The 288,358-nt window shown below is 47.8% G+C and overlaps 1 protein-coding gene across 1 annotated transcript; it reads right to left on the reverse strand.

Annotated features, from left to right (window-relative positions):
- Nucleotides 1-52,348: 52,348 nt before the first annotated feature.
- On the reverse strand, nt 52,349-223,640 carry KCNJ6 (potassium inwardly rectifying channel subfamily J member 6). The gene is made up of 3 exons (XM_040980905.1): nt 223,614-223,640; nt 109,721-110,641; nt 52,349-53,358 (listed from the first exon to the last, which is right to left on the reverse strand). Exons 1-3 carry the CDS (start codon nt 223,636-223,638, stop codon nt 53,033-53,035), a joined length of 1,272 nt encoding a protein of 423 aa, XP_040836839.1. The 5' UTR covers nt 223,639-223,640; the 3' UTR covers nt 52,349-53,032.
- Between the last annotated feature and the right edge of the window lie 64,718 nt (nt 223,641-288,358).

Here is a 288,358-nt window from a genome sequence, read left to right on the forward strand (position 1 = left end):
AGATAAGTGAAGGTGGCTTTGAGAAGGTAAGCAACATTTTAAGAAATGTAGTTTTAGGCAGCTACATTAAGTTGAACTTGCAACAAATAAGAAAGGAGAACTTTTGTTTGGGGAGGGTGGTACAAGAATTTTACCTAGAAAAGCACATTTTGTGACACTACTAAATGTTTAAGAAGGGATTGATTTTTGTTTAATGAATATTGAAGCCCCATGTAATAAGTTGTTAATTTAGGTAAGACCCCACAAAGTGACAGTTGTTTGTGGTGGTTCCCAGCTTTTGTGTTGTGATAAGCGACATAACTAAAACACATACAAAGGTGAGAATGTGGCCGCCAGGCTGGGTGCGGTGTGGCCGCCAGGCTGGGTGCGGTGTGGCCGCCAGGCTGGGTGCGGTGTGCCCAGCTCCCTTATGGCTTCCCTTTAATTACGAACACCCAGTTCTCAGGCTCAGCACGCACTGTATACTTGTTGCTTGGCTCATGAGCATGGTCTGCTGCAGGTGCCGCCTTTGGCCATAGTCTGCTTGCTGGGCCGACGGCCCATCTCCACGGGACAGGTGCTGGGTGAACACTAGAAGGCCTGCCTGTGGGCAAGAGTAGATCAGCTGTTCTTTATGTTCTTAATCATGTCTCCTGAACCTGGACGTGTGTCTAGGGTGGAAATAACTACCCAGTGGTTTTTAATGCAGAGTACAAAAGAAGAAACTCCAAGAAAATATAGCCTCTGACTTGTCATCATCCCTCTCACTGCCTAAAAAATGCTTTCCAAATGCACCCACCAAATTCCATCCTGGGTGCCAACAAGGCCCAGCCAGGGGCCTGTGTGGGAGGCCCTAGGTCCCTGTTGAGGGGCAGACTTGATGCGTGTGGTAAGTACTTCATCAGGTGTGTGTTGCTCTCATGTAGCCAGGGTTGCAGGATGCACCTGCTGTCAGAAGGTGAGGAAACAAGGTGTTCTTGAACTCTTACTTTTTTTTTATTGGAAAGGCGGATATACAGAGAGGAGAGACAGAGAGGAAGATCTTCCGTCCGATGATTCGCTCCCCAAGTGAGTGCAACGGCCGATGCTATGCTGATCCAAAGCCAGGAGCCTCCTCCGGGTCTCCCACGCAGGTGCAGGGTCCCAAAGCTTTAGCCGTCCTCAACTGCTTTCCCAGGCCACAAGCAGGGAGCTGGATGGGAAGCGGGGCCACCGGGATTAGAACTGGCGCCCATATGGGATCCAGGGGCGTGCAAGGCGAGGACCTTAACCACTGCACCACCGCGCCGGACCCTTGAACTGTTACTTTTTAAAAAACCACTCACCCTTCTACTGGAGTGTGGGAGGCATATATGGTCGCTCTTGATGTTCTTCTAATTTGTGAGATCCTCAGAGACGGGTGTTTTCCCAGTGCGAGTCCACACCTTAAAACAGACTGGCACGTGCCCCAGGGACCTGGACTTCCATAGATGACACCCTGCAGTTTGTCTTCCTGAAAAGATTTTGTTAGAGTGGCCCCTGCAGCCTAGTTTGGATCAGCAGCTCCATTTTGGTTTCTTCCTGGAGGGTGAAGAGACCACACCACCTGGTCACCTTCCCAGGCGCAGGGAGCTGGATGCGAGCAGATCAACCTGGTGTCAGGTCAGTAAGTGGCAGCTTAACCCGCCAGTGCCACCATGCTGCCCCTGCAAGTAATTTTGTTGGCATTTTCTTCCATGGGAGTGTATGAGGGAGTGGGTGGGTGTTAAGGTGCTTAAGTTCCAGTTGCAGCTTTGCATTCCTTGGAGCAGTGAGATGGCTCACACCAGCCTCATGCTGGCTTCTTCGTGCTCCTGTGGAGAGCTGTCTCCAGTCTTGGCTTCTGGAGGAGCAGGGTTCTGGCCTCGGGGTCCTGGCTAAGAGTGTGGAGCTTTGGGGTTTGCCCAAGCACAAATGGAGCCGAAGTTGAAGGATCCAGGAGGTGGCCAGTGTGTGGAGTACAGTTTGCTTGCTGCCGGCACAATGAACCGGGCTTGGCACTGGTACCCTGGGCAGTCCTCATGGTGAGGGAGGGATTCAAGTTCTTTAGATTAGTTGCCTCTTGGAAAGACCATAGTTTGTTTAGTTATCTTTCCAATTATATGTTTGAAATTGTTACCTTTAGTACTTTGGGGTGGTGGTGTTATTTTCTTGTAAATCCCAGTAGCTCCTGTAATTGATCTGCAGCTCCTGAATGATTTAAATGGAAACTCTAGGCATGAGGAGGCATGTAGCGGGGGTGTGGGTTGGGGATGAGCAGGGCAAGGCAGGAGGCCAGGGCAACCCAACACCAGGCACCAACATCTGAAGTGTGGAAGTGCTTGACACAGCCTGGGGAGACGTGTTGAGGAATGGTCTTACACAGCGGTGGGGTGAGGCTAGGGCAGGGCACCTTGCCCTGATGGTGGAGCGCACTGCTCGTGGAAGCTAAGGGCAGCACAGAGAACTGGCTCCAGCACAGACCTTGCTGATGCCACTCAGCCCAGCTTCAGTCGGCTGGAGGGGATGTACAGGGTGCCAAGGGCTTGGACAGCTTTTCTCGGGTACCTCACACTGGACAAAGGGCAGTGTGTGGACTGCCCAGTGCCCATTCACAGAGGAGTTCCCAGCTTTCTTGTACTCAGAATTTCACAAAAGCACAGATGCTGAGTCCAGTTGGGCTAGGGACCTGGGCGGGTGACTTCAAACCTGCACTTAGGCATGACTCGGGGCCAGGAGAGGCGGGCGGATGGTGTGACACGTCTGAATTGAGAAGCATCTGCAAGTGGAGCCTTGTTGGCGCCTCTACACCTGCAGCAAGGAAGGGCTCATAGCTCCTGTGGAGGTACAAGCCACAGGAAGCTCGGCCCGTCTTCTGTGGGGGAAGCAAGTGGGTCCTTGGTGACAGCAGATCTCAGATGTCCTAGAAGAATGTCCAGTTTTATTTCCCAACAGCAAGATAGGGATTTGTGCCTTTGGATTCCAGCTTCCCAGGGTCATTTGTGCATAAAGGTGGAGTGGGGCTGCCCGTTAGTGCCATTGCCCTGGCGCATTGCCTCGGTTCTGGAAGCCTCACTTTTCTCTGTAGTCCCCCACCCTGCCCACCGCCTCACAGTGGGAGCATGGGAGGGCTCACATGTACAAATCACACGGCAAGGGCCTAGGCATCCGGTGCGGAGCTGGCTAACGTGGACATGCGTACTCGGAGCTGGCTAACGTGGGCATGCGTACTCGGAGCTGGCTAACGTGGGCATGCGTACTCGGAGCTGGCTAACGTGGGCATGCGTACTCCGTGGGGGCAGAGTCTGCCCCTGTGTGCAGATCACAGACATGATGCAGGAACATGGGCAAGATGGCTTTCGGGTTACTTGGCATGTCTGGTGTCTGACAGGTCATGAATGTTCCTGGACCAGCTGGTTTTGGTCCTGAATAGCCCCGAGACAGGGTCTTTGAATCGTTTGTGGGAAATGCTTATGCACTTCTAAATCTGTTTTACCACAGAAATTGTGGTGTGCCCCGCCTCATCTAATTTGCCATCTTGACATGAATATCTTTTTTTGGTCGCAGTTTCCTTTGCCTTCATAGAACTGTGATTTCTAAATGTTAGAGAGACATTTTGGATGACTTTTTAAGAAGGTGTTTATTTGAAAGGCGTAGAGAGGAACAGAGGTCAATGGAAATGCCATCGTTTCGCCACACCAGCCAGGGCTGAGTCAGGCTGCTGGCACGCCCTGCCAGCCTGATCTGCCATGGGAGTGTCGGTACAACTGTATTAGAAGGAGGCTGGTTCCAGAGCTGAGCAGCCAGGACTGCAACTGGCACGCCCGTTGGGAGGCTGCCCATCGGTAACATTGACTTGGGCCACACAACCCACATGTCTCACCTTGGCTTCCGCTGCAAGACAGAAACCTTTTACTTAGGTGAGAGAGGAAAGAGAGTGGCAAAAATCTGCTTACAGATGAAAGGGTAATATTTGGGGGAAAATTTGGGGAATTTATGTTATTATTTATTTATGACAGCATAGCAAGATTGATTTCAGTGAGACGCCTCCTACAGCAGGTGGCATGGGCTCTTCCTGGGAGGAATTCCTGGAGAGATTAGCCAGGGCGAGGTCGCCAAATGCACACGTTTGGGTATGTGCAGATCAGCAGCTGTGGGAGGGTTGTAATAGCTTTTATTATTTAAAGATTTATCTCTTTAAAAGACAGGCTTCAATTCATCTGCCCGTTAACTCACCTAAAGGCCACAAGGGCTATAGCTGGGCTGGTGGGAGCCGGAAGCTTCTTCTGGGTCTCCCGCTTGGGTGGGTGCAGGGCGCCAATGAGTTGCACCATCCCCGGCTGCTTTCCCAAGCTCGTTACCAGGGAGCTGGTCCGGAGTGAAGCAGCCAGAGCCAGGCGGTGGGTTGGCATGCTGAACTACGTTTCTGGGTCTTGCTGCTTCATTCTTACCTGATGCCTGCCACAGCTGCCTCCCCCGACAGGAGTTTGGGTTCAGATGAGACAGCATTCCCTCACCAGAGAGAAGGCGCTAATGCAAAGTCGTCTCCCGCTGATAACTGGCGGTGCTGACGTCAGCAGTCTGGGAGAATCCACCTTGGGGGCAGCCAGGCGCTGGGGTGGGGATGGGTTCCCGTGTCCTGGCGGCGCCCCGGGGGCAGCAGGGGCGCTGGCAGTGACTGCCTGGGAAGTGCATCAGCAGCTTTCCCTTAGCGAACTCCCCCGACTCGCCAGTACAAGAAATCCAGCAGCACTGGCTTAGCCCTGGAAGCAGCATTGTTGAATAAATAAGTTCTCTCGGGAAGAAAAGCCGTGACTTAAAGCCACAAGCTGGGTTCCCAGACGTGAGCACCACGGAAGAAATCGCCAACAAATACCTGCTGAGCAGCAGCTATGGCCAAGGGGGTGGGAATCCAACGCCTCCCTCTGTGTGTTCTCTGGAAAAGTAAGTGTGCTTAAGCCACGGGTTGTGCCCTGGTGGGGGCTGCTCTGCCGTGCCAGCCCCGAGGCACCACAGCGGGGAAGGGGCGTGGTGGGCGGAGAGCATCCCTTGCTCCGAAGTGGGAAGTGAGCGAACCCCAGGAAAGCTCTTGGTTGTCAGTGGAAATTCTCAACTGGCCCCAGGCTGACGCAGATTTTCAGGTGTAAGTCAGCTCGACCCTGGAGGACCCCTGCTTGCGTGGAAGTCCCGCTCCGGCGTCCGGAGCCATGCCTACCGGAGGAGTGGCTCTCTCAGGCAAATGTTTCCATCTGCTTGAAATCCTGCCTTGTCGCCGCCATGATCCCTGGGGCACATGTTTGAGGAGGATGAAATTTAAGAGAGCAGCCTCTTTAAGTGCCCGAATTTTGACGCCCAGGTAGAATATGCATGTTGCACAACCTCATGAACTCTGCCCTAGTGATTTAAGGTGTGAGTGCGTTCAGGATCTGACACCCTCCTCCACCCCTGCATAGCCCTGGTCTCAGGAACCTCCAGGGACTTCTTCCCACCTTGTTCCATGCCAGCCTCTCCTGGCACCTGTGTGTGCCCCTCCATCCACCTGAGCCACACTGGGCTGTCCTCGGGTAGCTGGTGCAGGCCGGGAGTTGCTTGGGAAGGAAGTGCCTGGTACTTGCTGGCTGGCTGGCTGAAAGGGAGACAAACCCAGGAACCCATTGAGGTCCCCCCACACGCTTTTTGAAGTGACTTTTTCCCACAAGGGCTCAGGCTCAAGCACTTTGGGCCATCCCCTGCTGCTTTCCCAGGCACATCACAAACAGGGCAGCCTGGTCTTGAATTGGCATCCATATGTGATGTTGGCATTGCAGGGAACAGCTTAACCCATCACGTCACAGTTCAGGCTCTCAAATCTAGCTGATTAACAAGGTATCACTCCACACCACAATGGTTTTTGTGGTGAGAGCACGTGCCATCACTGTTTTTTTTTTTTATTGTTTGAGAATGTAACACCAACATCAGTCATTTTATTGCCCAGGAGACATTCAGTGATTTTTTAAAAAGATTTATTTATCTGTTGAAAAAAAAAAGATTTATTTATTTTTATTGGAAAGTCAGATATACAGAGAGGAGGAAAGACAGAGATCTGCTGTGCATTGATTCACTCCCCAAGTGACCGCAACGGCCGAAGCTGCACCGGTCTAAAGCCAGGAGCCTGGAGCCTTCCCTGTGTCCTCCACAAGGGTGCAGGGTCCCAAGGCTCTGGGCAGTCCTCAACTGCTTTCCCAGGCCACAGGCAGGGAGCTGGATGGGAAGTGGGGTCACTGGGATTAGAATCAGCATCCATATGGGATCCTAGCACATGCAGGGTAAAGACTTTAGCTGTCAGGCTACCGTGCTGGGCCCTATTTATTTATCTTTTATTTGATAGATTTATAGAGAAAGAGAGACAGAAGGATCTTCCATCTGCTGGTTTGCTCCCCAAATGGCTGCAGCAGCTGGAGCTGAGCTGATCTGAAGCCAGGAGCCAGGTCTCCGACATGGATGCAGGGCTCAAGCAGTTGGGCCATCCTGTGTTGCTTTTCAAGGCTGTAAGTAGAAAGCTGGGTGAGAAGTGGAGTAGCCAGGACTCAAACTAGCACCATATGGGATGTCAGCCCTTGTAGGTGGAACCTGCACCCGCGTGGGAGACCCGGAACAGGCTCCTGGATCAGCTGAGCCATTGTGCTGGTCCTGTATGTCCTCTCTCTTTGTTTTGTTTTATGACACCGTTTAATAGGCACTGGGGTCTCCCTTCCCGCTCCCCATGTTCCCTCCCCTTCTCACTCTTTTCCCCTCCAGTGTTACAGTAGGTGTCTTTTGTGAATTTTCACAAGTCCACCATGCTGCCACTGAGGTGTCTCCCACCGACGTAGGGAATTGTCAGCAGTATCGTTGTGAGCCTGTCCTTGTACTACACGCAGGAGGACACACTTCTCTCTGCTTCCACCGTAAACATATTAGTTTCTGCTACACTTCCATTATTCCCCTTAAGTACAGTCCACTATGGGGAGAAAAAACAGAACATAAAAGAAAAAAAAAGTGACCCTTCACCCACATGAGGTTGACACACTCATAACAAAGGTATCAATGCGACCCTAGGGTCCAGCATCTTCACATAGGAATGCATGCCAGCGTGTCCCGTGTGGCACCGATGAGCGCGTGATGAGGACTACGGGCAGCAGCAATAACAGTGATGAAAGGGACATTGACAATCCCAGGTGATTACCAGTAATCAATCTTATGGATGATTGGTTAATGGATTACATTACAAGGTCTAATTACAAAAGGTACAAATAATCAGGAAGTGCAACAAGGTAGAATTCACAGGAAAAATCCTTAGATTTGACATCATGTTATCTTAGGGCAAATATGATATCTGATCTTTTGGGATCGGCTCATTTCCCTTAGCATAAACGTCTCCAGTTGAGCACATTTGGCTATAGTTGTATCTATTTTTTTTTTCATTTTTTAAATAGCTGAGTAGTGTTCCATAGAGTAGATGAACCACAGTTTCTTTATCCAGTCCTCTGTTAATGGGCATTTAGGTTGCTTCCATGTCTTTGTGATCACTGATTGTGCTGCAGTGAACATAGGGGTGCACATTGCTTTCTCATGGAACAAGTCTTTTGGATATATTCCTATAAGTGCTATTGCTGTTTGTATGGTAGGTAGATTTTCAGTTGCCTAAGTATTCTCCATATTGACTTTTTTTTTATTTATTGTTGCTTACATTGTATTATGTAGTACAGTTTTATAGGCGCTGGGGATCCCCCCCACCCCTCCCATACCCCTCCCCCCATGGTGGATTCCTCCACCTTGTTGCATAACCATAGTTCAAGTTCAGTTGAGATTCATTGCTTGCAAACACATGCCTAGCATAAAGTTCAGCGTCTTATTGTCCAGATAAGTTCAGTGGCCTCTTGGGGAGACCTTCTATGGTCTGAAGATAGGTCTAACAGAGTAAAGATCCGGTCAGTTAAAAGCCCCAACAAGGCCTCAGTATCATTATACAACATTATGGAATTAATTGACATAGTATTGGGTAAACAATATGTTAAAAATAATGCAAGTTCCATTCTTCGAAACATCTGGGTTGAGACAGTATCAATGACAGGTTCAAAAAATAACAAACAACCAAACAAAATATTACAGGTTAAATCAAGGCAAACATGTGGTATCTAATCTTTTGGGATTCGCTCATTTCCCTTAGCATTATAGTTTCCAGTTGTGCCCATTTAGCCACAAAGAACTGCATTTTGTTTTTTTTAATAGCTGAGTAGTATTCCATGGAGTAGATGAACCAAAGCTTTCTTTTTTTTTTTTTTTTTTAGATTTTTTTTTTTTTTTTATTATTCTTTCATTAGAAAGGCGGATATACAGAGAGAGGAGAGACAGAGAGGAAGATCTTCCGTCCGATGATTCACTCCCCAAGTGAGCGCAACGGGCCGATACTATGCCGATCCGAAGCCAGGAGCCTGTTCCGGGTCTCCCACGCGGGTGCAGGTTCCCAAAGCTTTTGGGTCGTCCTCGACTGCTTTCCCAGGCCACAGGCAGGGAGCTGGAAGGGAAGCGGGGCTGCCGGGATTAGAACCGGCGCCCATATGGGATCCAGGGGCGTGCAAGGCGAGGACCTTTAACCACTTGCGCCACCGCGCCGGGCCCGAACCAAAGCTTTCTTATCCAATCTTCTGCTGATGGGCATTTTGGTTGCTTCCATGTTTTTGCAATTACTGATTGTGCTGCAATGAACATAGGGATGCATGTTGGTTTGTCGTAAAACAGGTGTTTTGGATATATTCCTAGGAGTGCTATTGCTGGGTCATATGGTATGCAGATTTTGAGTTGTTTGAGTGTTCTCCAGACTGATTTCCATAAAGGCTGTACCAATTTGCAGCTCCACCAGCAGTGGTTAAAATTGCAGGTGGCTTTTCATGTAAAATTGGATAAGATGATTCTAAAAATTTAAAATCATTGTGCTACAGTGGATTAACTGGCTGCCTGCAGCACTGGCATCCCATACAGGTATTGGTTCGAACCCTACCTGCTCCACTTGGAATCCAGCTCACTGCTTTTGTGCCTGGGAAAGCATAAGAGGCTGATCTAAGTGTCTGTGCTCTAGCACCCGCACGGGACACTCAGCTGGAGAGGCTCCTGGCCTGGGCTTGCCCCGGCCCTGACTACTGTTATCATCTGGGGAGTTAACCAGCAGGTGGGTGAAAGAGGAATCTCTCTCTCCCCTTCTCCCTCTCCCCTCTTTCTGTCTCCCTAACTCTGCCTTTCCAACAAATAAATCTTTAAAAATTATAAATATACAATTTTTATAAAAGTGTTATAGAATGTCCAAAACAATTTTGAAAAAGAACCAAGTTGGAGAAATCATGATAATTTATTCCAAGATTTACTGCGAATCCACAGCGATTGGACTGAGCATATTCACAGAGAGACAAATAGTCCATTGATGTGGAAGAGACTGTAGAAATACAGCTACATTTATGTGGCCGATTGATTTTCAACAAAGGCGCCAATGAAATTCAATTCAGTAAATGGTGCTAAAGCAATGACGATGTTCATAAGAAGAAAGGCACCTCAACCCTCCTCTCGCACCATGTACATGCTTCCAGAAAAGAATCGGGCTTTAAAGTTGTACCCCTAGAATAGTGAACCCCTCTCCAGCCTAGTGGCCCATTGAAGTGTGGTTAATACACTGACCAACTTTATAGAGGCAGGCAGGGCTCATGGGCCAGCACCCTTTGGGGCCAGCGTTGGCATCGCAGCTCATGCACACTCCTTGTTCACCTGCCCTGAGACCTTGGAAGTATTCCGTAATCTGAGCAAAGTCGTGGTAGCCATTCACCTGCACGGGGGCACCTGGGAGGAACAATCCAGGAAGCATTTTTATGTTTTATGCCTTCTAGCTGCCGGCATGGGCTAGGACTCCCTTAGCAGGGAGCTGGACCAGGGAGCCAGGCCATGGCCAGGGAAGTTGGCGACTTCCTCGGACTTTCGGGTGACACATGTTGTCTTTTGTGCATTTGAGAGAAAAAAGAGGAGAATGATGGGAGTTTGGTGCCTAGCAAATTCCAGGCCTAGCATCTTTTTCAGATTCCAAAGGTAGGAGTGGACCTTCTCCCACGGAACCAGAGTGAAAACCAAAGAAGAGACAGTATGGACAGTACGGAGTACAGAATACAGTGTTGGTGTTATCTGTTTATTAGCATTCTTTAGCTCATACATGAACTTATTAACCTTCAGAATGACCCAGGGAGGCAAGAAGGAATAGCCCCAATGAAGAAACGGGGAGCACAGAGGGGACAAGTGGCTTGTCCCAGGACCCTCAGGCCCACGTTGAGAAGCTGAGACTCACATCACAGTGCGGGCACCGCATGTTGGAGGCTGGACCTTGTCCAGCCAGCAGGGTGCCTGTGCTGGAGCTGCGCCACTCTGCTCTCTTTGGAGCTGTTGACAGGACAAGGCCATTGATCCTGCGAGAGCTTCCCAAATTACTCCAGCGTGAAAATCTTCCAGAAGGATTCTCCACGGGGCAATGAGGCAAGAAATTTACAGCTTAGCCTGATTAATGGGCCAGGCAGTTAAGAGTGCTTTGCCAGGCTCTGAGCATAATTTAAAGTCAGGGAGGCAGAAGGCAAAGCCGTAATTCACATCCTTAAAGGGCTCTTAGAACAAGACATCTCCACTCTTGATGCCAAAAAAGATCAGCGCGTTTCTGGGTATTTCAGTCGAAGAACAGGGAATCTAGATTCATACACAGGGCAGGAAAAAAAAAAATAAAAAAGCAAGGCAAACGCCTGCCAGGTTGTAAATTTTGGAGCAATATTTCCTCTGTTGTTTTCCGATGGGCTTGGTATTTATTTAACCATGCTCCCGTTCTGTGTGTCCCTCCCTCCGCCTTGCAAATGCCATTCTTTTAGTGGAGTCGTCTTTCATCGCGTAGAATTGAAACGTTGCCCAGAAAGCACCCATGGCGTGGTAGAAACCGCGCTGTGGCCATCAGTGGGCGAGTCCCAGGAAGAACGGCCACAGGAGACAGGAGCGGGGTCCGAGGCCCTGGGCGGAGGGTCCCTGTGATTTCAGGAGCTCTGTCATGTTCCTTTCCGTCAAAGAGTTTGAGTAAGGTGTCCTGTCTGGGCTGACAGTTTTGTGATGGTCTCACGAGAGCAACAAGCACGCTGTCATCCTCTTCATCACTCAGCATCTGGAAGCAGCGCTGCCATAGTGGATCCCCATTGCGTTTCACTCTGTGCACTGAGAAATGACATTTCTCACCTCGCATGGCCTAGCACGTGGATGACTGCCGTTTCTTGCTTTTCTTTAGCTGGATTGATGAGTGACTCGGAGAGGGGGCGGGAATCCTTGCCACCCTTGTGCTCCCACATCACCCAGCACAGAATCTGATACAGGTTCTTACCCACCAAAACTTGTGAATGGAAGGGGGTGGAGTGTACGTAGATGCTCCACCCATTTCTTGCTTGAAAATTTGTCACACACAGACAGGCTTTCTCTTTGATGGAACCCAAGTGTTTAAAAGTGTTTAAGTACAGTCGGATTTCACGTTTGCAACCCTTAGAAGACTCTCTCTCTCTTTTTAAAAGATTATTCATTTTATTGGAAACTCAGATTTATAGAGAGAAGGAGAGAGAGAGGAAGATCTTTCATTCGCTAATTCACTCCCCAAGTGGCCACAAAGGCCCGAACTGAGCCAGTCTGAAGCCAAGAGCCAGGAGCTTCTTCGGGCTCTCTCATGCAGGTGCGGAGTCCCAAGGCTTTGGGTCATTCTCAACTGCTTTTCCAGGCCACAGGTCGGGAGCTTGAAGGGAAGTGGAGCAGCTGGGACATAAACTGGTGTCCATATGGGAGCCTGGCAGTTGCAAGGTGTGGACTCTAGCCTCTAGGCTACCGCTCAGGGACCCTTTTAGCAGACTTATTCAGACAGGGTCTCTTTTCCACTCCAGACTTGAATTCAAACCGTGTTGCCTTTCCAAGTCTTCTGCACAATGCAGTCCCAGCAGTTTTGTCCAGCGGCTCCCTTGTGTGCTTTGTGTCTGTCCCAGGTTGAGTGTATGGATGATGATCAAGCAGTGAGTATCCTGCTTACAGTAGACATAAGGTTGTCATCAGTGTGGGGCCTGACCAGGCCACCAGTGTTTCCTACTTGCAGTTCTGTTCTCTCCTTCTCCAGTAATTACTTCTGGAAAAATAAGCTTATCTTTGAACTCCATGTTCCATGAAATTCTTTTTAGAAATTACGTATTTGAAAGGCAGAGTCAGATCTTCCACCTGCTGGTTAATGCCTCAAATGACTACAGCTACTGCGGTCGGGGTAGGCTGAAGCCAGCCCAGAGTTCAGTCTGGGCTTCCCCAGTGGGGAGCAGGGAACTGAACACTGGTCTGTCACTGCTGCTTCCGGGAACTGGACTCAAACCACGCACAGCAACATAGAGTGCAGATGTCCGAGCAGAGTCGTAAGCACCAGGCCACACCCACTCCCCAGGAGTGCTTCATCACGATTCGGGACAGGGATGGAAGACCGCTTGGTCTGGTCACGTGTGTGGCTACTGTTCCCAGGCGGGGGAGTCCCATGGCCGGAAGCCTGTGGTTTCAGAACTAAGGTTGGTGCAGCTGATTCATTGTGGCTATGTCTTAATTCGTTGTTTTTTACACTTTCCACTGATTTGGGATAAATGAGCACATTTGATGGAACCACAAGGAAAGGCTGCTTTCTTATGGAGCCTGTGGTTGAAATAAGCCCTTGGAGAGGATATACAAATGTGGAAATGACGGCAGATTTAAACATAAGGCTGCAGTTTAAAACATTTTACAATTTTCTGTTGGAAAGGCAGAGTTACAGAGAGAAGTGGACACAGAGAGGCCTTCTAGCCACTTGTTCACTGCCCAAGTGACACGCAGAACCTGGTGCCTGGGGGATCCCATCCCATGGCACACCACTCCCCACCCTGCCCCTCTCCCCTTCTCTCCCCTCCCCTCTCCCCTCCTCTCCCCTCCCCTCTCCCCTTCTCTCCCCTCCCCTCTCCCCTTCTCTCCCCTCCCCTCTCCCCTTCTCTCCCCTCCCCTCTCCCCTTCTCTCCCCTCCCCTCTCCCCTTCTCTCCCCTCCCCTCTCCCCTCCCCTCTCCCCTTCTCTCCCCTCCCCCCTCCCCTCTCCCCTTCTCTCCCCTCCCCTCTCCCCTTCTCTCCCCTCCCCTCTCCCCTTCTCTCCCCTCCCCTCTCCCCTTCTCTCCCCTCCCCTCTCCCCTTCTCTCCCCTCCCCTCTCCCCTCCCCTCTCCCCTCGTCTCCCTCCACCCTCCGATCTGCATCCTTGAATTACAGTTTGCCTTAGCAGTCAGCATGGCAGAGGGAGCCCCCCCAATTTACCAGAGTGGAGGAAGATGAATGTCCTTTAAAATGCTTAATTTTGTGTTCCATAAATTTCACCTCATTGAAACAAACAAACAAAAAAGTGTGGGGCTGGCACTGTGTCTAGGCTAAGCCTCTGCTTCTGGTGGTGCCATCCCGTATGAGCAGCAGTTCCTGTCCCAGCTGCTTCACTTCGATCCAGCTCCCTACTTACGGCCTGGGAAAGCACTAGAGGATGGCCAAAGGCCTTGGGGCTTGCACCCACGTGGGAGACCATGAGGAAACCCCTGGCTTCAGACTGGCTCAGCTTTGGCTGCAGCAATCGTTAGGGGAGTGAACCAGGAAAGGAAAATCTCCTTTTCCCTCTTTGGCTCGCCCTCTCTCTCGGCAGCTTTTTAAAGCAAAATAAACCTTTAAAAGTAAAGCAAAACAAAACAAAATTACAGCACCTTCACATGAAAATGAAACCTGTGTTTTGGCGATTGGACATGTGCTGGCAGCTGCGTTCCCCGTTATGATTCACTTTGGTTTTGTTACTTTCTTTCGCAGATGTTTCAGAGGATAAGAGGAGAGGGACTTGAACTTGCCGTTGGACTCTTGATAGGCGTGGTGGAAATCAAGGGTCCAACGCTGACCAGGGGATGGTGGGTCCTGGAGGTGAGCACCTGGGGACTCTGGAGGACCCGGTTCCTCTGGTCATCTACTTCCCCATCTGTCCTGCCTCACAGCTACAAGGGTGAGACCGTAGCTCCCCAACACTGGGGTAGCAAGCAGCACAACAACCTCTCTACCTGCATGCTGCTGTCTGCCAGCCCCTTTGACCCCCACAGGCCTGGGAATTGCAAAACTCCAGCTTCGGACTCAGGCTGACCACATGGGTCCACATTGTCAAGTCCTCTGCAGGGGGAGCTTGGCAGCGCCACCCCAGGACCCTTATGGCTAGAGTGCCTGGTCATGTGTGTGTCCTGGTAGGGCTGATGTGACATCAAAAGGGAATTCTAGATGGATAGGGCCCTCAGCCAAAGATGTGCACACTTGTTAAGGATAGCAACCTCGTGGCCCTGACTGTGTGTGCCTAGACATGTGTGAGGTTGGGCCAAGCCTGGAGAGAGGGGAGGCCCCAGAACGACGGGCAAGTGCAGGTGTCCAGCTGGCTCTGGGCCATACATGTTCTCTGAGCTGGCGTGGGAGGGGCTCACTGTGTGTCCCTGCCCATCTTCAGGGAGCGTCCAATACCCTCTACTTTGGTGGGGGTGGAGTGAACAGCTGACAGTTGCTGGTGGTGAGCAGGGTGGGGCCGACAGGTGGCCTGGTTTCCTGCGACAGAGAGCAGCAGTGTCACAGGTGGCCATGGTTAATGCCAGAGTGGGTTCAGGGCAGCCCTGGCTGGCAGCATGGCCCGGGGCTCCAGTGCTGTGTTCTCAGTGGATGGCTGTGTCCCAGTCGAAGCAGCAGTCTTCTCATCCTGCTCCACTTCTCTGAAAGAGCTTGTCACCTTATGGCAAAGACATCATATGTCCTGGTACCCCAGCTATATTCTTGGCACTGAGGGAGGCTCCAAGGCTGTCTGTCCCTTACAGTATGCCCAGGACCAGGAGCAGCCCTGGGATAAGCTTCTGTGACCTTGAATGTGGGCTCTCTCATGCCCTGAGCGTGGACCTGAAGCCGTGGGTGGGGTCTGGGCAATGCCTGCGTGCCTGGCCAGCTTAGCCGAGGACAACAGGTGCAGATGGGAGATTCCTGAGCCTCGACTTCTGGTGGCTGTATCCCTGTGGACGCCCAAGCCAGACTCTGTTGTCCCTGTGCAGCTCTCACTCTCCCTCTCAAGGCCTCTGCCCTGACTCTCACACGCTCAGAGTCCCCCCAAACTCCTCAAGGCCAGTTCCAGTCCTGCCTTCCAGGAAACAGTTTCTGCTGATGACAACACCCCCAACTCGACCCTGTACCCTTCCCCGTATCTGTGCTGACTGGGTTCCCAAGGGGTGCCTGCCTGTGCAGTGGAGTGGGGGTGGTGGGGCTCAGGGGAAGGGGAGGGAAAGGGTGTAACAGCTCCTTCTGCATGCCAGGCCTTGCCCCTGGGAGCTGCCAGCTCAACAGGATTGACAGGTGGGTGCCAGGTCACTTTGTAAGACCCCTTGGATCCCCCGCTATGTGGGGCAAACAGTCTGCTGTTTGTTTTGAATCAAAAACCACTCTTCTATGAAAATAGTCATGAAAACACCCAAGCACAGTGTGGCAGGCCAAGTCAACATGGATTGCAGACCTTGGATTATTCAGCCAGAGAGAAAACCCAGCAGGTGGCAGATTTTGAAAGCCCCTTGGCCTCCAGGCCCACAGCTTCTGCATCTGGGCATGGAGCCAACCACAGAGACAATACAAATGTGTGTTATGGCACATCTAGACTCTCCCTGCCCTTCTCCACACTCCCCGAGCCACACAGCTCATTACCATTCATGTCGGATTAGGTAGCGTATGTCATCTAGGGGCCAGTGGTGCGTGCAGAAGCACGTCTGGGGATCCATGCCAGCACAGTGGCATTTCATATCCGGGACTTGAGAGTCTGTGAAGTGAGCTGTCTTGTGGGTGGGGATGGCGGATCCCTGATGATGCTAAAACCATTGTGATGAGGTTGGTGAAGTGGCACAGCACCTTAAACTGCCACCCGAGGCTCCAGCATTCCAAAGGGTGCTGGTTCAATTCCCAGCTGCTCTACTTTCCATTCAGCTCCCTGCTAATGCACCTGGGAAAGCACAAAAGGATGGCTCAGCTCTGACTGTTGAGGCCAGTTGGGAGAAGCAGATGTGTCTCTTCTACTCTCTCTCTCACTGCCTTTCAAATAAATAAATAAGCTATTTCTTTTTGAAGTGTGATGACACGATGATACAGCAGCAGTTCCCACCACCAGGGCACATGCAGCATGCCGTGACTGCGCTTGGCGAACTGCTCTTAAATGTCAGTGCCAGATTCGTGCACCACGAGTGCCAGGGCTCCCTGGACTCCTGGGATCCGCCTCCACAGCACAGTCTGTGGTCTAAAGGCTCAGCCTGTGCATCTCTACGCCATTACGGGCGGGGGCAGGGGAGGTATCCACGTTCGCTTCTTGCCCTGACCCGCCAAGCCTGGGGGTGTCTGCTGTGCTCTGAACAGTCCTGAGCTCCTCCGAGCAGACATCACAGCCTGTGTCCTAGCTGACAGCAGTTGTCTACCTGGGGGAAGGAGAGTCTCCTCTGACCGGTACAGGTGTAATCTGCCTGGGAGGGGATGACACAGCACCTGCCTACAGTAAGCTGGTGTAATCCTACCCCGGGGCTCGCTGTCTTCCTATTTGGGGTGTGTGTGTGCACTCACGTGCGTGCTGTGGCTTCGGGCACAGGTGTTTCTGGTCTCATCTTCCTGGGGGCTGCCAAGTCTGAGACTGGGGGTGGGCAGGATTGGAACTCCTATGGGCTCACAGACACTGTCCCTCGTCCTGTGTCCCCACATGGCCCTGAGTCCTCACCTCTCTTACAACATCACTAGGTGTATCATGTTAGAGCCACCTTCCTCATAATTTAATGAAAACTTAGACCTCTCTAAAGACCCTGGCTGCTAACACAGCTCCATTCTGAGGCCCTGGGTGTCAGAACACCCACCATTGGCTTTTGAGGGGAGACAGTTCATCCCAGACATTGCATGTCACGGTCCTGAACTCTAGATTGACAGTTGTCTTCAAGGAAATTCTCTGTAGACTGCGGAGTTGTATGGCAAAGAGATGACCCATGCTTTGGTTACCCATGTGAATCCTGACACCCGGTAGAGGCATCAGGCAGTCAGCCCCCTAAGACATGGGGAGATGGGAGAGCGGTGTAGAGGGCCGGAAACAGGGGTACACTTCCTGTGGACAGACCTGGCTTCCCTGAGACCCCAGCCGTGGGCACTGATGCACTCAGTGGTAAGTGAGCCCTGCCCTGCACCTGCCCTTGGTGGGAGGTGAGGACGTGAGCGATGATAAACCTGGTGTAAGAGGCATTCAGACTGAGTGGAAGGGAGGCCCGCCATCCTGCAGGTGACGGCTTTATTAGGGGAAAAACACGAGAACTCACCATAGGGAACTGATGCAGGCTCTGGGTCGGGGAAGAGACATTCAATCCCACGCACGTGGGGAGTGTGGGGTTGGACATAGTACATATTTAGATACTGGACATATTTCTGGGGGTACAGTGTGATCATGTAATACATGTATTAATAGTGTATTCCAAAGATCATGAAAAAACCTTCAAAATGCTTTGCACCAACATCTTGCAAAACATTTTTCTATAAACTTTTTGAAGTATCTGCACACACTGGTAGTCAGCGTTTTAATTATGATGAGGTATCATCTGTTGGGGAACCAACTGCCATAATTCCCTCACGCGTTGTCCTGGACAGATGGGCACCCTTCCTAATCCCTTCCTGGGAGTGGGGATGCAGGGAACCCCATATCCTGTCATTTGTGTCTTCAACTCTGTCCTTGGGAAGCCAGTGCTTCTCTCCTCTGATCAGGAATGGAGAGATCTGGTGCAGTTCGTTTATTAATGAGTCTTCTCGGAATGATTTTTTTCTTTCAAGAAGATTTACTTATCTAAGAGACATCTTCCACCTGCTGGTCCACTCCCCAGGTGGTGGCAACAGGCGAGTTAAGCTAGGATCCAGGCGCTAGTTCCTGGGTTCCCATGGGGGTGCAGGGGCCGCAGCCATCCTCCGCTGCCTTCCCAGGCACAGCAGCGCAGCTGAACGGGAAGCGGAACGGCCAGGATATGGGTGGGATGCGGCCGTGGAAGGCGGTGGCTTTGGCCCCCTCAGCATGGCCCTGAATCCCAGAGCTGCCCACGGAGTGCCATGGCAGGGGTGTCCTCCGCTGAGGGGCCGGCCCCTACGCAGGCACGGAGCATCGCTTTCTAACTGCGGGGTCTGAGCCAGAGGCCATTCCCGGGACGTAGAAAAACATAACCACTGGTGGATGGGCTGCCCTCGCGGCCTCCGGGCAGAGAAAAGCGCAGAAAAGCACCTTCCCCGCCGGCAGCCGTCACGTGACAGCGTCCGCGCTCCGATTGGCTGGATTCTTCCAGGCCCCGCCCCAGGCGCCGGAGGGGGAGGTGTCCTTGCCGGTCGGGGCGGCGCCGCTTCCGGTGCTTCCGGCTGTGGGGCGGTCGCCTCTCCCGGGCGTGGTGGGTTGGGTTCCGCGAAACTTGGGCAGCCAGCCCGCTCGTCATACCGGCCCCCGGAGGTCGCTGCCGGCCGTCTCGCGCGGCGACCTGCGCCTGCAGTCTGGCCGAAGGAAGCGGGGGCGGATGCCAGGCTCATCAACCCCGCCTGTGTGCCGCAGCTGACAGGTGTGAGTCACCTGTCCCCTGAGTGTCCGCTGTCGCGACCCTGTTTCCGGATCGTCCAGCCCCTGCCCCCGCACCCCCGAGTTAGCACAGAAGGGCGGTGGGCAGCAATGCCTTTCGGCTGTGCCTGGTGCCATCAGAGGAGCCCCCTGAGGCAGTCAGGCTGAGGGGACGGAATGCCCAGGACAGGGCTTCTGGAGGACCCCGTCGCCCCCATGTGTGGTGTGGCTTTGTCTTGTCCTTCACGTGTTCACTTCCAGCCGCTGCTGGGAGTCACCTGCTTGTCCCCGGGGTATTTCACACTCCGCACTCCCCGCGGGGGGCCGGGACACTGCCCCTGCAGTCTTTGGGGTGCTCATTGGCCTGGGATGATTGTAGTCCATTCGCTGGACCCTGGAGCTTCTGGTAGGGGTTGCTAAGCTTCTAGGGTCCCTGCTCCTGCGGCAAGAGGGTTGGGCAGCAGCTGTCTTGAAAGTGCCAGGCTGCGTGGCGTGCCCCTAGTGATTTGTCAGTCTCTCCCCGTCTTCACCTACTTCTGGGCTAGAGCCTGGAGTCCAGGCGGTGTCTACAGTCTCCAATAGGAAAACAGGCAGAGTAGGATTGGATTTGTTTCAAGAAATAAAGACCGGGGGCAGTTGTGGTAACCTAATGTCTAAATCCTAGCTTTGCATGCACTGGGATCCCATGTGGGTGCCAGTTCATGTCCTGGCTGCCCCACTTCCCATCCAGCTCCCTGCCTGTGGCCTGGGAAAGCAGTCGAGGACGGCCCGTGGGACTCTGGCCCTGCGTGGGAGACCTGAAAGAGGTCCTGGCTTTGCTCCGGCCATCGTGGCCACTTGGGGAGTGAACCAGTCTATGGAGAATCTTTCTCTCTGTTCTCTCTGTATAGCTGCCTTTCCAATAAAAATATATAAATTTAAAAAAAAAAAAAACAAAGACTGGAAGGGCTGGTCTTGTTCTTCCTGGTTTGTGGATTAGGAGCATTTACTTCAGAACTTTTATTCTCCTTCCTGGCTTCATCAAATTCTAATCAAGACACAGAAATCCAACTTGGTTGTTGTTTGTGAGACAGAGACCCTCCATGTGTGTTCACTCCCCATGCCTGCAGCAGCTGGGACTGGGCCAGGTTGAAGCCAGGAGCCTGAGATGCAAACTGTGCCTCCCGTGTGGGAGCTAGGCACCCAGCTTCCGGACCCGTCACCTTCTGAGATGTGTTTGTAGCCATCTCAGACCAGCTATTTGAACAGGAAGAACTGAATAAAAGCAATTGTTAATTAGCTCCCCAATGCTTACCATGCAGGAAGAAACTTGAGGAGGCAGCTAGGGAAAGTGGCAAGGAACTGGAAGTGGCATCGTTGCTTGCAGGTGGGAGGATCGCAGGAGAAACCCTGCCTCCGGGGTGGCTCTGCTGGGCAGGGGCTGGGTGCCTCTTCCGGACTGTGTAAGGTGGCTGATTCTGTAGGCAAGGGCGGGGTGGAAAAAAAGGCCCCAGCTGGATGCAAAGGGCCAGGAAACAGCTTGCACCTTCCTCTAGCCCGCAGTCCCCTCTGTGGCCCCCTTCTCGCCCGTGTGTGGCAGGGAGCCACAGGCCAAGCAGGAAGGTGTTCATCAGAGCCCCAGCCCTGCTGTCATGAGAGCTTGGTGGCCTGAGGCCTGCAGCTCACCGCGGCTCCTGTCGGTGCTAGGCATGCTTCCTCTGCTCTGACTCAGCTCCAGGCTTGGCTCATCCTGCTGGCACCTGCCACCTCTGTGACTGTGCCAGCTTGGCTGTCGTCCAGTGCCAGGAGCCTCACTTCAGGCCTGCCCAGGCAGGGGTTAGCACTTCCTGGGTGGTCTTTGGTGGCCTGCACAGGTGTCTTGTTTCCAGACACCCACGTGCCTGGCACACCGTTGGCTGTGTACGAGATCCATCAACTACGTGTGGGTGACCGAGGTGTGTCCCCCACAAAATTTGGCCTTACTACCTATTGGGGCTCCAGTTGCTGATTGGACTAAGGCATCACCTGTCTGCATTTTAACAGGATCTCCTCCACTATTTTTTTTAATCCAACTAGCTTTCTCTTCCCTTGATTCCCTCATGCCGTGTTAAGTTTAGCCATAGGAGGTCTGGTTACAATCTAAGACCGACACAGTGCGTGCTTTATTCTGAACAACTCCAGCCCCCAAAGCCAAAGAGAAAAACAGGCCAAGTGGGAAAGGAAGTTACATTTTCCAGTGAGCTGGGGTGGCAGGAAGGGCCCCAGACCCTGGAGGCGGAGGCCAGGCATGCTTTCTGGCGGAGTGGAGGTGGAAAAAAAACAAGAAGCCAGGGAAGGAAGTGAGCGCCATGGGAGTGGGAAAGGAGTGTGGAGTGAAAGAAGCAGAGAGAAAATTCTAGAGACTTTGTAATGGAAAGGACTGCCCCATGTACACCTTCAAGCATTCCCACGCAAGCCATCTACATGATCGCGTTACTGGATTCTTTGTTATTCTTCAAGACTGTTGTGCTTGATTTCCTATTATTATTTTGCCTCAGCCCTCAGAGAAAGTCTTCAAGGAACCACAACTTTATCCTGGCTGCCCAATCTTGTCAGAATACAGCCACAACACATGTGTTTAAATGAATGGGCCTCAAAACATTTAAGTAGGGGGCTCACATCAGGCCTCGTGGTTCAGACACCAGGTGAGATGAGTCCTAAGTCCCAGAGCAGAGTGCCTGGCTTGCAGACCCTTCCCCGGCGCCTGAGTCTGGCTTCCTCTCATGTGGGCGCTGGAAGGCACTGGGTTCCCGTCCCACCCATGTGGGGAGTCCTGGGGAAGAGTTCCTAGCTCCCAGCTTTGGTTTGGCCCAGGCTCTCTCTTTCTCTACTTCTCAGTAATCAATGAATCAAATCCATTGGCATGGAGCTGATTTCCTCCCCAAGGTGAAGTACACATTAAAACACTCCAGCCCACATCACCTGGGCACTGGAAGCACCTGCTGAATTACACAGGGACAAGGTCAGAAACCTGCAGCTTTGAGGAACTCTCGGCAGGTGCAGCGGTCCCGTACACCCTTCTCTGGGTCTGTGCTTTCCTGGTGTGCTTTGGGACACAGAAGGAGGGAGCCATTCTGTGACAGTGTTCAAAGTCAGGAGCTGCTGGCTTCCAGGCGCTTGCTGGGTCTCAGCCCTGTCGGCTGCTGCAGCCTGCTCCACGTCCACAGCGTGAGGAGGGGCCTGGGTCATCTCTCAAAGCCAGGAAGGAAGCACCACACGGCCCAGGGCCATGTGCCCACCACTGCTGTCTGCTCTGTCTCTTCCCTGCCCAGCCATCCTGCCTTTCCATCTCCTGCTGTCCTGGCTCTCATGTTTTTGTCTATTGTTTGGTTGACCAGAACTCTCACTTTGGAAGCTAAGGGGGTCACACAAAGAGGATTTGGCTCCTGGAGCAAATGGGCAGAGGACACCTGGTGTCCTTCCAGAATGGTCCCTGAACTTGCATGGGGCCTGGGCACCCCGCTTCCCATCTCAGCACGCGGCCGTGGATGCATTTTCTTGAACATGTCTTGCATAGACAGCTGTTTTTATCTTCTCATTGATCATTAAAAGAAGCAGAGCAATAAAAGAAATTTATACCAATCCAATCTTGACAGCATGTCACTGTATAAGTTTAAGAGGAGTGATACCGTGTGAGGGCTTGTGCAAGCTGCATTTCCAAACTTGGCTCCCCAGCCTTTCAACTGTGGGCTTTTAAAAAGGTTTATTTATTTATTTGAAAGACAGAGTAATACATAGAGAAAGAGAGGGAAAGAGAGAGATTTTCCACCCACTGATTCACCTCACAAATGTGGGGCAGCCAGGACGTGAACTGTGTGGGCTGCCCAGATGGGACCCAGTGCTTGCAAGGTGAGGACTTTTGAGCCATTTGAGCTTGGCACGATGGCCTAAACACTTGGAAATGATCAGTTCAAGGGCTGGTGCTATGCAAAGTAGCTAAAGTCACTAAAGTGCCAACATCCCAAATGGGCACAAGATGAGTCCCGGCTGCTCCATTTCTGATTCAGTTTCCTGCTAAGGCGTCTGGGAAAAGTACCAGAGGTAGTTCAAGTGCTCCCTTGCACTCAAGTGGGAAACTCGGATGAAGCCGCAGGCTCCTTGCCTTGACCTGCCTAGCTCCAGCTGTTGTGGCCATCTGGGGAGTGAATCAGCACATGGAAGATTCTCTCTGCCTTTTAAATAAATAAAACAAATCTTTTTAAAAAAAGGCCACTTAACTTGTTCTTTATTTTTGTTTTTCTCAGCAATTCCCTGTTAATAAAACCAATTTCTCTTGCTTAGCTCCTCAGAAAATGTATGTTATTTTGTGAAATGAAGTGGTGCCCAGTTTTAGAATCATAAAGGAAACTGGGAGTTTTTAGGGGTTGGCATGGTGGTACAGTAAGCCAGTCCTCCTTTTGCAGCACCACCATGCCATTTGGGCACCAGTTTGTGTCTTGGCTGCTTCACTTCTGATTCAACTCCCTACTTATGGCCTGGGAAAGCAGCAGAGGATGGCTTAAGTCCTTGGGCCCTTACACACATGTGGAAGATCTGGAAGAAGCTCTTGGCTTCTGACCAGCTTGGCTGTGGCCATTGTGACCATTTGGGGGAGTGAACAAGTGAATGGAAGATTTTTCTCTCAGTGTCCATTCTTCTCTCTGTAAATCTGCTTTTCAAATACAAATAATTGGATCTTTAGGAAGAAGAATCTTTAAGGACTTATTTATTTATTGTCTCCCTGTGTTGGATGTAAATCTAGGAGGGAAGATATTTTTGTTCACGTCATGCATTGTGGCAGTTTTGGGATCCAGGAAGCTGGACCACCGCCAGCAGCAGTCAGCTCTCCCTGCATGGACCTGAACCAATGAGCAGGGGCTCCACTTCCTCTAACCCAGACCACCTTAACTGGGAGCAGTCAAGACTGACAGCACCACTTCTGTTGCTTGCGTTTGGAAGAGAAGCTGTGTTCAGGGAGTGTTGTTGATGCAAGCAGACCCCGTCAGCCCCCTCCTTCCTGGGAGGAAGTGCTGATCTTGTCCTCCGTCTCCAAGGTTGACTTTCTGCACCAACTCCTGCTGGTCCCAGCCGAGCTGGCTCAGAGCTGCCAGCACAACAGAGTCTGGGTGAAGGATGTACAGTAGCTCCTGAGTTGTGTCTTCAGGGGCAAAAATGTTCTAGAAGATGACATGGAATCTATAAAGGCACATCACAGTTATGACAGAAACACAGAAAACTTGCAGAAATAATTTATTTTAAAATTATTTTTAAAAAATGTGTCGTGCATTTGGACTTATTTATCTGAAAGTTAGACTTACAAAAAAAGAGATCTTCCATCCATTGATTTTCTCTGCAGATGGCAGCAGAGGCTGGAGCTGGGCCAGGTGGAAAGCAGGACCCTAAATACTTGGGCCATCTTCTGTTGCTTCTTCCAGGCTATTAGCAGGAAGCTAGATGATAGCTAGAGCAGCTGGGTCACCAACTGGAGCTCACATGTGATGCTGGCAGCAGTAGCTTTATCCACTACTCCACAATGCCTGCCCCACTATCATGTATATTTATTTTTTTTTTTACTTTTAAATTTTTTTATTGATTACATTGGATTATGTGACACAGTTTTATAGGCACTGGGATTCTCCCCACCCCTCCCCCACTCCTCCCCCACCCCTCCCCACATGGTGGATTCCTCTACCTTGTTGCATTACCACAGTTCAAATTCAGTTGAGATTCTTTCATTGCAAGCATCTACCAAGAATAAAGTCTAGCGTCTTATTGTCCAGATAAGTTCAACGGTTTCTTGGGGAGACCATCTCTGGTCTGAAGGTAGAGCCGGCAGAGTATCATCCTGATCAATTAAAAGCCCCGACATTACATCAGTAACTATTTATAACATTATGGAATTAGTTGACATGGTATCGAGTAACCAATATGTTAAAAGAGAGAGAGAGAGAAAAAAGAATCCAAGTTCTGAACCACATCCTGTGACTTCTACATTGACATTTCAATTATTAGTTTATATACAACTGGTTTCTGTACACCTTAAAATGGCTATAGATTACTATTCAGCTGTCTCATGTTTATTTTAATTTTAGTATTTAGCAGTTTATAGTGTTGAAGCATGAGTTTGCAGAACCTGGCTGTTTTTCAGGTAGTCTAACTCTATAACTCTAACAAGACATAAGTCAACAGTTTAGGTGAACAGTTTTAGGAGGGGTGTGCAGAGAAATCTTCAATACCCTAGTGAGGAGTAACTAATCTTTGTGTCCCACCCAGTGAGTTATAAGTGCATCCCTGCTGACCGTTTCCTGTCTGTTTCTAAGCTTTCCTTGTTGTTCTCTATCTATTCTAGTTTTCTTTGCTTATTTGTTTGTTTGTTTGTTAGTTTTGTGGGGTTTCTGGAGCGATCCTGATGGTCATTGCCAGTGAGGGTGGGGACCCAAAGTCGGTACCAGGCAAGGACCAGAGAAAGCTCCTGTCCCTAGTCCCGCAGGAAGTTTACTGTTCTGTTTCTGTGGACCGCTCAGTGCTCCTGGTAGTCATTCCGATGACCTTGGATCCTGGCAAAGCAGGATTTGGGCTTCTTCCATCCCATGTGGTAGATCCAAATGGGGGTGGGTGACCTCAGAGTTCTTGGCCTCTGAAGGCACTCCATAAACTTGCAGAAATAATTTAGCTACATTTCCCTGGGTTCCCTCATAAAAGTAGGCAATTTTCTCTATTAAAAAACTGATTTATTCTTTTGAAAGTCAGGGTTATAGAGAGGATAGATAGATAGATAGATAGATAGATAGATAGATAGATAGATAGATAGATAGAACGAATGAACAAAAAAGCAAAGGAGAAAGAGAGAGATCCTCCTTTCATTAGTTCACTTCCCAAGTAGCCACAATGTTTGGGGCTGGCTGGGTTGGGCCAGGCTGAAACCAGGAGTCAAGAGCTTGCTTTGATTCTCCCATGTAGGTGTAGGTGTCCAAGCACTTGGGCCATCTTCCACTGCTTTCCCAGGTGCATTAGCAGGGAGCTGGATCAAAGGTGGGGCAGCCAGGACTTGAACTGGTGCCCATATGGGATGCCAGTGTCTTTACACCACAGGGTGGACCCTGACAGGTGTCCTTGATTGGCCCCAGCTCTGTGGGATGAGCAAGGGTACATAGCTTCCTCCCATTAGAACCTGCTGTGGCTCCCACCTTACCTTGTTCTGTAGTGTCAGTTCTCTTCTACTTGCTGTACTGTGGAGTACTGCAGGGCTGAGTTCAGCTCTAGGGCTTTGTAGATGTTCAGCCCACAGACCTGCCAGCCTCACTCAGAGGATGTCCCCTCCTGGTCCAGGGCAGGAAGGCCATGGCCTCTGGGGAGAATGACATGTTTTCCAGTTCACAGCCTTTGCAGTTGTCTCTTGAAATCTGCAACATGAAGCGTCCTCACAAATGAAGAACGTTTTTCAAAAAACTGACCAAATTTTTCATCTATGAATGTATTTCTGACATCCAGCAGGTCAGTGTTTATCTTGGACTTTGGAGGAAGGGGCCCTGAACTGTGTCTGTGGTCTCTGAGCTTTCCTGCCACCGACTCCGGCTCTGGGCCTTGTGATCACACTCTGGATACCTGAGACCCTTTCCCGGCCCTTGCGTGGGCCTTGGCCTTGCGAATATCCTAATTGCTAATATCCTAACTGCCTTCAGTGCAGCCCCGCCCACCAGGTCCACTCTGGAGGCGGCACTTTCATTCTTGGGGCTTCAGGAATGAGCGTCAAGTGGCTGTTCCTTGTGGAAACTCTAAACAGGGTGATTTCCCTGTTTGTGCAACTGCAAGCCCCAAGCGGAAGGGGATCTCACGGCCTGGGCTCTCCAAGCTTTCACAGCTCAATAAACCTTTGTCCTGTGCCTTTCAATGGGGATGATAACAGCTCTGCCACCTGCACTGAGACTAAGTAAAGCTTGTGTACTCATTCATTCATTTGTTCATTCAGTGCTTCGCTCACAGTGGGGCCTGAGAGGGAGTACCTGTCCCACGGAGAGTTGCTGAGCCATTACTATGCTGTCCTCCCTCCCGGGGTGCCAGGGTGGTATCTCCCCAAAGGAGTCCAAATTAGGTTCTTTGTCTGGGATGGAGACTTGTGAACCACCTATTTCCAGAGAGCGCAGGTGATGTGTTGGGGCTGGGACCTGGTGGTATGGCTACTCCATTGGCTTCATGGCCTCCCTAGGGGGTTGGGCTTTGCATTCTGGGTCTTCCCTTGGCTGCTGGAGGACCAGGCCACTTGACTCAAAAACAACAAAAGCAACAGAAACATCCTCTTCTGTAGAGGTCCAGGATCAAGGTGTCCTATGGGAAGAATATGCTCCCAGACTCTTCTGGCTTCTGGCAGCTCTGATGTCACTCCAATCCCAGCCACTGGACTAAGGACCCATACTATGATCTCTGCTCAGTTCTTAATTATGCTCGCAAAGACTCTCTGCGAGTTTCTCCTGGGGCTCAGGATGAACATGCATTACTGCCGGCATCCTTATTCAAATCAGCATGAGGCGTGCGATGGACATCCCAGCAGCCTGCGTACACCTGCCTCTTTCTGGGTGAACCTGACTAGGAGTGGGGCACTTGTGTTCTATCTTCCTCCAGTACCCATCGGGACTCACTGCTTTCTTGCCTTCTCTTGGCTATTCTTTTGATATATGTTTTTTCCTATTGTCTCAGGACATGGAAAAAGGCACGGTCCAGGTGCTGTGGTTACTGAGAGGGTCCAAGTGTTTCAGATTTTAGGGCAGACATTGTGAAAATATGATTTTTCATCTATCAAGAGTGTAATGACTGTAATATAGGGATTCTGGGATTGAGGGACAGTCTGGCCTGTCCCTTCTGCTGCTTTCGTCTCTGCTATCACTTGCTGTACCCAGTTGTGGTTTTGGCTGGTGAGGGGGTTTCATTCTTCGTGCTCTCTGTCCCCTGAGGAGTAGACCCTGGCCAGAAGTGATGGCTGATCCCACTTGCCTTGGAGGTACAGGGGCCATTCTTCTGAGCTGCTTGCTGCTTCTTGGGAGGCTGCCATTCTGTGCCCAAGGACTGTGAATGGCAGATATATGAATTTATAGTCCATTCTGGTCTTTGGGAGACAAGACACAGCCCTGGGAGGGGATGACCCACTCTGTGCTTCAGGCAATGGAGCTGGGGTCAGGTACTGCGGCAGGGTGAGGTTGGTTTCTGCATTTTCATTTCTGTAGGATCTTTGCCTATGGTAAGGTCCCTCCAGAAGCTTTGAGTGTGGCTACAACCCTGGAGACCTTTTGTTTGGCTCCCTTGTGAGGTCAATTACCTGGGCTGCTGTTGTGTCTCTGAGGGCTGATGGAGAGTTGGGAGGCTGGGGAGAACCTTGCCTGAGGAGTGCTTGGCTGTGGCCCTCTGGCCAGTGGGCTAGATTGCTGTCAGTGTGATGAGCCTTGGTTCTGTGGGAGAAGCAAAGGGTAGACAATAGGGAAGGCAGGAGAGGAGGCTATGGTGTGGATAGACAGGGAGATGAGAGTGTGGAGACAGGGCCGGGCATGAAAGGGGTGGAAGTGTGAGCTTCCCATCATGCCCTTTCCAGGCCCACATCCACTGGTGGGGAGGGGAAGCTGCAACGGGGCTTATGTGGCAGAGAGCCAATCACTGACATTGGGGTGGTAGAAGGAGATAGTTGTTGATGGCAAAGCACAGAGCGAGGAGCCAGCAGCTACTCTTAATTCTTGGGCTTCCCAAGGAGTGAGGCTGAAAGTTCTCATAGATTGAAATTGGGGCTGTGTGATTAGCTCAGGTCCAAGTTCTTGATTGGTCATTGATACATGTGACGTTCCTGTGATTGGTCAGTGGTGCCATATTCTTTAGGGAATTTATGATGGACAGGTGGGCTCCAAATGGTCTGGGATTCAGTGCAAGAGCAGCTACATTCTCCCCAGACTTCGAATAATTTCCATACACAAGGCATTCCAAGACAATACCAGCCATTAAGCTTCTTATCTATTGAAGAAGCAAATGACTGCTTGAATCTGGTGATCAGAACCTGGTAAGACCAGCTGGATCACATCCTTGTCAGTGAATTTGATAGAGGCCAGGCCGGGAAACTTTGGGTTAAGGGAGACAGAGCAGAGACTGGGTCCTGCTCTGACATCAAGGGGTTTGGTTTTACATGTAGTAGACCTAGATGAAATTCCAGGCTCCTGGTTTAGACCTGGATTAGATCTGGCTGTTGTGGGCATCTGGGAGAAATGAACTAGCAGATGGAAATTTCTCTTTCATTCAGTTAAATCAAACAAACGAAAAAGAAATGTGAAGGAGAGGGGAAACATGCCCTGTTGTGACGGGTCAGACAGGAAACAGTCCCAGCTGTTGACATCAGAATCTAAGACATTGCCATGGCATGCCTTGTCCAGCTTCCTGACCCACAGAGTCCCAAGCAACCACAAAGATTGCTGGGCACCTCTAAGATTGTGTGGCTTCATGAGGGGGCAAAACTAGATGTTCAGAGGGCCTGAGGCTGGGCACACACTGGGCTGGGCAGAGGTAGGGTAGTGGGTGTAGGAGCTGGCAGGACATTTATCCAATAAATGGGACAGGAAGATTTCACTTGACAGCACAGTGAGCCGATTGCAATTTATCAGATTGTGTTATCTATGTAATGGCTAGCTGGAAGCAGGTGCTTGCTCCAGGATTCCCTTGCTCACACATTTCTGCAGGGTCTATTTTCTTGCTCTGAGCACCAGGTCAAGTTCTTGCAGTGACTCTTAGAGCCCACCATATCTGATCCTGCCCTCCACCTGACCTCACTGCCCAGCCTCTCCCACCATGGCTGCAGTCAAATGTGCCTCTTGCCTCTTAGCACTATGAATGTGCCCAGCTGGAGGTTCAAGCTCCAGAAGTGGATTCTCATGTGGTTCTGAAGCAGAAGTGTGAAGTCAGCCCTGCTGGGCCCAACTCTGAATGTCTACTGGGTCCTGTCCCCACTGAGGACACCAGGGGACACCATTTCCCACTTCTACCTCCAGTGGCTGCCACCATTCTGTGCCACATAGTGGCTTGTGCTGTGGTCGTCAGCATTCTGTGGCTCTCTGTGGCTTGTGGTGTGGTTGTCAGCATTCCGTGGCACTCTGTGGCTTGTGCTGTGGCTGTCAGCATTCCATGGCACTCCGATGCTTGTGCTGTGGTCGTCAGCATTCCGTGGCACTCTGAGGCTTGTGCTGTGGCTGTCAGCATTCTGTGGCACTCTGTGGCTTGTGCTGTGGCTGTCAGCATTCTGTGGCACTCTGAGGCTTGTGCTGTGGCTGTCAGCATTCCATGGCACTCTGAGGCTTGTGCTGTGGCTGTCAGCATTCTGTGGCACTCCGAGGCTTGTGCTGTGGCTGTCAGCATTCTGTGGCACTCCAAGGCTTGTGCTGTGGTCGTCAGCATTCTGTGGCACTCCAAGGCTTGTGCTGTGGCTGTCAGCATTCTGTGGCACTCTGAGGCTTGTGCTGTGGCTGTCAGCATTCCGTGGCACTCTGTGGCTTGTGCTGTGGCTGTCAGCATTCCGTGGCACTCTGAGGCTTGTGCTGTGGCTGTCAGCATTCTGTGGCACTCTGTGGCTTGTGCTGTGGCTGTCAGCATTCCGTGGCACTCTGTGGCTTGTGCTGTGGTCGTCAGCATTCTGTGGTACTCTGTGGCTTGTGCTGTGGTCGTCAGCATTCCGTGGCACTCCAAGGCTTGTGCTGTGGCTGTCAGCATTCCGTGGCACTCCAAGGCTTGTGCTGTGGCTGTCAGCATTCCGTGGCACTCTGAGGCTTGTGCTGTGGCTGTCAGCATTCCGTGGCACTTTGTGGTTTGCATGCATCCCTCAGTCTCTCTGCCTTCTTCACATTGCTCTCTCCTCTGTGGGTAATGCGATTGAGCTGTCCTACAAAGTGGCTTGGGATGGCATTCAGGGCCCATCTTCCTTTCTTCTCTTTTTGAAAGAACTACCAAGGGAAAAGGGTAGAAACAGAGAGAAAGCGATCCTCTGTCTGTTGGTTCACCCTACCCTGACAGCCACAAAGGCTGAAGCCAAAAGCTAAGAGCCCCATTTGGGTGTCCCCTGTGCATGGCACAGGCCCAAGAATTTGAGCCATCTGCTGCTGCCTTTCCCAAGCCCTTAGCAGGGAGCTGGATTAGAAGTGGAACTGCTGGGATGTGAATTGGTGCTGAGAGGATAGCATTCTCACAGACAGTGGCTTTCACCACTATGCCACAAGATAACCCTACTCTTCTTGATTTTGTTCCATAATTGTGAGAGAACTGATGAGGCTCTAGGGAACCCCTAGATAACCACAGTGGATTTTATGCATTGGGATGACTGTGAGCCTATGGGTTAGGACACAGGAATTCAAACTGGAGCATCTGGATTTGAGTTCTGCTTTCACTCCTTATTCTTGCCCTCCAGAGGCAGTGGTGATGACTCAAGTAGCTGGGTCCTGCCAGCCGTGTCAGATGCTGGCTCCTGGCTTTGGCCTGGCCCAGCCCTGGCCGTTAGCAGCTGGGTCCCTGCCAGCATTGTAGGACACTGGCTCCTGGCTTTGGCCTGGCCCAGCCCTGGCCGTTAGCAGCTGGGTCCCTGCCAGCCATGTTGGATGCTGGCTCCTGGCTTTGGCCTGGCCCAGCCCTGGCCGTTAGCAGCTGGGTCCCTGCCAGCCATGTTGGATGCTGGCTCCTGGCTTTGGCCTGGCCCAGCCCTGGCCGTTAGCAGCTGGGTCCCTCCAGCCATATTGGATGCTGGCTCCTGGCTTTGGCCTGGCCCAGCCCTGGCTGTTAGCAGCGTTTGAGGAATGAATCGGTGGATAGGAGTGCATTCCTTCTGCCTATCAAGTAAGAAAGCTGAAAACAAAAATTCTAGGTGGCTGGCCCATGGTGTAGTTGGCTAAGCTTTCGCTGTGGTTTTGGCATTCATATGAGCACCAGTTCAAATTCTGGCTGCTCCACTTCTGACCCAGCTTCCTGTTTGAGACTTGGGAAAGCAGCAGAACATGACCCAAGTGCTAGGGCCTCTGCACTCATGTGAGAGATCTGAAAGAAGCTCTTGGTTTCAGATGGGCTTGGCTCTGGCCATTGTATCCATTTGGGAGGTGAATTAGCAGGTGGAACACCTCTCTCTGTCTCTCCTCTTTCTGGGACTCTGCCTCTCAAACAAAAAGAAAATAAATCTTTAAAAACAAGTAGATTAAAATTTCCAAGTATTTCATGCACTATGTGCTGATGGGCACCATATCCAGTAGGGAAAAAATGCCACTGCGTGATCTGAGACCCAAGAGCTTCCTAAGGGAGTGAGGGCATAGGGGGTGTGGCCCGCAGCATGGCACGAGTGAGTCTGGAGGGGGTCTAGGAAGTCTGTACCCACATCCTCCAGCTGCAGCAGGAAGCCCGTGGTCTCTGGGAGCTTATCAGATGCTGAGGGCATCTCCTGTTCGCCAGTGGCTGTCTCTGCCGGGCAGTGGCTGCTGCTTCTCCCTGTCCAAACGTCATGTGAACAAGTGATCTCACGGACAGGCCTGCTGGGGACCAGACAGGGATGGAGAGTCAGGCGAGTTGGACCCCGGCTTCTCCAGGTTGATTCCTAAAATGACCCCATCACTATTTAGAGGTTTTACATGCTTGTTAACATATTTAAAAACAATGCAAAAGAATTTGTTTGCTTCTTCAAGTAGAGCGAATGTTCCCTCTGGCCAAGCTGTGTTCTTTGTGGTGTGCACACCTGTCTCTTTCCCGAGGAATCCTTTCTCCTCTCTTCCCTTACCTGCTTGTCTTCCCTCCTCTTCCCCTGATGCTGTGATAAACATCTACTGAATGGACTCAGGCCAGAACTGTGCCTCTCCCCGCCTTTTTACGGATCGTTCAGGGATTTTGGATAAAAAGCAGGAAACTCCAGGGCTGGTTGCCGAGCTCACTGCTGTGTGCATGATGGTGGCCTTCGGTTCTAAGATTCCAAGTAGCAGAGTCTAGAGTTTCCAGAGTTTTGTTTATTTGCTATTTTCCTAAGATTTATTTATTTTTATTAGAAAGGCAGATTTACAGAGAGAAGGGGAGACAGAAAGCAAATATGTTTCTGTCCATTGGTTCACTCCGCAAGTGGACGCAATGGCTGGAACTGAGCCAATCCAAAGCCAGGAGCCAGGAGCGTATTCCAGGTCTCCCACTCCCACGAGGGGGCAGGGTCCCAAGGCTTGGGCCATCCTTGACTGCTTTCCCAGGCCACAAACAGGTAGCTGGATAAGTGGAGAATCTAGGGTTAGAACTGGCATCTATATGGGATCCTAGTGCATGCAAGGCAAGGACTTTAGCCACTAGGCTACTGTGCTGGGCCCATCTTCTTTTCTTTCCTTTTCTTTTCTTTTCCTCTTCTCTTTTCTTCTTCTTCTTCCTCTTTTTCTTGTTAGTATTTATTTATTTATTTTCATTTTTTAAGCTTTAAAAAAATTATTTTAGATGATAATTCCATAGTTTTGGAGGGTGCATGCCTATGTGGACCACTGACTAAGGAGGGAAAGGGTCGAGGAATAGGGGAAAGTGGTTGAGATCATTGTTTCCAATTTGCTTTTTCTTTTCTGTATCTGGGGACATGGGGAGAAAAAGGAAGCTGCACCCAGCATCTCAACTGCCTGAGTAGCTGGGGATGGGGAACAGCCACCCAGTATTGTCCCAGGGTCCCCTGTGTGGAGCATGCTCTAAGGGTTCTGCTCAAGTGGTTTTGTTTTCATTGCTCCAGGAATGAGGAAATCCTTCCAAGGTCCATTGGCCAACATAGTCCACCTTAGAGTCTCCATTCGCCCAGATACTTGCTGTTGAAGTTTGGCTGGGAGAGTTCTCCAGTTTGTTCTGCTCTCGGTGCTCTGCTGGGATGTCTTCCCTAGGCCCGCCTGAACTGCCGTATCCACCATGTGCATCTGAATATGCCGTCCACTGCACTGTCTTCAGCAACCGAGGAGGCCCAGTTCTGACACATGCATTCCACGGTCAGAATACACATCTTGCAATTTTATATGTGGCTGGAGTTCTGAGTCCAGGGGTCCAGTTGTGGAGAGGGTTCACAAAGAAACCTCACCAGAGATGACCCCACAACTGACTCCTGCGTGTACCAGCCAGTATGAGATCTGGCTCAGTCTGGTTTAGCCCATATCAGTCTCTACACACACTGATGGTTGTAGTTGTTGGGTCAGTTCAGAGCCAGGAGTTTCTTCTATGTCTCCTGTGTGGGTACAGGGGCCCAAGGACTTGAGCCATCCTCCCCTGCTTTACCAGGCAATAGGCAGGGAGCTGTACGGGAAATGGAGCAGCCAGGACACGAACTGATGCCCATGCTGGTGCTTGTAGGTGGAGGATTAGCCTGTTGAGCCACTGCTTTTTGTTGTTGTTGATGCCTGGAGGTCTTTGATGTGCTTACCAGATGGCTTTCTTCTCGGTCTGGCCATCTCGGGTCTTGCTGCATGGTCGCTCTGTATGGTGACAGGTAACCCTGATCTTGTGAGGGGCTGCTTCCAGGGGCTAGTGTGAGGCTTCAGCAGGTCTGTTCAGGGTCTTAATGGAACAAAAATAATAGGTACATAGTGAGTCTCGTGGACTTCCCAGGCATCTGTAGTTTGGTACATTTTTCATGTTAGTATGGGAGCAGAAGAGTGAGTCATTCTTCAGAAGCAATGACATGCCTGACACTGTGACCACAGGAAAGGTGACCAGTAGGCCTGTGCATGGCAGTGCTGGTATAAGTGAGGATGATGGCCAAATCAGAGAGATGTGTGTTCCAGCAAGCACCTGTTGATGCCATGATGGCAGAAAGCAACTGGCAGGCAGGGTGGGCCGGAATTGGACTTTCGCAGGTGGCCACCGCACTGAAAAACAGGGTGCTCAGTAACGGACACCACGAACAGATGGGGTTTGAGTCTTTTTAACCTTTTATTTTAATATAATTGGAAATGTCTATAATTTCTTTTTAAAATTAAAATTATTAACTTATTCTGAAAAGTCAGATATACAGAGAAGGGGAGAGACTGAGAGGAAGATCTTTTGTCTACTGATTCACTCCCCAAGAGGCTGCAATGGCCAGAGCTGAGCTGACCTGAAGCCAGGTGCAAAGAGCCTTTTCCTCCAGGTGTCCCACACGGTCAGGGACCCAAGGTTTTGGGCCGTCCTCGACGGCTTTCCCAGGCCACAAGCAGGGAGCTGGATGGGAAGTGGGGCCTCTGGGACTAGAACCAGCTCCCATATGGGAGCCTGGAGTGCTCAAGGCGAGGACTCTAGCCGCTAGGCTGCTGCGCCAGGCCCAATTCATATAATTTCATTGCTAATGCTGATTATGTGGAACGCCAGCCTGCTGCAGTGCATTGCTGCTGGCTAGGGCACCATCACCTCCCACTCTTGCTCAGGGTGGGCATGTATACACAGCACTATGTGCAAATCCTGCGCATCAGGCTTCAGCATTTTGCCCCAGGTAGTGGAAAATGGTGTGTGAGTGCTCAAGAATGGATGCAGGTAGGAGCGTGGTAGCTGTCTTTGTGTGAGGGTCTCGGGCCCCTGCTTATAAGGCTTCCCCTGCCCTTCTGACCTACTCAGGCCCTGGCCTGCATTTGTCGCCTCTACCTGCAGATGCAGTGTTGTGGAGCTGGCCTGCTGGGTGGCCAGCGGGGAGCTGAACTTGGACCTTGCTGCAGTGACCGATTGTTGGGAGGTCCTTTTTCAGCCGGGTTTGTGTGCCAGCTGGTGGTGGCTCCTTGGTTGATGTTCTGCTGCCCTCTCCTGGCTTGGGCCTAATGAATGTCACCAAGTAGGTTGCTTTTCTGCAAAAGAACCTGTAGGTCAGATCACCTAGGGTGTTTGACATGTGGCCAGCAATACGGCTGATTTTCAGCTCAGTGATCTAGTGGTATGATTATAATGACAGTTGTAAAATAATTGGATATTTGTGTGTGTGTGTATGTGTGTGTGTGTGTGTGTGTGTGTGTGAGAGAGAGAGAGAGAGAGAGAGAGAGAGAGAGAGAGAGAGAGAGAATAGCCCATCTCGGCTCATCATCCAAATGTCTGCAGCAGCTGGGCTGGGCCATAGCCAGAAGATTCAGGAACGCAGTCTGTTCTCTGACATGAGTGGCAGGAACCCAACCAGTTGCTCCGTCACCTGCTGCTTCCCCAGGTGCGCATAATCAGAAAGCTGGAAAGGGAGCAGAGCAGAGACTCAAATTCAGCCACCTTGATATGGGACATTGGGTGTCCCAGGTGGTATCTTGCCCACCCCATGCCATGGAGCTTGTAGGAGGGATTTTAACCTCTGAGCTTCTGTTTCCTCAGCTGGAAGACAGGAGGCACAGTATTCATGTGGTGTGGTCCTATATGGGCCCCTATGTGGTAAGCCCTGCACCTGTGGAGGAAGGCAGTGCTGTGTGGTGGCTGCACTATGACCCAGCCACAGCGCATACAGGAGGAGGGAGTCATTTGGCCAAAGTGGGAAAACAAATGGCTTTGGAAACAGGACTTTATTGGCTGTGGCATCTGGGAAGACCATTCTTTCCTCAGTTTACCAAAGTTAACGGGGACAAGCAAAGGTTGGTGGGATCTGTCTTTTCATTTTCTTCACCGTGAGATTTCCTGGATGTTGCAGTAAGGCAGGCAGGGTCTGGTCAGGTCTTAAGTCCTCAGATTTTTTCCAAAAACAAAAAACAAACAAACAAACAAAAAACCCAAACTTCTTTTAGGAAAACTAAGTTCAAAGCTACTGCTTGGAAGGCCTAGAATTATTTATTATTAAAGGCTTATTTATTGATTTGAAAGTGTTGTAGAGAGAGAAGGGGACGAACGTTGAGGAGAAGGAAAGAGGCAGGGAGAGAGGGAGGAAGTGAGTGAAAGATCATTCTTCTGCTGATTCACTCCTCAGATGAGATTTTCAAAGTATAATGAGACGCTGAGAGCAGTAATAGGGAGTTCTCAGCCATTCATCCACCTATCCCCCCACCCTACCCACATACCCATCCACCCACCCCTCCACCCAATCATCCATCCACACGCTACCTGCTCATCTGCCTATTCATCCATCTAACAGATACGCACTAAGCACCAACTAAATGCCATGTACGACAAAAAGGCTGGGGAGCAAGACAAATGTGGCAACTCTAGGCTACCCTGAGGCTGGCTGTCCACTAGGGAAGATGGACAAGAAAGCTGAGCACCCAGGGTGGCTTTGGTTGGCAGACCTCTGCAGACTACAATACAGAAGCCCGGTAGCGCTGGGGGTGGGGAGAGGTTAATGGGGAGGATGCCTCTGGATTCACATTCCACGGAAAAAGGCATCTGGGTGACTTCAGAGGGTGTGCCCTTTCAGGAACGTGGATGTTTGGTGGTGATCATTGGTCTGGGGAAGGCTCAGGGCTCAGAGCCTGTTGGTCCTCAGAGGCCCAGCTGGGTAGCCTGGACAGCCATCATCTATGTTCCAAAGTCAAGGGCTCTGGGCACTTGGCTCCACCAGCTCTGTAGCTGATCAACTGCACTTTGCTTCCTGCAGAGCAAAGCTTCTGTGGTTTGGTTTGAAAGCTGCCTTCACAGATGAAGGGTTGTCAGTGTGGTTTTAACCAGGGAGCTGTGTTAGACCATCTCCCTGGAGTCACATGGAGGCTTGGAGCACTGGGACTGGCTCTTTCCGGTGCATCATCATGGGCTTGTGTTGGGTGTGGCGTGTGCTGACTGGGGTGGATGTGCAGGGGCTGAGGGAACAGCTGTTACTGACTGATCCTCTGAGGTGCTGTGCTGGCACGGTGGGTGGCATTCCGATGCTAGGAAAAACAGCATGGCACAGTGGCGTTAGTGTAGGCTTGCTTTCACCAAGCATTGTCTGCTGGGAAGGATTCAGCTCGAGCATCCAAGTGGATCTCCAAGTATCCATGATAGGAAAATGAAATGGAAAGATCTGTTCATTTTTTTTTACCATGAAAAAATTAAAAATCCATGCAGTTTTTTTTGAAATGTGTATTTTCCATAAACTGTTTAAAGCGCTCCCACATGGATTTCAAATTATTGTTACACCAAAACAAACATGTGATTTAAATTCCATGTTCCAGGAACTTTTGAAATTCCCTCATGTCATATGGATTTTGTTGATGTTATAGGGTGAGGTGACCTCTTCTCTTTTTTTCTTTAATATTTATTAATTTTTATTGAAAAGGCAGATTCTACAGTGAAGAGAAGAAGAGAGAAGGATCTCCCATCTGCTGGTTCACTCCCTGAGTTGCTACAGTAGCCAGAGCCAGAGCTGACCCAAAGTCAGGAGCCAGGAGCTTCTTGTGGGTCTCCCATGCAGGTACAGGGTCCCATAGCTTTGGGCCGTCCTTTACTGTTTTCCAAGGCACAGACAGGGAGCTGTGGAGACATGAACTGGTGCCTGTATGGGACCCTGGTGAATGCAAAGCGAGGATTTAGCCACTAGGCCCTGGATCCATGAGGTGACTCCTTTTCAACGCTCAGTTTTGGGTCTGGTGTTGTGTGGTGTATCTAGTTAAAGCCGTGGCCAGTGACACCAGCATCCTGTATGGGCGCTAGTTTGAATCCTGGCGGTTCCATTTCTAATTCATACCCCTGCTAACATGCCTGAGAAAGCAACAGAAAATGGCCCACATGTTTGGGTGCCTTAACCAACATGGGAGACCTGGGTGAATTACTGGCTCCTGGCTTCAGTCTAAGCTGTTGTGGCCTCTGGGGAGACAACCAGAAGACCATTACTCTTTCCCTCTCTTTCTCTCTATCTCTGTAACTCTGTTTTTCAAATTATTTTATACTTATTTTATTTTTCATACTCACTTTAAAATCACTTATATAAAACCCAAAGCTCAGCTTGCTTACTGCCTTGCCAGAGGGGAGTGTCTGGCTGAGCTGTCACTCTAGAGTTTTGTCAGATCAAGGAGGTTAAGCTGGGGTGGTGGGGTGCTCGGGTCCGGCAATATTAACCCGTGCAAAATGGATGGGGAGACAGAATGTGGAAAACACTGCACTGCATCCTGAATCAAGAAACTCCTTGTGAAGGCTCTCCGGGTGGTGGGAGGGGCAGAATATATGGCACTGGTAAGACCCAGCCCCCTTTTGTAGTTTTTAAGTTGAAACTGTAAAGAGGCATTGAATGGGTGACCCCTGGGTAAGCAGGTGTGGGATGGAGCAGATCTGAGTCCTTGCTGGGTTCTGGCTGAAGGCAGCACGGAGGAGAAATGGGAGGGAATGGGGAGAGAGAAGGAGAGAAGAGGAGGGAAGAAGAATATTGCCACCCACAATACCACCCTTGGATTTGGGTGTGAGATTTGATGCCCTTGGTAACCTTGTGGCATGGCAGACACTCTGGCCACCACTCAGGACTCCCTGCCCATGGACAGAGCTGGCTTCTTTGGACACACACACATAAAAAAAAAGCAAGGCCATATCAAATCATGTTTTTATTGTTCCAATCAAAAAAGAGGAACACCTCAGTATGTAAACAGTTTCCCTAACACAGCATGTTCTTAAAGATATATATTTGTATAATTTTATTCTAAAAAAATTTGGCATTGTAGTGATTTCTCAATACAGAATTTGTGCTTTCGCATTTAGCATGCTTTCGTTTCATGGTCCGTGCACAGACGTACTTGGAATTGAGTAAGGGAATTACAAAAGGACCAAAGAGGGTAACCAGGAGCCAAACCAGTACTGGAGCCCTACCTGGCTTTCCTCTCTAAAAAGCAGGTGCAAAGGTGGGCGGTACCAACCTCAGGGGCAAATCCAAGTTACTTTCCCCTGAAGAAAAGTCAGGAGCTTTTGAAAGACGCATTGCCTAATGTTTCTTTCTGTTCATCTTCACGGGGTCATTGGTTTTACTCAGGGGAAACTTTATTTCACCCATTTAAAAAAAAATACCTACAAATCCCTCATGGTAAATCTTGCTTTATGTGACTTGGTGGGTTGCATGCTTTACTATCTCGTGCTGTTGAAATTCCACTCTTGAGCAGCCAGGACTGCTTTTTCATGGCGTCACTGAGTCATCTGAATGAGTTTAACAGTTTTGTCAGGGACATTTTGCTTTAGCCCAATGACAGTGATTCTTTTTACAGTTTAATTTTAAGGGTGTCAGAGCCTTTTAAGCATTACGATAGGCTTATTATCATATGTTGCAATGTTAGTCCTTTCTTAGATCATGTTCCCTAAGCGGAATTTCACATCGTCTACATCTGAGCACCAATTTTCCAAATGCAGGTTTTAGTGAAGCCAAGGACCCTCCTATCCAGGATGGTCCAGGTGCTACCCCATGCACACCTGTCCTTGACCCCTCCCATGCTGGCCTCACACTGAAATGCGGTTTAGCTTAGATCTTGTCTTCTCAACTCCACCCAGTCTTCCAGGAATGTCATGGTAAGTGCCCCTTCTGGTCCGATGACATCACTGCTCAATACTCACACAGCAGCTGTCTGCTTTCTTTAGATATGAACACAGGCGTGGTGTCTGTCCTTCTCTATTAGGTTGTCTTATTTTTAAAATCAGTTCCCTCATGTGATAAGTGGAACTCCATCTTTGCTCACAGAGCTTCTGTGTGGTTTGCTGAACCTAGCATAGCACTGGAGCTGGTGGCCAGGAGCTGAGGGCAGCAGGTGTTGCTGGTAGCCTTCACAGCGATTTGCTTGGGACATCGCTCACTAGCTACACAGGCTCACTAAATGGACATGGCCAGTACCCAGTCAGGTGATGGCATATTTGCACCCACAAAGAATGGGGCCTCAGCCAGTGTTCAGATTATTTCGAATGGAATTTTCTCCTTGTCTGGTTTCAGTTGACTGCTGCTGCCCTGTTCTCATTTTTGGTGAACTCCATGTGCTTTGAAAACAAAGGCCTTTATTTCCTGGTAGGGTGCAAGCCCTGAAGAGTTTTCTGGGGAGAGGGTGGATAACCAAGTGCATCTTTGCCTGGCCTCTTTTGGGAAGATCTGTGTTCTTCAGGAACAGTCAGCAGGGCTGGCACTGCATGAGAAGAGCCCCAGAGAAGACCTGCCTCATGCCCGTATCCGGGGGTTCTGGGCTTGGCTTTTTGGAACTACTTCTTGGCTGCTCTGTGAGTGAGAAGAATGGTAACTTTTTAGCCAAGAGAAACATCTCCCAAACCAAATTCAATCTTATCCTTAATTAGTAGATTCAAGATGAAACAGTGGATTGAATCCTTGGCACGGCTATGCACTTTTGAGCAAGTGAACTTTTCAGAATGATTTTCCATCTTGGGAAAAGGCTCACAGAACAACCTCATGTTTTGTTGGATCATAGAAAGCGTTGTAGGTATTAGGGTTAAATTATTCTATTAGGAAAGAAAAATATATTAATTAATCTTTCAACTAGTGGTGGAAAATGGCTATTATTTCCACTATTGGTTTATGATTAATGTCAATGCCTAAGGTGCTGACCTCTAATATAAGCACCAGTTCAAGTCCCGGCTGCGGCATTTCTGACCCAGCTCTCTGCTAAGATGTCTGGGAAAGCAACAGAGGCCAGCTCAAGTACTTGGGCTTCTACAGTTATGTGGGAGACACAGAAGAGGCTCCTGGCTCCCAGGTTTTAGGTTGGCTAACTCCGGCCATTGCAACTGTTTGGGGAGTGGACCAACAGTTGCAAGATTCTCTCTCTGTCTCTCCTTCTCTCTGTAACTGTCTTTCAAATAAAAAAATAAGCAATTCTTGGAAAAACGATGTGGTTAAAATAAAGCAGTTGAAGGAAAACCTTATTATGGCTTTAGTTTTTGCTTTCTTAAATGTGCTAAATTTGATTTAGTTAGGTGTTTTTGTTTTGTTTTTTTGACTAGGTCTCTAGTTACATGCTGGGTTTTGGTCAAAAGCAAGCTGGAGGACTGCTCCTGGGAGACCCAGCAAGTTCAATCATGCATTTATGTTCTACCAACAATACTAAGTTTCCTTAGGGATTGTCTAATGGAGAGGGGACCAGAGTGCTTGTACTATAATACCTAATTTGTCTTAATATGCGGGCTCTGTGATGGTAGAGAAATGAGAAGGATGTGGCACATCATATATTGCCTAAGACAAATGTTATTTGCCGGTAAATTTCACTACGGCCAGCAGTGAGCAACATAACAATTTAAATAGCTAAGGTTTAAAGCCAAATCATGTGGGGCCACTTAGCATAGGGGTGGCATGAACTTGAACTGATGGTGGTGGTGATCGGAACTGATATTAGAAACAAAGACATGGAGAGAGTGGTGTTGACATGCTTTGTAGAAAGGCGGGTGACTGTCCTAACAACAGGTTACACATCCTCCTCAGGTTTGTAGGAATCTTCAGCACAGCCTACATTCCGGGCTACAAAACACACGAAAACAAATGAAAACAACCGGGCTCTAACAAAGCTTGTTTTTAGATTACAATAAACTTACGATAGAAACCAAGAACCTTGAGATAGCTGGCAAATCCCCAAATACTTGGAAATTAGACGACACACTTCTAAATAGTGTGGGGCAAAGAAAAAAAAACCAGCAAGAGACATTGAAAATATTTTAAACTAATTGAAAATAAAACCATAGTGTCACAATTTGTGAAGTGCAGTGGAAGTATAGCACAGAATGTAGAAAAGGAAATCACGTAGGCTTTTATACAGAGTATAGAAGAACATTTTGAGTCTAAAATAAGTACATGAAATAATAATTTGAATGCAAATCACTGCAATTGAAAATAAATTATCAATGAGAGAAGATTTCGTTTTCTGAGGAGTCTAATAAAATGAAGAAAATCATAACCAAACTATGCAAGCAAAAAGAGAAAGGAAATAATTTCCTTGATCAGAAACGAAGGTAGAGACATCATTGCAGGGCCCAGGACACAAAAAAGATGGCAAAGAAAGGGTGTTGACAACCTCTAGCTCAGAAACTTAATAACCTAGATGCAATAGATTAAATCCTTGAAAGACAGGGTTTAACGAAATTTGTAGTACAAAGAGATAATTCTAATGTCCCTGGGTTGTGTGGATCAGTGATTAATTATCTACCAAAACCCAAAGCTCTACGCATTGAAAGGGCTCACCAGTGAGTTCTACCCAATACTTCAGGAAGAGGTCACATTTCTCCACCATCTCTTTCGGAAGACAGAAGCAGAAGGAATCCTCTCTAATTCCTGTGTGCTTTCAGCATCACTGTAATACCCAAACCAGACAGAGCTGTTACAAGAAAACGATGGGCCGTTGTCTGCACTGAAAGAAGATGCAAAAATCCTCAAAAATATTAGGAAATCTAATATAACAATGCATAAAGAGAATCATAAAATAGGACCAAGTGAGATTCATCCTGGACATATAGCATTATAAAACCAACATAGCCTCCACCAACAAGCTAAAACAGAAAACTCTCCTGACCATGTCAATAGATGCAGAAAAACTGCTTGATCAAATCCAGTCTTTCATGAGAAAAGCTGTTAATAAACTGAGAATAAAGAACCTTCCTCACTTTAAAAATAGTATCTTGAAAGATTTTACGGCTAATGTTCTAGATGTTGGTGACAAACCTGAAGCTAAGATTATGAACCAGGCACAGATGTATCGTCTCATCAATGCTTTTCAACCTGATGCTGGAAGTCCTGGATAACGCAATTATCCAAGGAAATAAAAGAAAATGTGCATAGATTAGGAAGGAAGAAATGAAACATCTTTGTGAATGATATGGTTGACTATGCAAAAAGTTTGAAAAAACAGATTAAAAAGAATCCAGAAAAGTGTGGAACTAACACTCAATTATAGCAAGATCACAGTGCACAGAGCCAATATACAGAAGCCAATCACTCTCAAGTGTCAGCAATGAGTTGTGGACTTGAAATTAAAAACACCTTACCACTTAAATTAGCATCCCCAAGAATGAAATAATCAGATACAAATCTAATGAAATATGTGCAAGATCTGTATCAAACAAAGTGACAGAATTCTGATGAAAGATATCAAAGAAGAATAAAGAAATGGAAGACGTTCTACATTCATGGACCAGGATACTCACTGGTGTCAAGTGTCAGTTCTTCTCAATTTGAGCTAAGGTTCAATGCAGTACCAATGAACATCCCAGCAGATGTTTCTGCAGATAGCAACGAGCTGGTCCTAAAGTTTATATGGAGGAACAAACTCCCTGGAATAGACAATTCAGTATTGTAGAAGTACAAACTCTTAGGACAGACACTGGTGGACTTGAAGATGTGTGTGTGTTATGGAGATGCTGCCCTACAGGACATTTTAAAGATTTATTTCATTTACTTTGAGACAGAGAGAGAGAGAGAGAGAGAGAGAGAGAGAGAGAGAGAGATCTTTTCTATTCACTTGATTCACTCTGCAATTGATTTAAGAGCTGGTGCTGTACCATGCCAGAGCCAGAAGTCAGGACCCCAACCCACATCTCCCACTGTATGACAGGAGCCCACATGCTTGCTCCCTCATATGCCCTCTTTTCAGGCACATTAGCAGGGAGCTTGATTGGAAGCTGAGCAGCAGGGACTCAAATCAGCACTCTGATACAGGGTGGCAGTTTCTCATTAGGTTTAATCTGCTTTGCTAAAATGCCAACTCCAGAGAATGATTTTTTAAAAAAATCAGCATGACCACCTAATTGCATGCTGTCCCAGCGAGAAGGGAGTGGAGTGAGTGCCCATTAGCCTAGGTCTGCCCTGCATGTCGTGTCTCCCCCAAGGCTGTCTGCAGATGAGGTAGCCCCAGGAACTTCAGCCCTTCAGGGTCTCTGCCAGGCCTCCTGGAACCTGTTGGAGAATGGTCCATGGTGCTAGGCTGGGGTTGCCATGGCAGCAGCCATGCACCTGCTGGGAAGCAGGCACCCTATGACTTGGCTTTGTCCACAGAGCTCAGGCTGTGCAGACGATTTGCCAGCACAGGCAGATCTTTGGGTCACAGTTTCGGAATCTGTTGCCATGACTCTGTGGCCGTTGTGTGCCTCTCCCTTTACTGCTGGGCTGAATGAAAGTAGTCACCATCCTTGCTTCAGCTGGCTGACTGACCACATGCTGCTAATAAGGGCAGGATTCCCTCCCCTGCCTGCTGGACATTACACTTCTCCAAACAGTTACCCAAGCAGAGGTGGTTGTATGTGCCAGGAACCAAACATCCTCCTGTTTGGTCTTAGGTGACCAGACTGCACATGTCATTTGCTGCATTAGAACTGCTGAAGGGGGTTCGGCGCAATGGCCTAGTGGCTAAATCCTTGCCTTGCAGCAACTGGGATCCCATATGGGCACCAGTTCATGTCCTGGCTGTTCCACTTCACTTCCAGCTCCCTGCTTCTGGCCTGGGAAAGCAGTAGAGGATAGTCCAAAGGCTTGGGACCATGCACCCACGTGGGAGACCTGGAAGAGGCTCTAGGCTCCTGATTTTGGATCAGTTCAGCTTTGGCTGTTGTAGCCACTTGTGGGAGTGAATCAGCGGATGGAAGATCTTTCTGTCTCTCCTTTTCTCTGTAAATCTGACTTTCCAATTAAAAACACAAAAGCATAAACAACAAAACAAAACCAAGAAAACTGCTGATGGACTGTTGAGTGGTAGGTGACAGGACAAAGTCCAATAAAAAGTTGCTGGATTGAGGCAATTGTCTAAGGATAGGGTTAATCTTCAAAGAAGCAAGAAGCAAAAATGATGGGTAAGGAGCAAGGACATTGTTAGAAGAGAACTTGGGCAGCATGGTTGAGGGACACAACCTTCCACCACATGCGTGCTCTGTGCACGCCTGGGGATAGCGCATCTGAGGTCTCTGAATGTTGTGATCCAGAGGAAATAAAGATGCCACTCTTGATGGTGTTTCCATTTGGTGGCCCTGTCCAAGAGGAGGGACTGGAAGAGTCTTGCCCAGGGCCAGACTCGTATGGTTGTCAAGTGGGTTCATATAGACTTACTCAGAGCAACAGGATGGGTCAGCCTACCCAGGGACATGGCTGCAATTGTCTAGTTACTGAATTCATGTTCATGACATCCGGGTACCAGAAAGTGAGAAATCCAGGAAGATCAAGAGTTAGCTATCGGAAGGAAACAACACAGTGAGATGACACTATGGGAAAAACAGAACATCCACACTTGGCTATGTTCACTCCATTCATACGTCAGCATGATTTTCTTTGGACTTTCATAGGTGAGGGACACTGGTGCTTGGTGAACTCTAAAAGTCTTAATTCAGTCCTCAATCCTGATCCTTAGAGTTCAAGTTTGCCAGCCCAAGTAAAGTTGAAAGACACAGGTTCCCAAGTAAAAACTTCTTGGGTGTGTGTGTGTAGGTGTGGGGTCATTGTCCAGATGGACCAAAATGGGACCTGGGAGGGAGAAGCTCATCCAGGGAGACCTTAGCAGGTGAGTAGGGTCAAGACTTTAGGAGCTCCCAAGGATGAGACAAGGGAGGGTACTTTTCACACCTCCTGTGTAAGCAGAGATGCTGAGAGAAGATGCCAGAACGGCCTGCATGAAGGCTGGGTCTGAGAGGAGTGCTTTTTCTTCCCTGAGACTGCTGGTCCAAGCTCCGGAGGTCTGATCATGTGCAGCCACCTGCAGCTGGCTGCTCTCCAGTCAACCCCATCCTACTCCTGGCGATTCATGACAAGAAGCCCGAGCCTACTGTACTCTGTGAGGCGTTCAGTCTGGCCTGGGGTCTTGGTCAGTAGGGGAATGTTTCATCTTGGGCTCCTGGGACAGCTTTCTTTTTTGAGTGAATATCTTGTGATTTCCAGCAGTTTTTGGAAATGATGATGAATTGCATGCTAGTTTCACTAGTGCTTGTTGCTAGCAGATGTTTACAGTGCCTGAGAAAAGCAGCCCTTCTTGCTCTTAGGGAGATTGGCTTAGTTATCACAGTCGTCATGATCAGAGTTACCACAAGTGGCATTGAGCCTCGATCTTGAAAAGGCCAATTCTGCTTTGTTGGCGAGAACATTGTATTCTAGGAAGCTGAAACTCCCTGACTTCGTGGCCATAACTCTCTGCCTGACCACATTGCCCATTAGGATTCATGTTTCGGGACACAGTGTCTAAACATAGCTTTATAAACACCATTTTTATCAGTGATAAATGCTCATCGAATTGAATCGTGTGCACCATGCCAATGAACCCTTCTTGTGTGTCTTAAATGTCATTTTTCCTTCCTTTCTTTAAGACTGTCCTATTTGATTTAGGTGGATGAGTGTAGCCCAGGTAATGTGGCCCAGTGGAAGTTTGGCTCCTTTCACACATATTTAAGTTTTATGGTGTTGTACTTTGAGATTCGCTTTTTCTTACTTGGTTGTTGGGCTCTTGGCCCGCAGGTGAAGGGCTGTGGGCTTTCTGCAGGGTGTTTTCCAGGTTCCGTAACCACGACCACAGCCATCCTATGGCAATACAACATTACAAGATATTTTACAGGTTTTTTTTTCCCTATTGAATTTCCAGAAAAAGACTCAGTGTGAACCTGATAGGGTTTTTAATAGGACTGAAACCTGGGGATGATGGCTGGTATTTGAAATGCTTGCTTTTGGAATAGCAGAGTTCTGCCGAGTGACACTAAAGAAGGGCATTTAGGACTGATGTAGTGAAATATCCCACAATCTGTTTTTTTCCCTCCTTATCCAATATTTCCCTGATTCCCAATATTGGACTTATGTAAACAACCTAACAGCCCTCTACTACCCTTCTGTTGCTCCCAGAGCTGTTTTCCAAGTGAAGCCTTTAGTTCTTCATTTGCAAGTTAAACTTCTGGCTGAGTATCTTGAGAGACTCAGCACGGGTGCAATGAAGCACAAGCGGTAGTTTCCAGGTCATCCTCACCCCATTGATCAGTTGTAAATTGCAGACTGGAGGGAACCTGTAGGAAAACTGAAACATCTCAGCAGCCTGCTTGGTTCTTGTCCAAGATGGCACGACAGAGAAGCTGAGGCAGGGAGGAGAGACTGGTGTGATGTGTGTCCAACATGCTAAGTCCAGTTTGCCCCTGTAAGTTCAGACCAAAGGCTAAACCATTCAAAGGAGGGAACTCTTTTTCCCCTACTCCTACATGCAGCACCCTTGGGTGCCAGCAGTACTTCAGTGGCTAGACTGGGAGTTCTGCTAGTCTATTACTCATCAATGAGTACTTAGACTATGTCTGCTTTTGGAATTGACTGTGGAACTCTGGCTGGTTGTTTGCAACTCTGGGTGGCAGGGTGGTGGTTATGAAAAGGAAGCTTTCTTCCTTTGAGACTTGACTACAGGACTGGACTCTCAAAGTCTTGTGATGCAGGTGTCCCTTGACCAAAAGAATGTGCTCTGCTCCTTGCAGAGACCCACGAACAACTCCAATAGATTTATACTGCGAGAGAATAGTATCCTTCCGTGTTGCCCAGGAATCTTCTAAGCATACAGCTTAATACTTGATCACATTCTTAAATATTCTTAGTATGCCTAGTGTTTAACAGTTAGTAGCATTTAGTAATACTAATTTGCTAGCATTTACTAGTATAGTATAGAGATTGGCACACTTTTCTTGTAGAGGGCCAGATAGTAACTGTTTTAGTTTTTGCCAGCCATATGGTCTCTGTTGTAATTGCTTAGCTCTGCCAGCATGGTGTGAATGCAGCCATAGGCAATACATAAACAAGTGGGCATGACTGTGATCCAATAAATCTTTATTTATGGACACAGACATTTGAATTTCATAGGATTTTCACATCACAGAATATTCTTCTTTTGTCTAATTTCCCCCTCAACCATTTAAAACTTGGGAAAGCCATTCTTAGCTGGCAAGTGATTCAGTGATGGGTGGTGGGCTGCATTCTGTTTGCAGATTTGGTTGGCTGCACTTTTTTTTTTAGTAATAAGAGCCTATGGTTTGGAGCCTCATGAACTGAATTTAATCCAGTATCTTCTCTTGTGACCTTGGGTAGATGACTCAATTTGCCCACATGGTTGGTCCCCAACTTTAAGTGTAAAAAATCTTGCCCTAGAGTGGGCAAGATTAAAATGAGATAATTTAAGTAAGAACTCAAATGTGCCAAAATAACACACAAGGGAGGGGAAAATGTTGTTCCTGTGTATGCTGTGCTTCCTCAGAATCCCTTAGCTCCTCCCGACACCATTTGGACATGAAGATAACATTCTAATGTGAAAAGACATGAAGAGCCAAAGTATTAGGAAGTGGCATGTTTTACTCAATTTTTAGGTAGAAGATAATTTTTAAAAATTGTGTGTTGGCCATAGAGTTTAGAAATGAGCTAGCATTGCTTTACCAGGCTATAATGTCATAACAGTGAACCATCTGTTGCATATATCCTCTCTGCGTTCTAGTTGTATAGCTATCTACCTTCAAAAGGGAATCACGACAGAAGACAATGTTTCCTTTTAGGAAGACACTTCATAAAGTTTGTGGAAACCAAAATCAAAAGATCAATGTGTTTTAGCACTAAATTAAACAAATCTCTTCATTATTTTTTCAATAGACACATTTTTTCATCAACTTTTTGACCCTTCAATTTATGCATGGATTTCAATGTTTTTCCCACCAAAATAAAGTTATCTTTTTAACTCCATTTTATACAAACTTTTTGAAGTACTCTTGTATTTCTCCCCTCTTCTTGATCCTTTTGAATTATCAAGGCGGAGTGAATCTCCAGTTGAGGAAAGACAGATTAAAATGTAATCAGGCGCTTGGCAACCTGTTTTGGAACTAACTTACTGGATAAATTTGTTTGTATTTACCCGGTGAGTCAGCTGATTCCACCTTCTTCTGGCGTGATAAAGTTGTCATGCTCTCGTCCTCTATTTGGTAGCTCTCACTTTTGTAAACAATGTTTGAATTTCTCAAAGAAACTGGCTAGGATCTAAATTCAAAAAAATGGAAAAAGTAAGAAATTGAGAATGCAAGCAACGAAGGAGTGAGAGCATAAGAATGATGTTATGTAAACTTCAAAACTCGGGCTTCTAAATGAAGTCATACATCAAAAAACAACAGGATGTCATGAGAAACGGGTCAGCGCTGTAGTGGAGTTGAGCCTGCAAGAGAAAATCGTGCTTAAGAAGTAGGTTGAAATTTGTAGACAGTAGTTTGATTTCTGTTAGGAAACCTAACACTAAACTACATGAAGAGACTTGGAAGTGGAGAACCAGGGAGCAGACGAGAGGCCTGGGGTCGGGTGAGTGGGTAAGAGCATCTTGCTGCGGAGACATGGAGTGCCTGTTGGTTGCAGTAACTGGGTTGAAATTCACAGTGAGAAGCAGGGATGAGCTGACGTTACAGGCATGGCAAGTGTGTTCACACAAAGTGGTTTGCCCAGGGATAACATAAAACACCAACTGTTTTATTTAGTTACAGAAAGTAGATTTAGAAACACACAGGCGCTTTTCCAGATGGAGAGTTGGGGGAGGGAAGGACAGGAACTGGAAGTAGGAATTGCAAGCGAGGTCCTGTGTCTGGTGGAAGCTACCCTTCTCTTGAGGAGCGCTTTGCCCTGCTGGGTTGGGGCCAGCTGCGGCCTCTAGCAGCCTCCACTCAGGGTTCTTGTCTGGCTCACTGACCCCTGACCCTCACTGACCACACCTGATGGAGAGGGGACTCCGAGGCAACCACCAAGTAGACAAACACATCACATTCAGAGTCATCCTCATTAGATGGATGTGGCCACATTCAAATAGGCTGACTCACTTTCATGATTTACTCAAGAGGGTGGATGAGGAATGGGCATTGTGGAATAGAATGGAGTAGATTTTTTTTTTGAACTGACTTCATGGAATAACACCACTCACTACCGGCTGCTTAGAAAATTCAGTCTTAACGAACGTCTTTCAATTCCAAATGTTTAACAATTGACACAAAATACACTGTTAAACAGTATTCTTCATAACTGTAGAAAAATAGACATGTTTGTTAGGGTCATTCTCATAAAAGGTTCAGCAGGAACTTCCTCATTTAAAGACACAGAGGCTCACGTTACAAAAACAAAATTTGGTTCAAGTTCTTTCTCCAAGTCTGTGGACACCAAAGTGAGAAACAGGGAGCCCTGTCCCAGACACAGAGCCCACATGGGCTCAGGACCAGGGTGTGGTCAAGGCTTTCTGTTCTGTTGTGCTAAAGGACAAGCAAGAAGTGATCCGGCCCAAGCTGCTCTTCCAATCAGACAGCAAGATCTGGGTTGTCCTTTATACCTTAGTAATGGATTCAAGGCCCAGGGCGTTGTGAAGCGCTATATTAACAGGTGTTTCACAGCCCTGATTCTGTCTTGTGCTACCCAGGGAATGCTGCAGGGCTGGCAGCGAAAGCCTTCATAAGGCCACAGTGAGGTCAGGCATGGGATCTGCCCCACAGCCTCACAGGAAGCGCTACAGACCCTTTCTCCTCAACTGCCACCTTCTCCGCAGAGTGTGTGGAGTGGATGCATGGTTCAACATATATTCAGCGCAAAATGTGACATGCTGGCCCATAGTTTTGTTTTCCTTCAAGTCAGAGCCAAGGAGTGGTTTGCTTGATGCAGAATCTTGGAAGTAGAAGAGAAACTCCAGCATTAAATGGAAGAGCCATTTGCCGCATCTCTTCAGGGTGACCTTCTCAGTAGACAAGGTTCCCTAGCCGTGGTGCAAACTGAGCACAGCTGTAGGAGCTGGAAACAAACTGGATCCATTCAATGAATATGTATGATGGACAACAGTGTTAATGAGCAGTTTATAAACGCAAAATTGATGTGTCAGATCTGTTACAGTGCAAAATCTCCACCTGCCCCTGAAGTTTGTTCAAGATTCTTTTCCTGTTCCCATTTTTTCCCATTTTGAAATTTAGATTTTCAGCACACAATATCACTCTCTTTCTTTTCTTTCTCCCTCTTTTCCTTCCTTCCTCCATCCCTTCCCTTTATCTCTGCGTTTCTGCATTAATCTTCACAGATTGGAATGAGTTAAGGCTGCAGTGTTTTCTTTTGTCCTCTTTAGAACGAGAGACACTTTGGATTTGATTTTTAACTCATGGCACCTCCCAGATCATTTTCTCAGCTAGTCGCCAAGACTGCTGACTTCATCTTTGAATATTGAACTCCGTTCATTTTTTATGTTTAATGATGAAGAATACAAAAGTCCCCATGTGATGATGGAAGAGCCCCCAGGTACAGGCGAGACATCCTTGCTGGAGCTCCTGAGGGAGTCTGACAGGTTCCAGGGAACAGTTTGTGTCACCCACTGTGTGCCTGCCCAGATTTGTCGCTTTGGACTCAAACCATCACCTGTTCACTTACTATGTCTCATTTTAACGGTCTACAGTTTATCGTTCACAGAATGGAACAGCTGGAGGGTCAGTGGTTTTGCAGAGAAGCCTCCGTCTCCTACACTATTAAACCACAAAGGGTGAGAGCTCTTGTGAGATGCATCAAGACATCATTGGTGACACGCAAGAGAATGTGCTCCCCAGGCTAATTGGCAAGACCCTTGCTGTCTTTTTTATTCCTTTTTAGGACCTCCATTTGGCAAATGTTCCATAGAATGTCAGCATCTTGGTGGTGGGCCTTGTCTTCTACTGGACTTCCCAATGCACCCCAGACCTATGGCTTATTAGATTCGATGAAAGAACTGATGAAGGAGCAATTAGGTACCCTTTGGGCTTGCCAGTCTGGGACTTGGAACAAGGCCATGCGATAAAGGACCAGCAGTCAATGGGTTCAAAAGAATCTGGGAAACACAGATATCAAAACAGAAATGACTACATTGGGGAATTTTTTTTTGTTATTGTTGTTGGTTTGTTTTTGCTTATTTCCTAAGCTACAGATTTTAAGCCTACGTTAATGAAACATCTATGTACATTATTCAGAAGAGCTGTTCTGTGGGACTTCTGTACATGCAGGGTGCGGTGACTAACTGCAAAAAGGAAAGGATGGCATAAGGTGTGTGTATGTACAGTGGCTTGTCTCTGCTGTCATGGGTCCTGTAACTGCAATGGCCACCTGGAGTAAGCACCTTGCCCCTTGTGGATGTCAGGTGTTGGGATCTAGAAAGTGAGGGCTCTAAGCCATGACCTGCTGCGGGAGAAGATAGGCACCAGTGACCTTACTTGTCACATCCCAGGTAGAATAGTTGACACACCCTTGTGAGCGATCTGCTACTGTGCCACACATGTAGGTCCATAGTTTAAATCTGCAGGCGTTGGATGCGATGTTTTGGGAGGAGACCAGGCTTGGGCCACAAAGGTGGGCACATTGCATTGCACCTTAACCAAATGCATGTCTACCTTGTCCGCCTAGATATCAAAGAGAGGGCAGGTAGATATTTTACACCTTGAAGATTTTTTTTTCTGGCAATATCAAAATTAAATGGAAGGAAGAACCAAGTAAGAGAGATAGTTAAGAGAATGAGAGATGAGGAAAGGTTTTGTCAAGGGCGAAGGGAGGGGGTGCCCAGCGAGGCCACTACACTTTGGATTCATTCTCCAGGTTTGCCACATCACCATTTCTTTCCGTCTGCTCTTCCTGGTTCTTTTCTTCCTCCTCGGTCTCCAGTTCTGCGTGTTGGTTGAGTTTGCTGGACACAGACCAACTTAGGGGCAGCTCTGCCCTGCTGGCCAACTCAGCCAGCTCTTTGGCACTGAGAGAAGGGGTGCTGGTCTCATAGGTCTCATGGAAGCTGTTGTAATCAACTTCGTAGAATCCGTCCTCCAGCGTCAGGACGGGTGTGAAACGGTAGCCCCAGAGGATCTCACTCGTGATGTAGGAGCTCCGGGCTTGGCATGTCATCCCTGTGGAGAGGAGAGTGGAGGCATGAGTAGGTGTGAGTGTGGGATTTTCATACAGCTGAAGCCTGTCTAAGGGCTGCAAGCCAGGAAGTGTCAGTAGCACCACAGACACACACTCATGTGCCTTGGAGATTCCAGGCCGCTTGGTCGAGTCCTCAGGAACAATGAAAACATCACTGACGTGTGCGTACCTACAGAAAAGCAAGTGTGACTATGTACATAGGACACACAGACCTATGTGGTTAGACCTCGTCCATTAAAGTCATGCCTGGGGCTGCCCGCTGCTGTTAATTGCTGCTGAGTTTGGAGGGGATGTGAATGCTTTGATCACGGACTTGGACCGGAGTTTGGTTTATGGGGTGGCATGTACCCTGCGTGTAAGCTGGAGGCCAGGGATTGGTGCTCTCCTAACTCCCCCATGACATATGGGCCAGGAGGGTGGTCCCCAGCTGAGGCTGAAAGGGATGCCTACATGGAGTTTGCATTTCCCTGGGCCTGCTGAGGATCATTGCTCATATTCTGTAATAATATTGGACTTCAATGACGTTTCCTCCTTCTACAATGTTGGAAGCCCTTTTCCCCCCTTAATTTAGACAAAATCATGTGAGCCTCAGGCAGTGCTGGAGTAGAAGCAGCGTTCTTTGGAATGTGAAATGGCAGCATGAGGGGAGCCCAGCTCGTCTCCTTAGCTAAGAAAATGAGGCAACAGATGTTGCATAAAATGTGGAAAATGCCAGTGTGTATTTCTTCTTGAAGCCAAGGAGCACCCTTGGAACAGTTCTCAGCAAACAGGAGCATCTGCTGAATCACCCCTTCAGGACTCGCTTTGCCCTTAGGAAGTGGTACAGATCCCAGCCCATGCTACTTCAACAGTCCCTAGAAATACCTCAGGTTCTTTTACAATCAGAGCAAAAAAGAACTATTAGGGAGAAGAAACTTTGGTTTTTTTTTTTTTTTTTTTTTTTTGCTTGTGGACCATTATATTTAGTCAGGTATCATATCTGTGATTACCAATTGAAAGCATGTTATTGCAAAAATTAAAAGGAAGAAAGCCAGAACAGAGAGAGCAAGAAGTAAGGAAGGGAAGTATCCTTCTATTCTTAGAACTGTATCATGGACTACATGAAATCCGTCCTCTTCATATTAACACAAATATTAAAAATTAAAAAATCAAGAATTATATAGAAATCAAAACACCAATATATAGGTTCTCACCACCAATAAAATTCAATTATAAAAATATAATCATCTTTATACCTACACAGTTGCAAAATATCAAAAATATAACAAAAATGGCAGAAGGAAGCTATAAAGGCAAAACTACCAAGGACTCATGAAATTCTTGTACGGCTCCACGTTCACTCTTTCAGTGGAGCAGCCGGGGGACCAAGCAATCAGTCAGTATGTCATCTACTAGGACAACCAATAATATGTGCAGTGCATCTGCTCTGTGCTGAATGTGGGTGGGGTTGGAAGAAGGGAGTGCATGGGGGTGTTTACACAGAAGGGCTCAGGGCAACACAATGTCCCAGCACTATCTCTCTTGCTCCTTGTGTCTAGAAGAAATTTGTGTTCCAAAAATGAAAGTGACTGGCCCAGCTGCAGCTGTCAGAGCTCGCAGGCCTCACTCCACATCTGTGCATTTCTTCCCAATCTCAAAACCAGAATCTGTCCTTCTTCAGTGGTCCCCTGACTGGCCGACAAAAACTGTTCAAGGTCTCAAGCTTTCAAAATCTGGAAAGAAAATCCTGACATGGCCTTATTGTTGTTTCTCAAATGGTATTTCTCTTCTGGATTAATCTTTCACCATGCTTGGGAGTGGTAGAGGAAGATGGCCTGACAGGGACATATTGGCAAAGGATGAGGCACAAACATGAAGTCAGAGGTGTAGTGGACAAAGCATCTCCTTGGGGAGTGAGTGAGTGTTACAGTGGAGTGAGTGAGTGTTATAGTGGAGTGAGTGAGTGTTACAGTGGAGTGAGTGAGTGTTACAGTGGTTAAGTGGTTTGTTGAGCTTCATGCATCCACTATTAGATTCACTGGGTTTGAGCTCCAGCTCCACTTCCACGGTTCTGCTAATGCACACCACGAAAGACAGCAGCTATTGGTTCAATTTTGAGGGTTACTCATATAGGAGACATGGATTGAGTTCTTGGCTTCTGGCTTCAACCTGGTCCAGTCCCAGAAGCTGTGGACATTCAGAGGTAAGTTAGCAGATGGGAAGGATCTCTGTCTCTGTTGTCATTAAAACAACTAGTTAAAAAAATCTCTTTTCATAGAAGAAGCACATATTTATTATAAAGTGGCTAGAAACAGAGACGGCATGTGTTGCTCAAACACGCATCATCCTCCAGATACTCAGGAATATGTGGGAATTTTTCCAAAGCCTCCTGTGGATGTCCTTCCTTGGACTTCTGTTTGACTTTCTGGTTATTTTGTTGTTTCCTCCAACTATGATCAGTTTCCTGGGCAGCTACGATGTTAAACAATTGCTGCTAATTGTTTAGCAGTTGAATTATGTCACATTTCTGGATGTGCCAATAACCAAACACAACTAGAAACCAAAATCATTATGAAAATTGGTATCTGAAGGAAGATTTTTACAGCCTACTGGAATTACCAGAAGAGAGACACTTTGATATAGAAGCGTGAAGAGATGTCAAAGGTACCTTGAAAGGATGTTATCTTGAAGGACAGATTGAGGCTGTCTGAAACCCCGTCCTCCCCAAAACACCAAGTGCTGTGAAAGGTGGCATCAGGAATCTCCTTGGAGCTCTGTAAATGAACTCCAGGAGTGTTTGCTCAGGAAAGATGGCTGAATCTCACCAACAAACCCGAGCAAGAACTAGGGTATCTTCTGCAGGGAACTGGATGGGAAATGGAGCAGCCAAGACTGGCACTTTGATATGTGGAGCTGGCATCACAAGTGATGACTTAACTTGCTCAGCCACAGTGCCAGCCACAGCAGCTATCTTCATAGATGCCTTTCCAAAACCAGCAGCATTGATTTTATATTGCAACTTCCTAGGGCAGTGATAACATTTGGGGGAAAATAGCAAGTTAATACAAAAAAGAGAAGTGAGACGAGGGGAAAGACATCGAGTTTTGGGAAGCTGTGGTGCAGACTGCAGAAGGCCTGATGTGCATGTGGGATATGTACATCCCCGCAAAGCTCAAGTCCCTGGTTTCTTGCCTCCGATGGACCTCGAAGCTCTGTACACCCAGGAGGTGAAGGTGAGATGCATGACTGACTGTTGAAGACGCTTCTCAACATGCACAGAGACCTTCGACAAAGACTAGGGGACCTGTTTGTTCCAGGCTTTTCAAGAAATCTTTTTTTTCTAATAGTTGGCTGGCCACTGAGTAACTGAGCAGAGACGTCAGCGGTCATACCACAGAATTAGCTCAGGAAAGTCACACCACCCAAGACCTTGGCAAAGGGGCTGATAATCAGATTTGTAGAATTGCCACATTATCTTGAAGGGGTCTTCAAAAAGTTCATGGAAATTATGTATTATGGTGGGAGAGCAATGCTATTGAGTCACCAAGCACTGTGTGAAAAAGAAACAGAATGGAGTCCTGTGTTACCAAATAGGGTGTGAGCCAGTAGGCACTGCTGGCTGCTGGTCATTTAGGTACAACGAACACCTTGTCAGGGTCAAATCTCTCCAATAAGCAATGGGGTTTCCTTTCTCACCCAAGTACTGGGAGGTCAGAGAGGTCTACATCCAGCTATGCAAAGCCACACTGAGCTACACGAAGTTTTACTGTCTTATGAAAAGATATATATTGGTGCCCTTGTGCTCCTAATTCTTCTCTAGCAAGGTTATAGGCGGCTTTATAAATCAGATATTGAGTTAAGTCATGAATGTAATCTAGTGAGTGCTTATTCTATTTAGACCAGGCACTGGATATTCTATGAGTGTTAACTTTCCTACAGCAGCAGGGGATGTGGCTATGGTCCCTGTCATCCATGAGTGCAGGATAAGGGAGAGTGAGGTGAAGGGAAGTTTCCTGGGTCACAGTGTTATGCACTGGAGAGTGCATGTTCTACTTCTATTTCTTAGGTTAAAACTGTAAAAAATAACCCTGTGACCTCAAGTCTTATGGGACTTGGAGGCTGAGCCTGGGAGAGCAGAAGTTAAATGAGCGGTCATAAGGATGGGACCCTAGGCCCATAGGTCATTGTAAGAAGAGAAAGAGAAGGAGTGTACTGGCTTTGGGACAACATGGGATGAGGCCACTGTTCCCAAGTCAGGGAGAGAGGCATTGCCAAACACCAGCCATGCTTGCAGCTCCGTTCAGATCACCAAATGATCTGTGAGAAAATAGATGTTTGTTGTTCAAGCCCTGAGGTCTTTGGTCTTAAATTGGAGCTAAAAGGCCCCATCATGGCGGGACCAAGGCTCCTATCACCACACTACTATCTCTATTTTGGAAGACAGGGACTATGTACTAATTTTGATCTTCATCACTCCTACAGCACTTCAGATCTAACAGCTGGTAACATCTATCAACAGGACAATGTTTGTGCTGGGAAATGAAGCACAGGCTACCCTTTTCCTTCTCCAGGTGGGCTCTCTCTTCTACCTGCCATTACCCTCTGCCAGCTCCCCTCCTCAATCTCCATATCTGCCTTGTCCTGTATGATGCTGCTGCTTCATCTATTTCCAAATCTGGAACACTGGCTGTCATCTTGAGAAAATCGCTTGGTAGTATCCACTGACCTTCATTTCTTTCCTAAGAAGTCACAGGAAACCTTGAAATTGATCCTCAGACTAAAGGATTCTTTGGCTTCCTCTCATTCTGTATGTGCAATTCTATATGTGGAACTCTTCTCCAACAGTAAGAACTTGCACACCCCAATGGTTTATACATCTATCATTGGTTCTAGCTTAATACACTCATCAAACAGTTTGGGAATGGCAGCACCAATTGCGTTCCCAAGAACTTCTTATCTGGAGCTCAAAGTCAAGGCTATTATAACTTTCTTTTTAAAAATCATTATCCATTGTGTCATGAGTTGGTTTCATTTGTTTTTATTTCTTTTGTCATATTTAAAAAATGATTTGAAAGTCAGAGTTATAGAGAGAAGGAGAAACAGAGAGGGAGGGGATAGGAGTCTGGAATTTCCTAGAAGAACAAACAAGTAGGCAAAGAGAAATAGTTTGGGTAGTTCACAGGTGTATTGTTAATCCTGATGACCTGTTTGTTGCTCAGTGTCTTCCCATCCAATGCTTTGTGGGGTGAACAGCGAGAATTTGGACTGAAGGGATCATCTCTCTGCCAGGGTGCACTGTAAACTGCACACATCAAAGCCATGGTTGACATAGGGGCCTGCAAATAGGGCTTTCGGTTATAATAGCAAAGAGTCATTGAGAGACAAGAGGAAGGAGGTGGGAGTTTCAGAAGAGAAGTTATTGAGAATACATGGCTCCTGCCATACTAGAAACACAGATGGAAGAGAGGCCAGCCAGCTGGGGGCATGGCTGGGGATGGCCTGGATATTGATACTTTCCTGGTTTCAAAGAACGGGCTCAGAGCCCCCTACCCTGGGTCTGACTGGAGTGTGGAAAGAGCCAAATTGGAAGAAAATCCCTGAGGCTTTGAGAGAGAATTTGAAAATGTCAAGGACTTGAGGGCCACCTGTGCAGAGTCCTGTAAGGTTTTAGACATTGTGGGACAGCCTTGAACATATGCACACATTGGTGGTCTGGGGTAGTGTCACCCGGGGGGCCTGAGGGTGAGTGTGGTGTGTACCTGTATTAGAACAGGCACACATGTGCCTGTGTGTGCATTCATGTTAGGGGTGAATGTATGTGCACACCTGTATTGCAATGTGAATGCATTAGTGTGTGTTTTCTCACAGAAGTGAGGGTTCCACCCACGTGTAGAGGTCAGGGGTTCCAGTGCCCCATCTGACAGTGGGTCCAACAGGCAGAGGGCTCTGGTGACTGTAACCCAGCATACAGTGGGCACCTGCAACAGTAGCAATGACCTGTGTGATGCTCAGGGCTTGGGGGAGTGAAAGGAGGCAAAATGTACTCAGGGAAGATCTCCCCTGATTAAATGATGTCATGCCACCACTTCCGATGGTCAGCTGCCCTCCCGGTGGCCAACTGCCCCATGCTCCTCTCTGCTCCTTAGTGTCCCCTGCACAGAGAAGCTTTGATCAGCTCTGGGCCTGGCCCAGGGCCATTGTTCCTGGAATAAAACCCCAAATTCTAGCAGCGATTATTCCAGGTTTTGCTCCCCTCATCTGGATTAGACTCACCCCCACCTGACATCCATTTTTCCTTTTCTTCTTGGGTGGATTTAGCCTTGTTCAAGGGTAAGCTGCCTCCTTAAAAGAGGGGCGGGTCTTCCCTAGTTCACTCTGGGTCAGCTCCCCCCTTCAGAGACTCCCTCCTCACTTCCATCTCACTCCACTTATTTCTGTGGCTCTTGTTGCAGTTGTACTTCTTTGCATGTATTCCGAGAGAACATAAACACAGGAGAGTAGCACCTGGGTTGTTTTTTCTGGAATTAGGTGCTGACTGGAACATGCTAGGTGCTCCATATAGATTTGGGGAAGTAAAGCAAAGTAGATCCAAATGCAGAGATACAGCCTTCACCCGGTGAAAAGTAGGTGGGTACAAAGAGGCTGCATTTGAGCAGGGCTGAGATGAGCAACTCACAGGGAAAGCTTTCCCGTTCAAAAGCAGTGGGTTGACTCTGGGTTGGGGCAGCCGGAAAGTCTCCCACAGGAGACCAGAAGGCCTTTAACTGGATTGAAGTTGGGCGGGGCTGAGAGAGGTGCGTGTTGAGGTCTCTTGAGGTTTGTAAACAAGCTCTGGACTGAGGTGACACCAATTGCAAGCCAAGGTAGAGTTGGTGCCTCATGGGAACTGCTGGTACTACCCTGGGACCTACAGGCTCCTTGTGCCCAAGTTTGGTCCTGAGTAGCTGTATGAACAGTGAGAGAAAATGAAGGATGTTCCCACAGCTACTGTAGATGAAACACCATAAACTGGAGGAGCATGAGCCATCAACCCTGAGGAAAGTGATTTAGCTCCACAGGCTGAGATTTGTCTGTGTACTGGATGCATGCCCCCAGCACTGCATTTAGAACAGATCACCTCCACCTGCCACGACTTCCTTCCAGAGCTGTGAATCTGTTTGATATCCAGAGGACTAGAGAATGAAGTGGGGCTTAGTCCTGGACCAGCCATCCCTCTTCACTTTCACTGTCTTATAACTGTTTATGTTTGCATTCATGCTGTCTGTACCTTGGGAGCCCAGTGTGGTCAAAGAGTACTAAGACTTCTCTAAGGATCTGTTTGTATTCCTGCCTTGTTAATTGTCTGTCTAGAAGAACCACTTGGTTAGTGTTTGAAATGCTTCTGAAAGTGTAAGGCAACAGCTAAACTTCCTACCTTCTCTCCTCACCACAAAAAATGTTTTCCAGAATATTGACAGGTGCCCTTCCCCAAGCAGGGAGTCGGGCTTTTGGGTGAGGGAAGGAGCAGCCCAGGGAGACCTTTGCTGGGAAAATAAGTCTTCATCTTCATCTTCTGCTTCTCCTCCTTCTTCTTTTCCTCCAAGCAAGCAAATAAGCCAAGTATAAAGAATTTGAAACCAAAACTGCTGCAGACTGGCTCAAACTCCACAAGGATTGGGTGATGGAGATGCATTCACATGTGGCAGTTTCAAAAAGTTCAGGGGAAGCATTCATTATAAAAATAAGGGTTGCCACAAAAATGAAAATAGATACGAGATAGCTGAATAGTACCCTATAATCATTTTAAGGTGCATAGCAGCCAGTTGTGTATATACTAAAATTTAAATGTCAATGAAATAATCACAGGATGTGGTTAAGAACTTGCATTTTCTAATCTTATTGGTCACTCAATATCATGTCAATTAACTCCATAAAGTTGTAAACCATTGTTGATGTTATGTTGTGGCTTTTAATGGGTTGGGATGATATTCTGCCAGCTCTGCCTTCAGACCAGAGACGGTCTCTCCAAGAAACTGCTGAATTTATCTGGACAATAAGATGCTTGACACTATGCAAAGTACATGCTTGTGATGAAAGAATTATGATGGGATTTAAACTGTAATACTGCAATAAGGTGGAGGAATCCACCATGCGGGGAGAGTACAGAGAGGGGTTGGGGGAAATCCCAGAGCCTATGAAATTATGTCATAAAATCAAATGTAATAAAAAAAATCTAAAGAAATGATTATGACATCTTGCTATCTAAACTTTGTGATAGAAGAGTTAGAGAGAAAGTATGATGAATGAATTTGAATGATTTTAATGTTCTTTTAAGAATAAAATATCAAGCCAAAAAAACCCAAAAAAGGGTTGCCCTGAGGATGGGGGTGGGTGGTCTGGCAGGGCCTGGGTCTCCTGGCCTGGATCCTTGGGCCCACCTGTGTGATGAGTGCAGGGTCCTTGAGCCCAGGGTAGGGGGGCTGGTGGGTGTACTGGCAGGGCTCAGATTGCATGGCCCGAGCCCTTGGGCCCACTTGAGAGAACTGGTCTTCTTCAGTGGAAAAGGTGGAGTAATGGATGACAAGCCCTGATGCACATGGAGGGTAGGGCAGCCCATTGAGGTCTACAGAGGGCATCCAGTACCATAGCAGAGGAAGAAGAACAGAACAAATTGGACAACTACACCAGCCAAACGATGACAGCAAAAATGTGATTGAATGGAGACTGTAAGGTTGACTGAATCAGCCAATGGACATTGGAAGTGTTTCCTTATCCTTGGTTTGATGAGACCAACAGCATTTCAGAACTATCAAAGCTATCTGGGCAGAACACTTGAAGGGTGCACCACATCAGGACCCTGGGTTGATATCGGTTGGCTGTGTACTGGGTCGGTTGGGAGGCTGGGTATGGCTCCATCTTCCCCCAGAAACAGGGGGATCGCTCCACTTCCCCCGGAAACAGGAAGGAAAAGTATAAAATTTGGAAACGATGGTCGCATCCACTTTTCCCTAACCCTCAATCTTTCCTGTGCTGAGCAGCTATGTCGACATCATCAAAAAAAATTAAAGAAAATAAAGGCTACACAGATTTCAAGAACATTTTACACTAATATGAACTTAGTTTTTTTAAAATTCTATTTATCCCCTCACTTCTTGGAGTACCTTTCTCAAAGCAAATTTGCCTGCTTCATGTCCATGTAAGGAGTACAGATTCAGGTTAAAATGCTGGGCACATGTTGGAAAAATCTCATGTGCTTTCTGAGTGGTTGGACAGCTCTGTTGACCTCGATGGCGTGAACTGGCTGAACCATGTTCAGGCCAGAGGCCTTGTCTGAGAGGTTCCAAGGAGTTCTGCCCAGGCTGCCCTAGGAATGCTTCAGGGAGCTGGGCACCCAGTGGCTTCCAGAGGCCCTGCTGTCCCCTTGCTGGAGGTGACTAGACAAGAAAACAGAGTGTATTGAGTCAGCTGACTTTTCTAGAACTCTCCCACTAAGACCTTTACAGTGTCAGAGATGTCTCGCCCTGTCCTTGCATCTGGCCATGGTGTCCATCCTTTCATGTGCTATGTGACAGTGAACAGTTCAGGAAACTAGGGTAAGCCCCACTTCTGACTAAAGGCAGCAGAAGCTGCCTCTCCTCTTGGAATCTTTCCTGATTTGTCAAAAGTATGGTTTTGCTTACAGAATGAGAGAAGCCCTCTGAATTAGTGCATCCTTGGAAATGCGTGCGTCATATCGCTAGCTGTGAGTTTCCTTCATTCTAAATCCACTTATGAAGTCTTGATTTAAAGTACATGTATCAGTTAATCTCTGCATTCTTCCTTCTAAGCCATTTATGGTGAAAAAAAAGGAATCCAGGAGTGGCTGACATTTCAAGTATGGGCTTTGGATGTTGACTGAGAAGCAAACACTTCCAGGAACAAATGAAAGCTTGGTGTGGTGGAATAACCACCCCCTGCCATGCTGCCTTCGTGGGTGTCCACAGGACCAGCAAGTGCCCCAGTTCTGCCCTGACTGCTAGATTTTTAGCAGGAGCCTCTCATCAATTTTCTATTCACACCTCCAGTTTGTTTGCGGTGGGGGATGTGATATTCCCGTGGTTTAGTCATCTATTAGACTCTGCCTTTTAAAGACATGGAGGAGGCAAGCAGCAATGCTCTGTTCCTCCTCCCTCCGCTCTCACTGTTCTTTCTGGGAGGCAGGGCCAGCGTGTTCCAGCCCCAGCAGTCAGTGTGCCTGCAGAGCCAGAACAGACTCTGAGACAGTGGGAACACCACGTTCCAGGATTCTGGGTCACAGTGTGTTACCAATGAGCTGAGTTTGAACAGTAGCACTTCCATAGCCAGGAAAAGGTTGTGTGTATGGGCTGATGGATTGTGTGCCTGAATGGATAGATTGTGTGTGTGTGATTGTGTGTGTGACTGATAGATTGTGTGTGTGACTGTGTGTGTGATTGATAGACTGTGTGTATGGGCTGAAGGATTGTGTGTGTGATTGATGGATTGTGTTTCTGATTGATAGACTGTGTGTATGGGCTGATGGATTGTGTGTGTGATTGATGGATTATGGATTGTGTGTGTATTGATGGATTGTGTGTGTATTGACGGATTGTGTGTGTGATTGATGGATTGTGTGTGTATTGACGGATTGTGTGTGTATTGATGGATTGTGTGTGTGTATTGACGGATTGTGTTTCTGATTGATAGACTGTGTGTATGGGCTGATGGATTGTGCGTGTGAATGATGGATTGTGTGTGTGATTGATGGATTGTGTGTGTATTGATGGATTGTGTGTGTATTGATGGATTGTGTGTGTATTGATGGATTGTGTGTGTGTATTGACGGATTGTGTGTGTGATTGATAGACTGTGTGTATGGGCTGATGGATTGTGCGTGTGAATGATGGATTGTGTGTGTGATTGATGGATTGTGTGTGTATTGATGGATTGTGTGTGTATTGATGGATTGTGTGTGTATTGATGGATTGTGTGTGTATTGACGGATTGTGTGTGTGATTGATAGACTGTGTGTATGGGCTGATGGATTGTGCGTGTGAATGATGGATTGTGTGTGTGATTGATGGATTGTGTGTGTATTGATGGATTGTGCGTGTGAATGATGGATTGTGCGTGTGATTGATGGATTGTGTGTGTATTGATGGATTGTGTGTGTATTGATGGATTGTGTGTGTATTGATGGATTGTGTGTGTATTGATGGATTGTGTGTGTATTGATGGATTGTGTGTGTGTATTGACGGATTGTGTGTGTGATTGATGGATTGTGTGTGTGATTGATAGACTGTGTGTATGGGCTGATGGATTGTGCGTGTGAATGATGGATTGTATGTATGCATTGATGGCTTGTGTGTATGGATTGATGCACTGTGCTTATGGACTTAGTCATGTATTAGGGCACTTCCGAACACTTGTAGGAAATGGAATTAAAAGATGAGTTCAAGGAATAGGTGCAGTAGTACAACAGGATAAGCTGCTGCTTGGTGTGCGCTCATCCTGCATGAGAATTCTTGGGATTCAATCCCACACCTACTTCTAATTCAGCTCAGTGCTCCTGCATGTGGGATGCAGCAGGTCCTGGCTGAACGCTTGGGGTCCCTGCCCTGTATGTGGGAGATCTGGAGGATCTTTCTCCGTGCTATGTCCTGGCTGGCCCAGCAAGGCTGTTTCAGGCATTTGAGAAGTGAACCAGTGAATGGAGGATATATGATTTCCTCTTCGCTATTCTGCCCTTGAAATAAAGAAGAATAAGTGTATGACTTTCACAACTTTAAAATAAACTCTTTAAAATAAAAAGGAACTAAGAACAAAAGCATCAATATGCATAAATGCACAAAATTAAAGATTGATAAAATAACATTGAGAAAAGTCTTTAAAAATGTATGTTGGAATAAAAAGTATTTGAAATCCATGCACATGAGGGATCTTCAATCAGGCATGCCGTCTGCTCTTGGGAATTGTGAATAACCAATTCTTCCGACGGCCGTTTCTTCCTATCTGTTGGCCTTTCCATACCTCAAGCTTTCTACCACGACACTGCATTCTGTTAATATGGTGCATCACATTCTTTTTTTTTTTTAAATAAAGAAATACTTATTTGAAAGGTGGAGTTGGCCGAGGGAGAGAAAAAGAAAGGGAGAGAGGGAGAGAGAGTAACACATGGACGGCAGGGGCCCGAGCCCTTGGGCCAGCTTCCGCTGCTTCCCCAGGAGCATCAGTAGGGAACTGAATGGGAAGTGGAACATCTAGGACATGAACCGACACCCATGTGGGATACTGGTGTCTCGAGTTTAACTCTCTGTGTTACTTCGCCACCCCCAATGTATTACATTCTACGTGCCCTGTGTATCCTAGGACTGCAGGTGCACTGGCTCTTCCCCAAGGTCTTATCAGGTGTGTCTGCTTTGAATAAGACGTTCTCCTCGCGTGGGACATTTGTAAATCTCTGGAGGTCTAGCCCTTGAACCATGTGCATCAGACCTGGATTTCCACTCTTACCTGCTCCTTGCAAGCTCTGCTTGTTCACAAACAGGCAAAAGAGCCCTTCTGGGGACAGTGCTTTCTACCTGAACACTTTACACATTTTTATGATTCTATTTATATTTATTGGAAAGACATTTTACAGAGAGAGACGGACAGATAGAGAGATCTTTCATCTGCTGGTTCACTTCCCAGTTGGCTGCAAAGGCCAGAGCCGAGCTGAGAGCCAGGAACCTCTTCTGGGTCTCCCACATGGATGCAGGGTCCCAAGGCTTTGGGCCGTCCTCCACTGCTTTCTCAGGCCACAGGCGGGGAACTGGAGGGGAAGTGGAGCAGCAAGGATGTAGACTGGTGCAGATATGAGGTGCCAGTGCCGTAGAACGCAGGATGAACCTGCTGTGCCAGCCCTGACCACCTTGTATTACCTTCTCTTGAGTAGATGACAAGAACCAATTCTTAGTTTTCCTTTTCAATTTAATACTTAACAATTCTAAGCTGTGAAATACATCCCTCTGTTGTGAAGGTGTAGTTCATTTTAACTGATAATCTTTCAAATGCAATTTTCAGTTTTTTGTAATTAATAGTAATTATACTTGGGAGTTCTCTGTTCCTGAGTGACTTAGTGATTTGTTTAAAGATTTATTTATTTTTATTGGAAAGGTAGATATACAGAGAGGAAGATCTTCCATCTGATGATTCATTCCCAAGTGGCAGCAATGGCTGGAGCTCAGCCAACCCGAAGCCAGGAGCCTGGATCCTCCTCTGGGTCTCCCACATGGCTGCAGGGTTCCAAAGCTTTGGGCCATCCTGGACTGCTTTCCTGGGTCAGAAATAGGGAGCTGAATGGGAAGCGGGGCTGCCAAGATTAGAACTGATGCCGTTATGGGATCCCAGGATGTTCAAGGCAAGGACTTTAACCACTAGGGTACTGGACAGGGCCCAACTTAGTGGTTTTTTTGCAAGACCTTGGGATTTTGCAATAGTGTTTTGGGTGACTGAATGTTCTGGCTTCTTGGGATGTGTGACTTTTAGCGCTAGCCCAGAATGGCCTTGGAGGAGCAGGGCTGGTGTGTCCACCTGGTTTACAGGTGAGAGAGGATCTGATTTCTCCAGGACAGAGGGCTGAATATTCACTACTGAATATTCACATGAGGTTTGCTTCTGTGAATGTGTAACGAGACACTGTGTGCATGGAATTAGCTCACAAAGCTCAGCTGCTGAGGGCAGACCACAGAAGGTCAGTGGCTCAGCTGCCCAGGGCAGACCGCAGAAGGTCAGTGGTTGGCATCGTCCAGATCATCCAGAGTTGACACTTTCTCAGGTGCTGCAACAGCAACACAACCAAGAGTAAAAAGGAGGAGTTAAAGTACTGGAAATAGTTGGGTCAAATTCCTGGGCCATGGAACTTGATCTGGATCAAGGAGGGTGTGAAGGAAGGAAATGGTGGATTTGGGGGATAAAAGCAGTAAATTGGGGACTTCTGGTAAGGTCTAAGCTGGGGCGATGAGCCAAGAGAATGCAGGCAATGATGCAAGCTAGCGTGTGAAGTGGTCACTGCCAGGAGGCACAGGGCGCAAGGGTGGGAAGGAGGGCTGGCTGGGCAGTGCCAGCAGACCAGAACCTGCAAATGCACACGCCCTTTGTGGGACAAAGGAGAGGAGGCACCAAAATACTCAAGTGGGGCACAGGCCAAGTCATCGGCAGTGCAATCCAGCTGCCAAATGTGCTAGAAAATAAAGAAGATGCGCTCAGTGCTTCAGGGAAGCTTCCGTTCTCGCTGGTCTGCAGGTCCTGGGTGGATGGGGTTAGATGACTTCTGCCAGCATTTGATTCATTTCCCTTTCTCACAGTCTCTTTCCATCCTAATGTCCACCTCATTATACCTCTAGTTTGGTAATCTGAACGAAAGTATTCATCTAATTATCTTACCTAGCAGCCCACTCACTGTGAAAGTGACACAAGGAGTGGGCGTTTGGGGTTTGTACTGCTAAGTATCCTTGGGGAGCCACTCTGTCATGGTTGGGGCCAAGTCAGTCACAGACACCTTCCCAAGGCTTCTTCATGGTTGGACACAGAAGCTGTTAATGACAGACACTCTCAGAGGCCATGGGCACTACAGGAAAGGACCTTAGTCCATCCCCATTGAACTTGAACTCAAGGGGTTGAGAGAGACTGCTAAGGCAGCACACAGGAAGTGCAGCTGACAGCAGGAACAAGAGAAGACCCACAGATCCAGATTGAGCTCGTGGGTGTCACTACACGTGTGCTCTAGTCTTTGAACACATTGTCTTCACACTCCAGCTAGTGTGTGTGTGTGTGTGAGCATGAGTGTGTGAGAAGGGGAGTGTGTGTTTGAACATGTGATAGAATGTGTGAGTGTGTGTGAATGTGTATCTGTGAGTGTGTATGTCTGAGTGTACGCAAGAGTGGAAGTATGTTTGAGTGTGTGATAGAGTGTGTCTGAGTGTATGTCAGAACGTATGATAGTGTGAGAGAGTGTGAATGTGTGTTTGAGTGTGTGTGAAATTGTGTATGAATGTGAGTTGTATGTCCAAGCATGGCTCATTGTGCAAATATGTGTGTGTGGGTATGAATGTGTATATGAATATGTGAGTGTGTATGAGTGAATGTGTGTGTGTAGCTGTGAGAGTGTGTGCATGTGTCTGTGTGTGCATGTGTCTGTGTGTGCATGTGTCTGTGTGTGTGTGGGTACCTGTGAGAGTGTGCATGTGTCTGTGTGTGAGTGTGTGCGTGTGTGTGCATCTGTTGTACCCGTGTGCATGTGTGTTTGCGTGCATGTGCGTCCGCAGCAGCGATGCACACCCTTGACTCCTGCGTCAGCACCCTCCCCAGCACGTGCTGGATTGCTTTCCTGAAGCAGGAACGCGACACGCACACCAAAGCTGTGGCTATTTATAAAGAGGTGGGCTGGATTCACTGGCGGCTCCTCACGAGAATTTCAGAGCCTTTTTCTTCCAAGAAATGTGTGATATTAGACTAGGTGATTCCTTCTACAGATGCTGCTGCGTTTCTCTGTGTTAGGAGGTGCTGGACGTGACAGGGAGATGTGGACATGGACAAGAGGGAGGAGGTGATAATTCTTTACAGAGTGAATGATCTCATTTAAATACAGAGACCTTCAGTGATGATTTGGTTGATATTCTGCCTCTGAAAAGCTGGTTGCTTGGTTTAGAGGCCTCCCCTGATTCTCAGAGGGGACCATGGAGTCCCAAGGACACCACGACTTCCATGTGTTGGGCAGCTGGAGCCCAAAATTGAGGTGGTAGAGAGGCTGGACAGGGTCAAGAATGGAGCCAAGACTAACCTTGTTTCTGGTGTTGCCAGAACACAGGGGTGGGTCTCTCTCCATCACACGCGCAGGTGTCCCCCCGCCCCCAGGAAGATAGACCTAGAGGGCAAGCCCCACCATTGCCACTCGGTATCTCCCAGGATGGCCCTGCTCCGAGGCCCACTCAGGCTCGAGTCCACATGAGGGTTTTGCAAGCTGGTCAGGTGGTGAGCAGAGATGGGCTCCGTGGGCCACTGCTGTGTCTTGTGGGGCTGATGTGGGAAAATTTAGCTGTTTTCCACCCGATGAGGCATTTTGTTGACCCCTGTAATATTCACAGCATAGAACTGCCTAGGTTGGGGCTAATGTGATGACTCAATAGGCTAATCTTCCACCTGCAAGCACTGGCATCCCATATAAGCAGTGGTTTGTGTCCCAGCTGTTCCACTTCCCATCTAGTTCCCTGCTTATGGTCTGGGAAAGCAACAGAGGATCACCCAACTCCTTGGGACCCTGCATCCATGTGGGAGACCCAGAAAAGAGTTTCTGGCTTCTGGGTTTGGATCAGTCCAGCCCTGGCTGTTGCAGCCATTTTGGGAGTGATCCAGCAGATGGAAGATCATTCTTTCTACAAATCTGCCTTTCCAATCAGAAGCAGAGCACCTCAGCTTCAGCCATGGCTGCTGTCTGAGGGAGTAAACAGGCAGATGGAAAATCTTTCCGTCTCTGTAAAATCTTTTCAAATACAAATAAATAAATCTTTAAAAAGCACTGCAGAACGGGACGGTAGGGTTAGGGATCTTTTTCTCTCCCTCTCTCTCCTGTCCTCCCCCGCCTCTGCTCCTTCTCCTCTTTTTTCTCCTCCCCATCTCTCTCCTTTTCTTCTTTTTTCTCCCTTCTCCTCTTCCCCTTCTGCTTTTTCTTCCCAGTGGCTTGTATGAAAAGCGAAAGAAGCCAAGCAGGCCACCCCTATGCCAGGGGCTGCGCCCTTGGGGATGGAAAAGGTGCTGAAGCCAGGCATGTCTGTGGCAGCACGGAGCACCCCAGCACCACCTCTCTCTGAGCTGCTGGGAGCTGTTCTCACTGCCAGGGCCCAGTGACACCAGAGAGCATGGACCAGAGGGGTGCCAGTGTGGAGTCTGTTGAACTCACACTGCACTTGCACCGTCGTCCAACCTGCCGAGTCTGTGAAGGAAACACAGCTCCCGGGACTTGAGAAACCGGAGAAAAGGAGTGTAGGCAAGAAAGTCAGAGACTGCAGGGCCAGGGCCATGCTGACCTCAGAGAGGCAGCAGCTGCTGTGTGGGCCCGGCCGTGGGGATGGCACTGCTGTGTCCAGGTGGCCATCCATGGGTGGCCCCTTTCTTCACTAGCTGAAGCCTTTCCACTTGACCAGGATTGGCCCCCTGCACCAGGATCTGTGCCCCAGAACACAAGTGTCTGCCAAACAGTGGAAACAAGAAACCCCATGCTGGCACATGCCAGTTGAATCAGGGTGCCATGGCCTGCAGGCTGGTGTCAAGGCTAACTTTGTCTTCCACATTGTACCCCAAGTAGGAGGCTGAGGATGGGGGGCAATGCAGCCCAGAGGCCATGTTGTAAATTCGCCTGTGTGGCACTGTGGGCTTGAAGTGGGAGGCCTTTTTCCCTTTAATGGCCTTGCTTTGTCTGTGCCCAGTACAGTCCCAGAATGCATGTTGCCAAGGGAATAAAGTGAATCCTTCCAACGCTGATCACACATTCAAAGTAGAGGAAAAGGTTATTAAAATTACCACAATAAGTGGACACGTTTTCCCTCCTAAAAGTGGTTCTATCTGTGACTGACTCAGTGTGTGTGTGTGTCTTCATGTATGTCATGAGAACACGCATGTCCACCACTGCATCCAACGGCTGAGACTGCATTCTTTTTAAGCACCTGCAGAGTATTTGAGACTCTGCCCACGTAGCACATTGGCAAACAAGTCTAGATAGATTCTAAAGAAATGGCAAGGCAGCTGATGCTAGAAGCAGCAGCGAAGGAGCCTAGTGAAACACCATGGTTTTGAAAGTAAAGTCATCGCTGAACAATGTATTCATTAATGATCCAAGATCATGGAAGTAAAACTACTCCTAGAATTGAAACATAATAAAATCTACAGATCAAAACTCTTGAATGAAACTCAAGTAATTCTTAGAAAATTAACCCTAAATTAACATTTAAGAAGACAGAATCTTAATGAGTGAGACATATGTTTTAAGTCATGAAGGAGAGGGGATGGGGCTGTGGCATGACAGGTTCGATCCCTGCTTGCAGTGTTGGCCTCCCATATTGCAGAGCTAGGTTGGGTCCCTGTTGCTGTGCTTCCACTTTCTGCAATGCACCTGGAGAAGCAGCAGAGAATGGCCCACGTCCTTCGATCGCTGCGCCATGCAGGAGACCCAGATGTTCTGGGCTCTTAATTTCCATCTGGACAGTCTCTCGCTAGTGGATGGAAGATTGCTCTCTTCCTCTTTCCTAACCTCTCTGTCACTCTGCATTTCAAATAAATAAAGAAGATGTAGAAAAGAAGTGAAGAGCAATTTGTTCCCAGGAGCAGGAGGTACGGAGACACCAGGCTATCAGCCGAAAGGAACGAGAGAGGAAATGATGTAATCGGAAAGGTTTGGGCGGATTCCTGGGAGAGGAACGGAATGGACCTACCCTGATGAGAGGAGCACAGGTGAGTGACCCGAGCAGGGTTAGGCAGACAGATGAAGTGGAGACTCAAGCACATAACAACAGCCTTCAGGCATTGCCTGCAGAGGACACCTGGTTCCACAACAGAGGTCGGAGGATAAATCAATCACCTACCCCAGCCACATGTTGGCAGTGAAAATCTGGGCAAACGGAGACTCTAAAGTGGACTATGTCAGCCAGTAGATTCTGGAGAGATTTCATTGTGCTTGAAATGGTGACATTGGCAGCAATTCAGAACTGCTGAACTATCAAAATCACCTGAGCAGTGCCCTTGGAGCATGCCCCACATCGGGGACCCTGAGATGGGTGGGAGGCTGGGTGAGGCTTCTCGCTTTATCTCCCACTTTATTCCAGATACACAAAAAAATGTGGAAGCAATGGTCTTACCTACTTTCCTGCAGCCCTTGACCCTTTGTGCCCTAATCAATTATGTAAAGATCATCATCATCATAAATGTAATAATGAAAAAAAAAGTAACACCATGCATTTACACCAGTAAGCTTGGTGATTTGGGTGAAATAGAACTGTCTCAGGACTACACTGCTTGCAAGAACTGCCTCATTTAGAAATAAAAAACAGTGCCTGGTGTGATGGCTCAATTGGCTAATTCTGCCCCTACAAGTGCTGGGATCTCATGTGGACACTTGTTTGTGTCCTAGTTGCTGCACATCTGGGTCTCCCATGTGGGTGCGGGGTCTCAAGGCTTTGGTCCATCCTCCAATGCTTTCCCAGGCCATAAACATAGAGCTGGATGGGAAGTGGAGCAGCTGGGACATGAAGGAGTGCCCATATGGGGTGTCAGCACTTGCAGGTGCATTAGTCCATTGAGCCCCTGTGCCAGCTCTGGATGTCTTTTCTAAGTCCCATTCCCAAGTCCAAGGCTGTGAAGATCTAACCCTGTGTTTTCTTCGAGGACTTTTACAGTTTTAGTTCTCATACTCAGACAAGCCTTCCCTGTCTCAGGCTCCTGTTTCTTTCCAAGGGAGGAACTCCTTGAAACCCACCCACCCGCCCTCTGCAGTCACAGGCCCTGCTTTCCCGGGCACAAGGTTTGTCTCCAGGCCCCAGACGCTTTCCCAGGCACCTCTCAGAGCAGCACTGAGCTTGCCTGTGGCTGCTTTTCCGCAAGGGGCCAGCTGTCTGCCCTGTGGTGTGGCTTTCAGCTCAGCCTCTGCCACATCTTGCACCCTCGTGTAACCCTTCTCTAGCTGGGCCAGGGAGCCCTCAGTGAAAGCGGGCGTTTCTGGGTGTGGGATGGGCAGGGTGTACTGCTGCTTGGGCAGAGCCCAGCTCAACACTTCCGGACTCACTGCCATCACAGGCTGCTCCACCATCACCTCCCACCTGGGCTCTTGCAGCTGACCTCCCTGACCCCACTCTCCCACTGCCCAGGCTGCCCAGGGCTTCCCCCAACTCAGCATTGCATCTGCCTTGCCCTGGACACGCCTCAGGCACATCCCACACCCTGCTCTCCTGACTGGACACTGCTTCTGCTTTCTGCAGAACTCACAGGGCCTGGAGACCCTCTCTTCCTGGTGTGGTGCCTCTGACCTCGCGCCTACCTCTCCTACTCCTCTGGCTGTTCCCGTGTATCTGCTCAGCATGTTCAGCCCTGGGTCACACGGCTCCCCTGGCACATCCCTGAAGTTGTCCTCTTGGAAGTCAGCAGGCAACAGCCCTTTGGGAGCCTGCTTCCTTTTCCCTCAAACACTCAGCTCCCCGACCCCAAGAGGTGGCTCTCTTCCAGTTTGCTCTATCTGGTGGCGGGCCAATAGCAGGTGTTCAGGTTAAACCTAAGTCAACTCAAATCTCAAGCCAAACCCACATCGCTTCTCGTCTGCAGTCTGAGCGTTGACAGCTGCGACGGAAACACCTAAATGTTCCGCGAAGGAGATGTCAGAAGGCAAGGGGTGAAGTGCAGGGATGAGGCCCAGGATGTGGCTAAAACATCTGGTCCAGGGAACCTAACCTGCGGGCTTGGGGCCAGGCCGTTTGGCTGCTTCAGCACCAGGTGGGGTACACGCCGACATGAGGCTCAGGGCAGGTGGTCCAGCCTCAGGTCCGGCTTCCCTTTGGCTAAGACCTCTGGGCACACGCACCGACGTCACTGCCAGGCTGCTTGGCTGCCTCAGCTCCACCTATGGGGCACTGATCAGGGTCTCTGACCAACACCTTATGGGGCCTAGGACGAGCCTGTTGAGCAAAGGATGACGCAGTCTCCAAACAGCAGTGGGCGTGATGGCGGCTCTATGACAGGAAGCCACAGGCATTGCAGAGGCCCAATGCTGGGAGCTCCCATTCCCTTCACTGCATCCACTGGTCCCCTTAAGAGGGCCTGCAGTTGGCTCCTGGCCAGGCTGACCCTGTATCAGTCTGTCCAGTGTCAGGAATCCATCCAGGAAGTTGGCAAAGTCTGCCACCCTGCTGGGTTTTAGCCTGTCACCTGCACCAAGTTGCAGCCTGCTGTGGCATGGAAGGGGTGGGTGAGGGTGGGTAGGCAGACACCCTGAGAGCTAGTGACTTCTCCAGGGCAATATCTAGGGCCTGGATATGCAGCTTCTGTGCCCAGCTCACACGGGGCAAGTGTAGCCTCCATGGTCTGCTGAGAGGACCAGCTGGCACAAGAGGCTCTCTTTGGTCCCTTGGGGAATGCAGTTCAAGCAGCTTCCAATGGCCCCACTTTGCTGAAGCGGGCCTCGCCTGTGGGTTCATAGATGCATGTTCTTGGCTTTCTTCTCCCTTCCATTCCCTCTGTGTCTCCCTTCCACTTTTGTTGTCACTTTTATCTAAAATTGAAACGTTTAAGTCTCTATGCTGCTTTTTGTACGAGTTTATCCTGACTAGGCTATTTCCATTACTTTTTAAAAAGTAAATTTCTCCAGAATACACAGTTCAAGTTACATTTGAACATTGAATATTGTAAGCTCTGTTGTATAATAAACCATGTCTCTTCATAAATCTAGCCAGCCAGCCACCTAAATATTCATCCACGTGCTATTCTTCCATCCATCTATGCATGCATCCATCCACTTGATCATGCATCAGTTTAAGCACCTGCTCACTCATGCACACATCCATTCGTTCATTCATTTGTCCACCCAACAATCGCCCACTGGCAAGGCTAAATGTCCACTATTTGCTTGGCCTGCAGAAGGTCTTACAGAGATATTTCAGTGCTTACAAATACAGTGCTCAGTGGTGAGTCAGGGAAGACCTCAAACAGGAGTGGGCGTCTTAGAAATCTCGGAGGAGGGGTGCAGGGTGGCAGGGCAGGAGGTGTACTTGTCTAGAGGAAGCTGCTGGTGTGTGGTTAATCGGGACTGAGCCTTGGGTCAGGGGAAGTGACACCGACAGAGGCAGGGGCTGAATCTGGTCTGGAAAACCCAGACATTAGTATTAACACCTGCTGCCCCAGACACAGGAACCACTGCCTCCATGACATCCTCATCAGTCTGGGGGAGCACCTCTCATGGGGGCGGCCCACGCTTCCACAGGGCACACTCACTCCCCTCAGCTACATCCCTGACGACTTGCCAGGCTTCTGGTCTCTGTGGGTCATTCTTAGCTTGGACAGTCTAAGAGGACAGGTACCTGGGCTGTGTGTGGTATTTTCCATGGGATCTTGCCTCAGTCGGAGCTGAATAGAAACCTATAACTGGACCAGGAGCTTCTGACAGGTATGTGCCCTGCTGCTGGCATCACTCCCATCGTGTGAGAGCTGCTTCATCTGCAATCCTGGCACTCAGTTGGAGTCTTTGTAGCCTTTCCTTTCATGCTTGAAGCTTCAAATTTTGGTGTTTGTTTTTCGGATGCTCTGAACTGGCTTATAACTCTAGCAAGACATGTGTTATCAGTTTAGGTACAGAACATTTTTTTCAGAAGGGGTGTGCAGAGAAATCCCCAAAACCCCAGTGAGGTGTAACTAATCTTTGTGTCCCACCTAGTGAGGTATGAGTGACTCCATGCTGACCATTTCCTGTCTGATTCTAAGCTTTCCTTGTTGTTGTCTGTCTATTCTAGGTTTTTTTGTTTGTTTGTATGTTTGTTTGTTTGTTTTGAGAGGTTTCTGGAGTGATCCTAATGGTCATCGCGAGAGAGGGTGGGGACCCAGAGCCAGAGCTAGGCAACGACCAGAGAAAGCTCGCCTCCCTAGTCCCGAAGGAAGTTTGTTATTCTTCTGTTTCTGCAGACCGCTCAGGGCTCCTGGTTGTCGTTCCGATGACGCTGGTTTTCTGCACGGCAGAGTTTGGACTTCTTCCATCCCCTGTGGAAGCTCCGGATGGGGGTGGATGACCTCAGAGTTCTTGGCCTCCAAAGGCACTCCTATTCTTTATGGTCTCCTTGGCAGTTGGGATGTAGTCCTTGGTGTCTGTACTGATAGTCCTTGGTGAGGATCTGGGAGTCTTCAGGGTTGGGATACGAGCCTCCTCCTGTCCACCTGCTCCACTCTGGGGACTCCCCCCTGCTCTATACGCACGGCCTCCTGTTAAGAGGCTGTCAGGATCACTCCCGATTTCCCCCAGTTCAGCAAGATCATGCTTCAACACTATAAACAGGTAAATACTAAAATGAAAATAGACACGAGACAGCTGAATAGTAATCTATAGCCATTTTGAGGTGTATAGAACCCGGTTGAATATAAACCAAAATTGAAATGTCTATGAAGAAGTCACAGGATGTAGTTAAGAACCTGCATTTTCCTATTAACATATTGGTTAATCAATACCATGTCAATTAATGCCATAATGTTGTAAATTATTGTTGATGTTATGTTGGAACTTTTAATTGATTGGGATGATACTTTGCCGGCTTTACCTTCAGACCAGAGATGGTCTCACCAAGAAATCGTTGAACTCACTAGGATAATAAGATGCTGGGCTTTATGCTTGGTAAATACTTCCAATGAAAGAACCTCAACTTAATTTGAACTGTGGCAATGCAACAAGGTGGAGAAATCCACCATAGGGAGAGGGTTCGGGGTGGGGTGGGGTGGGGGGAATCCCAGTGCCTATAACACTGTGTCACATAATGCAATGCAATTAATAACAAAAATAAAATAAGTATCACAAAAAATAAAAAAATTTTTGGTGTTTGTACACATGGTGACTTAGGCACTGCAGTTTTGTATCTTTCAGAATGCATGATTTACCCAGATGACTCAACTTGAGAGATAGAGAGGGAGGAGAGGAAGGGCTCCTTCCCAAATTTCCAGAAGGCCAGACCCCCAGCCCTGGGGCTCCTATGCAATTTGAGGTCTGGAGTGATGCTGGTCTAAAATGATTTTGCTTGGATCAAACACCTGCTGTTGGTTTCTTCATGCAGACGGACTGTCTTGGCCTGCCCGCTGACGGTCCTGTGGGTTTCTTCATTCCCTATAGTTGCTGTTTGTTTAGAGAGTCACCAAGGAGGCAGCAAAGGCCAGGAGGCATGGGGATGCCTATCAGCCTCCTGTGGCTGCAGCACAGGACAGAACCCTGGGTGGCTTCAGATGTCAGCTGTAGGGGAGGCTGAATGCCAGCAGGTCTGCCATTCTGCTTGGCACCCTCTGCAGGCCCCAGGGGAAGATGCCTCTTGCTCTCCACAATTTCTGGTAGTGCCAGGCCCATTTCACACAGCCCTCTTCCTTGTGTATCTCTTTTAAGAATGGTCATCATTGGATTTAGGGTCCACCTGCATGGCCCAGGATGCTGTCATTTTGAGTTGAAGTCTCTAGCCTAATGACACCTATAAAACACCAAATGGACGGTCTTGGGCATGGGTTCTGGGGCCCAGGAGGCGGATGTATCTTCTGGGGTAGTCACTGCTTCTCCATCTCTGGTGTCAGGTGAGGGAAGTGACCTGGAAGGTGGTGGTCCCCTTGAATCACATCACTGTTCTAAATTTGCAGAATCATCTCCTTGGCTCTGCAGTCCCAGAGCGAGGAGACTGGCTACCACATGTTGCCAGGAATCCACTCCGAGGCACAAAGCAAGCCAAAGGGGGAGCCAGCACTGCAGGTGGGGCTTGTGGGTGGGGACAGCAGCATGGTGATGAAGTGACAAGGAGATAGGTTCCCCTACCCAGAGGGAGTTTCTGGGTTATTGGGTTTTCTTTTACAAAGTAGCTTAAAAATAGCGGCTTTAAACCAGTACTCTCAGGGTTCCCTGAAGCCAGCATCTTGCTCCCCTGGTCCTCATCCTTCTCTTTCCTCTTGAAGCCCCACTGTCCTTGCTGGCTCATTGTAGATAAGATTGCTTGGCCCAGGTGCTTTGGGGTCTACTGTCTCTTCTGGGCATGTGTGCTTGGGTGCAGGGCAAGGAAGGGAATGATCAAAGCCTGGCATGGCAGGACCCAGAGGGCTGGAAGGAGGCAGATACAGTCGGGAGCCCCAAGAAGTTGAAAGGGATGGAATCCCTCCTTACTCTACAGCATCGTGGTGGTCCTTAAGTTCTTCCGTGATGGGCATGAGGAGGAGCCGCCCCCTGGCTGGCTTCCACAGCATGGGGAGCCTGCTGCTTGCTCTGCCTTGTGCGTTGGCTGCATGGGCACAGCCGGGAGTGATTTTCCTGAGATGCATCCCCTGTGGGAGGTTGACCAGACACAGGAAGACTGTCTCAGTCTTCTCTGAAGTGAGGAGCTGGGCTCCAGGGACAGACGAGAAATGCAGTCATTCATTTTTCTCCCAGTAGGATGCGTTCCAAGGCTCCCCCTCCCCCGCCAGTGATACCTGAAGCTGTGGGTAGGATTGAACCCTGCACAGACTATATGTTCTGTGAGAGGCAGGGCGGACTTCAAAAAGTTTGCAGGGAAAATGGAATTAAAATATGTTTATTTGAGTGCAAAAGATGTTTGAAATTTATGCATGTCTTTTCATGAAGTGCTTTTTCTATGAACTATTTGAAGACCCCTTATATGTACAGATTAAGTGTTTTTTTTTGGGGGGGGGTGCAGGGCCAGCAGTGTGGTATAGTAAGCTAAACCTCCACATGCAGTGCGAGCATCCCATATAGGGGCCAGTTCGTGTCCCAGCGACTCCACTTCTGGTCTAGTTCCCTGTTCCTGACCTGGAGGAAAGCAGCGGAGGATGGCCTGAGGCCTTGGGACCCTGCGTCCATGTGAGAGACCTGGAGAAAGCTCCTGGTTTTGGACCTACCTAGCTCTGGGCACTAAGGTTGTTTGCAAGTGAATGAGTGGATCATTGTCTCCCTCTGTCTCTCCTCCATTTAGCTCTACCTTTCAAATAAGAAAACTTAAAATGAATATTTAAAAATTGCACCAAAGTTTTCACAGTCCTTGAACTTTTAACGTACCCTCACCCATATCTATGACGAAATTTAATGGGTTGGTTATGCCAACAAGAGGTTAACCACAACAATTCACCAGAACTCCTAGCAAGCTCAGTATATGTTTTTGTCCTTGTAGGGTGAGAACTTTAGCCTTTCACGTGTAGGCCCTGGGCTTCAGCACGTTTCAGTCTCCAGTGTCATTGCTCTTGTACTTTGGGGCACTTATCAGACACAATAGGGTTACTGAGGCCAAGGACTGTGACACTGCAACATTTCACGTGATCTTAGAGGTGGCAGCTGAGTAAGGGGTGGGCATTGCACACAGTCCATGGGCCAACGATGACCAATATTCTTGAACTTCCTTTTTCTGCTGCAAGGGAGAATCAAGAAGTGCACAGCCAACAACCAGCCAAGCAGGCAGAGACAAACTGGATTGTCTTTGGGCAGGGTTAGGATGAGTAGCTGGATGTTCAGGGCAGGAGTCACTGGCTATCCAGCTGGGTCAGCTGGATTAAAGGCCTTTACCTAAAAAGCAAGCAAGGCAGGAGTTGTGACACAACAGTTCAGCAACTGTTTAGAGCGCTGGTGTCTAGATCCAGTGCCTGGTCTGAGTTCTGGCTACCCCCGCATCCTGTATTCCTTGGAGATAGTAGTTGATGGGTTAAGGGTTTGGGACGTGTCACCCAGATGGGGACTCAGACAACACTGCTGACTTCCGGCTTTTGTCTGGCCCTGCCCTGGCTGTCGCGTACATTTGGGAGGCAGAACATCTTTCTGTCTCTCTGTCTCTTTCCTTATTGCTCTTTCAAGCAGGTGAAAAGAAATAAATAGACATTATAAAAAAGTAAACCATTAAAAGCGCAGCAAGAAAACCAGGAACAGTTATTTTGTGTGAAGAGCAGGAATAAGAAAGATCTCTTCAAGTATAACATGAAATAGATCTCAGGCCCTGTGTGATGGCTCAAAGGCTGCATCTTTACCTTGTAAGTTCCGGAATCCCATGTGGGTGTTAGTTTGTGTCCTGGCTGCTCCACTTCCCATCCAGCTCCCTGCCTGTGGCCTGGGAAAGCAGTGGAAGACGACCCAAAGCCTTGGGACCCTGCAATTGCATGGGAGACCCAGAAGAAGCTCCTGGCTCCTGGCTTTGGATTGGCTTAGTTTCAGCTTTTGCGGCCATTTGTGGAGTGAATCAGTGGATGGAAGAGCTTTCCATCTCTCCTTATCTCCATAAATCTGATCTACATTTCCAATAAAAAAATTAATCTTTCAACAAAGAAACTGAGACCTCATAAAATAAAATGTGTAAGTTTCATTATATACAATAAAGCTATTTTGCAGGTAAAAGACAAGAAGAAACACTAATAAAGGAATCCATGAGACAAAAGACACACTAAAAGGTATTTGTAACTAGAAAGCTAACAAGGGGCTAATTTCCTTTATATAAAATAAACCCTCAAAATCCACTAGAAAAGATGAAAATTCCTTAGAAATATGGGCAAGGAAAAGAAGAAAAATAAACTACATGTGTGTATTATTAGTATATTGATTTAAAACATACATCATTAAGCATTCTAAGAAACATAAATTACTTTCATCTTCGCTTATCCTGCTGGCAAAGGTCAATGGGTTGCTCTCATCCACTGATGTGTTGTTGATGCTGCAGCCTGGCTTGCCTCGGGGGGCGGGGGGCAGAGCTGTCCAATAGCACGCAGGTAAGAAAGCTTGGCAAAATCTCTAACAGCAAAAACACACATCAGTCCCAACTGTAGAAGTCTGTCCTGTGGTGGTAGCCAGGAAGTTCACTGCATTGCTATTTGTAACAGAAAAAACAGTAATACGCTCCCTCAAATATTTTCGAGCAAAAGACGAGTTATATAAATGATCCTATATCCACAGGATGGGATATTATTGCGTCATTTCATATGAAGTGTTAAGAGTATAGCGATATTTACAACATGTGCTGCACTTCAGAAAATAATTAACCTGCGGGGAGGATTCGGTTTCCATGTGTGCAGTAAGGTGTAAGCATGCTTTGGTACCTAGATGCTTGTACCTGAGGAAGGAGGGGTTGATGTTTCTGGAAAGATGTTAGAAGGGACAGCAAGGTACTGTGTAGGCACTGGATGGGAGGTATTGTCCATGATCTACCAGTTCATGTTGCTGGGTGTGCAAATATTACTCAAAGCAAGGAAACTTTGACCTTAACACGTAAGACTGGAGGAACAAGAAGTTCACGCTGTCTGTCAACACAGAGCTTTGACTCCGTGTCTTTCACATTCTCCCCGCATTCACAGTCCAGGGCAGGGACAGGCAGCATGTCGCTGGAGGGAGAATGAAGCACATGAACTCGGGGGATGGAGGTGAGCAGTCAGGTGGTGGTCATCTGGGGAAGCTACCCTGTGATGGTAAAGCGATGTGGTGAAGCTGTGCTAACCCGAGACTGAACCCCCCATGAGCTCACCCCAGTGTAAGACACTGACCAGACATACAGGCAGATGGGAACTGGCGTGCCTGGCCGTGGCCTGGTTCGTGTGTCTCGGGCCAGCAGGCAAACATGATAGGGAAAGGGAAGAAGGACAGAAATGAAATGAAATCAGCATTGTGGAAGTTATCTATACTCCCGTGTTTGCAGCAGCTCAATTCATAAAAGCTGAGTCCAGATGTCCATCAGTGATGACTGGGTGAAGAAAATGTGATATATATTCATAAACACGAGGAGACACTACTCAGTCATAAAAGCTGTTTGTTTTTAAAACTAAATAGTACCTATTTTTAGTCTTTGAGGATTCCTTTCTGAGGATAAATGTGGATACAATGGCCCCAGGCCCTTGTGAGTCCATTGGTGAACAGCTGGGGTCACGCAGCATGACAAGGTGCCTCCTAACTTGAGTCTCCTGAGCCAGGAAAATGTGTTGATGGAAGCCTGGAAGGCTGACAGCCACCCCCAGCCAATAGATCAGCAACATGGGATTCTATGTCCCAGGCGGCTGTGGTTTGACCCATTAACCTGCAATACAGGGAAGCAAAGCCACACCCACTTTTTTCATTTTTTATTATATTTTTGACAATTCCCTCTTTTGACTCCCCTCTTACTGCAAGCCAACTGTCCTGTGCCCTATGTGAGCACTTCCCGCTTGTGTCCAGGGCTGAAACCAAGAAGGCTTTGTCCTTCAAGGCTGACCTGGCCTCAGGAGAGTACAGAAGATGGCTAGGGGTGCCAGCTGCTCCAACAAATGGTTCCAGACAGACAGCAGCAGGATGTTTGGGCTGCTTTTCCTTTGATTTATGCTTCAAGTATTTTTTATGTTTTGGTTTTATTTTCCTTGGGCTAACCTCTTGTTGCTTTCAAGATCCCTGTTTTAGCAAAAAACACCACTTCCTTTGTTTGCTGCTCCCATTCTGCTCTGGTCTGGGAACACAGTCAGCTGAACTTGTTAGTATTTCTTCAAAGACACAGGCTGTGCTCATCCTCCTGTCAGACCCGAAGTTGTGCTGAAATACGTGACATTTCCCACATGCACATGGTGGCATCCCCCATGTGTGCACTTCATCCCTCCTTTTGGAGTGTCTCACTTGAATTCCAGGATCTACATGGATCAGGTTGCTGCACAGATCAATGCCAGGTGATCCCAAAGTTTTCTGTTCTATTTACAGCATATTCAACCATTCTGGATAACTTAAGGTTTTTTTTTTTCCCATTCCTTGGGTCCTGCTACTGAAGATTGATGGACGGCATTAATCTGGCCTGGCCCATTCCAAGCATAAAACACAAGCATGAGAAGCAGAGACTTTGCCAGTCTCCAGTTCTGCTGACATTTCAAAGGGTGTGACAGACAGGTGGTTTTCCCACCCTCTCGTCTAAGGACAATTTTAGAGTTGAAGTGCTCTAACAGATTTGAATTCTATGTGCCAGGATTCCCATCTCGTCTCATTCAGATTTCACCGATGAAAGAATTGCCAACTAATCAGCAAGATAGCATTCTTCCGAATTTGACATTTTTAGATGCTTGAGCCATCTGTTCTCTTATAGGTGCATAGAGCCTGTGAGTGTTAGCAATCCTTTAAAAATGGTCTGCTACAGTTCAGACTCTAGGCTAGCCTCTTCTATATCATCTGGAGCCAAGCCAGGCAGATACATCATCAGATAAAGGAGTTGATATTCAGGACAACTGGAGGATGCATGCAAGGGCGCAGGGTGGACAGGTGTGGACAAGCCTAGGCTCCTCGTGAAGCCCACTGTTGGAACTTGTGGCCTGACCCATCGCTGGCCAGGCTTGGCTTGTGCTCATGATAAACTGGGCCAGCCCCAAGAGCCTTGACAGTGGGGAGTGCAGGTGTCAGTTAAGGTATCCGAGATTGCTTACTAATGGGACTTATCTGTAAAGGTATGTGGCTGGAACCCAGACGTGGTTGTTTAATTCCTGTTTTCTCTTAGTCCTACTGTAACCATCTAGAATACATCCTTCAAGTAGTGTGATGAACCATAGCTTACTGTTGAGCCTGTAAGAGACCTATGTATTTCAGTAAGTTAACAAAGCTCACTGGTGAATCCCAGAACATGGCTTTCAGAAAGCCAGCTGAAGTTGCAGAGCAATCTGGCTCTCCCAAGTCAGCATGACTGGAGGCCTGACTTGATTGTAACATGACTAAAGGGACACAAACAACCAGGGACATCATGAGCATGGGCTGCAGGGTGAGTGGGCATCTTTCTGCCCAATGAAACATGAAATCGCTCAACACAATGCTTTAGCTGTTTCAGATCCCAGCGAGTAAGCGTTCTGCTGCTGCTCAGTTGTACAGGACCCCTGCTGCGCCTGCCTCGTGATAAAGTGGGGCCATCTAGTGAGCTCAGGAACTGCAGTGATGTCTGTTAGTAGACCCACGACTGGCCTTGGCGCCTGCCTTCTCCTAACGTGTCATTGGCACATCTTCAGCGTGCCCACCTTCCTCTTGCACCCCTCAAAGTCCCAGACTCCCGTTGCTGAGCCAGATGCTCACCCTTGAGACCCCGTCTGTTAGCATCCTCATTCAACTGACAGATTAAACGTCCTCTTTTCCCCCATTTTAAATCTTGTCCCCATTTTGCAGACTCAGCATTCTTGACCAGGACTGGCCTTTTGATAACCTTGCTTTTTGGGAGAAGCTGTTTAATAAACACAGCAATGGGGGATCAAAGTGTTGTCTGAAGTGTCAGCTCCAACAGACAGCTCAATGGAGACCCCATGATGTCTTTTTAGATATTTCTCACCAATGGAATCCGATTGCGGTGAATTGGTAAGTCAACACGGATGCTTTGTTACTAACTGAAGTTTGTAGTTAGGCATCCATGGTGGCCGCAGAGTCCAGGCTTTTGCTGCACAGCTCTATGGGCTTTGACATGTGCACAATGCCATGATTCCACTCTTACAGCGTTGTGCAGAATGGTTTAACTGCCTCTCTCCCAACCCCATCTTTCATTTGTTCATTTCCACCCTGCATCCCCTGGCAACTACAGAACTTATAATCTTAATAGTTTTGTGTTTGTCATGTGTGAGAAGATAGTTTTGTTTTGCCACGTGGGGGACAGGTTCTAGGATGTCCCTCCTGAGGATTTCAAAATTTATCAATATTCAAATTCCTTGTATGAAATGCTGAAAGAACTTGCACACATCCTCCTGTATATTTCACATTATCCCTAGATTACTTACAATTCCCAATACAGTAAAGAGGCTATAACGTAGTTATTACAGTATATTGTTTGGAGAATAATGATAAAAAATAAATAATAATAAGAAGAAAATAAAAGTCCTGTAACTGTCCAGGATAGTTGATTTGTGGTTGGTTGACTCTATGGATACTGAATGTATGAATATAGAGGGGTGACTGTATTCCTTCTTGATTCTGATTTTAGTTGATCAAAGTCCAAGGACTCCTTATCAGAAGATTTTTAGTAAACCACGTGCAATACAATATTGGGTGCTCCGTGCTCATCTCCAGCAGAGGATTCATAATGAGGACAGATGGCACACGCGCCCTGATCAGCCATGATGGGTCCTGGGACACCTCAGGACTTTGGATTTGCCAAAGCCCTGAGAGTATATCCTGACAATTGGAATAACACCACCATTACCAAGAGCAGCTCCTGGTTCGGCTAACAGTCTACAGTCGTAGTCAAATGACAGATTGTGAATTTAAAAAATGCTCTGCCTGCAGTGGTCACAGTGACTTGGTGATGGATGACACTTCAGGACATTTTTCAATGTCAGGCTAAGAAAGTTTAAGTTCAAGGGAGGAGGATGGAAATGAAGACGTGTGTGGTGGTGGTGAAGCATGATGCCACTGCAGGGATAGCTGGCTAGATGGACCGCACAATGGTACTCCAGGTCCCTCATAGGTCAAATCTTGTGGGATTTCTATGGGGCTTCCATGCCCTGGCCTCTCCTCGTGAGTGGCCATGACAGTCTCTAATCTTAATCTTCACTGGGGTGGGCGAGGGGGAAGCTTTGGGCCACCGGGCTGGGTTTGGACAACCTGCTTTGCCTGGCCTGCTTGGGACCCCAGCAGCTCTTTGGAGGTCAACACTGACTGGATGAGAGCATCAACCAAGAATATTTCTACAGAACCCTGTTAGGCACCTGCTCACCTTGAGTCACCACTGGTTTATGGAGGGGTGGGGGACAGTCCCCAGGGACAACTTCAGTCTACAGCTCATGAACTGAAATCCAGCAATTCAGTGGAGTGTAGGCAGGGTAGGACCTGTGTAGCTCCCAGCACACCTGTGCTTACAGGAAAACACAGCTATGGGCTCCAAGAAGTTTAACAGTGGTGGTGATGTGAACAGATTCATTCGATGCATTTTTGCTTTGATCCTCCACTTTGGACCAAATAGCTTTTTTTTTTTTTTTGATGGGGGAAGATGTTTCACCGTCTAATTAAAAGAATATCCTTTTTGCTACAGTTAGCTGTCTATTTAGTTCAAGAAACATTTTTAAAATTTAATTTCATTTTATGACACAGTTTCATAGGCTCTGGGATTCCCCCAACCTCTCCCCATGCCCTCCCCCCACGTTGGATTCCTCCACATTGTCGCAGTAGCACAGTTCAAATCCAGTTATGATTCCTTCATTGCAAGCATGTACCATGCAAGTAATTTTTTATGTAGTTGAATTCCAGGACACTTTGACAGTTGCCTGGGGCTGTTGCAGTGGGATTTAAAGCACAGTTTAGAAAGCAGCAAGTAACACCCAGGCTCTCATGTAACATTTGTGTCTTAGTGGTCTCTCTCTTTACTTCTGAGATGCAAAACCCGGGCCTTCCTTTTCCTTTGAGAATAGCTCCTGAGCAGTGGCACACGCAGGGTGTTTTCTGTTAACATCTTGTTGGCTTAAGCAGGTAGAACAAACTCAATCTCTTCGGCTGCAACATCTCTAACTCCACACTCTGGTGCTGTAACAAGCATGTTCCTGTGCTTGGGCTCCACCTCAACAGCAAAACATGGGGATTAATGGGAACGGGGCATGAACAAGAGCATGCCTTGGTTGGATGCACTCCAGCTGCCAGCTAGAGGAGGAGGGGTCTTAAAAATGTTGAGAAGTATGGATGGATTTTAATCTTTTTGATATGAGAGTAAACTTATCTTTTAATGCAGTTTTCACAGGCTTTTGAAGTAGCGTCCTGGCATGTGCAGGTGGTTCTGCTAGGACTTCGGGCCCAAAGATGCTCTCAGACGGCGGAGTGTTCAACATTCAAAGTGATGCAGAAAACAAAAAGCCTGACATTTTCTCCTTCCTTCCTTCCTTCCTTCCTTCCTTCCTTCCTTCCTTCCTTCCTTCCTTCCTTCCTTCCTTCCTCCCTCCCTCCCTCCCTTCCTTTCAAATATTTATTTTTCTTTGAAAGGCAGAATTACAGAGAGGAGAGACAGCGAGAAAGATCTTCCATTTGCTGGTTCATTCCCCAAGTGGCGGCAACAGCCAGAGCTGAACTGATCTGAAGGCCAGGAGCTTCTGAGTCTCCTGCATTAAGTGGGTGTAGGGTCCCAAGGTTTCTCTAGGGAACCACAAGCAGGGAGCTGGTTGGGAGGTGGAACATTCAGGACATGAACCGGCGCCAATATGGATCCTAGTGCATGCAAGGCGAGGATTGTAACCACTAGGCTACTGTGCTGGGCCCCTGGACTCTGACATTTTCTAAGGTATCAAATGGTCTCCCTGAGATCACAAACCGCCCAATAACATCCCAAGGAATCATGTAGTTAGCCCAAATTTCTAAAGCTGCCTTCTTCAAATAAATGACTGTGAAGTTAGAACAAAATGGTTGGATTAGAAATTTTAAGCTCTGTTCTTAACATGGACACAAAGAAGCGACAGCCTTTTTGTTTTTTTATAAGTCTTCATTTGGCTTGTAAATGGACACAGAGAAGTGAATCCCGCTAGGCAGCAGCTGTGGACGATCTCCTTAATATCTGGTTATGCTCTGTTTATAACCCACTTTTTCATCTTTTTCAACACGGGTTACTGGGTGGAGAAGCACCCTGGTGATAGCTGCTTTTTCAAAGCAGGGGGTGAATATCACAGATTTCATTTGGAAATTTGTCAGGGGATCTATTAAAATGAAATCTTATTTTTCTTCTTTTTTTTTTTTTAAAAGATTTATTCATCTTTATTCGAATGGCAGATATACAGATAGAGAAGGAGAGACAGAGAGAAAGATCTTCCATTTGCTAGTTCACTCAAGTGGCTGCAATAGCAGGAGCTGAGCCAATCTGAAGCCAGGAGCTTCTTCTGGGTCTACCTCATGGGTAAAGGGTCCTAAGGCTTTGGGCCCAGATTACAAGCAGGGAGCTGGATGGGAAATGGAGCAGCTGGGATATGAACTGGTGCCCATTTGGGATATGGGCACATGCAAGGTGAGGACTTAGCCACTAGGCTTCCATGCCAGGGCCACCATAGCTTTTCTGAGATAGGTTGTATCAAGTGGTATAATCTGGGCATTTTCTTATTACCTGAAGAGAGGGTTGATAGCTTACATGGGACCCAAACCAGGGCTCACGGAATGACCATCTAGCAGTGGTGTTAATCTTGTCATCTCTCGACTCATGCCATTTGGAGGTTGGGTCTCAGTTTCCTCCCTGCCCATGGGTTCTGTGGGTAACCTGAGCTGGGGAATGATGGGCCTTGATGGCTCAGGCCATGAGGAATAACATGTGAGACAGAATCCGAAGCGAGGGCTGAGAAATCAAACCTTCAGCTCAAATGGGCAGGTGGGGCTGCCTGGCTCTGGGGATATTGGGAGAAGGGCAAGGGCAAGCAAATGCGTCCCTGAGAACCGGGGCCCTCAGACGACTGCAGGAGGAAGGGACTGTGAACAGAGAGGCTGATCCTGTGCAGTGAGTGACACAAAAATGACCCAACATGCAATGTGGGGATGGAAACAGTAGCAGCACTGGACAGGCTAGGACAAGTGTTGTTCCTGCCGGGGGGGCATGGAAGGGAAGCGTCCAGAAGCTTCCAGAAGCAGAAAGCCCATGCTGGGGGAAATCATAATGTTTCTTGGACTCCAGGTCTGGACATCCACATACCCTTTGAATTTTCCTGAAGGTACACTTTCCTGCTGCTAAGATGAGGCCAGGTTGTGTGTCTACAGTGGTGGTCACCATTCACAGGGTCACCTCTATCATCCTCACAGAGACCCTCACCCTTATGTGACCACTGAACATTGAACCGGGTTTCATACCTATGTACGTTGCTGTGTGTAATTTAGAGTGCAACTCACATGGCTCTTACAACAAAATATCAGGACTTTGCTGCCAGTGGGGTGTGAGGAATTACAATGGGGTAGACTCCTGGTGGTGATGGATGCATTGCGTCTCCTTGCGGCATGCTCCTATTTGGTCCATAATGGGTTAGGCAAGCATTACAGCATGATGTCTCCTCTATGCTGGGTTCCTGTGTGGAAGCTCTAGTTCCCACATTACTGTGTCTGGAGATGAACTGCTGAAGGAGGTTATAAAGGTTAGATGGAATTACAGGGTGGAGGGACTGCTGGTCCAGAGCACTGTCCATCTGTGAAGAGCAGAAGACCCACCGTGCGCCATCTCTGTGCCCGCACCTAGGAAAGACCAGGTGAGGACACAGCGAGGAAGAGGGCCTTCTCTAGTACCCCCATCTGGGGTAAACGTGTGTTGTGTAGGCCACCCAGACTATGACACTTCCTTCTGGCAGACTATGCAGAATAATAAGCACAACATTTTGATCGGGTGGTGTTAAAGTGATGAAGAACCCGACCGCCCAGGTTGAGATGGTGCTAAGGTGAGGAAGAACCCCACCTCCAGGTTGAGATGGTGCTAAGGTGAGGAAGAACCTCACTTTCCAGGTTGAGGAATGACGCATTGTGGAAATGCACATCATGGGCACACACCTGTGCTGCAAATTTGATCCCAGCCACGTGGAAGTCCTGGTCAGTGATAGCATCGACAGTGCCCTATTGCAGAAGTGAAATCAATTGCTAAGCCAAAGCTCACCTATTCACAGTGCTACACCAGGAAGAAATTTCTCTGATGAGTTTGCAACAAGATGACCCTGGGTAGCGGGTGGGGGTGTCAACACCTCCTTCTAGCAGAAACAGGTCAGCTTCACAGGGCTGATGTTTATGTCACACACAGATGATGCATAACTAGATGGAAGTAAAAGAGGGAGAAAAGCTCTTCCTTAAGGTTGAAAGCCAATGCATTAATGATGAAAGAATCATGGACAACAAGGTACCCATTTGGTGGTCATCCTAAGAATAACTGATTCGGGCAAGAATCAGTGGATGCTTCCATGGAAGTTTGAGTAGGAACAGATTGTTTATGTGACATTCAACCATCTGTTCTGGAAACATTTTCTCAAAGTGAAAAACCAGTATCTTCTGAAACCTGGAAGTGGACATCACTTAGACTGAGGACAAAACTGACATCATGCGTCGGATGATTCATTGCCTTGGGAAGGTCACAGCTTCATGCCTGTGGTAGTCTTGCCCCAGCCACATAACTCAAGTCCAAGCAGGAGGTCATGTTAGGAAACTCAAGGTGAGTGACACTGAATGAAACCACTGTCCCATGCTTCAAAAAGCCAGTGAAAGACAAACGTTGTGATGACATCATGAAAGATAGACAGAGGACTCTACCAGTTGATAAGACATTAAGAGACATTCCTTTATAGACAAAGAGTATGTGGCTATTTCAAATAAAACATGGATACCACGTAAAAAAAAATCTATGAGAACAGGAGAACAATGTGAGGCCTGGGGTGTCCTTGGACCACAAGAAAAACGATTGGGACAATTGGCACGATCTTGCTCAAGTCTGTAAATAAGAGAATAGCAAATTGTCAGCATTAGTTTTCTGTTCTTGATAAATGCACTGTGATTTTGTAGATTATGTTCACTTTGTCTTTAATTTAGGGTTAAGGTGGAAGCATAGCTGTATGTTGCTTCCAAAGTATTGGAAGAAAGTGGCAAGGAACACACACACACACACACACACACACACACACACACACACAGGAGTCCACACATGTATAACTGAGTCTGTATCTAGACAACGATGATGCCAGCATGCTACAACAAGGAAGGGGCTTCATTCTTTCTGCCTTTGCTCCTGATGTAGCATGGCAGGCAGCATCTAATTAATGGTCTTAAATGGCTTGTTGCATTTCTGCAGGATGACTTGCTTGTTAAATGGCCATCAATGAAAGCTGCCACGGTTTGGATGGCTAGAGGCAGCTCAAGATGTCTCCCAAACTCTCACCATGTCATGGTGAGGCTCAACCTAGACCAGGAGGAGCAAAAAGAGAAGGTTCCAGGGTTAGGACTTCACCACCCACAGGCGTTGGGCAACTACCTGGAGAGATGGTGCTCAACACGGGGAGAGAGGGAAACAGTGCAGGAACTGGCCGGTGTTACACCTGCTGGGCAGAGCCCAGCGCCAGAGGGAAGCTCAGAGCTGGGGAAGAACCTCCTGGAAGAGGCAGATCTGCCTGCTGCTCCCAGCATGTGGAGAATTCTGCTTGGTTGGGGGAAAGGAGCCTGCGGAAGAGAGAAGAGAAGCAGAGCAGGAGAGAACCTGAGAGTTCCTGGTGGATGTTTCCCAGGAAACATTTTGGGGAAAGCATGTTTATTTAGGTAAGGTCCGATGTGCCCTTGGCATTGAGCAACACGTTATAAATATCCTCATCCAACTGCATAAGATCCCTCCGGGGAAATACCAAGCTTCCCACTTGTCGTACGTGGCTGGAACCATGATCAGGAAGCATACATATCACTTTGGAGGGTCATGGTGACAATTGCTCCATGTATTAGAGATTTTCACAATGAGTTCGATAAGACCACACCACATCCCGCAGTAGTCACCCGATAGAAGGCTCGCCTGTGGCAGGAGTGTGCCTCAATGGCAGGTGAAGTCATGGGTAAGGGCCGGTTGTTATGGGTGATGGCTGGCCTCCTGCACAAACAAGCTGGGCCATAGGAGGAATTTGGGTGAAGAAAGCCTCTCGTAGATGTTCAGAATAAATGATGTTTTGGGGGAGAATTGGGAAACTTTAAGCAGGAAAGTTTTTTTCTTTCATCAAAAACAAAACAGAGGAAGTGACAAGGAAGTTGAGAGCAGGTGCGCATCCAAGGCTCATGCTCTTCCTGTTCCCTCAGTAACACCATGCTGCTGACGGACAGACGTCTGCCTCAGAGCACGCATCGCAAGGCAGCTCACCCAAAGGCCAGGAGTCCTTGCTCTGTGTCATGCTCTCCTTATGGCACTGTGTGCCACATCCCCTCCACACCTTGGGGAAGCCTGCAGCAGGGCTGGGGGATGGAGCCATTTACACTCAAGGACACATCCGTCCTCTACTCTGCTCCCCTGAGAGCCCCACTCCTTCCTCAGCAGAGGGCGGGGGGGCTTTGTGGAAGAAACAACTGACATCAGGGACTCTTTGTGTTGGTCATCAGGTGACAGGTCACCTGGGGGTCTCAGTTGGGGGCGGGCATTGTGGTGCAGTGGGTCAAGTTGCTGCTTGCCATGCCAGCATCCGATATCGAGGGACCAGTTTGAGTCCTGGATGCTCCACTTTCGACCCAGCTCCCTGTGAATGTATCTGGGAGAGCAGAAGGTGGTGCAAGTACGTAGACCCTGGGACTCACATGAAACCACCCCTGGTTTCACCCTATCCCAGCTGTGGCTGGTGTGACTGGGGAATGAACCAGCAGGTGGAAGATCTCTCTTTTTGTCTCTTCCCCTACTCTGTCACTCTGCTGCCTTTCAAACAAATACAATGAATCTCTCTCTCTCTCCTCCCCTGGCCCACAATCAAAGGAGGGGCAGAAACTTATCTACTCAGCAGATCCTCTGTGCGATCCTTCTCAGGTCTCTGGCTCTGTTGGGTGGAGTCTGTGAGATGTGCGCTGACATTTTCTGGGGTGGGGGAGATGTGGAGAGGAGGCATCCTAGAGAACGGGCAGGTGCTTTTGATCAAACACTAAGACGGACATCGCAGGGAGGTCAGACACTGCCTTCTGCTCCGGGTAGAGCCAATATAAAAGGCCTTTGCGCACAGGAAACCCTCCGGAGGGCTGAGACACAGCTAGAAAGGCCAGATTTTGTCTAAAAAAATTTTATTTTTTTCCCTTTCCCTTATTGAACACCAAACATGTGCCAGATTGTGCTACTTGCTGGGAATAGAAGAAAGAGAAATTTAAAAAAAGGCACAGTCTTTATAGCCTCCAAGATGGAGAGTCAGCTGGGGACACCCACGTGTGGCCCAGAACCCACGAGACATCGTGGGGAGTTGTAGAAAAGTGGCAGAAGTGGAGGGAGGGCTCCAGAGTGGGCCGGCAGTCGGAAGCTTTACTTGCCAGGATTTGCGGGAGGTGCGGATGGTGGAGGGAGAGGAGCTATCGACATGGGAAGTGGAGGAGGGGGTCCCAGTTAGGCTAGCATGACGACACAGATGCTAGTGGCAAGTGAAAGAAGTCTGGAGACCAGTGTGGACGCATGGGATACTCAGAGGCAATGTGTTTTGGCATGAACCAGTGCGATGGAGAGTGAACGTGCTGCCGAGGAGAGAATGTGTGAACACTAGAGACAGGCATTGTGTGGAATGAATACACTTAGCCAGGGCTACCTAATACAGCTGTGTAGGCTGTGTGCTGCACAGCACCCTGTACCCCAGAGGTAAGATTTGTGCATTTAATACACGAATTCCCCAGCAGATGGCAGTCAAGTGTCTCCAGGGTGAATGCCTTTATTCCTGAGGAACCCTTTGGGTTGGCGTCAGTCTAAGCACTGAGGAACAGCTGAGCTGCAGAGCACACGGGCAGGAAAGGAGGACAGCCAGGCTTTGGATCTGGGCCACGTGGAGACGAGTGATTGCATTCGGGTGTAGAACACAGCGGAGGGAGCATACCTGAGTGTAGAGCGAGAGCTCTCCAGGCCAAGTGGAGAAAGTAAGGAGAGAGGCACGGGACTGCACCTGTGTGCTGGTGGAGTTGCTGCTTGAGGCAGCCTGGGCAGAGGCAGTGAGGGCCCAGGACAGTAGCCACCAGGATGTAAATGGCAGGTAGAAGAAGGGGGCCTTATGCATCAATAAGAAGGCGATTGGACTGACCTCAGCCAACTGGTTTGTCTGAACAGCATCTGCCTATTGTCTTTTACTTGCAGAGCTCTTTGTTGACTATAAATTTAAATATGCTATTGCCAAAAAAAATTAAAACAAAAAGGAAGAAGAGAAAGGGAGGGAAGAAAATACCATTGTATCCCAGGAATCGTATCTGTGATATTATAAAAACTGTTGTATATCTTAATAAATAAAAAAAAGTAACATTCAGAAGGAAAATCTCTGTCCAGGCTTTCTGGTGCTGAAGGTGTCAGCCAGAGAATTCCTGTTGCTCGCTCCTCCACTCACTCATGTGGAACCTGCACAGCCATTCAATTTGTGGTCCAAGACTGTCCTGGGTACTGGGGTCACAGTAGGGACTAGATGGGCACCCAAGGACTGCACTACCATGGAGCTTACTGCGATTGTCACCAACTCAATGAGGTGATGTGGGTTGGCGCTCAGAGTGCTGTGTGGTACACGGTGGCCAGGGGCTGCAAAGAAGGTCACCCAGAGTGACAACTTTGTGGCCAGGACCCAGCCCATGGGTCCTGGAGTTTCTACGTGCAGTGGGGTATCCCTGGGAGTCTGCTGATGAGGAAGGTGGTGTGTTCTAACTTGCATTTCATTCATCTTGCTCTGGCTGTTATGCAAAGCAGTGTATTGGCCATGAGATGGACAGAAGCCTGTGGCCTGCATGTGAAGACCTGAGGTGACCGACAGGACCACACACAAAGAGAGAGGATGGTGCTGTGGCTTGGAAGTGGAACCTCTGGGTGGCTGATGGTGATGTTGCTGGGCAGGGAAGTGGTCTAGGGTGTTGGGATTTTTTTTTTTCTTTTCTGCTTTGGCTATAGCAGAAGGAAAGAAGTGCTGGGAAGATGAGGGACACTTATTTCCAGAAGTTATACATGAAGATGAGACAAGAGACTGGATGGCACTGGAAAAAGGACTCAGAATCAAGAGAAGCACCGTTTCCTCCCCCCCCCCCCCCATTGGTCTTTTAAGACAGTGGATATCAGGACATTTTTTTGGTGGAAATAAACTTAGTATGAACTCTGTGGATGAAGGAAAGAGCACATATCTGCAGGCAGCACTCCTGCAAGAGGCTCAGGAGACGCTGCAGAGTGCCCCTTCCTTGCCACCAGGGAAGCACCGAGTGGCTCAAGACCCCCAGGAGGGGCAGGGATGGCTGTGCCAAGATGCAAAAATTGCAGTCCCCTGGTTTCATTCTCCCCACCAAATGGGAGCCCAGGTTGCTGTCTAAGGGGCAGGCCGGGCTGGAGGACTGAAGAGAGAAGAAAGTGTAAGTCTTGAGCTTGGTGGGCAGGGGGATGAACGGATGAAGCATTTACATCTGAGTGCAAACTCCATTTCATCGTTGGGGCCCTGGGTTGGGGCACCTGACAGTGTCTTCTCTTCTCTCTTCTCTGGGCCACCACCTCCTGGGCTGTGGTTGCTCACTGTTCATGACATGCTTGCTTGCAGCTGTTGAATTGGTGCAATTCTGCAGTGGAAGATAGAAGTGTCCCTGCGCCATTCTACCTTTCAGTGTAGCAGGAGAGAATGTCTTGTCCAAAGTGCATCTAGTGAAGCCTTGGCAATGCCAGGGCCAGATGCTTCCAGCCACGAACAAGGAGGATTCTGTAGTAACCCAGGATTTCCTCAGTGCTGGGCCTTGCAACCCTGGAGGCCATGAGGTTGTCCTTCCCTGCTTGTGTCCTGGTCTGGGTGCCTTCCTTCTCACATGAGCTAATGATTCACCTGTTGTTGGCTTAGTGAACTGTGGGGTGGGGGTTCAAGGTGTGCAGACCAGGCTGAATGTGCAGAAGTCCCTTTGGGGGAGCATAAAGGACCTGTGCTGTGAAGAATCTGGGAAGTGTTCTTTTTGTTCAGTGTTGGGTCTCATAGGCTCTTGTACTGATGGAGCCCCATTTCTGCTCTTCTACGGTGGTGCGCTTTCCTCAACTTCATTTGGGGAGAGAGCACATTGAGAATATCAGACCTTCATTCCAACGTGGCTTCTTGAACTGCATCCAACACACTTGACAGACGGTCAACAGGATTCAGTCTTACAGATGGATGTTCCCTGTGCTGTGTTCTTTAGTGACACTGTCCATCATTCCACACCTCCATTACATACTGGTTTTTACGGATTTCTGTTGATACTTACTCTGTATAAAATGTGCTTAAGGGAATGTAAGAGGAAACATATTTACTAGCAGATGAGGGACGCAGTTTTCCCAAGGGTGGATTTAGTGAGTGGTGAAGCATCGTCTTCATCATCACCATATCTCTTCCTCCTCCAAAAAGGATCTTTTTGGATATTTTAGAGTGGAATGGTAATCTGAACAGGGTTTAAAACATCTCTCTCTCTTTTTTTATGGTGCTTTCTGGCAGAGAGCTCCGAGCCAAAACTGATTCTTCCCTTTCAATGTTAAACTCTGTTTTTGTTTTCCTTTTCTCATCCCCTGAGGGCTTGTAAGCTGGCCGCTTGGTTGCACTTTGGGCTGTACTTGGCCTGGCACCAGCAAACATTAGATGGGATCGGCCTAGAGCTTCAGCACCTTGCATGGTCAGCTTATAGCACTAAGTTCACTAGGACTGGGGGTGTGAACCAGTGGGCTGCTCCTTTGGGGAGATCCAATGCCCATGGTTATGCGAGAGTGGTCAGCCCTGCATGTTTTCTGCAGTCTGGCAACATGAACTGGGGAAGCCAACGCCTGTGATCACTGATAACAATGTATCATTGAGTCCTAACAGCCAGGATGGTCATGACCTCTGACCTAGAACCATGATTTCAGAGATTTCCAGAGGGTCTCTGTACATACACCTCCCCCCCGTGGCATCTGGAGAAGAATGGGCCGAGGAGGTGGGCAGCCCCAAGGCTGTGTCTTGTCTTTTCAACTTCATCCTCCGGACGACCTCACCCAGGTACTCTCACCCCTAATCTCCCACGCCAGAGCCAACACGAGGGAGGCTGGAAAGTGACCCATGAAATGACATCCAGTAGGCACAAGTGAGTGACAGCTTGAGTTTCACAGGACCAGAGAGGCCTTTTCTAAATTTTCTGAGGACAAACCATGCACCAGGGTAGGAGTTGGAGGATTTACTCCAATTATCACATGGAATCATTCCCAGTTCTCAGACGTTTTGGTGAAGTTGAGGAATGTTATGTGTCCACTCACAGGGAGAGTCAAGACCGGGGACAGAATTTTCAGTGTAGCCTATCTGACATCAAAACCTTAACCAGTGAGGCACAGGCTGAAAGGAGAGGGGAGGCATGCTGGGATGCAGCTAGCTACAAAACTCATTTGCTGGCTGGGCTGGTGTGCTTGGCAGTACACAGCAGCCGGCTTGTCAAAGTGTTAGCATGACATTTGATAACATGCAAGATCGTCTAGATGTTATCATGGTGACAAACTCCAGTTTCTGTAGCTTCACCCAACCTAAGGTTTTTTTTTTTCAGCTGTGCTTCATGTCCCAGGTGACTTGGCGGGGGTGTCTCACTTTTAATGCCAGTCAAGAATCCAGAATGGTGGGGGTTTTGCCATGACCTGCATTTCTATAACAACTCTTGACACAGGCAGGGAGCATCACACATTGGCTTGTGTTCCTGTACTGGGGGGTCCTGAGTGCTTGGGTTTGTTTACACTGATGGGACTGGTGAGTACCATGACCATCCACAACAGGAGCAGAAATGTGGCCCTACTGCACATGTGCAAGGTGGTCAAAGGTGGAATGACCACCACCACCGTTTCCCCTCCCATTGCTAGCAGGCACTGTAGGATGATTTATTTGGACTCACAAACGGTGAGCAGAGGTGAGCTGGCTGCTGAGTGAGGTGTTCTTCTTTTAGGCCCTTCATGGGAATGGCACATCCTACCTACGGGCTGCCTGCAGGGTGCATCCCGGAGCAAACAGGAAGTGGATCTGTCATGCCAATGAAGACTGAAACTCTGCCGTTGTCACCCCAGGGATTGCTGTGACAGCCGCATAATAGCCCAAGCAGACAGACATGACAGCTGGAGCTTTTTTTTTAAATCCCCAGAAGGTGAACGATGGAATTTCCCACCCTTAAATGCACTTTTTCTGCCCCACTTTTCTGAGTCCATCTCTACTTTCAAAAGGAAGTAATTCTAGGCCCTTATGCCAATAAGCATGATTTCTTTAATAACATAAAAGTGTGTTTCCTACATGAATGCATCAGCTGATACCTCAGAGTTCTTAAGAAACATCCAGAAGACTAGCACAGCCCAGCCAGTCCCTAGTCCTGGCCCTAATGTGAACTGGCTTGTGTTGCGGCCCAACCCAGACTGACCCACACTCCATTCTGGTGCTTGGATTCACCAGTGGGTGATATGAACTGGCCCTGCCTGGTTTGCTCCTGACTTGCACCAAATGGCTTCACCTTCCATCCTAGCAGGAACAATGGCCTTTCCTGACTGGCCCTCACCCATTCCAGTTTTTACTGTTGGATGTTACAGCCCAGCCAAACCTAGTCCACACCCAGACACAGCTCATGCATGGCTCAGCAGGGGCAGAGACATAGCCTAGCCCATCTTGTACCTACCCTGGTTCTCACAAGCTCCAGTGGGTGCTGGGGTCTGGTCTAGTCTGGTGCACCCCAGACCCAGTCCACATTTGTGTCAAGAAACACTGCAGCCATGTTCAGATTAGATAGCAGCCCCTACTCTGGCCCTCACACTCACTCATTAGTGGGAACTATAACCCAGCCAGGGCATCCCGTTAGCTCCGCAACCAGGCCTGTTCCCAGCCACAGATCTTGTGTGTGCCAATGGTTGCTTTGACTCAGCTTGGCATAGTCCCTCACCTGTCTTGGCCTTTGCCTTCAGATGCTGTAGACAGGCATGAGCTGGAATTGGGGCTGGGTCAGGTCTGGCCAGGCTACATCACCAACTGGCAAATGCTGAGGTGAGGTGGGCCATGACAGACTGGATCATGGCACCCAACCAGCACACGTGAGACCCATGGGGGAGGGAGGAGATGAAGCCGGTATGAAGGGTGCATAGGGCTTCCCTGCTGGACCACCACTCCTACTGGTTAGTGTGAGAGTTGGGATGGGGAAAGGCCAGGCCGGGCAGCAATACAACACCTGTTGGCATCATGTGGCCTTGATCAGAAGAAAGTCAGGCTGGGTTGACTGTTTCCACTTGGTGCACGCACAGCCAGAGTGGGTGTGGGTTGGTTGGGCTTTGCTACAGTGTCAGCTGGCAAGATGCTGGCAAGGGGGACAAATTCTGTCAAGTTAAACTGCAGATCCACCTGGAGAATGCAAGATCCAGAAGAGGGCTCAGTAGGGAAATAGTGGGCACCTCATTTTTGGGTTGCCAGTCCCACTGGAGAGAATAAGAAACAGGACTGGGGCAGGCATGGCTAGACAGAGTGGCACCCGTCTGTATGTTTGTGGGTTGGATAGTTGGGTTGGTTGGGTTGAACCAGGTTCCAATGCCCATTGACATGTATGAGAACTGAATGGAATGTGAGACAGACTGGACCAGTCTGCTCTACATCCTGGCAAGCACGGGAACCAGGGCAGGGGGTGGGCTGGTGGGTATTATTGTAGGTCACTCCGACTAGACTGCAGCTCCCACTGACGTATGTGAAGGCCATGTGTGTGGTAAGCAGGACCAGGCTGGACTGCAACACCCATTAGTTTGTATAAAAGACAGGGCTGAAGACAGAACTGACCCAGCAATGCAATCATCAGCATGTGCATAACCTGATTGGGGCGACAGACTGTGCCAGATTCTGTATTGGAAAATCAGGTCTTGGATCACCTCAGATAAAATTTTTTGGGAATCCTCCCCAATGACTTGCTGGACTCAGAACCCCGACCGTGAAGAGAATTGTAGGTTCCATGGTCTGACCATGGAGAGCATGCGTCAGAGCTGGGCCTCCTCAGTGGCTTAGATGGAACAGGGGACAGCATATCCAGGTGCACATGGAAGATATGGCCATCCATTGGAGTCTGCAGGGGACACCTGGTACCACTACAGAAGACAGAGGACAGAACAAATTGATCATCTACCCCAGCCAAGTACTGGCAGTGAATAGCTGGGCAAATGGTGACTCTAAGGTGAACTATGTCAACTAGTAGATTCTGGAGAAATTGCATCGTGCTTGGAGTGGTGAGACTGGCAGTAATTCAGAATTGTTGAACTGTCAAAACCACTTGAGCAGTGTCCCTGGAACATGCCCCACATCAGGGACCCTGGGGCGGTGTCGGTGGCTGTCCTCCATCCCAGGGTACAGATCCCCTTCCCCCAGATACAGGAAGGAAAAAGAGAATGTGCAAATAATGGTCTCACCCACCTTCCTGTGACCCTTGTCCCTTATCACCCTAATCAACTACATACAATTTTTCAAAAAACAAAAATAATTACAGGGAAAAAAAGAAACATCCAGAAGGAAGTTGGGAATGTGGGGAATGCCATTTTTCTTTCTTTCTTAAAAAAGAAAAGATTTATTTTTATGAAAAGGCAGATCAGAATTAGGAAAAGAGAGGCTGATTCGCTCCCCAAATGGCTGCAACAGCCAGAGCTGATCTGAAGCGAGGAGCCAGAAGCTTCTTCGGGGTCTCCCATATGGGTGTAGGTTCCCAAGGCTTTGGGCCATCCTGCACTGCTTTCCCAGGCTATAAGTAGGAAGCCAGGAAGGAAATGGAGCTGGTGGGAATACAGACCAGAGCCCATACATGATTCTGACGGATGCAAGGCGAGGATTTTAGCCACTAGGCAACTGTGCTGGGCCTTGGGATGCCAGTTTTCAATGCAATCCTCTGCTCTTGTCTGCACGTAGCAGTCATGCCAGGAGTCTGGGGAATCATCTGCACTCCCGTCCACTTTTGGCAGAAACTGTAATGATGAAATGTTACTATCTATAGGAGTACAAAAATCCTTTCTGACTCGGTCCACTGATCCTCATTAATTCAGCGCCCATTGATTTGTTATTCATGGTAGGTAGCTGGGACACAGGCCAGGCTGGCATTTACCCTTGCTCTGTGTTTGGACATTGCATGCTCTGGCATTCACCAGCCCACATTCGCCACTGGGTTGATTCAACGGGGCTGGGGGGGGGGGTCTGTTTTGCCATTCTCTACAGGCACCAGCTGCAAGTTTCCTGAGAACAATGGAATCACTCCCTGGGACCATCCCTCCAAACACATGCCTGGCTTCTCATCCCTGCCAAGCTTTCTTCCGGTTTGTCTTCCACTGGTGCCCCCAGGGGAAATCTAATGAATTTCAGGAGGCTGAAAGGTCGCCTGAGTGGTACGTATCATTACGGCTCCCATTTTAGAGTTGTAGAAGCAGAGGCAAAAGGAGGTGAAGTAAACCAGTGAATGGAGTGGCTGTGCTTTGAAGCTGGGACAACCTGATGCTGTACATGGCACTGAGATGCTGAACTCTTGCTGGAATGCTTACTTATCAAAAGGGAGCCTCCCAAGACATCGATACAACAGACAAGATTGCAAAAGTGTGATTGTTGGAGGGCAGAGGAAGAAGGGTCTGGTATACGGCACCACCCTGGCTGTTGAACAGCTTAGCAGGTGTGGGTCTGCATCTGTGTGTGCATCCACGTGTGTATGCATGCATGTGAACATTCACAGCGTTCTGTTCAGTGCCCTTCTCCCAAGCACTGGAAATTGTTGGGTTTAAGCTTCACCAACAACCTACTGTCAGCTCTCCTCCCACTGAATGTCTTAGGAAATAACAAGACTCTCTGTAAAGGTACGATAATTAAAGGCACCACAATATTTGGCACCCATCTCCTAATCTGAATGGGGCTGCTTCCCCCGACCTCCAAGATGACTTAGGATGTTATTGACTTAGGATGTGTGGATCAGGGCTGATTTGGGAGTCCAATTTTGAACTTAAACTTCAAAAAGTTCATGGAAAATGTGTGTTCTGAAAAACTATGCCTGAATTTGAAACCTGTTTTACACCCGAGTGGTCTTCAATTCCACGTCTCTGTGAGCTTTGGGTGGACGGTTACTGATTTCTGAGCATGCGTTCCAGTGGATGTTTGGGGCCCATTTTCACAAGGGACAACAATAGCATTTTTAGTTTCAGGTTTTTAAAATAAACAGTCTAATCCAGTATTTTGTTCTTTTCAATCAAAAACAATAATATATGGTGATTTGGTACCTTGCCTTCTAAGTGATGGGAAATTTTAATAGGCTTTTAATATCAGGTCTTGTTGGAAATCTTGAATAGATGAGTTGAATCTAATACTCCAAGAAGAAAGGAAAGTTGAATTTCTTGATGTTAATAGGTAGCAGATTTTGATGCAAAAAATACTTGTAAACTTTTTAATTTTTCAAAAATTATTTTCTTACTACCGACTTACTGAAAGGGTACTTCTGTGGATATTTCTATTCTTGGATTCCACATCTCATCCATTAGTTCTTTTCCTAGCTTAGGCAGTCAAGGTTATTGCTCTTAGGAGAAAAAAGTATGGTACATGGAGAGACAATGGTTTGCTAATAGAGGGTTTAGCAGTAACATATCGAAAGTAGAGAATATGATGTGAAAAGTGTAACAGTGAGGAAGCAGCAATCCCAGAAATAGCCCAAGAGCATTGTGGGTTAAACACAATCATCTTTTCTTTCGAGATTCTGAAATCTCACAGTCTCCCCTATTCTACCAGAATGGGCTTTTGAACACCACAAAGAAGCACTGTACATGGACATCAGACCACATAGAGCATCGTATTTGCCCCAAGATAGCTTTGTGGGCTCCCTTAATTCCAACCTCAGAACTGTTTTATGGCACATCTCATTCTAACGCAGTACTGCTGAATATTTGACTGGCTGCACATAGAGTTCTGAGGTGCACTGAGCATGTTTGAGAACTAACAGAAAAACCTGAAAGAAGAGGAAGAGGCAGTGGTAGGAGAAAAGCCAAGAGAGTCCACGGACATGGGTCACCTGCTGGTGAAGTGCCACTTGTCTTCTGGGGTACATTTCTTTGCAGAACTGTCAAACTAACAGCACTCTTGAAGGAGACCACCACTTTTGGTGGGATCAACTCCTGAGTTCCTCGTCTGCTTCTGGCTAAATCACTGAACTGTTGGGTCTGTATTTCCTCAGCTGATGAGTCAGAGTTGGGAGAAGATTCTGTCCAACTCGAAAGCTTCGTGATCTGGGGTGTGATAGCTGGTACTCCCCGCTCTGTGTATGGGTGATGCTGTGCCAGAGTGCAATGAGCTTTTCTGTGACAAAGGATGGGATGTAGTCTCAGTGCCTTGCATTCCAGGGGCATGACTGCTGGGCAGCAGCCTGAGTCCTTGTCTACAGTCATCCCCCCTGGATCTATGGGGTTTGGCCTCCAGGACCCTCACGGCTGCCAAACCCATAGATACTCAAGTCCCTTTAAACAATGGCAGGTAATCTACTTCTTAGTCACATCAACCCGTTCCTACCTCCTTCAACCATCTCCAGGTTGCTTAGAATTCCTGCTGTGATGTAGTCGCCGTGTAAATAATCGTTAAGCTGCAATGGTTAGAGGAGAGTGACAAGAAAAACCAGTGCCTGTGCATGTCCAAGGCAGAGGCAGTTCTGCCCTCTGGATATTTTCAAGCTGCGGTTGGTTGGGTTTGCCAGGACAGATCCCACAGCCATCGAGGTGGCTAGAAAGCATCACAGCATGTGTTACAGCAAGCTGGCTTCCTCCCATCTTCCACTTCTCCCACTCCAGATGCTCCCACTGCTGGTTCCAGGAGCTCGGGTGGTGGGAGGGGCAGCTGTGATCAAGCAGCCTAACCCTGCAAAGGTTCTTGGTTGCCGCAAGCAGCAGGTGCTGGGCCCGCAATCTCCTTGCAGCCAAGATGCCCAGGAGGAAGGTCAGTTCTGTGGAAGAGCCCTCCAGAGGAGATCGGAGGGTCCGTCAGCTAAACCTGCTACTGCAAACGTGGACACGAGTCCCAAGAAGGCAGCTGGCTAGGACAAGTTCTTGGACTAAAAAAGTACAAGTTAAAGGCAGAGCAGAACAAGGGGAAGGCCGGCCTGATGCCATTGAAGATGTGTGGAGACTCACTGCAGGAAGCACACACTGACCCTCCGAGGCAGAGAAGAAAAAATGCTGAGTCCATAACACCACACCCCAAGCCTTACCAGGAGTCCCTTCCTGTCTCCCTTCTTGTACAATCCAGAGGAATGCAGTTACCAAGTATTTTGTAAATACAAGTTTCTTAATAGCTCTAGAAACATTTTTAAGAAGGAAGGAGGCTCAGCTTATCTCATTTTCTAAGTGTAAGCGATTTAAGAGGTGAAATCATTGCTGGTTGTTTATTTTTTGGTACAACCAGAAAGTGGTGGGGTATTGGATTAGGGGAGGCTCTGCCTGTCGGTGTCCGCTTCACGTTCCGTAGGTGGGTGGCTTTTGTATCCTACGACACACTGCACACCTAACGGCAATTCCGAGTCGTAACTGTGCATCTCATCTTTCAGTTGCTTCTCCCATGTCGGTCAGTGGAGCTGCTCCCTACAGCAAACCACTCCCCGTCTCTGTCAGGACTGTGCGCACTCTGTAACACCTTTGGCTGAGGGAGTTCAGGATTCTAAATGTTTTTGTTAACATGCCATGAAAGATTGGAGACTTGTGTATGTCATGTGTGTGATATTTGTGGGAGATCGCCCCTGGATTTCTGCCTGCTTAGCCCATGTGGGCGGCCACAGGCACAGGACACACCGTGTCCCTGGGGGAACTCCCTCACAATGGTCTTGGCTAACCGAGACCTTAAGCTGGTCTGTTGATTGGTCAAGCAGGCAAGAGTGGTGGGCTGCATCTCGGTCTCTCTTTTCTGTGCTTGGACCAGCTGTGCTGGGACTTCCTTGATAAGTGACTGAGAAGTCAAATGTGACACACAGCCTACCTGCCAGCCAAACACGGTGAGTGTGACCCAAGGCACAGCTTCCTGCCTACCTGCCAGCCAAACACGGTGAGTGTGCCTCGTGCAAAATGGGACCTGTGAGTGGGCTGGAGGGTCCAGAGAGCTAACCATGCCTTCTGGCCAATTATGGAGTCATTGTTGTATGGGAGGACTGTCGGGGAATGTCCTGCCTTCTCCTTTTCTAGTCTGTTTGTGCTTGCTTTACAATAAACGGACAAGTTTGATCAGACTATCTCCAGTGGTTCTCAGTGCTTTTGGGAGCCTCCTGGCAGGAAACGCCTCTGAGAAGATTCAATCATGAGTGGGTGGGATTTAGTGACAGCAACCGCAGACACTGGTACTTGGTAGCCTCTTGCAGAAGAGCTGCCTTCAAACTTGAAGCTGAAAAGTCACTGGGATAACTTCAAAAATGACAATTCACGGCTTGTTACTCTTGGTACGTATGTTAAGCTTTGTATACAAATTGAAATGTCCGTGTACTGATTCTCGACACCAATGTGAACAAAAAAAGGATATAGCTATTTAAATATTTGAGTTTTCTTTTTTAAGAAAACTCAGTTGGCTGATCCTCCACTTGCAAGTGCTGGCATCCTATATAAGCACCAGTTCACATCCCAGCTGTTCCTCTTCCCAGTCAGCTCCCTGCTTATGGCCTGGTAAAGCAGTAGAGGATGGTTCAAAACCTTGGGACCTTGCACCCATGTGAGAGACCCAGAAGAAACTCCTGGCTCCTGGCTTCATATTGGCCCAGTTCTGGCCATTGCAGCCATTTGGGGAGTGAACTAGCTGATGGAAGATCTTTCTGTCTCTCCTTCTGTCTGTAAATCTGCCTTTCCAAGAGAAATAAAATAAATCTTGAAAAAAAAAATAGAAGCTTATCAGGAAGGAGGACAACAGGCGGAGAGGGAAGGGCAGCTGCTGGACTCGGGAGCTGAGGAGAAATGTCAGAGGGTGGTTTGTGACTGGTTCTTGATTCAAACCGGCAGATTGTAAAAAGCAAAATGATGACATGTGGCCGACAGCTGGAAGTTGAAACATTTGGTGGATAATTGATCTGTGGGCAACACTGGTGCTCAGGTCAGGCATCAGAACGGACCTTGGTTAGCAGGGACACGTGCCGGGAAGGGACTAAGCTGGGTGCAGTGACTGGGACACAGTCGCCACGAGTGTGGCCGTCCGCCGACGAGCACGCAACTCGGCGGCAGGTGCGCGGCGCTCTAGCCGGTCCAATTCTCCACGTGGCTGATAGTTTCTGTAATTGTAATAAAGCAACATACAAGAGGGGCTGCCTGTCACAGTTGTATAATTGCTGGCGGGCTAAATATGGAAGAGCGTCAATCTGAGAGGCTGTAGCCGGGAGTGCGCTGGCAGCCGGCCCGGGTCTGAGGAGCGGTTATCCATCGGCGAGGCCCGTTGGCTCCTATAAATACCCTCCGATGCGAGTGCTTTACTATTTTAACGCCACTTGCTGCAGCTGCTGATCGTGTCTGTTTACGTAGCTATGGAACCTGCTGTAAACACCCATGTGTCGGGGACCGAAACGGCCCCCTTTCAAAAACACATTGGCAGATGAGACACAGCCCCCTCTTAGATGTCTGGGCTGTTGGTGGCAGAATTTTCCAGGAGTTGATTTGTTTCCAAAAATAGAATTGCATGACTAGAAGACTTGCGGGAGGTCACCTCACATGTCCCTCTGCCTGGGGCAGGAGCAGGCCCAGCCATCTGTCCCGGATGTGGCCCTGTCCTCCGTGGCTGCTTGGTAGTTGCTTTGAATGGGAGCCCTTCAAGGCACCCAAGGTTGAGCACACTCCCCTGCTTGCCTTCCCGGAAGCGACCTGTGTCGAGAGAGGGCGTCACTGCCCCAGCAGCAAGGACAGCCTAGGCCCGTCTGAACTTCCAGCACCTGCTGGGACCCAGCACAAGCCTTTGGGGGCAAGGCATAGCTGCAGAAGCACCAGGTTGGCATCGGCGCATGCCAACATGAAGATAGCGCTGCTCTGTGGCTGCTCAGCCTGCAAAGAGGCCCGAGAGCCCAGGCTACTGGACAGTTGGTTCACAGTCAAAGAAGACAGACTGGGAGCAAGGAATCCAGGGGAGGCCTGCTTTTCTAATCCTGTCCCACCATGTGTAGTCTGATCTTTGTGAGCTGGGTTTCCAGAAGTGAACTTTGGTGCACATTTTTAAAACCTGCTTTGAAATATTGAAACTTTTTTTTTCTCCCCAAGGGTCTCTTGAATGCTCACAGATCTTTCACTCATAAAGAAAAAGTATCCCAGTGAAATTCAGATAGTCTTTTGCTGTAGGAATCCCATGAACAACAAACAAGGTCTGTGTGGCTTCCATGTACTTCTAGAATTTTCTAGAACACCTCTTCTCTGTTTAACAGATAGTAGACAAGTGATTTTTTTTAAAAGAGCAAAATTAGCAATGACTTGCTTTTCCCACCCAGCTTTCCCTAAGCGAGGCAGGCAAAGACCTCCGAATGCTCCTGGGCAAGCATCTCTGTTAATTACCAAGAAATCTCACGTCTCCATTTGGAGAGGCTCGCTCAGCGCCAGCTGTCATCAGACAGATAGCACCTGCCCCGAGGAGAATCGCAAAGCTCCGACGTCACAAAGATGATTGGCTTGCTCCCTGATTCATTCGTTTTTCTAGATTGGGTTTGAAGGAGCAGAAAGCTGACTCCTGAAATCCGAGGCTCAGGTGAGCACCAGGAGCCAGAGAGATGTTTTCAGTGGCATTTGTTCCTGAAGTCTAAACCAACAATCACCACCACAACCACAACTTGGTAGCAGGATAGTTTGGGGTGTGGGGGTGTCCGAGGATGCCGTCGGCTGCAGTGACGCCATGGTCACCACGAGGGGGAGCCAGAGTCCCTGAGCTCGCGGAGACAGGCGAATCAGCCCCAGGTAGAGCACTGTGTTTATGGGAATTCACAAAGCAGAGAAAGGGGCTCATGAGTCAGAAATAAAGAACAAGCCTAGCATGGCACAGGCCGGAGAGACACCCCTGATGAGCAAGTCGCTGCCATTCAGTTCTAGATTCCAAGCACTACATGGGAAAAAGCCTGGCCCCAGGGACTGGGACCTACCCATACCTGCAGGTGCACCTGTGCTTCCGGTCAGATGGTATAAAGCATGCATGAAACCTTTGCACGTTGTCCGGCATGCATCTCTGCATGACATGTGATACCTCACACGACGCTGTGTGAGCAGTGGCTACACTGCACTATTGAGGGCATAATAAGAGCAGAAGTCTTTGGGGGTTCAGTACAGGCACTGGTTTTCCGTGTGTGTGGATCCAAGCCACGGATGCCGAATGCAGAGATAAGGAGAGTTGGCTGTGATTCATTAGTCTTTAAAGATTTTTAGGAGCAAGCAATTGATGCCCGCGTCCTCTACCTGGTTTGAGCGCCCACTCCAGCTACGGGTTCCAGCCTCCTGCTATTGCACACCCTCAGAGTCGGCAGATAGTGGTTTGAGCAGTTAGGGCCCTGCCACGCGCATGGGTAAGACACAGATAGAGTTCCTGGCACTAACTGGGCCCAGCCTCAGGTGTTGTGGGCATTCAGGGCATGGACCAGTGGATGGAAAAATCTGTCTTCTCAACCAATAAAAGGAAAGACGACATTCACAGCTTCGATTCGTGTTCCTGTTGTTTTTCACTAAGTTCCATGCCACGCCCTTTGCATTCTCGATGTTTACAGCGATCTGCAAACCTATTACTAAAGTGATACCACCCCAGAGAACATGGCTGGAGGCTGTAGCTTTGCCAAGTGGGACAGAAACATGGCGGAGGTCTGTCCTTGGAGAGGGATGACCAGGATGAGGTGGTCGAGGTGGTCACAGGAGGAGAAAGAACCTGGCACCGCACACTTTCAGAGAACCACCAGCCTGAAGCCCCCCAGGCGGTGGACTGAAAAGCACAAATGGGGAGATTGTATTAAGGGGCGAGGACCCCAAGAACAAAGCAGCAACTCAGAAGAGCAGACAGTATGGGAAGGAGAGAGCAGGGTGCTGGTTGATGCTCTGCCCGGGAGACGTTGTTCTTGGCAGGACTCAGAGCTTGCAGCTCTGTTAACAGTGTGCTCAGCTGCTGGGACAGGTACGCCCCCACTGAACTGTGCTCACCACTGGGGGAATAGGACGTTATCGCTAAAACACACCCATCGCCAGCCATTAACAGCAGCACGGATGGTATCGAGAAGGATGGATCTGCAATTACTTTTCTCTCTGCTAGAGTTGTATCCGGGCGAGGTCCACAGTATTAGATGTTCATGGGGCTCAGCAAGTGAAGCTTGGGGAGCTGAGAGGTGCACTTGATAGAAGCATGACCGACTGTGGGTGTCACTAAGGGCTCTGGGAACAGGGGAAAGGTTTTCTCTGTCTCTGTGTTTAATTAAAGCAGTAGGTTGGACTTCATTTGGAAGGCTTGCTTTCTTCCATTTGGCTTGGTGATAAAAAAACAAACCTCAATGATTCCAATGAGCAGTGTTTTAAAACCACTTGGAGGGTCCTTTGGAGATACTAAATTTTAGTCTAAGTAAATATTTGGAAGTTTTAAAAAATATATGAATCTATTTTTAAAAGTACTCAATAACTTATTTTCTAAAGGGTTCTTAAAAGCTAAGGCGGGGTGGTGGCAATGGTGGGCACTTAGCCTCGTGGCTAAGATACTGCGTGTGATGGCCGCCTTATCAGAGCGCCTGTGTTTTGTATTCAGCTCTGAGCCCAGGCTCAACCTGCTCTGAGAAGCAGCAGGCCATGGCTACTGTGGAGTCCTTACCACTACCCGCTGGGGAGACTCAGACTGAGCTAGTTCCACACTGCTGGACTCAGTCCGGCCCAGTTCTGGCCCAGGTTGTAGGCATCTGGGTAGCCAACCCATAGACAAGAGCTCTCACTGACTGGCCAACAGAGTACAAAGACTAAATGGTTAAGCTTCTTGGTGGATATGCTTAAGGACACTCAGAACACACACTTTCATGAAGGGAGGGGCCAGTATCAACACTGAGCCAGATGTTCGTTTCTGTCTGTCGCAGTCAGAATGCCGGGTCCTGTCTAAAGGAGCCTCTGGCCCCAGACAGCCCAGGAGGGACCCCGTCTTACCTGTGGCTTCCACCATGCCCTCAAGGATGACCACGATCTCCAGCTCCTCCTTGGGGAGCTGAGCTTTGGAGATCTCCCAGAACGGACTCTGCTGGTTGATTTCGTGACTGATGATCAGCGGCGACACCAGGAACAGGCGGTCGTCCCCCGTGTAGTAGCCCACGTTGATGTCCGTCTGGTTCAGCGGGATGAACTCCCCCTCTGAGGTCTGCTTGGACTTGATCAGCTTGGCTCGGATGGAAGCCTCCACAATGTGGGAATTCCTGAGGTCCCCTACCCGGAACATCAGGCACAGCTTCCCATCCCGCATGGAGATCACCGCATGTGTGGAGAAGACCAGGGTCTCTGCCCTCTTCTTGGGTTGAGAGATTTTTACAAACATACATCCCACCATGAAGGCATTGACAATGGAGCCCAACACAGACTGGATTAAGAGGAGAATGATGCCCTCCGGGCACTTGTCCGTGATGACCCGGTAGCCATAGCCGATGGTGGTTTCTGTCTCTATGGAGAATAAAAAAGCAGAGACGAACCCATTGAGGTTGGTGACACAGGGAGTCCAGGAGGGGTCCTCGATGTGGTCCATGTCCCCTCGGATGTAGGCGATCAGCCACCAGATCATTCCAAAAAAGAGCCACGTCACTGTGTACACCATGACGAAGATGAGCAGGTTGAACCTCCACTTGAGGTCCACGAGGGTGGTGAAGATGTCGGTCAGGTAGCGGTAGGTCTCCCTCACATTGCCATGGTGCACGTTGCACTTGCCATCCTTCCTCACGTACCTCTGGATTTTCCTTTTGGTCCGGTCCCGACTGATGTGCCGGGGCAGGTCCTCCCTGGCTTGCTTAGGTAACTTTGGCTGGTGGATGGGCACAGGGCTCTCGACATCCTGGTCCATGGAGTCACCCTCCAGGACATTAGCTGGTGGTTGGGAGAGAAGAAAACAAAAGAAAAAGCCCAATGAAATGCAAGTGTTTGGGGGATCGGGGAAGCATGTGCTTCATATACAATAGAGTGTAAGCAAGTGTGTCTGCATTGTAGTGAGCAAGGAACACAGAGCCGTTTGTACCAGGTGCCATCCAGAGGGGTGTCCTGGCTGGTCCAGTGATCCAGCTCACATGAGTCCCTCCTGACCCTGGGCAGGTTGTACCATGTGCCATCCAGAGGGGTGTCTCCTGGCTGATCCAGTAATCCAGCTCACGTGAGTCCCTCCTGACCCTGGGCAGGTTGTGCCACGTGCCATCCAGGGGACCTCCTGGCTGGTCCAGTGACCCAGCTCACGTGAGTCCTTCCCCACCCTGCCTAGCAGGTTGGGCTTCTTCCCAGCACCAGGTTCTGCCAAATCAGCTCTCACATGAGCTGCCTCTTTTCTCAGACTCACTGTGGCATGGTTCAGGTGGTGAGCTCTGAATGTAGAAGACTTCACAATTGTGGGCTCTTGGATGTGCCATCTGGGACGGACTGAATCCTGTGTTTGCCCTACACCTCTGGATGACAGCCCTGACTCCCAGTGTGACTTTATTTTGGAGATTGCACCTGTGAGGAGGTAATGGGAAGCTCAACTGCAGCAGTGGTCTAACCTTGGACTTGATCAACTTGTCCATACAAGAGGAGGCGGAGACACTGGAGCGCACAAGAACTGAGGAGAAGCTATGACGGGATTCAGGGCGAAGGCAGCCGTCTGCGAGCCAGCACAAAGTCTTCACCTAGCCCAACCTGTGGGTGCCTGGGGCTTCCAGCCTCCTCCCTCCTTTAACTGGGGAGTGTTAAATGCCTGTTGTTTAAGTCCCTATCCTCACCTCCCTCCCTAGCCTGTGGAATTCTGGTCAGGAAGTCTGAAATAATTACTGCAACGCCATCTAAATTCACGGAGCCTCAATTTCCTCATTTCTGAAATACACATGCTACTCAGCCCACAGGACTGACTTGGATGGTTGTAAGGTTCAACTGGGCTACATCCTGACATGCATGCAACTCACAGCCCTGCCTCTTATCTAGTTCCCTTGTTAACTCTGCTCACACAGGGTCAAGGATGGCGAAAGGGCCTTTGTCCTTCCGGGTGTCCTCTGTTGTGAGCTGAGTGGAGGACTCTATACAAGCCGCCTTACTGCCATTCAAACCAGTGGTCAAATCTGGGAGTTTCTGGGCTTTTGTGTATTTTAAGGGTTGGATCAATGCCAAGGTTACAGAACAGTGAGAAGAATGTTCTCTCTGGCTGTATTTACACTTTTACCTTGGTTTCTGCCTCCACATCTCACATCTGTAGCTCTGGCTTGCGGCTGTGTTCCTTCCGATGGTTTTTTTTGATGAATGCTTTGGCAGAGTCATTCGTGAACACAGAGTTAGGGAGCTCACCTGCAGCCTGAGTTCCAGGGGAGATTTGGAGCTGATTGTGCCGTTAAATGCATATAAACCACGGGATATGGTTTATATTCAAGAGCCAATAACTCTTGAAGCTTTCTAAAAAATTTATAAGCATTTTCTTCCCTCTAGGCTTTCATTCCACATCTCTCGGCTGTGCTGTGCATTTTCCTGCAGTGGCTGTGTTTTTTTCCTTTTAGTTAAAGGAGAAATGGAGTCCATTGAGGAAATTGTTGCTTTGCTCAGTTAACAAAAATAGTTAGGAGGAGGGGGAGGCCAGTGTTGTGGTGCAGCGGATTAAGCCACCATTTGTGGTACTGACGTTCCAAGTGAGCACTGGTTGGAGTTTCATGTGCTCCATTTCCAATCCTGCTCCCTGCTAGTGCACCTGGCAAAGCAGTGGAGGATGGCCCAAGTTCTTGCACCCCTGCGACCCATATGACAGACCCAGGTGGAGTTCCTCACTCCTGGGGCCATTGAGGGAGTAAGCCAGGAGATAGGAAATATTCTCTTCCTCTCTCTAACTTTCAAATAAATACATAAATCTTCAAACAAAAGAAAGAGAAGAACTGGGGACAGGCCTGAGCAGTCCTGGCTGTGCTTGGGACCAGCTTTGCTGGTTGCCTGCCTTGGAAACCCATCCCGAGTGTTCCCAGAGGGACAAGGACCTGGCCTACAGAACCTGCTGTCTGGCCTGACAACATCGACTTTCAGTTGACTGCCCTCAATAGCCCCTTGTTTTTATGTGAGGGAATTTGCTGTTTCCTACTTGTTAGAACAGACAGATACAAAGACAGGCAGGGCAGGGGTGGGCTTCAGTGTTACGGGGATGGAGGTGCTAGGGTTGGCTAGGATCCCCCAGCAGCCATGTGTCAGCATGCGATCCTGTGGTACGGCATTAAGACAGTATAAATTCAGTCCAATTATGGTGTTTTGAGGTGATTAGGGCTCCAAGAAGTTCTTCAGGGTGAAGCCCCCACAGGTTTGCACGCAGGTCCTTGCCTCCTGCTATGGTGCTGCCTTGGGAATCCGTCAACAAAGAGGGCACTGTTCAGTGGTCACTCACCCTTCCCCTGGAACCCTGAGCCAAAGCGAAGCACTGACCCCAATCCCCCACCAGACTGTGGGGTCTTCTGTTTCCAGTGACAGCAGACGAGTTCAGAGGGCACAGGTAGTGTCACTGCTCACGGCCAGCACCCTGGGTACCTTGGGATGTGGTTGGCCAATTAAAGATTTATTTTTATTATTTTTTATTGGAAAGGCGGATATACAGAGAGGAGAGACAGAGAGGAAGATCTTCCGTCCGATGATTCACTCCCCAAGTGAGCCGCAACGGGCCGATACTATGCCGATCCGAAGCCAGGAGCCTCTTCCGGGTCTCCCACGCGGGCGCAGGGTCCCAAAGCTTTGGGCCGTCCTCGACTGCTTTCCCAGGCCACAGGCAGGGAGCTGGAAGGGAAGCGGGGCTGCCGGGATTAGAACCGGCGCCCATATGGGATCCCGGGCGTGCAAGGCGAGGACTTAACCACTTGCGCCACGGCGCCGGGCCCGAGTGGCACTTTCTAAACACAAACATTCTGTACGGAATGATCTCTGGGCTCAGCTTGTGCCAGAGAGGGGCCTCTCCTGGCGGCAGGCCTGGTGTGTATCCTGGTCTTGCCTGCTAGGCTGTCTGACTGTGCAAAGCTACCCCAAGGCTTTGTCCCTCCAAATGTTGAAAAGGAAAATGAGGTCTCTTCATGTTATTTGATTTTACTTAAAAAAGATTTATTAGGATGACAGATACAGATATCTTCCATGCTGGTTTCCTGTCCAATTATTCGCAGCAAGCAGGTCTGGGCCAGCCTCATTCACAACAGTGTGCCGGTTCGTCACACGGGTGGCAGGGGCACACCGTCTGCTGCCTGCCTGGCCAACAGTCTTTGGTGACATTTAATATGTTAATCATGCCATAAAAGACATCTATCCTTGTGTCTGCTCTCTGCCAATCTGAAGCCATTGTGTGTGTCTCTGTGTGTGTTTCACTGAAAACTTAAAGCTGCAAATATTCGTCGTGAAGGGAAGGAGTCTTCTGGAAAGGTAACTGGCTGAGAATTACTGAGTGCTGGGGAAGACCCTGGCAAATGGCCACCGAGTCCCCCAAGCGACTTCTGCTTGGACTCGGCCCCTTTGCCCCACCTCCCTGTCTGGAAGGGAGAGCACGTTGATAGACACCTGAGCAAGTCAACCAGGCCAAGTTCTTCAGCATTGGATGTGACTCCTCCTCATGGCTTTGTACTTGTTCTCGGGGGTAATGAGGTCTAGGGAGGGAGCAGCCTGGGTCCTGAGGCGGTGGTGGAGAAACAAGACAGGCATAGTTGTGCTCAACCCATTACGTAATTGCCCAAACAAGCTTTATTTCCAATTTTATGGGCATATGCGACCCAAGTCGGCAAACAAAAGTTACCAGGGCGGTTAAGGGAAAGAACAAGGGGAGAGGAAAGGACTGGAGCTGGAGGGCTGGGCGTGTGACTAACCCAGTGCTGCACCTGCCACTCCACAGTCTAAAAACAAACAGGAATGTAAAAATCAACAAAGAAAGCCAAGCCTCCATGCAAGCAAGGTTGGATGGTGGCCTCGCAGGACCTGTGTGGGCAAGATGCCGTGCCAGGCGCATCCTGGCAATGAGGTTGGACTGCCTGCTGAAGTGTAGTGATGGGAGGCACAGCAATGGTGTTCAGAGGGACCAAAAAGAGCCTGGGGAATGTGAGAGCAAAGGGAGAGTGGATGAGACTTCTGGGAACATACTAACAGAGACACAAGGCCACGCCAGGGATGAGGCTGTGCTCAGAGGAACTGCAGCCACCACAGGGCAAGGGACAAAGGGCCAGTACCATGCTTGGGAACTGCGGCCACCACAGGGCAAGGGACTAAGGGCCAGTACCATGCCTGGGCTGGAAGAGGTTCCTCAGGGCACATCAGCATGCATGAGGGAATGTGGGGGGAATGCAAAGAGCAGGGTCGTGTTCTTTGCAAACACTTCTTTCCTGGAGCCCTAAGTGTGACTTGGAGTGGAGGGTCTGAGCTGCATTTGCAAGAGCCTTTCGCGCTGCTCAGCAGGGCAAGCTGTGGCTGCACTGGAAAAGCTAACGTTTCCTCCCAGATCCTGCACAGCTGATGGTGCAAACAATTTCTTACTCTTACTCTTTCACTGCCTCCTGCCCTGCAGGAACTTGCTTTGGCATTTAGCCGCGCAGACCTGGGTCACATGGCTTTACCTGTGGGCTGACAGCTATACTGTGCCAGGGCTGACGGACTGACTGGGTTCATGCAGAGGAGAAGGAGTCCCGGGCCAGCCATGAAGAGGACTGGACATTTCCTATTGTTGTTTTTCTGGATCTTGGCTTGGCATTGATGTTTAATTTTACCCCTCCCACTCTTCGTTAGAATGACAAACAATTCGCACAGAATTAGCTAAAGTGTGTGCTATTTAATCTGATAGAAATCTGATAGAATAATATCAAATGGCAGAGCTGCAAGCCACAAGGAGCCTGGTCCCTGAGTCAGTGGGACGTGATAGTGTCACCTTCAGGTGCACCTGTCATTGCAGGGGAGGCTGCTCTGCCCATTTAAAACACACATGAATCTGAACAGGGAAAGTTCTAGTGTCTATGAAGATGTTTAAAGAGGCTTTTTAATGTCCTAGGGAAAACCTGAGACAGTGCACAAAATTAAGAGTGCAAGGAGATGCACCCAGATGTCAATAGGACAGTTCTGGGTAGATGGTTTATGAGTCCCTTCTTTTGTTTAAAGATCCATTTATTTTTACTTGAAAGAGTTACAGGGAGAAAGGGAGAGACAGAAAAGAGAGTTATCCTTCGTCCGCTGGTTCACCCCCACCCCCCAACAAATGGCTGCAATGGTTGCAGCTGAAATCCTTTCAGATTTCCCACATGGGTTCAGGAGCCCAAGACCTTGAGCCATCCCATCTTCTGCTACTTTTCCAGGGCATTAGTAGGGAACTGAATCAGAAATGGAGCAGCCAGGACTTGAACCGGTGCCCACATGGGAAACCAGCACTGCAGACGGAGGATTAGATGGAGGAGTCCCTTCAATGTTCCTGCTGGACATTGTGACTTTTCCAGATGTACTAGAATACGTTTACAGCACATGTTGAGTACTCCTTAGTCGGTGTATTTGGTACTGACAGAGTTTGACAGTTTTTTTTTTCTGATTCCAGGATATATGTATATGCATAACTGCAACATCTTGGGCTTAGGACTCAAGCGTAAGCATAACATTTGTTTATGTTTCAAAGACATCTTGTACCTCATGATGTAGCTTTTCATAATTACTTCTGTGCACCAGCATCTGTACTGCCACCTGTCACAGGTGTCAGGTGTGGAATCTCATGGTGTCCCATTGGCACCCAGAAAATCTTTCGGAATATTTCGGAATATTTTCCAAGTTTAAATGTTCAGATTAGAGATGCACATTCTGTACTTTCAGAGTAAAGAGCAAGAATTTTTAAATCATGTGCTGAGACAGTTTTCTGATGTCCATCTCAAGAAACTGTCCATACCAAGAGCCCAATAATTATAAAGTGTTAGATATGAGGGCTTCTCAACTCATTCATTTGGGAATTTAGAAACCGAGAGATTTGTGTGACCTGAATAAAAGAAAACCCAACTCATCTCCCACCTCAGGTCTTCGTTGGGGTGTTGACAGGAGGGCTTGGTGGGAGGCAGACTGGCCATGTGGACCTTTCTAGCAGAGGGATCCCAGCAGGCCGTGGGACCCAGAGGGATTTACAGTGAAACGGCTAGGAATAGGGACCAATGACATCTTTCTTTGAGTTCCATCCACTTTGAGTTGCTCAGGATAACCTACACAAAACTACGATTTCTTCCTCATTAACAATGACCTGCTCAGGGCAGGTGTATGGCTCACTTAGTTAAGTAGTAAGCTGGGATGGATACCTGTATTGTGTGTTGGAGTGCTGTGTCTGCCAGAGAACCCTGCCTTTCAATCCAGCTTCTTGCACCCGGGGAGCAACAGGTGAAGGCCCAAGTACTAGAGTTCCTGCCATGTGCTCCAGTGACCTAGATGGAGCTGCTGGCTTCTGGATCAGTCTGTACTGGCCCAGGCTGCTATGGACATCGGGGATGACCTAGCGAATGGAAAACCTATTGCTCCTTCTGTCTTTCTCTGTCATTCTGTCTTTCAACTAAATAAACAAAACTATTAAAAATGCACTTGATAAAAAGACCACCCATAAGATGGAAAACAATGTTTTTCAGGTATGTGATGATTAGTATCCAGAACATAGAAAGAACATCCAAAACTCAACAACAGAAAGCGAAAACTTGTTCAGAAATAAGCAAAGGATTTGAACAGATATTTCTTCAAAGATCCAAATGGCCAATAAACTCATGAAAAGATATTTCTTGTCACTAGTCATTGAGAAAAGGCAACGTCTCTTCATGCCCATTAGGATGATTAAAAAAAAAGACCACACAGGACATAACTGATGTATTGGCAAGATGTGGAGAAGTTGGTGAGAATTTGTGCAACTGTCATGGGAAACAGGGTGCTGACTCCTCCCAAAGCTAAACAGAATCACCGTCAGATGAGCTGTGCCGCTTGTAGGCCTCAAGCCCCAGGCACGAGAGTGGGGACTCCAACAGACACTTGCACAGCAGTGTTCGGGGCAGCGGCAGCCACAGTAGTGATGGGCCCAATGCCCGTCAGTTCACCCAGAGAAGAGCGGATGAGACCATGCTGAATGTGACTCAGCTTTCAAGGGGAAGGGACTTGGGATCATGGGAAATAAACCAGACACAAAAGGACAATGTGTGATTGCGACGAGGACCTAGACCACTGGAGGAAGGAGAAAAAGTTTTGCTTGCTTGGGTTGATTGGAACATTCTGGAAATGGGTTTTGTGGTAGCTCTGAATGCCACCACACGGTACACTTGGAAGCAGTCACAGTGGTAAGTTCAAGGCTCTGTGTTCTTTACTGGAAATCTGATCTACTCAATTCAGCCTTGTGTTTCTGAGAGTTTCCTGGTGGTCTATGAGATGAGGCTCACTTTTCTTTTACTTGGCTTTGCCTCTGGCTCCCACCCCCGAATCAGCAAGGTTTGGCACACTTTACAGGACTGAGCAACACAGTCCTCACCGCATAGTCTTGTTTTTGAAACCAATAACCCTTGCAGAATTCACAGCCAGTCTTGGTGTTTAGCTCATGAGCAGCACACGAGGAGTGCATGGGCTGAGGCTCGGTTTGGCTCCCTGGGCTTCAGGTGGCTGAATCCTGGATTTGAAGGATGTCAATAAGAAGGAGCATGGACAGGTGCCTGAGTGAAGGGAGGTGGCAATGGACTGGGGGCTGAATAGAACCGAGGGAGCCAGTGAGTGAGCAGGAGGACGAGCAGGGAGATGTGGGGATGGAGGGCAGGATGGGTGGGACAGGCGTGGAAGGCTGAGGAAGTGCAAGTTTGAGCTGGTTCTGTTCAAAGTGCCTTCAGACAGCAGCAGAGTTCTTTTAAAAGAAATTGGGAGCCTGGGGTTGGGCTGAGGGGCAACTGGGACTGGGCGACGGATGTGGAAGTTGAGAGGTGTGACCACTGGAATGCATGCAGATTGTGCAGGCAGCGAGCTTGCAAAGGGTAAGATGAGAGTGAGGGATCCAAACCCCACACACCGATGCAGCCAGAAGCAAAGGAGGAGAGGCAGGGGGAAGGACAGCAGGGGTGAGGAAGACGGAGAGAGAACCCTGGCCGGAAGACATCTGAGCGGTCCTGCATGGAGCAGGTGCGGAGGGATGCAATTTAGGGCATGGTGTGCCCTGTGCGGTGGAACAACTGGCTGATCTCTTGGATGCAGAACGAGGAGTATGCTTTCTTGGTTCTATCATTAGAATCAATTCCCCCAAAATCAAGGATTTAAATATAAAAATGTTTTATGCACACAAATGCACCAAAGTAGGAGATGTATTTTTAAAAGACAATTCTAAGAGTTCTTTTTTAAAAAACCATAATAGAAATCCAGACACTATTTTGAAAGACTGATATATTTTTTAAAAAAGATTGATATTTTTGACAAGAGGCAACTTTTAAACGTCTGTAGAAATAGTAAGAAGATAGACCGGGAAAAATATTCTCAGCACAAGAAAATGCATGTTCCTCAAGTCAAAAGCAGTGAATACCCACAGAGAAAAACAGGGCTAGGGAGTCCCTGAGACAGACAGGACAGGAAGCTTAGGAAAAGACTGGCTAGCCTGGTGGAACAAAAGCCATGCAGAGAAGACAACATTTGCATCTTAAGGTTGGCAGAATTAAAAAGAAATAACAAATACACCATGTGAGGTGTGAGTGTGGGAAGAAGCAGATTTTAAATATACGTATAAGGGATCTTCAACAAGTTAATGGAAAACGTGTATTATGCAAAACTATGCATGATTTCAAAAATATTTTGCGCCAAAATAAATTTGTCTTTTAGTTCCATTTTTTTTTCCACAGCATTTTTGAGGTGCTGTCTTGTTCCATGCTGTGGGAGATCACATGACCTTTTCTGCAAGTTTGGATGACAGCAGTGATCATTGCACAGTACTGAGTAAATGCCTTGGATTAGCAGTTCAGGATCTGAACTTCCATTATAAGGGATTGATTTCAAAAACATCCGTCGGTTGTACGCAGATGAGGTGTGGCAGCCCTTTACACATCAGTGAAAAAGCAGAGATAACCTAAGTGTCCACTCACGTAGGACTGGTTAAAACTTGCAGATACCATGAATGGAGTATTGTGCAGCCATTAAAAAGGCATTCTCAGTGTTTTGGGATTCTCAACTTTCTGCCAAGGTCACCTTCTCAAGGAGCTGACATAAAACTCATAGCTACCACCCCATTCCCGGTCCCATGGTCCCCATGGTCCCCATGGTCCCCATGGTCCCCACGGTCCCCAGCCCTGAGGCTTTTTCCATGGTCCTTTTCACCTCTGACGTAGCACACATTATTTAGGTTGTTCATTTTTCTGCTGTCCATTGGGCCTCGTCGCTCCTCAGCCAGCCGTCTGTGCACCTGGCACACGCAGCAGGACCGCAGCACCACTGACGGCCTGCGGAGGTGTGGGTGGAGACCTGGTCATTTACTCATGCCGCAGTGTTCAGGAAGAAGCAGCATGGAAGCATCTGGTCGCTCTTGCAGTTATCACTTCCTTGCTGAACGTGTGTCTGTTTGTGAGTGTGTGTATATGATGTTCTTGAAAATGTGGATTTTGATCAATCTCTGAGTTGCAAGTTTGTGTGGGTGTTTCTGCTTTCTCTTTCCATTTTTTCTATATTTAAATTTTCCCTTAATATGCATCCATCATCTACAAAGTCAGTAGGAAACATAAAGCTATTCCTGTTGAGAAGTACCAAAACAAACGCTGCCTACAACCACTGAGAACGGGCCGAAGGGCTTGTTGTTGGAGATTCGCTCTGGAGCCGGACTGCCTAATGATTGTTCCTGTGCGTCTCAACTCACATCCACTCATACTTCTACATGATATAATTCCTTACTTGAAAGATCTTTGTAGACTTAATTCAGGTAAAAGTCAAGACAAGACCTATAGGGTTAGGAATGGGTTCAAGTCCTGAGGGCCGTTCTCTATAGGGAGACAGAAGAAGACAGAGCAGAGAATGATGTGGCCACGAGCTCAGGATTGTGTGGAGTCAGCATGAGCTGTGAGGACCAAGAACAGGTCCCTTCTGAGAGCCTTTGGACGGGCCATCGCCATGCCAACCACTTGGCTTTGGTCTCTGAGTCCCAGAATTGTAAAAGACGGATTGCTATTGTTTCAACCAACCAGTTTGTGGTGACTTTTTATCACAACCCCAAAGACACACGAGCAGTGGTTTTGATGAGGGTGATATTGATTGAGCGTGGTGTCCGTTGAGACCATACTGCAATGGGAGAAGCAGTGATTGGTCTGTGAGCCAGCAAGGGGCAATAGGGGTAGACAGCATGACTAAAGGCACAGCTTGATGAAGCAGAGATGTGTGTGTGTGTGCAGGCACTCACTGAGTGTTTGTGTGTTTATGTGCACGCCTGGGTGTGTGTATGAAAGCTGAGGGTTCTGAGTACATCCACAGCCTGAGGGGAGAGGCTGCTATCATAAGCCAGAGGTGGCTGCTGGAGTGAGATGTTGACAGTCTGGTGACCCACACAGAATGCTGCCAAGAGCAACGGAAAGCCGGGTCTGGGGAGAGAGGTGGTGGGCTTGTTCTCACAGAGGTGGACAAGGTGCAGGGAGGAAGGGAGGAGTTGGGAAGGGAAAGCTGCAGCTGCTTCTGTCATGGTTGCTGTATGAGAGGGCCTCAATCCAGCTCACTTTTGAGTCTGAGTTTTAGGACAGCTCCTCTTTCAGCAGACTCATTGAACTGATTCTGCCTCCAGGAATGCAAATCCCTACACTGGGCACTGTCACCAAGCAGGGCAAAGCTCAGCCTGTCTTGGCAGGTGGGAGAAATGCGTACAGAACTTCCCCACGTGCCATTTGTGCTCTCACAGCAGCCCAAGGCAGAAGAAACCAAGAGCGGGTAAGCAAAATGCAGCTCTACACGGAGTGGACTAGCATTCAGTCTTGAAAAGGAAAGACACCTGCTTCTATAAGGATGTAATGCTAAGCAAAAACAAGCCAGCCACAAGGCACATTTGCACATGGTACAATTCCACTTATGGGTAGTCCTTGGAGTTGTTAGATTCAAAGAGGAAGCAGGATGGTGGTGGTGCCAGGCTGGGGGAGGGGAACAACCAGCGAGTGCCTAATGCCAGAGCTTCTGCCTGCCTTAGAGCCTGGGGGCAGTGATGGCTTCACAGCAGCACGAATTCTCTTAGTGCTACTGAGCTGTGTCCTGACCTTCCAGTCCAAGTCTTTATCTGAGGCCTTGGTCCTGCTGGGGACGGGTGCTGGTGCTTGTCACTGGTTCACTGACATCTTGAGTGTCAGGGGAGAGTCAGCTGGTTTTCGTTTGTCCTCTACTTTCAGTTGTTGAGCTGCTGGGAGACCATTCCAATCAGAGCTGTGGACAGGCCTGAGAGTTTAAGGTCATTGGCGTATGGTGGCAAAACAGACCCTACATTCCACTGGGGACTTGTGACAGCTGCTGAAGGGCAAAGGGTCCTATTAGAATTCTAACTTGGGGGCCCCATGATTGGAAGTTAAATTTAGAATGTCTGGTACCCACCTCAAGGTCAGAACACAGACGCTGGCCACTCATGGGATATGGCTGGGCAAGAAAAGAAAAAAAATGATGTGCAATTTCATCGCTTAAAGGAGATAAATGACAGGTCATACTGGCCTAGACAAAGGAGATATGCGGGTAGCAGCCTGCCATCCCTTTTCAGGGACCCTCAAGGAATAGAGCCCTAGCAGATCGAAGCACTACAGCCTCACTGAGTCGGCTGTTCCGTTGTGTGGGTTACTCGCTGTACAAGGGTACCTAGATCAGTACCGAGATCGGGACTGGAGCTTTGCCCCAGTCTGCCCAGAGGAAGGGGCAGCACCTGTAATTTTGCAGGAAGTTGGTGCAGGTCTTACGTTCTCCTCATTTTTATTATGCACAAATAAGGTGAGGGTCCAGGAAGCCTCCGGGAGGGGGAGCAAGGATTAGCCCCCAAACCTTGGGAACTCCAGGCTATGGTGTCCTCTGCAGTGGGCGGCTGCTCTTGTTCTCTCAGGGGACAGGTGTGGATACAACTGGATCCGCTGCCATAGGCTCTGGGGCCTTAGGTCATTGGCCAGGTGTCCTGCTGGGTTGCTGGGAGGATGAAGTGACCTCAGGCCTGCCAAGAGGTGGTGCCTGCTGACACAGCCTAGGACTATGGCACCAGGCAGGCCTGGATCGGAATGTACATGTGAATAGGCTGTCTCCAAATGTGAAAAATAAGATCCACTCGCAGTTTTACTGTGAGAAGAAATGTATCGTATGGCTGTGGTGCCTAGGCCGCACATAGAGAACTTGGAATAAATGGTAGCAGCCATGTTAGTGTCTGGTCAAAGGAGGTATATGGTTTCTAAGTATAATAGTGCCTATTTTTATAAGCCCGACATTGTCCTGGAAACTGCAAGATATTCAGAAGCAATCTGAGGCACAGATGGCTGAACCCATCTGGAAGCAAAGAGCCTGCTTGGTTGCACAGAGCTCACAGGCGTGGACAAAGGCATCATGCAGAAGGCGGGAAATGATGGCCAGTCCTTACTGAGCAGATGCAATGTGCCACATGTGTCTGGGCAGGCTGGCACTGCCCTGACCTCTCTGGTGGGCGCAGTGGTAGAGAGCAGTCTAGTCACCTGCCATGGAGTGCAGGGAGGAGACAGGGGCTGGGATGCTCCAGGAGGTGGGTCCTGCCCTGAACCTCATGTTCTGCAGGAGTGAGAGAGAGGAATTATGTGCCTCTGTGTGTGTGTGTGTGTGTGTGTGTGTGTGTGTGTGTGCGCGCGCGCGCGCACATGCAGGGATTGGTCTGCCTGTGTGTCCAAGGCAAAAGAGAAAGAAGCATCTGGCATGGCATGTGTAGGTGGAGTGAGTTGTCCCAGGGGGGCAGAAGCAGTGGAAATGATGAGAAAGTGGATTTGAGCATGTTTGCACCCAGGATGGTGTGACTGCGTGTGGAGGAGAAGGGCTGAGTGAGCACACAAGACTTTCCAGGACAGACATCAGATTCTGTCTAGGAAGTGGCAGGTGGCAGGTGTCGTCTAAAACCACAAGGTGGGAAGAGACATTTTGCCAGAGAGTACACAATACAGGTGTCTGACTCCAGGCAAGAGGGCACGTTCCCCCAAACCAAACAGCACAGCAACACAATGCTGCTTTTGGCTCCAGAGCCGGATGGTTAATGTCCCGGTCAGTGTTCTGTTGCCATGAGACTCCTGCAGCTGGGTGCCTCACAAAGCAAAGATGTGGAAGACCATGATGCTGCCATCTGCCTGGCCCTGGTGAGGGCCTCATGATGGATGATGCCAGCGTGATGGACGAGCATGTGGTAAGGCATTCAGAGGCAGTGCCACCTTCCCTGTTAGCATTCTCACGGAAATGGGTCCAGCCCCATGACACCTGCCACCAGGCTCCATGTCTTCAAGATTCCTCTACCTCCACATCAGCAGGCTGGGGGCAAGCTTCCAGAGCATGGGCCTCCAGGGAACAGAACGTTTGTGAAGCATAGCAGATGATCTGTCCCAGGTTATGAGCAGGGAGAGGGATGACTGGAGAATCAAGGCCACTAAATACCAAAGGGAGTGCTGACAGAGTCCTAGGAGAAGTGGAGGCACAAGAAGTGAGACAAGAGCTGTGCAGACAAGCAGGGTCCAGGGCCTGGAGGCCGTGGCACTGCAATCATCACAGGAGAGGCCCTTGGATTTGTGTAGGGGGATGAGCAGTCTGAATCATGTGTCCAGGATGCAGGTCAAACAGCTGGAGATGATGGTGGGGGATGAAGGAGACGATGTCAGTGTGGATGAATCCTGATTTTCCGAGTGGAGGAGGGAAGTAAATCAGCAGAAATGGAGCCATAGAACATTCTGGAAGTGGAGCAAACCAGATCTCTCAGGGATGGGGAGGGAGTGAAGGTAGGCCCAAGTGTTGCCCTCAGAGAAAAGAACAACCCCTTTCTGTGTGCGGAGGGCGAAGTGCAGGGTATAGCAAGCAGGGCAAGATTGGCTACACTGGTCCCTGCACATAATGCATCTTGTCCCACCTTGCTCTGGTCCATGAACTGTGGTCATCCTTCCTGGACAGCACACAGGAGGGAACAGAGGGGTTGAGAGAAGGGAGAATGAGATTTCTTGATTTCCCTGCAGGGTTGAGACACAAGACTCTTGCTCAGAGTGTGGAAGAATGGAAAGCCCAGGCGTTCAGAGGAAGTGATTTCAGCACATCCCATCTATCCATGACTGACAGGTGCCACACTTCCCTGCAAATTTTCTGGGATGAGACAGATTCAGATTGGGGTTGTCTCAGAGATGGGAGGAGCAATCCATGCAAACCCTTGCCTGAGCCCATGCTCCCATTTCGGACAAATGTTCCAACCCACTTCCTCCAAGCCTTTTCTGTTGGCACTTCTGGCAAGTGGAAAACCGAATTTCATTTCCTCTCCTGTGGATGACAACTGCTAGGTTTGACATGGGGACCTATGTAATCCAATCAGAGCAGTGACCGTGGAATTGAAGCTTCAGGATGAAGTGATCTTCCCAGCTGACCACCTGTTGGGTGGCTGCATCTGGTGCCAGTCAAGAAATAAGCACACAAATTCTAGCTGTAGACTGTCACAAGGTATATTTAATTGTACAGGATGACATTGCCTTTATGGCACAGCCCACAGGCATCTTGCTGCTGAACTCTGCACCTGCTATTTAACTGTTGGCATTTGGAGTGCATTGATACTGATGCGTCTTTCTCCTAGGATGGCTGTATGCTTCACATGTTTCCATAGCAATACTAATTCCTACATCAAAAACCCAGAATGGACTCTGACTTGGAAGTGTTCTAAAATCCTGCTGAGACTTGTCTGGAATACAAAGGCCTCATTAAAAAAATTTTTTTCTTTGCATTTGTTCTGGAGAAATCTGCAGCTGGCATTTCAGGGTTCTATGCAGGGGTTGGCTCCTTGCAGTCATGGTCAAGTTTAAGTCTCAGAAGGGCACTTGCTTTGCTTTGTGGAGGGGAAATGCAAGGATTGGATATGGGGTATGAAGACTCTGGACCTTATGGGACCTCTGGACACCCGGACTCGAGCCACTGGCCTGATTTTCTCTGTTTCTTCATATCTCCCTGCCAAGGGCCATGGGCAGAAAGATGGAATCCACCCTGAAAGGTACTTACTGCATGCAAATTTATTTATATGGCTGAAATAAGGAATCTTGTGCAAAAGAAACTGCAATGTGTCTTTGAATGGTGGCTGAGTAAGTTGTATCTTTTTTTTTTTTTTTGCTAGAGAGCAAATGAAGTCCTTTCCATCGCCAGCTTTCCCAGGCGTTGGCTGTTGGGGAGGGCGATGTATTTCCATCACTCATGCACGTGATAGCGACAGTGCCTTATAAGAGGCTTCAAAAAAGCTGGATGCACACGGGGTGCCCTCTCTGCTTTCTAGGACAGTTCAGTTCTGGAAACCATGCACTGGGACCTCGAGCTCTCTCAAAATGGCCCTGGATCAAAGCAGGCTGTCGATTATGCTGGCTTCCATCTCGGTGTGGGTGACTCATGGCACCCTATGCAGCATCCTCTTAGCCTTTCAGTGTGGCCCCTCCTAACTTATCCAAGGATCGGTGTTGTGTGCTGCACAGTTCCGAGGTGCTGGCAGAGGGAAGTTTGAATCTTCAGCCTGGATGTGGACTCCGGAGGACCTCTGTTCTTTCCGGGGTGATGTCTGGGTGCATTAGCCATAGCAGGTGGAGGGTTCCCCTGGGCAGGGTGGCCTGAGGGTGCCCCCGGGGGAGGGAGAGGACACTCAACAGGGGAGGGTAGTTCCATACAGCGTGCATCTGCCCATTGCCAGCCAGTGCAATGTGAATGGAACAGCTGAGGCCTCAACAGGCTCTCCCAAAGGCAGCAAGGGTCAAGGATTCCCCAGAGGACAGAATGCTTTGTGAGGGATTCCTCGACCCACAAAGTCCTCCCCATATCCAGGAAGACACGCCCAGGATCTGGGTGAAATTTTGTGTTGTGCTGATCAGCAGGTTTTCTTAAAGGAAAGCCGTGTTTGTAACGTCCGCCATTTTCTACATTGCAAAGATTCTCCCTATGGCTCATCTCCAACTGCCAGCTATTGACCTACTCTCAAACTCCTCGAGATCCACCAATCAGCTACCAGCAGCTGAAGAGGCTCCCTGCAGCAACTCCACTGGATCAGATCCTGTAGCTTCAAGGTCACTGCGAAGGAACCCTGTCCGGTTGTTGGAAGGTAGCCAGGGAGGAGGACTTGAAAGGGAAAGAAAATAGGTAACTGGTTTAGGCAACGTTGCCCACTCTCTCAGTGAGTTCTAGCACAGGCTGGTTCACACACGTGCACGTCGTGCTGCTTGGAAAACACATTCACAATGTGTTGGGCGCCCTGCTTCTAGAAATGAGTGCCGGGGGGTTAGGGCGGTCAGGGTCCCCTCTGCCTTCATCACAATCTGCTCAGAGTCAGCCTGGCTTGCTCCCTCTAACGCAGCTTGTAACTCCGAACATGCACAATCAGCCACCGCCTGTTGCCCTCGCTGCACACCCACTCGCTGCTCCCCTCCCCTCGCTTTCCCCAAGTAAAGGGAGACGTGACTTAGTCAAGCAGCAGTGAATAGAAGCGAGAGTGGCATATTATCCAAATAAAGGAAGAGTCTCTGACACAAATGGGAGGTTAGTTTAGGCTCTGCTGCTAGACTCAGAGGGTAGGATGAGAGTAAACCTTCTAAAATAGAATCACAGACTCAGAAATGGGGACAGCCCAAGGCTGGGAGTACCTGCCTCCAACCTCACCCACTCTTTTCTCTCTGTGTTTGAAGATGGAATCATTCTACATCTGAGCATGGGACTGCCTTTTAGGATGGCCTGCGCCCCAGACCTCAGCACCCCATGCTCCTGGTGTTTATATTTCTAGTTCTTTCTGGAAGCTTTCGGGCAGGGGTGAATGTTGATTCAGCAATCAAGGAGGCTGGTACCAGGGCCAGCACAGCTCCGACTGTACCCCTCACCACGGAAAGGCTCAGTGCAAGCCGCCAACTCCCATCCAGACCATCTGGGTGGCTGGGAGGGGGGAGAGGAGAGGAGGGAGGGCCACTCGGAGTTCAGGGCAGACTCACAGCTGGGCACAGAGGGCTCAGGGACATCAATGCTGAGTGAGGCTGTGGTCAAAGCAACCAGTGCTGGAGCTGGATGGAACTGTTAGGGGGAAACCAAACATGGCCCAAAGTCCCCGGAGGGTGCTGAGTCTCCTCTCTGACTTGTGACTCATCTGCTGGGTCTTAGTGTGTCCCCAAGGTTCAGACATTGGACCTCAATCCCCATGCAGGAGCATTGGGACAGGGCCTTGCAGGCAGTGGGAGGTGGATCACAGCCATTGCAAAGGACAGAGGACTTGGTCTCTCTCCATCCCCCCCCCCCTTTGTCCCTTCCCACCCTTCTGCTGTGTGAAGACACAGACCTCCTCTCTGGAGCCTGAGGCTGCAAGCAGCATCTTGGAAGCAGAATGTAGACCCTCACATACAGAACATGCCAGCAGCTGGCTCTGGGACTCCTTGCCTCCAGGCACCAGGGAACCTAAGCATCTGTTCCTTATAAATTACCTGGCTCGGAGTATTTTGTCAAGGCAGTGCACAAGGATGAAGGTGTCCAGTGGCAACCCAGGAAGTGAAATGATGACAAAGGACCCCAAATTTGGCTGTGATTGATTCATAACTGGCAGCTTCCCTAGTGCTTGTCCCTGTTTCCAAGTAGGTAATGTTCCTCCTACCTCCTGTGCTGAGGTTTCCTGAGGAAGCTGCTCCTGCTAAGGGATGGCCCTTGGGGAGGCCCTGGGGGTCAGACTCTGTGCTGGATGGAGGCTCCCTTTCCCTCTGCCCACGACTCCCCCTGGCTTCCAGGGTGCACCGCAGGGCACAAGCAGCCTTGGGGCCCTGTCCCTATATTGTTGGGTCTTTCAGTTCCCACTGGGTACACCATGCACTGCTAAGACACGGAGGGCTCTTGGCACACAAAGACTCCCTGAGTGCATTCCCTGCCGGAAGCATCGGGAGTTCTTTCGTGGCAGAAAACCAGCCTGAGGTTCTCAGAAAAGACATGCTTTGGATTAAAGAAGGGCTCACTCTTTGGTTTGCTTTGCATGGTAAAAACAAAACAAACAAAACAAGACAAAACAAAACAAAAACAAAAACAACAAAATAAAAACCCCAAAACTCAAAGTGCTATGTCTCTGCAAGATCTTGCTTCTTCATCTCTCTGAACCAGAGAACCGGGCTGTGGACCAGCAGAAGACAAAGCCTTTAGGGTATCAGCCGAGGGCCACTGCTTCTGCTCCCCAGGGAGATGGGAGCACATGGGGCTATGTGTCCAGGAGCGGCCTATGCCCTGGCCCTGGCAAAGCACTGTTCATCTCCTGGGTCTGTAGTGCCAACAGCCATGCTGGGAGCCTGGCCAACACATCTGGCAAATCCTCAGTAACCATGACCAGGATGAGTAGGCATGAATGGCAATTAACTTGCACTTTTCACAGACCTTTATAATCTTTTATTGTATTTACATTGTATATATCTTTAGTATGTAAATTTATATATTTATATGATTACTGATATAATTATATATGCCAAGTAAATTATTTAATTATAAATAATTACTTATTATATGACACGCGTAAATGGGATAACATTATGTCTGAATATATTATGTAGTCATATTATATGAGAATAATGTATTATACTAAAGATATATTGAATGCTATTCTATGCTAATTATAGGAGTGGCCACACAGGGCCACTGCAATTGCCAGGGAGTCACTGTGCTTTTCCCCTGGGCTTAGCTTTTCCTGATCAATGAGTCTGGGGCTCCATTTTTGTCCTTTGTGGGGCCAGACTGTTCCTCTCCTTGCTTGGCACTGCCCTCCTGTTGGGTTGCTGGCCCGTGGCATGACAGAGCTTCTGCCGAAAGCACAGCTTGTTCTTTCCCTGTGGGCTTCCTTGTGCATCAGCACCTGATGCCCAGCCAAGATGCAACGCTCTCCAGCTCTCCCTGGGCACAGCCGCTGGGGGAACAAGTGTCCTTTGGGGCTGGAATGTCCTGAAGTGAACTGGATTTAAGCCTATCATTCACCCATTCTTGGAGGGGATTCTTGGTTTAGGGGAAGTGCAAAGTAGATTTGCATCATACCCTGGACATCTTTGCATGTGCCTTCTCTTGGCTTGGGCAGCAGCAAAATTCAGTACACTTGTAAAGTGAGGCATAGAAAAAAATCCCCAGGGTGAGTTCTTTGCAGAGTTCTGCAGGTTCATCTTGCTGGAAACGGGCAGTTATCCTGGTCCCTCGTGTCTGGGATAACCTTGTGCCTGTAACACGCTTAGGCAGCTCGGATTACAACTGTTCCTGAATTGAGCCTTCCGTCCTGGGAGAGACAGCACATCTGGAAGAGAGACATGGATTCCATTCAGGGTCCACTGGGGGGTAGGTATGAGGTGTTGGCGCTTGCTGCGGAGGCTCAGTGCTGGTTCTCTGACCCTCAGGCCACATGTCCTGCCCAACCATCCTAGGAAGCCCTGCAGTAGCCCTGTCTGAAGTCCCAAAGCTGTGCTGCTACTGGGTTTGCAAAATTTACGTTTTGAGCTTACCAGTCAGGCACTTGGGCCAGGATAGAGGGTTCTGTGGCTGAGAAGCTCTTCTCAGGGCAGCGCAGGGCAGAGTTTGGTATCTGTGCAAAGAACTTCTCTCTGGGAGGCAGGGGGCTCATGTTCTGCAAGCTGGTGGGAGCCTGGCTGAATGATGAGTTTGGGACAGCAGCTTCTGGGAACTTTCTAGAATGTATTTGTGCGATGTTTACATCACACTCTTTTTGTTGACTGAAAGATTACATCTTTCTCTGAATCTCTGTTCACAAGGGTGACTGTGAACACTGTGGAGCCTGGTAGCCCATGGTGCCCTGCCTCCCCAGGGCCTGTAGATGACCAAGCATCATGCTCCCGTGCCCTGTGTCCTGTGCTGCTGTTAGGCTGTCATGCATTGGGGATATGGCCCTCCCCTGGGGCTCACAGGCACTGCCTATGCAATGCGCCTAGCTCCCCCACTGTGTCCGTCTCGCCTTTTCCGAGCTCCAGCAAAGGCTTATTTGATTTCTTTTAAGTTCCTTGATTGGATTTGCAACACAAGTGCATGCACTGAAGTCAACACGTCAGCTCTTTTTCAAGGCAAACCAGAAATCTTTGTTTTTCTTGCTCTTTCTTGACTTTGCCTTGCCTGTGAACTCCAAGTTCGCAAGTGATGTGTCCTTGAAAAGTCAGTTGATCCAGTTTTGCAAACTTTGCGACTGCTTCCAGTGGCCTCATTTGTGCCATGTTCCTTGAGCCTCTGTCGAACACGGTCTAAACCAGACCAGAAGGGATCCTGGAGTTTGTAAGGGGCTTTGCCACAGACTTGTGTACGGATGCTGAAAACACGGATACTGGGCTGGCAAATTATCCTTCAAGCGCTGCTGTTCTTTCATAATGTCTTGATAAGCCCACAAGAACCATCAAGGATCTTTAGAAAATAAAATACAACTTCTCCTGGAGAGACTCCTGTGTCAGCCGCCAGAGGGGGCGAGGCAGTTCCCTCATTTCTCGTGACTCTGCACAGCTTCGGTATCAGACATGACAGCCACCCATCTCAGGTGCTCTTAAGCACTTGAAATGAACCTGGTTTGGACTGAGATGTGCACAAAGTATAAACCACAGATGGGACTGTGAGAGGTCCCATGAGCTGTAATATCTTACAACTTACTCTTATTGCTTGTCCTTTGGGATAGATGGTGACTGTTGGTACTCTGGTTATGCCAGGTTAAACAGGATTCATCCTGATGTCCACCTCACCCATTGGTTTTGTACTGTAGAATGTGCATTGCGGAGGCTTTAAGAGACGTAGGTGGTTGGCATTTTCGTTTCCATTGGCAGGGCTGTTATAGAACACCCAGCACCCAGGAGTGCATGCTGACTCTGCACATATGGGAAATGGGATTGATGCAATGTGTTGGCATCGTCTAGAGAAACGAACCATCTATTTATTAGAAAGAGTTATCGTCCGATACAGAGGGAGCCAAGGGCTCTATAACTGGGAAGAAGTGAATGAAGTTTGGAATCGAGATGACGAGTTGGAAAAGGGTTGGGGGATTACAGCCGCATGTGTGCAAATGTTTTCCTTTTGCATTTCGACACTCTGACCATTTCAGCCAGCTGGTTCGTGTTCCCAAGTGCTAAGCAACCATGTGCCAGCTTTTCACACAGCACCAGCCACCCAGCCTGTGCCTGACTGGGGAAGCCAAGACATTGCTGGTGTCTGCCATGGGTGCTGTGCATAGGGACAGGGAGAGAGAGAGAGAGAGATCGACTTTGGGAAGATGAATGCCAGCCAATGGAAACTGACCTGAGAGCAGGAAGTGTTCCTTTGACTCAAGTAGATGAAAAAGTTGTTTTTATTTGTTTTTCATGGTTTTTGTACACTCAGAATTGCTCAGGTTGAAAAACAACCATTATCAGGTGTGGCGACTTGAGCTGTTTATGAGCTGTGGTCCCAGCTGGGACCGGCTGACAGCTTCATGGCTGTGCTTTCCTACCAAGGAACTTATTTCTGGGCTACTTTCAAAAGTGGGTTCCAGAAAGCACGAATGCTATGGACAGCAAATCAGGAACTCTTTGCTCAGTCCTTAACCTCAGGGGGCCCCAGGACCATAAACTTGGATTACTTGGCGTGTGTTTTGAGTCTTCACATAGGGATTTATATCTGCCTGATCCTGACCTCACTACCACAAAGTAGGACTGCAGATCTCGTCCGTGTTCTGGCTCGTGCCTGTGGGCCTCCGTCCCAGCTTAGTGGCTTGTCTGACTTTGTCTTGTCTGCTGCATGGAATGCTGAAGCCTTCCAGGGTTTGTCCTCCGCCCACTTCTCATCCCTCACTTCCTCTGGGTGGTAAGTCACTGGGAAGGGAACAACCTCCTGTTAGGCGATTCCTGCACCCCTCACTAGCTCAGATCACCCTCTCGTTTCTACCTATCATGCTCCCTTGCTCGTGATATAGGAATTTCCTGTGGAGACCCCAGAGGGGACCTTTTCTAGATGAAGTCATTATCTCTAGGTTGTCTGGGTTGGGCATTCCTCTATTCACAAAGAGCCTTTCATGCCCTTTGGGATGATCTCACATGGCAAGAGCATGCCCTCAGGGAATGTAGCTGACCCCATTTTTCCAGTTCCCCTTTGGGTTTGGCTCCTGAGAGGCACTGCAGCAATCTGGAAACTCCCTGGGACTTGAGTTGAGTCCCTCTTCCTGATGCCATGGTCTCATCTGGTGGCTCTCTTTTCTGCAGTTCTGGGTTCTTCACCTGCTCCTTTTAGGGTCAGGGTCATGGTGGCTTCAGCTGTTGCCAATCCTAGGCTGTCTCTCTGCCCCCTGTTGGTTTCCCCAGTCTTGCTTGCAACTCCATAGGCTTCCTTTCCTGTTGTCTGTGTCCCCACCTGCAACAACCATGCTTTCAGCACTCGGGGCCCCACTCAAACATTTCCTGAGTTCCCACCCACTGTGAGTGACATCGGAACCCCAAATCAGAACCGGGAGACATCTTAACTGCACCACTGAGCTGCCAGTATACACCAAGTCCTGTTTTCCTAAAAGCTCTTTACCAAGGTCCTGATTCATGACCCCCATGGTGTCAGAACAGCCTGGGATGTAGAAATGAATGGAAACCAGCCTTCTTACTCTGATGTCTCTTACTAGGATGAAATACACAAGGCTAGGCACTTGATGAAGATGAGATGCTTATTTCTCTCCAGTTGTGGAGGTTAAAGACATTAACTCAGCCCTGTTGAGTCTCTCCAGTAGGTGCTATGAAAAGAGTACCTGTGAGGGGGAGAAATCACTTGGCAAGCTAGGACAAAACTCCTGCGCTCTGCTAACACCATCACTGTCCAGGGTGAGGGCTGTAGCATTTGAACTGGGGAAGGGATACACAATCTGTCCGAAGCATGTGGGAGTGGTAAGGTCATGGACACATTGCCTGGGGTGAGCTGGCAGAGGGTGAGGAAGGCAGGCGTGAGCGTTGTTAGGTGGAGAAGCAGAGCACTCAGGACCTAGGATGTGTGCCACAAAGTGTGGGGTCAAGAGCGAGCCATCTCCTTTGCTCTTTCCAACTTCCTCCCAATGGGGGGTGCTTTGTTGTTGGAGGTGGTAAACAGTAGGGTGGGGGATGCTTATTCTATGCAGCTCTTTCTTTCCCCCATTTATCACCATCATTAAGAGAAAGAAGAGAGGTGTCTCTGAGAAGTTCCCCAACATACCGAGGGTTTCTGACCTGCCAAGCCTGTGTCCTCCATAGTGCTCCACACTCCTGAGGTGGCCTTGGCCGGCTTTAAAATCCCTGTCCAAGTCCCTTATCTCTTACCTAGAGAAGCATCCTAGGTACAGGCACAGACACTACACACAGAGTGATGATGTTTATTTAAAAGGTGGGAAATCACACACACACACACACACACACACACACAGAAATAATGGGCATTGTTCAGGAATGGAGTGGGCAGAGGACAAAAAATGGAGGTGAGAGAGAGAAAGAAACAGGGAGAGCAGGGAGAGCAGGGAGAGAGAGAGAGAGGCAGAGGGCTCTTCCCAGCTGCCAGTCTCTAATGAGGTTGGGAAGGGATACTGCCCCCAGGTGCCGGAGAGGGGAGGTGCATCCTGGGCAAAGGGTCATCTGATGGACAGGCTTACATAGGGAGGCAGAGGTGTGGCTTTCAGCATGTGGCTCCAATCTAGCTTTCTGCTTCATCCCACATCGCTCCCTGACCTAAACCTAATGTTTACTTAAACCAGCACCCAAGGCATAACAGAAGCTCAAGAAGTAGCTGGTGAATAAATGGGTGAGTGATTCCTCTCCTTCAAGATTTGGTATTTGGAATGGTGGCCCGTGCTCTAGGTGGCCCCTAAACGTTTCTTCTCCTCGTTGATTGATTAAAGGTTTTGAGAACAGTTCTAGCAGGCATCAAGTAGATAGATGCCAGTAGAAGTTGTGAATGTCCCAGCTGCCAGAGCTCAGATGTGACTGGCAGGTGGGATGGAGAGCAAACCCTTGCATCCTTCTGTAGCCTTCTTAACTTTTGGAGCCTTGCCCAGATAAAGCCAAGATTCCCTGGCATGCTTTGTGTTTGTTAGACATGACATCAGTGGGACATTGGAGCGTGTGCGCAGAAGCGTGGTTTCCACAAGTACGGAAGGTGGTCTCCAACTCAAATGAGCATGAGGAGAGAAGAGGATGAGTGGAGAGGCTGTGTGACTGAGGGAGGTCAGTGAAGAGCAGGACTGCCCTCTCCCTGCACAGGGCAGTCTGTTCTGTGCCTTCTGCCTGGAAAGGGACACAACATTTTGTGTCTTGTCTTAGAAGGAGGCTTTTTTTTTTCTTTTAAGGGTCTTTAGTTTTCTAAAGTCCTGTCTATGAAAGAACAGTGCTGTTTTTAAGTGGTAGGGCTTGGGTTTGATTCGGGCAAGTGCCAGAGGCTTTCTCTGGGAGGGGGAGGGGTCCTGGGACCTGGCGAAGGCAGTGGGATTGCAGCACAGGGGCCCATACTTCTCCCCAGCACAGGCCTGGGGCAGGGTGATCCCCAGATGCAGTTTCCATTCCTGTGCTATGCTAAGGGTCAGAGGTCGCTCATCAGGGTTATCCAGATGTGCTCCCTGGTGTCCTGGCAGGTGGAGGAAAGAGACAGGGAAAGGGGGAGAACAACAGGCAGTGGAGTGTGAGAAGGGCCCAGGCTGCAGGCTTTAAAGGCAGAGAAGGGGTCTGGAAGACAGAAAAGGCAAGAAAAAGTGCCAGGGCCACATGGGCCTGTTTATACAGGCCGGTTTAGCCCAGGGAGCCCAACATTAGAATAGTCAGGTAGTGGGTGATGCCGTGTTTGTCCTAGCAGCATTGAGAAGCTAACAAGGGTGACATGTGAACAGTATTTGGGGGACACAGTGGAGGCCATGGGGCTTCCTGGAAGGACAGAAATGAATTCCATGCCTTGGAAGGAGCTGGGCAGACTTAGTTAAGAAGCAGGAGCAATTCTGCCTGACACTTGGCCCTAATTTCTAACCTTTGGTATGGAATATATTCCAGTTGAGGAGGAGGAGCCAGGGCTGGGTAACTCGGGCAGCAGGTATATTGACACTCTCCTAGATGGTCAGGAGTGCAACTTTGCCCAGTGGGAGAGAGAGAAGGAGCAGGTAGTGGTATCATATAGACAAAGCTTGGTTATCCCACATTGCAAACCCAGCAGCAACTTAGTTTGGGAAGGAGTTGAGCAGAGAATAAGCATGCATGAGGAAGGCTAGACCCACAACAGCACTGTCTGAAGTTGTCTGCTCTGCCAGGGTTTGGAACACAGCATCAGGCCAGGTGCTGCAGCCACTGCTCTGTGAAGACTCATGGACCGCATCTCTCACGGGGCAGTGTGAGTCCTGGCACCTATGCCTGGAATCTGACTGTGCTGTGGGGACACAGTGCAGATGCTGGGGCTGGCCTGGCTGCTTCCCGAGGGAATCCAGACTCTGATTAAGCTCATTGTCAAGTTGTGGCTAAGAATGATGGCTTGAAGGGACCAGGAAAAGGACGCATGGAGGCCTGAATTTCAGCAACTCTTGCCCTGTGAACTCCGGGATGGACTCTGAAAGATGTCAGAAGCTGAGAAATGATCGCAAGTGTCCAAATTGCACTGATGTCAAATTCCAACAACAAACTGAAGTAGATAGGACATGCTGCATGAGGGGACCCACATTTCCATACCCCAAAACAGGAAGCGTCACAAGAGACTGCAAGAGAACCGCGATGGTTGCCATCCCCCAAATACTTTCTCAGGGGCATCTGTCCAATAACTGCCTGTTTAATCATGGCCAGACCCACCCCGTCCATGATCCATGTAGCCCAGGATTATTGTTTATGAACAACTTGCACAACCCACTTTTTCTGCCGTCCATAGCTCCCCTGGCCTCACCTTCCCTGACAACATGCTTGCTCCCAGCACAGTGTCCACTCCTGCCTCCGTTTATTGTCTTTTGGAGAACCTCTCATTCTAAATGGCTTTCAGTGGACTCAAGCAAGCAGCTATAAAGCTGTGGGGTGGGGGCGCAAGGGTCAGTTGTCTTTTTTACAGGCTGTGTGCAAGTCTTTTCTTGCAGGGAATTCATCTCGCCCAATTGGCTTCTCACTGTTGCCTGGAGACCCTCCTCCCCATCGCTTTGCCTGTGCCCTGCAGGTTGATGTCAGGGCTGTGTCCCAGGAGAGGCCTGAGTCGTTACTCACTCACAGCCTTTATCTGTTGGGGGGTAAAACATCTGGACTTACAGATTTAAAAAAAAAATGGTGTCTTTATTCTGGGTAGTGGAGCGTAAAGAAGCATTAATCGAATATGTTAATTCAGAAGTAAAACTTGGTGATGTGCAAGCCTGCTTGGAAGCCACTGTCTTCTTGTATACTCAGAATAAGCCTCTGTGATGGCCTGAGGGTTGACTAAACTGACAGTGCCTCTTGATGTGGCTGAGTCCTGTGTGGATATCGCTGCTTGCCGTCCTTTCGAAGGGATCACTGAGCAGTGAAGAGGGACCAATTTTGAGGGTTCTGAAGAAGCAATCTTTAGGGCAGGGGACAGCTTAAGCAAGTCCGAGAAAAAGTGAGCGAATGAGCGAGACAAAGAGAAACACAAAGAAGGCCTTCAGTATCCTGAGCTTGTGAATTGTTCGAGCTCTCACTGGCGTTCTCTATGCCCCAAATCCTGGGCCCTGGAGCTTGCCGGACACTGTGCTGCCCGAAGGGCTGATGTTTGGGAGCCGTGGACAGTGCTGCCTGCTGAGCAATGAAGCAGCCACGGCCACGTGGGTCCCTGGGGTAGGCAGGGATGCCAGCAGGTGTCTCATCACAATCTCACACTAACAGGTGAGAGCGCAAGGTGGGGCTCCTGGGCTGGGGGGGCACTCTGCGGAGTGCAGTGAGAGTGGGGGAGCTTCCTTGCTCAGCACAGAAGCCTGCAAGAGGTAGGGCAGCCCCTGGTCCCCGACTCCCAGCGTGTGCTCTCCTCTACCTGTGCTGCTTAACACAGGGTGGTCCTGAGGAAGGGAGAGTCAGGGCAGAAGTGTGGCTTGTTTCACCTTCACAAACACCCGCCCCAGGGTCCTCACCGGGGGGAGTGAGGTGGAAGACGCACTGCAGTTGGATGTACCACCAGCTCGCTCAGGAGGGTATGTATCACATTCATCTCCTTAGACCCCAGTTGGATGTGTTTTAATTCCTCAGTGCACTCTTGATAAGCAGATAAGTGATCGTGGGAAGGAAGACATCTTCCTTGTGAGCCAAAAGCATCCCATTTTAACAGACTGCCAGGAGCAACCAGAGTAGGGGCAGCAGTGATCAGCTGTCACGGTGACAATGGTGTTCCTCTGAGGTTCAACAGCAGCCTCCGTGACTCCTGCAAGCTGGCCCACTTAAACTGGGCCCCCAGCAATCTCCAGGACCCGTCCCAGCCCCCCAGTGGGAAGGGGGCAAGCACTGTCCAGCCAGGCAGGCTAAGTTATGCCCTCCTGGGACCTGGGGCACCCATGCCAGCCATGCTCGCGGTACCTTTGGAGGGGGATTTTCCAGGGCAAAATGTCTGCGTCTACCCACGGTGGCCCTGCTGCTCCGATCACTGCTGGCTGAACTGGAGATAGGGCACCTGCCCCTAAAGGATCTGCTACGTGCCGACCAGCATCCCAGCAGGTGGTCAGATCTCGACCAGCACCCCAGCAGGTGGTCAGATCTCGACCAGCATCCCAGCAGGTGGTCAGATCCCGACCAGCATCCCAGCAGGTGGTCAGATCCCGACCAGCACCCCAGCAGGTGGTCAGATCCCGACCAGCACCCCAGCAGGTGGTCAGATCCCGACCAGCATCCCAGCAGGTGGTCAGATCCCGACCAGCATCCCAGCAGGTGGTCAGATCCCGACCAGCACCCCAGCAGGTGGTCAGATCTCGACCAGCATCCCAGCAGGTGGTCAGATCTCGACCAGCATCCCAGCAGGTGGTCAGATCCCGACCAGCATCCCAGCAGGTGGTCAGATCTCGACTTCTGTTCAGGAGGAGATTGTGCATCTCTCTCCCTGGGAGGTGTGTGTGACTCAGCAGAGAAGTCAGAGTTGCAGCAAAAGGCAGGGAGAATGTGGCAAGGAGGCAAAAAGGAGCAGAAGCTGCTTAAGAGGGAGAGGAGCGGGAGGAGAGCATGGCACGGAGTGAATGCTGGCAGAAGAGCTGAGAAGGGGATTGCTGGGTGTGGCTGATGCATGCCTACTCAGTGGCGAGAGGCATCCTAACATACTGGTACACCCCAGCAACAAATGGGGCAATGCCTATTTAGGGGTAACCTACAGGGCTTCCTGTAGCCACCAGGAGCTCCAGGGCTCCTGTAGGAGGAAGCAGGCTGGCCTGGGTGGTGTTGCCCTCAGTTCCGTGACTGCAGGGTTCCAGCTGCAGGGGTTAGAGTGGGTGGGCCATAGGGGACAGTGAAGCTCTGCCCCAGCCTGGGAAAGGAATTTAGAGAAAAACCCTCTTGTAGGTGTCGAAGACAGTATGGATAAACATCAGCTTGCCAGAGCAAGAGGTAGGAAATGGGCTGCAGGAGCAGCAGCCAGGAACACAGGAGGGACCCTGGGGAGGACTCCAAGGAGCTTCTCCTAGGCTGGATCAGTGAGGGGAAGGGCAGACAGGAGCAGCCCAGCGCTACAGTTGAGGTGAGGAAGGCAGATGAGGTCTCTGCAAATGTGCTGGGGGATTCTGAGGCCGCATGGGTGACCCAGCAGCAGTGCAATGCTGAACTTTCCAACTTCCTTCCCCCTGCCCCGAGTGAGCAGACAGGGTCCCAGATGGCATTTCCTGGATTGGGGGGCCATCTGTGATGGCGGCTGCTCCCTTGTGCTCTGTGGTGGGAATACTGGAGGTACATCTGGGTCTCTTTCTGGGGACTACAGTGTCCCCGAAGCACAGACTGTGAGGTGAGAAACTTCAGCCAGGCGTAAATTGGAAAGGGCGACAGGGTGTTCTGTTGGCACAGGAGGATGCGTCCCAGCCTTGTAAACAAACAGAAAGGGAGAGCTGAGTCTGTGGGGGCGGGAAACAGGCTGCCTGGGACCCGCTCAGCCTTGGTGAGGGTTCAGCCAGACCTGACTCTGGAGCTCAGAGGGCGATCTGGGTAGAAGACAGCTCAAGGCTTCCTGCGGAGGACAAGGTTAATGAGGACTGCCTGCCCTTTCCTTCTCTTCATCACTGGTAACACCTGTTACCTGCAGAACAAGGGAATGCTGCCACTGTGCTAAGGTCTCATGGTAACAGACCCAGGTCACCAGGCCCTGCCAAAGCTGCAGCTGGCGTTAGCCCTCACTTCTCTAACCCCCATGTCCACGGAGTACTCTTATCTTGGGTGGATTTGATTTCCCTGGGAACTGGGCAGAGCCATGGAGAATGTGCCAGTGACCTAAAGGCATGAGGAAAAGGGGCTGAAGCAGCTGGCACCGTGGCACAGTGGGTTAAAGTATTACCTGTAATGCCAGGAATATATGCGAGTGCCTGTTAAAGCCCTGGCTGCCTTACTAATGCACCTGGGAAAGCATCAGAAGATGGCTCAAGTGCTTGGGCCATTACCAGCCAAGTGGGAGACCTAGGTGGTGTTCCAGGTTTCTGGTTTGAACCTGAAAAACAATTGGAAATCCATGCACAATTTATGCAGCCCATGAGCCTTGTTGGAGACTCCATCATATGCATGGATTTCAATTTTTTTTGCACTCAAATCTCTCTGCACTGCGATTCCCCGAAGCTTTCATGCATGATGGGAAAAGTGTAAGACACTGCAGCCAGCTGAGCATTCAGCATGTATGTCATGATGAGCTCTGGCCCCAGTTTTGGCAACAAAGCTGGCAGTCACTGAGGCTGTGCCCTGCTGTTTGCAGAATAACAGGGGGTTCCCTCGAAGGGAGGGCTGTGGGGATCCCCAGCAAAGCGTCCTCACTCTCAGGCACGGCTTGGCTGAGCAAGTGCAGGTGGTAAAGCAACATGGGTTTCTTGGCCAGGTGTATTTTTGGTGCTCAGAGGGATCTGGTGAGAAGGTCTGCCAGGTCCTCCCAGCAACAGACATTACTAAATGAAAAAAGGCCTGGGAGGATGCTTTGCTCTTCATTCTCATGGTTTCTGAACTAGAGGCTGCCATTGTGACATAACAGGCAAAGTTACCACCTGCAATGCTGGCATCCTACATGGGCCCTTACAAGTCCTGCTGCTCCATTTCCAGTCCACCTCCCTGCTAATGCAGTGGAGGATGGCCCAAGTGCTTGGGTCCCTGCACCCACGTTTGAGACCTGGAAGAAGCTCCTGGCTTTGAACTGGCTCAGCCCCATCTGCCTTAGCCAGCTGGGGGAGCAAATCAGCAGGTGGAAGATTCTCTCTGACTCTTTCAAATAACTAAATAGCTTAAAAAAAAGACTTCCAAACAAGGAAAATATCTTTTGTTTTGTGTTAGCAGAATCCAAGATGGGCTGAGAGCTTGATGTCAGTGTATACATAGGCAGGTGTGTTTTTGCAGGTGTGGTAACTGAGCAGGCAAACTAGCAATGTCACTTTGTCATGTACATCAGTGTAGGATTAGAAACGACAAAAATGCACCCTGCACCTGTCCCCTGCAGCTCTGGCTTATCTGTTTGAAGACTGCTGCAGCACTTAGGATAGCACACTTAGTGTCACCACAAGCCTCAGTTAACTTACAGATGAAATGGGTGCACGGAATTTTCTAGCAGTAACATGTGTGAAAGGACTTTGGTCATGGTAATCACAGCACAAAATGATACAGGTGTTGCTGCAGGCTAAGGGGTCCTGGCTGGGTGTGTTTCACCCTGAGTTCGGCGCACTTCTTGCCTAAGAGGCTTGTGATGATGGGAAAGATCTGATTCAAGACTGGAAGTGGTTGGTTTCCTTTCTGGGGGCTGTTCCAAGGCTTTCAGTCACCGTGTCAAGTTCAGGGGTGACAGGACTGCTGTCATATATGACCAAAGCTGAACAACCGTGCAGGTGGACACAGAAGCTGAGGCACCCCAGGACATCTGAAGATCTGTGAAGGATGACAGCTTCTCACTGGGAAATGCGATGACAAAGTTTGGCCAGTTCCATTGTCCACTCAAGGATAAAACACATGTCCCAAGGTGCTGGCCTGAGCAGGAAGCTGCAGAGCCTCCAACATCTAAGAAAGTGAAACCCACTCCCACATCTAACAGAAGTCTGCAGCTGCCTCTGTTGACTGAAAGTCAAGATGAAAGGAGTTTTGCAATGCCACGGGAGGGACAGGAATTACAATCAAGAAGGAATCGAATCAGAAGGAAGGTGGCTGACTTGCATTGTGGCTGGTTCTCTATTTCGGGAACATCAGTGCTGAGCGGTAAGATGAAACAATAAAGAAACCCAACACACGTGCGGGTGCCAGCTCTCAGGAAGCCTGGAGAACGCTGCGCCCCAGGGGTAGCAGGCTTGTTCCTGAGGCCCGTTTCTTTGTTATCTTAACTCCTGCCAATCTTCAAATGCTACCTGGGAGCCTTTCATCTGCAGTTGAAAGCCTTCATGAAAAATATAAAAGAAAACAAAAATCAAAAAAGCAAGCAGGGACATGCCAGGCCTCCCCAGGGCAGGCTGGCTTTAGGGGAGCAGGGTATGTGCCTGGGTGCAAGGGCACAGCAAAGGTGTCTTCCTGGTCTTGACCAGAGAAGCAGCACAGTTGAATGGCCCTGAGCCCTTGGCCATAGCATTGCCATGCAAGGTGGGTGCTCCCAGGGGCCAGCAGCCCAGTTGGGGCTGGGGAGAGGATATGCTGCAAGCCCCAGCGGCACAGGGTGGAGCTGAGTGGTACTGGCCTGGCGTATCTGACTCTATGCCTGGGTGGGGCCACCAACGTGTGGAGACCTTGGAGGAGCAAATACTTTTTGCTGAATGTATTAAAAAGTATTAAATATTTGGAAGGCAGAGAGAGAGAGAGAGAGAGAGAGAGAGAGAGAGAGAGAGAGAGAGAGAGACAGATCTTCCACTTGTTGGTTCACTCCTCAAATAACTGCAATGGCCAAAGCTGGGTCAATAAAAACACAGGATCCTGGAACTCCACCCAGGTCTCTCACAAGGGTGTCAGGGCCCCTGGACTCAGGTCGTCTTATGCTGCCCTTTCCTGTGCATTATCAAGGAGTTGGATTGGAAGTGGCATAGCTGGGACTTGAACTAGCCCTGAGCTGTGGGATGGATGCTGGGATCAAAAGCAACTAGTGACACTTTGACCTGCCACTCCACAGTGCCCGGCTCCTGGGTGAATTCTTTACTCAGCGGGCTATGCACGGTCACTTGAGAGGGGATAGCATCCTGGAAAAGCCTCAGGGGCGAGTTCTTCTGCTTAGCTGAAGGGGTGCAAGCCTGCATGATTACCTGGTTGGCGAGGCAGGGCTGTGGCACCTTGCAGGAGCTCTCAGGATGGAGTCGCTCACCCAACTCATGGTCTGGGGGAGGAGGACCGCCCATGAGTCCTGTGAATTGAGTTGGTCTAGCCTTGCCAAGGCAGTGCAGGTGGGACTGGAATCTGTCTGCAGCAGGCTCACTCTGGAGCAGATCATTTCTTGTGGCCCGTGGATGATGCCACCGAGATCCAAATGGTCTTAGGGAGGAAAAATGATTCTCCACCTGTTTTTTAGGTCCAGCACAAAAACTTCATCAAAAATGAGCAAAATGTGGCTGGCACTTGCCACAGTGGGTAAAGCTGCAGCCTGTGGTGTAGGCATTCCATATGGGTACTGGTCCGAGTTCCTATTTAGCTCCCTGCTAATGCACCTGGGAAAGCAGCAGAAGACGGCCCCAAGTCTTGGGCCACTGCCCCCACAGGGGCAGACCCAGAAGAAGCTCCTGGCTCTTGGCTTCTGCTTGGCCCAGCCATGGCTGTTGTGTGGTTACTTGGGGACTGAACCAGTTGATGTAAGATCTTCTCTTTCTCGGTGTAATTCTGCCTTTCAAATAAATGAAATTGTTCTTTCAAAAAATGAACAGAAAAGTAAAAATCCTGACTCAAGGTACAGAAACAATACATCCGTAATTATTTTTGCCAGGTTGGAAACATAAAGAATTCATGCCCTGTACGACTGTGTGAGCCTCAAGCTCCACTCTCAGAGACCTTGTGTTGGACCTGGGCCTGGCTAGGGATGGAGGAAGAAGACAGCTGGGGTACAGGGCAGCAGACGCCACCTGGCTTGAGGGCCTTGGCCCGGGGGTGTGCTGACTGTAGCGCCCCATGTTATCCTTCATGGGAAGGTGCTCTGGGGCCCTAGAAGGGTGCTCTGAGGCCTTGGGAGGTGCTCTGGGGCCTTGGGAGGTGCTCTGGGGCCCTGGGAGGTGCTCTGGGGCAGGCTCTGGGAGGGTGCTCTGGGGCCCTGGGAGGGTGCTCTGGGGCCCTGGGAGGGTGCTCTGGGGCCCTGGGAGGTGCTCTGGGGCCCTGGGAGGTGCTTTGGGGCCTTGGGAGGGTGCTCTGGGGCAGGCTCTGGGAGGGTGCTCTGGGGCCTTGGGAGGGTGCTCTGGGGCCTTGGGAGGTGCTCTGGGGCCCTGGGAGGGTGCTCTGGGGCCTTGGGAGGTGCTCTGGGGCCCTGGGAGGTGCTCTGGGGCCTTGGGAGGGTGCTCTGGGGCAGGCTCTGGGAGGGCACTGGGAGGGTGCTCTGGGGCCCTGTGCTAGGTTTTCTCTGGACTCCAGGTGTTCTGTGAGCCTGTTGTTTATGCTGGCAGTGGTGTGGGCAGAATAACAGCAGCCGTTTGGGGGAGAGGTCTCCCCTGTGCTGTACATATGACCCCTTCCTGTCTGAAGACAAAGAGTCCATAGTGGCAGGCTGCTCTGCCAGCTCTTCATAAAGACCTCCCAGATTGGCTACATTTGCTGATTCTATGACCCAGATGTGCCCACCATGGTGGATTTTATGCTTATCAACCAATTCATAGAATTTCTCATAAGGAAAAGATTCCTTAGCCTAGCTAGGCAGGAGGGTGTGTGTGTGTGTGTGTGTGTTCTGATAGTCCTATTATAAATGGAGGACTTTGTAAGCAGCAGGGGCATTCACTATATCATTTCTACCAATCATGGTAGTTCCCAGGACACACCCTGCACTCCTCTTGGCTGCAGAAGGGACTGACTCTTAAGCCGCCACTACCTGGTGTGGCAGGCAGTGATGTTTGCCCACAGCTGGCCCAGGGAAAAATCCACGTGCAAAATGCAACAGCCCAGGTCCGTACTTCCAGCCACTCCTGTGTGCTGGCTGCAGCATGGTGGGTTAAGCAAGGCAGTGACAGGCACAGCAGCTACACAAGTGGAACCAGCCCAGCTTCCACAGCTGCTCCAGGTTGGCCACGTTCCCTGCGACCCTGGCTCACTCTCTCCACCTCTCTTTGCAGCTCCTGCTAACGTGGTCTTGGTCCTTTCCATGCTTTGGTGGTTCCTGCTGGTCTCTCTTTCCTATCATCCTTGAACATGCCACACTGTGACAAGTGTGACACAGCACTGCACAACAAGCCCTGTGTGTGTGTGTGTGTGTGTGTGTGTATGACATGCATATGGTCTGTATAGTAACTGTACGATGTGTGGTACAAGGGAACCATTTCAGGGGCTGGAACCCATGTAGGGCTGCTAACACTCACCCACAGTGGGGTGGCCGGTGGGGACATCTTTCAAAGCCCTTTTGGAAGGGAACTCTTTCTTCATGCTGGACAAGCAGGAGCAGGGGCCACAGGGCTGCTCTAGGAGGCGGAACCTCCCAGGACTGCCCTGGATTCCAACGAGCCCACATGCACCAAAGTTTTCCAAGTTTCTGGGGTAGAAACAAGCGGCTGCCACTGACCCCCAGTGAGTCAGACCCTGGTGTGTGTACATGTATGTGTGTGTGCATGTGATATAACCATCTTCATGTGTTTATGTATAAGACTTCACGATCTTTCTGTGTATGTGTACAAGCTGTTATGTATTCATGTATATGTGTGTGTGTGTGTTATGTACCCACCTGTGCGTGTGTGGGTGTATATGTGTATGTGCACCTGTGTGTATATGTGTGTGTCTGTGTGAGAGCTGTCTCTATGGTGTGTGATGTAACGGTCTTCATGTATGTGTATGGTGTGCCCACCTTTGTGTGTGTGTGTGTGTGTGTGTGTGTGTGTGTGTGTGTGTGTGTGTGAGCTGTATCTGTCTTCATGTGGTGTGGCGATTCTCTGAAGAGCCAGGATAGTGTCATCATGGCCTGCCACATCCTCCTTCTTCCCTCTCCTAATCACAGAGGGGACGTGGTGTCTGCCCACCCTGCTTGCTCTGTGTGCCTGGGACATGACAGCAACGCAACTAGCTGTGTGTCTCATCAAGTCCTTGTAGACCCCTTCTAGCACCTCCACTGCTCTAGGCAGAGGAAGGATCTAGGGGCTTCTGCCCCTCACTTCCCTATACTCTGATCCCACTGTGGAGGAGGGATGGTGGCAGGGCAGTCCCTGGATTGAGACCTGAGACACTCAGCAGGTGTGTAGCAGAGAGGTACCTGGGCAGAAAAGCTCTGGTCATCGCAACCGTCCCCAATGTTGGTACCATGGGCATCTCCTGGTTAGGGGTCTCTATGTGGCTGTCTCCTTTTTCTTCTCATCAGACTCATTAGTGTCACCTCATCTCAGAGGCTAAGTTCTTCAGTGTGGGGTTATGGTCTGTCTCCAGGCAAAGCCTAGGCCCCCATAGCTTCCAGAACTGGCCCTGGGAGAGGTCTAGCATCACGTGGCAGCAGCTGGCTGAGTTTTGGGGGGAGGGGAGGTCCTGACAGACAGAAGTGGGATCAACAGAAACCTCTGGCCTGGTGACCACAGGCTAGCCTCATCTCCTTGGGTTATCTGTCCTGGGGATATTCATGGTCAACAATGACAAGCTGGTTCCTGGGCCCCTTCCTATGCTGCCCAGGCAGACTCTGCACAGGGTTACCAAGTGCCCCCAGCCTGGATGGTGATGGGCAGTCCCATCTGTTGAGCCCTGTCCTACTGGGTGCCTAGAGAGGGTCATCGAAGCCTTCATTGTGATGAACACAGGGTTTCCAAAATGCTTGTGGACATATCACACTGTATTTTAACTTCATTTCCCAAAAACGTTTTCACAGCCCTGTAGATGAGGGGTTACTGAAGTGAAAATGGGTCCTCCCAGCAGCGGCAGAGTTGGCTGGGACTGGACCCCACGCATCTCAAGTCTCTGGCCAGTAAGGTGACTATCATGACAAGCTTGTGCTTAACATGAGAAAGGAATCGCATGTCAACTGCCACCTCCAGGGGAGCTGAGAGTCACCACGGCTGCTTCTCTGGTCTCTGGTCAGCGAGGGAGGACCTGGAATTGTAGGACATGTCTTGTCACGGAAATGAGAGCTGAGGAGGTGGGTTTGGAGGCAGAGGGACAGATGAGAAAAAGAAATACATGACCATCAGTCAGTTGTGTGACTGCCAGCAGTGGAAACTGCCACCAGGCAGCCTTCACCCAGGATGTTAACTCCAAAACGAGGGATGGAAGCAGGAGGTATGCAGTCTGGTGGTTCTGTGCTGTGACAGTACTTGAAAAGTGCTTCCAGAGCATGTCTGGACCTGGGGGAGGGTAGCTGGATGGGCAGGGGAGAAGCAAGACACATAACCAGAGCAGGCACTCTACTGTGCTCCATGGCACAGGCCCCTTGGTGGTGCAGGCATTGCACTCCCACACCAAACCTTCCTAAGAGGTAGCAGCTAGGGTCAGCCGTACTGGCTTGCAGGAGCTGGCTTTAGGAACTGGTGATTGAGTGCAGGCATTGCGAAAAACAAAGTGGTGTCGACTCAGCAATTATGTCAGTAATACTAAAAACAAAGGCAATCAATACTCAAAATTTTACCACCGACCAACTGATTGCACCATATATTTTCTGGGTCTGTGATCTTGAGGTCATCTCAGTGTGTGTGCTTGGTGGAAACACTGCATGATTTCATGCAACTGCACATCTATGCCCCGTTTTGTGTTTGGGACATGATTTCGACTGCTAAATATTGACCATGGTGGGAGTAGGAGTGCCAGGGAGAGGGTCAAATACGATCAAGTTGGGTCAATTATTGTTAGTCAATGACAGTTCTGAGCCATGGGGATCTTGTCCCCGAGGAACAGTCTATGGAGACACCTTTGACGGTCAACAGTAGAGGGCATGGGGCTGTTGCTGCATCTCCAGTGTAGAGGCTGGGGAGGCTGTTACACATCCCACAGTGCACGCAGCAGCTACTGCCACTCTTGCTAACCAAACAGAGCGATATCTAACTCTCAGGTTAATGTCCAGCATGCTGCGATTGAGAAATCCTGGGTGAAATCCTAGATTTGAGATGGTGATGGATAATGGCTGATAATGTAAAATACACTTATGAGTGTGTCATTTTGTTACTTTGGAATGTCACAGAATAACCCGAGGAAGTATCCTCTTAGGATTTGAACATCATTATCTTATTCAGCAAGAAGTAGCTTGGGTTATTGATGACTGAGTAAAGTTCTGACAGTCATCTTCAGTTTTTGTTATGGTAATTTTTGAGAGAGAGAGAGAGATGGGAACTGAAGCCCGGAGCCAGGAGCTTCCTCTGAGTCTCCCACAGATGTACAGGGACCCAAGCATTTTAGGCCATTCTCAGGGAGCTGGCCTGGAAATGACCAGGCACTTGCATAGGATGCTGGCATTGTAGGTGGTACCTTTGCCTTTTATGACACAACACTGACCTTTATTTTCTTTATTGGATCACATGAAGATGTCAACAGACATTCACATCAAAACAGAGCTCATTCATAATGTCTGGAACCAGACAACATTCCACGGCCCAAATGGGATGGCAAAGGTTGTGAGCTGGTGTCACATACAGCCTCCAGATCGATACGACCTGTGCATGTGCAGCATTTCCTGTGTGTGTACAGCCCCAAGTGCAGACTTACCAGAGGATAAACAGAATACCCTCAGAATTTGCCTCCTATGCAGCGTGCTTCTGAATTTTAGGAAAAGTATTCGGTGGTTCTGAGCAACCATCTCCTGGGAGGGATTGGGACCAGGACAAGGAGAGGGATGGATGAGAATGTGTGCCCAGGTAGCTCTGAGGGTGGGCAGGGCCTGAGATTCCCCCCTGCCCCTGCTCACAGTGTGCTTTGGGCTAAAAGGCGTCTCTCACCACCTCAATATTCATGTCCAGAGTGTGACAGGAGGGTGGTTGTCCAGCTAGGAAGGAAAGAGGTGCAGGGACAGAGCAAAGGAGGTGGCAGCAGGGTTCTGGCAGGGGTTTGATGATTCTCTTCATCCCTTAGATCCCATTATATGCACAAGAAGTAACCCACAAGCCAGTAAGCACTGACAGCAAGAATGACATGGGGAAACTCTGGCTGTAGGAGCCCAGACGGGTCACTGTGATGAGATCCCAGAGAGTGGAAGTCCCACAAAGAGGTCCAGAGGGAGCTAGCTGGCTGGGGGTTCCAAAGGAAGGAGAGAGATCACGGGTCCTTGCAATTGCAGGAAATGAAGATTGTATCTAGGACATGGAATGCAAGTCATGAAGCCATCTTTGATCCTCTGAGTGTCTCCAACCTGTGGTTCACCATCTGTTAGTGCTGGATGCTCCTAACGTGGGGTAGGAGCCATTCTGAGTTTGTATCTGCTAGCTTAGGAGTTGGGGAACACACATTTGTGTCCAGGGGTAGAAAACGGGAGGCAAAGGGAGTCAAGATGCTGAGTCCCCAAACCCTGAAAAACACAGACACTAGTCATCAGCTGTGTTCACTGACTGGCTTTCATATCCACCAATAACAAAGCAACATGGGGCAGAATGGGTATACAGATGGCCGAACCGTGGAGCAATCTATAAGGGGTATTTGGATCCTCCTGCTTGTCCCACCCCTTTCCAAAGAAGCAAGTGAACCGGTTCAGAGCAGAGGCCTCACTGCCCTTGGCAGTTGCACCTGCTGATCTCAAATCCCTACTACTTCCCAATCATGCTGAGAACCGTGGGGGAGAAGCCAGCAGAAAGACAGAGTGTCAGGAGGTCTGTTCATCCCCCCTCCTCAACCACCTTGCAGTTGCTTTTTTAAAAATCCCGAGATGAGATTTAAATTTAATTTTCATGTTTCCACCAAGAGCGGCTTGATTAGATTCCAGCTTAAACCGGTGTTTGTATTTTATACAGCAAAGCTTGGAAAATGATCTATACCGAGAGGGAGACACAGAAGCCTGCAGGTCTGAGAAATCATATGTGAGAACTGAAACCCTTTTTAGACACGTGGGCCTGCATGCAAAGTATATTTCCAAAGGACTTGGGAGAAATTTTTAAGCTGAAATACCGTAGGTGGCTGTGTATAGATTCTCGTTACTTTCGAGCGTCGACATGAGTCATCTTAACGTTGACTCCCTTTTTCTTCTTGGCCATATGTCTGCCAGGGGCCCTTCCTAAGCTGCTTGGTTACTGGAGTCGATTCTCCGAGATGACCCCAACCAGGTCACTGTGACACAACAGTCAGGCCATTGACTGTGTGGTGTGGCTGTCAGGGCCACCTGGGGCAACCGAGTTGCTTCCTGAAGGACGAGGTGCTTATATTTCGGCTTCTGGATTTTCATGCTAAAGACAGCACATTGGAGCAGCATGTAAGCTAGTTCAGGAGTTACTGCACGTGCAACTTTGCAATGTGTGCAGTCCCTTCCTCTTATCAAATAATCCAGCTACAGAATGTTAAGAGAGCAAGGAACTGAGAAAACTGAGAGAATGAAAAGCGTGGACCTTCCAGGATGGACAATGTCTCGGCTCTGCATAATGCACAGGTTCACGAACTCTCACGATTTTCCCTAGTGTTCTGTGTAAGGTGGGACCAGACCTGGGCTGTGTGCCAGGGGCAATGACTTACGTGGCTGGCACGCTGCCCGGGCAGGTTTTACCATCTCCACTGAGCCCAGGGGGCAGCTCTGAGGGCAGATGCTCCTGAGGTTCTCGCATGAAGTTGGCCTGGAATCTTCTCAATGCCTTCTCAGTGTTAGAATAAAAGGGGGCGGGGGACATCATTGGCCAGATAGGATCATTCGTCTTTTGAGGCAGCATGGAAATGACAGTTTTGGGGAGCTCAGCCGTACAAAGGTGAGCCCACAGCTCAGGTGGAAGTTCACGTGTCTGTAGGTGGAGTGCTTAGGGGGACACAGCAATGTTGGGCAGTCAACTCCAAGAGCCCCCATCCTAGGAAGTAGTCTCGGTCCCTGACTTCCCCTCTCTCTGGTTGACGACATCATTTTGCTCTCCACTTCCTACTCAGAGGCTATTTTTATAGAAGAGCGCATGTAGTGGCCTTCTCTGTGGCAAGTGGAATTGTCAGGCTGTGTCCTCAGGCACTATGGCTGGGCTGTTTCAAGGTCAGACCAGTGCTGACTAAGAGATACATGGATGGGTGGTGAGATCTCCGATGGCATGGGGTGGTGTAGCGTAGAGCCAGGACACTGGGCTCTGGGTCAGCTACACTGCTCTGTTAGTGTGTACATTTCTCCTAAGAGCTTACCCATTCCATTGGTCTTTTGACTGAACACAAAGAGAATGACAGACTACCACAAGCTCAAATAGGTGATGATTTCAACTATGCCTACTGTTACAGGTGTGATTTCATTGCCTGAGAAAACTGACACATCTCCTTGCACCTGATGCGCAAAATACAAGACAGCCAGAGGCAGTTTAATTTCAGCTGGAAAGGCCAGCAGTACATCTTATCTGTCCTGTCTCAGTGGCATCTCAGGGCCTCCAGTCCAGTGCTATATTCTGCAGAAATACGGCTCTCATCCCCGAGACATTCCATTGGTTCACCAAATTAATGCTAGGCTGGCTATACCCACATGAACAAGAACAGATCTCCTGTAGCTTGTGCATGCAATGGGGTGGGAAACAAGTTCCACACACAGTTCAGAGGGCTTAGCCTTCCAGGAAGTGTGGAGGGATCAGTGGCATGGAACTTGCTGAGACGCCACTGCTAAGGTGAAGGACTTCTGGCTATAGCGGTCCCTGCTAAAACTCAGAAAGGCTCAATTGCTTAGTGAGGCCCTTTATGTGTTCTGGGTGACACAGTCCTCATCTGGTGTATGCTTCCAGATCGTTTGCTGGGTGACATAAAAAGCTGTTAGTTTTGAGTTGGCACTCAGAAGTAGAGAAGGCGCTGCAGTGGGCCCACACTACTTCACCTGTCAGCCATAGGATCCAGCAGATCTGGTCATGGTAGTGCTGAAGCTGTAGGGGCTTACTGTAGTTGAGTCACAGTGTGGACCCTCGCCTGTTGGTGGCTAAGCTCTGCCTTCTTCTGAAAAGTGCCTTTTGGGAGTGAGCCACTGGGTGGGATTGCTGTGGGCTAAAGGAGTTTCACTTGCAGGGCTGGGCTTAACTGGGAGTTGAGTAGTCAATCTTCTACTTGCTTCTCTTATATGAGAAGCAAGAACCTCAGCTGGTTAAGCCACTGCCTCTGTCTCCCATGGTCTGCAGTGGCAGGAAGCTGGAGTGAGGAGCCGGAGTTGGCAGTCAGATGCAGATACTCTGATGTGGGTGAGACACCTACACCGGCTACTTAACTGCTCTGCTAACGACTCTTCTCTTTAGTGTTCATTTTTTGAGAAACTGTCACACCACTTTCCATAATTTTTAGACTAAATTCCCACCAATGGAATGTAAGTGTTCTCTGTGTCCTCTCTAGAACTTTCTGTCTTTTTGATAATAATCAACAAAGCTGGAGATGACGCCTTATTGTGGCTATGATTTACGTTTCCATGTTAACTAGCACCACTCAGAATTTTTCACGTACCTGTTGACAATTTGTCTTTTTGACAAATATCTATTTCAGTTTTCACCTTTTAAAAGCAGATACTTATTTTTTGCCTTTGCCTTTAATTCTTTGCATCTTCCGCATATTAATCCTTTATCAGTAAAGCTGCTTGAGTATTTTTGCTTTTATTAACTGTACTTTTGGATAATTATCCAAGAATAATCCTTGCCCTATTGAATGCCACCAAGTGTTTCCCCCATTTTCTTCTGTTAAATCTAGAGTTTTCAGTATTATAGATATTTACAACTTTCGTTCACTTTGAGTTGACTTCTGCATATGATGTGAGATTGGGGTCCAGTTTGAATCACACTTCTGCAGGTGGATCTCTTATATGCTACGTAGACTTCTGACCTCCCATATTATTGCATTATTCTTCACAATAGCCAAGATACAGAATCAACCTCAGAGTCTAGCAATGGAAGAGTGGATGAAGAACGTGGTATATACATGATGAAGTATTCTTGGGCCAGCATGGGTATTTCTGGAGGACTTTGCAGGTGCAGAAAGATAATTAATGCATCATCTCAGTCACATTTTGAATCTACAAAAGTGACACAAAACCAGAGTGCAACTGTGATATTGGAGGCTGGAGAGCAGAGGGGGCGGAGGTAGCGTTGGGGAGAAGTTGGTCAGCGGGTGCAATTCTACTGTTGGACAGTTGAGTAAATTCTGGTGTTCCATTGCACAGAAATCTGACTATTGTCCATAATTATATAGTGTAAATATTTCAAAATGGCTAGAAGAGAGGATTTTGAGTATTTCAGCACATAAAAGTTAAATATTTTGAAGTGACATATATGTTTATTCTCTGGAGTTGATCACTAGGCAAAATGCACATGTTATCAAAACTTCATATTTTATTCCAAACATTTATGCACTTGCTAGGTTTCAATTACAAATAAAATAAGACAAAAACAAACAGGAAGGAAGTACGAAGCAAAAAGGTTTTGGCCTGCCACTGGGCCTTTTCAGAGACTGAATGTTTAGCGATGGACAAGCGTGCTTCTCTATAAGCGATGGACCACCGTACTACTCTACAGGGTCAGCTTGTAGAGTGCACAGCTTGAGCACACTGTGGACTGAGAATAACCTGATCCCCCAAGATATGAAGTTGGGGTACTACCTAGTGCAAGTGATGAACAGCAGATGGTGAGTATACATGAGAACAGAATAAACCACAGGCAGTGCGCCTGGCTGTTGGTTTTGAAATGCAGAAGAAATGATCGGAGATTTGAGGCTATACAAATTCATGCACTGAAAAAAACACCCAAATTCATGGACTGTGGCCGGTAGTTTGGTTGGTTAGATAAGGACTTGAAAGGACACAATGAGAAAACTGGTGGCAAGAAGGCATGAGAAGAGATATATGGACAGGAAAATGCTGGCATATTATGCGAGGATATGTCTACTACTGTGCCAAATATTCACTAAAGGTTGACCTCACAGAAGAGGATTTTTCACTAAGTGGACAAAAGTACATATTTTATGGATATTTATCAGCCTGCCTAATGAGTTCATGAACCAAGTGGCAACGATGGAGATCATGAATGACTCATCAATACCAGCTTCCACTCAGCAAGGCCAACCAGATTATAGTCTTTGCTGGGTGCCCAGTGCATACACTGATACACTAATATGGCACAATTCCATAAGTGTGATCAGGCAGCTACTTAATGGCATGTTGATTACACTGGACCATAGCCAGGATTCAGTGACCCAGAAGCCATGGGACTGAAGTGAGAGTGACTCCACTCTGTTGCCCCTTCCCTCAACTGTGCCTTCTGCTTGTGTAGAGAACTTTGTCCCAAACAGAAGGATGCTTCCAACAGGAGACATACAAGAATCCCCCTGCACTGGAACCTGCACCTGTCATCTGGCCACTAAATCCAGAGGCAAAGATGGAGGTTGATCGGTTGGTTAGAGTGATTGAGGTTGATTACTGGGAGAAAAGGGACCCCTACTTCAAAATGGGTGTTATGGAGAGGCATCAGAATAAGAGGAGGTCCTTAGTACTACTTCGCCCTGTGATGAAGACCAATGGAAAATGAAAACCCAATTCCTGCGAGATAGATTAAGTCCTAAACTCTTCAAGAATGAAGGTCTGGGTCATTCCACTCAACAGAGAATTCTGAGCATTTGAGGAGACTGTGGAGGGCAAAGGGGAGTATGAGATGGGTAGTGGAAGAAAGGAGTTACAAGTGTTTACTGTGACGAAGTGCTAAGTTTCAGAGAAGAGGACTCTAAGTTATGAGTGTGTGTGTGTTTAATTTTGGGCTAAAATACATTCATATATTTATTGACCAAATATTTTTTAAATATATATATTTTTGAGACATAGATTTATAAAGAGAAAGACAGAAAGATCTCCCATTGGCTCGTTCACTCCCCAGATGGCTGCAATTGACTCAGCTCCAATCCAAAGCCAGGAGTTTTCTTCCAGTCTCCTGTGTGGGCACAAGGGTCCAAGCACTTGAGCCATCCTCCATTGCTTTCTTAGGCCATAAGCAGAGACATGAATTGGAAGTGGAGCAGCCAGGAAATGAAGTTGTGCCGCAGGCAGAGCATTAGCTTGCTAGGTCACTGTGATGGTTACAAACCAAATATTTAAAATTTTTTTGCTCCATTATTCCGTACTTTTCATTTAGTATATTTATGAAATTAATGTCTTCTCATATATTTATTAATGAGATATATTAATAGCAGCTAATTTTATATCTTAGCATTTAAACGGTAGAATATGAAAGGAGAAGATAGAACACCAGCCAAGGACATTGCACCCTTTTTGGGAGAAAGGGTTTCTGTCTTTTGAGTTGTACATATGGTGCTCAAGTCCCATGCTGTCTTGATTTGGGATTAGGCATGATCTAAAGGAACTTGCATGGCTGCTAAGTTGACAAGGAGTGGACTAAGATAGTCTTTGGTATACATCAGCATGGCTCAGCTCTGGTCCTCAGAGACTCAATCACTTGGGCTCTGAGCTGCGTGCAACATGAAGGTATTCTGTAGATGTGGTTCAAGTCCACAGCCAGTGGATCTTGGTTAGGGCTGAGTAGACCAGCTAATTTGGGTAGGCCGAGTCCTTGAAAGCAAGGCTGAAGCCTCCCTGCACAAGAGAGACATTCTACCTGTGGACAGATGCTCTAACCTGTGTTCAAGACTTCAGGGCTTCTCTGCCGGATGGTCTTCCTTCATGCTTTGGGCTCACCCAGGTGACTACCACAACACAACCAAGTCTTTGCAAGGACTCTTCCACTGGGTCTACTGAGTTGGTCATCCTTGACTGATACACTTCACCTAACCTTGTAATGAAGATGTGGATGGTGCACACGCTCAATCTTTGGTCCTTCTGAGACCATGCTGGTGGCACTATGGGGCACTGTGGTGCAGCCACACAGATGCTAGTTAGTACCCCAGATGCTCCACTGCCAATACAGCTCCCTGACAATGGCTTGGGAAAAGCAGCAGAAGATGGTCCAAGTACTCAGGACTCTGCCAAGAGATTCCAGTAGAGCTCCTGGCTTCCATTCGGCTGCACTCTGGCTATTGTGGTGATCGGGAGAGTGAACTAGCAGATGGAAGCCATCTTCCTCTCTGCTTCTACAACTCTGATTTTCAAATAAATATATGATGCTTCAAAAAAAAAAAAAAAACAAGTGAGGCTGCAAGCTCTGCTACATCAGGGACTATTTAGACAGCTATCTTTGATTTATAGAAAACAGTGGTTGTAAGGTCATCTAGTTTATAATGGTTGTTTGTTTCGGCTGAGTTGGATATAACTGTATATGCGTATCATTCAGAAGTTTCCAAAATACACTTTGGTGGTGGTGGTGGGGTAGACGGTAGCAGAGGTTTCTTTGAACAGGTAGCTTGGAGAAATAACAGTGGAGTTCACCACTTCGGGATTTTCAAGGCCTTTGCACTGCCGTGAGGCACAAGAAGTCCAAAAGGAGCAGAATGGACAATGCCTATTTATCGTACCTGAATGTGGAGCAGTTTCCCTCCCCCTGGCTATGGCATCACTGGAACTGCACAAGAGAGATTTTAGGAAACATTTACTCACATGTCCATGGGCCACAGATAAAAATCACCTTATTTCTACTTTGCCTCATTAACTTGCCTTTTACTTCACCCCTGGTACATGAAACCACACCATGGTTCTACCTTGTAAGATGTTTTTTAGTAATTACAAAAAAACCCCAAATGAAAAAGTGCTGCAGAACAATATTTGAAGGAAAAATTTTCATATCCTACTTTCACAAGAATTCCCAGAGGAAGCACAATGCTAAAAGAATGTATTATTAGTTGCACACACTATTATGTTTATGCTTGGTGAAATGGAAATCTTCTAGCTTTCACATTAAGAATTTCTTGAGAGAAACATACATGTTCGCACATTTGTGTGGCTACAAATGTGTAGCCACACACCTGTGCTGGCAATGAACACACACTACAGTAGCAATCCAAGAAGTTCTCAGGTATAGAGGTGGCAAGTACTTGTTTTTATAATTCAAGCACTTAATGTATCTTTTATGAGCCATTCTATTTTTAAATTGTTCTCTACCATTTTTTTCATCAGTGAAAAGAGAGAGCAAAGTACTGCTGTGGCATTTACTATTCTAGACGGGGTTTCGTTCTCAAACCAACATTCCCAAGCACAAGAGGCTGCGGGAAGGTCTCGTGGTTGCATTGCTGTTTGATTTTTACTTAGCGCATACCTGCTCTGCTTTCCCCATCTCTTCCAGCCGAAAACCTCACTTTCTTATCAACTACAGCTACACATTACCTGTAAAAATTTTTCATTCTGTATCAAATATGAGCAATTACATTTACAACAAGAGAGATATATGATTGGCATGTGTAAGTACTGTCGAGGCTTTTGTCACCTTTTCTGCAGTCTGAACTCCCTGGGCAGTGTACCTCCTAGACCCCACAAGGAGGCTGTGAGATGACGGATCCTTGCAGGAAACTCGAGAAGTTCACCCAGAAAGATGGAAAGATCTTTTTACTCAACACAAGAAATCCATAATCAGTGAGGAAAATCACTCTTTTCCTGCTCCTCTAAGAGGTAGCCAATCTAGGGCAATCTCAATGTTTTACAGGTTTCCGTGACCCTGGAGTATTTCTATACAGCAGACTGTATACAGCTGATGTTAAATAATGCTGGCTGATGGTCCCTATCTGCTGTTGTCTTTAGCTCATATTGCTTGACTGGGTTGTCTTCCTGGAATGGGGAGGAAAGCCTTGGCGGTGGTGGGTGGCTCAGGGGCTTCCTGACATGTGAGCTCCAGTCTCGGCTGAGTTCTGAGAGCACCACTCCACCTCCCTGTCTTTATTTTCAAGGACAGGCGCCATGTCCTACTTCTCTTTATCTCCTTAGGACCAAGATAGTTCCTGGTAAGGAGAATGTAGCTGCTATTTTCTCCTTGCTTCGGATAGGGAGCGGAGGGAGGTGAGAAGGCACTAACTAAGGCTCCCAGCCTCCCCGGGATCTGTGCACCCATGTGGAACTGGGCTTCCAACAGAGGAGGATGGAGCTGCTGACTGTCTTGTATCATCTTTGTTTCTCTTCAGCTGCTCCAAAGTGAGCACCACCAGCAGCCCCTGCCTCTCAGCTGCGAGCACTGGGAACTCTGACCCCTCTGGGGTCCTGGGGATGTAGCCTGTCCCTTGTTTGCCGAGGTCTCATCCTTCCCCCTGGTCAGGTGCTTTTGATTTCATGCCTGGGCTCGGGGTCACCCAGGCCTAATGATTCTCCTAAAGAGTGCTTCAATCACGTGACCCCCCTAAGAACTTGAATCTCATCTCGCTGGGCTCCATAGTCTCAACCTGATTCCCCATGCACTACTCGTGTGTCACTGTAATATGAAGCTCGGGGGTTCTGAGCCAAAGTTTTGGAGTCAAACTCTGTTCCTGATTAACTGTGTGATTCCAGAAATCCTCTTCATTTCCCTGGGCCTCATTTTGCTCATCTGCAGCCTAACCCTTCTGAAGCGTATATGTTATGGGACTGTGTAAGGTATTAAAATCGTTGTTTGCAGTGGGAGTTCCAGGCTTTATGACTGCAGATTCACCTTTGGGCCACCCTTAAGGTGGCTTCTGTACTGTTTTCAAATAGAGCTCACTGTGGGCCACACTCTTTCCCACTTTCAGTCTGGGTTGTCCCTTCTTTGATGGGTGGTATTACTGTCCGAGCTTCAGCCACTTCGCTTTTCTCCACCTGACCTGATTCAGCAGTCATCCAATTCTGTCCTTTATTTTGACAATGAGGACCTGTGCCTGGACTTGATTGCTTCGTCTGGAGTTGGTACATTTGATACTTGTATTTTATCTTCTTTCATTGGGCCATGTTTACTAGCTGAATGACTGGTTAGTCATTTTATCAGTCAGTTCTAAGAGTGACACCAAGCTGATAGAAGTCAAAGGATGCATGTCATTTTTTATTCAATTGCATTACATTTTTAAAGATTTATGCAAAGTGGAGTTAATGGCCACTGTGTCAGCTCTCACTTTATGGAATCAACACACAAATCTTCCCTATTTGCTTGAAGGAAATGAAGCATCTGGCGGGCTCCACATTCTGGCCTTGGCCCCAGTACCTGGTACCCATGAGAAGGAAGAGATGCTTGATGAGGGCTTGGCTTGGAGCCTCATCCTTGCAGACAGTGGAGCTGCTGTGGGCGTGAGTCCCACCTTCCTGTGTGGCCTGGCATGCCTGCAGCCCAGTTATCGGGAATCAGCATCTTCTCATTTCTGTGAGTCAACCTAAGCTGTCAAGCCGGCCACAGGTCTTGTACAAGAAGGAAAAACATGACCCAGAGCACTCGATGTTTCTGCTTTTTGCCATGCCAGAAAACAGAGCATGTGTGATCCACAGCAAAAGTCTTATTTGAGCAGGAGCTTTGTGGAGACATCTATCAATGCTTGATGCGGATGAGATTTTGAGTTTTGTCCCCAGATGGTTCTTGCAAATGGAAGGATTCTCAAGGGAAGGACCTCAATTCATTGTTACTCTGCTTTGTCACAGTAAATGTCTCTATGAGCTGCCCTTTGAGTCTCTGTTTCTGGAATTGTGGCCCTGATCCTCCAAGCACAGCCAGGCTGATTTTCTCTGCCGTCACAGGGACAGCCAGGGAGGGAAGCAGGTGACTTGGAGAAGCACTGGGGGGACTGGAGGGAGCTTAGAGATGAGTCAGCTCCAAGCAACTCCTGTTGCAAGCAGGAACGAGTTCCCCGAGATGAAATTTCTGTCTCCCTAGGGCAGTGACCTTTGACGGTTTGCTTGTTGTCTTCATTTATGTCCATTGCTCCAACTAAGCAACGGAGGCTGGGAGCTTTACAGAGAAAAGATTTCTATTTAGCTCACAGTTTTGGAAACTGAAAGTCCAAGATTGGGTGGTCCTACCTGTTCATCCTCTGGCGAGGACTCTTTTGTCTGCCTTGCAACAGGGCAGAAGGATTGGAAGGGAACAGGCTGCACACACAAGGCATCTCACAACAAGACAGGAAGCCAGACAGACTGAATGGCCAGGCTCAGTTTTTAGAATCACCTGCTCTTGTGGGTTCTAACGTCCACAGTCAATGCCTGAATGACCTAAACGTCTCTTACTGGATCCCACTAACTCAACACTTCCACAAGGGCCATCAAGCTCATAACGCTCTGAGGAATTCACTCAGACCCTATTCAAACCATAATGCAGAAGCTGTCATGCATTACTGAAATGAACTTTGTGAAGTCACACAGGGAACTACTCTTAAAATTTACCCTTGATGTTAAAGCCCAATTATGTACGTGTATGGCCTGAAACATGGATCCACTTGGTTGAGTGTGATTTGAGTGGGCTCATGTCTGGATTCTCATCTCCCACCCAGTAGTGGGGACTTTCAATATTCTCCCACTACACAGATGCCTGTAGAAGGGGGTGGTGGGGGTCTCTGACTGCTCACTTTTCTTTTGTTGGTTATTCTGCCTATTTGGAACTAGAATGCAGAATATGGATCAGTATGCTTACCTTGAAATATGAAATAAAAATGTGACTACTATTCAGCAAGGACAGACATTCATTATTAAGGCACAAAAGACCTGGTGGAGCCTTAGGTGCTCACTGTCAAGGGAAATAAGCCACCCAATCAGAAAAGGCTGCTTCTGTATGATTCCAACTCCTTGATGTCCTGGAAAGAACCGAATGGTGGAGGCAGCAAAGACATCAGTGGTTCAGGAGAGATGAACAGGTGTATCACAGCAACATTTCCAGAGCACTGAGACTGTTTCATAGGATACTGCGACAACTGCCACACATCGTGCACCTGTCAAAACCTATGACTGCAGAACCCAGAGGGAATCCTGTACTGCATACTGCAGCTGATGCCAGAGCAACACTGGCTCATCAATGTTGTTAACATTAGTAACCACGGAGAGAATCAAGATGGCAGAATATGGTAAGGACACATTTAAAGAGATGGAGAAACACTAGCCACTGTGAAGCAGAGAGGGCACATTCCAGGAAACAGGAGAGGTTAGAATGACAGCAGAGGGGCACCTGGAGAATGACAGACACAGGAAAGCAGCTGGCACAATGGTGTGGTGTTGCACTGACTGACACCCCAGTGGCATTCGGCGAGCTGTGATCTGAACTGCAGCAGCAGCTGGAACTCCACCAGCAACAAGGTGGGAATGGGTGTTCCCCAGGAGCTCAGAAGGTGAGCCCAGACAAAGTACTGTCTGTCCTGCAGGTAAGTTTGATTTGACCAGGAGCAGAGACAGAGCGGCACGTCCCAGATGGGCAGTGTGGGAAAAGGGTGGATTTCACAGCGCAGGCTGTCCCTTAGAGTTGAATCAGGTACCATTTTGTATAGGGAGGCAAATGCTATGGGACGGTACTGAATATATCTTTAGCTGGGAGTGAACTTAATTCTGGCTCAGTGAACTGTAAGAACATGGCATCCTACAGGTGCCACCCAAAATAGGTCTGGGTAACCCTCACAGCTGATGGCCAGGAGATCAAGAACTCTAGTAGTGGCATATCAGGCTCTACTTTGTACAGTGTGGCAAGGGCTTTAAGACTGCAGGGACAACGGTGAGCTGTGCATGTGTTGAGCTGGGAGCAAATTCACTGAGCTCAGCATTGCACTGGTCCCACAGGGAAAATAATATCAACTTTGGCATCTTATGGGCCAAAATAGCTCCATGTGGCCCCAGGCATAACAGCTAACAGGTTCCTGCAAGATTATCACCAACAGCAACTAGCTATATAAGACACCTGGCGTCTCCCTAATCCTAGAACCTGCTCCAATCAGAAGCGGGAGAAAGGTTATACAGACAAGGGTGCAGCCTCAGCATGGTATCACAGGAGGTGGAGAGTGGTGAGCCAGGAGCTGGGGCTACAGAAACTATGGTGGAAATCTAACATAAGAACCCAGACCTGGAACTCACTGGAAGGAGTGGTACAAGTGACTTCAAATAGCCGTGTACCAACTGCAGTAAGTAAAACAGAACTGTAGACCTGTGGGTGACACAGCTTAGAAATCTGCCCCAAGGAGAAGACTCTGTTAACCAGAGGTACAATGATCAAGAGCAAAAGAAGAGACAAAGGCACAATGAATATTACTGAAGACTCCCCTGCAAAGGAGCAAAAGCCTCTGTCAACCTCAGAGTTAACTGAGGAAGACACTGAGAAAATGGGGGATACAGAATTCAAAACACTTGCTATAAAACTTGTTATCAACGAGAAGCACGTGAAGCAGGCATTCAAAGAATTAAAGGAATATGTCACACTGGAAATGAAACAAACGAAAGCTGATATATCAGAAATGAAGATACAGTGGAGCAAATTAAAGTACAGTGGAGAGTCTCCAAAATAGAATGGAGGCAGAAGAAAGAATCTCAGAATTAGTAGATATTTCCTATAACCAGGGGGAAACACAAAAAGCTGGAAGCAGAGCTGGATCAAGCTAAAAATAGCATTCAAGAATTGAAAGACATTGTTAAGAGGCCAAAAACTAGAGTTACGGAAGTCCCAGAAGGTTCAGAAAGAGAAACTGGTTTTACAGATATATTTGATGAAATAATAAGGGAAAATTTCCCTAATCTAGAGAAAGAATTAAGAAACAACACCCAGGAGGGGCAGAGAACTCCCAACAGGCTTGACCAAAAGTGATCTTTACCGTGACACATGATAGTCAAGCTCTCTTCAATCCAACATAAGGAAAAGATCCTTAAATGTGCACATGAAAAAAATAAGCTGACATACAAAAGAATGCCATTAAATTCACAGGAGACCTCTCACAGAAAATTCTATAAGCCAGGAGAGAATGGAGCAAGACATTCCAGATTCTTAACACAAAAAATTGTCTGCCCAGGATAATGTACCCAGCAAAGCTTTCCTTTGTCTTTGAAAACGAAATTAAATTCTTCCACAGTAAAGAAAAGTTAAGAAAATATGCCTTTTCCAAACCTGCCCTATAAATGATACTTCAAGATGTTCTCTTGACAGAGAAGAGGAATAGCACCAACCAAAACCAAAGGCAAATGTGAAGAACATCCAAGTAAAATAACAACAGAAGACTAAACCAATGAACAACCCATTCCTAAAATGACAGGACCAAATTACCACCCATACATATTAGCCCTGAATGTAAATGGCTCAAACTCATCAAACATCATAGATTAGTAGACTTGATTAAAAACAACAACAACAAAAACCAATTAAAGAAAAACATCTTTTTGTTGCCTACAGGAGACATATCTCACCAGCAAAGATAAGTGGAAACCATATCTCACGGATTTTGATTTTTTTTTTTTAGTTCCAGCTCTTCAAAACACTTTCTCATTAAATTCTTTGCTGACTCATAGATTATACAGTAGCATCACTTTCTTCAAGAAGGTTCTTTTAATTTTTTCTTTTTCATTTCTTCAGCGATACATTATTTATTCAGTAGCATATTATTTAACTTTATGGAGTTCTTAATTTCTCTTTTTCTTCCTGTTGTTTATTTTACTTTGTGGCTTTTCATTTAAGCAGATGTAGAGTAACTGTGTAATGAAGACTACCATGTCCAGTAGCATGTTATTTAACATTATAGTGTTGTAAATTTCTGTTTTTCTTCCTGTTGTAGATTTTACTTAAGGTTTTTCATTTAAGGGATGTATAGTAACTGTGCAGTGGAGACTATCATATCCAGATATTAGGATACAATGCAGTATGCATCTCTCCTTCCAGATAAAAAATGAAACTGTTAATTATACCTTGACAATAGGATGCTGGACTCTCTGCCATTGTCCATGCCTACAGTGATGGACGTATGACTGTTTATGAAGAACTCTACTGTAGTAATAATATAGGGGAATTCAGTGTAAGGGGGAAAGGTTTTGGGGAGGGGGCAAGGGAAATCCCAAGTACTACGAACCTGTGTCATAAAACAATAATAATAAAAAATAGAAGTAAACAACAACAACAACACATTATTAACCAGCCTCACACTGATGCCAGATGTCAGCAGGAGGTACAGTTTTATGTGTGTGTGTGTGTGTGTGTGAAAATTCTCCCTACTTTTAAGTTTTTCCATAAACCTAAAACTGTTTTGTTCAAAGTCTATTATAGAAGGAAAGAGAGACTGACAGAGAGGGGGAGAGGACAGAATAGAGGGAGGAAAGAAGGAAGAGTGGGAGAGAGCAAGGAGAAAGTGGAGAGTGAATGAGGTGACGCACTTGTCTCACCTCCAACAATGACAGGAGCTCTAAAGCCACTGCAGGAAAAAGGAGCCCATGGTGGGACATGAGGCCAGCTCCTCTCCGTGTCAAAGCCATCTCCAGCATGCTCCGTCCACTGCCCCCAACCAGGCACGGGTCGTGACGGAAGCTTGTGGACATGGCAAAGGCTCCTCTGAGGAAGTCCAGTGGGATCCCCTCTTCTGCAGTGTGACACACCTCTGAGCACACAAGCAGAACCCGAACCTTGGCAGAAGTGGGTGCAAGAATGCAGCAGTGGAGGTGTTTTGTGAGTCAGACAGTATTGGATGTGTAAAGAAGGGAAGTGTTTTGCATCCTGACACAGAGCCTTTGGTCAGGGCTGGGGCTGATGGCTGAAGAGGGGCCTTCAGTGCAGCGGTGGCAGTAACCAAAGGACGGTGATGAAAGCCACGGAGGTGAGGAGCACAGGACGGCGGCATTCTGCTCTTTATAGTGGGCCAGACATAACTCTAAGCACTTAACAAATGTCAGCATTTTAATCACTACAACAGATACCGGGTCTGTCGTGATCCCGCTGCTACAGATAGACAGTTGTTATCAGTCACTAAGAAGTGGAGCATGGTCCTTCTTGTCCCACATACTGCCAATGGCTTTGAGCCCAGTGGTGTCCAGCCCTAGGGGTAATGGGCAGAGGATTTCCCTGGAAAATCCCCCAAAACACAACACAGGGGCACCTCACAAAGTTCCTGGGAAATGGAACAAAAAGCTAAGTTTATTGAGAGCAAAAGTTTCTTGAAATATGCAAAAATTTCCCCCATCATACACATTTACCACCAACTTTTGTCAGATTCTCACAATACAGAAGAGCTGACTTTAAAAAGTTCTTGGAAAAAGGAATTAAAAGATGATGTGTATTTTCACGAACTATTTGTTTATTTAAAAGTAGAGAATGTTCAATACTAGGAGTGAAGTAAAGAGAAAGATAGAGAAAAGGAAATTTCTGTCTGCTGGCTCACTCCCCAAATGACTGTAACAGCCAGGGCTGGCTCAGACTGAAGCCAGCATCCAGGAGCTCCACCTGGGTCTTCCACATTGGTGGAGAGGCCAAGGCAGTTGGGCTGTCTTCCACTGCTTTCCCAGGCTCCTTAGCAGGGAATCACACTGGAATCAAGAGCAGCTAGAACTCAAACTAGTACTTGGATATGGGATACCAGTGTCGCAACCAGTGGCCTAACCAATTCCATCACCATGTGGGCCCCTCCTGGTACCTGGACACACACATGCTGGCTTGCAGATCATCCTCCCAAGGGAGTCCACACCCTGATTCCCGAAGTCTGTGACTAGGTCATTCTACCTGGCCAAAGGTAGGCTGCAGACAGAGGTGGTGACAAACTACAAGAGGGGGAGGCTGTCCTAGGGGATCCAGGTGGGCCCAGTGTCACTGTGAGTTCTCTAAAACGAGTGAGACAAAGAGAGAGAGAAAGGGACAGAAAGAGAGAGAGAGAAAGAAACATTCTGCTACAGTGCAAGCTCTTGTGTTGTAAACACTCCCTGAATTCACCTGCTCAGACTCCAGGACATGGTGTCATGGGGAGGCCATCCGGACTGCATGAAGTCACAGGGTGGGGGCCCAGGATGGTATTAGGAACTTTATAATCTGTGAAACACAGATGACTGGAGCTGGTGCGCCTGCTCTCTCTGGCCATGGGCTGCCCTCCTGCATGTTCTGATGCAGAAATGGGCACCCATCAGATGCAGAGCAGCGGCTGGCACCCCAGCCCCCAGTTCTCCACAAATAACTTACTGGGTGTTGTCCAGTCATGGTCACAGGAAATGGGCTCAGACAGGTGCTCAGGGCGAGAGATACAGACTGTCTCTGGATGGTACAGAGGACAAAGAATGGCCCTGGAGAACCCCAGCCCTTCTGGCCTCCAGAAGAGAAGGAGCCCAAACTGCAGTTGCTTTTGGTCCCTACTGTTGCAGTCACAGTGGTGGAAGGACTCCACCTGTGAATTCCTGGCTTGCACATGGTGGAGCACACACGATGACCTATGTGCAGGGCTGTGCCTGCTGGCTCTGCTCTCAGTCCTTCATCTGCCCTCTTGAATCTGTGTGCTGGCTCCTTCGTGGGGCCATAACTCTCCTGCTGCCCACTCCTCAATGCCTGGGTTGGAGGCTTAATTTGAGTCCTGCTCGATCCAGGTGTGGCTCATCCCCAGTATGTGCAATGCTACAGTGTCACCCAGCTTGGAGGATGAATTTCATGGCTGCCCCATCTCTACTTGTCTCTCAGGTTGCCCACACTTGACTTAATCCCTGAATCCTTGTAAGTCATTCCAAGCCTGCTCCCTCCTGTCCCCCAGCTCAGTCCTGACTCTGCCTGGCTTAAGTCCAACAGACTGTGAAGTCCAACCCCTTATGCCTATAGGGAGGCTGCAGAGTCCCAAAGAAGTGAAAATCACTAAAACGTTGGTGCCCAAATCACGCCTCCAGTCCATGAATGCATGCTGTTTCTAAGTGAAGACTGTCCCGCGGATCCACGTAGCACAGGGAATACATGCTGAACAGCACACTGGCCAGGGGATGTGTGGGGGGTGGGGAGCGAGGAGGCGGGTAGGGCGGGCCACCAACAAGGAGGGTACAGGTGACCGAGCAGTCTGCATCTGCCAGGTCTGTTACCACAAACCTCCAGCATCACTGATGGTAGGGACATGTTCTGGGAGAGGTGTGATGAGGCAATGCTGTCATTGTGTGACCACCATGCAGGCTACACTGTGATGGCTACCGCATCACTGGGTGAGATCATGCCTCAGGACCACCACTGTGTGCTTGGTCTGTCTTTAGCTAAAACACTGATGGCAGAACATGCTGCACAGGGAACGTGTTGTCCTCCGAGGCTGCCCTTTCCCAGCTCAGCAGTCTCTGTTATCTGATGCACTGAACATTTGCTAGCTCCAACCTCCTGTGGCATTGTCTTTGGAGGTAAGACCTTGAGGAGGTAATGAAGGCTACATATATTAGAGGGGAGGAGTTCTGTTCCAATGGGATTCATGTCCTGGAACCACTGCCACTAACTCATGCTCTCTCCACACGCACTGGGGCAAGACCATGTGGTGAGTGCACAGTGCTAAGATGGCTGACTGTCTTCAGGTCACAAGTGGCACCCTTACCAGAAAAATGTTTGGTATTTTGATCTTGGATTTATAGCTCCTAGAACAAGGAAACAACCAATGATCTTATCTCAGCCATAGACTCTGATGTTTGGTTACAGCCACGTAGCTGTCTGACATGGCTATTTCCCACCACACCCCACACACAGTGTATCTGTGTGCCCCTTTCTGCCCAACTGTCACTCACCCTCCCACTCACATGCTTCATTTCCGACATAGGAGCTGGGCACCCCTCACTTTGCAAGGCACCAGTTTCTCTGAGCTGTGGGTCCTCCCTGCCCAGTCCTACCAAGATTCAGAAGCCTCGCACTCTTGGAACCACCCCAAAGTAAAAGTTTGTCCCAGGCATAGGTCAGCTGTGCCCATGCAATCTTTAAGTTGACTGTGCCCTGCCTCTGCTGCTGGTTTTAAATGGGGGCTTCATTGTGACCCTGTCATGAGATGTAACGTGGCCCACAACACTCACATCCACTTGGGACTTCCTGAGGCCACGTTAGGTTAAAGATAACGGAGCCCTTACTGATGTGATGACCCTAGGGTCTCGAGAGGCAATCACCAGTGACTAGACACCTTATGAGAAGTGGGTCATGTGAAGACAGACACAGTGCCTGGAGGGATGTGGCCACAAGTCAAGGGGCAGCAGGAGCCATGAGAGGATGGAAGAGGCAAGGGAGGAACATTTCTTGGCACTTGCGGAAAGGGTGTGGCATTACCTGCACTTTGATTTGGGGCTTCTGGCATCTAGAACTGCAAGAAATTAAATTCTTTGCACCAAGTCAGTTTGTAACAGGCAGTTGTGGGAAACTAATACTCATACATTAAAGGTTATAATGATTTTTACAGTTTATTTCTGTTTGAAAAGCAGTGATAGCTGTGTGTCTGTCTGTTTATCTAGAGTGTTCATTTGTTGGTTCTTTCTTCAGATGTCCGCAACATCCAGGACTGGGACATGCCAGAGTCCAACTGAGGGTCAGGGCATCAAATACTTGAGCTATCGCCTGCTACCCAGGGTGCACTCACTACAGCAGAAAGCTGTGTCGGAAGTAGGACTCGGTCTCAGGTGCTCTGAGATGGAGTGCATGAGTCCTAAGCCATGGCTTAATCCACTGCACCACAATGTAAACTCCTACAGGTGCTTTATTCCACACCTGTCTTTCAGGACAGGCACCTCACTCAGGGTGGCATGAGAAGCTCTGGATCCTCCAGATGTTTCCTCTCACCCACTTGCTGCCCCGTGGCCCAGTGGCACAGGCTGTGTTTGGCAGCATGAGTGTGCCCGTCTGGCTCTGGGGATGTGTGGCATGCTGGCAGCACAGGATGTTCAGATTCCACACCAGCACCCCAAGATTCTCCATCTGCTTGTTGTGACTTGTCTCTGTGATAGGCTCTCGAGATAAAGCTGTGCTTCCAGCAGAGCGGAATATTTTCCTCCAGAAACTCACTGTGTGTTTCTGAGCTCTTCGGAGGCTCAGCCATTCCAAGGATGAGGGCCATGAGCACTTTGGAGACTGTCACTGTTACATCTAAATGCTACTCGCAGCTGTTTCCTGTCGGCTTGGAGGACAGAGGACACACTGGAGTGACCACGGAGCCCAGGCAGCAGATCCTCTTGTGAACAGTGTCCTCTGAGACTGTTGCTGCTTTCCTGTGGATCTGTGGGACTTCAGGAAGGCAGAGGTCCTCAGTGAGCTCATGCTGAGCAGGAGGGGCCAGCAGATTGCATTTTCATGCGTGAGACTCAATTTTACACTCGGAAGAAGAGAGGACCAGGAAATCCTCTCTGAGAGTTGAGTTCTGAGAAGAGTAGAAAACTTAAGAATGAATCGGAATGAGCACTGTATAAGCCAAGCAAAGCCACTTGCTCCAAAGTGAAGCGTAGGAGAGGCCCATTGTGATGAACAGGCACTCAGGTCTTAGCATCCACAATGACAGTATGAGGAAATCGCATTATCTCAGCATGTTGGGTCTCTGACATCATTACTTGTGATTTATGGGGTGTTAACACATGGTGACAAGTTCATTAGTCAGGGTGCAGAACTGGCAAGTAAAAACAGTGACCATTGCCTGCTGGGAGCATCCTGAGACACAAGGGGCATAGTGCCTTGTAAATGTTTCTTTAGTCTTCAAAACAAATCTTTGAGGAGGGCTTATCAAGTTTATACGTGAAGCAATGAGGAAATCAGAAGTGCGTGCAGTGGGTTCCAGGATTGTGATCTGGCTGGTGAAACCGCTGCCTTTGACACTGGCATCCCACAGGAATTCTGGTCGGATCTTGGCTGCTTCAATTCCAACCTAGCTCTCTGCTAACGGCCTGGGAGAAACAGCAGAAAATGGCCCAAGTGTTTGGACCCCTGCCAGGCACGTGGCTGACCCAGATGAAGCTCCTGACTCCCAGCCTCAGCCTGGGCTAGCCCGGGCCTGGCTCTTGTGGCCATTTGAGGAGCCAGAAATGGAAAACCCCTCTCTTTCTCTGTTTCTCCCTCCATTTTTGTAACTATGACTTTCAAATAAATAAGTGGATCTTTTTTAAAAGAAAGATTGATTTTTATTGCAAAATCAGATTTTACCGAGGAGAGAAAGAAGAGAGAAAGATCTTCCATCCACTGGCTCACTCCCTAAGTGGCTGCAGTGGCTAGAGCTGACCCAATCCAGAGTCAGGAGCCTCTTCCGGGTCTCCCATGTAGGTGCAGGGTCCCAAGGCTATGGACCATCCTTGACTGTTTTCCCAGGCCACAAGCAGGGAGCTGGATGGGAGTGGAGCAGCTGGGACAAGAACTGGCATCCATATGGGATCCCAGTGCTTGTAAGGTGAGGACTTTAGCTTCTAGGCTACTTTGCAGGGCCCTAAGTAAGCAGATCTTTTAAAAAGAAAGACATACAATGGCCTGTACATTGGTGTCTTCCTGAGATGCACGAGCTAACATCTAGTCAGTAACTCATCATGATGGGATTGGCAGGTGTGACCTTTTCCCAGAAGTTCAGGCCTTGAGGCAGGAGCTTCTGTGAAAGGGATCAGTGTCCTTGCAAGGCAGCCCGAGTAAGCTTGCTGGCTCCTTCTTTCAAGTGAGATCACAGTGAAAGACAATACATAGGAGCCAGCGAGCTGGTCCTTATCCAAGGTGAATCTGTCTTGCCAGCATCCATAATGGTGAGAAATACATTGTTTGTGTTAGCAGTCGCAACGGCCCAGTGGATGAGAGACACACAGGTGAGCAGGGCAGAGATTTGAACACAGTCCGAGGTTCTTACGAACTAGGCTGGATGCTTGAAGGACCCCTCATCCAAAGCAGGTATGACTAAAGGGTTCATGATGCTTTGTGATCCCTGGTTGGGTCAGTCCCATACCTTTTCTCAGTCTAACCCTCCATGAAGGGGGAATTAATCACTAGGAGTTGAGGTGGATGTGGAAGGGTAAGCTTTTGTTTCCCCTACCATCCCCCCGGGAATATGAAACTTTTCACCCAGATGGTACAACACCAGCGAGGGGCTCCTTAAACCAGAAATGTGGGCTGTTACAGGGAGGAAGGTGCAGGACAGGGAGTGTCCTTGGAATGTGCCCAGTGTGCAGGTGGATCAGCCCGAGAGTTGGCATGTGGGTCTCTCCCATCATCCTTCTCAGGAGATCCTCCTGGAGGGTCAGATTCTGGTTACTGCTGCATACAATTCAGCTAAACAAGGGACCAAAAGTTATGGGTGCGGCTGCCCTGACTGGGAAGACTCCAAGGTCCCTGCTCCACAACCTGTTCCATCACCGTTCTTGCCGTTCTCATCACCACCTGTGGTTCTAGAGAAGAAGGGGAGGAGTGGGTCTTAACACCAGGCAGTCTGGGCCTTGGGTCTGCTCCTTACAAGGGCCGCAGCTCTAGGTGTCCGACTTCTCTGAGTCGTGGTATCTTCACATCCAAATGAGACAGCAGTGTGGATTCAAAGTGAGAACATGAGAGAAAAGTTCTTAACACAGATCCTGGCAGAACATAAGGTTTCCGTAAATGATGGGTGAAAAAGCTTTAACTGCGACTGTTGACAGTCACTTTCCCCGTCTCTACATTTTACTTCTCCAAGGAGACAGTAAATTCCTGAAAAGCAGGGTACCCCTAAGAGCACCTCCAGGAGACTTCCTCGTACACTGTAGGGCCTAACACACTCCCTGCATCCTGGTGTTTGACATTATCTTTTGATTCTGACCTCAGTGAAACTGCATTCCATTGTGTTCCATCTTCCATCTTGAATGCCTGCCAGCATCTCCTTATAAAACAGCAAATGAACAGGGTGTCAGAACGGCAAGATCTCCCATCAGCTGCCTGTGAAAGAGCCTGTGCAGAGTTGTCTGAATGCGTGCTTGGAAACCTTCTTGGGCAGAGAAGGGGTGGAGGGTGGCTGCAGAGCATGAGGCTGCTTCCTCTGCTTGGAACTCAGTGTCCTCCGGCACAGCAATTTCTGAGTGACTCCTTGTAGAAGGCAAGCCATGGGTACACTGAACCCTTCATCTCAAGGGGAGCTCCCTAGAGCCTGTGGAGAGTTTGAATACCAGCAGATGGTAAACAAGGGCCTCTGACAGTCTTCCCTCCACTCTGAGCACATCCCTGGAACTGCCAGGTGGTGCACCCAGGACAGCAGCTCTGCAGACCTGTCTCGGACTTGCCAAGACACAAGCATGTTTGCAAATTTGCAGTGACTTTCAATGGACAGAGTCACACTGAGGGAAAACAACAGCAGAAGCTAATACTGATTATTTCTGAAAGCATAAGGGACTTAGCAGATAATCTTCTTTCAGGTGCAGGACCTAACTCTCATGCAATTAGGACCTAACTCTCATGATTCCCGAGGACTAACGCTTAGTATCTGGGGCCAAGAAGGAAGTTCTGTTGTAGCTTGACATGCCGTATGCTCCTGTAGTTTCAATATCAGGTAGTGGTGACTGATCACTCCATGAAGCTGTTCATGACTCTTCGGTGTCCCTCCATTGGTTTTAGATGAACCATATTCATCCAAGTGCGTGTCACTCTTGCTTTGATGGAAGGTGACTATAAGAAGATATTACAGTTTTGGCTCGATTTCTGAGACGAGCCATGGATCATAGCGCTTCTTTTTGATTTTTTAATACGGCAGAGACGGTTCATTTTAATTTGCTCCGAGAGTGATTAGGCATATGTTGAACTCAGTAAAATGCTGACTCTGAATCTCTTTCAATTCTTCCCTCTGCGTTTGTTCAACATCAATCTCACAACGTGATCGACTTGAGTGCCACAGGCTGTACATGGCCCTCCACTGCTCCTCCTTAGCCTCATGCCCTTTCTGGTGTGGCTTCATGGATTTGCTCAATAAGAGGCAGTTTTGCCTCCTCATCCATTGCATCTGGGCCAACGCTGTGATTTGCTTTGGCCAACAGACTGTGGCATAAGGGGATGTGTTTGGGTTGTCTCGCTGTCTCAGAAATCTGCCCAGATCCCATATGAGCAAGCTCAGGCTAGTCTGCTGGGGGTTGAGAGACTACATGGAACAGAGACAAGTTTTCCCAGTGAGCCCCAGCCAACCTGGTCGCTGATGGGAGCCATGTGTGAGCCCTGCCAAGACCAGAAGAGGAATCAGGCAGAGGATCCTGCTCATGTTGCTAAACGTTGAACAACTCACTTTGGGGAGGGTTTGTTCCAAAAGTTACTGATACCATGCCCAAGAGGAGCTCTTCTATTAAGCCACCAAGAATCCCATTAAGGAAAAAAAATGACCCTTGGTGTACAGACATCCATAAAATGACTGAAGCTGCTCTGGGAGCTTTAGCAATTCATTGATCTCAAGAAAGTCATGAACCAACAGATGTATACTGACCTCAGTGTGCTACATATAAGCCAGTCTCAGCCTCTCCCTCCCCAGTCTCTTCGCTCTCTCGTCACATCTTTCCTGCAGTTAAGGATGGCCCTGGGACACAAGCGGCAGCTGGCTAATGATGGCCATTCTTTTTTTGCCTTCCTTTTCTCTGTCTTCTCTTCCGGGGCAGTGTTGGTTTTAGGGCTGCCACCTTTTCCCTCTGCTACAGAGTGCATTTTGTTCCTTCTGGATTCATCTGTTGAAGCCCCAAGTCTCAATGTATTTGGGAATAAGATTATTGTTATTTCTTGGACATAACTAAAGTGATTTCTTAAAGCTAGCACTGCTGGCTTTGTAAGAAGAGGAGGAGCTCTGTCCCCGTCTCTCTGTTCCCCCGTGCCACCTGGAGGGAATGCTGAGAGAACATGGAACAAGCAGGTAGCCACCTGCATGCTAGTATGACTCCCAGCCTCTAGTCGTGAAAAATAAAACTCTGCAGTGTCAACCATCAGATGAGGAACCTGGCACTCAGAGACATCTAGTATCTTTCCCAACACTGTACAGATGCTACATTTCGGACTAAGATGCTTAGTGTCTTCCCTGTATAGATTTGTATGACAAAATCCCAATGGTTTAGGGCCAACGTAGGTTGCTGCTCACTATTGGGTATCTCAGTGTGGCTAGAGGATTTTGACTAAATCTCTTTAACATGCAAGCACCAGATTTTGCTAGATACCTTCAATTTATTATCCCTTGGGGAGAAAACTGTCATTGGACTGAAACGGGAAAGCTAATCAGAAACTATTTCTCCTCCCCTGACAAAGGCTCTTGTGATGCCTTCCTGCTCAAAGTTTAATACCTCCTCCAAGTTCCCGACAATTACACTTCTATTACTTCCCACAGTGGATCACAGTTGGATTGCAAAAGCCAATTTATGTTGCGAAGTCTCCACGGCTGGATCTTTGCTGGTTATTTTTGAGTTTGGCTCATGGTCTGATTGGGTGTGTCATCCCCAAGCACTGGCTCCACGGTGCCCTGGGAGAGAATGCCCTTGAGCTGCCGTGTGTCCTCCGGACCAGGAACAACGTCACAGGAGGACTCTACCCTTGGATACATACATCCTCTTTTTCTCTCCTCCAGGGCAATTGCAGATGAACCTTATGGTTGCACGTGATTTCCTTGTGTTTTTGATAGTGTCACTCTTCCACAATGCTTCTTAAATGCGATGTACCTGAGGAAGGACGCACACTTTTGTAAGTTGCCCATCCTTCCTCAGCTTGTGTGGGGTGACTGTACTTTGAGCTGGAGGTCCAGTTTGCTAAGACTCTGGGGGGAAGATAAGCACTTTCTGACAAGAGGAAAGAGGGTCTCAAGAATACCTTCAGAGATGGCCCAGCACCCAGATCAACAAGATTCTCACAAAGACAATTTGGTTTCTAATAACAGCAGGTGGCCAGGGTATGTAAAAAAAGAATATGAGCCTAGATTGGATTTGACCATGGCCATGCAGTATTTGAACAGGTATATCATGACAGGAGATTGCACGGTCTGTTTGTCCTCCTTTCACTGTTCTCCAATGTGGCAAGCAGATAAAAGCTGCCTATCAGCACTGCTTTTCCAAGCTGTCAGCAAAGATTGTACTTTTTTTTAGTTGTTGGCACATTTAAAAAATGTTATTTTGTTGGAATCAATAGAGCAGGTTTTTATTGGTATGAGAGAGACTTTATCCATTAGAGGTAGAGTTTAATGAGGTCTGTTTATTTGCCAATAAAGATACAGTGATGCATGTTTCAGATCAGTATGTTTACTGGATGACAGGATGAGAGAAAGCAGGGAATGAAATACTTCCATTCACAGGCTGCAAGTGCTTGGGCATCAACGTCCTCATCCTCTGGTGCTGTGCCACCTATTAGCGTCCCTTGGTGTGCCTTGGCATCTCCAGCAATCCCTGCCCAGGTCTAGATGGTCTCTGAGTTGCGGGGTCTCTGTCCGAGGCTCACTGAGCCTCCAGCCATCTAGATGAGTCAGCAAGTTAGTCCGTTTTGTTCCCTTGAGCTCAGTTCTCCACTCTGCATTTATTACCACAGCCTATTGTAAACATTACAGCAAGACTTCTCTTTGCCCATCTCTTTCAGGGAGCAAATGTTACAAGCATGTGACGGGCAATTGGCATAGCAGTTAAGACACTGTTAAGGGCCTGTCCCTGAGCCCTGCCTCATGTCCCTGAGCCTGACAAGAGCCGATTCAGTTAGGGCTGAAGGTTACATGGGTGAATTCATGTGGAGAAGTATATCCACTGACTCAGAAGCCCAATGCAAACACTTCCTACAGATGGATGTTCTCAGTTCTTGGAGGCCCAGCCACTTCCTCAAAGTAGACACTTCCTCAAAGCCCTGAGATGTTTGAGGCTCACAAAGGTGAAAGATTCTGGTGCCTTGTTTATCCCTGTTAACATAATGGGGGCTGTGTTACATGAGGAAAAATCAAGTTGATGGTGATCCCCTGTTAGAACTTGGGAGACATCACTCCTTCTATTGACTGGCATGGGCTGGCTTGATCAGGACGAAGCTGGAAGTGATGGAGGGTCAGGGAATCTTCATGGATGAAGTGTTACTTTTAGAATTTTCCTTATGCACTAGAGAGAGAGGCTGATTTTTTCACAGGTTTTCAAATAGAAGCAGGTTCATTTACATCTAGGGTGAGGGTGCAAATTGAGAATGAGTGTTAATGCAACCAGATCCACCCTAGGAAGAGGACCAGATTTGTGACACCATGAGTCACTTCTCTCAACCCACACCTTCCAGCCTTGGCCAAGACATCTGGGGCCACATAGGTAGGCACAACACCGTTCAAGGTCACTACTCTTTCAATGGAGACCCAGCCCCAGTTCTTACTGAAAGTCACGTTCTGCACTAAACACCTCTTTGGTGTTGGCAAAAACCATGCTAGAGACGTGCTAGCTGCAGACAGAATGGCCATTTGCCTAAAGGAAACCAGTGGACATCCAAGAAGAGCTGCTCAAACACTGCTTATCTGTTCTCAGAGCTTCAGCTTCAGTTGCTGTACAGCCTAGGCAAAGTTGCTGCTCAACTCACCACAGGAGGCAGAAGTTTGCTTAAAGGAAGTTAATACCCCCTCCTTGGCGGGAAGGACATCCTTGCATAATGAAAGTGGAGGATGATCGAGCCATGAAAAGAAAAGGCTGTGAAGTTTAGGGCCCTGCTTTTCAGATAGTTTTGACAATGCAGCGAAGTGAGAAATACGTTTTTCAAGGAACATATACTCACTTTCGTGTGTGCCTGCATGTGTGTTACCCAAACTAAATTCTCGTGAAGCACGTCTTTCTTTGCTACCTTATACTTCTTCAATGTCTTCTGTGCTGAAACATGTTTTCTTCCTTGTCTCTGTCATTTAACACATTATGCCACTCGCTTCATTTCACAATCTGCTGGTTGCAAGCCCTATGCTTAGATGCCAGCCCTGGGCCCTGTCTCTGGACCAGTCTGTCTGAACTTGGAGCTCAAATCTTTCACTCTGTAGCTGCCCAAACTGATGAACAGGGGGTTGAGGAGTGTTCTTTGGGCACAGTCTGGGACATGAAGCTCTCCAGCATGTGTTCAGGTTTTGAAGGGTTATGATACAGTCTCATCTTGCCATTTGCATTGAAGAGGTAGAACAATAACAGGTTCTCTGGTAGTGTGAGAAGAACATTCTCTCAAGCTGAGGAAGGAAGACCTGGCAGCTGCTGGGGCACAGCAGCCCTGGGGTTGGCCTTTCTCCGTGCTGTGGAGCTCAGGCTGGCCTCCACCTAACATTGCATCTGCTGCTTTCATCAGGATTGTTTTTGTTTTTAATAGCTCTGCTTGCAAATGACAAGGTTAGAATGCTGCCAAGGCAAATGAGCTCATCTGATGTCACTTATTTCTAGCAGGGTCAGTGGCCTCTGCTCTGCCTGTTCTAAGGAGCTTGGTGTGCCTGACACTCAGCCAAATTAGAGTGATATTAAAGGACATGATTCCATAAGAATGGATGAGCCTGTGGCCCCTCCTTCCCCTGCCCACCGAAGAGGGCTGGCTCCAGAGGCACAAAGAGCAGGCTCGTTTGGAAGCTGCAGGTGACTTCCCGTGCAAGGGTTTGAATCTGATTCTTTCCATCCTCAGTCCTGTGCTGCACGAAGTGAAGTTGTCTGTGGCCTCTCCTGATTCTCACATGGACATCAGGGTGGCCAAAACGGGATCCTCTCTGCTACTCGCATGCAACAGTGTCTCTATGGAGACTCTTCTGTGGGTGTGTGGCTTGCAACCCCAACCACGCGAGTCTTGGCATTGTTTGTGCAATTGCTGCTGGGTGTGTGTTGTCAACAGGGAAGTAGTGATACCTGCTGTGTGACTGTGAGAATGCTGCCCATTGTCTGCATGAAAAGCATGACATGTTAACCTGAAACTCACGGTCCATAGTTCATAATTCCACGGCAGTACGGTGGCACCACAAAAGCCACAATGGTGGCACTATAGGCTTGCTATCAACAGACATTTTCCTAATTATTTTCCTCCTATCAATCAGTGCCCACAACACAGGTTGTATCTCACTTCTTCCTTCTCCCTTACAACTAACAATTGGCCACATTTCCTAGTCCCCTGGAAGAAGTCAGTAGATAAGCGGATAGAGGTAAAATCGGACAGGAGACTCTCTTTGAAGTGGAGATGGGATATGATGTGTGGAGCTGTGGCAGCCTCCTGACCCCCATGAGAAAAATGCTACAGAAGAACCGATGGGAATGAGGTCCATTGTGGCCCTAGGAAGCCGGAGCTGCTGAACTGGATGAATCATCCAGACTATTCTGCAGGTGAGATTTAATTTACAATTCCTCAATATCCAAGTCATTTTGATCCTACATTTTTCTGCCATAGATTAGAGCTTCCTAATTAGCAACCTATAGGAAACTCATTATGCAGGTGCTTTCTAAGAAGCTATATGCTTAGAACTCCCCATTATAATGTTCTAATAACACAACAGTTCCAGAAAGGACACTTATCATTAGCTATGTCTTAGAGATTGCTGAGTTTCTTGGTGATGAAAGAGAAGCCGAATTCACCACTCAACACATCAGGAATCACACAAGAGATTTTGTTGTCAGAAAACTGAATGAACTTAAAATGACCACCCTGGGAGGAAAGGAGAATGGTGGCTGCTACAGGGGAGAGGGGTTTTTTATTGAGTCTAAAGGGGCCAACGAGGATATAGCCCTGATTGGCTGGAAGTGTGGCATGAATGTGGATGAAGTCTTAATTGGCTCAGAACGGATGCTTTTCCTAGTTAAGGGTCTTGGCAGGTGCTGGGAATTTTGAATATCATTAAACTAGGCGGGGTGAAAGGTGGGACATGAGAAGGCAAGCCTGAAACACAAGGGAGTGAAACCTGAGCTCTCAAGATGGCATGACCCTTGTCAAGGTCAAGTTCTGTCACTGCAGAGATGAAGTCACTGAAATCCAGAGACAGAACATGAATGGGCCTTTGGGCATGAAGTGCCAAGTGGTGCCAACTGGAGTTGAGTTCATACCTCCCCTCTCCTCTCTCTGTGCTTGTGGTGTCAGTGGGGTCAGCAGCCAAAGGCAGGGGCTCTGGAGAAGCCCCTGGGGAGGCTCTCAATCAGCTGTTTCCTGTGCCCACAATCCAAGCACCTTACCCTCGTATCATCTGAGGAGTGCTTGAGAGCGGTTCAGTCTATGAGCAGTAACACCTGCCCACATCAAGCGCTACCATCCCTGGCAAAGCTGTTCACAATAACTGAGATGTGGAGACATTACCAGTCAACCAATGTACACACAAATAAAACGTGGTCTGTCCACACTTGGATGTGATCCAGCCACCAAAGCAACGAAGTATTGATGCTTGTTACTGTAGAACCAACCCCAGAAAACAGAGCTAACAAGAAACAGCAGTCATCTAAGTCTGTTGATTGCATCATGCCTTTCCAAACAGGGAAATCTACTGAGACAGAATGTAGAGGCAAGGTGACAGTATGGAGTTTCTCTTGAAGGTGATAAAAATGCTCTAACATGGGTTTTGCAGTGTGTGAGCAGCTGAATATGACATAGTAAAAGCCGCTGTATTGGACACTTCATATATGTAGGTTTTATGAATACAGCATTGGTTTGTCTCTCAATAATAATGTTTTAAAACATCATTCTGGCAGGGAGAACACTTTAGCCAGTCACCTCCATAGGTAGGCAGAGGCTGCAGCTGCTCTGATGGGGACCCTGGGAGCAGGTGACCTGCTGCCTCATTGTGGTGTGCAAGGGGACAGAAGGAGGAAGGGAGTGGAAGGGACAGGTAATAGCTGTGGACCCCTGGACTTGGCAATAATTATGGACCAAATAGAAAGAGTTGAACTTTTCCTGGGGTGGAAGGAATGGCATTTTAGAAAAGCTGCATTTTAATTCACAAGACCTGTGTGAAGAAATCAGTTATTCCTAACTTGCAGAAAAGATATAGCTCTTCCAACATCCGCCTCAAGTTCTCTCCAAACTAACTCGTCTGATCTTTCTGGAATGTGACATTTGCAGATGCAGTGGGTTATCCTTGACTTTTACAGCTTGTTTTGTTCTCAGCGTCCTCCTTCCAGGGAACATCTGTATGTGGATTTGTTCCCCTGTGGTTTTTGCTGTACACTCAATGTTAAAGAGAACCATTTTCTGATTTCTTTTTTCAAGATGCCCATCAAAAGTTGTTTTTTTTTTTTTTTTTTTTTTTTTTTTTTAGTCAGACACAAGGGTTGCTTTTATATGACAAGTCTTGAATGCCTCACTCCTTAAACAAGCCACTGGCTAATTTATCCGAGGCATCTGCAAGAAGTGGCTCCTTTCCTGGCTGCCATCATCAGCTGAGGCCTTCCAAGTTACAAGAAGACCATTTACCAGAGCAAAAGGAGGACTTTTTTCTGGAGCTAACTGTGCCCCATCTCACTGGCATGGTGACTTCTTCAGAGGCAGCTGGGCAGCACACGAAGGCATTCACCGATTCTACTCTGGATTGGGGGTGGGGGAGAGTGGAGTTCAAGGTGCTGGAGAACGGTCATGGGTACAGTTGGTGCTGGAACTTCATGCTTAGCAGTGAAAAAGGAAATATATATATGAAGAGATACAGTTGTCAGGGCTTTACCCCGAGGATAAGTTGACATGATTAATATTGGGAGTAATTTTGGTTGTGTTGATGACTAAGCTCCATGTTTTAGGATAAGAGCAGGATTTGTGCACTGATTATTTTTCATCTGTGTGATGGCAAACATGCTGTTTGGGCACTAAGGCAGCCTTTCAGTTCGCACAATGGGCTTGTGTCCTCAGAACAGTCAGACCTCAAACATACAAAATAGAGGTGATCAGAGTTACAGAATGAGAGGAGAGAAAGTGATCTTCCAACCATTGATTCACTCCCCAAATGGCCGCAATGACTGGGGGTGGGTCAGGCTGAAGCCAGGAGCCAGGAACTTCTGAGGGACTCCCATGTAGGTGCAGGAGCCCAACACTTGGACCATTCTCCATTGCTTTCCCAGGTGCATTATCAGGGAGCTGGATCTGGGGTCAAGCAGCTGAAACATGAATCGGCATCCATAAGAGATGTTGTCATCATTGCAGGCAGTGGTTTAACCCACTATGCCACAGTGCCAGCCCTAATCACCAGGTCCTTTAGTCCCTAGCAGAAACAGAGAACGCTTGATATTCAGTTTATTCCTCTGGGAGACACATCATACTTGCCATATTCCTGTTCATTTTCTGTGTTTTGATTTTCCTGTCTCATCCATTATACCACTCACTGGATGTCTACACCTTGGGATGGGACAGAGACTGGCACCCAGGGAACTTGATGAGGGGCGGGGAAGAGAGGTGTTTGCCATAAGTGAGGGGCTGTGTTTACGGGGAAATTACTTGCTGGCATTGGCCAGTTCCTGGAGGCATTCCCGCTTATGATAACTTTTACTTCATTATTCAGCCTTCTAACGTCTCAGAAGCAGATGACCAGGACTGCGGTGCCATCCCCCTACTTCATATCACAGCTTTGTATGGGTTCAACCAAGCACTAACTGAAAGTATTTGGAAAAGAAACTCTGTGTTGGGTACTGGTGCTGTGGCTCAACAGGCTAATTCTCCACCCTTAAGACTGGGCATCCCCTACGGGCACAGGTACGTGTCCTGCCTGCTCCAGATCCTACCCAGTTCCCTGCTTATGGTCTGGGAAAACAGTGGAGGATGGCCCAAGTCTCCTGACATGGGAGACCTGGAAGAGGCTCCTGGCTTCAGATCAGTTCAGCTCTGCTGATGAGGCCATTTGAAAAGTGAGACAGTTGTTGGCAGATCTCTCCCTCCCTGTCTCTCCTCTTCATAAATCTGCTTTTCAAAAAAAAAAAATTAAAAAATAAAGAAAGAAACGCTGTCTTGGCTAGATATGTACAATTTTCTCATCCTTTTTCCCTAAGTAAAACAGCGCTACTCTTACTTACGTAGCACTTACATTGTATCGGGTATTAAGAGCCATCTAAAGATGACTTAAGGGATATAGCAAGAAGCTTGTAAATGATATGAAAGTGTCAGATCACATTTTATAAGGAACCTGAACATGTGCAAATTTGGGTATTGGCAAGAAGGGAGGAGCCCTGGGAACCAATCCCTGTGGACAAGGAGGGACAACTGTGTATTATCTGGATGTTGAACTATTTTGATTTCAGTCTCCTGGGTAATTTGGATCCGAGGAAATGCTCCTTTTGGCTAAGCAATTTTGCAATCATTCTTTTTTTTTTTCCCCCGCTGCATTTATTGCCAAAGATCATTTGTGGAGGGTCCTCTGTGTACAAAACTCCCAAGAGACAGGAAAGATTTCACAAAGGCCCTGCCCACTTCTGGTTTCAGAGCCCTGCCTGGAGACAGCTGACTCAGAGGCAAGGCAGCATTTCTGTAAAGCTTGGCTCTGCCTTGCTGTAACCTCAGCTCACCTGTCTCCCTCAGCCACAGCACTTCCTGTGGGAATTAACCGTGCACTTTCCCTCCTAGGTCACTGGGGCATAAACTCACCAGCCTCCCGGGTAACCCTCATCACTGATACAAGTGGTGGCATGACCCTTTACCCAGTGAGGGGTCCCCAGGGAGGAGAAAGAGATATCACTCAACAACTGGGTGGCTGTGCTCAGAGGATGGTGCAAGTTGTCTGTGGGCATACAACCTGTGGGTGGTAAAGCTGGAACTGAGGCTGAATTATTGGTTCTCACCTCTGGAGCATCATCCTGTTAGCACCTCTGAGAGGATGAACCACAGCTGAGATGAGATGCCCCAGCACCCTTCTGTTCCTGCTCTCTTGGGAGGATGAAAGATGCTCTCCTGCTGGCATGGATAAGGAAGAATTGGCTCATGGGCCCAGGGGAGGGCAGAAACTTCTGGAAGTCAGACAAGGCAAGAGAATAGATTCCTCTAGGAGGAATCCCGCCAGGCCAGCCTGTTCTAGACTTGTAACTGCAAGGACTCTAGGAGAACCCTGTATTTGTTTTCTGTGGCTCCCATAGCAAGTGATGACAAATGCCACTGTGACTTACAGCCACAGATTCATGTGTTTTGCAGCCATCCTTCTGGAAAAGAATGTTTCCATCCTTTGGAGGTGAGGAATACCTGCCCAAGAACAAATCAATTGGAGAGAGTGTTGTTCATGTCCACAGAATCAACTCCACATTGCCAGAACAGGTGCCAGAACATCCCTCCCAAAGACAACAGGTGCCTCTGCCCCGAGCCGCCTTCAGACTCTCCTGCCCAGACTAGCTTTATCTACCTGTCTCACAGAGCCTTACTAGAAGTGATATGGGCTTTAAACATCTTCTGGAGGCGGTAGGCTGTAAGTAGTTGACTTTCTCAGCCCACTGTCATACACATGGGGCGTGGAGGGAGGTAAACTGTTTGTAGATACAACAGTTGTCCTTCGGTATCCATGGGGGACTGGGTCCAGGACCTCCAACCCTGTAGATATCAAATCTGCTGAAGCTCATGAATGTCCCTTCTAGAAATGTTACAGTAATTGCATCAAACCTACACACACCTTCCTGTGGCCCTGAGAGCAACCCAACATCAACCACACAACATCAACCCAACCACAACATCTAATACAATGTCAAGGCAAGGTGAAAAGTTATATTCATAGTATTTTCAGGTTATAATGATCAGAAAAGAAGTCAGGATATGATTAGCACCAGTCTGATTTCACCCCCTCAACACTGTTGCTCCATGGTTGTCTGAATCCACAGAGGCAGAACCTGCTGAAACAGGAGACCCCACTAGAGTCCAGCATTCACAGTTTCTCTGCAGGGCCAGCTGGGGGAGCAGGGTTGTGGTCCCTGCCCATGACAGGCCTGCCCTAGTGGCCACATAATGGCTGATGAGGTTGTGCAGTTTGATCTTCCCATTCTGATGTATTCATGCAAGAGACAGTCCTGGCTGGCAATCTGCGACCCTCTAACCCACTCTGCTGACAATAGTGGCTAAATGACTCTGAAATGTGCTGCAGAGAGCAAGACATTGGCTCACAAGGGGAAGAAGCATGCAGTGACGTGGGGCCAGAGTAGGCAGTGAGAGATTCATGGGGTGGAGTTGGTCTGCCAGGACAGTAATTGCAGCATTTGTCATAATTTCTGCCACTCTAATTGTTGAAAAATCTCTCCTCAGGACAGTACTTCGTGGTGAGAATTTGTTTTTCAAGGTGATTTTGTAGCACAAATCACCCTTGTGACTGATGACCTCTCCCTCAGATGGACAGAGAAGTGCCCCCTCCCACCTGCCAGGCTGTCCACGTGGAGGACAGACCAGAAGGCAGAGTGACAAAGGAGTGGGAGCCTGTTGGCTTCCATTTCAACTGAGCAGATGACACCTACTTTCCACTTGATGGAATAACAACAGTCTCCCTGCATCTGTTTCCCTCATAGCATATTACCCGTGTTGGGAGCTCGTCTGTGCTGTGTCCTTGGCACCTAACCCTTGCTGCCATGGTGACTACAAGGTGGGTACGAGGGCCTGGAGAGTGTGGCTCCTTTGGGTGGGGGAAAGCTCTTGATAATGGTGTCTGCCTTCTGCTTCTTTTGCAGTCTCCCTCTGTGAGGTGGTAGTCTCTGTGCCCAGTAAGAACATGGGCAAAACATCAGAACAGACATTTCAGCCCAGAGCCTACGGAAGGCCCCCATGCACGCTGAACAGTCACTCAACACCATTGGTCTGTAGGGGGACACAAACCACACCCACAAACATGGCCCTGATAAAATCAGAAGGGCAGGTGTTGGGACGGTGTTTAATATTCTGCTTCTGGATCCTCGATCTTGTATCGGAGCGCCTATGTTTAAGTTCTGGTTCTGTTCCAAAGGGCATCCTGGGAGTCAGCAGACGATGGCTCAAGTCCCTGGGGGCCCTGCCACCCACAAGGGAGGTCTGGATTGAGTTTTTGCTGCTGGCATTTGGGGGATAGTGGGAAACCTCCCTCCTTCTCCACGATGCTCTGGCACTTCCCGAGCACCTCTGGCAAAGGTCTATTTCTCCTCTGTGCTCTGAACTTGAACATAAGCCAGTCTCTCATGGCAAGCTTTCTACATTGTCTCCTTCCAGGCCTCAGTCATATTGTATTCATCTCTTGTTAGGGCCTGAATCACCTCCAAAAAGCTATGTTCAAGTCCTAACCCCACTGCCCATGGATGTGACTTTACTTGGAAGTAAGATCTTGGCAGAAACAATCAAATTCAGATGAGGTCATATTTCATGAAGGTGGGTCCTAATCCAAGGACTAGCTTCCTTGTAAGAGGCGGATGCAGGCATAGAGACACTCACCAGGGGAGGAGGACGTGAAGATACCCACGGAAAAGCTGCCGGACAGTGCAGGTGACAGAGTGGTGTGATGCATTGCAAGCCAAGAAACAACAGCAACCACCAGGCAGGGAATGAGGCCAGAAGGGGCGTCCCCTGGAGCCTGTGGAGAGGGCACAGCCCTACAGACATATGGGTGGCAAACTACAGGCCTCTGGAACAGTGAGTTGCTATTGTCTCGAGCAATCCACTTTACGATGACTTGTGGTGCTGTCTGTGGGATGTGAAGCACCTCCATTGAGCATGGTGCAGATGCAAGAATCAGCTGGGCAGATGGATATTCTGCTTTCATGCATTCTGGCATAGCTGAGATGGAATGAAGGGCCAGCGCTCAGTGGTGGCAAAGCCATCCCAGGTCTTAACAGTGGGCACCTGGAGCAGTATGAGATGTTTGTCTCAAGGTGGCAACAGAGGAGAGAATCTGGCACTGACCTCACTGAACGAAGACGGAAAAAGAGAAACGAGGCTCCATCAGGAGTATACCATGAGCCTGGTTCTGTGGCCTGGCCCAGTGTGCAGCTCTAACCACCTGTGTCATGAACGTTCTTAACCACAATTCCGCATTCTAGCGTATCGGCATGAAGACAGAGACAAGGTTGCCTGCCCAACTGATACTTGGGAAGTGCAAAGCCAGATTCTCAGTTTCTTGTGATTTCAGCTGTTGCTACCCCACTATCTTGCTAAGCGGATCCACTGATCAGATATCTGTCAAGCTTCTCAAGTTAAGAAGGCACAATTTGGTATCTCCTTGTTCTAGTCCTTGATGATATTAATTTTGATCTAAATTCACAAATGCAAAACTTGTCTGTGATCCATACAACAAAGATATTAATCTCACAGTGCTTTTTGTTTCCTTGAGAGTAATAAATAGCGAAGATGGATAAAAAAAACCAGTTCATGAAACACACAGAGCCAAACTTGAAAAATGTGGCTAGCAGGTTTTGATCATTATCTGTGTTCTACTTTTTTCAGATGAAACCCTTCTTTAAATGCAAATGTATAGGTCAAGGAATGTGGTACTCAGTGGGAGACACATTTAAGAATATACCCATTTCCCCCTGCAGGTTTTGATTCTCCAGGCCTGGCACCCTCTGGGAGAGCTGTTTACATCCCAGTGCCACCTGTCTGGCTGACAAGTAGATGATGTGGCAGCTTCCATTAGCCTGGTCCCTGCAGAGACATCGAGCTGCGGGAAACTGTGCCTCCCTCATCAGCAGTGGGCGCCTCCCACGTTGGCAGATCTGTAGACCAATCAGGTAGATTTGGATGTGGGGTGAGATGCACGTAGAGGAAGTTGGCAGAGGTCAGGGAGTTGTCAGTCACTGATGGCCAATTTGTGAATGTGCTTTCTGGAAGTATCTTCCCTCTGAAAAATTCCAGGTATTCATAGGATCAACTCAAAGTGTGTAATTTTTGTATGAACACAAGAAGCAGCAACTTGCTAGTAAGATGACCTGTTCATATGTTTCCAGAGTGCCTCCTGAAACAAGTGGACTTTACTCCATCAAAGGGTGCATGATCAGCACGGTGAATGTTGACCATCGTGTGTGACCTCCAACGGCCTCCATGCTCTGCTCATGGGCCATCTGGTAATTTTTGTCATATGCTTTTGAAGATAGGGCCTAAGGACCACAGCATGCTTTCAACACAAGTCATGAGCAAGAGGAATTAGAGGTCGGGCAGATTATAAAAACCTGAAATGGGACCTTAGTAAACACCTACCACCTTGTCCCAGAAATATATGAAGATGCATGGATCCTTCCCTTATGATATTACACCTGGCCTTGAACCAGGCCATTAGTAGTGCACTTGACTTCCTTTTGTGTTAAAAATCACACTTGCTAAGTGGTCCTGCTTTGTGACCTACAGAGCTAAGGTGTTAGAAGAGGCAGACTAGTTTCCAGGGGCTAAGATCGTTGCATGCTCCTAAGACAGTGTTGACTTACACTGATGGTGTGACTACCCCGATAGGAAAGCCATTGGCCCAGGGATCAGAGAGTCAGAGGCACAGCTGCAATGGACAAGCTGCCCAGAATGTCTTGATCATGTTCTAAAATACTCTTCCTTGTCTTCCTCTTCCCTCCACTCCTCCTCCTGCTTCTTTTTCCTCTTTTAGTTTTATTTTATGTATTTGAAAAGCAAAGAGGGGCCCGGCGGCGTGGCCTAGTGGCTAAAGTCCTCGCCTTGAATGCGTCGAGATCTCATATGGGTGCCGGTTCTAATCCCGGCAGCCCCACTTCCCATCCAGCTCCCTGCTTGTGGCCTGGGAAAGCAGATGAGGACAGCCCAAGGCTGGGAGATCTGGAAGAGGTTCCTGGTTCCCAGCTTTGGATCGGCGTTGCACCGGCCGTTGCGCTCACTTGGGGAGTGAGTCATCAGACAGAAGATCTTCCTCTCTGTCTCTCCTCCTCTCTGTATATCTGACTTTGTAATAAAAATAAATAAATCTTAAAAAAAAAAAAGAAAAGCAGAGAGAGAGAGAGAGAGAGTTTTATATCTGCTGGTTCACTCCCTAAATAGATAAATGGTTGAGTCAAAGCCTGGAACTTGGAACTTCATAAGGATTTCCATGTAGGTTCAGGGGCCAAGCACTTAGGCCATCTATTTCTTTCCCAGGAGCATCAGCAGGGAGTTGGCCTGGAAGTGGAGCAGCTGGGACTTGAATCAGCACTCAGATTTAGGATGCTACTGTTCAAACAACCTGAGCCACCACCTAGTCCCAAGACACTATTGTCCTTAAAAAGAAAGTTTGCTGTGACGTTTTCTAGTTAGAAAAATAGCACAAACTCATTTGAGCAACTCAAGCAATACAGAAAAAGCCCACACCAAGTGAAATTCTCTGTGTACTGGAGGTTTGGCACCACTTCTTCCTGGGCAGACACAACAAACCTGATTTTCCAGTCTCTCTTGCTGGCCCTGACTCATTAGCACCTTCCAGGTGACTCTGACTTTGCATGGTCTTCCTCTCTGTTACCTTCAATCCATAAAGAAGTGGTGCCCCAAGATGCTCTTCGGGGTCCCAAACAGAAGATGGAAAAACACATGATGCCAGGCATCTGCTTTTCTCCCCAGCCAGACCCCTCTTTCCCCATAGGACCTTATGCAACTGAGAAGCAAGTTGTATTAGAACACAACATGCCTAGGCTTACTTCTTAAAGAAACACTGCCTGTACTACCTGGCAGGTACAGTATCTTCCCACGAGAAATAGCTGTGATATTATAGGAAATAAAATTCTATACACATTTTTATGAGTAATTCCTTATGTGCTCCTCCTGCCCCCCGCCGCCTCCGAACACAATCTTGTTCTAAGTAGGATCCTGGTATCTCTGACACTCTTCCATTCAGCTACACATGGTACAGATCTTATGTCATCCTTGCAAAGGGCTTCACGCTGTTCTATTGAGTGATTGTCCCACAATGAAATAAGCCAATCTTTCACTTAATCATTTCCAGTTAGCTACTTTGGGATGAGTTTCGTATCTATCTCTGTGTATTTGCCCATAGTCTTAGAATAAAGACTCAAAGCAGAACTGCAAGGTCAGGCTTGATCAAAAATGCCATATCCTGGTCTGCAAATGAATCATGGTAACCCACTAGTTAACTCAAAGTCAACGAAGTGTTGCTGTTTTTACCACCTTCACCCAAGTTGTATTGCTAAGCTTCAGAATCTTGGCCAACTTAGTCAGTTTATTCTTCAAATACTTTAGATATTTCATAGGCCTGTTGACTCTTAATGTTTGTGTTTCTTCCTCCTTTTCAAATGTTTATTTCCATTTTACCTCAAAGGAAGAGACAGAGATGAGAGAAAAAACAAGCACAGAGAAATCTTCTGTCTGATGGTGTACTCCCTGGTTGCCTGTAGTTGCAGTGCTGGACCAGGTCAAATCCAGGGATGAGGAACTCAGAACTTGCATCATCTTCTGGGATGTGCGTTAGCCTGAAGCTGGATTGCAGGTGCAGCTGGGACTGGAACTGGGCACTTTGACATGAGATATGGGCAACTTACTGCTACGCAAATGCCTGCACCATTAAACAAAGCTTTTTCCCATTTTATTTTTAAAGCCAGAGAGATGGAGAATATTTGTGTTACTTCTGTGAATCATCTACTTACATGAGAGGGTTTCAAAATGTCATGAAAAATGGGATTAAAATTTAAGTGTAGAAGTCAGCATTGTGGTGAAGTGGGGTAAGTTATTATGTGACACTGGTATCTCATACGGGTACGAGTTCAAGTCCTGGCTGCTCTTCCAGTTCTCTGCTAATGGACCTGGGCTTGCAGTGAAAGATGGTCCAAGTACCACCCACATGGGAGATCCTGATAAGAGTTCCTGGCTTCTGGAATTATCTGGGTCCAGTCCAGCCCAGCGCTTGTGATCATTTGGAGAACGAACCAGTGGGTGGGAGATCTCTGCGTGTATTTCTCTCTGTCTCCTCTCTGTAATTGCATTTCAAGTGAAGAAATCTTTTAAAAAGGGGTAAGTTTTTTTAATTTTAATTTTATTGGAAAGGCAGATATACAGAGAGGACCTTAACCACTGCACCATCGCGCTGGGACGAAAGGGGTAAGTTTTCTAAAGCCATCATTTCTGGGCCCAGCACGGTAGACTAGTGGCTAAAGTTCTCGCCTTGCATGTACCAGGATCACATACAAGTGACGGTTCATATCCTAGTAGCCCAGCTTCCCATCCAGCTCCCTGCCTGTGGCCTGGGAAAGTGGTTGAAGATGGCCCAAAGCCTTGGGACCCTGCACTGTGTGGGAGACACAGAAGAAGCTCCGGGCTCATGGCTTCGGATTGGCTCAGCTCTGGCAGTTGCTGCTGCTGGGGGAGTGAATCATCAGATGGAAGAGCTTCTTCTCTGTCTCTCCTCCCTTCTGGATATCTGACTTTCCAATAAAAACCAGTAAGTCTTTAAAATGAAAATCATCGCTTTGTGACAACATTCACCTGACCACTGAGAAGACCAGTGTATTTTTTGCCAGTTTTTCTAACGGGGAGCATGGTCCAGGATTTATGACGAGAAACAGGGTTGGTTTCCGTCTTCGGTTCCCTGTACGCAGCTACCCGTGCAGTTCCTTGAGCAGTTAGGGGTACCGTGTGAACTTGTGGTCCTCATAGTGGTCTTTGATCCCAGGAGCCCACACAGAGCTCCTCATCCTTGGGGATTCCTGCATGATGGGGTGGAGTGGAAGGGCTTTCGTTTGATGAAGCTCACTCTTGTGGGTTCCTGGGTGGAGCCTGGTCCCCAGAGTGTTCAAACCAGGATCAGAAGCTTGGAACTTCCTGCACCCTCCCTCATAACCCTCCAGGTAAGGGAGGGAAGGCTGGGACTTGGGTTCATAAGCAAGGCTTGTGTATACGATGAGGGTGCCATAAAACCCCTGGACTTTCCAGTTGGTGATTGAAAATGTATCCAGATACCAAGATGGGGAGACACCTCAACTCCCTGGTGACAGAAAACCCTGCCCCTGGGCCCTTGTGGACCTTGCCGATCGGTGTGTCTTCATTTGCCTGTGTCGGACAGGGTAGCAGAGCCCACAGGAGTGAGAGGCTAAAGGACAAACAGTTCACGTGGCAAGGAGTCCGGGTATGTTGAAAGTGACTCTGATATAAAATCAAGAGTCCTGCCTAGTCCTGCACCGGGGACTCTTCCTGTCTTCTAATTCTTGGTGGTGGTGGTGTGTGTCTGTGTGTGTGCTGCTCCATACCCTGGCAGCTTTCTGCACAGAAATACTCCAGAACGGGAAGATCTGTGGGAAAATGATCATCCAGTGCCTGTAAAAATAGCAGTCTAGGGCCTGGCATGGTAGCCTAGCAGCTAAAGTCCTTGGCTTGCATGCTCCAGGATCACATATGGGCACCAGTTCTACCCCTGGCTGCCCCACTTCCCATCCAGCTCCCTGCTTGTGACCTGGGAAAGCAGCAGAGGACGGCCTAAAACCTTGGGATCCTGCAGCCATGTGGGAGAACCAGAAGAGGCTTCTGGCTCCTGGCTTTGGAACGGCTCAGCTCTGGCTGTTGTGACTACTTGGGGAGTGAATCAGTAGATGGAAGCGCTTTCTCTTTGTCTCTCCTCCTTTCTCTATATCTGACTTCGCAATAAAAATAAGTCTTAAAAACATCCACCCAGTCTAAGCACACAAAACTCTCAGTTTTCTGGCAGGCTGCGCATCTAGCCTGACAGATGTAGCCCTCTATGCAGTTTGGCTGGCCTGTTCGTCACTCATTTCTGCCCTTCGTCTGCGTTCCTCCTTATGGGGAGACGGGGCTAATCACTATTCCAGCCTTACTTCTATGCTCTCGGTGGTCTACCTGGCCTGGAGAGATCAGGCCGACTCAGCAGCTGCCAGGGCCTACGTGCCTTGGCAGATCTCCCTCTCAATCTCCCGGAGTGACGCAGCTGCAGACAGCTCTTCCTGCACATTTAAGGAAAGGAGACAGAGGTGGGAAACTCAAACTTCAGCTTCTGACTGTACTGGCAGGTGCTCTAAGTGAGGATGGGTAGCGTGTTAAGCTGCTTCCTGCAGTGCTGATCCTATCTGAGTGCTAGTTTGAGTCCAGACCACTCCACGTCCAATGCAGCTCCCTAGTATTGGCTTGGAAAAACAGAAGATGGCCCAAGGGCTTGGACCCTTGCACTCATGTGGGAGATCCAGAAGAAACTGCTGGCTCTTGGCTTCAGCCCCACGCTGCCCGGTCATTGCAGCCATTTGGGGAGTGAATCAGCGATGAAAGACGTATGTCTCCCTCCCTCTCCCTCTCTCTCTCTCTTACCTCCCACGCTCTCTGTAACTCTGGCTTTCAAATAACTACATACATCTTTCAAAACAAAAAGGAACGGTGTCTCCAGAGGGAGTATTTGTCACATTTGTCTGCAAGTGCTTGTCCTACCCCATTCCACTGGAAATGGAACGTGCTGGTGACACTGACCCAACTACTAAACCAGAGAACTAAAACGGCTTTTGACAGGGCCCAAGGGAGCTTCCTCTCAGCCTCAGATGCGTGCAAAAACAACAGAGTCCCTCGGAGTTCCATGGTTAACACGGCAGTTCTTGCCTGGGGCAGGCAGAGAGCGGATGGGGGAAGATCCAGGGCGGCTGGCCAAGGGAGGACGCATCAGGGAAGTCGTTTTCAGGGATGATGGATAAGCTGCAGTCATGCCAGCTGGGCAGCAGCACGAGCTGGCAGAGCCACTGACACTACCCAGGTGGAGAGAACGGGGGGAAAACCACCTCATGCATAGAAGCCAATCTGGGATAGTCCCTGCGTAATGGGAAATGCTGTTAAATTACCTCATGAATTAAAAATCAAAGCGCTTTCTGCTGAAAGCCCATCATGGCCTGTCGCTCTGGCATGGGGCACATTTCCCTCTCTCTGTCTCCAGCCACAGTAAGGCGAGAGAGTCACACCCTGGCATTCCTCCTTGAGCTGAGAGGGCTGAATGAGGAAGGCATTGTTTACTCCCAGAGAGCCCATGTTCCAGCAAATGCTAGCTGCAAAAAAGGAAAGGAAAGGCATCCATCTAACCTGGAGCTGGAGGCACAGATTGAACTCAAGGGCCATCTTAATCCACCCTTAATAAGTAGATGTGACACTCCCATGCTTAACGCAGCACTGTGCACAACAGCCATAATATGAGAGGCACCAAGGCGTCCACTAAGAAATGGATAGAAAAGACATCACATATGTACACACGTGGGGTAGGAGTCAGCCCAGCAAACATGGAAATCTTGTCACTGGCAAGTGAAGTCGGAGGACAGGATGCTAGGTGAGATCACGCAGACCTGGAAAGATGAATGCTGTGGGCGTGGGAGCCACAGAAGCTGGTCTCAAAGACACTGAGACTAAACAGTGGCTCCCAGAGTTTGGATATTGGGTGCAAAAACCGTTAGATGGGAGTGGTGGGTTCTAGCATTTTGTAACGCAGTGGAGAGACTGCAGCTGGCAATCACTTATTATAGAGGCCAAAACATCTAGAGCAAAGGATTTTGAACGTGTCTAACCCATAAAATGACCCCTGATTGAGCATATGGGTATGTTAATCGTCACTGTTGGATCCTTGCACAGCATATGCATGGACTGGAATACCACACCTCAATCTGTAAATACAGGTGGTGATCCTGCATCGGGTGTGAATTCAGCAAGGGGTTGGATCCGGGCACTGCAATTAGCGCTCTTACCATGGACAGCTCCACAGGCCACTCAGGGCAGCAGGGAGAGGGCTGAGCTCCCAGGGTGGGCTTCTGAGGACTCTGGTCTAGGGGAAGTCGAGGGAAGTCGAGGATCCAAGAGGTCACCTAATGGAATGCACTCTGTCTCGGGGATGTGCCGTCTGGAACGGGTCTGTTGGTGTCAACACAGGTCCTTCGTCCAGGCACACTTGAAGCCCCGCAGTCTGGGGGAGAAGAGATCTTCAGCCCTTTGGGGGGAAGCTGACGAAGCTTTGAACCCCTCACTTGCACCATGAGCCTCACACGTAAATCAACAGCAACACACACAATGATTCCAAACAGCTGGGTGCTTTCCACAGGCCAGAGTGTGCCCCCTCCAGGTCTTGCATGTTGCATAGGAGGTGGTAAGAAGACCCCAGTCAGCGCTCACACTTCCGGGGCTTGCTACGAATGCTCCTCGGAGGGTGGTGGAGGACTGCCAAAATCTCATGGGAGACCCGGATGGAGTTCCTGGTTCATGGTTTCAGTCTGGTACAGCTCTGACTGCTGCGACTCTTTAGGGATGTCTCTCTTTGTCTCACTGTTGTTTTGTCTTGTAAATAAATAAATCTTAAAGATGAAACGTCTTAGTACATGGAAAGCAGCTGGGATAGACTAACTAAGCCCCTCTACGCATGGTTGTGAGGTGCATGGAGGAATATTAACCAACTGCCTCTGCAGACACCAGACCTCGCTTTGAATCCAGGCTCCACCCCTTTCTAGCTGTGAGATCTTGAACACATTTCTTTACCTCTGTTCGGCCTCTTCACTCACAGCGCAGGCAACACCACTGTGCTCACTCCTGGAGGATCCGTGTGAGCAATCGCTGGGGAAGTTAAATGGTCCAGAGCTCTCAGTGTCTCCTGAGTGCCAGACACTGGAGAATTCATGAAATTTGTCCCATAAATGAAGAAACAGAGAGGCCAAGAATCCTGTTTGCAGTCACACAGCTCAGGGCCAAGAACTCTGGGAGATGAGGATTCTGAATCAAAGCGGAAGTGTCCCCCTATTTCTTGAGAGTGCTTTCCTTGTTAGGAACGGGACAGGAGGTCTCCATCGCAGACCTGGAATTTCTCAGGACTTTGGCCCATTCCCAATCCACAACCAACAGAATCCTCCTCTGATTCAGAAACAACCTGAGTAGCGTCTCCCTTGCTGTGGCTACTCGGTCCTGTCTGGATTCCCGATGCACAGACAGCTATTCTGTCTCAGCTCCTGGCTCAGCCGGGAGGGTGGGGGCTTTCAGACCAGTCCCAGCCTGGGTCCTTCCTCTCTTAGAAATCTAGTCCCTTCAGACACAACCATCTCTTGAGAAGGCACCACCACTTTGGCTCAGAATGCAAAAGAAAACGGTGTTCTCTTTGCACCCTTGGCTGAGTACAGAGATCAGAGGTTATGTCTGCTTCTGAGGAGCCCGTCTCCAGCCCCGTCCCTACTCCTCCAGCCCCTGTAATCCCTTCCAACGGTCTGACACCTCCTGCTATATATAACCAGTGGGTTAACCGCAGCGTGCATGCAGACCCTGTGTGCTGGGGCAGGGAAGTCAGCAAGGCTGCGAAGCGTCTCCATGGAAACCTGCCTCTCCATCCATCAGCGTCCGACACATCGTCTGAATGGTGCATGGGGACTAATGAGGCGACTTCACAGAACACGCGGCAGGACGTTTCTGAGCACAATGCCCACTCTTCTGATCCCTAATGAGCACGTGGCACCTCAGTGACGCTGCATCATTAGTGTACCCCATGCAAGCTTGCAGGAGCTCCAGCTTTGCTCACTGGGACACCTAGGTGGCTTTAGCACCGGAAACCATGTCAGGGAGCGCAGGTCTCTATAGTAACCAACAACACAGCCAATTTGAAAACAACAATTTTAAATGACCTGTTGAGACTCTCCTCAACCCAGTTAGCGCCCAGGTTTCTCACACTGTCATCATGTGTTTCCTCTTATTCTTTTGTCACAGCAATGCTTTCCAGCTCATTGAGAAAAAGGAAGCGATTTCAGAAAATTATTTCTGATGCTCTATTTTATTCTAACCCTTCATCCTCTTCTAACTGCTACCAAATTTCCTCCAAAACTGGTTGAAGGATTTGCTGTAGAATTCCGCAGGCTGGGTGTGCTGGCCTAATGCCCTCTAAACTGATTATTTACTGCCTGGAGTGGTGAGAGAAAGAACTTACACATCACAAAGCATGGAGCAAGGAGCTGGCCAGTTGATCTCTTAATTCTCGGGCTCCTTGGAGGAAGCGCTAGGCGGGAAGGAAGATATTCATCTGTGTGTGAGAAAGTCTGAAGGAAGGAAGTAGCAGCTTTGGAAGCAGCCCAGCAACGGGCTCTTCACAGTCCTGCCCATGTCTGGTCATCTCATGTCAGTGGTTCCAGGTGCGGGAAGGAGAAGCTGTGAGGAAGAAGTGGACTCTACGCCCCTATAAACCCAGGCCCATCTGACCTGTCTGATGCACCACCTCGTGAGACTTGGCTACCTTGCTTACTGCTGTTCTCTGTCTCAGGTTTGAAATTATTCTTTTGTGGGGAGACAAGGACCTGCCCTCTAGCTGTCTCAGGTAACAGGAGCAAAGACGATGAGCCTTCAGTCAAGGCTGTGGAGGAGCAAGCAGTGTGTGCTCAGCCCACGCGTGGGCCTCTGTTCCACAGAGCAGGTGGCCCTTCTTCGGCTGGTTGGTGATGGCAGGCCAGCGTGTTCTTTTGAAGGTGTGATGACACAAGGTGACCTTCAGGCACCTGGGGTCCATGCACATATTTGGTGAGGACTTTGCTTTGGACAGGGGTTAGTGTTCCTGAGAAACACTCAGCTCAATGTTCGCACTGGGATGTCAGCTGCCAGGGTGAGAGTGAAATGTCAAGCCTTGCCGTCTACAGTCTCCTGGGAGTGCTTGTGAAAGTCCTCAGAATGGATGCTAATAACACTGAGCTTGACTTGTTCACACAGGAGCCATCGTATCTGCTCTGAGCTCCACAAGTTTGTCTTTCCACAGGAGCTACTGGGTGAGGAAGAGAAACTGGGATGGGACTCTGATGACAGAACTATTTTCTGTCTGCAGTGGACATTCAAGTCCTAAGCAACATATCAAGGCATTTCTGAAAGCCCTTGGAAAAACGGAACTGAAAAATATGCTTACTTTGTTGCAAATTCAAAATCCAAGCATAAGCTTTTCATAATGCATGTTTTCTATGAAATTTTCAAAAATCTTTCTTGTGCATGAACGCAAAAAAAAAATCTTTCTGTGAGTGATTAGGTATGAGATTCCAAAGGTTTGCTAGGAGCTTATGAACATGAACAAATGGGATGAAGCCGAACAGATATTTGATGAACTAAAGAGAAAGAACCAAGGCCACAGGCACTTTCCACAGGTGCATCCTGTGATTCCTCTGATGTGGGCAGGCAGGTGGCGAGCCAAGAGGAGCTGAGGAAGGCAGGCACCTGCATGGCAGCATGGCACAGGCCACAGCCCTGCGTGCTTCACCCTAATGCCACTCCTACCTGCTCTGATGGCAGCTGCTGGAGTTTTTGCCATTGAAGAGTCAACACTGGCCACAAATACTCAATATGGCTGCAGGCTGGTCCCACAGCAATCATTAGCGTGTTACCATGGCTGACACACCCATTCCCATCATGCTTGGAACACCATGACACTTCTGAGATCTACATAAAGGACATGGAAATGGACGGTACTTAAGCTCCATTCCAAACTCTGACTTCATTTGAATATTCAATTAAGCCCAGTCCCTGACCTACTCCCCACCCCCATGCCTCCTATGTATTCCCACATTTGTCTAGGAGTAGAGTCCCTCTCTCTCTCTCTCTCTCTTTCTCTCTTTGTACTTCTTCCTGGGTGTCTTTTTTCTTTGCTGTCAGTCTAGTCTTGCTTTGTTTCTCGCTTCTGTCTGGCCTCTCCTTGAATTCATTCTCACTGGGAGGTAAGAACCAGGACCAGCCCTAATCTCTGTTACCATTAAAGATTATAGTTGGATTTATTAACAGATTTTTTTTTCCCCAATTATTTGCTCTCCTCCACACTGGATCAACTGGATATTTGGATGGGCACTGCTTTACTTGGGCTATTTAGTTATTAATTTGGAGATCTCCCTTTAGTAGTTGCTGTTTCAGTTGATTTCTTGTTTTCCTTTCTTTCCCTTTGATTTACTGATTTATCTGGGTGTCTATCTTTGGTGGCCATGGCTTTACTTTTGTTTTTGTTTCTGCTGTTGTGTTTCTGGATCCTTCTGGTGGTAGACTGTGAGTGATTCCATGTCTCTTTCTATTTAACTATTTTGCCTCCAAGCCTTTGGGAAACAAAATAGAAAGAGCTGATCGGCGGGGACCAAATAGTGCTAAACTTCCTGTTGCTTGTTTTGTTATGGATAAGGAGACAGGGATGGGGAACAACCAGAGGCACCCCAGGGTTGCTGCTGAAACTCCGTCATAGCCAGGAGCCTGGAGTAGTTACTGTGGCAAAACCGTCACTTAGCACCAAAAAGCCAAATGCAGCTGCTGGATGTGTCATTGGGAGGCTGAACATCTGTTTAAATGTCACTCTAATGAAATGACTGTAACGGACATCCCTTTTCTCATTACACACTTGATGGTGACACAGCATGACTAGGCAGGTGGTCAGGTCTAGGTTAGCTGGAATTCTTGCAGGATCCAGGCCGGCTTATCTCTAACTGCCTACCTTCCCAGGAGGCATCTGTGTATCACACAGGATTTGAAGGAGGAGCCACCTTCAGGCAGGATAACCTCAAGGAATTTAAGTTCCACTTGAAAGTGTCTTGAAAAACCCAGGATTCTAAGACCCCACGTATTTGTTAATCCACCTCGCAGAAGCAGCTGAGACCAAGGAAGAGGTCTCTGCCTCAGCTCATGCGTGGGGCTTCTCCTCTCGTGCTCTCTCTCTGAAGACATGACGGGCACGTTTCAGGGTGGGTCGGCTCCCACTCATGCAGGAGAGAGTGCTTGCTCACTCACTTTCAAGTAAACCATGTTCTCACTTGCACACAGCACTAAGCCTCCACTTAGAAAGCTTACCTCTGTTGGAGACAAGCACCTAGATTCCAAATGAAGTTACAGAGGCCCATGATATTTTTGAGACTGCCAGAGGCCAGAGAACGAACAGCCTTCAGATCCTGAAATCTCTTTTCTTGAAAAACTGTACCCAAAACACCACACTGGATGGCTCTAGATCCCATAATGGGATGACGTGCACCTGTGAGCTGTGGCTCATGCTACAGCATGCCTGCAGTCCACCATAAGACCAAATTCTGACTTAGATTCTATTTCTTACCCCTCTGCTTTTATCTGCATCTTTTTCTGGGGGACACACGGGGGACAGGATCCTGGGCCCTTCAGCCTTCTGACCCGCTGCCCCACCCACAATTTTAGAATTGAGATCAGAGTGTTGTTGCCTCGAACAGGACGGTACTCTCTTGGTTGCTTCCTAGACATTTACAAATCATCATTTCTTGTTCTGAGAGCCATTATGGCTAGAGAACACAGAGAATACTTAATGTATGGAAATTTCATTAGAAAAATCTGAAATGATTTCAAGAAAAAATTAGTTAAGATATGTGCACTCCTGGGAAGGAACCCATCATTTCCATGCCCTGGTTTGTGGGAGGCAGGGCCACGGTGTGCCACCTTCTGGGTGTATCAGTGTGTTCCCTGAGTTCTATGATGAGCTCTCACTACTTAAGCACCATCAGCCAAATAACTCAGACCTGTCTCCAACCAGCAGCCTTCCTAGGAAGTCCCGCCCCCGTCTGAAGCTCTCCAGGGATCCACAGAGTGTTAAGAATGACATTCTTATCCCTCAGGGAATTCCGAGGGATTTCACCCACCATGAATAATGGACTAGACAAGCCCCTGCCAATGCCTCCCGTTTCACTTCCTCTAAGGCACCTGCTGCTTGGTGAGTACCTCGAGGCTACATGTGTTGCTTTCCCTCCATCACTCCTGTCAAGTGCCTAACCCTGCATACGGGCATTTGTCATGACACTGAAGTTCTTTCCATTTTCATGTTCAGCTGTTACTGTTCTTAGACTTTCCCTTCACCTCTCTGGCTTTTATGTAAATCAATGTACCCTCAGTGTAGAAATGCGGAAGCTTGGGCTCAGTGCTATGATGCTAGCATCCCAGATGGGTGCCAGTCGGAGTCTTGGCTGGTCCACTTCTGATCCAGTTCCTTGCTAATGGCCTGGGGAAGCAGCAGTGGATGACGCCAAGTCTTTGGGCCTCTGCACTCACATGGAAGACTCAGAAGACGCTCCTGGCTCGGGATTGTCTCAGTTTCAGCCATTCTGGCCACTTGGGGAGTAAACCAATGGACAGAAAGACAATCTCTTTGTCTCTCCTTTCTCTTGGTAACTCTGCCTTCCAGATATATAAATAAAGAAATCTTAAAAAGATGTAAAAAAAAAAAAGACATTTGGAAGCTCATTTCTTCTACATTTTTCTTTCACTTTGATCAAATAATTGAAATCAAATAATCTAACAAATAATTTACCTTGGTGTAAATAACACCATTGTATAAAACCAATCCTAACATGAGAAAGCCATACCTTCATGGAACAAATTAAGTTTTCTGAAATATTTGTACTTGGTCGATAATCTGGCTTTTAGAATTCCGTGATTCACTTGCTTGTGGAGTTTTCTGCTTCTTAGTCACCAATTCCTTGAGGTGGAGAATTTGTTTTTGGTTTCTCTCAGCAAAATCAGCATGCAATGTTTTTTAGGCCGTAACATTAACTCTTTGCTAAGGCTATTAACTTTGTTCTTACTTAACTTTGTTCTTGATTACTTTGTAATCATTTTGGGAAACTCAAAGATTCAGGTATTTTGTTTCCTTTTAGGAAACATTTATTTTATTGTTATATTTTCCCACAGTGAAGGGTTAAGCCTCATTTTGGCTAACTGGATTTTCTAGTTAATGGAGACTTAAGTATAAAATAACTTTATGTGCTTAACAGTTTCAATTGCTGAAAATTTTAGAAATGGGCCTAGTTGTTTTTCTTTAATCTTCGAAAAATATAAAAAATATGCAGTATTTTTCCATTAGTGACTGCAGTTTTTGCTGAGCCTTATCTTGCAAATATCATCCTCACCATCGCTTTGAATGGCTTAAAGATGTGACTAAACTTGTTCCAACCCCAGGACACTGCGGAACAATATGGGCAATAATGATTTTCAAAACTGTAGTGAGATTTATATAATAAAAAAAGACCATTTTAGCTTAAAATGAGCAGTTCAGCAGCATGTAGTATATTCACCATGTTGCATAATTTATTAGTCAATTTTCTCTTTGTCAGCCAACCAGTTAACAAATGTTTATGCCTAGTGTCTCAGGGACCCACGTTCAATTTTTTTTCTTATTTCTTAGTTTTCCTAAGTGAAGTCATAGGAAGACTGAAAATAACAGGGTATGGTTCATCAAAGAGCAAATGCAACTCCATTGATGCCACTTATAGTCTTTATTTGATCAGGAAAATGGTAGATGGATAGGAAATAAATAGTGTTGCAGGGAGGTGTTAATGCAATGGCATTGGATTAGACTCCTGTTGTCCAACGGCTCTATCTGTTTCAAGATTTCCTTGGTCCTACATTAGTCATGAGTGAGTGGAATGATCTCATAGCCGAGGCAATGCAAGGAGGATTCAAGTAGAGGAGAATAGATGCACAGGAACTGTGCTGATAATACACATTTTGCATCATGAATTAACAGAACATAAGCAGCTGAACTGCAACTTAGAGCTACTGTTCCCATATGAACCTTTGGCCCAGAAAGTGCCCTTAGGGGAGACCATTTAAATTAACCTCGAGGATGCATGTGGAAGATGACATGTCCCTTGCTGCATGACCTCATCTTGTCAAGCAGTGGCCTTTGAGGGCCATGGTATGACAGGCAACCAACTACTTGATGATGAGGAAGTTGGGTGCTGTTGGAGGCATGTCCAAGCGTCCTACTCTGTTGCCCCAGTCTGCCGCCAACATTCTCTGACCAATCCTGAGGGGAACCTACAACCAAGCAGTTCTCATTTCTGAAAATGCACTCAATCCTCTGCTCCACAGCCTCTCACTGATTGCTGGCTCCGCAGTGCGGTGGGGGATTATCTGTTGGAAGAACCTCATTAATTATGTCGCTCTCAGCACTGAGGAGTAGGTATTTGCTGAGCATTCACTTGAGAGGGGAAAATGGTGTTCTCTGTTAGATATTGGAAGTTGAGGCTTTGTTGGACTGGCTCACACAGATTAATGAGTCGGGGGAATGTATCACAGAATTTGAACCTCCACGATTCAAGTCTCCTTATAGTGCATCAGAAGCCCACTCCTCATCTGACGTTCACTAAGGAATGGGTACTCTGTCTAGGAGCCACAGACTCAAACCAATCTCATTGAACAGTCATTCAGATAGTGTTCTGGTTGGCAGCACAAACAGTTTAAGTGGGATTAACATCAGAGAGAGGCTCTTAAGAATAACATTAGCAAGTCGGAAGAAGAGGATTTTTCAGCACTGATCCCTTTGCAGAAATACCACTTGGAGGAGCTGGTACTGTGGTGCAGGGGGCTAAACCTGCCTGCCCCGTGATATGGGTGCTGGCTCCAATCCTGGCTGTCACCTCCAATCCAAGTCCCTGCTTCTGGCCTGGGAAGGCAGTAGAGGATGGCCCAAGTCCCATGTGGGAGCCCCAGATGAAACTCTTGCTCCTACTTCCTTGTTTCAGTTTGGTCCAGTCCTGGCCATTGTGGCCATCTGGAGAGTGAATTAGTGGATTGAAGATCTCTCTTTCTCCATCTCCCTTTTTCCCTCTCTCTGTAAACTGTGACTTTCAAATGAACAAATCTTTTTAAACAGGAAATGATAAATAACACTTTGAATAACTACCCAGGTGCAAAAGTTACTTTCACAAGAGCTGAGGAAACAAGGTGAGTGACTAAAGTGACAGGTTGAAGCACAGAACTACGAAAGGGTGCACGAAAAAGAGTAGGAAGAATAATGACACCTGACCCGCAACAAAGCCTGCTCAGCAAGGCCTGAGCAGAGAACTGTGAAGGAGTGAGGGAAGTCAGCACCGAAGGTCATCTGGGGCTTCAGCTCCAGGCTTGTCCTGGGGAATTCTGGGGCCAGGCCCCTGGAGTCCAACGCCAGCCTGACACCTGCAGCTCCAGCCTCCATGCCTACTTCAGCACCAAAGATGACAGATCTGGGTCAACACCCACAGACTTCAGGCATGCCAAAGGCCCCAAATTGGATCTAGGCTCCAAGGTCCAGGCTTGCTTTGCCACAGCCCACATAATTCCAAATTCTAGGTTTATACCTATGGATCTACCATTCAGGATTACTCCACCACCAGGCCCTTTTCTACAGACCCTCTGTTCCAGGCCAGCCAAGAACCAGTAGCCAGAAGTCACCTCTTAGAATCTCATGCTCCAGGACATTCAAAATCCAGGCTCTCCAGTCCAAGCTCCAAACATGTCATAGTCATCCAGACCCAAATGGACAAGCAGCAGGTCACTTGTTCACCTAGGTCCCAGGACAACCTTCCCAAAGACACCGGCAATAAGCTCGGCCACGGAAACTGCCAAATTCCCCACTCAAAATCTCCGGATGGCTTTTCTTGCTGAAGCCAGTACATAAAGACTGGAATAGGCGCTCACTTCTTCACATACCAATGCGTGACTGTAAGCATTACTACTATTAGGGAAACACGGGACTCAATGGCACAAAATGAAGTGTCAACAACCAAACTTGAATACATGGGGAGCCATGACTTGCTTAATAAAGAATTTGAAACATTTGTTCTAAAGGCGCTCAGTTAACTGCAAGATAACATAGATGGACAAATTAAGCGAATTCAGGAAACAAGCATCAACAAAATCAAAGCTCAACAGGAGATGGAGTTACTGAAAGAAGAAAGCAGAAATTCTGGAGCTGAAGATGATGAGGAAGAACATGAAGACGGAATCGAAAGACGTCCGAGACTCTCAGCGGCATCTTTGATTATGCAGAAGAAAGGGTTAATGAGATCACAGGGAGCTGCTTGGGCTACCAAGAAGAAAAACAAGCAGAACGAGTGAAAAAGAGGGGAGAGAGGCCCAACCCGTCTGAGATATCATCGTGTAAACCAACATCCCCACTGTGGGGGTCATGAAGGAAGCCAAAAAGAAGCAAGACTAAGAGCTTATTTAAAGAAATGATGACAGAAACGTTCCAGCATTTGAATACAAATAGGTTAAATGCAAAGATACATTCAGGAAAACACCTTGTAATTAATTTTTCAGAAGTCAAAGACAAGGAGTTTTTAAAGCATCAGAGAAAAATGACTCATCACAGCCAAAGGTTCTTCTCTAAGACTAGTAACAGATTTCCTGGTGGAAATCTTAAGGCTGGGAGAGTGTTAAATGATATGTATGAAGTGCCGAATATATATATAATTGCAATCACGTCCACTCAGGAACACTGCCCTCCAGAAAGAACGCAGAGGCAGACTTTCCCAGAGAAACAAAATCTGGAGGAGCTCATTCCCCTAGAACTGCCTTCTGAAAATGCAACACGAGAGTCTTCAACTTGTCACATCAGATTGCTAGCAAACAACATCAAAACCGACGACACTATAAAACTTTCTCTAGAAGTAAGAATACTGTGAAACTCAAAACATTCTAACACTGCAATGTCAGAATAAATAATGTTAGCCCGAATCGCTTTTAATTCTAGGAAAAAGCTAAAAATGAAAGTATTGAAAATAACCATGGCTCTAGTAATTCATGAATGGCTGTATGATATATAAAATGTGAATTGTGATATCAATCACATAACGTGGGGGAAGAAGCTGAGTTTTTATATTCTTTGAAGTTACATTGATATGACCTTAATTGAATTATTATAAATATAATATATGTAAGCCTCTTGGTAACCTTAAAGGAAAGTAAAAAACTAGAAAACAAGAGATAAAAAGAAAGAAACCAAAGCATTCAACTAAAAAAATAAACACAAAAGAAAATGGGAAGAACGGACAAAGAAACTATTAAGCAATGATTGAGATGGCACTAGTTAGTTTTTATCTGCTAAAAATTACTTGACTGCAATGGGTTAAGCCCTTGAATTTTTTTTTCTTCGAATTCTTTTTTTATTTTGACAATCTTTACATAGTTAGTTTGGGTAAAAAGGGTCAAGGGCTACAGAAAAGTGGGTAAGACTATTGTTTCCATATTGTTTCCTTCATGTATCTGAGGTAGAGGGCGATATTGAGGGAGAAGCCCCACCCGGTTTCCCACCCACCCCAGGTCCCGCATGTGGGGCATGCTCTGAGATATTCGCTCAAGTGGTTTCGATAGTTCACCAGTTATGAATCGCTGCCAATCTTGTCCCTCCAAACACGATGAGGTTGTTGAAAAATCCACTGATTGACATTGTCCATCATAGCGTCTCTATTTGCCCGGTATTTCGTTGCCAACCTATAGCTGAGGTGGTTGATTAACTTGTTCCATCTTCTGTCCTTTCATGGTTAGGGTTTTGAGTCCGGCATTTCAATTGGGGAGACTGCCAAAGAATCGTCGTCTGAGGTGTTCCCAGGCCAGATTTTTGTATGCACCAGCAAGTACAGGGCCCAGCACAGTCCAACACCCCGGTCAGTTGGTAGTTGCAATTGCTGGGTTGGTTCTGTTTTCAGCCCCGCCTTCCACTGGAACCAATGGGTGTTGCAGTCCAGACTGGTTCTACACAGCTCATACTCGGTCCTCACATAAACCAGTGGGAGCTGCAGCCTGGTGAGAGCGACCCACAATAACTCCCACCAGGCCCGCCTCCTACCCTGGTTTGCCAGTATGTGTGGCAGACCAGTTCAGTCTGTCCCACATCCCCCTTTGGCTCTCGTACATGGCAAATGGCATTGAAGCTTAGATCCATCTAACCAGCTCAACAATCAAGCCCTCACGGGTGTTGTTGAGTGCCTCTCTGTCTAGCCACCCCAACCCCTGTCCTAGTTTTTGTGCCCTCCCATGGGAGTGGTAACCCAAGAGAGGGGAACCCACTATTTCCCTCTCAGGTCTCTCATTCCCGGATTGTGCACTTTCCAGGTGGTTCTGCAGTTTAACTTGACAGAATTAGCCCCCAGTGCCAGTTTCTGCCAGCTAATGCTGCGGCTATGCCCAAATAAACCCTTGAATTAAAAGTTGTGGCATGACTGAGGGATACAAAACAAAGCAGAGGTTTGCTTTTGCTTTAAGGAGGGATGATCTTAAAGTGAGGAGTCGGAGAAGACTCAGAACACGACACGGCAACCGCAGGAGAGTGGGGAGGGCTGTGCCTACACTGAGTAAGATAGAGCTCAAGTCCTGCCCTGCCACAGGAGACAGGAAGGCCATTACACAGTGATGAAGGGGCCAACCCATCAACAGGATCTCACAGTTACCAATACACATTCGTATCCAACATGAACAACACTTAAGTGAAAAGCAGACAGCAATAAAGCAGTTGTAGAGGGATTCCATGCCTTGCTTTTGGTGGCAGATACGTTACTAAGACAGAAAGTCAATACGCGGGCAGCGCTGGAGACGAAATGGACCTAGCAGACACGCAGGATTCCAATCGACAACTGTAGGATGCACGCTCCTTTCAGGACATAGCAGGCATTCTCCGGGACACACACCATGTGAGGCCTCAAAGTGAGTCTTTAGTCCTTACCATAAACATATGAAACTAAACCATAAACATATGAAACTAAAAATGAGAGATGGAAGCAAAAGCATAAAATTCAGACATGGAAATGCAGGAATGCACTCCTGAATAACCACTGCATCAAAGCAGAAAGCTAAAGAAAATTTGGAAATTTCCTGTGACATATGTTTTCTGTGAAAATAAAAGCACAACACACCAAAACTTAGGAGCGCAGCAAAAATACTTCTAAGGAAAAAGTTGTCATGGTTTGAGTATCACCTCTGAAAGTTATGTTCTGAGGGTCTAATATGTTTTGAAAAGATTTATCTATTACTTAAAAGTCAAGACCAGAAAGACAGGGAGGGAAGAAGAACGGAGGAAGAAAGTGAGATCTTTCATTTGCATGCTCACTCGCCAGCTGGCTACGACAGCCAGGCCTGAGCTGTGCTGAAACCAGGAGCCAGGAGCTTCTTCTAGGTCTCCCATGCGTCTCTCTAGGTCTCCCCTTCTAGGTGAAGGGGACCAAGGCTTTGCACCACTATCTGCTGCCTTTCCAGCAAGGAGCCATATGGGAAGTGGAACAGCTGTGACACCAATCCACGCCCAGTCGGTTGTGGGAGTTGCAGGTGGCAACTTTATCTTTTAAGCCACATTGTCAGCCCATATTCTAAAACTTATTCCCCAAATGATTGTGTTGATATTTGATATGAGGCCATTAAAAGTTAACTGGGATTAGACAAGGATATTAGGAATCCTATGATGGGACTGTGGCCTTTTAAAAAAGAGGAAGAATGGCTGTAACTGATAGTAAACTTACTGTGTCTTTCCACATGTGAATCTACCATGAAGTGATGGGGCAGTAAGACCTTCACCACATGTTGAGCAGTCTTTGGCCCCATGTTCTTGGGCTTGTAGCTTCAGACCCATAAGTCAAATAAACATCTCTCTATAAATCACCCAGCCTTTCATTACACAACAGCAAATGGAGCAAGATGGAAGTTTGCAGCAAAAAATGGCTGCAACACACAATGAGAGAAATTTCAAATAAATATGGGTACACCTCCATGCACTAGACTAAGAAGAACAATGCCCAAAGTCAGCAGGAATAAGGTAATAATGAAGATGTAAATTGGAATACATGAAACAGAGAATAGAAAATAATAGAAAAGATCCACGAAACTGAATTACTCTTTGCAAACTGTAAACAAACTTGACAAACCATTAGTCAGACCAAGCAAAAGAGCGAAGACTCAAATAAATAAAACCAGAAACGAAAGGGAACACATTAAAAGTGACATGGCAGACATACAAAGTTATTAAAAGTTATTACCATGTGTCACAGATTGGCTCACCTAGGAGAAATGGAACAAATCCTAGACTATATTCTACCAAGATTAAGTCATGAAGAAATAGAAACTCCGAGCTGACCAATAACGTGTAAAGAGGATTAAATCAAGAGTCAAAATCCTCCCAACAAAGGAAAGCCAGCACCAGATTGCCTCACTGGTGAACCTCACCTTTAAGGAAGATTCAAGGTCAGGTTGCTAAGATGTTCACGAGGAGTGCATTTGCCAGTTTCTCACTGCAATAACAAAATGCACGTGATGGACGCTTTATGAGGAGAAGACGGTTATGTTGTTCCTGGTTCTGGATGGCGAAAGTGCAAGCATGGGAGCTCTACCCCACTGACCTTTCGGCGAGGGCCTTTGGCACACTGCGTGGTGGCAGGAACACATGAGGAGGAGAGAACACACAAGGAGACAGGAAGCCAGAACATGGATTCGGGTGAGGACTGCACTTTTAGAGCACTCTGAGAAAACCTAAAGTCTTAGGAGAACTCTTAATCTCTTCAAAGTGTTGCATCTCTAACGACCTGTTAATCCAGGATTAGGCCTGGCTTCTGAAGGGGTCTCTACAGCTGCCTACACTGAGATCCACATCCCCGACGATGAACTTCTGCAAAACATGCCAAGAGGAAAACTTCCAAACTTGTTTCATGAGGTCAGCAAAACCCTGTTACCAAAACCCAGACAAGGATGTGACCAGAAAGGAAGGTTATAGGCCGCTCATTCCTGGTGAACTTAGGTTCAATAAAAACATCATCAAAATGCTAATAAAGTGAATTCAACAGCAGATTGAAAAGATTATACATTATTCATATGGGATTCATTTCTGGGGTTTTCCTGGTTCAATCTATTCAAATCGGTGAATGTGATGCACTACATTAGTAGAATGAAGAATGAAAATCATATGATCATCTCAATAGATGCAGAAAAAGTATTTGCCAAGGTTCATCATTGTTTTATGAAACAGACTCTCCAGGGATCATAGAAGAAACAGACTCCATCACAGGAAAGGTCACAAACAGCAAGTCCACAATTAACACGCATGATGGTAAGAGCTGGAAGCTTTTCCTCTGAGCTCAGCAATAGGAAAAGGACGCATCATCTCACCGTCTCTTCGTAGGGTGCTCAAAGCCACGGCCAGAGCAGTTAGGCAATAGAAAGAAACCAGAGGCTCCCAAACTGGAGAAAGAAGGAGCAAAGCTGTCTCCATTTATACATGACATGTTTTTATTTAAAGAAAAATCCAAAATGTTCCTAAAAAATGGTCAGAATAACTGAATTCAGTAAAGCTATGGGAGACGACAGGAAAAGTTAGCATCATTTATGCATGCTAACAATGAGCTAACTAAAAAAGAAGTTCAGGAAATAATCCCATTTACAATAGCATAATAATCAGGAATAAAATTAACCAAAGAGGTGGCATATCTGTATACTGAAAACTAAAATACCGCTGAAAGAAACTGAAGAAGATGCAAATGAATGGAAAAGAATGCTGTGTTCATAGACTAAGAAAGAATGGTCATTACAATGTCCTTACTGCCCAAAGTGGTCTATAGACTCAAGGTAATCCATTTTGGAATTTCAAAGACATTGTTTTTTTTTTACCGAAACAGGAAAAAAAAAACCCTAAAATCTGTGTACTACTCCAAGACATTTTAAGAAAAACAACAAAACTGAAGGAATCGCCTTACCTGATTTAAAAATTATCTACAAAGCTGCAGTAATAAAATAGATCCTATGGTGCAGGCAAAGAAACAAACATAAACCATCAGAGCAGGTTTACTGTTAGTTGATCTTTGAGAGGTGCTAATTTTGAAAACACAATTACCCCAGGTAAGGTAGTGTCTTCAACACACTGTGCTAGGAACACTGGAAGCCCTTAGCACACAACATAGAAAGACTCAACTCAGACAAAAACTTAAACAAGAAATTATAAAACTATTGAAAGAAAGCATGGGCAAAGCCCTATGACTTTGGTCTAGTGATGAACTATTGAATCAGATACCAAAATCACAGAAACAAAAACATACAATAGACATCACATCAAATTAAGAAGCAAAAGAAACAATCAACAAATAAAGAGACAACCTACATCATGGATGGAAATTTAAAATCACATTTGCAATAAAAGGTTAACCCAAAATACAGGAGGAGCTCAAACAACTCAACTCCAGGGAACCAAACCAATTAAAACTTGAGCAAAGGATCTGAATAGACACTTCTCAAAAGATATAAAAGTGATCAGCAATCACCAAAGTTGAACACCCCAAGTCACTAGGGAAACAAATTAAAACCATAATGAGATGCCACTTCACGCTGTTATCAAAAAGACAGAAGAGAGTAAATATTGGTAAAGTTGTGGAGGGCGTGGAAGTCTTGTGCAACACTGGTGAGAATACAGATTAGTATATCCATTATGGAAAACAGTACGGAGGTTCTTCAGAACACCAAACACCTGGCAAGCCTTGTAGGCAATATATACAGATATCTGAAAATATGAAGCCACGTGCTGAAGAGATAGTGGCACCTCCGTTTTCACAGGAGCATTAGTCATAACAGCAAGTTTGGAAGCAACCTGAATGTCACTGATGGATGAATGGGAAGCTATTGGCCCTCAGGAAAAAAAAAAAAAAGGGAAATCTCGCTACTTTTGACAGCACACATGAACCTGGAGCAGTTTCTGCTAAGTGAAATAAACCAGGCAAGGAAAGAACAATGCTGCATGATCTTACTGACATGACTGGAACAAAACAAAAAGGCAGACAGGACGGTAGAGGCTGTCAGTCACAGGGAGAGGGGAGTGGGAGATGCTGGTTAGAGAGTACAGGTTACAGCGAGGTGGGGATGCGTTTTGGAGAGTCACTGCATGGTATCACTGTGTTAGCCGTGGTGCATTGCACAACTGGACACAGGCTTTCGCCATAACACCAAGTTTAGAAAGTGACTGATACGTGATCTAGCTTGTTTAGAACAATTCTGACTGTGGACATGTATATTCAAATAGCACATCGTTCACCCAAATTCACACAACACTATGGGTTTGTTACGCTTCAATAAAGCAGGGAGGATCAGGGGAGGATCAAGATTTATTTTATTTGTTTATAAGGAAGAGTTAGAGAGAGAGAGAGAGCTGGAGAGAGAAAATCATCTGTTGTTTCACTCCCAAATGTCCATAGTGGCCAGGACCCTGGCTGCGACCAGGAGCCAGGAGCTTCATACAGGTCTCCCCCGTGTGTGCAGGGGTCCAAGCACTTGGACCGTCCTCTGCAGCTTTCTCAGCCACATTAGCAGAGAACTGAATTGGAACATCCAGGACTTGAACTGGTGCTAACAAGGGATGCCAGTACTACAGGCAGTGGCTTAACCCATATACTACAATGCTGGACCATCTCCATTGCCTTATGGAGGGTGGGCCTGTTGGAGATGACTGGCACTGAAAGCACTCAGCAACATGAAGGGCAGGATGATATTGTAAGGGGCTACTTGGGAGTTACAGCCCACTGTTCCCTTGGTTCTTCACTGGAACACTTCTCGCTGAGGACAGGAACAAGAATCTCAACTAAATAATCCCTTCTAAGGGTTAGGAAAAAAACCCCTAGCCACCAAAAAGGGAATCCTGACTGACTTGAATTTAACTTCCAGAAATGTGCTTTATCTCTTTTAATTCTGCAGCTGGACCACATATGTCCAGGAGGTATACATCCCCCAAACTTGCACCTGTTCCAGAGAGATGTCTGGCACTGAGCAGGAAGTGTGTAAATGTTGAGTTGAAAAGATCACTGCCCATAGCGGGCAGGGAAAGCAGAGAAATCTTCCATGTCCCTAGAATGTGTAAGGAAGACGTGAAATATAACCTACCAGGATCATAACTGGTAACTCATAGACAACAGACTCGAATCAGCATTAGACAATAGTTAAACTACAAAGACATATAAGGGGAATTAAGAGCGGTCCTGACAACCTCTTAACAGGAGGTCATATGCACAGAGCGGGGAGGACCCCAGAGTGGAGCAGTGGACAGGAGGAGGCTCGTATCCCAACCCTGGAGACTACCGGATCCTCACCAAGGACCATCAGTACGAGCACCAAGGACAACATTCCAACTGCCAAGGAGACCACAGGGAGTTGGAGTGTCCTCGGAAGCCAAGAACCCCAAGGTCATCCACTCCCTCTTGGATCTACCACATGGGATGAAAGAAGTCCAAATCCTTCCTCGCAGGATCCAAGGGCATCAGAACAACAGCCAGGAGCCCTGAGCGGTCCGCAGAAACAGAAGAACAGTAAACTTCCTTTGGGACTAGGGAGGGGAGCTTTCTCTGGTCCTCGCTTGGTTCCAATTTTGGGTCCCTACCCTCTCTGGCAGTGACCATCAGGATCACTCCGGAAAACCCTCAAAACAAACAAACAAATAAAAAATCTAGAATAGACAGAACAACAAGGAAAGCTTAGAATCAGACAGGAAATGGTCAGCGTGGATTCACTTACACCTTACTAGGTGGGACACAAAGATTGGTTACTCCTCACTAGGGTATTGAGGATTTCTCTGCACACCCCTCCTAAAACTGTTCTGTACCTGAACTGTTGACACATGTCTTGTTAGAGATATAAGCCAGTCTAGACTACCCCCCCAAAAAAAAGCCAAGTTCAGCAAAATTATGCTTCAATGCTATATAATGCTAAATACTATAATGAAAATAGACATGAGACAGCTGAATAGTAATCTATAGCCATTGGTGTATAGAACATGGTTGTGTATAAACTAAAATTGAAATGTCAATGAAGGAGTCACAGGATGTGGTAAAGAACTTGCATTTTTTTTAACATGTTGGTTACTCAATACTATGTCAATTAATTCCGTAATGATATAAATTGTTGCTGATGTTATGTTGGGGCTTTTAATTGATAGGGATGATACTCTGCTGGCTATACCTTCAGACCAGAGATGGTCTCCCCAACAAGCCGTTGATTTTGTCTGGACAATAAGATGCTGGACTCTATGCTCGGTATATGCTTACAAAGAAATAATCTCATGTGAACTTGAACTTGAGTAATGCAACAAGGTGGAGGATATATACCATGGGGGGGGAGGGTTTGGGGAGGGGTAGGGGGAATCCCAGTACCTATAAAACTCTGTCACATAATGCAATGTAATTAATTAAAAAAAAGAAAAAAACAAAATAAAAGAAAAAAGAAAAGATCACTGGAAGTTGGCAACGGAAACCACAGGTAGACTCTTCAATAACGCTTGAAGTTCCAGGGTGAGGGTCAGGATTATTTGTCCGAACAAAGGTACTTCAGGTAATGAGTGCCACATATTACAATTCCCAAAGCAGTAAAACCAGTCAGCAATGGTTGCTTAAGACCTATTGCAAACTGCTGAAATTGTAGAGCCACACTAGAACGCCTGGGTCTAGAAGACGGAGAGTATGTTATAAGTGACATGACTTGGCATATGGGTATTCTTGTATGGACTTGATAATAGGTGGCAAAATGAAGCATGGGAGAAAACGATGTTTCTTTTTAAAATTTTGAGACCCTGATGTGGAATGGCTGCTATGTTAAATATTTTAGATGCATTATATGTTAGCATTCCATATATAAATATGTATCTAATGTGTGTGCTAGCTTTCAATGTACCTACTAGTTTATACACACCCACATCTACTCAAACGCAATTACTAACACACTGTTATAGACATAAAAATGCCTATTAGCTTGTCTGCACGTAGCCATTAGCCTTTTCTGTATCAGTTGTTATGCTCAGCTGCAGAGACTTAGAGAAGGGGGATTAAATGATTTACCTGCAGCCTCACAGGTGGAAGACAGGTTAGCAGCAGTAAGACCCAACCCTGCCTGTGTCTTAACTTCATTCTAATGTACTTCATGTGTCAAGGACTACACCCAGCACTTATTACGTCTGACTCCAGGCAGTGGAGCTATATTCAGGAGTAGTATTTACACACCAAGACCCCATGCCCTCAGAGCTGGAAACTTAACAACTTGTGAGAAAGATCATATCCTCACAGAAAAGCACAGCAGAAATGCCACAGCTGTGATTTCACTGCAGGGCATCCACAAGGTTTTTCCTTCTGAGGGTAGCCGTTCTGGGAGGTGACTGTCCTGCCTGCTTCCCATTTGATGCCCCAGCACTTGATGCCCCATAGATTTCCCTTCCCAGACAGATTCAGGGAGCTTGTGGGCTGGTTCAGCTGACAGGCGTCCTCAGGAGGGAGATGGGGCTGGAAGTGGGGGCGCAGAGAAGCCTCGTGCAAGCAAAACAGAGGGTGACAGACTGCTGATGAAAATTGCCTAAAGGTTAGATTTGTTCCCTTTGGCTGGGTTAGGACATGAGACCTGAGGGCTGCAGCATGTAAAATGCTCATTCCTTTAGCTAGAAGTTCCTGAGCAGGTGCCTCCCCGAGTGGGGAAACGCCCCGGGCTGTGTTTTGGCAGATTCCTCCCTCTCCACCCGTGCAGCTGCTTTCTGAGGGAGCCAGAACCTTCGGAAGCTGGCATGCTCAGCTGCTTCCTGCACAAAGCTACACCTGAGCACGTGCTTCTCAACTCCACTGCTGGGCACTGCTGTCTGGTTGTGCCAACTTCTTTTCTCAAGAATCCGTCTCAGGGCACTGACCCTGTAGGGATGTTTGTTTGCAATCCCACCTTGCCAAGCCCTGCTCTTGGAGGGTGCAGAGGGATGCTTGGCACTGCAATGCCAGTCGTAGGCCTGAAGTGGCTATGCCATCCAGCAGACACCTTCCTGCCCTCCTTCTGCCTTGCCTCGGTGAAGCCTGTTGTGCCAGAGTTAGATGCCAGCTGGGGGAGGGAGAGAGCTGAGGGAGGGGGGCGGGGAAGATAGTGTATTTCTAGTGGCAGGTTGTGGGAGGTGGAGCAGGCAGCTTAGAGCCAGGTGGCAGTCTGTGGAGGACGGTGAGATGGGTGGCAGTGGGCGGGAGGAGGCAGGGAAAGCACGGAGAGAGCAAGAGGTAGCAGTGTTTAAAAATGTGTTTGTTTACTTTTTTCCTTTAAATTGGAGCGAAGGCAAGTGGGGGTGGGGGTGGCTTCTATTCTCCCTGGGACCTGGCTCCTGACTTGGATCCGAAGCAGCAACCAAGGCTCCTAGTGTCCCCCGAGAAACCTCCGCCGGCTTGGAAAGAGGGCTGAGGGGCTGGAAGCACAGCTATTGGTGGGTGCTGAGGAGGGTTTAGGAGCCAGTGGGCCCTGGCGGGTGCTAGTGGCGACCTAGCTGGGGGCTTGCTGCCTTGGCTTGCCAAATGGGGTTGGTAGCAGGGTGACTCATTCTAGCTGTCTTGCCCGCAAATGTCTTTCCTGAAGGCAGTGGAACATGAGAGAAGACCCAAGTCCCGGCAATCCCCAAGGACAAAGAAGCACACTGCAACCCAATGCCCCATGGAGAGCCTTGTCCATGACCTTCCTGGGCCTGCAATGGGGCAGCTGGAACAGGGGGAGCAGGCTGGGAGGCTGCCCCACAACTTGGCTTTACAGGCCTGATGGCTCAGAAATTGCTGGTGAAGTGAGAGGCGACGATTCCAAGGATGCCAGATGAAGTCATAGGGCAGGTCCTGAAAGCTGCTGGTTTGGAGAGAGAGACACTGGTTCCAGCTTCCAGCAGACAGCAGCAGCTGCTTCAGAACCTGCCTGCTCCACTCCCGTGCAAGTCTCCTGTCTCTATCCGTTCCTGAATTCATGGAATTTCCCCCTCCCCTTGAACATCATCTCCTTGGAAAAACCACGTACTCTTTCAGAGCCTCAATTGCATCATCAATAAAACAAAAATACTAATAGTTTGGTTGTCTTTGCAGTCAGGTGGCTCAGCAGACACGTGCTCCCGAGGGCTCTCAGGAGTGGTTCAGGTTGGCCATTTTCCTATTAAGCATTAAACAAACAGAGCAGGGCAGGTGTAATGGGGCTGGTAATAGAAGCTGCAGGTTTCGGAAGGGTCTGAGAGTGCCTTGTAAGCTCCAGAGGAAGACATCCTTCTCTCTTAATCCCGTTTTCACCCAAACTGATGATTTCTCAGTGTCTCACCTTGAGGCGACTTTGCTCCTCAGTGCAAACTTGGCAATGCTTGAAGACATCCAACTGTCACAGCTGGAGGAGTTTGCTACGAGCATCTGGTGGGCTGAGGTCAAGGAGGACGGTGTTCAGCATCCTACAGCAAAGAGGAATTCCTAGGATGGCCCACCTCCATATGTCAGGGGTACCCACTCTGAGAAGCTTGCATCAGGAGCTTCCTAGTGTCAGAGAGGTGGAAGGGAGGTCATGAAGGTGAGTGCCTCACAGGCCAAGTCGGGGACATGTCCCAAGGGAGGGGTATCATGATCTTCAAGAGATGACAGAAGGAAGATGGAGAAGAACTTAGTGTCAGGTACAACGGGCCTGGCAGGCACTCATGCATTTTGCTGCTCTGAGCACCCCTGGATGTGGCTACCAGTAGACTCCTGGAGCCACACGAGGGTTCAGGAGATGGCAAGGGAGGAGGGGTTCACATTCTTATCTTGAGCTGGCCATGAGGTAAAGGTCCCAGCAGGAGAATGCAGAACATGGAGACACAGCAGCAAGAATGTGCCCACTGCGAGGGACAAAGGAGAGAAGACTGGGTGACCAGACAGGGCAGGAAACCTGCCTGCATGGAGATATGATCCAGGCATTCATCTGTATGAGGGTTATTGTCCATTTCAGCCACAGTGACCTCTGGGCCAGGGTCACTGATTGCAACTGCATAAGCCTGCAACCTCAACTGGGCAGCCACTATCCTTGTGTAGGTTTGTGCGGGTCTCCCAGTGAAAAAGGAGCAGCCTGGGGCCTATGCTGTGGCAAAGTGGGTTGAACCACAACTTGCAGCATTGGCATTCCATATGGGCGCCAGTTCCAGTCTTGGTTGTTCTATTTTTGATCCAGCTCCCTGATATGCACCTGGGAAAGCAACAGAAGATGGCTCAAAGCCTTGGACTCCTGCCACCCACATGGGAGACCCAGAAGAAGTTCCTTGCTCCTGGCTTCTGCCTGATTCAATGCCAGGCACTGTGGCTGTTTGGGGAGTTATTCAACCAGTGGGGAATTTCTCTCTCTCTCTGCCTTTCAAATGAATTAATCTTTATGGGAAAAGAAGAAAACTAAGCAACTTTGCAGAGGGTTCAAGGGAGAATCCACCTTGGGCTTCCAGACCTATCTAGAAAACACAGGTAACCTATGTAAATGGTTTCTTCTGTTGATACCTATGCCTTGTCTACGGCCATACCACCCTGAACGTGCCCGATCTCGTCTGATCTCGGATACCTGTGCCTGAAAATAAAAACTTACGTCCAGGCCAGCACATACGTCAGTTCAGCTGCCAGGGCACTGAGGCCTGCAGCTCCCTGCATCGGCAGCTCACGGTCCCAGACATGCACTTTTAGCCAGAAAGGAGGGAAGCTATCTACAAAGTCTTGGAGAGATGAGGTCACAATGACACATGCTCACTGTGGAGGAGGAAGGCAAAGAAAAGATGAAACAGGGATAGCAGGGGACTATAAAAGTATGCAGCCAGGAGAAACTGAGGGACATGGGGCCCTGGCCGTGAGGGTCTGAGCTTTCCTGCTGAAGGGCCATGTGGCCCCAGACGGTAACTCTGTAAGACTGGCTGCTCACAGCTCACTTACATAAAAGTCACAAAGGACCTGCCAGTGTTACAAGTATGATGCAGACTTGAGCAATCAGAAGGGGCGAAGTCCGTTGTGCTTTCCTCTGTGGGAGGATGTGTGGGCACTGTTAACATCCTGCACTTGCCCCCAGAGATTCTGGCCATCCAGTGTGACATTTTCTCCCAGCAGTAGAAGATGAGGGGTGGAAGAGCTCAGCAAGCAGGATGGGCCCAATGGGTTAAACACAAAAAGGAAACATTTTCCCTTCCATTTTCTCATTGTCAGGAGTTCTGAGGTTAAGACAAATGGATTAAGATCCAGAAATTTGACACCTGGAGCTGTTGTAGTGGACTATGGGCTAAGTTGCCAGTTGCCATGTTGGCATCACATATGAGTGCCAGTTCATGTCCTGGTTCTGATCCACCTCCCTGTCACTGCACCCTGGGGAAGTAGTGTAGGATGGCCCAAAGTCTTAGGTTTTCTTCATTTGTCTGCGTGGGAGACCCAGAAGAAGCACCTGGCTTCTGACTTCAACTTGGCCCAACCCTGGCCTTTGCAACCATTTGGTGAGCCAGCAGATTGAATCTCTCTGCAATCTGCTTTTGCAATCAATCACCCCCCAAACAAGCCAGAAATCCATACTCCCATTTTCTCAGGTTCCTAGTCTCAGTTGTTGAAACCCCACCCTTCCTAGCAGTGAGGTGTTTTTTGAACTGCACCCAACTCTCATGGATACTAGGGTTTCCCTGTGCCCTGCAGCCCCAGTGTCCCCAGTCCCTGCCTCAATTTCCCTTGCTCAACTGCATATCAGCAGGTTGCCCTTTCAACTAACTTGCAGAGGGGCTTGACTAACCGGGTTCAACTGGCAGTCAGAACGTTCAGGAGGAGGGAGGATCCAGGTCTTCCCATTCCCCTCTTCTTGGCCTCTGGAGCACTCTCCTACATTGATCCCATCTCATTGTGGCTCCAGTGTCCATCAGACAGGGCAAGGGCAGTGACAAGAGGCCCTGCCACTGCCCTTGAGTGGCTGTGTCCCTGCCCGCGGGCTGCCTTCCGAGCTCTTTCAGTGTTGCAAAGAAGTTCTCTGGCCTAGCCTGGGCAACCTCCTCCTGCCCAGTACGGAGTGGAATTGTGTCCCTCCACACTGCAAGTTAGGTGTGGCTATTGGTTTCTTTGGCTGCCTCAAGCAGAGTGACCACGTCACTCTGTGTGAAGTTTTAAGATGCTGTGTCAACGTGCCACCTCCTGCATTCTTCGTGACAGGTGGAGATGGAGACTTTGACTGTCGGGGTCCCTGTGCTGTGTCCCAGTGTGCCCAGGGGATGCCTGCCCAGGGTCCTCGAGTGGTCCGTGTGCGTGTGTGCATTACATTGAGGTGCTGCTGTGACTGCAGCATGGCTTCATTTTCCAGTGCTGATACGCCCACAACTGCCCCATGTGGACACCAGAGGGTAGGGGGTCTTCTCCTTGAGGCATGCTGACTATGCCCCAAACCTGGCCCCAAGCCATGCAGGTCAGTCCCTGCCGTGTACCATTGCTGAACTCAGTACATTCAAGTCTGAGACCACTGTGGGGCTCCCGAATCACTCCTCCTCCCACCTGTGTTTACAGCAGCAGGCAGCTGGAAGCTGTGGCCAGGCCCTCCTCTAAGCTCACTGTATATGCAGTTTCCATCTCCAGATCCTCCTTCCTCCTCCACCAAATCCTACCGGTCATTTAACGTGTAGCATTTCAGGTCCTCCATCATGCGGCCCCACAGTCTCCGGCTCATCTGCATTCCTGGCCGCTGGCTGCTTCCCTTCCCCAGCCTGTGATCGGCCCCTGACGGATAAGGGTGATGGGGCTGCTCAAAAATGGAGTGCTGCCTCAAACCCCAAAGAAAATCCAAGCTGCTCGTTGTCCATTTAGGACTGGACCCTTCCTAGTAGCCCCTCATAAGTGACCCATGCTTTGCTCTTTCTCATCCCTGTCTTCCCTGGGCTGTGTCCCTGCCTGGCATTAATGTTACCATCACTGGCTTGGCACAGAACCCTGCTTGCCTGTGGGGACAGGCTACACACGGCATGACTGCTCAGCTGCTGCCGCAGGAGCGTGTTTCCCAGCTTTAGCTCTTTCTTCCCTCTCCCCAGCAGCCCCCAAATACTGCACAGTGCTGCAGGCTGGGACTTGCCTTCCTCTTTCTACCCCTCCACAATACTGGAGTTATAATAGCCACTCCATACAAGAGCGAATAAATGATTAAAAAGCACTTTGCTTTAATAGAGCTAATTTAATGTGCAATGATTGTAATTGGTTCTCGCTCCTCATTTCACTTGACACCAAAATTTCACATCTGGGTAAAGTCTGAGCTGCGTCTTGGAACGTGGGAAGGATTCCCTGTGTTTTAAAGCAGCAACCACAACCAGCACAGGCCTCAGAGAAGGGGCCTTGATGTGGGGAGGGAAAGGAACCACGCACTCTCCCTGGCTGCATGGGATTCACCCTGTGTGCTTGCAGGCCTGAGCTGCAGCTCTGCCACCTATTTACAGGTGAGACTGGGGGCGGCTGCTCTTTCCCATGCAGGTGTGTCTCACTGAGACGCCAGCATGTACTGTGCAGGAGGGAACAGCTGGGGTACAACAGCTGGTGAGGGAGGCTACAGAGGGCGCAGTGACTTCAGCGAAGCTGAGGCTGCCTGAAGTCTGGGGCCAGTGTGCTCCAGAGGCCAGCAGGGTGGAAAGAGGAAAAGCCAGTCCAGTGGCTACAGTATTTGCAGCATGACAGCCCCCACTTACTGATGCAGTGAGACTTAGCGCTCCTGTGACTGAGACAGGGAAGTAGGCAAAGTGTGAAGTCCAAGACATGAGCAGAACACAACGGGGCCACGAGAGGAACCAGTCGCCTGCAGAGAGTGATGGCGCTAATTCGCAACCCAGTTACCATGCCCAGGGCGGGAGAACCCACCTGCAATATCGAGCCTTAATGGAACTGTGTGCTGAGATTTGCTAGATTCTAAAAGGCGTGCTTCCAGGAGCTCTGGGGTGAGTGTGGGGGTGACACAGCAGCACCTAAGACATTCATGTAAGAACAATCTGCAAAGGTATTCTGGGGAGGAGGCCATGGTTCCAGAACCCCCACGCTGTTTGCATGGCTGCGGGTGGCTCCAGCTTGTCACAGCCTGACTTAGATCCCAGGGCTCAGGACAGAGCCGAAAGATGTCTGTGGACAGGCCTGGGAACTCCTCCGGGGCCAGGCTCTCAGTTTGGTTTCTGTCAGACAGGGGAGTGATGGTTTCCATCTGGCAAACACAGAACGACTTTCCTCCAGGGTGGATTTTCTGGCTGCCCCAATTGGAACAAGGTATCTAGTGGCCACAGTATGAAAATATCCACGTTGAAGTTGCAAATAGAGATTAACATTTCAAAGGGCAGTGCCAAGAAATCAATGGCCTTTGAAAGGTTGCAAGTCCACGGGGGTTAACGCCAAGCATGTTGTTTGCTCATCTTCAGACTTGGTGGAATCTTTCTCTATTTGTGATGCGGTCTCTTTTTCGTCTGCTTGCCCCTGGCCCTTGTGATTCTCCTCCCGCTGAAGCATTCTTGGAGCCTTTTTCATATGTATGAAAACAATATACATATGCATATACATACACACATATACAATTATGTATATAAATATTCACACATACATAATCATATATGTGTATTTTTTATCCCTAGTAATTTTTGTTAGAAGTACTTTGGCTTCTTCCACCTCTGTTTTTCCCCTGCTTTTTCTGTAATTTTTCTTTCCTTATCACACTCTTCCTCATTTCAACAATGGGCAGTTTCAACAAGGAATTGGTGTGAAAACTCTGGAAATCAATGCAGCTTGTTTATAAGCTGCATCTTCTTGAGCTTGGGAAAGACCCCTAGTGCATGTAGAGTTCCAAAATTATTTGCACCAAAACAATCTTTTAATTGCATTTCCATAAACTTGTAAGGTATTCTGTCTGGAGTGTCTTTAATGTATCCAATATAGTCATTTTTAATTGAGCAGTTAGATAGCTGTTGGTTGCTTTGTTCGAGGTGGTTGATGAATGTCTCACAATGGACACAAATACCCCTCATCCTCATCCTAGGAGGTCAAGAAGAGGCCCCGGATGCTCTACAGGGGATTGCTTTGACCGTCCACAGCACTTGGATATGGACAGTGAAAGGAGGAGAGCTGCTATCCAGCTCCAGTTAAACATAGAGTTGTTCTGGTAAGCAGATGGCTTCTGCTTGGCAGCTTACCAAGCCAAGTGCTGACTGCTCTAGAAGCCTACTCAGAGCATGGTGTCCTGGGCTTTCATGCTTCTGTTTATGTCCTTTGGCTCCACTGGCCACGGATTTGATGTTTCTATCCATTGTGTGGTAATTCTCTGTTAATATTTTGCTCAGCCCAATTCATCAGTTCTATTTATATAATTGTACATGTATTTCCTTGAGGATTTTTTCTAAATAGAATGGCTCATGTAGTCGTATAATTCATTATCCATGAATTTAATTTTAATGAACTATTTTAATGAATTAATTTTAATGAAATATAAGCTGGACCCCACGAGTAGTATTTCATAGCACTGACAAGATGTACAGCATTCTCCACACTCTGACCCCTTGAAAGGGTTGATGTACTGCTATGTATGGTGTGATCCAAAGTTCTGTTCTCAAATTTTATATTTATTTATGAATTGAATCTATCTATGGACTTTCTTTTCCTATAAACACAAAACAACTTAGAAGAATAGCTATACCCTTTTATCTACACAAAGATTTTGAATTTAGTTCTGACACTGGCCTCTCTTTTAACACAATGGATTTATAAATCAAAGACGCTAACATTATTGCAGAGCAAAATCCAAAATAGAACAAACAATTCAGTTATCAGAGGAGGAGCTCCCACACGCATGCATCTAAGAGGCAGGAAAAATAGCTTTGTCAGAAACAGTGCCCATTGCAATACCTGCAATGTTTTACAGTTGGATGGGCTAAAAAAAATAATATTCACTCAACCGGAAGATCAGTTTCTAACAGAAGGATGGCTTGGTCTCACAGGTGTTGTACAACACCATCTGGCTCGATTTACTCCTACGCTTAGGACTCAACTTATTGAGTATTATGCAAGTCTTTATGCTGCTGTTCTTTTTGTCACTCAGGGATCTGTGAGAGCATTTGTGCTGTTGGCCCTGGGCACAAGTTAGGATGAAATGTGTGCATTTCTGTGGAACACCCATCAGTGGATGCTGACCACGACCTTGCTTTGTGTGTGGATGACACGGCTTCTGTCCTTTAACAGGTCATTGGCAACCTCACTATGTGACCTGAGGTTTCAGGACAGCACTTCCCACGGCTTTGAGATGTTTTCATTTATGGAAAAGCAGTTTTGGGTTTCTTAAACCAAGCAGTAAATCCTTTTAATCTGTTTCAGTCACAAGACTAGAGGTAGAAAAGAAAGATAGAGCAGACAGCATGGTGGGAGACAGTCCAGAAATAAGTGCAGAAGAGAGGATTCTGAGTCCTGAAGGCTCTTTGTTTTAACTGTTCCTTTTGAGCCATCATTTAGCATACAGTCGGGACTGACGGGAAATCACACAGTTTTGGGTTTAGACATTAAGGGGATGTGATGTATGGAACACGGAGAAGGAGAGTACTGAGGATGAAGACTCATTGGTGGTGTCACGGAGAACTGCTTGAATTCAGCAGTCTCCTGATTTGAGAAACGATGGAATGAGGATGCAAGCATGGAGTTAAATGTTGGAATGATGAATGGTTAATTCTGCAGACTAAATTTAATAAGGTGCTCACAGCCTTGGTGGTAATGCAGATGTGTTTGTAAGCCTCCCACAAGTTTACACATGAAATCTATCACCAGGAGCAACGCAGGTCGTTGAAGGAAGCCATCCGCATCGTCTGCTTCTTTCTTATCTATACTGTCTTTAATATTCAAACGTCAACAGAGGAAATTGCATTTCTCATTTGTAGGAGGATTTATTATAATTAAATCCCCTTTCCTATTAAGAATGCATTGTGCATCCTGTTTATGTAGCTTAAGAGCTTAGCGCATTATAACACTGATTCAGAACATAAATCATCACAAGCTCCTTACATCTCAAGTACTCATTTTTTAATAGTTGGGTTTGAAGTTTCCTGACAACATCTGGAAGTTTCAACAATGGTTCATCATTCATTTCTCTCTTCAGAATGTTTGGTCGCTGGGACATGTGCACAGAAAACCTGACATACACTAATTTCCCAAAAGTTCAAATGGAGACGACTATGGGTTCCACATACACTGCCCCGCTATAAACAAGATTAATTTCTGTTCTTCAGCTCCAAACTTTGAGAAACAGCTTGAGTAGAACATTTGACCTCAAGCAAGATGAATTTTGCATAACGCGTAACATAACATCCACACAGACCTTGCATATTACAAGAGCAGAAGACAAAGCAGGCAACCACAAGCAGGTGTGATCCTGTACAATTCGATATTTTCTCATCAAATCAAAATAGTCAGGAAATGACAGATTACTCACTCATGGATTCCGTCAACTTGGCCATCGCTGTAGCTCCTCTGTGTGCCTTTTTTCTGGAGGTGAGAAGAAAAGACAATTATACAACACATCTTAGGAATTAACAATGAACTGGCTGCTGGCTATCCCTCCCGCTGCCCCTCGCTTCCCTTTCTGAGGGCAGAATTCTAACATCTGTGATAAAACGAGTGAGAACACGCTCCCATTAACGGCCTGTTACCAACCAATGACTGAGAAGAGATTCTGGAACAGTAACACACTTTCCATTGCTCTTGGAAATGTGCCTCCTTCACAGTGATCTTGGATATGTATGATGGGTGACGCACGACCAATTTTTCAAAACCTCTTTGACACTGGGTTTTTGACATCCCTGTGCCAACTTTCATGCTATTTTCCCTACTTGAAGCTTTTTGGTATTTTTGGAGCTGGTATTTTTGCAGTCATTTGATTCTTTCTCCCCCCAGAACACTAAACAAGCTTTATACATCTCTCTTGATCTTACTTTCTTGGGTTCTTGAAATCTTCTGAAGATTATCACTTTTGATGGGTTTTATAACCTTATCTATTTTGGGTGGCAAACATTTCTGCTTCAAATGCGATGTAGGATATAACCCACTGAGCCTGAGAGATAGAATGATACATACAGGATTTGATTCTTTCCTTATTAAATATGACTTTGGAGCTATTAAGAATAATGGTCGGGCCCAGCGTGGTAACCTAGTGGCTAAAGTTCTCGCCTTGCATGCGCCAGGATCTCACAGGGGCACCAGTTATAATCTTGGCAGCCCTGCTTCCCATCTAATTCTCTGATTGTGGCCTGCACCTGCGTGGGAGACCTGGAAGAAGTTCCTGGCTTCTGGCTTCTGATCGGCTCAGTTCTGGCCATTGCAGCTGCTTGGAGAGTGAATCATCTGACGGAAGATCTTCCTCTCTGTCTCTCCTCCTCTCTGTTTATCTTACTTTCCAATAAAAATAAGTAAATCCTAACAACAACAACAACAAAAAGAATAATGGTCACCTCTACTGTAAAGATCTTACATTTTTTGGGTGTTTTTAGCTTCCTTGAGTTTCTATGATGTGCTTTTTGCAGCTCTATTTTACTGATCATGAAAACAATCAGGAATGCAAAAGCATGCTTCTCTCAAATCACTGTGAATATGTTAGTGAGCTGCTTTCTAAACTATATTTACAAATGTGGAAATAAGACACCATTGTAATAGACATTTATACTATACCCACAATGCTGCAACACATTTTTTCACATAATACTGCATCACACACCTTTTTGTGTCATTAAAGAATGAAACTGTATTATCATTTTCAGTTATCTTACAGTGTGTTGCTCTTGCATTTTATCATAAATACTTAGCCAGATCCCATTTAATTTATTTACAGCTTTCATGTTTTTATTAAACATCTTAATCAGTGTGGTCTTGTCTTGTTACTGAGGATAGGCCTAAGGTTAAATGCGACTCGGTCAAACAGTAAAAATAGAAAAAATGTTGGCATGTAGTACTCAGTTGCTCCCCCATAAAGGTTGCATTTGACAGGGTTTAAGAGTGCTCATTTCCTTACATTACTAATGACATTAACATTATCGTTTCCGCCCCTTCCCCCCCATCCCCTGCCTTTATTTGAATAAAGGAACTGATGTTGTGGTGTAGCCAACTGAGCCACTGCCTGCAGTGCCAGCTTTCCATGTGAGAATTAGTTCAAGTCCCACCTGCTCTACTTCTGATCCAGTTTCCTGCTAATGCACCCAGAAAAGCAAAAGTTGGACCAACTGCCTGGGTCCCTGCCACCTACATGGCAGACCTGGATAGAGTTCCAGGCTCCCAGTTTTGGCTTGGCCCGGTGCTGGTCAGTGTGACCATTTGGGGAGTAAATTAGTGGATGGAAGAGCTCTCTCTCTCTCTGTGTCACTATGTCTTGCAAATACATAAATAAATCTTAGAAAATAGTATCTCAATAATTCATTTCTGTATGTTTTTGAGCAACATGATTTTTAAAAAATTCTCATCAGTCTTTTCCTCATATTCTAACATTGATGTACAGTCTTCCTTTTGGGGAGTATGGCAGTAAAGATAGAGAATAAATCTATAGAAATGAAATAGTCACTTGGAGATTTGATTGTTATTTTAGCATTCGTTTAGACTCTTGTGAACTGTGGTCTTCACTGGGAACTTGTTCAAAGTTATGATTTGGAATAAATTATGCAGTGGATTAACATTTCTTATTAGCAAAACTATGAAGGAAGGGGGGTGGGGCAAAGAATGGAGGAACAGGCGGTGAGAAAGATGGGGTTGTCTTCATGAACTGAGCCTACAGAATGCATGAAACTGTTCTCTTTATACTAATAAAAGTCAAAAATAAAGTGAAAACAAGAATGTTTGAAAGACAGCATCTTGTCATTTTTCACTGTCCTTTTCCTTCTGAACAGCCACGGGGGCTCCTCACGGGAGCTGCGGCCTCATTTACTACTAGCTGTGTGCTGCAGTGTCCCAGCTTTTCCACCAACAACGAGCATTCCTGGAAGCCAAGGATGGTGTCTGTTGGAATGGACTGAGCTAGAGGACAATTAACAAAACCACTCGTCATCCTGCTCGTCATATTTTCCCAAACCAAAAGGGTGTTTTACTGATAGTAAACAAATGAATGTCTTACAAATCTTGATTTTTCCCAAGTCTGGTCTTCATGTCAATGAAATCAGGACGCTGCCTCTTACTTAAACTAGGACCTACCGACCCCTATGCTCTGGCAGTTAGCCTCCTGCATGCTTTATATGGAGACGTGGAGCAATAGCAAGCCATTGAGCAGTAGAGAGGCCGAGAGGACCAAACAGCAGGGACAAGCAAGGCAAAGAGGAGCTTATCACAGAAGCCTCGTGCCAGAGACAAGGGCTGGTTGGCCCCAGTGGGTGTGACAACTCAGCAGCTTCCTGCTGGGCACAGTGTGAAATTCATGGCTGATGTACAGTCCCTTGTTCCATCATGGTTTACTCTGGCCTCTGTTCTCTCTGCCTCACCACTAGGCTGGCTCTGCTGCTCTGGTCCCTCTGGCTGCAAGCTCTCGCCTTGGAGCCTGGCTCCATGTCGCGTCTGTCTTCACCGAACCAACGGGCCTCTGCAGACTGACTTTCCTCTGAAGGCCCGAGTGGTAAGATCTCCCCTGAACAACAAGCACCAGGCTGCAGTCACGCCATCTTTAAAGGCCCCTATCCGTTTCATCCCGTATCTTGCACTGCTTTATCTTCGTGTGTGTCGCTGCTTTATCTCTGTCACCCCAGGATCCTGTCACATGATCAGCCCCATTTTGCAAGGTGGGTGGTCCTTACAGGAGCTTTTCCTCAGACCTGTTAATGCTACATTCTTATTAGTTTTGGAGAAGACCAATTCTACCTGTATCAGTCCTTTCTTCTGCCCTGAAGTGGAAAGAGAATCTTCTGACACTGAGGTGGGAGGTATGTCGTGAGCGCAGTCCTTTCAAACTGACTCATCCACAGCATATAACGTACGGCGGGAACCATGACATATGTTTTGTGTAAGTAGTTTAGTCATTCTATTGGATGTCTTCAAACTCCTTCTGTCCTTCCTTCATTATCAGAAGGTTGGTGTTTCCAATTAGATGGCGCACATACCTGATAAAACATTTCCATTCCACTCTGGGTCCCAAGCATACTTTCCTCTTTATTCTACAGGCAAGAATTTCCTCCAAAGTAAATTGTCTGGGTGTTAATTTACAATGGCAGAGAAGAGATATTTGAATTAAAACTGGAAGCGCTTCTTGCAGATTGTCACATCCAACCCCCGAGGGACACAGCTATGAAACAGAACCCAGAGAAGAGTGTGGCATTCCAAGGAGTGTGGCATTCACCAGGGCCGATGGCTCTCCCGGAATCTTTGCATCTACCATGCCCGACCCTGTTCAGTCAGGATTCCTCCAACAGGCCCCACACAGTCTTGGTCTGCCTAGATTTGTCCTTTGTCCAATAATGCCCTCTACAACAATGTCCCTCACTTCCACAAACAGCTGGCAACCTACGCTCTGGTCTTTGTGTTGAGGTCTTGCTAGTCACCTTCTTCTTGTTCACCTTGATATTCCATGTGTACTGACTCTGATTCCGACTAGCACTCTTTAGACTGTTCATACGGCTGCCCCACGCCCCACCTGGCAACAGAGTCTCCATCTGCAGCATTACAAATCCGTCCTGAAACGGACCAGAAACACAACCAAGGAGCCTTCACTGAAATCTTTAGTTCTCTAGTGCCTACAATCTTCATCTTCAGCTAGGACTACTTTCCCTAGAGCTCTGTTTTCTGTGTCCACATTACAGTGACATACAGGTCCTTGTAGTCTATGGCTGTTTTGTACCTTTCTGCCTTGACAAGCACCATTCTCTCTCAACACCCCAAGTCTCATTTCCTCCTTGCCCTCTTCAAATTCATCCTAAACAACACCATGCACCACTCCCAACTTGTGCAACTTCCCTCCCCTACCTGATCATGCTTTTTGAGAATTATTTCTAAATGCCATTGTTTCTTTCAGAACATGCAAATGTAACCAAGTGTCACACTGTATAATTTGGTAGGGGAGTAAAGGATTCTGGGACCTTAGGAAAGCTGAGGGATCCCATCGCCCCAAAGTCTCACCTGGAAGTTCCAGCTGACCCAACCATCAGAGCTGGGAGGCAATGTGTGGTAGACAAGAAGCCCTGGCCACTGAGCATGAACCTAGATCAGCCCGTCTCAAATTTTCAACAGTTTCCCAATCTGTTCATTTCAGAAATGGCTGTTATTAGCTGGAGGCATCCCTTCTCCTCCAGGGTTAGCCAATCGTGTCATGAAGTAGGCTGAGCACACATCTTTTACAAGAGTGTGACTCTTGTGCTATTTTTTTTTTTTATTGTTGCTTACATTATATTATGTAGTACAGTTTTATAGGCGCTGGGGATCCCCCCCACCCCTCCCATACCCCTCCCCCCATGGTGGATTCCTCCACTTGTTGCTAAACCATTGATACAGTTCAGTTGTGATTCATTGCTTGCAAACACCCTGCTAGCATAATGTTCAGCGTCTTTATGTCCAGATAAGGCTTCAGGTGGCTCTTGGGGTGACCTTTATGGTATGAGTTAGTTAACAGAGTAAAGATCCCAGTCAGTTAAAAGCCCCAACATCGGCCTCAGTATCATTATACAAATTATGAATTTTTGACTAGTATTGGGTAACAATATGTTAATAATAATTGCATGTTCATTCTTCGAATCATTCTGGGTTGTGACAGTATCAATGAAGGTTCAAAAAATTACTAATCTCTGACAATAAATTACAGTGTTTATTCAAGCGCAAACATGTGGTTATCTAATTTTTTGGGATTCGTCATTTCCCTTAGCATAATGTTTCCAGTTGTGCCCATTTAGCACAAAGAACTGCATTTTGTTTTTTTAATGGCTGAGTAGTAATCCATGGTGTAGATGAACCAAAGCTTGCTTATCCAATCTTTGCTGATGGGCCATTTCGGTTTTGCTTCATGTTTTCGCAATTACTGATTGTGCTGCATGGAACTAGGGATGCCATGTTGGTTTGTCGTAAAACAGGTGTTTTGGATTATTCCAAGGAGTGCTATTGCTGGTTCATATGGTTATGCTGATTTTGAGTTGTTTGAGTGTCTCCAGACTGAGTTCCATAAGGCTTGTACCATTTGCAGCTCCACCAGCAGTGGCGTAGGGTTCCACTTTTCCCCGCATACTCGCCAGCAAGCGTCGTTGGTGTTCTTGTTTATGTGGCCAATCTTATGGTGTTAGGTGGTTCTCATCGTGTTTTATTTGGATTTCCCTTATTGTAGGGGAGCTTGGACATTTTTTCATTGTTTGTTTGCATTTGACTTGTTCCTTTGTGCAAGGTTGCCCATTTCCGTGCCCATTCTTGAGTGGTAGTTTGTGTTTGGGTTTTTTGTTGTTATGAAGTTTTTGTAGATCCTGGTAATTTAGCCCCTATTGCCTATATCGGTGCAAGATCTTCTCCACTCTGTGGGATGCTTTTTTACTTTGTTGATTGTTTCCCTGCTGACAGAAGCTTTTGTTTGATGAGGTCCATTTGTTTATTCTGTTCTCATCTGCTATAGCCATTTTGGTGTCCTTCTTAGAAAGGTCGGTACTACTCCTAGGTCTTGCCGGGTATTTCCTACATTTTCTTGCAAGGTTTCTGAAGGTTTTTTGGATTGTAGGTTTAGGTCTTTTTCATGTAGAATGGATCTTAGAGTATGGTGTGATAGAGTGTTGGTCTATTCTTTTGTTTCCTACAGGCTATCAGCCAGTTGTCCATACAAACATTTACTAAAGTGTCTTCCACTTGCTTAAGCTGTTCATTAGTCTTTTTGTCAACGATTTTATTTCGGCTGTATCTGTGTGGATTCCCTTTTGGTGCTTTCTATGCTATTCCAGATTTTCCTTTCTGTCTTTTGTGCAGAGTACAGGCTGTTTTGATTACATGCTCTTTGTATGTCCAGAGGTCCGGGATAGTGATTCCCCCTGCTAATTTTCTTATTTTTTCAGGATGGTTCTAGCTATTCGTGGTTTTTTGTGTTTCCAGATGAACTGTTTTGTATCATTGAATCCCAGATCGTGAGAATGTTTTGGGCAATTTGATTGGAATTGCGTTGAAAATGTATATTGCTTGGTGGTAGTATAGACATTTTAATGATATTGATTTTGCCTATCCGGAGGAGCACGCGGATGTTATTATCTTTTGAGGTTTTGTTCAATTTCCTTTTTAAATAGTTTGTTGTTTTCTTCGATTAGGTCTCATACACTTTTTTGTTCAGATTTATTCCCAAATACTTCATACTTATCTCTGCTATTTTGAATGGTATTTCATGTTGGTTAGATCTTCTTCCTTCTTGGGGTTATTTGCATTACACTATGGCTGTTGATTTTCTGTTCGTTAATTTTGTACCCGCCACTTGCCAAACTCTCGTATAAGTTTCTAGCAAGTTTCTGTATTGAGTCTCCTGGTGTTTTCTATGTATAGGGATTATGTCATCTGCTTATAGTGAAAGCTTGACTTCTTAATTTCCTATTACGTATGCCTTTGATTTCTTTTTCTTGTCTTATGGCTCTGCAAGTACCTCTAGGGGGACTATGTGAATACAGTGGTTGATAGTGGGGCACCCTTGTTTGTTCCAGATCTCAGTGGGAAGGTTTCTAGCTTTTCTCATTCAGTATGATGCTGGCGTTGGGTTTTTCATAAATGGCTTTATTTATGTTGTGGATTTTCCAATCTATTGCTATTGGCTGAGTTTTTAGATGATGATGTGTTGTTGGTTTTGTCGAAGCCTTTTTCTGCATCTATTGAATATTATGTGGTTCTTTTGTTTGCAGCTTTTGGATATGGTTATAACATTTATGGGATTTCCGATATGTTAGAACCATCCCTTGCTCCAGGGATGCATCCTACTCTGTTCCGGATTGAAATGATCTGTCTGATGATTTTTTTGAATTCTTTTGGCTAGGATTTTGTTGAGAATTTTAGCATTCAATGTTCTCGAGATATAGGTCTGTAGTTTCCTCTCTGATGGTTCTCGATCCCGGTGGTTTTGGGATTAAGGTTGATGTTGGCTTCATAGATGAGTTTGGGAGGGTTGCTTCCTCTCTAATGTTTTGAAGAGTTGTAGAGGAGGGCGGGTTAGTTTGTTCGGAATGTTTTGTTAGAATTCTGTGTGAAGCCGTCTGGGCTGGGCTTTTTTTCGTTGGGGATCCGTGATGTTGTTTCAATCTCTACCTCGGTTTATGGGTTTATTTAATTGCATTTGCCTCCGGACTGAGTTTTGGTAAATGGGGGGGAGTCCAAGAATTTTCTATTTCTTGGTGTGTCCTCAAATTTGTGGGAGTACAGGTCTTGTAGAATTTCTAATCTTATTTTCTTTATTGATTGCTGTGTCTGTTGTTATGTTGATTTTTATCTTTAATGCTGTTGATTTTCACTTTCTCTTGTTTTTTTTTGAGTCATCGGGCCAGTGGAGTGGTCTATTTTGTTTATTTTCTCAAAAACCACTTTTTGATTTGTGATTTTTATGTATAGTTTTTGATTTCTATTGGTTTATCTCCTCCCTTGTTGTGTGGATTTCTTGATTATATTGTGCCGTGGGACTTTCTGCTGCTGTTTTTCCAGATCCTGGAGGTATGTGAGGTTAGCTTCTGGATTTGGCGTCTTTCTTGGGCCTTGACCATGACGATACGATGCGATGAATTACTCGTAGCACTGCTTTGGCGGTGTCACATGTTTTGGAATGTTGTATCAGAGTTTTCATTGGTTTCATGAATTTTTTTGATCTCATCTATAATTTCTTCTTCTGAACCCATTGTTCGTTTTATTAGCATTTGTCAATTCCAAGGTGCCTATTACTTATGGGGAGAGGTGTTTGAGTTGTAGTTGTTGATTACCAGTTTCATCCTTGGTGGTTGATGAGGGTACATGGTTATGATATTATGTTTTGGGAAGTTGTTTAGATTCGCTTTATGTCCTTCTTGTGAGTTCGATTTCTGGAGAAGGTCCATGAAGCGCCTGAGAAATAAATGTATCGTCTGTGGCTTAGGATAAAAAGTTCTATATATGTCTACTAAAGTCCAGTTGTTTATTGTGTGTGTGTGCTCTGTTGTTTCTTTGTTGAGTTTTTGGTTCGTTAGGACGGTCCCATTGTTTGTTAGAGGTGTGTTGAGATCGCCTACAGGAATTGTGCGCGGTGTTATGGTCTTCCTAAAGTCTTGTAAGTATTGTTTAGTAGTAGGTTGATTAGATTCGGGTGATAAACAATATAGGATGGTGATTGCTTCTTGATGGATATTTCTTCACCGTATTAAATGGCCTTCCCGGTCTTTTTGTTGTTAGTTAGAATGACATCTAATCTGTATGAAATTAGGATAGCTTACCACAGCTTTTTTTTTTCGGCTATTGGCGTGGAATATCTTTCTTCATCCTTCACTTTCAGGTTTTTGCATCCTTTTGGTTAGATGCCGTTTTTGTAGGCATCAGATGGATGGGTCTTGTTTGATGATCCATTGCTATTAATCTCTGTCGTTTGATTGGTGAATTTAGGACCATTTGTGTTGAGAGATTAAAATGGGTTGCAAATTTGCCATGCCATGTGATTGTGTTGTGTGTGTGTATGTTGTTAGTAATTGTTTGTTTGTGCGGCTTTAGTTGGAGACCTTCTTATTTTAACCTTTGTTTGTTATTTGCTCCTTTGTGTACCGGGTCTAGCGCATTTCTAAGGCAGACTTTCAGAGATTGTTTGTGTAGAATATTCTTCTAGTTTTTTCTTTGCTATTGAAGTATTGATTTGTTTTCTCATATACAAGTAGAGATCTTTGTGCGTGTAGATTATTTTGGTTGGACTGTTGTTTTGATTTCAGGACTTGGAGATCTGTTGTCATTCTCTCCTGCTTGTAGGGTCTTCTTCGGAGAAGTCAGCAAGTGATTATGATCGGGTTTCCCCTGTATGTGGATCTTTTCTATACTCAGTTTTGTCTCAGGATTCATTCTTTGTCCTTCATTGCGAGTTGAACTTCAGCCACAGTGCACGTGTGTTGGGACCTGAAGACCCTGTGAGATCTGGAATCATGTTCTGTTGGGAGTTTCTCTGTCCATCCTGTATGAGGGGTGGATTCGTGACCAATGTTTTGGAAGATTTCCTGTATAATTTCATCGTGCCTGCTTGCATCCCAGATTCTCTTTCTTATCCTCGGGGAGGCCGATGTCCGAATATTCCAATTTTCTAGGTTATCCTTCATCTCTTGCATCATTTTATTAGTTTTGCTGAGTGTTTGTTCTCCAGCTGTTTGATTCGCGGGAAACTTTCATTTTGTGTGTCTTCTGTTTCAGAGATCCTTTTTTCCTCTGCGCATTTCTTCTGTGTTTGAGGGTTTCCAATTTATTATCTTGGGCGTCCAGTCTGGTTTTGATTGTTGTATTTCGGTGATATGCGGTTTGGTAGTTCTTCCAGCTTTTTGTGTCTCTCTCTGAGAAATTTTAAGCTTTTTTTCATCAATTCTTTGCTGGTAACATTTAAATGTCTTCATTCGTATTGTCGAAATTGATATTGGCTTTTGGCTTGTTTGGTGGGGTGCTGCTCTTTCATCTGGAGACAACTTTTCTGGGTGGTTTTTCCATTGCGTTGCGTGTTTTTAGCGTGGGCAAATGGACCGTGTGTTGGGGGCCTGTCAGGGGTTATGCCCTTTTCTGTAGAGATTGGAGCCTGCAGGGCGTGGTGTTGCGGGCGTGGTTATTTTCAAGGCACGTTGGTGCGTTCTCAGGCCACGGGGTGTAGAGGCACCACCTTGGGGGCCCAGGGGTTCCAGGCTCAACTCTGGGCACCTCTTCTACGGGTGTGGACACCAAGGGCGTGGTGGGATTGGAGGCGCTCAACTGGTGTTGTGCCCCCCTTTCACGGGACTCGCCAGGGGTTTAGAAGGTTGTATGTTGCTTTCTCCTGACGTTATCCGTTGTCAGGGACTGCAGGGTTTTTCAGAGCCCAACTTGGGTGGTCTCCCCACACACGGGATGTGGGTGAGGCACTTTCAGGCGTGGAATCTTGTGCAGTGAATCCACCATCGTGGTGTGTGGGTGTTAGGCCCCCTCCGTGTTGGCTCCCCCACACAGGCCCTTAGCGGAGGAGAGACCAAGGGCCTGTTGTAATATGACCTTCACCGGCAGGTTGACCGTGTCAGTATGTTTTGCAAGGAGTTATCAGGGCTCTCCTGTGGGTGCCCACGCTCGAACTGCAGGGTGTGGAGGCGAGAAGTGAGCAGTTTCACTCTATGGGAGTGGTACTGCGAGTCAGGGTACACAGCGCTACACTTCAAAATCTGAGCTCTCCTGACACCTGACACCTGTGATGCGGAGGTGATGATGCGGAAGGCGGGGCGGCCCAGCCGCTCGGTGCGGCGCGCATCACCAGTTGCGCTCGGTGGTTTAGTGCACTCACGGCAGGATAGTGGGGGACTCCAGGGACCTCGCCAGCTGCCCTCTGGACCGAGCGCACTGTCCCCTCAGGCAGGAAAATTGGGCGCCTTCCCGCGGCGCCCTCAGCCACCAACACAACACCACTGTGCGTAGTTCCACACAGACCCAAAAGTATTCGGACGCCTGCTCCGCTTCTCAGAGGATAGGAATCGCAGCAGGGGGCGAGATTGCTGAGGAGCACGTTCAACGAGCTCACCCAAAGTCCCGGCTGCGCAGTCAGCCATCCACCGCTGCGATGGCCTCCCGAGCGTCGATCCCCCTGTTCTCCTGCCTCCGAGCTGGGCGTATAACGTCAGGACGTTTTCAAAGTGACTCAGCAGGTCTAGAGTGGGTGGCGGTTTCTTGACTTTGCCCTGCTCCGTTCTCGTTGTTATCATTCCGAGTTGTGAGGGATCTTTTCTGGCTCACACTGTCCCCAGGAGCTTTCACGGACCTCTCCATGCGGTTCCCTGCTGTTCCTCTTTGCTGCTTCTGTAGCGTTCTATCCCTCTCTCACTAGACGCTCCCTCACAGCCTTCCTCCTACGTCGGCCATCTTCGCTCTATCCTCTTGTGCTATTTTTAAGATGAAAAAGACAGACATGTTTACTTCAAGAACTTTCTTTTTAAATAGGTATTTCCTTGGGGGAGCTGAAGGTTTTCATATTGGATATGACTGTCTCATGTTCTTCCTTCCTTCTTATTATTTTTAAAGATTCATTTATTTTTATTGAAAAGTAAGGTTTACAGAAAGAAGGAGAGACAGAAAGATCTTCCATCTGCTGGTTTACTCCCCACGTAGCTGCAACAGCCGGAGCTGAGCTGATTCAAAGCCAGGACCCAGTAGTTTCTTCCAGGGCTCCCTCATGGGTACAGAGTTCCAAGCCTTGACTGCTTTCCTAGGTCACAAGCAGTGAGCTGTATGGGAAGTGAGCAGCTGAGACACAACTGGTGCCCATATGGGATCCCAGCACATGCAAGGCAAGGACTTCAGCCACTAGGCTACTGTGCCTGGTCCCCATGTTCTCCTTTCATGATGGACAGAAAATCAGGAATCCAGAAGTCTTTATTGTCTGGAGAAGGGCTGACTTTTGTCTGAAGAGTTAATGTTTTTATTTACTGTATTGTCCTATTTGGGTATTGTTAATTATTCAGAAAGAAAAAGGGAAGGGAACGAGAAAGGATAAGGAAGGGAAGACTGAGTTGGGAGCCTGGACTTGGAAGGGCTCCATCCTGACTTTAACATTTCTAAGCCATTTACTAGTTAACTTTGGCAGCCTGAGTTTTCTGACTTGTAAAGTGAGGACACCAGGGATCTGTGTTCTCAGTCCTGGGAGGAGGGACAAATGGGACAGTGTGCACACAGGCAGATGCAGGTGCAGGTGTGTAATCATGATCCCATTTGGATGCAACGTAGGGGCCATAGGTTAGAACCTGCCTTTGTTTTTTGTGAACAAATACTGATGTCTGATATTTGTACCAAAAATAACAGAGCCATTTTTCTCAAGGAGAAGGAGATTCATAGCTTCCCACTCCTCATCAAGAATGTTCAAGCTAAGGCCTGTGTTTGGCCCTATGGATTAAGCTGCCACTTGCATTGCCGGCATCTCATATTAGAGAGCCAGTTAGAGTCCCAACTGCTCTGCTTTTTATTTGCTTCCTTGCTAACATGCTTAAGAAAGCAGTGGAAGATGACCCAAGTGGTTGGGTCCTGCCACCCACATGAGAGACCAGAATGAAGTTCCGGACTGCCAGCTGCCACGGGCTCCATCTTGGCCAGTCGACGGATGATTTCTCTGTCTGCCTGTCTTTCCTTCTCTCTCTCCATCACTAAAACTTTCAAATAAAGGCATTTTTTTGAAGAAATGTCCACAGCTGGTGACGTGCCAGTCACACCTGCATTTCTAACAGCGTCTCTTCTAATGTGGCATTCCTGAGCTGTGGCACACTGCTTGGAACTCAAGTGCTTTTACTCTAGAAGCTGTTTACTCACAATCACCCTGTTGTATATTTAGTGGAACGACACCAACATTCAAAGTCCAGGAGACTCAGGATGGCTCTTCGGCGTACAACACAGCCACACATACTGAACCGCTTGTCAGTGTCTTGCTGCCACTGATGCTTAGGGTAAGGGTGCTGGGTTCACTTCCTGCTGGAATGTGCTTCTCCTTCCATGCCTGGGAAAGTCAAAAGAGGCTCAATGGTTTGTGTGTGTGTGTGCTTGTGTATGTGTGTGTTCATCCGTGCATATGTACACACGTGCATGGGTGCCTATGTGATCTTTCCTCACACATTTCAGTGAAGGAGAACATGGCTTCCAACTGGACCAGAGATGCACGTCCCCCTAGCTATGTAAAATGATAAGGATGTTGGTAACAAGGGCAACTCTACCTGGTCTAATTCTAGCTCAGAGCTCAAGCTGAGCTATTGTGTATGTGTTTCTGTGTGTGTTTGTGTGTGTCTGTGTGTGTGTGTGTGTCTGTGTATGTGTATGGGAGGTTGGGTGACAGACTGACTTGTGGGTACAGTGCACTGATCAGGGTGTGAGGTGCTCCCTGGGAGGGAGGGCAGGGACTGGCTGAGCCGGGGGTTGCCCCTTTCCTGCTGGCTGGCTGTAGGCGTTGAAGGATTTGGGGGAAGCTCATCAGGGTTGGTTTATTTCAAAGCAGTCGTTTTTGCATCTTGGATATTTTTATCTCCATAAAGTGTATGCTTACACTTATCAGAAAACAGTTTTCTTTTTCTCCAGATTACAACCACTTAAAGAAGACATTGCTGCAAATCAGAAAAGGATAGCACCACTGATGCAGGTGAGTCTTCAACTGGACCTCCTGTCTGGGCTGTGATGGGGGCCTCAGATTTCTTACCTGTTCCTGACACAGGTGCTGGATGTGCCTGCCCATCAACACCTTCCCCCTTCTGTCCTGACATCTGTCCTATAGCAAGTCATTGAACAAGCAGGGCAGGCCACATCCTGCACCAGCCGGCACAGGGGGTGTCCACTCAGGAGAGCCATTCAGCTGCCTTGCAGGCAGTAGAGTGACTTAGAGTTTGTCTCATAAGACAGGGGTGGAAGCAAAGAAGACGTGTGGCAACACAAATCGATATGTAAGCATAACACTATGAAGAATACATGTGTAAGACTTGATAAAAATCAGCCTACAGTTTAAGATACATAAAATTGCAACTCTTACCATTTATGTCCCATGTCTCATAGGCTGCCACTACATTCCTAGACCATCTGCTTTGGCATTCATCACAACTCTATGAAAGAGGCACTTTCATCCCCACTTTGAAGATGGAGAAATTGAGCCACAGAGCCAGTGAACCGTGCCATTTCTCACAGCTGGCCAGCAGGACAGGTGTGTGTCAGACCTAAGTCTTTGTGCATTCTTTACCATGGTGGTGGCTCATCCATGCAAACTGGGGATGAAGGCTAGCTAAGCAGCAGGCAGTAATGAGAAGCCAGGTGTCAGATGCTCCTTGCTGCACCTGAGTGCATGAAGTAGAATACAATGACAAAGAAGGCTGTCCCATGGATGCTTCAACCTGCTGAAGAAGATAGGAGGCAGGCATAAGTCACATGGCACGGTGGGGAAGTCACCCTAAGCATCTACAGGCTATTCAAGGAAAGATGGGCAGTGGGACAGAGGCAGGGGAGCAGCGAACAGAAAGAACGACAAAGGGAGGAGTCAGAGTTCTCACCAGCCCCAGGCCAGGCTTCAGAGGCAGCAGTTCACAGGCCAAAAGAAAGAAGAGTGATGAGCAGAGGAGAGAGACAAGAATATTCCAGAATATTCCAGATGGAGAAACAGCATGGGTGAAGGCGGGAGAACCCTGGGGTGAGGAGTGACAGTAGGCTGAGGGGCTGTGGCTCAGAGCGAGAGTAGCAGATGGCATACTGGGAAGATGACAGGCTCTGGAGGAAGACAGGGCCTGGCTTTTGGGTGGTGTTTGTGAGAGGACGAGCTGAGCTGAGATCTGCCCACCTGGCCAGTGTCCAGGGAAGGTGGGTGAGGGGAGAACCCAGGCAGCACCCTCTCATGGAATCCAGCAGGCAGGAATTTGAAGAATCGAGGACTTGCCCATGACAATGGGATATGATGTCATTGAAGTGTGTTTTGGTCATAGATAGACCCAGTGAATGTAGACTTTCACAGTTTGGGGCATCTGAGTGAGCCATGTTGAGTGCTTCTAGGTGTTCTCTACCAAACTGTCTAGACTGTTCTTCATCCAGATAGCTTTGCCAAGGTGCTTCACAGAGCGGCCACCTGTATGGTTCCTTCTGAAGCTGTGACCTCATTGTCTTGGGTAGCAAGGGTTGTGACACCCCAAGGTCCTGGGAGGCCAAGTTCAATGAACTCAGGACGTGCGAACGGTGAGATCATCCCAATTCCCTGAGTCCCCTGTGGGAGGAGAGCATACAGAAAACCAGTGGGGTACCTTCATTGGAAGCCTGGTGAGCACCAGAGCTTCTTCCAGGAGACACGGGCTGCAGAGATCAGAGAGAGAAACCTGCTGGTCTGCTGGGCGGTCACAATTTCCCCAGAACCCAGCCCTGCCCATGCCTTCTAGGGCTGAAGCCTTGTGTACCACACTCTCAATTCCCTGGTCCTGTTTCATCCTTTTCCCAGTGTGGTTGGTTTCTTGGAATATTGATGAGTGAGTCATTCCTTCTTTCCAAGAGCTCCTGGAAGTATCATAAAATATAGGACAAGCATTGTCACCAATGCCTGATCAGGAAGTTTCCTTTCAAGGCAATACTGAGCCACGTAGCAGAGAGCTGCTGGGGATGAATGGGTAAATGGTGCACACGGTTCATTCCTGCTGTCGCAGCCATCATCCGTGTTGTCCCCAAGCACATACTGCTGTTCCCATGGTGCACATGCTGCAGGCTTGGTCTCTATCTTCTCAGAACTCAACTGCGGCTGATTCTTGGAAGCAGGCAGAAAACTCCTCTGAGTCTCATTCTGGCTTCTTTCCTGGCCAGCATCTCCCTGAGAGCTCTTGTCCTGCCTCAGAGGTTAGCCTTAGCCTTGCCAACGCCTCTCCCACCTGCTTTTCTCTGGGAAACAAACTTGGCTGAACATCCTCTGTTTACAAGAGGAAAGGGAGCACGTGTCTCATCGTTTCCTGTCTTGGTCCACTGTCCGAGTGCTGAACACACTGCATCTTTCAACAGCTACCATTCAGTCTTGGCTATGCCTCATCGTACAGGGAGTCAGGATCTTTTCTGGAAGCCCTGGCCTTCGCCCACCTCTCTAGCACAAGTTCTCATCATTTCTTGCTTCTACCTTACGCTCTAGTCAAACAATCCCTTTATGGTCCCATAATACGCTACAAGGTGCCATCCCAGTGTCTGCTTTCTCTATCTGCAAAGTTAACTCTGGCCTGTCCAATGTGACCTGATTAACCTTCTCCCTGATGACTCAGAGTCTGTCTTTCCTACACCCAAGCGACTGTGTCTACTTAGCTGTAGGACTTGTCGTTTTGGGAACCATGATGAACACAGGGACAGAGTGAGCTGGAAGCAATGTTCTCAACAAGTTGAAAAATGTCCAAAGTGAAATAGGCTGAATGTCTTTGCCTTCAAAGAAAGGAAAGGAGGATTCTCAAACAATAAAAGGTGAGTAGAATGAAGCCGTTTATGCCAGTGGTTGTGTTTCTGGATATGAGATGCTGACTGATCATTTATCCAGAATTTCCCAGCACATTTCTGCCGCAGGAAGTGGTGTAATAAAATGACTTTTAAGAGCCTCTTCTGGAATGGTTCCAAAGCTGCAGTGATGATCAAGGAACATTCTCTGTTTCCAAGTCCCAGTTGCTCTGCTTCTAACCCAGTTCTCCGTTAATGCACCTACTATTCCTTTTGCTGTTGTTTACATGGAGATGTTTCTTCTATTCAAGCACATAGGAGAGGTGGTTGTGAGACTCATGTGGGAGTGATGATGGGGCAGGTGACAAAAAGGGAGATCAGATTGAATAGCTACTTTGACATGCCAGCTATGTTATACAAGAGGACTTGCAAGTGACCCTGCTTTGAAGAGTCACATCTAGTGGTGGCAATCAGAATGGACGCAGTGGTGCCTTAGTGAGCCCTGTGAAAAGGCACTGAGGCAGGCCAATGATTATCTTAGTTTTCCATTTTTTCCTGCCTTGTAAGTTCTATCTGTAGCTCCCATTAGCAGGAACATGCCAGTTCTCCCCAGAGCTGTGCCGTCCGGCTACAAAAACACTGGCAGTCCTTCCCCTCAAGAACTGGCCATATTGCAGTGAAGCACAGGGGGTCCTTTCTTCCTCCTTCCTTCCTGGCTTAACCTGTGTGTAGCAATAACATGCAGCCTTTGGAGAGGCCATGGCTAAGCTTTTAAATAAGAGGTTGGCCCAATAATGACATTTGATTTTCGAAAAAGAATTTTTTATTTGAAAGGCAGAAAAATCTCTCTCTCCCTCTGGGTTTGTGTGTGTGTGTGTGTGTGTGTGTGTGTGTGTGTGTGTATGAGAGAGAGAGAGAGAGAGAGAGAGAGAGAGATAGCAAGAGAGAGAAAGGTCCTTCGTCTGCTGGGTTACTCCCCAAACACTGCAACAGCCAGGGTTTGCCCAGACTGAATTCAGGAGCCAGAACTCCATTCATATCTCCAGTGCTAGTAGATGGAACCCCAGTGCTTGAGTTATCCCATGTAGGTGCATGGACAGAGAGAGGTTGGAAGCAGAGCAGCTGGGACTCAAACATGCCCTCTGATATGGGATGCAGTCATCCCAAGCAGCAGCCCGATGCACTGTGTCATAATGCTTATCACCCAGTGATGAAATGTAAGCCTCCACTGTCCCATTTGGAAACCCCCTGATCAGACAGGAAACCCAGTAGGTAGCAATAACAGCCCCTTCACAAGCCAGTACACTCTGTGACACTGTCAGCTCCAGACAAGGGGTGTACATGTTCTCAGAAGAATAACACTCTCCCTGCAGAACTGCATCCCAGCAGAGCCAGCAGGGCAACCTACAGCCAAGTTGTTGAAATCAGCCCAGGCAGACAGCCTGTTACTTATGCATGCAGGAGTCTGTGGGGCGGGAGAAAATGTGATTCTTCACCCTCTCATCTGTGTCAATAGTCCTAGAAGAGACTAAGTCAGGGGGAATATATTAAAAATGGTACTTGAAAAATTCAATTTCATAACCAAATATGACATTTACTGGGACTGAAGATGGAAGAAAATGTATATTTTCTTTCAGCATAGCTTGAACTTCTATTTGCGCAGGGGAAAGAAGGAGAAAAATCCTTCTTTGCTAGGTAATGGGATTGGATTCTCAACAACAGACATTTCAGAGAAAGAAAATGAAGCAGTTTCTTCCCTCTTTGTTGCTGTGGTCTTCTTTTCTCTCTAGTTCCATTTAAGATCCCTTTTCAACCTTGAAGAAGACTGGATAGACATATTTTTCCTTATTTTTCCATTGAGTACAAATAAGAATGCTTGGATGTTTTACAGCAAATAAACATAAGAAGATCTTGGGACATGGAGACAAAGAGGCAGACCATTCTGGGCTTTGATGAGTTCTCTGAGTCTTATTTCTGCTTTATGTATCCTGGAGTGGGCACTAAAGGAGACAAGAAAGTATCTGGATATGGACAAAAATGATCCAAGAGAAATCAACCCGCTTGAAGCCAAAATGCTAAGACATAGGAAACTTAGCAAGACACCCAATTTTTGGCCAATGCCATTCTTTTTTTTAAATTTAATTTTGACAATCCTTACAAATTTACTTGGGGTGAAAAAGGTTCAAGGCCTAAAGGGGGATATAGAGGAAGAAGCCCCACCCAGTTTCCCGCCCACCCTAAGTCCCGGATGTGGGGCATGCTCTGAGACACTCGATCAAGTAGTTCCAATAGTTCACCATTCATGGGTCGCTGCCAGTCTCGCCACTCCAAGCACGATGTGGTCATTGAAGAGTGCATTGATTGACACAGTCCCTTCTAGAGTCTCCATTTGCCCAGTTTTTTGCTGCCAGCAGATAGCTGAGGTTGTTGCTTGACTTGTCCTGTCTTTCCTTGGTTAGGACTCTGAGTCCGGTGTCTCGAATGGGGAGATCCTCAAAGAAATTTTGAGGTATTCCCAGTCCAGATTCCTGCATGTTCTAGTAACATAGGGCCCGGCACAGTCCATTGCCCCAATCAGCTGGTGGTTGCAGTTGCTGGGTCGGTTCTGTCTCCACCCGTGTCCTCTTGCAGTCCCGCCTGGTTCCGCCCTGGACGCACTTGTCCCTCGCACGTACCAGTAGGAGTTGCAGCCCAGTCAGGGCGGCCCACAGTAACCTCAACCAGGCCCACCCCCTACCCTGGCTTGCCAGTATATATGGCATACTAGCCCAGTCTGTCCCAAATACCCTTCTGTTCATATACTTGCCAACAGGTGTTGCAACCTACTTCCATCCAACCATCTCCTCCTACCGTCCCTAACGGATATTGTTGGGTGTCTGTCTAGCCACCCCAGCCCCTGTCCTAGTTCCCATGCCCTCCCGTGGAAGGTGATGACCCAAGAGGGAGGAGCCCACTATTTCCCTCCCAGGTCGCTCCCATTCCAGTTGTGCCCTCTCCAGTTGGCCCTGTGGTTCAACTCAACATGTCTAACCCTTTTTACCAGCTTCCGCCAGGTGGTGCTACAACTAAGCCCCAACAACCCTCACCAACTCTGATTGTAGCTTGCACCAGTGGGAATAGTCAGCCCAGCCTGGTTTTCACCCAATCTGGTCCACATGAGGTGCGCAGGCGCTGTGTCCCTGCCTGGTCTGGTCTACTCCCCACCCAGCTCACGCTCCTCAGTGTAAGTTGCTGTTCAGCTAGGGAACCTCCCCTTAATCTCCTGTCAGCTCTGCCTCCTCCTTTCCTGGTTCTCACGTGTGTTGGTTGGGTGCTGCGGCTGCATCCAGCTCAGGCTACCTCACCTTGGCATTCCAACTTGTGTGTTGCTTTTGTCACGACTGGACCTGGTTCGACCCACACTCTGTTCTGGCGATCAGATTTACCAGTGGATGACATGAACAGATTCAGCCTGGTCTGCCCCCAATCCATGCCAAATGCATGCCAGTGGGACACTTTCTATGACCTCTTGGCTGTTGCCTTCCATGTTTCTTGCGCTGACCTGCAGAGCCTGTGTCCTACCAGAGGAGTTGCCTGAGCTCCTCTATCAGAACCCCTCCATGTGCCAGGTTTCGCGCATATCAGTGGGTCCATGTGCCAGTTCGCCTCTTGTCCTAGCAGGAACAGTGGCCTTTCCTAACTGGCCATCATCCCATTCTGGTTCTTGCCGTAGAGTGTTTCAGCCCAGCCACGGTCGTCCATGCCCCCATATAGCTCGTATATGGCTCAGTTGAGGTTGGGACCTAGCCTAGTCCGTCCCATATCCACCCTGGTACTCCAAAGCACCAGAAGCTGTTACTGTCTGGCCCGGCACGGTACATCTTTTCCAATCCACATTTGTGCCAAGGGAGACGACAGCTGTATCCAGACCCAGCCGCAGCCCCATCCACCTGTCATGACCCCTGCCTTAGACACTGTGGCTCAACTCTGTGCTTAATGTGGACCAGTTGTAGCCAAAACCAAGCTGGGCATGTCCTGTGTTGCACCCTGTGTTCCAGTCATGCTAGTGGGCTAAGGTTTGCTTAGTCCGAACATTCAGCTCTCAGTCCCACACTTACATTAAGGTTTCATGTCCCGGTTCCTGGGAATCACCAGAAATTAGTGTCTCGCCTACGCTAACGCTGGTCTTACTTTTGGGTGTCCCAAAGCAGCTATTTTATATCATCAAAACCCCACAGCTCGCCGCTGGGCAGCCAGCAGGCAGAGCCTGGCACCACTTGGTGCACTGGCCGCCCAAGACCTGGGCCTCTGCCCCCGTCTTGCGACGGACGGGGTTTGTGGCTGAGACCCCGGCAGGGTTCCGTCCGGCAGAGGCGCCCCCACCGAGTGCCACCTCGATGAGAGTTTAAACCCGCCCCTTGTCCTGAGACTCAACCCGCCCTACCTGTCCTGCCGCCAGCTTTGGCTAATGCCATTCTATATTGTGAGACTGGGTGGGGAGTTGGATTCCCATCGAAGCCAGGTGGTAATGAGACATCCCAAGTCAGGGTGCAAAGATAGATGAGGGGTCTAGATTTTTGTGTTTGTGGAAGGGTGGTAAGAGCAGCTCTGGCAGTCATAGCTTGACCCTGCTGACCCTGCCTGACCACCTGGATGGTGACAGAAGGTTAGCATAGGGTGAGATTCACAAGCATGAAGTAGTCACAAGGTCACTTCCGCAGTGTACTGAGACCACACAGGAAGCAATGAGGACCCCTGCCCTCCTGCTAAAACACTCAGGGCTCAAGGGGACCCCAAATTCTCATTCTCATCCATCAGTAGCAAGGATATTTTTCACACCCAGTGTCTGTAGAGGGTGACAACCTAACATGGAATGATCTAAGGGCAGAGGTGATCTGCTATAATCTGAGATTTGAATAAGATTCAGAGTTTTATAACATCCCAAATGTCTCATTTCAATAGGATAAAAAGCACGTGTCATACCAGGAAACAGAAAGAACTCAAGCAGAATAAACACACAGTGACATGCCGCTGACTTTAGAATTCTGTGAGAAGGATTTTACAGCAGCCATCACAAAATCCTTCGAGCCAATACAAACATTGTTAAAATACGTTAAGAAAGTCAGCCAAGAAATAGTAAGTCTAATAATGTTAATAATAATAGCAATGCATGCAGAGAAAAGCCAAATGGAAATTTTAGAACTAAACGTTAAGATAACTGAAATGTAAACCCTATTGAACGGACTTAATGGTAGGGTGGAGTAGACTGACAAGGCAACAGCAGTCTGAACAACAGATAGAAAATGGGCTTAAAAAATCAGCAGAGCCTGAAGAATAGGTGTGGCTTAAGAAAAGACAAAACATCCTTGACAGAAAAGCAGCAGGAGGAGAGGAGGACAAGAGCGGGATAGAGAAGGCAGTCAAGAGAAGAATAGCTGTAAACTTTCGCAATGTTACCGAAACACCAAGAACAAATTACCATATGGATTCAAGAAGCTGAATGAATTCCATGTTAAAAAAAACCACCCAAACTGAAAATATCCAAGTTAATGCAAGCTTCAGAAAAATCATAAACTTTTGAAAGACAAAGGAACAGTAACGTAAGCTGCCAGAAAGCCTGATCATGGTCTCATAGGAGTAAGTGAGTCATACGACAATGGAGTTCTCAGTAGAAACCATAGGGACCAAGAGAAACTAGCACATTCCAACTGCTGATTCTCCACCAGCGAAAGAGTCACACAGAGGGGAATCGGGGCACTTCTGTGTGAAGGGGAAAATGGGTGAATTTCTCACCCACAGACCTATCCTAAAAGACAGGAGTATCTTTAAACAGACAAACAAATGGATGAAAGAGGCAATGTAGAAATGATATGGAAAAGAGAAAATATACTAGAATCTCCTTCTCTTGAGTTTTCTAAAAGTACGGCACGCTCTATTGTTCAAATTTATATCAGGGAGCAAATGGATACAAGGTTTCCATGCTTTCTTTGAATGACAAAACAGGAACACTAGTAGGCAACATATATGCACGCGATATAATACCTACAAAAATCTCTAGGATGTCTCTACAAAGAGATACTCCCAAAGTTACTGTAGAAAAAAAAAATGGACTTTGGAAAAAAATAAAGCTTAAGGATCCCACAGAAATTCAGTGAACATGCTAATAACTATACTACATGTAAATGGTGAAAATATGTCAGTTAAAAGGCTGAGATAACAAGCCCATGAAAAACAGAACTCCACAACAAGACATTTAACAGTAACTCACTTCAGGGTCTGGCACTGAGGCATGGCGTGGTAATCCTCTCCCTGCAGTGCCGGCATCCCATATAGGTTCTAGTCCCAGCTGCACCACTTCCTATCCAGCTTCCTGTTTGTGATCAGGGAAAGCGGAAGAGGATAGCTCAAGTCCTTGGGCTTCTGCACCCATGTGGGAGACCCAGAAGAAGCTCATGGATCCTGGCTACGGATCAACTCAGCTCCAGCTGTTGTGGCCATTTTGGAAATGAACCAGTGGATGGAGGCTCTCTGTCTCTCTTCTCTCTGTAAAATCTGTCTTTCAAATAAAAAATTAACAGATGCTTAAAAAAAAAGGCAACTCACTTCATTGGTGGTAGGTACTTAGCATGGTAGTTGACATGCTACTGGATACCCATATCCCATACTGGAGCACCTGTTTCAAATACCAGCTCTGTTTCAGAATCTAATTTTCTGCTTTCGTAGACCCTGGGAAGCAAGTCATGGCTCAAGCAGCTGGGTCCCTGCCACCCACATGGGAGGTTCAGATTGAGTTTTTAATCTCTCAACTTTGGCCTGGCCAAGCCCGTGCTGTTGTGGGCATTTGCAGAGTGAACTAGTAGATGGCACTTATCTGTCCCCATCTGTTTTTCAAACAAATAAAATGAGCAACAAGTAAAAAAATTCCCAAATTTCCTCATAATGAGGATCATTCATACATAATGATATAGGTAGACTGAATGCAAGCATTAAAAAAATATATACCATACAAACCTTGGTTAAAAAATGTCATAGATTAGTAGACTGGATTAGAAAAACAAAATCCATCTATCTGTTGCTTACAGGAGACACATCTCACCAACAAAGATCAGTGGAAACCATGTCTCATGGACTTTGTGTTTTTCTCTTTATTTTCTTTTCTTCAAAATAGTATTTTTTCTCATATTAAATTCATCACTGACTCATAAATGATACAGTAGCATTATTTTGCTCAAGAAGGTTCTTTATTTTCTTTTTTGTATCTTCAGTGACACATTAGTTATTCAGCAGCATGTTATTTAACTTCATGACATTGTAAATATTCATTATTTTCTTCCTAAAAATGCTTACTTATTTGTTTTAATTTGAACAGGAAAGCTGAGAGGGAGAGATTCTTTTTTTTCCCCTTTTGATTCACTTCTGAAATGCCTGCGATAGCCAGGGTAGACCAGGCTGAAGTTGAAATCAGGAACTCAGGCTGGGCCTCCCACGCTGGCGGCAGGGACCCACTGCTTCCAAGGGTGCACATTAGCAGGAAGCTGGACTTGGAAGTGGAGCCAGGAGCTGACCCCAAGCACTCTGATACAGACACAGGCATCTTAACTGCCGCTCCACACACACACACAAACCGCCTACACACTCTTTTCTAATGCTCACAGAATATAGACCAAGATAGACCAATCTTACCTTGTTCCATTGGGAAAAAACTCTATCAGATAAAAAAAATTGGATTCCTACGGAAAACGTTCTCTGTTCACAATAGAATCAACCTTCAAGGAACTTTATTTCTAGCTATTTTTCTCCCTGTCTTTTTGGTTTTTTTTTTTCCTCCTCTGAGCCACCCCAATTGCTTCTTCCCAGCACATGGGCCTGAACGCATTCCGGGTGTCGCCAAGGGGCGGTAGCTCTCAGAAGGCTCTGTGTTTTCCTTCTCATCATCCTCTCTGCTGGAACCATCTTTTTCTCTTGAGGAACGGCCATGGTCCTCACTTTGTTCAACTGGGACTCCTCCTGAGATTTCTGCCCGTAAAATTAGAGGAGACAGGAAGATGGTTAATTTCCGAGACTATCATTGAGGATGAACTGGCATCGTGTTTGCAGTTTAAATGGTTTTGTGATTTAAAACACAAGCGCATGTGCACGCGCGTGTGCGCCCACACACACTCTCTCCGTCTCTCAAATGGAGCAGAAAAACAGCTTTCCTTACGAGACCATAAACCCAACAACAAAGCTGCAATTCCAAAAGCAGAAGCCAGAGCGGCTGATCTGTGGGACTCATCTCCCCCGTGCCCCAGATCTTGCATAACCACTGGCCATGTTGCCGAGCTAGGAAGCCCAGCTCAGGCACAGCGAGTATTTCTCACAACCATCTTCTCAACCTTTTTATGAGCAGTTGTGTGGTTCCTGATTTTGTTTTATTTCTGTGCAAGGAAAAAGACTTCCTCCGCCATTCACTGCAAGGTGGGCTATTGGCCAAGCAAGGCTGGGAGCCTGGCTCTCTAACTGGCAGCAGCTGTTCGGGCTCCCTGTCCCACAGGACAGCAGGCGGCGAGGCTGGGGGATGGAGGCAGGATTCGGGGAGTACAAGGCAGAAATCCTTTGCCAGGATGGCTCACTGCTCCCCGAGGCTGGGCGCTGGGGCAGATGGTGCTCGTTTCTCATCACTAAGGGAGCTGCTGTGGCCAGGGAGATGGGGGCGGCAGGGGAGGAGGGCGGCAGGAGTTCCATACATCACTTACGGAAGTCCCTGTGTTTTCAAGCCGTCTAATTCGGCCATGGGGACATCACAGAGGCTGTTGATTTCGCCGAGGGTGCCATGGCATTCGCAGAGCACAAACACTCTGCAGTAAGGCGGCGGGGGAGCCTCTGCCAGCCACTTCAACACTGATCCTTTGCTGGGAAGTTCAGCTGTCACCTTTCTCGTCCTCTCCCTGCTCCTTGCAGGCTGTTCCAAACTCAATGCAGTGATGCCTTCGGCTTTAGGTGAAAACACTGTGTCTGGTTCTCTGTCTCTCTCTAGATGCTAGTGAGGTTCGAAGACCTAGGGGACTTGAAATCAGAGTGAAGAAGGTCCTCAGGGTGATACTGCTTGATGTTTAGAACTGGCTCTCAAAGGAGACACACGTCCAGATACTGCACTGAAGGCCGAACGTGACCCAGGCTGACAGCTGGGGGAATGTGGAGGAAGGTCCATCTCGTGACCTGCATTACTGCGACATTGTGATTTTTCTGCTTGCATAAGTTCAAATTTTTTGAAATGGGAAAATTGGTGTGGCTAGTGCCTCTCTTGGGCCTCAGGCCTACACAATGGTCTCTGTGCTGTGGGGCCAGTCATGGCTGACAGATGCATGTCCCAGCCCCCTGGCTCCGTTTCAGCTGGAGGTCGTCCAGGCAAGACCGCTGGCAGCAGTGGCATCACCCAAAGGCTTCAGATCTGCTGCTTCTGGTTCTTTCAGAGCCTTTGGATATCTGTACTTTGGCTGCAGGCCTGCTGAAGCTAAATCTCTCAGGGCAAAAGAAGGATTGTTTTTTTAAACCACTCTGTACGAAAACATGTGATTTTTAAGATCGCTTCTCATTCTCCTTTAGAAACCAGGATGAGAAACAGAAAAGAGATCATTGTTTTCTTTTAAGCTTTTAGGTTGTCTAGGGCATCCATTGGGATGAGGGGTTAAGGTGCTGCCGGCAATGTCTGTATTCCAAATAGGATGACCTGGGTGCAAATCCCAGCTCTGCTTCAAATATATCCTGTCAATGTGACAACAGTGAATGGTGGCTTGAGTATGGGGGTCCCTGCCACTCACACTGGACAGAGGAGATGTGCACTGAGTTCCAGGCTCCTGGCTTCAGCCTGGCCCAACCCTGGCTGTTGCAGGCATTTGGGAAGCGAACCACTGAAGATCTCTACTTTGTTTCTGAAATAAACAAACAAACAAAAATTTTAAAGTTCATTTATTTGAGAAGCAGAGAGATACAAAGATGATGGGAAAGGAGAAAGAGAGGAAGAGAGAGTAGGTCTCTACCTGCAGGATTACTTCTTAAATGCCCACGCAGCCTAGACAAGGCCATGTTAGAGCCAGAGCTGGGAACCCAAGCCAAATCCCTCAACTCCCTCAAATGAGTGTCGGGGGCCCAGTTACTTGAGCCATCTTTGTCTACTATCATGGTCTGCCTTGGCAGGAAGCCAGAGTCAAGGCTCTTGGCTAGGAATGATATGAGATGGGGAGGGGCCTTAGCTGGCAATCCACTGCCAGGCGCACCACCCACCTCAAGCTGGCAGCCCACTACCCACCTCAGAAACCTTTCGTTTTTGATGGCATGAGGAGGTGTGTATGCTCTCAGCCACTCCTGGAGAGAGTTCTTGTTCCTTATAGCAGAATTGGGCTAGAATGAAGGCCTCCCAGCACCTGGATGTCTATGGCTCAGCTAGCCACCAGGGGCCTCTTCCATCCTAGGACCACATCTAGAGCATGGCCAGGATCAAGAACATGACGAAGATGTGGTCCAGGCTGCGGATGCTCCCGGGACAGAGTGTGACCCCCCGCATGGACCAGAGGGAGCAAGAGGAACAGAGGGACTCAGACCTGCTCTTCTGCAGGAGGCCTTGCATGTGTGTGTCTCTGTGGAGGAGACACTGGGTGCTTGGCTGACATGTAGCTGCCAATCTTCATCAGCGGTATTGTTACAAGGCCTGAATCCCCGGACAAAGCTGGCGTGAGAAGGAGTTTTATTCTGAGCCCCAGGGTCACTCGGATAGAGTTAGCATTTCCTAAGATTTTCAGTGCTGTCCATTCAAAAACCACCGATCCAGAAAGAAATCCCCTCATTCACAAGCAATCATCAGAGGCGCTGTCAACATATTCCAGAAAGACAAACCTGAGGCTGCAAAGTGACCTTGAGAAGTGAACAGCATGGGACCTGCATGACAGCCTAGTGGCTAAAATCCTCGCCTTATACATGCCAGGATCCCATATGGGCACAGGTTTGTGTCCTGGCTGATCTGCTTCTCATCCAGCTCTCTGCTTGTGGCCTGGGAAAGCAATCAAGAATGACCCAAAGCTTTGGGACTATGCACCCGCATGGGAGACCCAGAAGAAGCTCCTGGCTCCTGGCTTCAGATAGGCTAGCTCCAGCCATTGTGGCCACATGGGGAATGAATCAGCAGACGGGAGATCTTTTTCTCTGTCTCTCCTCCTCTCTGTATATCTGCCTTTCCAATAAAAATAAATAAATCTCCAAAGAAAGAAGAAAGGAGTAGCACTTCTACATTCTGTGCAGCAAAGTGACCCATGGAGTGCGTGCAGAGACAGTGGAGTGGATACTGCATAGAAATGGACACCATCTTGGTTTGGGGACACTGAGAATATAGTCTGGGACTTGGAGTGTGACAGCAGAGCAAGAGAGAAAATGTGCTGATCAGAAAGTGACAGACATGGAAAACACAACAAGAAGACTCAGTGTGCACAATTATGTTTCTAGAAAAGCAAGTGGAGCGCCTGGCACTGTGGTTCAATGACTGAAGCCCTTTGCTTGCACCGGCCGGGATCCCATATGAGTGCTAGTTCTAATCCTGGTGGCCCTGCTCCCCATCTGGCTCCCTGCCAGTGGTCTGGGAAAGCAGTGGAGGGTGGCCTAAGGCCTTGGGATCCTGCACCCACATGGGAGACCTGGAAGAGGCTCTAGGTTCCTGGCTTCGGATTGACGCAGCTCCAGCTGTTGGAGCCACCTGGGAAGTGAATCAGTGGATGGGAGATCTTCCTCTCTGTCTCTCTTCCCCTCTGTATATCTGATTTTCTAACAAAAATAATGAAACTAAAATATAAAAAAATAAAGAAAAGAAAGTAGAACAAAGTCAGCATAGAAAATAACGCTATCATTTGGACCAATTTCCAGATGACTCTCAGTTCATAAAGCTGATAGACAAAGGGGAGGTGAAGGCACTTATGGATTTGATCTATATCCTGATATAGTTACTGGACTGCAAAGATAAAACAAGACTCTACAGCATTGATGTGTAAAGCTCACACCTAAAAGAGACCATTCTAAAACTCCTCTCTAGAAACAGTCGACGATGGAAGACAAACCACGTACTGAAGGCCTTGCGAAAAGAAAAAGAAACCCAACTTTATACCCAACCAAGCTGGCATTTAACCACGAAGAAATATGAGCCACATCTTTTCAAAGGATTTATTTACTTTTTTTAACTTGAAAGTCAGATGTACAGAGAGAGAGAGAGAAAGATTCTCCATCCACCACTGTGCACTCCCCAAATGACCTCTATAGCTATACCTGGGCTGCAGAGTTGGGAGCTAGGAGCTTCTTCTGGGTCTACCACACGGATGCAGGGGTCCAAGGACTTGGACCATCCTCTGCTGCTTTCCCAGGCAATGAGCCACATCTGTAAAAGTAGATTCATTTGGGGAATAAAAGTCTCCATGTGCCTATCGTGATAACTTGAAGACAAAGCTTAGCTGAAGAGTGGTGGTGGGGGAATGAGCTCCCATCGTGGCACACACAGATCTAGAGAGAAACCCTCATGGAAGTGATGATTGCAGAATAGGGAAGATAAAAATCACCATCATGTTAGGACAACTGAAAGATAAAAGGGTGAAAATAGAATTTAATGGAGAAAAAAGTAAATTTCAGATGAAATTACCCTAATTAATACCCTAATTAATCAAAACCAAGTACTGAAGGAGAATACATGTTGATGAAAATACAACACTACAGATTCCCAATGTAAATATATGCAGTTAATGGGAGAGAAATTACAGGTTCTGTCTGAGGAATAGAGTTCTAAATACAGTACCTATGATACATGGGCAAAATGAGCCACCAGTCTACCAAATTTGCAACATTGCAAACTGTAAGAAAACACCACCAACCATGCAACAGAAAATAAAAAAATAAATAAATAATAACAATACCTTTAACATGTGGAGGCTTAAGGACAATAACAACTCTGACAAATGAAAGGTCAAAATATAGTGTTATAAAAGTATGGTGGAACAAAGCTGCGAGATGCATTGTTAAATGCAAAAGCTGTTGATAAAAGAATGTATGGTGGAGGTCCCCTGTGGAAGAAAGTGGATCCCTGAACTGGAGTAGGTGGGAGCAGGCTTTCTGTTCACAAATTGGTGTTTTTTCTTTGAATCTCGGAATTGTATTACTTTTCTCAAGACATTGTATACACGAAAGCCTTGCAGGCGACTCCCACCCACGTCAGGGGCTGAGTAGCTCTGGTTTTCATTCCAGGGCTTCTGACAACTTAATGGCGGCTTTACTGTATCTCAGCGTAGGGATAAAGATGATGATTGCCGTCTCTCTATTCTCTGCAGGGTTTTGGCAGACACTCAGGTAATCGTATTGATTTACTTGTGTCTGAAACTTCCTGGTTTCCCAAGAAGATTGCAGTCGATGAAAAAGCAAAGGTATAAATAGACTCTCCGTGGCAAAGTCGTAGTGTACTGGGGATTTGGGTTCTCTACGTCTGCACTTTTGCTCTCTGGTCTTCATGCTGAAGTGCCTCCAATTGAACTCTCCCGAGTTAGTAGGACAACTGCTAAGATGATCTCCCAGCCTCTTCTTCTTGCCCTTCCTGTCACACTCTTTCATTTCTATTCTGCCAGTGCCTTCCACAGGGAATCCTGCTGGCTTTTCCTCCTGAACACTCTGGACTCGCAGGGTATTTCGGCCACAGTACCCACTGTTGCCGTGGACTGGCCACCACATGCATATTGCTTATTTTCACCCTTGCCCCTGTGGCCACCTCCACTGGGAAGAGCCCAAGCCAACCTGCTCTCCAGCGCCTCAGATTCCTTGCTCTTTCTCTTCCCCTTACAGGCAGCATCCCACAGTCGAGTTATGCATCAATCTCTAGTAAACTCTTCCATGATCATATTTGCTCCAACTTGAGCTTCAGCTCCTTTAGGGAGAAGAACATGGCACCTTGTATTTTAAGAGAGATAGGACAAAAAAATGATCACAACATCAGGTTGCTCCTCATCTGCCACTTAACTCCAAGCCAATCAGGAGCAAAAGCGTTCAGATACTAACCTAGAAAACTCCCTACTGCTCTGTGAGTACCTTCCCCAGTCTGAGCATGCATCCATATCAGCCCTGTCAGACTCAAATATGACCTCGCTGGGGACACAATCATGAGCAACACGGCTGTTTTGAGCATGTCCTGTGCTAAAGGAACAAAACTCCAAGCCAGCTGCTAATGGAAGTCTGTATGCAAAGGAAGACGAGACTGAGATGACACGGCTACACCTTCTCAATCTGATAAAATCCCCTGTTCAGCTCCTGCTGGAGAGACAGTTGGTGGATTCTGTCTCCACTGCACTGCCCCCTGCCCCGACCACCTTGTGAAGGTTTGGTCACTTCTCATTGTCTATTTCCAATGGCTTGAGTTGGCTGTCCTCCACCATATTCACAGGCTCTTAGTTCACTGCACCATATTCTCTTGCCTTGTCTGTGCCTAGCTGGTCTTCCCTCTGTCCCTCCCTGCAGTTCAATCTCTGGTTGACAGGTAGGACCCTTGTTGGCTTTGAATTGAAAATCAGATCATCTCTCTTTCTGGCTTCAACCTTTTAAGGGCTTCAGGTGACGTCTGAGGACACTGTAAGACTATATTGGGATCCCCATAGAGACCTTTAAGGCTTTGTGTCCAACAGCAGTCACATCTGGAGGCCAGGGTTAATGTCTTCATGCAAGAATTTGGAGGGGAATATGGTTCATCAAACAGTAAATTCCTACCTGGTGGACTCTCAGTTACAAATGGATTCCAGCTCAGAGGACCTGACAGTGCCCCCTGCTGAAGCCCCTCCCTTTGAGGTTAGGCAGAGGAGGCCCTAGAGGAGCCTTGATCCAACACCAAACTGAGGCCACCCCTGCCTTGGATTGTGCTCCCCAGCCTGGTAGAAAGGCAGGACCCCTCAGCCTTGCTTGGTGCTGAACTTGGACTCTTGACCTCTTGGTAATTAGACAGGAGAACAGACACAGATCCAGTACACTCCCACTCTAAAAGCCTTGTAGCAAGCCGCACTGGTTGCCTGGCCCTGCAGATCACACCCTGACTAAACCTAGAACATGGCACTTCTCAGAGGTGCCTACTGATCTGGTACAGGGAGCCAGCAGCAGTTGGAACTTCTCCCCCAAATGCTACACACAAGGTCTACATTGTACTTATTTGCACTCTTAGCCACAGAGGAAAAAAACCACCTGAACCTAGAGAGGTTATTTTTTCTTATACATATATACGCATGATAATAAAGTTTAGTTTAAGGGTTGGCATGGTGGCAGTGTCAGCCAATCCTCTAGAAACAGTGCTGGCACTCCATATGGGTGCCAGTCCGTGTCCCAGCTGCTCCACTTCCAATCCAGCTCCGTGCTAAAGGCCTGGGAAAGCAGCAGAGGATGGCCTAAGTGCTTGGGACCTTGCACTCATGTGGGAGACCTTGATGAAGCTCCTGGCTCCTAGCTTTAGATTGGGTCAGCTCCAGCCATTGTGGCCATTTGGAAATGAACCAGCAGATGGAAGACCTCCCCCTCTTCTGTGTGTCTCTCCTTCTCTCTGTAACTTTGTCTTTCAAATAAATCTTTTTTAAAAAGAAAAGAAAGAATTAGAAAATAAAATTCAGGGCCCTGCATGGTGGCCTAGTGGCTAAAGTTCTCGCCTTGAACTCACCAGGATCCCAAATGGGTGCCGGTTTTAATCCTGGCAGTCCCGCTTCCCATCCAGCTCCCTGCTTGTGGCCTGGGAAAGCAGTGGAGGACGGCCCAAAGCCTTGGGTTCTTGCACCCATGAGGGAGACCCAGAAGAGCTCCAGGGTCCTGGCTTCAGATTGGCGCAGCACTGGCCGTTGCGGTCACTTGGGGAATCAATCAACGGATGGAAGATTTTTCTCTCTGTCTCTCCTCCTCTCTCTATATATGTGACTTTGCAATAAAAATAAATAAAACTTTAAAAAATAAAGTTCAATTATAATTAGGCACAATATGAAATTAACAAGACTAATAATAAATTAGAATAGGTATAACAGTACACTATAAGATTATTTAGAACTTATGAATTGCTTATGTCTGGCACTTTCCATTTGATATTTTCAAATCAAAGTTGATGCTTACCAAAGAAAGTTCATAAATGAAAATCTAGAATAAGGGAGGATTAACGCACAATAGTTGAGTTCCCCCAAATTCCAAATCTACGTGGGGTTGGAGAGAGCAGTATTTAAACAGAATGTTGCTGTGCTTCTTTTTCTTTTTTTCCTGTATTTTACTTTTCTGTTTTGTAAATATGGCCCTTGCACACCCACATACGGTATACGGAGTTATGAGCTGAGTGGAAGCCGAGCATTAGAAAAAGCTGTGAGATGTTGCTGTTCCCTGGAGAGGAATTAGGTCACTTCCACCTCAACCACAGAAGTGGTGGGAGCATCAGGTGGTTTCCCTATGTGAACTGTCAGTAAAATGGAAAGAAACAGAGGTTTCTCTCCCTTCTGCGTGCTAGCAGGTGAAGGTGCTTTAATTGGAGAGAGCCAGGCAGACATCTTATCTGCCCTGTGACATCTGTTAAAGCAGCAGAAGAAATCAGGGGCAAAGGGACACATCTATGCAAGCATAAACACAGCTGGCAGATTTCCCAGGATGTAGGACCTTCTTAGGAAGGCTAGAAAAAGGTCAACATTTTGCCTCATGTTTAAAATGCCCACATTCAACACTGCCCACATTCCACTCCAGAAAGCTGGCTTTGATCCCTGGCTCTGGCTCCTGCCTCCAACTTCCTGCCAGTGTGGACCCTGGGAGGCAACAGCGACAACTCAAATAACTGGCTGCCTGCTCCCATGTGACAGACTTCCTTTGAGTTCCCAGCTGTCTGCTTTGGCGGGCTCAGCCTCAGCCTTTGCAGACATCTGGAAGAGAACTAGAGGATAGGAGGCTGTAGGTCTCTCTATTTCTCTTCCTCTTTTTCTCGGCTTATCGCACGTATGTAAAAATTGTTTTCAAGGCTGGAAAGATTCAAAGGAGCAAAAAGCCAAGCAAGCTTATGATGCTTGACGTCAACAAGTTGGAAGAAAGTGGTGCAGTAAAGGTCAAGGCAATGAAATTGAGGAAGGAGATGAAGCACATTGTGTTTCCTTTAAAAAGAAATATTGCTTTCTTTTAAATTATTTGATTCATTACTATTTTAGGCAGGGCAATTTCTGATTTATTAGTCGGGTATGGCTTAAATGAGTGAGAACATGGAGCAGAGAATTCTCAGATTCACCATCTGAAATTCAGAAAATTCTCTATCTGGAATACTTGTTGTGTTTCCAAAATGAGCCGAGACTATTCCTCTAGGGCCGGTGGGGCCTGACGCTCTCCAGCCATATGCTGTGCCCTCTTGCTTTTGATGTGTGCTCCATGAGTTCCTTAGATTCATGGCTAATTTGTTGATGCGTGGGCACTGAGGCACTTGAAAAGGGTTGTATCTATTTTGTTATTATTGAGTTTTTAGGAAGGACATCTGGTCCCAGACATTCATATGTTTTTGAACTGAATTGTGTTTTGTTATTCACAGTGTGTGGCTGACAACTAAAATCAGTTTTTGTCCTTAAGAAAATAGCACAATTAAAATATTATTACAACAAGTTTCCCCAGGTACTTTGCTACCCGTGATAAATGCATTAATAGCTGGAGTCGAGAACTAATAGGCTTATAACACAAAGTGTCCACTTCTAAAATAATGTTCAACTGATATTTGTATGCATAGCTGTGATTTGTAGAAGAAAACTCATTCTATGATTCACTAAGTCTTACAGCTTTGTATTATTTTTCAGCAATTAAAATAATACAGAGCTTGTTAGTTTGAATGAGGGGGAAGAAAAAGGAGGTGGGCCAGCTGTTGCTTTGTTGTTATTTTGAAAGTTGAGGAGGAGACCACACGAAAAAGGACTTTCCAGGGCCAAGAAGTCATCAGGCATCACCAGCTGAGGCTGATTTTTGAAAGCAAATCTGGGGGTTGGCAGGGTGGCTAATCCTCTGCCTGCAGTGTTGGCATACCATATGGGCACCAGTGCAGTCCCAGATGCTCCACTTCCAGTCCAGAGACCTGCCTAGGGTCTTGGATAGTAGCGTAGGACGGCTCAGTTCCTAGGGTCCCTGCAACCACATGGGAGACCCGGAGGAGATTTCTGGCTTCTGGTTTCAGTTCAGCTCAGCTCTGGCCATTGTGGCCATTTGGGAAGTGAATAAGCAGATGAAAGATTCTCTCTCTCTCTCTCTCTCTCTCTCTCTCTCTCCCTCTCTCTCCCCACCCCCCTCTGTTCCTCCTCTTGATAAATTTGCCTCTCCAATAAAAATAGGTAAATGTTATAAACAACAAAGAAAGCAAGTCTGCATCACAGAATAAGGGGTGAATGACAGAGAGGTAAGAGAGGGCCATTCGGTCTTTAATAATATTCCTCCGTTATTTTTTAAGCATGTGGCCACTTACTTGCATGCCTTCGTCTAACTCACAGCAAAACAAATCAAGGGGAAGCGGCAACCTACACTGAGCTTGCCAACAACTTTCTCAGACTAGCATGTGGCTCATTATGATCAGGCAGCGGCAGCCTACAATACAATGGCTTGAAGATGAGCTGGGATTTTAAGGGTTGGAGGAAGATCCCTGTTTCTGATGGCATCATCAGACTGGACCACTTTATTATTTGAACATCTTAGGAGTGACCCCTTCCAAGACACCTCTTCTGAGCAAACAGACACCTCACCAAGACCTCTTCTGCTGCTCGAGCTGAGATGCAAGGATGGTCTTGGTTTGTTTTACTTCTACTGATGTGATGGCACCAAGGTAGGGTCCCTAGCACACGCAAGCCAAGTCTATCAGTCCTAGTCTTTCCCAAATGAAAAGTAGAAGCAGCTATTCTCGAAGCTTGTGAGGCTTCAAGAGAAGCTGATCTTGTAGTTTTCATTCCCTAGAAACAGACCCAGAGGGGGCATTAGGACAGCTGGAGTCACCAGGGATGGTGCACATTCAAACAGTGCATGTCAAGTGAGAGAGAGAGCTGTGGCATCTATGTGACACTGAAATCACTCAGGCAAATTCTACTTCAGTTAACATGAAAATCAGGCTACTACCATACAGAGAAGAGTAGAGGAGGAGAGGGCATTGGTGGGCGGTGAGTTAAACCACCACTTGTGGTTCCTACGTCCCACCCTGAGGTGCCTGGGATCAAGTCTAACCTCTGCTTCTGCTCCGGTTCCTGCTGACGTCACCTGCTGGGCAGCCAATCATGGTCCAAGGGCTTGGGCTCTTGCATCTCTATGGGAAACCAGAATGAAGTTCTTGGCTCCTGGCTTCAGCTGGACCACCCTGCCTAGTGTGAACATTTGGGGAGTGAATCAGCAGATGGGAAATGTCTCCTGTTTCTGTCTTTCAAATTAATAAAAGTTAAAAAAGAAAAGAATGGAGGAGACATTAAACTATCATTTTCACATATAGTGGGTAACCTTCTCTCACTGAAGGGCCATGTCTAAACTCTGGTTCCTGACTGTCGCAAGGGAAGGTGAAGAAGAGGGGCTAGCAAAAAGCCTGACTGGAGCTTGGTAGGGGACCTGACCTTGCTGATCATGAATCTGTAAATTTTGTAGGCCTGTTTTCCGAGTCTTTCAAGAAAGACAGAGGCAGAGCTCACTCTACTCACGGGCTGTCAATTTAGAACATGTCCACATAGTTCTACTGACATTTAGGTGGAACTGCCCTGTTGAGAGCAAGAAGCTATGTAAGTAAATATTCTCACAGATACTGTAACTTTTTGATAACTTTTGTAACTGATTTTTACATGACATCTGATGCTTTGCTGATTAAGTTAAAACTGAATGCCTATACTGAAGAGAAGGATGGTTTTTAGGCAAAGGAGAAGTGAATTTTATCAAAATGGGGCTTATTTCAACAACGCATTCTCTCAGTGCCTTGGAGACTAATGAGTAACTATTCTCTCATTGAACAAGCTGCAGGCCCTGCTCAGCACTGTGCCTGCAGAGGTTAATGGACCCATATGTTGGAAGCGTGAGGTGTAATTTTTCATGATTAAAGTAACTGGAGAGAGAAGGAAAAAACAGCTCTTCATCCCAACTGTATACAAGCTGAAGTTTGCAACATGCAAGTTCTCCAAACTGAGGGTCTCTTAGTCTCCTCCCCCCAGGGGGAAGTTCTGCAGTTCTTGAGCTAAAGAATCGGGGCATGGGGAACCAGTTTTCCTCTCTGGCTAGTTGGTATCCAGTGCTAAGGCACTGAAGCTTCCACAAATTTGGAGTTTCCCCTAAAATGTTCTTCCTGAACATGTCCAAGGAATAAAATGCATCTGCCCTTGCCTTGTTCTTATCAACTGCCTCCCCTGCCCTCCACACCCCTCCATGTGTCCACTCTTTCCTTGCCCTCATCAACAGCCCCGCCAATCTAGCCAACATGTCTTCTCTGAAGATCCACTCCTACCGTGGAACAGGTTACACCAGGGTCATTTGTTAAAACTTATTATTGTCTCGTTAGAAATTAACTGGAAGATACACATAACAGGAAGTCACTACACCCCTTCTGAAAAATCTAAAACATCCAACTCTGACTGGTTTGATAGATTCATGCAGAGGTGGACAAACTCATTTATTCACAACTGAAGAAATGGTGTTGACACAGAGGTCACGGTTTTAGTGACAGGATGAAGTCCTGGATTCAGGACTTGTGAGCACCACAGATTAGGCCTTTTTTTTTTCCACAGCACAAACTCACTTCTCATATCAGCTCACTGGGTCATTTCTCAAGTAAAACGTCCACTTAACTAGGCTACACTGCTCTGCTCAGATGTTAATTCAGCTGTGTATATGAAAACCTTTTTAAAATGAAACATGATTATCTCAGATAATCTGTGCACCTGACTCAATTTCACTGAGATTCTTTCCTCAGTGGAAACGCTCCTAAGAAGGAATTTTGCCTGTGAATGGTGATTTCAGGTCATGCCTGGGTGTTTCAAGCTGGTCTTGGTCTTAGGATTGGCTTACACAGCCCTTCCTGCATGAAATAACCCTTCGCAAAGAGTTGAAATATCATTAGCTGGTTCTGCCTTTCTGGTTGAACCCTGGTTACCACGTCATGGGGGCCATTGTTATGAATAAGAGCATCTGATAAACTGGGGACCTATCATTAGGTTTCTATAGATGGGTAGGAAGAGGAAGAAGCTCCTGGCTTTGGATTAGCTCAGCTATGGCCACTGCAGCCATTTGGGGAGTGAACCAGTACAAAGATCTCTCTCTTTGTCTCTGAAGTGTCTTTTTCTGAGGATCAACTGGACACCAGGTATCACTGGACTAAGAGTCTGGTCATTCATATACTTCTGTGCAGCTGTTGTGGAAGAAGTGGACCTGAGCTTCTCTGGACAAGAGACCAGAGCTGAATTCAAATGAAATGATTGCCTGGATGCTGGTTACCTGTCCACAGGATGGAAGGAAGAGAATGGCAGAGATGTGCACATCAAAGCAGCTCAGTATCAGTGGGATTATGGACAATTCCTGGAAAGCTAGAATGTCAGCTGGGTTCATCCTCTGCCAGCCCATGGTGGACAGGGGTTTGCCTTTTGAGATCTGAAGCTCTCTAGGAAAGAATTGGAGACCATACAGGTGTGCCAGGATGAGAAGGGAGGATGGAGACTAGGATGTCAAACTGTGTGAGTGGAAACAAGAATAAGCAAGTGGGGATTACTGGATGTTTTCAATGGGGAAAGATGTGTTATTTATAGACTATCCTTCTAGGTTTTCCAATGCCAGCCTTTCCTTGTTGCTGAGCTATTTTTACAATGTGTAGCTGATGGCAATGCAGTTATAATTAGCCATGCAAAATAATTATTGGGCATAACCTGCAAATAAATTCTGGCAGGCTGAGGTTGAAAAGATCTCTCTGCTCACAAGAGAAGCCACTGCAACACTCCTTCACGCCACGGAAATTCATCATTCTTTGACTTCTTTGAGCTTGTTGTGACATCTGTATGAGTTCCCTGTTATTTAATTAATGAGCTAAGTAAAATCTTTGACACACATTCATTTGAAATTTGTCTGACAGTCACGATTATACCCTTTTTGGAAAATGATACTTAATGATACCTGTGTGTCTTGGGTACACACAGGCAGCTCTGTTGCAGGTTGTGTTGCCTGTGGAGGCCCAGCGAGAGCCTAGGGGTCACTGTGCCCCAGGAAACCCAAGCAGCTAGCCAAGCATGCCACCAAAGCAAATGGGGAAAAGTAAACTATTTTATTTTTATATTCTTAATGCATTCCTCCCCCCTAAAAAACAACCCACAATTCTCTAACTTGCTGTTTGAGATTAATGGCAAGTCAGGCTTTTATAATTTAAATCCTCTCTATATGAGAATTTGATTCTTTGTAATTTATAGTCTACTGGCATCCAAAACCCACATTTGAATCAGGCCTAAGGGCAGCAGAGAGGGAATCATAGCCTGTGTGGCAGGTCCAGACCTTACCTTGCAAACAGCCGTGTCATCTGCGGAACCACAGAGCAGATGGTGAGAAACCGTATGATAAAAATAACAGAAGGCTTCATGGTAAATAAATCGCAACAACTATCAGGCAACTTATGAGGCTAATGCACAGAAAGGGAAAGGCCAGTGTGGGTGGAAGGGCCAGCCAAGGTCATGGCGCTGCTCTATCAACTTACACTTTAGATTTATGTTGCCAAGTTTCCTGAGGGCTGAGGGTGTGTCTTCTCTCCTTACAACTTGGTCTTTACTTTGAAGATGGGTGGGGACGGGAGGGGGCAGGCCTTGACAGCAGATCCCTCATGTTGTGCTCTCGGGTGGATGGCAGCAATGGGAACTGTTCCTTTCCTGGGACTCTGTAGCCAGTGGCAGAATGAGGATTATCACTGAGAATTCATTCATGTCCTTTCTGTGTGACTACCTTGCCTCCAGCTCCCGTGGTGACAGTGGGATGCTGAGGCCAGGGATTAGTGAGTGCTCAGCAGACAATAGACTCAACGGAGAGCACACAGACAACTTGGAACTGTTTCCTTAATATAACCAACGGCGACTGCAGAGAGAATGACCACACTCAGAGAAGAGTGTGGGAGATCTGCAGTGGCAGATATTTGTTCTACTGCTCAGAATATAATTAAGAATTTCTTTTCCAAAAGATTTTTTTTAGGAAAATATCACATAATTAAGATGAATGAATATATACTCTCTAAAAAATAGTGTGCTTTCTACAAGTAAATTACACATTTAATCAAAAAAGGCATCTGGAGACCTAAGATAAAATGTTAATGCCCGCATGAGTTAGGGGCTGCTTTACAGAGAAGGATAAACATGGTCTCCGACAAGGGAGGAGGAACATCTTGCTAAGGTAGGTGGGGCATTCGGAGTTGATGGCAAGCCACCTGTTGACACAGGAAAGAGTGGGCTGAACACAAGCACGAGCCGGGAAACTTGCAGGATGATCATAAGAAACCTGGAAATGGACCTGACAGGGGACACTAAGGAACCCGTGGAACATTCTAGGCAGAATCACAGTGGGCTCCCATCATGGTTCAGGCAGTGCCATGGTTCAGGAGGGCACAGGAACTGGCCATGATACAATCCAACAGACAGCATCTGTGGGATCCACAAGTCATACAACCCTTGGCACTGCTGATGTGGCTGACAATTTCACAACACGCTCACCAGCAGCATGGCTGGTGTGTCACCCACGTACAGAAGAGGGAGATAGGGACCTTGAGACTGAGGATAGAGCACACGCTGCACGCTAGATGAGAAGCTCGAAGAGGTCCTTGGATAGGGGCTGGGACTGAAGCTGTGTACTGCATCCTGGGATAGGCAGAGCAGCCACAGAAATCACAGCCTGGAGGATCCAGTAGACGATTGTGAGTCACACATCCTGGACACAGGGAGGAGCAGACGGACCCGACCGCCAGGTGCCATGGAGAAGGGGCTGCTGCCACATTTCCACAGCCAGCATGGCGTCTTTCTCACCCAGGCAAGACGTTGGTACTGTTGACAGTCCCTGGGCACCTGCTGGGCTCCAGGAAGTGCTTTCTGAGCATCAGTTCATAGGGATTGTCTCAGACCGGAGTGGAGAAAACCCAGCAGGTGAGTCAGCCAGTTTCCATTGTAAATGTCACCATTTTCCTAAGTTGTCAGTTTCAATAATTCTTAGACTTGGTTAATCTAGGTCAGCATTAGAACACTGGCCTCTGGCTTTCACATGTGTGTCTAATTTGGGCTCAGTTCATTCCAAAGCCTGGAACAACCACACAGGTGATGCAAGCTGATAATGGTTGGAGTGATTTGAGGGAAGCAGACAGGCTTCTGGTACCTTCTGCAGCTTTTCCCACCCCTTCAGGTAGCTCGGTCTCTCTAACCTTGGGTGGCTTCAACACCACCATGTCACGCGTGGATTTTAATGACACAGCAAAGCGGTTTCCATGTGTGTGTGAATGTATGTATGTGTGCATGCTCATTTGATGGGTGAGCCTGGGAGGCCTACTCCTCCACTTCCAATGGCACAAGGGTTTACCAGATGGCTTTGGCCCCCTTTGCAGATAATAATGGAATCTGGACTTTAAAAGTCAGATTGTGTGGCTCCTCAGGGTAGGTCTGAAGCATATGATGGCATGGATAGCAAGAGCTGAAAAGCCAAGGGCTAGAACAGGTCCAGTAGGCCAGGACAGAGGACATGTACAGCTGAGGAGGCAACAAATCCGCGAAGGCATAGGGAACAGGAAATGAGACCACAATTCTCCAAAGTGGACATTTCGCATAGAAACTTCAAGTTTTCTACAAACATGCAAGGCAGGCCCCTGAACTAGGTAATGAGTGGTCCCTTTTTATTGAGCTTGTATGTTGCCATAACCAGGAGGGTGTGCAGTCCCCGGAAGGTGTCTCCCCCATCTACTGACTGAAGAAAACAGATGGGCATGTGGTCTTGAACCTTGTGTTGGATAGATTACAGATTAGATGCAGTAATGTCAGCTATAGCCACCATTAAACAGAGATCTGAGGAGCATAACATACCTTTTAAGCATCTGTTTTATTAGGAGTCCAGTAGTTATCTCCTTGGCTTAGGCCCAAGTACCTAGCTGGCAAGGACCCAAATCCATCCCCAGAGTTGGCTCCCAAAGATCCAGTCTGTTAGGCTTTGCTTTTGGAGCTCTTGTAGAATAATTGTGAGATACTCCAGATAGCTCAGTAAGAAATACCTGAAGCAGATAGTGGATTTTTAGGGGGCCCCAAACAGCTCCTTGGAAGGGTGGTAAGCTAGCCATAAGTCATTTCAGGGAATTTGTACAAGAGTATGAGGCTTGGTGGTTTTGATGGCTTTGTTGTATTTGATGAAGTTTATAAATTTTGGTATGATTTTCCAAGGGAGGCAAGCATGGCTGACTGTTGTATTGCTCATTTTGCTCTGTATGTCTCCCATCCTTTGTACTGATGGCCTAGGCCCCTGGTACTGCAGGTCGGCCTACCACTCAGGTCTGGTCTGCAGGATTCCTTGGGTCTGATCCCAAATCTTGGCAGATGCACTGTTGTATTTTCATGTCTTCCTTGCCTTGGTCTTGCATCTCTTTACTTTCCTGGAACTTCTTTTTTCCCCTGCTGACATGCAGAACCCCGCTGACTGCTGTCAAACATTCACTGACACAAGGACTTGGCTCTGACAGAAGGGACAGGCTTGAGTGGAAAAGAACTATTGTGCTAATCATGGGAGCATTGGTTGTGTCCTGGACTGAGTGTGAGGACAGCTTAGGGGATACACACATGCGGTTGCCATGTGTGCCCACCCTTCTAATCCTCATGTTGCGCTCTAACTTGCACTGCAGCCATTTGCTTCTGCCAGGGCTCAACCCAAGGCTTGGACCAAGTGTTCTAAGTGGGTGGGAATGTAAACCTCTGACACATACTGCTACAGAACATTTAGGCAAAGGTCTGGTAGAAACCAGGGGAGGGCCATGGGGCAGCTCTCCGCTTGGCTGGAGGGGCAAGGAGCCTGGAAAGAGTTGCACTCAGGGCTCAGACTTTCTCCTCCATAGTGGTAAGATTTGCTCTCTTTAGCCTTCATTCTATGTGACTTGTGGCTCTTGCTCCGAATCTGGAAAACATTCCCCAAAGAACAGAGTGCTTCTGCAGAGAGATGAGCAGGCTGGCAGCCAGATGGATGGCCCAGCAGACTGGCAGTGATGGAAGGAGTTGAGTCGTCCGTAACAGGAACCATGTCCAACGCCTCAGACGTTTGGTGTTTTGATTGATTTCCCATTCACAAAATTTAACCACCTGCTTTTCTATTTTTAAAGGCATTTTTACAATTGAAAAAAAAAACACACATAGACATGATTCCTGGGCATTAGGCAGCTGCTAAAATCTTTTGATGGGTTTAGAATAAATAAAGTCAGAAACTTAAGATTGCATTAAAAAAATGTGTAGATTTAAATGTAAGGTAAATCTTCCCTGGAAAATACAGCTTAGGTTTTTTTTTTTTTTATGGTGAGGAAGTTAATTATTAAACAAACAAATGTAAACACACCAATCAAAGTCAAGCTGTGTAGGTCATGGATGTCCTAAGGGCTGCGCTGATGGATTGGTGCAGGGCCTGGCAGAGGTGGGAGCCCGTCCTTCCAGAGCTGAGCTAGTTCATTCACTAACGAGGACGTGAAATCACCATGCACGAGAGGGTCCCTCGGGATGCAGCAGCACCACCCACACCTGGCCGTTCAAGAAACCAGAACCAAAGTGCACTGAGACACGTGGGATGAAGCCATGCCGAGCTGCCTGCCTGGAGTTTGGACTGAGCGAGTCAAGGAGCCCGGGTGCTTCTGTGCAGGACTGGGCAGTTGGGCAGCTACAGGAAGGCTTCAGTTCACCCAGGAGATGCAGCCTACAGTTGGAATGGATGACTAACAATCCTGCCTTTTCACCACTTCACACAGTCGGGGTTCTGAAACTCAGGGTTTCGGGCTCTTTGAACAACCTTCTTAGTCATAACGTGGCACACTCTGGTAGGCCCTCCTCCTGCTGTTTTTCCTATTGCCTTTCTGGCTTACACATCAGCACGAGTTTGGCCCTTTAGAGCTCAGTCATCTCTATCAAATCTAGTTGTCCTTGTCAGGCTACACAAGGCCATAGACAAAATCTCGTTGTTTCTGTTGCTAAGGACAGGCCCTGGAATACGGTGAGCCCTCCGGCTGTCACCTGCCAGCTGGCTCAGAACAGCAGGGCCCTCCTCTAGCAATGTGTTTTCTGTTGATACGATACTGAGGTTGATGACACTTTTTACCTCTCATTCTTGGTTTGTCATGTGGCTTGCACTTCGCATGAATCCATTCCATAAACCTTTTCTGGGACAGACAAGAGCGTCAGTCTTAGTTTACAGATGAGCAAGCCGAGACTTAGCCAGGTGAATGACTTCCCCTAAAGTCCCATCACTGACAGCTAATGGGATGCATGGATTGTGGCCAGGCAGGCACCTGCACGGTCCCCGTGGCCTAATGATTTAAACCAATTTAATGAAATCTCCCAACCATATCTAAGTTCTATTGGGGGCACAAAAACTTACTCCTGGTGTGAGAGTCTGTGCGTACAAAACCCTCATCCAGAACCCACTCTCTGGGTGTGAGAGACAGAATGACCCACAAATGATACCCTCATTCACACTCCTTAAGTTTCCAGAACTTTCTCTTCATCCTCACTCTGATCACCGACCCCCCCAGCTTCCACTTTCAATAACCCCAACCTAAGAAAATTTCCAAGGTGGTTCTGTGTCTCCCCCTACATCTTGGATCCCTCCTTCCCTCCCTCCTTTGCCTTCTAATGGAGACCCCTACTCAGTCTTCATCTGTCCTCTTTTTGAGTCATCCCACATCTGATCCCTCAGAAATATTCACACACACACTCCGAATCTGACGCATTTGTTACCTCCAGCTTTCCCTCCCTCATTTCCATCACAACTCCCGATTGGCTTGTTGGTGGCCATTCTTGTCCCCTGCGAACCCATGGCTGAAACAGCAGCTGGGGGCCTTACAGCATCCCCATGATCGATTTTCTGAGTGTCCTGAGTGCAGGAACTGTGTCATGAGAGGCCCACGCTCTCTGCTGTCTTTGACCATTGGTGGTTTCAGAAATGAAGCCACAGGTCTCAAGGGGCTCTCTGGACCATGGTCACCTCCTCCCAGAGTGAACTGCAATGTTCTCCTACATTTGAAGCATAAAACAAGTCTTAATACAAGCAGACATATTCCAGAAATTTGAACTGCATTGAACTGCAGTTTATCCCATGCTGTCTTTCCAAGCCCAGTTTCACAAAAGCCCAAGCTTTGGGTCCTGGCTCTTCCTCTCTGTGCTCCCTGTGCTTTTGTTACTAAGTTACTAACCCGGTGTCAGGGGTAGTGATGGTGGAGGAAGGAACCCCAAGGGAGGTGGAGGTGGAGGATTCCAGCTGGCAGGAGGTTCCTCGTTCCTGCCTAGGATTCCTTTGTGGTTCTCTACATGTGCACAGCTGCTAAAAGCTCAGAAGGTTCACTTTCCCTCGTTTCCAGCCACCCACTTCCATGCCCCTGTGAAAGTTAAGGCTGAATCACCATTGTCTCTTGGAGCTCAGCTAAGCAGGCAGAAGTAGAACTGGGGTCATGAGCCTAGCAGCCAGCGCAGAGCCAGGGCCAGGCAGTTCCAGGCCCTGTTTGTATGCAAGAGTTTTGGTGTCAGGACAACTTGCAGGTGCTAAATTCTCTCTCTCTTTCCCCCCTTCCCTCCCTCCTTTTTGTTACAAATGGATTCAGAGTCCTGAATAGTACAGCTGGATGGTTGGTAGAGTTAAAAAGTAATTAGCGAAGATGTTAGTTGGGGTTGTCTATTGGATTTGGAAAAATTGAGGAGCCAGTGGGATGACCAGTAATATTCATTTACATTTACTGGCTCAGAATCAGCTACCTAATTTATGGGACCCAGTGGCCAGTAAAAATGACCAGGGACCCTTGTTTAAAAGGTAGGCATTTCAACACAGTGAGAGCAGAACGTTAAGTCTTTGTACCTCTACCAGCCTTAGGCCAGCAAATGGGTATGGACTGCCAGGCTCAAAGCTACATGCCTTACACAGCGGGTCACTCTACCCTCACCAAAACCCTTCCACATCATAGGGAGCCACCTGAGGCCTTCAGAAGTTAAGCGACTTGCTGAAAAGCCACAACAGCAGCAGAGAAGAGAGAGAGCCGGGATTCACACCCAGGCCCTCGGGCCCCAGAGAGACCAATTCCTTAGTCACCTCCTTTGTGTTTGTCACTATCCATTTCTTGCTTTTAGAAACGAGATTAGCTTTTGCATCATCACAATGGAAGTATTATTCCTTCCAGGACACTTGAGAAAACACTGAAAGCATGAAGAAGAACATGGAAATTATTTTAAAAATATGCTACATTAGTGAGTAGCAGGAGAGCCCCTTACAATGTTTGTGGGAAAATGGAATTAAAATTTTATTTTTAATTAATTTATTTTGGTACAAAAGTTGTTAAAAGTTATATGTAGGCTTTCGTAACATGCATTTCCTATGAATGTTTTCAAGACCCTGATGTGTCCCTTAAAAAAAAAAAAGCTTTATTTTATTCAGTTGAACGGCAGAGCTAGCCAGCGAGCGAGAGGAAGGATCGCTCATCTGTTGGTTTACTCTAGTTGCAGAGCAAGACTGAAGCCAGAAGTCAAGAGCCAGGAGCCAGGTCTCCCACGTGGGTGCAGAAGCCCAGGCATTTGCTTGGACCATCCTCTACTGCTTTCTCAGCTCATCAGTAGGGAGCTGAATCAGATGTGGAACAGTCGGATATGAACCAGCACCCATCCAGCTGGTTTTACTGGCTACCCCACAACATGAGTCCCATTATTTCTGTTTTTAAAGCATATGTTATAAGCAAAACACATGAGCATGTTACACACACTCATTCATACGTAGTCATCCATCGGTCTCCATGGCACTTTGGTTCCAGCCCTACTCTCCCATTCCAGACACTGATATCTACTGATGCTCAAGTTCCTTGTGTAAAACAACATAATATTTGCATAAAACCTAATGCATTCTTTCATATACTTTGAACTGGTGGATTCCTTTCAATACCTGAGATAGTGTGCTGTGTGATTGTTACACAGTCTTGTTTAGAGAATATGAGAAGAAAAGTTCATTACAGGTGTAACCATCATCAGCCCATACATTTCCCATCCGCTGCTGACCGTGTGGCTGCGAAGGGCTGACTGCCACAGTGTTTCTGTGTGGGTAGGTGTGTGTGGGGCTTCAGGAAGTTTGTGAAACATCCACATTGCATTTCAGCTGGCTCTTGGAAGTTACTTGCAGGTATCGACACACACACGAGGATACCTCAAAAAGTTTGTGGAACTGGTTTATTTCACTAAGCGCAATTGTGTCTAGTTGCATCCATTTAGTCGCAAAAGCAAGATTTAATTTTTTTTTTCTGAGTAGTATTTCACAGTGCATTTATGCCACATTTTCTTTATCCTGTTACCGGCTGATGGAAGTCTATGCTGATCCCACAGCTTAGCTGTTGTGAATTGAGCTACAATGAATATGATGGTACAAACAGCTCTCTCATAGGCTGATTTCATTCCATTTGGATAAATTCTGAGAAGCGGCTTTGCTGAGTCATATGGTACATCTATTTTCAAATCTCCGAGGTGTCTCCAACTGTCTTCCTTACTGGCCGTATTCATTTTATGAATGGCTTTTACATGCTTGAATATCACATGCTTTTCCTAGTCTGTGACAACTAAGACAGAATGCAACATACATGAACTAGATTGACACTTTGCGATTTGATTGTTGTTTACAGATTGGATAATTTAATAGCAAATGGATGAACAGGACAAAGCCAAATTCAGAACAGATACTTTATGTTGGATTTGGGATAATTTAATCAATGAAATCACATACATTGGAGCAAGAGCAATATCAAAGGTGAGCAAGCTTGGTTCAGTCACCCACGGGATCACAGAAGATGAGTGGTTGGAGCTTTGCTAGTCCACTTGTGTAGCATCACTGTCTAGCTCAACCAACAGCTAGTGCAGTCCAAGTCAGAACAAACCTAACGTGTTTATTATTATGGTGCTGTTCTTGAATAACCTTAGGCAAACTTCTTTGTAACTTGACTGTCACAGAAACACAAATGCATATGCTACACTTTCCAACACACAATCCTAGTGCTAAGATTAAATAGAAAGGCAAACAGACCAAAGTCCATTTGAGAAACAACCACCTCTGATTTCATTATGACGGAAAAATCTGTGAGCGATGAATCTCACCCATCACCTTTTCCTTCCTTCTGATTCTGGAAGTCACAGGTAGGACCATGGTTCTTGGCTGTCCAAGGAGTTATCTAAAATTCCACCATGGAAGCTGGCTGAGAGAGAACCAGCTATGGGAGAGTCTTCCCGTGGCAGTCCACACAACTCTTGTGGAAAGCATCACTGGTCTGTGAGATACTTCTTCCCCCAAGCACACAAATGTAAGTTGAAATGCAGAAATACAAGATGAACAGTCATTTTCCAAATGAAAGGAAAAGAGCAGGGATACCACATTAAGCTCATCAAACACAGTCTGTAATGAATGACAGGCATTCGTGGTTAGTCTACCAGCTGCCTGAGATGTAAGTCCACAGGCTAAGTCTTTTCTTTCTGCCAGAATGTCCTGGCATTTGTGCCTACTGCTTGATCTTCCCTGATCAAACAGTGTGGCTAATACAGACTGAATATATTTGGTCCCCAAATGCATACAGACACTCAACTCCACTGTCACAAGTGAGTGGTACGGACAGTGGACAATTGATCCAATTTTGTTGTCTTGAGATGAGTCTCACGAGAGGTACGTAGGTTATGCGGAATGTGTTTCTGTTAGTGGTCATCATCACACAGGTTGGGCAAAAAAATCCAGATTTGGCTCTGCTTTCTGACTTGATACGTGACCCTTCTTCTCTGCTTTGTGTCACTGCCACCAGCCAGTCGCACCAAACCAATGGGGCCTCCTAAACTTGGACTTAAACTTCCACGCCAGTGAGCTTTGTCTTTATTAAGCTGGCTTTCTCAGATGTTTCCTTAGCGAGCTGAGTAAGGCAGGTGTGCTTAGAACCCACCTGCCTCCTTATCTCCCCCTTTGCAGAGGCTTTTTTTCCCTGTGGGTTTGGACATTCCATTGTTTCAGCTTGAATTAAGTGGAATACCAGGTTTCAGAATAAGGGTGGATGCATAATTGTCTGTCTTTTTCTCTGGTGCACACTGGAAGTTTGTGCACTTAATTTCTTTGACATTTTACAAGATAAAATTAGAGGAAGGTCAAGGGAAGAGATTGTGATATTTTCCTAAAGAAAGTCTTGGTAAAAAAGAACTTAAGTGTAAAAACACACCCAACAGGAGTGAACGGCTAAACGGTGTCACTTAGAGGGTAAGCTCTTTCTCTGAATTCCTATCTACTGTGGATTCGTGCTGTGAAAATAACAAGCCTCCAGGTGAGAACAGCTGAGGCATCAGGGAGAAAAACACTAAGACACTCCCTTCCAAAGCAGTCATCTCCAAGGGTCACTCAGCCATTTTTGAGTGTAGAGCTGTAGTGCTATATCACATTGTTACAATCACCTCATTTTTAGGAATTTAAGAAAAAATTTCTTCCAACAGGAGCATAGCTGATAAATAGTTCTTTTAAACATGCTCAGATTCAGCCTCTTGCTTTCAAACAGGATTCGAGATTCTAAGCACGGAAATGAGTTTAGGATAACAGCTTTTTAGACATGCTTGTGGCAGGCCAGGCTGCCCTTATAGTGTGGCTGACGGTCAATCAGCCTCCTGGTTATCAAGCCAGGCTCAACCTCATAGTGAGGAAGCAATACTGGCTCAGTGGTAGACAGCGTCTGCGGTAGGCCCTTGGCAGTAGGCTGTGCCCATTGTCAGAAAACAGGACATCTGGGTGTTCTGAACAAGAGTTTCTGCTGGCCCAGCTGAAGTTCCATCAAGTGAGGCAGAGTAGGGGAAAGTGTGTGGAGAAGGAAAGGGTAGGACTGGAAGGGAGGCAGAGCGACAGACAGCTTCCCCGGGGCCTTGCTTGTTCGGGTTCACTCTGCCGACAGCAATCCCCTGCTTCATTCTGCATCTACTCCCTGCTGTGGCCCACAGCCATAGATTATTTTAGGGTATTATGATTTCTTCCTAACACTTAAGATGAGGCTTACACGATTAAAAATTTTTATTAATATAGGATCACACTTTATGTGTTCCATAGGTACAGTTTCCATGCAGACAATCATACTTTCCACTCACCTCTCCCTGGTAACCCGCCTCCCTCCCTCCCTCTCCTCTCCTCATCAGTTTTTGCAATGACACAATTTTTAATCAACTCTATATATGAACAGGCTTAATTCACTACCAATGAAAATATTAAACAAGTGAAAAAATAAGATGACTACAGTTCCACAGGAGCATGAACATAGGCCAAAAATGACATTCGTATTCCAAAGTGGCCATTTCGGTCCTTTCTATTCTTTTGTATTCTGTATTAACTGACACATGTTGGAGGAAACATTTTTAGACTGATTTACTTCACTAAGCATCATTTCCAGATGCATCCACTTTGTTGCAAAAAAGAGGAATTCAATTTTCTCAGCTGAATAGTATTCCAAGTATGTATATATGTATATATAAATGTTAGTCTGCATATCTATGTGAATATATATATTCCATATGCTTTTTAATGCACATCTGGTTGATTCCATATCTTAACTATTATGAATTAAACCACAGTAAACATGGGTACAAATAACTGTTTCATATGTTGATTTCATTTTTTGGAGTAAATAATCAGGAGAAGGGTAGCTGGGCCATATGGTAGATCTATTTTCAGGTCTCTGAAGAATCTGTCTTCTGTAATAGTTGTACTGGTTTTATAGGTGGGTGCACATGCACTTGAACCCAATAGCAGACTGGATTTCTTTGGGGCACGGACTGTGTGCTAAACACCTGTCATGACTGCAGCAGGATCTGCAGAGAGTGTGCTAGAGAAGCACAACAGGAACCCCCTTTTCAACAGTGAGTCCATCAACATGAGCTAAGTACCGAGGGATTGGAACAGAATATGCAGACGACATTGCCCTTCCTCTCAGGTTGCTCACTATCGTAAGGCCCAGGGAAGATCTGAGATGAGTTCCACAGACAACTTGCCCAAGTTGGGTTGTTAACTGCAGTTGGCGCTGAGGACAGAGAAGTGGAATATGAAAAGCCTGTAAGTTGCATGCAGACCGTGCCAATGGCTTGCTAATGCCCTGCCTGATACTATCATATAACTCCCGAAGCTTCCTTATACCAGAAGTTGGACAGGCAAGAGGTCAGGGGTCAGTGATGAGAGGCACGGATGGCTCTCAAGTCTACCTCTGGGTGAGTTAAGTACAGCACTAAATCATTTCCAGGCACAGAGAAACTGCCATTGCCCCAAATAACAATCTCCTTTCCTCTTGATAAAGCCTGGTCTCTTTTATTTGTTCTTTGATCTTCGATTAAGGTGAAAGCATGGGGCTTGAAGTAGATGCCTAGTGCTGGAAAAAGAACAAAAACAAAAACAAAAACAAAACTCCATGTCTTGCAAGGAAGGGTATAAGTGAGTGTATTCACATGGGGGTATGTGGGAGCTGTATGTGTGTGCACATATGCTTGTTGGGTTAGAAAGAGAAATGAACATTCATTTCAGGTTAGATAAAAACATGTTCAAAAACAAGCAAATCTTTCTCAAGCTTGGGTTTGAAGGAGATATGATATCATTGTAGAGACCAAAGTAGGCACAGAATCATCCTTGGACGAGGGTGCTGGCTTCCCAGGATCCTGAAATCTATACTTTATTTTTTACTTCAAATGAGAAAAAGAAAGACAGCATCCTTTTTGTGGCAACTCTGCAGAGGGACCCTGGAAGTTAGCCTGGTTTCAGGAAAACCAGCATGCCAGGGCTCAGTGAGCTAAGGTCACCACCTAAGAGGCACTTGGAAAGTTTTATGAGCTAAAAGAATTTTCAGAAGTTCTCTCTCTCTTTTTAAAAATTTTTATTTAGTTTTATAACAAATACATATTTACAGAGAAGGAGAGACAGAGAGAAAGATCTTCTGTCTGCTGGTTCACTCCTCCAAGTGATCGCAAGTGGAGCTGAATCAATCTGGAGCCAGGAGCCAGGAGCTTCCTTTGGGTCTTCCACGCGGGTGCAGGGTCCCGAGGTCTTGAGCCGTCCTTGACTGCTTTCCCAGGCCACAAGCAGGGAGCTGGATGGGAAGCAGGGTCTCCAGGACATGAACAGACAGCCATAAGGGATCCCGGAGCATGCAAGTGGAGGACTGCTCATTGCACCAGGTCTGGGAAACTCTCTTTGACTTCACTTTCCCAACACAAAAGGCCTGGCTGCTAAAACAGCAGGAGTGGGATCTTCAGGGAGTGGGATCTTGTCAACTGGGAATTCCCCGTGGTGATACAGGCTGGTCCACATGAAGCTGGCAATTCTACACCAGGGAGAACCCTCACCTCAAACTGCACTTGTAATACTTGCCCTGGGACTTTCCATGCTGAGAGCAATGCACAGCTGTTGCGTAAAGCACCCAGCCTATGGCATTTTGTCACGGCAGCTCTAGCTCACGAAGACACAGACTAAATATATTTACATTAGACAACCCTTCTGCACCAGGGAATCCCACATCTTTCCACAGAGGCTGCTCATCCCTTTGGATGAGCCCCAGCCTGTCAACGACTCACACACATTTCCCTGCCCAGAGATGACACCTGCTCCCACAGGCTCCTTGTTTCCTTTTCTGGCCTTCCCCTGGGGACCACGAGCTCCTGAGGGCAGAAATCATGTCTTATTTACAGTGTTTTGCAAGCACCAGGCTTAGCTTGTGGCACTTAGAAAGATTTCAATAATAAATGAGCCCATAAAAGAAAAAGCAGAGGGAAGATGGTCCACCCTGTCCCCAGTCTTTCTGCCTCTAGCACAGCTCAAGTCTCCAAGGCGGTCTTGGCTTGGAATCCCTCAGGCCTCCTGTTCATCTGTCTCTGTCTTCCTCGCTCCTCCCAGCAGAGCTTGGTTTTCCGATCTGCCCATCCCTCCTGATCCACCTGCACGATGAGTTCTTGTCCATAGGTGCTCTGAACTCTGGGAGTTTGCCTTCTGAAAAGTTAGTTCTCCCTCAGTCTCCCTGGGAAGGTGAGATCCCTGAGCCATCAGTGAGTCTTCTCCAGGAATGATTTCAACGCCAAAGGAGCCTATGAAACTCATCACACGGGGCGGGGGACAGCTAAATGTCTAGTGTATTTTACCAAGGGACTCTGCTGTTGGGAAGCATAGGGCAGTGTGGTTAACCATTGCTGGACCATGTGATTCCTTCTTCTCATTAGAGGCTGAAATGGGACAGAGAGGAGAGAGGGAGAGAGAAAACTCCAGAGCTCTGCTCTCTCTCTTTCTTTATGATTTGAAAGGCAAAGTAACACAGAGGGAGGAGAGTGAGAAAGAAATCTTTGATCTACTGAGTCACTCCCTGAGTGTCCTCAACGGCCAGGGCTGGTCCAGGCGTAAGACAGGAGTCTAAAACTCAATCCTGGTATCCGACATGGTTGGCAGGGGTCCCAAAGCACTTGGAGCCCTGCTATTGTCCCAGATGCATTAGCAGGGAGCTGGATCAGAAGCAGAGTGGCTGGGACTGAAACCAGTGCTCTGATATGGATGGTGGTGTTTCAGGCAGTGGCTGAACCCAGTACACCACCACAATAACCCCTTTACTTCTAAGATCCAAAATCCCATCACAGGGGGTCCATCCAAACCTAACGATTTCTTATAGACCCTCTCTACAACTTCCCCTCGCTGGGAGCAAAGGGGACAACAAAAACAGCCCTTGGGAGTCTATGGTCCTTGGGTCCTGGGTAGTACAGCTGAAAGGTGAAGATAGTGGTGTCAAGACAAGTAGAAGGGAGAGTAAAGGAGGAGGTGTGGGAGACCCAGAGCCAAAACTGCTTAAAACATTTGGGCTTCATTTTGAGCACTCTGCATGCTATGAAGCTTCCACACAGAGATGGGAAGCTTTCCACTGTTGGTGGTTCAGGTGGAGCTCTTGCACAGGTAGGCATTGGGGTAGAAGCACCTGCAGCATTATCTGGGAACACAGCACTATGTGCCCTGCCCCTTCTCATCGCAATAGCTTGCCCAGCACAGCATCTCTTTTCTGTGCCGGCACAGTGCGGATGTGTAGAGCTTGCTGTCTTGACTGCAGAGATGAGCATACTATGGATGTGTATGTGCTGAATCCACACAACAGTCTGGGGTTTCTGACTAATAAACTCTGAGGACAAGGGGCTGATGTTGTCAACATCTGGTGTGATAAGCATTATCTCCAGAAAGTAATGATTGCTATGGCAAGTATTTATCGTCTGAAAATTAACTTCTGGTTGGGTGTGGATTTATTGCACACCCTTCAAAGCCTGTTCGTTTTCCCCCAGCTTCTGTCTGGAGAACACAAACCCTAGCCGACTGTCTGCAATGCGACTTGCTAATGGATGGTGCAGCTGGGTATGAACCTGCATGTCTTTAATAACTAAGCTCCTTGTGAGTTGTGGACAACAGAAAGAAGCAAGGTTTGTGAGGACGGTGACGTTGCAGCTGTTGTCAGGTAATGGAATAGAGCACAGCAGGACAGTCACCACGGGCAGCTCTGGTGAACCTGCCACAAGCAGCACAGCTAGGGCCAAAGCCATTGATGTTTGACCTCAATTAGAAGTCTCTGGCTAGGAGGACGCTCAGCGTCTATAGACTATGGCTTCCTTGGGAGGAATGCTTCACAGACACAAGACAAAAGCAATTCCACAGTCACAGGGCCTAGGTGCGCGCTTGAGTATGCTGTGCGTGTAAGGGCATGTGCATGCATATTTGTGCATACACTCATGGGTGATGGCATACACATGTAAGCACACATGTGTTCAGATGTGTGTGTATCTGCACATACACATGTATTCACAGGATTTTACACGGGTACAGACCATCGTCACGCTAGATAGAAACTAGACACTAGAGTGCCAGCTCCCAGCTCTATCTTGAACTACATGGGTGACTTACTAGAACTTTCTTCTCTGCCCTGGGTCTTTGACAGCTTTTCAGACACCCAGGCCTGTCCAGAATTGAGGGGTTGGCAAGCTTTGGTTATAAAGAGTCAAAGAGTCAAACTCTCTAGTCAAAGAGTTGGCTCATTGCAATCCATGTGTTTTCTCTCGAGAATTCTTTCCCCCCAGCCTGTAGAAACTGTGTAAGCCATTCTCAGCTCAGGACTCAGGAAACCAGATGTCTGGTGGCCCTGGACAACCTGCAGTCATGCACAGTTGGCCCCTTTCAGCTCCAGCATGGCTGTACCACCACTGTCCTCCAGCTGAGCCCATCATCATCACCAGTGTGCATGAGGAGCTTGCCATCTGACAGTCCTGTTTCATTAAGCAGTCAGCATCCAGGGATGGGAGCGGGGCATGGCTTTGTCTGGGGGCTCAGCGATGGTCACTGTCTTTGCCTCTATTCTTACAGGAAGTGTACCTGTCCCAGAGTGGGAGTGTTCTCTAACTGAGCAGCTTGGATTCCTTGGTAGCTATCAGTTAACTGCTGGGGTTCCTCCCACTTGGCCAGGCTGAGCGAGGCCTTGTCTGCTCTCCAGACTGTGACTGAAGACAGCGGCAGCTCTGCTAGACGTCAAGATGCTGTGGACAGAGTGTGAGTGTTGGTCTCTGTCCTGGTGTGACATGGGTGTCAATGGGAGAAAGATTTCCCTGAAAGTGGGCATCTGTTTAAAATGTCCACAGCAACGGAGCAGCCTTGCGGGTGTAGAAACCTGTTCCATCGGAAGCCCCCGTAGGATTCCTGACTCCCTGCTGTATCTGGGTAGCAGCAGCACCTTTTCATGTGCGTCATTATGGCTCTGAGGATACTTCAGCACTTGGCACCCCTCTCACCCAGGATGGCATCTGGAAGACAGCAAACTGATGGCTTCTGTGGCTTCAGGGGTGGCACAGGTGTTCGCTGGCTGCTGCTGTCAAATTCACAGTCACTTCTGATGAATCGAGCTTGGGTCTCCATCTCTGTTACTCCTGCCTTCAGAGCTTCTCTCTGCACCTGTAACTTTCTGCTTCCTGTCTGTCTCCATTACAGCTGGAGTCCTTTGGGAAGCTCAAACTTGATGTCTTTGGTTTCATTTTTTTTTCTTCTTCTGTCCCCACCACCAAACATCTCCAATTACAGCCTACCCTGTGACCAGATTAGCTTCAAAGGTGCCCCGAGTTGCCTGTTTGTCAGATTACTGTCAGGAGTCCCTGTAACCCAAAGCAAAGACAAGGCTGCAGGAATGGACAGACGTCTGAGCTGTGCTTGCTCCCACCAGTTCTCTTATTTGTATTTCAGCAAAATACCTCAGGGACCTGGGTTCAATCAGCTGAGAAGGGGACCCAGAACCAGGCTGGAGGCCATGGCCTGCAAGAACCTCCCACAGTGACCAGGCCAGGTTGCACCCTGCACCCTGGGGAGGCAGACAGGAGAAAGAAAGAAAATGATGAAGGTCAGGAGTTTTGTTTTTTTTTTAAGTGATTCATTTACTCTTTTTGGAAAGGCAGATTTACAGAGAGAAGGAGAGACAGAGAGGAAGATCTTCACTCCCCAAGTGGTCGTAATGGTTGGAACTGCGCTGATCCAAAACCAGGAACCAAGAGCTTCTTCCAGGTCTCCCATGCAGGTACAGGGTCTCAAGGCTTTGGGCCATCCTCTACTGCTTTCCCAGGCCACAGGCAGGGAGCTGGATGGGAAGTGGGGCAGCTGGGACATGAATTGGTACCCATATGGGATTCCATTGCATGCAAGGCGAGGAATTAAGTCACTAGGAAACTGCACGGGGCCCAGGACAGAAGTTTTAACTAACCCCACCCCTCTGCACAGGATTTTAAAGCTTAGGCTGCAGGATTTCCTGTTAATTATCTCACTTTCAGAGGAAACTCTTTCCCTCCATCTCAGTAGCCAGGTCCTCTTCTCTCCATGGCACTTGGCAAATGGTTCCACGGGGGCAGGTCTTTCTCTACAGCCTGTTTGGCCGCTTATGCCCATCCAAGGCCTGACTGCAACCTGAGGGCTCAGCAGTGGGATCAGGCAGAAGTAATTTGACAGCACAGCAAGTAAAGCCTCTGCCTGTGATGCTGGCATTCTATGGTAACAGTGAACCAAGTCTTGGCTGATCCAATTCTCTGCTGATGAGACTAGGAAAGTAACGAGGATGGCCCAAGTTCTTGCACTCAATTCACCCAGGTGGGAGATTTAGATGGAGTTTTGGGTCCTGGTTTGATCCTGGCCTAGTCCTGGTCATTGTGGCCATCTGGGGAGTGAATCAGTTTTTGAAAAACGTAATTCTGAGTTGAGAAAGGTGTCCTGGAAAAGACCTCTTTGCCACATGCAGGGTTCATGGGATCCCAAGTTCAGGGTGGCACTGGGAGATGCGCTGAACCGTGCAGCAGAAGGATGGCTTCCATGTAGCCAGCTGCCTTTGGCTGGTGCTGCCTGCCTGAGGCCCAGAAGTGGCTTGTGCCTTGTGGCAGATAGAATTCTAAGATGTTCCACCAAGGTTTCTATTCTACAGTGGACACAGCTTTTCCCATTTATCTGATCAGATGCTACGCTAGAGCTTTCTGTACTTAAAGTTCCAAATCAACCGATTCTAAGAAAGGACATCCTGGACGAGCCATATCTAACACGTGAATGCTTAAAGTGCCCATGTTCCTCCTTGCAAGGGAGGGAATCACAGCACACGGGGCATAGGGAAGGGTCCACACGGCCAGGTACTGTCGTCTCCTCAAGGGTGGGCACGGTTCCTGGCACAGCCTTAAGAGAAGACAAACCAGAATTCTATAGCCTTGAGGAGCTGATTTCTGCCGATGACCACTGGGAGGTTTGTGAGAGCAGTGAGAAGGGAGCACAGCCCTGCTGACCGCTTAAGTTCAGTTATATGAGAAACCGAAGCAAGCCTGCACTTCTGACCTCCAGAGTTGTGGGGGCATTAGGAGCAGACAGTCCTCAGGTTGGGCAGTGGAAGATATCCCCTGTCCTGCACATTGATCTTTTTGCAGCTCGTTAGTCTTCATGATTTACTGAGGCCACTATGGCACCAATGAAGCAACTTGGCTTGCACAAAAGAGTCCTGGCACGAATGCCATCTCCTGGGCTTCTCTAAGATCCAGGACACAGCTTATGAAGGATCAGAAATCTCCCAGCATGGGTGGGCTGGCAGAAAAGAGGACCCGCTGCAAAAGCATATTCTGCAACTTGCCGGTAAAATTCCTGACCAGTTGGCCCCCATCTTTCAAAATGACTACACATTAGCCTTTGTTCTAACGCTTTGACATTAAAGATAGGGTCACCTTTCCATAGTGGCCTTGGCTGTGCTGTTGCTCACCCTGTAACTGTGCTTCTTGGCCCTCCTGACTACAACCAGAATCCTGGGCACCTGCTCCGGGATCCCTGCTCTGTCACTGGCTGGCAGCTTCTCCCTGACAGTGTGCACACAGGGTCAGCAATAAAGTGGACTTGGGAGTGGACCAGCCCAGCTCTTGTGGGCTCCTTGAGGCAGCTCATGCTACTAGAGCCCTCCTGTTCCAATTTCAAATCCAAAGGTAACATGATTAATATCCTCTAAAAATAGATTCAAGGAAAGGTACCTTTAACAAAGCAGTAGGAACACAGGCCACTTTTAAGCATACCCTATGATTAAGTCTCTGGATGGGCCCGCTGGAGGATGCTGGAAGCAAGAGCCATTCTCAGCAAACAAAGGGCTGTTGGCTGTCTTGTGCCACAACATTTTAGCCTTTCACAAGACCTCACTTTCATTTTAGCTTCTCCAGTTACTTCCATGATCTTCCACCTTGGGGAGGGTTTGGTCCTCTCCTAAATTCCATCCTCCCTTCATTCAAGCTCACAGACAAGGTGTGGCCCCTCACCCACAAAGCTCTTCCTTGCCTATGCCACACTCCCCAGCGCCCGACAGGTCCTGTGCTTGTTTGAGGAGCTGAGCTGAAATCATGGAAGCCAACCTTTGTAGAATTGTGGCTGGGTTGCTCTGTTGAAATTATTTTTCAAAGATATATTTATTCATTTGGAAGGGAGGGAGAGAGAGAGAGATATATTCCTCCCGCTGCCTCACTTCCCAGATGGACAAAATGACCAGGGCTGGCCCAGGCAGAAACCAGGAGCCAGGATCTATCTGGATCTCCCGTGTTAGTGGCAGGGGCCCAAGATCTTGGGCCATTTTCTGCAGCTTGTGCATTAACAGGGAGCTGAATCAAAAGTGGAATAGCAAGGATTTGAATTAGCACTCTTGTAGGGATGCCAGCTTCCCTGTTTCATAACTGTGTCTTAACTCCAATAGCAGCATAGGGTCCTTCATTTACTATTCCTCCCCCATCCTCAGCCCCAGTTCTCCAACACAGGTTGTTGGCTCATTGCATACTCAGGCCCCCTACACAATGGGTTGTCATTTTCAGTGGTTGTTGTTACTCATTTACACAGCAACTTGTTATTATATAGGTACCTCGGCAAAAATAAATGCTAAGTTTGTTATAAGCCAGACGTGTACGACATTCATACACGCAGCCAGTGCCAACTCTAAGCTAGCTATGGCTCCTAGTGCAGCAGTGAATAAGACAGAACCCTTGTCATTTGTGCTTGCATTTTGTTAGGAGTTGCAAGCTGGAAAGCATAGCCGTGACACAGCTGTGGATTTGGGTAATGCTATATTCTGGACAAGAAGGCTGTTTCAGGAAGGACTAGGGTTGCCTCAATGAGGACACTGGAGAAGAAACAGCTTGGACATGAAGGAACCAGCTTGCCAATTTTCTGGGATGAAAATGATCCAAACAGAAGGAGCTGAAAGTGCCAGTGTCCTAAGATTGGAACAGGCCTGACATAAAGCATGTCACCCTGGGAAATGCTTGGCCATTTGGATATAGTTTGTGGCACAGCGGCGGAAGGGATGATGTGGGGTCCCCAGTCACTTTGACACATCCTTTGGGGGTTGGCTGCTCTAGGCTGAGGGTGCTTGGGGAGAGGAGGGACAGGCACCGAAGCAGCTCAACAGGAAGCAGTTTAGGGAGCTGGTGACTTTTCCCCAACACCTGCCTTGCTCCCAGTTCCTGAGACAGCCCCAGCATCCTCAGTCCTTTTCCTTTGCCTTCGAGTCTTTCCCCTTCCAAGCCACAGGCTCAAGAACACTGGCTCAGGAGAAAGAACACAGTTGCAGCAAATGATGGCGTTCTTGGCATGAACAATCAAAACGATTGTGGAAGTCAGGGCTCTGGGATGCAAATCCAGGTGGAGTCCTCCAAAACTTCTCCTCAATTTGGCTTCAAACACAAGGTACAAGCCCAGGGGACTCAGAGTCTGGAGCTCATTAATCCCAGATTGGAGAAAAAACCTTAATGTTAGGCAGCAATTTTCTCAACAAGTAGGATGCAAGAGCTGCACTACAGGATGAAGAGAACCAAGAAGGAGATGAGAAGAAAAGATTTAGCTCACACGGTAAGCCTGGGGATTGTCAGGTGGAGAGCTACATCTTGCCTGCTCAAGCTTGGCCCAGGGATCTTGGGAATCTGAGAGATGGCCCAACACCTGGGGCAGCCCTGGGGCCAGAGGCACAGGTGGGGTGCGACATTCTAGAAATGTGTGGTTGCAAAAAGGAACCAGGCCAAGCTGTGACCCAGTAACTGACCTAGCACTGGCCAAGACCATTAAACAGGATCATGGCTGAATTCACAGAAGCTGAAGCCTCAGCTCAGAAGCCCATTCCCCAAGTGTGGCTTGAAGTCAGTCTCCTCAAACCCTTATGCTGCCGTCTACGACAAACGGAGCACAGAGTCCTGAGTTCCTCTGTTTGGTGTGAGAACCATGAGTGTCTGAGACATCAGAGGGGCGATGGGTTATTCTGCATTCCCATCTCCCAGACCCAGAGCTTGGAGTACTAGGAGAGAGGGTCAGGCCAAGAGACAGGGTTTCACCTCTGTACATCTTAGGTTTGTGATCATGAGATTCACACCTGTGATTCCCTACAAATCATACTATCCTGTCATATCCATGGAGACTGGCTCCAGGGCCCTGGATGCAAACATCTGAGGTCCTTTACAGTTGCATAGAATCTACTTACTGCACTGTGTATTCATCTCTAGATCACCATGTCTAACATATATAAATGCTATGTAACTAGTTGTGTTGCTGAGAAGCAAGAATGACCCAAAGCCTTGGGCCCCTGTACCCATGTGGAAGACTCAGAAGAACCTCCCTTTTTTTTTTTTTTGACTGGTCTGGTTCCAGCCCTTGCAGCCATTTGGGGAGTGAACCAGCAGGTGGAATATCTCTCTCCTCTGTAATCCTGCCTTTCAAATAAAAATAAACAGATCTTTAGAAAAATCTCTCTAGGAGCTGCCCTGTGTGGGCAGATGGCGCACTGCTTCAGGTCAGCTGGAGCATCTGGTACAAAATGCTTCATAACAAAGTCACTCATTTCACTTTTATACTAATTATTATGAAATAGTTAAAAGATTCAGCAAACTACAAAAGATGCCCAGGCTCTCACTTTCAGATTACATGGCTACCGGTATTTCACTAATATTTCTTCTATTTTAGTTTTCAAAACACGTTCTTAAGAAATTTGGTAGCTGAATGGATTGGGGTATTTGAAAAGTATTTTGGCAAAAAATATATTAAGAAGATGGGTTACTCACTGAGGTCCCTGTTAGGTCATTTACACTTTAGTGTAAGTGAAGGAACCCAAGGCTAGGCAGGGATGAGCAAGTGAAGTGGGTCAAGGGTGCAGGATGGGCTTGAGGCTTCAGGCATCTGAGACAGCCCCTTGTTGGTCTTCTGTTGGCCTTGGCCTTGAGCTCACATGATTTTTTGAGGGACATTTTAAAAAGAGATCACGTCTTAGGGGTGTTTGTAGTCCCAAGAGTAGCTTTCTTTGCCACCCATCTGGTTTTTTTCCATTTCACATTGCCTTCCAGGGTAGTCCTTGGAAACTTGCTTCTGTTTTTACAGAAGAATGGTAATGATTTTGGTGGATTCCTCTCAGTAACAGCTCAGACACCAGCACAGCTGTCTCCAATGCTGGGAGTGCCATCTTTCCTTCCTCCTTGCTCACTGCTCTCCCTCTTTTGGGCTGGATGCTCTGTGACATTTCTGTCCATCAAGTCCAACTTTGGGTGCTGAATTCTACTATGACAGCTGCTGAAATTGGCTTGGTTTTTCCCCTTGAAGATGCTTCTTCCAAAAAGGTTGGGAATGGCAGAATTTAAAGACTTCAGCAAATAACCTCATCCAAGTGCCAGTGATTCGCTTTGGCAGAGAGCCGCAGTATGCATGACCCAGAGCAATGTCCAAAATAGATACAAGCACAGCGCTCAGCTCCCTCCTTCTTCTCTCTTGCTTCTTCCAGAAACCTCACAGAAACCCCATCCTCCCTCACCCACCAACTTCAGACAACCTCACCATTCCTGTTTAACCCGTCAACAAAACAGATACCAGCAGGGAGTCTGGGAAGTTCCCTTCTGGAAACTTTTCCATCCTTCCTGATCTTGTGGGTTTGAATGCACACAGTTGCTCGGCAAACACACTCCACTTATGGGGAGTTTGCAGGAGACTCAGGAACCCAGGTATCATCCCAGATGCCCTGAGCCCCCATCTGCACTTCCACCAGAGGCCGGAAGGCTTCCTGTGCCTGTGAGAATCTAGGAACACTAGCACACATCACACAGTCAGCTCTTGGGGTCCTCGACACCCACGTGGGACATCTCAGCCAGCTGGAAAGTGGGGCTGACCTTACCTGAGACTGTCCGTGGGCCCCTCTGGGTGATGTAGCTTTAAGGGGCCAAAGCACCCACATCCCAACATGCTCTTCCAACTTTCTTTTGTTAGCATAAGCGCGCTGATTGCAATCTCACCAGCTTTTCAGATGAGTCTAGAGATGGTTGTCTTATTTTAAAATGATGTACAGGGCGCTCTATTTTCTCCTTTCTAACTAAAATTATGCTAAGCAAGGGAGAGAAAGCCATATAGCTTCCGAGTTACAGCAGATCATCTTTCTAAAATCCCAAATCTTAGTCTCTGGCACTTAGAGAATCGAGAGGAGGGCTTTACCTTCAGGGCTCCTGAGCTCTCTGCTGAGGATGCCATTTCCAACTTCAGCTGCTGGAATGGAGTTGGGGGTGAGGAAAGGAGGGTTGAGACTTGGGTGGGCAGGGTTGAGGGATGGTTGGTCTTAACATAAACCCATGCTAGCACTTTTGGGGGTGTCCTCATTCCCTAGCTGAGGGAGCCTCACTGGATTTTGAATGGGATCCCGTGCTGTATTTCCGGTTAAAGACAGCACCCTTACTTTGGCAGCCTATTCCCTGTGACCAGCCATCTCTTTCCTCCCACTTCTGACCCTCCCGTCCCTAGGCAACTGTTGGGGTCATTCATCAGAGAGAAGTTCCTCTACATGAACAGTCTCTCTGCCATCCTCACAAAGCATCAAAGAGGTGGACTTTGCTGTGACTAGCCTGGCCTCCCAGCAGAGCCACTGGACCTTCTCGGTGATTCCATGCAGGTACGCTGGAAAATGAGCACCCGACAAGCAGGTGCTGTGGGATGCAAGCCAAGGGCTTCAGTTGCCCCTCTGTGGCCCCCTCCTGGTGTCCAGTCCTGTGGCCTGCCTGACAGTGGTGTCCGGTGCCCCATCTGGAAAGTCAGACATACAAACCCTCATCTCAGAACCTTGCAGCTTCTCGGGCATCTCAGAGCAAGGGGTGATTACATCCTTGCTTATCATGAAAGTCTGGTTAACGCCTGTCTGCTGGTCTGGTTGGTGCCACCATCTGGGGAACCCTTTGTCATCTCTGGCTACCTCATCACACCTGTTGGGACCTGTACTGAAGAGGCAAGAGCGGGCTGGCACTGGCAGTGGGTGCAGTGGTGGAGGTGGTGGAGGTGGGTGCCCTGGATGTCCCAAAGCACACCAGGAAGGTGCAGGGTGGTGCTTCTTGGGTGTCCAGCTGAACCTTGAGACTATAGCACAGCTGGCAGGGCAAAACCCTTGCCCTGTGTCCTGACAGAGGTAGACTCACATGGGGAAACTCATCTGGGCCTGCTGGGTGCCAGCATCCATCAGGGAACAGGCAGGCTGATCACCCTGGGCCCAGAGTCAGCTGGAGCAGCAGCCAGTTTGCATAGGGAGAGGCACCTGGGCTTCAGAGAGGAACAGAAGAGTGAGGGCCTGCTGCTGGGCCACTGGGAACTCACGTGGGAGCTGCAGCACCATTAAGTGGGAAGCCACAGCAGCCGCTGCTGCCCAGGCAGGAGTGAGTGTGCAGGACTCCTCAGCTGGGTAACTTAAACAGCATCTCAACATTGGAATGATTTGGAACTTCCCTTCACTCTGTAAGGCTGTTTTGGCTTCTAACACCTTTGAAAACAGCTCAAAAGAAGCTCTTTGCTGTGCCATTACCTTGCAGAGTTCCTGATGAGGGTATGGACCTATATCCCTGCCCTTAGACCCATAGCTTTCCCGTCACAAGTATAAGCCAGTTGCAAGGGCCTGGGAAGTGTGAGATTGCCAACTCCTGCAGAATTCAACCCACCCTGGTGTGGTGCTGGTGTTGGGCAGGGCATGCCCCAGGCTCCTCCTGAGACAGGAAGCACCCACTCTGTATGCAGCAGGATATTATAAAAGAAAAGCTGCCATGCTGGTGACTTGATTCTAACTGGTGGGGACCCTGTACCTGTGCCCTTGCCTGTTCCAGAGGCAGGTCTCCCATCAACCTTTCTCCTTGGCCACACTGCCTTCTGACTGTCATCATACCAAGCTTTGGAGTTGCTACCACACCTTGCTTGCACCCCTGTGGGACGTCTCTGCCTTTAAATCGGTGGCTGCAGCTGAGGTCTGTGCCTGTGACCCTGGAGGGGGGGGCAGTAACTTCACAGTAGCTACAGTCTCTTTGTGACATCTGCAGGCAGGATTGCCAGCAGATACCAAACTCCTGTGAGTTTAAGTCCCTTGCAAAAATGGTATGATATTTGCATAGAACTTGTGCATATCCTCTGCAGCGTTTACATCCTCTC

Source organism: Ochotona curzoniae, unplaced genomic scaffold, assembly GCF_017591425.1.
Source record: "Ochotona curzoniae isolate NIBS_2020 unplaced genomic scaffold, NIBS_Ocur_1.0 contig_3498, whole genome shotgun sequence".
In the NCBI taxonomy this organism is placed as follows: Eukaryota; Metazoa; Chordata; class Mammalia; order Lagomorpha; family Ochotonidae; genus Ochotona; species Ochotona curzoniae.

Excerpts from the sequence above, each read along its gene's own strand:
- KCNJ6 (XM_040980905.1), bottom strand. The coding sequence starts at position 223,638 with ATGGCCAAGTTGACGGAATCCATGA. Across the intron at positions 110,642-223,613 it reads CAAGTTGACGGAATCCATGA|CTAATGTCCTGGAGGGTGAC; the intron begins GTGAGTAATCTG and ends CCCAACCACCAG. Across the intron at positions 53,359-109,720 it reads GGGCATGGTGGAAGCCACAG|GGATGACATGCCAAGCCCGG; the intron begins GTAAGACGGGGT and ends TCCTCTCCACAG.